General features: G+C 45.2%; 1 protein-coding gene and 1 long non-coding RNA gene across 3 annotated transcripts; both read right to left on the bottom strand.

Moving 5' to 3' along the window:
• Positions 1 to 64723: 64723 nt before the first annotated feature.
• On the bottom strand, positions 64724 to 262455 carry ZMAT3 (zinc finger matrin-type 3). Of its 2 annotated transcripts, none has more exons than XM_069618697.1 (6): positions 262356 to 262455; positions 215081 to 215425; positions 209911 to 210030; positions 122591 to 122757; positions 122346 to 122437; positions 64724 to 70371 (listed from the first exon to the last, which is right to left on the bottom strand). In XM_069618697.1, the coding sequence occupies exons 2-6, from the start codon at positions 215369 to 215371 to the stop codon at positions 70163 to 70165; spliced, it is 879 nt and encodes a 292-aa protein (XP_069474798.1). In that variant the 5' UTR covers positions 215372 to 215425; positions 262356 to 262455; the 3' UTR covers positions 64724 to 70162. The 2 variants fall into 2 exon arrangements, with proteins under 2 accessions (XP_069474798.1, XP_069474797.1); XM_069618696.1 differs by having other exon boundaries at positions 262343 to 262449.
• On the bottom strand, positions 153961 to 157127 carry LOC138491878 (uncharacterized). The gene is made up of 2 exons (XR_011276100.1): positions 157022 to 157127; positions 153961 to 156210 (listed from the first exon to the last, which is right to left on the bottom strand). It is a non-coding gene; the product is annotated as an uncharacterized lncRNA (long non-coding RNA).
• Positions 262456 to 288358: the final 25903 nt, after the last annotated feature.

Below are 288358 nucleotides of genomic sequence, written 5' to 3'. Positions count from 1 at the left end.
GGTTTTATCGTGTCTTTCATGCTTGAACTTTATGCTTTGTGATTTTTGTAAAAACTTGTGATTGAATTAGATTAATGTTTCGATTGATAAAATGTGTGTTAAATGTTTTGTTTGCCAAAAACAATAAAAAATAAACATACAGCTTTAAAAAAAAAAGAAATCATTATTAGGAGGCAGACACATAAAAAGGGGGTACCAACGGTGAAGGATTTTGCGAGTACACATACATTGAATATATATGTGCCACTAAACTAAATATGTCATTTTAAATCATGGAGTAAATAACACAGTCTTTTGGAGTAAAGGTCGCAGCATGCTCAGTGGCAGCCCCCTTGCTTGTCTGGGGTCATGTGGTTTGAGCATAAGGAAGCTTGGCTTAGTGGTGTACATAGCATGGTTGAGTGTTCCATTGACTGTGAGTGTACTGAGCGTTGCATAACACTTTGCATGCTGTCTCCTGGTCAATGTTTCCCATGCTGTGCCTTACTGCTCTGCATTCCCAGAGTGAGGCACTCCATTCGTTATTAGAGAGGAGGGAATGTCAGTGGGCTGACAGAGTGTCTATGTTTTTATTGTATTTTATTTGCTGTCTGTTGGCTAGACGCTAGAGACTTGAGCCTGGAGCGTGCCCCTGGTTGTTAATTCATTGATTTGCCTGTGCTGTCTGACTGCTTGCTTACTTTGTTCTATATTGTTTGTATTGCCTCCTAATCCCCCATCAACCTCTTAGCCCTTTCAACATTTGACACTGTTTGTTGTATTCCGATGGTTAAATGATTAAACTGGGAGGGAGGAAGGCAACAAAGAGCCAACCCAGAGCAGAGGAAGAGATCAAATATTATTATTATTGTTATTTTTATTATTATTTTTATTAGTATTGTTATGGTATTTATTGAGCACAGATCTAGCTTCTGGAAGCAATTGGGTGCGTTACAGTTCTAGTAGGAAGAACATGGTGAGGGAAGCAGAGAAACAGGGAGCGGGGAGCCAACAGGGGAGGAGGAGGGCAGAAATGTATCAGCAAAAGATCTAGAAGCAACCAGGGGAGGAAATTGTGGGGAACAGATCGCCCAGTCTCAGGCAGGGTGGGGAGTGGAGGGCGTGTGAACCTGGGCTTAGGGTCGGAGAAGAAATATGAAATATTGGCTTGCAAAAGGTAATGGGGTAGATTGAGTTGCAGGTATCTCCTTCCAAGTACCAAGGGTAGAGTGAAAATAAGAGTCAAAATAAGTTTGAAATAATAATAATACTTCTGATCAGACTACTGATAAATTTAAACCAATAACTAAGCCCCATGAGGGAGCGGAAGAGAAGGGTCTATTGGGGAATGGAATGGTCCCTAGCCAATAGCATTAACATAGCTGCTGTAACCATGTTCCCACTGGGAAGAAATACAACGGTAGAACATCAAGTAGGCAGTTTGGCAAACCAAAACAAGAGTGTAACGCCACAAAACCTGTCCAGAAACAATCATTGCAAACAGAAGAAAATGGTTCAAATTTTTAAAAAGCTGCATGTTGGCTTCTTAAAGGAACAGCTCGAGTAAAAGGAAAAGCTCAGCTAAGATTGGGCATGCTAATACAGGGAACCTTCATTTTTCTCCCTTGGGCTTTGCTGAATTTGTGTGAGAAATTAACTTTTGTGATATGTTGGTAATCCAGGGGCACCCAGTTGAAATCATAAACCAGCGATGGCTCAGAACAAGGGCACCCATTTCTGATCAAAGGGGGATGTGACCCATTTGAATGTTCTGTTGGCTCTTTTGAGTGCTCCACAACTACGCAATGAGGCATCCAAATCCAAAAGCTCGCTTTTGAATAACTTTCTTTTTTGGCTAAACACGAGACTCAAAAATGTAGAGGCATAGATATCAAGATAGCCATGAGCCCTGATTGGATGGGAAACATCCCAAAACACATTCAAGGGGATTGCATAATCTTAACCTTTGGCCACCCCTCCATCACTAGCTATGATGTAGGTAAATCACCAATTGATCCTAGACCTCTCAGGTTATTTTTCCAGCTTGCTATATTTCCATCCACTTAATTGCTGTAAAATGGTCCAAATTGTGGTCTCCTGTCACATGGGCCAAGGATGGAAATAGAGTGAGCATGGAGTCCTAGAATAATGATAGTGCATGCTCGCATGCCCTTATATTTCCAGAGACAAGAATGCACTGCAAGGCTAAGTTCAAAGACAATCTTTATGACAGAAGGCATGGGTGATCAGAGATGTTGGGTGAGGAGGTTCAGTCAAGCCCACATCCTGGCACCTGGGGAATGAGCTTACGTGCTGCTAGTGAGCCAAATGTTCCAGACTGGCACAAGCTTGCCAGCCAATTATAGAGGGCCACATAATGAAGGGCCCTATAGTTTAAGAGCCAATGATATACCGCGTACCTAATAGTGATGAACATGACTCGCACTAGAGTTGGGCATAAGTTGTCCACCTGACAGTAGATATCCAATCACAACCCAACCCCTTATAGAAAGTGTACTTAGATGTTCCCCATGAACGTATCACAATCCCTTGTAGGTTTTTCTTATTTTTCATGTAATATGACATCACGAATGATGAATTTTCACTATATAACTGTGATTTTTTGTAAGATGCATTGAGAGCTCATGCGACGTCCGTTGATCTCCGTTGTAACTCGCTGTTTTAGACAATTGATAATGAAACAGTGAACTTTGCCATCTTATTGAGTTGGTTCAATTACTTGGTGTAAGAGTTACTCCCCATCCACTTCATGCACGCTACCCAACGGGCCTTACTTTCCCCAGAGTCATTCCCCAACAGGCACCTCAGCAATAGAAGCATAGTATAATCATTTTGCTGCCCTATTACTTCAGCAACCCAGAGAAAGCTACTATTTACTTTCTCACCTTAACAGTAGCTCCAGATATTAGTCTCCAGTTCCCAAAATATTCTTTGGCAGGAGTTGTCATAGTAATAAAGATACAATCTAATGGCCCGGATTATATTCCCTCTGACTTGGCAAAACCTCACACAATAATACGGGGTGTGCTATCGACTGTGTTTTTCAATACCATCAAAAACAACTTTGAGATCCCAACCTCATGGAAGAAAGCAGAAATTATCTCCATATCCACAAAAGGTCTACAGACTTCTTTATGATGTTATTGGCCTATCTCTTTAATCGATACCAATGCAAGCATGTTTGCAAGAGTCGTGCATTTCAGATTGATGACCTGGGTCCAGCAGCATAAGGTACATTACTCCTGAACAATGTCTAATTGTACATCTCTTTATTTATAGAAAGGAAATGTAGTTTCTAGCTTTCTGGATCTCAGCAGAGCATGTAACATGGTCAATAGTAACACACCTCAGATAAATCTGCATAATATAGGGATTCACAATCATTTATTGAATTGTCCTATTGCCCTTTCTAATTACAATGAGGCATGTGTTAGGTTTATAGAAGTGGGAAGTATATTAAATGGTTTTGAGTCGCTAAGGTAGTCAAATAGGGTTGTGTCCTCAACCCTTTATTGTTCATTTTGCTCATAAACAAAATAGATATCCATCTCCATAAAATGTGCCAGGATGACACCAAGATTGGAAATGCTTCATTCATGATGCTGTGAGACTTGCCAAAACGAAAATAGCACTTGCAAGACATCTAAGTTTGAATCTGTACCGATTTGGATCTTGTTATTAATTATGGCAAATTGAAGACCCAGAAGAGAATCCCAAGACTGGGATTTAAATTAAGGGACATAAAACATGAGGTAGTATCGACCTTTGATTACATGAGAGTCTGCTTTTCATGTACCACTAGCTGGGCTTCTCATGTTAGAAAAAGCCAACCTGTGATTTCAGCAGGCCACATGTGCGGGCTTCACTCTTTGGCGAGGCTGGCTCACAAGCCATTTATAGCCTCGGTCGAGGAGTGAAGAGTGAAATATTTCACACAAGTTCTACATGCCTGTGAAGTGAGGGGACTAAAACAATCAGTAAAGAGAATTGCTTTCTCATTCCAGCTGGTACATCTTCTCATTCGGGTGCTGTATTGAAATCATTCAATATTTCAGAATGTATTCATGCACGCTGGGTTTTTTCTATTTTTCTTTGTTTTTTTTCATATGTGTAAAGTCAAAATCTGGTCGTATCACAATTTTTTTTTATTTTTACAAAAACACAAATAAAAAAATTATACTAACCGTTTCCTGCGTGACATATGCCGTTCTAGAATATCTTAAAGGTCAATATTGGTCGCTAATTCATAGGGTCACTTCTGTCCCCCTTCTTAATTATCAGAATTACCACTGAACGCTTCCAGGAAGGGGTCGTAGGTCCCAGTGACTTATTAATATTCATTGAAAAGGCTAAACGTATAGGTAACTGTCTTCTTTTGAATTTGAAAGGCATATTTGTATCAGATTGAATGAGAGGTATGCGCGGTATAAGAACAGTATCTAAGTTCCATCGATTACATGGGCCTCTATGATGTGTCTTTGTAGATGTGCAATTGTCAACCTTGTTTCGTTGCAGAGTCACCATGATTTCATAAGATTGCGTAGTAGCATAATTACAGCACATACTTTCAGGTTTGGCTCATGAGGAGGCATTCGTCCCACAGTGTTTTGCTCTTTAGAGACTGAAATGTTAAGCCGATAATTAACTGTTCATTGACACTGGAACCACCGTGGCCTGTATGAACAGAAGCAGGGTGGAAAGAATTATTCGGAATGTTTGCGATCGTGGAAGGTGAAGGTGACCACGTAGAACCGTGCTCATTCTGTTTATTAAAATGATAGCTGTTGTTGAAGTGGAAGGGCACACAGAGGTGCACTTTGCCATTTGGACAGCAGAGGGCAAACTAACATGGATGAATTGCATCAGCTGAGTATGGAAGCATACCTAAGCATGTTATATATATATTGATAGTGTGGGATGTTTTTACCCACGCATCCAAGCCCTACAACAGAACTGTGCATTACTGGCATTGAAAACATCATGATGGCCAGAAATCACCAGGAAATGCACAGGGAAAACATGAAAAATAGGTTGCAATCAATTTCTGCCTCTGTCAATGTTAATACAAGAGACTATTGCCAGAGACTATCCTTTAGCTGCACACAGAGCAAAACCAGTGCAAAGGAATATGGTGCTGTTCAAAATCTGTTTTAATTGATGTCAAAAATTGCTCAAATCATGGGCACAAAATTATTCTACTGCAGAATTCACATCAATACAATGTTAGCAAGGATCATATTCTATCAAGTGAAATCCCTTTTTTTTTAAATGCATTAATTCAAGACAGCTGCCAAAAAATGGGTGCAGTACCGGCGCTTGACACTGACCGGCACTAGCGATCTAAACTCTGACAGGAGACCTGTATTTCAGGAGCTGAAAAGGAACCTGGGTCAGCTGGGACTTCAAAGCCTTGCTGGTCAATAAGAATTCTTCACACCTACTGTTCCCAGGCCCTATACCAGAAGGCAGTCTGATTTAATTAAAAATTCAAGAGGCCTCTGTCCATGGGAAACCATATGCTGCCCCCACCAAAAGGAGATAACACCTTTCTGATTGAATCAGGGAAGGGGTACCTGGGACTACAGGGAAACAGAACAATGAACTTCCCTTGGCTCAAAGCAATTGCTAAATCAGGGGGTCGTAAATGGCTTCCTCTTGGAAGGAACTGGGAAGGGAACTGCCTCTGTGAGCCAGCTGAGCTTGGAGGTGGGGACGAACAAGGAATACCCCCATGTGCTTTGGGACCTAAACACGCCCATCTGAGCCAGAGCATAATTTTAAAAAGATGGATAATTCCTAGTACAAATTTGTCAAAAGTATATAAATAATATCATTATTCCTATAATTTTTCTGTGCACATTTTAAGAGGTGGTAGGACTGTGTACAATGTTCTGAGACCGAACCCCGCGATTTATTAATATTACAGACACTGTGGTTATCTCAGAAAATGTGTACCTCCGGGGAAGATTTGATGAAAAACCAATATGGCGAAGCCCACTAAAAAGCGCAAAATGTTGTTGTTTCTGAAGCTAAGCTCGCAGGAACATGGGGCTTGAACAGAGAACTGTCTTAAATTCATCTGTGATGTGCACATGTATTATGAACCACTTGTGTATCTGGGAAACCTGTTTGTTATGAAAAATTCATTGTCTAAGTGAAACCAAAGGGGAGTGTTCTTTCTGTATGCCATAAAAATGATGTCTCATGACACGGGATGACTCACAGCTCAGTTCCCCAGTCAGAGGACAGAAAATCCTCTAACCTATCAGGATCCTTAGAGGGTTGGGCATAGAAAATCAGCCTTCCCACCCACTTTCAAAAGACGTAAAAAGAGCCACTGAGACCCAGGTAGAGACATTCACTTCCCACTTCAAACTGATTTCTTGTGAAGCACTTTGACGGATGACTCCAGATTCCAGAACTTTGAAGCTGAGGGCCTACTGCAAGCTGAACTCTTCTCACTTGGCCTTCCAATCTTGCAAACTGATTTTACCCCAGACTTCCAAGGGGCACATCAGAATAAAACAGCCGAGCTGTGCTGTTTCTGCTTCTTTGCCAGGAACTTTTGCCGAAACCATAGACCCAGACCAGACCACAGTGCCAGAACCAGACCCAGAAAGCAGAGCTGTATCCAGAACCGCAGACCAGACCGCTGTGCAGTGCCAATAACTTTTGCCAGAACCAGAGATCCAGACCACCAGTGCAGAGCTGACCCAGATAGCTGTGACTTCAGAACCACCCGCCAGAAGTCCCGTCTAAACCTGTTGACCAGATCTTGACGGCCTATTTCAAATTTATAGTGTGAGTATCCAGCCAGAACTGTGCAGAAGCAATCACTTAGATTAAAATAATCTAATTCAAACCATTTCCACCTATCTAGAACTGCATCATAGAAATCGTGTGTCCATTCTGTTATTTCAAATCTGTGAAAGTGTCATTTGTCATTTGAATCTTACTTTATTTCTGAAAATCTACCTCCACTAAATCGTCCGTATCTTTTGAACCGCATGTCCTAGAAGTGAGATTTAACTTTCATTTTAAAGCTATTCCTTATAGTTTTTTCGTAATCGCGATCGACGCACTCGGAAAAAGTGCCGCAAATTGAAAACTAGCTCAATCTCACCACACGTTAAAAATATAGCTGTCTCTCGCTTGCATTGCTGAAATTCGTTTTCAACCTGAAAATCCCTCATGAATCATTGCTAGTGTTGACATGAACTAATTCAAAGTATCTGTCACTTACCCTGAATCTCCTATAGAGAATTAAAATAGCATATTTTTCACTTAATTGCAAATCACATTTAAAAGTATTTTGCCTATTCTAAAGCATACCGGTTGCTCTAGGCTTGCTAGGGGGGAACTAGACTTGGTATTTCATTTGATTGTATTCCTGAAAACTGTGTGCTCCCCTTCCATCTCTTTATATTGCATAGGGGGGGAGTGAATTGTCAAAAGAAAAAGTTATCATATTATCTCTTGTTTAAACCATATCAGTTTATTTCTGTGCTACATTTTTTCCATCATTGCTTTTCCTTGAAACCATAAAAGTATTCTCTGCTACCTTATCCTTTCTATACCAACTCCTAAGTAATTAAAGAAGTGTGCTAGTGTAATATTATCCATTGTTGATCACTGTCATATTCAAAAGTGTGCTATCAAATATTAATTTATTTATAAAAGTGTGATGTATATCTTGTTTAATTTTTCAATAAATCTTTTAATTTGCAAAACAAACCTACTTCTTGGCTCAGTGAGGTCAGGGGGATTCAAAGAGAGGGGGAGCGTTATATAAGGGTTTATCATCCAGATTTATGAACTTGTCATAAAAATATATAAATAAGGGCTTCCCTTGGGCATCCCAGACAAGGCATTGACTTAGTTGGAGTGCTGAATTGAAGTCACTAACAATAGATGATTGTCATTCATCATTTCCCTTTTATTAACATTGACCTGGTACTCAGTGCAAGACACAGAATAGCATTAAGCAAAGACAGGCCATTCCTCGACCACAGTGGGGCCATCCATTTATGGCTTTTGTGTCAGAAAGAAAGAGCCCACTTTCTATTTTTCGGTAGGTGGTTTGCAAAGATAAGGAAGAGATGGCTGCTTCTCTGCAATAGATCTTTAAATTGATCCACCTGAGATGATGAAAGAGGATAACTAGCCCTAACCTAAAAAAAATTGCACCTCATAGACCATCTCGCCCCTTGGGATGACAACCCTGTGGAACTAGCTGAACTCTATCTTAAGACATTAGAGACAGCTGTGGATATAGTTGCCCCACTCGCTCTACGCAAAGCAAAAGTGCTCTCCCACAACAATCCCTCATTCTCAGAGGATCTCCAACACCTGAGAGCTAAGAAGCGTCAGGCAGAAGAATCCTAGAAAAAACACTAAACAGATACCCATAAGGCCATGTTTAAGTCCACACATAGGACCTATAAATTAGCCACCACCAGGCCAAAGCCACCACATACAATGTCAGGATTGCTAATGCTAACTCGATCACGAAGGAGCTCTTCACCATTCTCAAGGAATTGGAAGCCCCAGCACCAGCCCCACCTGGCATTATCAAAGATGAAACTTGGTGTGCTAATATTCAGGAGGCACTATTGAAGAAAGTTGCTTCCCTCCACGAAAAAATCATTGCTAAACAATCCAACATAAAAGTGTTACGCTCACCTGGCTCCCACAGGGGCGTCGATCGGAACTGGAAAGCTGCGGTTTCCACCCACGTGACGCGTAGTGCAGAGATGACAGACTGGACTGGGCCACCTAATCTCGTCTGCTTGACCCGAAGAGAATTCTCCTGAAAGTGGAGAAAGGGAATTAGCCACCCGTGGATTTGAGTGAACACCCCCCCCCACTGTTCTCCCCTCTAATCACCTCCGATGTCTCTTTTATATTCTCACCTTAGGTTTTTAAAGGATGAGCTCTCCATCCTGCATAGAATGCAAGGGCGCGTGGATAACCTGTTACTTCACTGGTCCGAAGGAATTGGAGAGTTCCAGAACAATATTGACTCTGAGATTCCTGGTGAGGAGCCGTAAGTATATAGTTCGTAAGAGTTCTGACTTTCTGACTTTCACTCTTGTCCGATTCCTTGCAGCTTGACCCTAGAGAAGATTGCCTCGTGCGGCTGGTAATGTTCAGGTAAAAGTCTATAGCATCCAACAATGTCCAGTAAATGACACCTGTATGTAATCTGTTGCTTTCTCCCTTATTACAGGTGCTGAGTGAGAATTATGGTGTTTTGAGGAATAATACCTCTGGCGGTAAAATCAGGTAAGTCTATTATGGTGAAGGAGATTCCCTTGGTTTGTTCTTTCGGCTCACCTGGCTGTCCTTTTGTTCCCCTTAGATGACGGAGTTTGGCGAAGATGAAAGGAGACTGCGCCGGCCCGTGGAGATGAAGAATGCCTCCGGCGGTAAAATCAGGTAAGTCTATTGTGGTGACTAATATTGCATTATTATTCTCTCGGCTCACCTTGCTGTTCTTTATTCCTCTTAGGTGGCAGAGTTTGGCGAAGAAATGAAGAAGACATAGGTGGATCGTGGAGGTGCTGCGAAGGCTGGTGAGTATAGCGCGGCGCTGCAGCAGGCGATGCGACACGCATCAAATAATGTCTTTCTTCCTATTCGAAGGCGCGATGGATCCAGAATCAGGTGAGGAAAAAGTATTGTTCTTGTTCTAACTTTTTTCCTTCTTTCTCCCTTTTCTCTAGGAGCTCCAGACTCGAGGCGGGCGTGGCAGAAGACTGGATGCTGGCTTGCAGGCATGGTGAGTGTTATGCTGCAGGATGCAGAATAACGCGAAGGGTGAGCTGCTCTTTGGGCGTGGTTTAAATAGCCTTCAAAGTAGTCCCAGGTAAGAAGTTCCCAAGACCACACCCGAGTAAGAAAATAGTCCTGACATAAAGTAGTCCCCCTTCAGACTTCACATTGGCTTGAATGCTGAGCAGCATGGTCTGCATGAGGTAAGTGAAAGCAAATGAGCCTGGCACCTATGGTGCCAGGACTGACCCCTTCTATGAGCCTGGCGCCTACGGCGCCAGGACTGTACCCAGATAGCCCCTAGCCGGGGCTGCTTGGTTTTTTCCAAGTATCTGGATGCCTGCTCCCGGGACAGATGGACCTGGTCCGGATGCCCGGGGGTCAGAATCATGACAGCACTCCCCCCCAAGACCCCTCCCACGGTCGTTCTTCCTCTTGGCTCCGGTTTGTCTGGGAAGTCCCGATGGAATTTTTTCACCAGTCAGGGTGCATGAACGTGGTCACTAGGTTCCCAAGATCTTTCTTGTGGTCTGTAACCTTTCCAGTCAATTAAATAAAAAAAATCTTGAGTTAACTATCTTAGAGTCCAGGATATTTTTAACTTCAAATTCGGGTACCACATCAATTAGGATAGGATCAGGTGGATTGGTTAATCTTGTCCCGGGTTGTACTGGTTTCAGGGGTGAAACATGAAAGACGGGGTGAATTCGCATGTTAGAAGGTAGTTCCAATTTAACGGCCACCGGGTTGATGATGGCCTTAATGGTGTAAGGTCCCAAATATCTAAGGTTAAAAGTCTGAGTTCCTTTCAGGGGTATGTGTTTAGTAGCCAGCCAGACTTGATCCCCAATCTGGTATTGTGGAGCATCACTCCTATGTTGGTCAGCATTTCTTTTGTATTTCTCTTTTGCCCTTTTTAAATGCTCTGTTGCTTCCTTGAAGGCTTGTGTAATAGTAGAGTGCAACTGATTCACCGCTGGCATTTCTAGGTGTTGGGGCAAATCGAGTTCAGAGGTTCGAGGGTGATGCCCATACATGGTAAAAAAGGGACTTTGTCCAGTTCCTGAGTGTACAGAATTGTGGTATGCGTATTCAGAAATCCACAGAATATCCTTCCAATTACCTTCGGTTTTGTGTAGCATGAAACGTAGGTATTGTTCAAGAGTCTGGTTGGTCATCTCAGTTTGACCATCGGTCTGGGGATGGTGACTGTTAGATAACCTCACGTCGATTTGCGCCAGTTGGCAGCATTTTTTCCAAAATTGTGAGATGAATTGACTACCTTGGTCTGAGACCAATACAGAAGGGAATCCATGTAGTCGAACAATATTTTCAAGAAATTCCTTGGCTAAAATTGCAGCGGACGGAAATCCCTTTAAAGGAATAAAGCGGGCCATCTTGGAAAAAAGATCTACTACCACTAGAATGGTGTTAAATCCACTACATGGAGGCAGATCAGTAATGAAGTCAAGAGAAAAAGTGTGCCATGGCGTAGGTGGAACATCCAAAGGTTGTAAAAAATCAGCTGGTTTCTTCTTCTGGCTTTTGTTTTGGGCATAGATTCCACAAGATAGCACAAATGATTTAATGTCTTTTCGCCAGGTGGGCCACCAAAATTGTCTTTTAATTTTAGCTTCAGTTTTTGCGACCCCTGGATGTCCTTCAATCAGCGCATCATGATAGTTGGAGATGACTAATTCCTGTAGCTCCTTGTGTGGTATGAATAGACGACCTTGATAGTACGGTAGATCATTGATAACTGAATAATCTTGGCCTTTCTTTACCCAGTCCTGTAGGGCTGTTGGATTAAAACATTGCTTGATTTTTGAATGAATATCTTATAGAGTTTGTAGAGTAGTTATGCCAAGGATTCTTTCTTCTGAAATTATAGGTACAGGTTCTGGGTTCGAGTATGTTTCTCCCATTCCTAATTGGGATAGTGCATCGGCCTTGCCATTTTAACAACCTGGTCGGTAAGTGATCACAAAATCGAATTCTGCAAAGAATAATGCCCACCTAAGTTGACGTGATGATTGGGCCTTGGTGAACAGCATTAAAATGTTTTTCTGATGGACTACCATGTTTTATGTTGGGATGCTACCCAGGTTCACTTTATTGAGTGCTATTGTATTGAGCGTGTGCAGTTCGCACTGAATCTTGTAATTTGTTCAGACCCGATCATGTACTGTCGCCTACAACCTGTCTGCCTGTTACTAAAATAAAGTTTTTAAAAAAAAAGAACATCTGGAGACTTGGGCCCTTGATGCAGGAATTCTTCAAAGGTGACAGACAGGATTTCGTAAACATATGAGTACTTCATTGAATGGAGTTATTTTAAAGAGTGTGTATTGCCAGGATCGACCCATCTGCCGCCTTTGATGGAGTGAACAGGAATCTGCTCTGGACTAAATTCGAGAGGTGGGGAATCCTGCACACGCTCTTGAGGCATCTGGTGGCATTGCATGAGAATTCCGTTGTCCAGGGTCATCTGAATTCGAACGGAGCACTGTCGAGAAGGATTCCGACATACAGCAGAGTCAGACCAGGGTGGATCCTAGCCCAAATGTTGAAACAGTTGAATGTCACTAAAGACGATCTTGGGAGGAATCTAACAAAGGTGAAATTACAATCATATCAACAAGATTGGATTCACACAATGGAACACATGTATGCGTATGACTCTCTAAGCCATTTGCAGAAAGATCTCAAAAAGCAAGCAGTGTTTTCACCATATTTAACAATTTCTCCTAAGAGATCAATTAGGTGGTCCTTTTTGATGTTCCGTTGTAATTTGGTTAGTTCAAAGCAGATAATGTTACGATATGGTCAATGTGACAGGACTGAGGCTAGTTGTCGATTTTGTGGCGGTGAGGAACGTGTAGAAGATCTCAAGTATTTAGTCATGTACTGTGCTGCGTGAGCAGGGAAAAAATCTATGCATTTTAATAAATGTCAGCGTAGGTGCCATGTTAATGGGGGAGTGGACTTCTTATCAGGAAGAACTACCTCCAGAGTCTTATCAGTTGTGGGTTTTTCATTGAAAAGTTCGGCCTTGAATTACATTTTATTAGATATTGTTTAACTTATTATTATCTACTTGTAAAAGAAGAAATGTATGGTTTTATCGTGTCTTTCATGCTTGAACTTTATGCTTTGTGATTTTTGTAAAAACTTGTGATTGAATTAGATTAATGTTTCGATTGATAAAATGTGTGTTAAATGTTTTGTTTGCCAAAAACAATAAAAAATAAACATACAGCTTTAAAAAAAAAAGAAATCATTATTAGGAGGCAGACACATAAAAAGGGGGTACCAACGGTGAAGGATTTTGCGAGTACACATACATTGAATATATATGTGCCACTAAACTAAATATGTCATTTTAAATCATGGAGTAAATAACACAGTCTTTTGGAGTAAAGGTCGCAGCATGCTCAGTGGCAGCCCCCTTGCTTGTCTGGGGTCATGTGGTTTGAGCATAAGGAAGCTTGGCTTAGTGGTGTACATAGCATGGTTGAGTGTTCCATTGACTGTGAGTGTACTGAGCGTTGCATAACACTTTGCATGCTGTCTCCTGGTCAATGTTTCCCATGCTGTGCCTTACTGCTCTGCATTCCCAGAGTGAGGCACTCCATTCGTTATTAGAGAGGAGGGAATGTCAGTGGGCTGACAGAGTGTCTATGTTTTTATTGTATTTTATTTGCTGTCTGTTGGCTAGACGCTAGAGACTTGAGCCTGGAGCGTGCCCCTGGTTGTTAATTCATTGATTTGCCTGTGCTGTCTGACTGCTTGCTTACTTTGTTCTATATTGTTTGTATTGCCTCCTAATCCCCCATCAACCTCTTAGCCCTTTCAACATTTGACACTGTTTGTTGTATTCCGATGGTTAAATGATTAAACTGGGAGGGAGGAAGGCAACAAAGAGCCAACCCAGAGCAGAGGAAGAGATCAAATATTATTATTATTGTTATTTTTATTATTATTTTTATTAGTATTGTTATGGTATTTATTGAGCACAGATCTAGCTTCTGGAAGCAATTGGGTGCGTTACAGTTCTAGTAGGAAGAACATGGTGAGGGAAGCAGAGAAACAGGGAGCGGGGAGCCAACAGGGGAGGAGGAGGGCAGAAATGTATCAGCAAAAGATCTAGAAGCAACCAGGGGAGGAAATTGTGGGGAACAGATCGCCCAGTCTCAGGCAGGGTGGGGAGTGGAGGGCGTGTGAACCTGGGCTTAGGGTCGGAGAAGAAATATGAAATATTGGCTTGCAAAAGGTAATGGGGTAGATTGAGTTGCAGGTATCTCCTTCCAAGTACCAAGGGTAGAGTGAAAATAAGAGTCAAAATAAGTTTGAAATAATAATAATACTTCTGATCAGACTACTGATAAATTTAAACCCATAACTAAGCCCCATGAGGGAGCGGAAGAGGAGGGTCTATTGGGGAATGGAATGGTCCCTAGCCAATAGCATTAACATAGCTGCTGTAACCATGTTCCCACTGGGAAGAAATACAACGGTAGAACATCAAGTAGGCAGTTTGGCAAACCAAAACAAGAGTGTAACGCCACAAAACCTGTCCAGAAACAATCATTGCAAACAGAAGAAAATGGTTCAAATTTTTAAAAAGCTGCATGTTGGCTTCTTAAAGGAACAGCTCGAGTAAAAGGAAAAGCTCAGCTAAGATTGGGCATGCTAATACAGGGAACCTTCATTTTTCTCCCTTGGGCTTTGCTGAATTTGTGTGAGAAATTAACTTTTGTGATATGTTGGTAATCCAGGGGCACCCAGTTGAAATCATAAACCAGCGATGGCTCAGAACAAGGGCACCCATTTCTGATCAAAGGGGGATGTGACCCATTTGAATGTTCTGTTGGCTCTTTTGAGTGCTCCACAACTACGCAATGAGGCATCCAAATCCAAAAGCTCGCTTTTGAATAACTTTCTTTTTTGGCTAAACACGAGACTCAAAAATGTAGAGGCATAGATATCAAGATAGCCATGAGCCCTGATTGGATGGGAAACATCCCAAAACACATTCAAGGGGATTGCATAATCTTAACCTTTGGCCACCCCTCCATCACTAGCTATGATGTAGGTAAATCACCAATTGATCCTAGACCTCTCAGGTTATTTTTCCAGCTTGCTATATTTCCATCCACTTAATTGCTGTAAAATGGTCCAAATTGTGGTCTCCTGTCACATGGGCCAAGGATGGAAATAGAGTGAGCATGGAGTCCTAGAATAATGATAGTGCATGCTCGCATGCCCTTATATTTCCAGAGACAAGAATGCACTGCAAGGCTAAGTTCAAAGACAATCTTTATGACAGAAGGCATGGGTGATCAGAGATGTTGGGTGAGGAGGTTCAGTCAAGCCCACATCCTGGCACCTGGGGAATGAGCTTACGTGCTGCTAGTGAGCCAAATGTTCCAGACTGGCACAAGCTTGCCAGCCAATTATAGAGGGCCACATAATGAAGGGCCCTATAGTTTAAGAGCCAATGATATACCGCGTACCTAATAGTGATGAACATGACTCGCACTAGAGTTGGGCATAAGTTGTCCACCTGACAGTAGATATCCAATCACAACCCAACCCCTTATAGAAAGTGTACTTAGATGTTCCCCATGAACGTATCACAATCCCTTGTAGGTTTTTCTTATTTTTCATGTAATATGACATCACGAATGATGAATTTTCACTATATAACTGTGATTTTTTGTAAGATGCATTGAGAGCTCATGCGACGTCCGTTGATCTCCGTTGTAACTCGCTGTTTTAGACAATTGATAATGAAACAGTGAACTTTGCCATCTTATTGAGTTGGTTCAATTACTTGGTGTAAGAGTTACTCCCCATCCACTTCATGCACGCTACCCAACGGGCCTTACTTTCCCCAGAGTCATTCCCCAACAGGCACCTCAGCAATAGAAGCATAGTATAATCATTTTGCTGCCCTATTACTTCAGCAACCCAGAGAAAGCTACTATTTACTTTCTCACCTTAACAGTAGCTCCAGATATTAGTCTCCAGTTCCCAAAATATTCTTTGGCAGGAGTTGTCATAGTAATAAAGATACAATCTAATGGCCCGGATTATATTCCCTCTGACTTGGCAAAACCTCACACAATAATACGGGGTGTGCTATCGACTGTGTTTTTCAATACCATCAAAAACAACTTTGAGATCCCAACCTCATGGAAGAAAGCAGAAATTATCTCCATATCCACAAAAGGTCTACAGACTTCTTTATGATGTTATTGGCCTATCTCTTTAATCGATACCAATGCAAGCATGTTTGCAAGAGTCGTGCATTTCAGATTGATGACCTGGGTCCAGCAGCATAAGGTACATTACTCCTGAACAATGTCTAATTGTACATCTCTTTATTTATAGAAAGGAAATGTAGTTTCTAGCTTTCTGGATCTCAGCAGAGCATGTAACATGGTCAATAGTAACACACCTCAGATAAATCTGCATAATATAGGGATTCACAATCATTTATTGAATTGTCCTATTGCCCTTTCTAATTACAATGAGGCATGTGTTAGGTTTATAGAAGTGGGAAGTATATTAAATGGTTTTGAGTCGCTAAGGTAGTCAAATAGGGTTGTGTCCTCAACCCTTTATTGTTCATTTTGCTCATAAACAAAATAGATATCCATCTCCATAAAATGTGCCAGGATGACACCAAGATTGGAAATGCTTCATTCATGATGCTGTGAGACTTGCCAAAACGAAAATAGCACTTGCAAGACATCTAAGTTTGAATCTGTACCGATTTGGATCTTGTTATTAATTATGGCAAATTGAAGACCCAGAAGAGAATCCCAAGACTGGGATTTAAATTAAGGGACATAAAACATGAGGTAGTATCGACCTTTGATTACATGAGAGTCTGCTTTTCATGTACCACTAGCTGGGCTTCTCATGTTAGAAAAAGCCAACCTGTGATTTCAGCAGGCCACATGTGCGGGCTTCACTCTTTGGCGAGGCTGGCTCACAAGCCATTTATAGCCTCGGTCGAGGAGTGAAGAGTGAAATATTTCACACAAGTTCTACATGCCTGTGAAGTGAGGGGACTAAAACAATCAGTAAAGAGAATTGCTTTCTCATTCCAGCTGGTACATCTTCTCATTCGGGTGCTGTATTGAAATCATTCAATATTTCAGAATGTATTCATGCAGGCTGGGTTTTTTCTATTTTTCTTTGTTTTTTTTCATATGTGTAAAGTCAAAATCTGGTCGTATCACAATTTTTTTTTATTTTTACAAAAACACAAATAAAAAAATTATACTAACCGTTTCCTGCGTGACATATGCCGTTCTAGAATATCTTAAAGGTCAATATTGGTCGCTAATTCATAGGGTCACTTCTGTCCCCCTTCTTAATTATCAGAATTACCACTGAACGCTTCCAGGAAGGGGTCGTAGGTCCCAGTGACTTATTAATATTCATTGAAAAGGCTAAACGTATAGGTAACTGTCTTCTTTTGAATTTGAAAGGCATATTTGTATCAGATTGAATGAGAGGTATGCGCGGTATAAGAACAGTATCTAAGTTCCATCGATTACATGGGCCTCTATGATGTGTCTTTGTAGATGTGCAATTGTCAACCTTGTTTCGTTGCAGAGTCACCATGATTTCATAAGATTGCGTAGTAGCATAATTACAGCACATACTTTCAGGTTTGGCTCATGAGGAGGCATTCGTCCCACAGTGTTTTGCTCTTTAGAGACTGAAATGTTAAGCCGATAATTAACTGTTCATTGACACTGGAACCACCGTGGCCTGTATGAACAGAAGCAGGGTGGAAAGAATTATTCGGAATGTTTGCGATCGTGGAAGGTGAAGGTGACCACGTAGAACCGTGCTCATTCTGTTTATTAAAATGATAGCTGTTGTTGAAGTGGAAGGGCACACAGAGGTGCACTTTGCCATTTGGACAGCAGAGGGCAAACTAACATGGATGAATTGCATCAGCTGAGTATGGAAGCATACCTAAGCATGTTATATATATATTGATAGTGTGGGATGTTTTTACCCACGCATCCAAGCCCTACAACAGAACTGTGCATTACTGGCATTGAAAACATCATGATGGCCAGAAATCACCAGGAAATGCACAGGGAAAACATGAAAAATAGGTTGCAATCAATTTCTGCCTCTGTCAATGTTAATACAAGAGACTATTGCCAGAGACTATCCTTTAGCTGCACACAGAGCAAAACCAGTGCAAAGGAATATGGTGCTGTTCAAAATCTGTTTTAATTGATGTCAAAAATTGCTCAAATCATGGGCACAAAATTATTCTACTGCAGAATTCACATCAATACAATGTTAGCAAGGATCATATTCTATCAAGTGAAATCCCTTTTTTTTTAAATGCATTAATTCAAGACAGCTGCCAAAAAATGGGTGCAGTACCGGCGCTTGACACTGACCGGCACTAGCGATCTAAACTCTGACAGGAGACCTGTATTTCAGGAGCTGAAAAGGAACCTGGGTCAGCTGGGACTTCAAAGCCTTGCTGGTCAATAAGAATTCTTCACACCTACTGTTCCCAGGCCCTATACCAGAAGGCAGTCTGATTTAATTAAAAATTCAAGAGGCCTCTGTCCATGGGAAACCATATGCTGCCCCCACCAAAAGGAGATAACACCTTTCTGATTGAATCAGGGAAGGGGTACCTGGGACTACAGGGAAACAGAACAATGAACTTCCCTTGGCTCAAAGCAATTGCTAAATCAGGGGGTCGTAAATGGCTTCCTCTTGGAAGGAACTGGGAAGGGAACTGCCTCTGTGAGCCAGCTGAGCTTGGAGGTGGGGACGAACAAGGAATACCCCCATGTGCTTTGGGACCTAAACACGCCCATCTGAGCCAGAGCATAATTTTAAAAAGATGGATAATTCCTAGTACAAATTTGTCAAAAGTATATAAATAATATCATTATTCCTATAATTTTTCTGTGCACATTTTAAGAGGTGGTAAGACTGTGTACAATGTTCTGAGACCGAACCCCGCGATTTATTAATATTACAGACACTGTGGTTATCTCAGAAAATGTGTACCTCCGGGGAAGATTTGATGAAAAACCAATATGGCGAAGCCCACTAAAAAGCGCAAAATGTTGTTGTTTCTGAAGCTAAGCTCGCAGGAACATGGGGCTTGAACAGAGAACTGTCTTAAATTCATCTGTGATGTGCACATGTATTATGAACCACTTGTGTATCTGGGAAACCTGTTTGTTATGAAAAATTCATTGTCTAAGTGAAACCAAAGGGGAGTGTTCTTTCTGTATGCCATAAAAATGATGTCTCATGACACGGGATGACTCACAGCTCAGTTCCCCAGTCAGAGGACAGAAAATCCTCTAACCTATCAGGATCCTTAGAGGGTTGGGCATAGAAAATCAGCCTTCCCACCCACTTTCAAAAGACGTAAAAAGAGCCACTGAGACCCAGGTAGAGACATTCACTTCCCACTTCAAACTGATTTCTTGTGAAGCACTTTGACGGATGACTCCAGATTCCAGAACTTTGAAGCTGAGGGCCTACTGCAAGCTGAACTCTTCTCACTTGGCCTTCCAATCTTGCAAACTGATTTTACCCCAGACTTCCAAGGGGCACATCAGAATAAAACAGCCGAGCTGTGCTGTTTCTGCTTCTTTGCCAGGAACTTTTGCCGGAACCATAGACCCAGACCAGACCACAGTGCCAGAACCAGACCCAGAAAGCAGAGCTGTATCCAGAACCGCAGACCAGACCGCTGTGCAGTGCCAATAACTTTTGCCAGAACCAGAGATCCAGACCACCAGTGCAGAGCTGACCCAGATAGCTGTGACTTCAGAACCACCCGCCAGAAGTCCCGTCTAAACCTGTTGACCAGATCTTGACGGCCTATTTCAAATTTATAGTGTGAGTATCCAGCCAGAACTGTGCAGAAGCAATCACTTAGATTAAAATAATCTAATTCAAACCATTTCCACCTATCTAGAACTGCATCATAGAAATTGTGTGTCCATTCTGTTATTTCAAATCTGTGAAAGTGTCATTTGTCATTTGAATCTTACTTTATTTCTGAAAATCTACCTCCACTAAATCGTCCGTATCTTTTGAACCGCATGTCCTAGAAGTGAGATTTAACTTTCATTTTAAAGCTATTCCTTATAGTTTTTTCGTAATCGCGATCGACGCACTCGGAAAAAGTGCCGCAAATTGAAAACTAGCTCAATCTCACCACACGTTAAAAATATAGCTGTCTCTCGCTTGCATTGCTGAAATTCGTTTTCAACCTGAAAATCCCTCATGAATCATTGCTAGTGTTGACATGAACTAATTCAAAGTATCTGTCACTTACCCTGAATCTCCTATAGAGAATTAAAATAGCATATTTTTCACTTAATTGCAAATCACATTTAAAAGTATTTTGCCTATTCTAAAGCATACCGGTTGCTCTAGGCTTGCTAGGGGGGAACTAGACTTGGTATTTCATTTGATTGTATTCCTGAAAACTGTGTGCTCCCCTTCCATCTCTTTATATTGCATAGGGGGGGAGTGAATTGTCAAAAGAAAAAGTTATCATATTATCTCTTGTTTAAACCATATCAGTTTATTTCTGTGCTACATTTTTTCCATCATTGCTTTTCCTTGAAACCATAAAAGTATTCTCTGCTACCTTATCCTTTCTATACCAACTCCTAAGTAATTAAAGAAGTGTGCTAGTGTAATATTATCCATTGTTGATCACTGTCATATTCAAAAGTGTGCTATCAAATATTAATTTATTTATAAAAGTGTGATGTATATCTTGTTTAATTTTTCAATAAATCTTTTAATTTGCAAAACAAACCTACTTCTTGGCTCAGTGAGGTCAGGGGGATTCAAAGAGAGGGGGAGCGTTATATAAGGGTTTATCATCCAGATTTATGAACTTGTCATAAAAATATATAAATAAGGGCTTCCCTTGGGCATCCCAGACAAGGCATTGACTTAGTTGGAGTGCTGAATTGAAGTCACTAACAATAGATGATTGTCATTCATCATTTCCCTTTTATTAACATTGACCTGGTACTCAGTGCAAGACACAGAATAGCATTAAGCAAACTTCTTCAGGACCAATACACTTTAAAAACAGTGAAATCAAGGTGGACAGGCCATTCCTCGACCACAGTGGGGCCATCCATTTATGGCTTTTGTGTCAGAAAGAAAGAGCCCACTTTCTATTTTTCGGTAGGTGGTTTGCAAAGATAAGGAAGAGATGGCTGCTTCTCTGCAATAGATCTTTAAATTGATCCACCTGAGATGATGAAAGAGGATAACTAGCCCTAACCTAAAAAAAATTGCACCTCATAGACCATCTCGCCCCTTGGGATGACAACCCTGTGGAACTAGCTGAACTCTATCTTAAGACATTAGAGACAGCTGTGGATATAGTTGCCCCACTCGCTCTACGCAAAGCAAAAGTGCTCTCCCACAACAATCCCTCATTCTCAGAGGATCTCCAACACCTGAGAGCTAAGAAGCGTCAGGCAGAAGAATCCTAGAAAAAACACTAAACAGATACCCATAAGGCCATGTTTAAGTCCACACATAGGACCTATAAATTAGCCACCACCAGGCCAAAGCCACCACATACAATGTCAGGATTGCTAATGCTAACTCGATCACGAAGGAGCTCTTCACCATTCTCAAGGAATTGGAAGCCCCAGCACCAGCCCCACCTGGCATTATCAAAGATGAAACTTGGTGTGCTAATATTCAGGAGGCACTATTGAAGAAAGTTGCTTCCCTCCACGAAAAAATCATTGCTAAACAATCCAACATAAAAGTGTTACGCTCACCTGGCTCCCACAGGGGCGTCGATCGGAACTGGAAAGCTGCGGTTTCCACCCACGTGACGCGTAGTGCAGAGATGACAGACTGGACTGGGCCACCTAATCTCGTCTGCTTGACCCGAAGAGAATTCTCCTGAAAGTGGAGAAAGGGAATTAGCCACCCGTGGATTTGAGTGAACACCCCCCCCCCACTGTTCTCCCCTCTAATCACCTCCGATGTCTCTTTTATATTCTCACCTTAGGTTTTTAAAGGATGAGCTCTCCATCCTGCATAGAATGCAAGGGCGCGTGGATAACCTGTTACTTCACTGGTCCGAAGGAATTGGAGAGTTCCAGAACAATATTGACTCTGAGATTCCTGGTGAGGAGCCGTAAGTATATAGTTCGTAAGAGTTCTGACTTTCTGACTTTCACTCTTGTCCGATTCCTTGCAGCTTGACCCTAGAGAAGATTGCCTCGTGCGGCTGGTAATGTTCAGGTAAAAGTCTATAGCATCCAACAATGTCCAGTAAATGACACCTGTATGTAATCTGTTGCTTTCTCCCTTATTACAGGTGCTGAGTGAGAATTATGGTGTTTTGAGGAATAATACCTCTGGCGGTAAAATCAGATAAGTCTATTATGGTGAAGGAGATTCCCTTGGTTTGTTCTTTCGGCTCACCTGGCTGTCCTTTTGTTCCCCTTAGATGACGGAGTTCGGCGAAGATGAAAGGAGACTGCGCCGGCCCGTGGAGATGAAGAATGCCTCCGGCGGTAAAATCAGGTAAGTCTATTGTGGTGACTAATATTGCATTATTATTCTCTCGGCTCACCTTGCTGTTCTTTATTCCTCTTAGGTGGCAGAGTTTGGCGAAGAAATGAAGAAGACATAGGTGGATCGTGGAGGTGCTGCGAAGGCTGGTGAGTATAGCGCGGCGCTGCAGCAGGCGATGCGACACGCATCAAATAATGTCTTTCTTCCTATTCGAAGGCGCGATGGATCCAGAATCAGGTGAGGAAAAAGTATTGTTCTTGTTCTAACTTTTTTCCTTCTTTCTCCCTTTTCTCTAGGAGCTCCAGACTCGAGGCGGGCGTGGCAGAAGACTGGATGCTGGCTTGCAGGCATGGTGAGTGTTATGCTGCAGGATGCAGAATAACGCGAAGGGTGAGCTGCTCTTTGGGCGTGGTTTAAATAGCCTTCAAAGTAGTCCCAGGTAAGAAGTTCCCAAGACCACACCCGAGTAAGAAAATAGTCCTGACATAAAGTAGTCCCCCTTCAGACTTCACATTGGCTTGAATGCTGAGCAGCATGGTCTGCATGAGGTAAGTGAAAGCAAATGAGCCTGGCACCTATGGTGCCAGGACTGACCCCTTCTATGAGCCTGGCGCCTACGGCGCCAGGACTGTACCCAGATAGCCCCTAGCCGGGGCTGCTTGGTTTTTTCCAAGTATCTGGATGCCTGCTCCCGGGACAGATGGACCTGGTCCGGATGCCCGGGGGTCAGAATCATGACAGCACTCCCCCCCAAGGCCCCTCCCACGGTCGTTCTTCCTCTTGGCTCCGGTTTGTCTGGGAAGTCCCGATGGAATTTTTTCACCAGTCAGGGTGCATGAACGTGGTCACTAGGTTCCCAAGATCTTTCTTGTGGTCTGTAACCTTTCCAGTCAATTAAATAAAAAAAATCTTGAGTTAACTATCTTAGAGTCCAGGATATTTTTAACTTCAAATTCGGGTACCACATCAATTAGGATAGGATCAGGTGGATTGGTTAATCTTGTCCCGGGTTGTACTGGTTTCAGGGGTGAAACATGAAAGACGGGGTGAATTCGCATGTTAGAAGGTAGTTCCAATTTAACGGCCACCGGGTTGATGATGGCCTTAATGGTGTAAGGTCCCAAATATCTAAGGTTAAAAGTCTGAGTTCCTTTCAGGGGTATGTGTTTAGTAGCCAGCCAGACTTGATCCCCAATCTGGTATTGTGGAGCATCACTCCTATGTTGGTCAGCATTTCTTTTGTATTTCTCTTTTGCCCTTTTTAAATGCTCTGTTGCTTCCTTGAAGGCTTGTGTAATAGTAGAGTGCAACTGATTCACCGCTGGCATTTCTAGGTGTTGGGGCAAATCGAGTTCAGAGGTTCGAGGGTGATGCCCATACATGGTAAAAAAGGGACTTTGTCCAGTTCCTGAGTGTACAGAATTGTGGTATGCGTATTCAGAAATCCACAGAATATCCTTCCAATTACCTTCGGTTTTGTGTAGCATGAAATGTAGGTATTGTTCAAGAGTCTGGTTGGTCATCTCAGTTTGACCATCGGTCTGGGGATGGTGACTGGTAGATAACCTCACGTCGATTTGCGCCAGTTGGCAGCATTTTTTCCAAAATTGTGAGATGAATTGACTACCTTGGTCTGAGACCAATACGGAAGGGAATCCATGTAGTCGAACAATATTTTCAAGAAATTCCTTGGCTAAAATTGCAGCGGACGGAAATCCCTTTAAAGGAATAAAGCGGGCCATCTTGGAAAAAAGATCTACTACCACTAGAATGGTGTTAAATCCACTACATGGAGGCAGATCAGTAATGAAGTCAAGAGAAAAAGTGTGCCATGGCGTAGGTGGAACATCCAAAGGTTGTAAAAAATCAGCTGGTTTCTTCTTCTGGCTTTTGTTTTGGGCATAGATTCCACAAGATAGCACAAATGATTTAATGTCTTTTCGCCAGGTGGGCCACCAAAATTGTCTTTTAATTTTAGCTTCAGTTTTTGCGACCCCTGGATGTCCTTCAATCAGCGCATCATGATAGTTGGAGATGACTAATTCCTGTAGCTCCTTGTGTGGTATGAATAGACGACCTTGATAGTACGGTAGATCATTGATAACTGAATAATCTTGGCCTTTCTTTACCCAGTCCTGTAGGGCTGTTGGATTAAAACATTGCTTGATTTTTGAATGAATATCTTATAGAGTTTGTAGAGTAGTTATGCCAAGGATTCTTTCTTCTGAAATTATAGGTACAGGTTCTGGGTTCGAGTATGTTTCTCCCATTCCTAATTGGGATAGTGCATCGGCCTTGCCATTTTAACAACCTGGTCGGTAAGTGATCACAAAATCGAATTCTGCAAAGAATAATGCCCACCTAAGTTGACGTGATGATTGGGCCTTGGTGAACAGCATTAAAATGTTTTTCTGATGGACTACCATGTTTTATGTTGGGATGCTACCCAGGTTCACTTTATTGAGTGCTATTGTATTGAGCGTGTGCAGTTCGCACTGAATCTTGTAATTTGTTCAGACCCGATCATGTACTGTCGCCTACAACCTGTCTGCCTGTTACTAAAATAAAGTTTTTAAAAAAAAAGAACATCTGGAGACTTGGGCCCTTGATGCAGGAATTCTTCAAAGGTGACAGACAGGATTTCGTAAACATATGAGTACTTCATTGAATGGAGTTATTTTAAAGAGTGTGTATTGCCAGGATCGACCCATCTGCCGCCTTTGATGGAGTGAACAGGAATCTGCTCTGGACTAAATTCGAGAGGTGGGTAATCCTGCACACGCTCTTGAGGCATCTGGTGGCATTGCATGAGAATTCCGTTGTCCAGGGTCATCTGAATTCGAACGGAGCACTGTCGAGAAGGATTCCGACATACAGCAGAGTCAGACCAGGGTGGATCCTAGCCCAAATGTTGAAACAGTTGAATGTCACTAAAGACGATCTTGGGAGGAATCTAACAAAGGTGAAATTACAATCATATCAACAAGATTGGATTCACACAATGGAACACATGTATGCGTATGACTCTCTAAGCCATTTGCAGAAAGATCTCAAAAAGCAAGCAGTGTTTTCACCATATTTAACAATTTCTCCTAAGAGATCAATTAGGTGGTCCTTTTTGATGTTCCGTTGTAATTTGGTTAGTTCAAAGCAGATAATGTTACGATATGGTCAATGTGACAGGACTGAGGCTAGTTGTCGATTTTGTGGCGGTGAGGAACGTGTAGAAGATCTCAAGTATTTAGTCATGTACTGTGCTGCGTGAGCAGGGAAAAAATCTATGCATTTTAATAAATGTCAGCGTAGGTGCCATGTTAATGGGGGAGTGGACTTCTTATCAGGAAGAACTACCTCCAGAGTCTTATCAGTTGTGGGTTTTTCATTGAAAAGTTCGGCCTTGAATTACATTTTATTAGATATTGTTTAACTTATTATTATCTACTTGTAAAAGAAGAAATGTATGGTTTTATCGTGTCTTTCATGCTTGAACTTTATGCTTTGTGATTTTTGTAAAAACTTGTGATTGAATTAGATTAATGTTTCGATTGATAAAATGTGTGTTAAATGTTTTGTTTGCCAAAAACAATAAAAAATAAACATACAGCTTTAAAAAAAAAAGAAATCATTATTAGGAGGCAGACACATAAAAAGGGGGTACCAACGGTGAAGGATTTTGCGAGTACACATACATTGAATATATATGTGCCACTAAACTAAATATGTCATTTTAAATCATGGAGTAAATAACACAGTCTTTTGGAGTAAAGGTCGCAGCATGCTCAGTGGCAGCCCCCTTGCTTGTCTGGGGTCATGTGGTTTGAGCATAAGGAAGCTTGGCTTAGTGGTGTACATAGCATGGTTGAGTGTTCCATTGACTGTGAGTGTACTGAGCGTTGCATAACACTTTGCATGCTGTCTCCTGGTCAATGTTTCCCATGCTGTGCCTTACTGCTCTGCATTCCCAGAGTGAGGCACTCCATTCGTTATTAGAGAGGAGGGAATGTCAGTGGGCTGACAGAGTGTCTATGTTTTTATTGTATTTTATTTGCTGTCTGTTGGCTAGACGCTAGAGACTTGAGCCTGGAGCGTGCCCCTGGTTGTTAATTCATTGATTTGCCTGTGCTGTCTGACTGCTTGCTTACTTTGTTCTATATTGTTTGTATTGCCTCCTAATCCCCCATCAACCTCTTAGCCCTTTCAACATTTGACACTGTTTGTTGTATTCCGATGGTTAAATGATTAAACTGGGAGGGAGGAAGGCAACAAAGAGCCAACCCAGAGCAGAGGAAGAGATCAAATATTATTATTATTGTTATTTTTATTATTATTTTTATTAGTATTGTTATGGTATTTATTGAGCACAGATCTAGCTTCTGGAAGCAATTGGGTGCGTTACAGTTCTAGTAGGAAGAACATGGTGAGGGAAGCAGAGAAACAGGGAGCGGGGAGCCAACAGGGGAGGAGGAGGGCAGAAATGTATCAGCAAAAGATCTAGAAGCAACCAGGGGAGGAAATTGTGGGGAACAGATCGCCCAGTCTCAGGCAGGGTGGGGAGTGGAGGGCGTGTGAACCTGGGCTTAGGGTCGGAGAAGAAATATGAAATATTGGCTTGCAAAAGGTAATGGGGTAGATTGAGTTGCAGGTATCTCCTTCCAAGTACCAAGGGTAGAGTGAAAATAAGAGTCAAAATAAGTTTGAAATAATAATAATACTTCTGATCAGACTACTGATAAATTTAAACCCATAACTAAGCCCCATGAGGGAGCGGAAGAGGAGGGTCTATTGGGGAATGGAATGGTCCCTAGCCAATAGCATTAACATAGCTGCTGTAACCATGTTCCCACTGGGAAGAAATACAACGGTAGAACATCAAGTAGGCAGTTTGGCAAACCAAAACAAGAGTGTAACGCCACAAAACCTGTCCAGAAACAATCATTGCAAACAGAAGAAAATGGTTCAAATTTTTAAAAAGCTGCATGTTGGCTTCTTAAAGGAACAGCTCGAGTAAAAGGAAAAGCTCAGCTAAGATTGGGCATGCTAATACAGGGAACCTTCATTTTTCTCCCTTGGGCTTTGCTGAATTTGTGTGAGAAATTAACTTTTGTGATATGTTGGTAATCCAGGGGCACCCAGTTGAAATCATAAACCAGCGATGGCTCAGAACAAGGGCACCCATTTCTGATCAAAGGGGGATGTGACCCATTTGAATGTTCTGTTGGCTCTTTTGAGTGCTCCACAACTACGCAATGAGGCATCCAAATCCAAAAGCTCGCTTTTGAATAACTTTCTTTTTTGGCTAAACACGAGACTCAAAAATGTAGAGGCATAGATATCAAGATAGCCATGAGCCCTGATTGGATGGGAAACATCCCAAAACACATTCAAGGGGATTGCATAATCTTAACCTTTGGCCACCCCTCCATCACTAGCTATGATGTAGGTAAATCACCAATTGATCCTAGACCTCTCAGGTTATTTTTCCAGCTTGCTATATTTCCATCCACTTAATTGCTGTAAAATGGTCCAAATTGTGGTCTCCTGTCACATGGGCCAAGGATGGAAATAGAGTGAGCATGGAGTCCTAGAATAATGATAGTGCATGCTCGCATGCCCTTATATTTCCAGAGACAAGAATGCACTGCAAGGCTAAGTTCAAAGACAATCTTTATGACAGAAGGCATGGGTGATCAGAGATGTTGGGTGAGGAGGTTCAGTCAAGCCCACATCCTGGCACCTGGGGAATGAGCTTACGTGCTGCTAGTGAGCCAAATGTTCCAGACTGGCACAAGCTTGCCAGCCAATTATAGAGGGCCACATAATGAAGGGCCCTATAGTTTAAGAGCCAATGATATACCGCGTACCTAATAGTGATGAACATGACTCGCACTAGAGTTGGGCATAAGTTGTCCACCTGACAGTAGATATCCAATCACAACCCAACCCCTTATAGAAAGTGTACTTAGATGTTCCCCATGAACGTATCACAATCCCTTGTAGGTTTTTCTTATTTTTCATGTAATATGACATCACGAATGATGAATTTTCACTATATAACTGTGATTTTTTGTAAGATGCATTGAGAGCTCATGCGACGTCCGTTGATCTCCGTTGTAACTCGCTGTTTTAGACAATTGATAATGAAACAGTGAACTTTGCCATCTTATTGAGTTGGTTCAATTACTTGGTGTAAGAGTTACTCCCCATCCACTTCATGCACGCTACCCAACGGGCCTTACTTTCCCCAGAGTCATTCCCCAACAGGCACCTCAGCAATAGAAGCATAGTATAATCATTTTGCTGCCCTATTACTTCAGCAACCCAGAGAAAGCTACTATTTACTTTCTCACCTTAACAGTAGCTCCAGATATTAGTCTCCAGTTCCCAAAATATTCTTTGGCAGGAGTTGTCATAGTAATAAAGATACAATCTAATGGCCCGGATTATATTCCCTCTGACTTGGCAAAACCTCACACAATAATACGGGGTGTGCTATCGACTGTGTTTTTCAATACCATCAAAAACAACTTTGAGATCCCAACCTCATGGAAGAAAGCAGAAATTATCTCCATATCCACAAAAGGTCTACAGACTTCTTTATGATGTTATTGGCCTATCTCTTTAATCGATACCAATGCAAGCATGTTTGCAAGAGTCGTGCATTTCAGATTGATGACCTGGGTCCAGCAGCATAAGGTACATTACTCCTGAACAATGTCTAATTGTACATCTCTTTATTTATAGAAAGGAAATGTAGTTTCTAGCTTTCTGGATCTCAGCAGAGCATGTAACATGGTCAATATTAACACACCTCAGATAAATCTGCATAATATAGGGATTCACAATCATTTATTGAATTGTCCTATTGCCCTTTCTAATTACAATGAGGCATGTGTTAGGTTTATAGAAGTGGGAAGTATATTAAATGGTTTTGAGTCGCTAAGGTAGTCAAATAGGGTTGTGTCCTCAACCCTTTATTGTTCATTTTGCTCATAAACAAAATAGATATCCATCTCCATAAAATGTGCCAGGATGACACCAAGATTGGAAATGCTTCATTCATGATGCTGTGAGACTTGCCAAAACGAAAATAGCACTTGCAAGACATCTAAGTTTGAATCTGTACCGATTTGGATCTTGTTATTAATTATGGCAAATTGAAGACCCAGAAGAGAATCCCAAGACTGGGATTTAAATTAAGGGACATAAAACATGAGGTAGTATCGACCTTTGATTACATGAGAGTCTGCTTTTCATGTACCACTAGCTGGGCTTCTCATGTTAGAAAAAGCCAACCTGTGATTTCAGCAGGCCACATGTGCGGGCTTCACTCTTTGGCGAGGCTGGCTCACAAGCCATTTATAGCCTCGGTCGAGGAGTGAAGAGTGAAATATTTCACACAAGTTCTACATGCCTGTGAAGTGAGGGGACTAAAACAATCAGTAAAGAGAATTGCTTTCTCATTCCAGCTGGTACATCTTCTCATTCGGGTGCTGTATTGAAATCATTCAATATTTCAGAATGTATTCATGCACGCTGGGTTTTTTCTATTTTTCTTTGTTTTTTTTCATATGTGTAAAGTCAAAATCTGGTCGTATCACAATTTTTTTTTATTTTTACAAAAACACAAATAAAAAAATTATACTAACCGTTTCCTGCGTGACATATGCCGTTCTAGAATATCTTAAAGGTCAATATTGGTCGCTAATTCATAGGGTCACTTCTGTCCCCCTTCTTAATTATCAGAATTACCACTGAACGCTTCCAGGAAGGGGTCGTAGGTCCCAGTGACTTATTAATATTCATTGAAAAGGCTAAACGTATAGGTAACTGTCTTCTTTTGAATTTGAAAGGCATATTTGTATCAGATTGAATGAGAGGTATGCGCGGTATAAGAACAGTATCTAAGTTCCATCGATTACATGGGCCTCTATGATGTGTCTTTGTAGATGTGCAATTGTCAACCTTGTTTCGTTGCAGAGTCACCATGATTTCATAAGATTGCGTAGTAGCATAATTACAGCACATACTTTCAGGTTTGGCTCATGAGGAGGCATTCGTCCCACAGTGTTTTGCTCTTTAGAGACTGAAATGTTAAGCCGATAATTAACTGTTCATTGACACTGGAACCACCGTGGCCTGTATGAACAGAAGCAGGGTGGAAAGAATTATTCGGAATGTTTGCGATCGTGGAAGGTGAAGGTGACCACGTAGAACCGTGCTCATTCTGTTTATTAAAATGATAGCTGTTGTTGAAGTGGAAGGGCACACAGAGGTGCACTTTGCCATTTGGACAGCAGAGGGCAAACTAACATGGATGAATTGCATCAGCTGAGTATGGAAGCATACCTAAGCATGTTATATATATATTGATAGTGTGGGATGTTTTTACCCACGCATCCAAGCCCTACAACAGAACTGTGCATTACTGGCATTGAAAACATCATGATGGCCAGAAATCACCAGGAAATGCACAGGGAAAACATGAAAAATAGGTTGCAATCAATTTCTGCCTCTGTCAATGTTAATACAAGAGACTATTGCCAGAGACTATCCTTTAGCTGCACACAGAGCAAAACCAGTGCAAAGGAATATGGTGCTGTTCAAAATCTGTTTTAATTGATGTCAAAAATTGCTCAAATCATGGGCACAAAATTATTCTACTGCAGAATTCACATCAATACAATGTTAGCAAGGATCATATTCTATCAAGTGAAATCCCTTTTTTTTTAAATGCATTAATTCAAGACAGCTGCCAAAAAATGGGTGCAGTACCGGCGCTTGACACTGACCGGCACTAGCGATCTAAACTCTGACAGGAGACCTGTATTTCAGGAGCTGAAAAGGAACCTGGGTCAGCTGGGACTTCAAAGCCTTGCTGGTCAATAAGAATTCTTCACACCTACTGTTCCCAGGCCCTATACCAGAAGGCAGTCTGATTTAATTAAAAATTCAAGAGGCCTCTGTCCATGGGAAACCATATGCTGCCCCCACCAAAAGGAGATAACACCTTTCTGATTGAATCAGGGAAGGGGTACCTGGGACTACAGGGAAACAGAACAATGAACTTCCCTTGGCTCAAAGCAATTGCTAAATCAGGGGGTCGTAAATGGCTTCCTCTTGGAAGGAACTGGGAAGGGAACTGCCTCTGTGAGCCAGCTGAGCTTGGAGGTGGGGACGAACAAGGAATACCCCCATGTGCTTTGGGACCTAAACACGCCCATCTGAGCCAGAGCATAATTTTAAAAAGATGGATAATTCCTAGTACAAATTTGTCAAAAGTATATAAATAATATCATTATTCCTATAATTTTTCTGTGCACATTTTAAGAGGTGGTAGGACTGTGTACAATGTTCTGAGACCGAACCCCGCGATTTATTAATATTACAGACACTGTGGTTATCTCAGAAAATGTGTACCTCCGGGGAAGATTTGATGAAAAACCAATATGGCGAAGCCCACTAAAAAGCGCAAAATGTTGTTGTTTCTGAAGCTAAGCTCGCAGGAACATGGGGCTTGAACAGAGAACTGTCTTAAATTCATCTGTGATGTGCACATGTATTATGAACCACTTGTGTATCTGGGAAACCTGTTTGTTATGAAAAATTCATTGTCTAAGTGAAACCAAAGGGGAGTGTTCTTTCTGTATGCCATAAAAATGATGTCTCATGACACGGGATGACTCACAGCTCAGTTCCCCAGTCAGAGGACAGAAAATCCTCTAACCTATCAGGATCCTTAGAGGGTTGGGCATAGAAAATCAGCCTTCCCACCCACTTTCAAAAGACGTAAAAAGAGCCACTGAGACCCAGGTAGAGACATTCACTTCCCACTTCAAACTGATTTCTTGTGAAGCACTTTGACGGATGACTCCAGATTCCAGAACTTTGAAGCTGAGGGCCTACTGCAAGCTGAACTCTTCTCACTTGGCCTTCCAATCTTGCAAACTGATTTTACCCCAGACTTCCAAGGGGCACATCAGAATAAAACAGCCGAGCTGTGCTGTTTCTGCTTCTTTGCCAGGAACTTTTGCCGGAACCATAGACCCAGACCAGACCACAGTGCCAGAACCAGACCCAGAAAGCAGAGCTGTATCCAGAACCGCAGACCAGACCGCTGTGCAGTGCCAATAACTTTTGCCAGAACCAGAGATCCAGACCACCAGTGCAGAGCTGACCCAGATAGCTGTGACTTCAGAACCACCCGCCAGAAGTCCCGTCTAAACCTGTTGACCAGATCTTGACGGCCTATTTCAAATTTATAGTGTGAGTATCCAGCCAGAACTGTGCAGAAGCAATCACTTAGATTAAAATAATCTAATTCAAACCATTTCCACCTATCTAGAACTGCATCATAGAAATCGTGTGTCCATTCTGTTATTTCAAATCTGTGAAAGTGTCATTTGTCATTTGAATCTTACTTTATTTCTGAAAATCTACCTCCACTAAATCGTCCGTATCTTTTGAACCGCATGTCCTAGAAGTGAGATTTAACTTTCATTTTAAAGCTATTCCTTATAGTTTTTTCGTAATCGCGATCGACGCACTCGGAAAAAGTGCCGCAAATTGAAAACTAGCTCAATCTCACCACACGTTAAAAATATAGCTGTCTCTCGCTTGCATTGCTGAAATTCGTTTTCAACCTGAAAATCCCTCATGAATCATTGCTAGTGTTGACATGAACTAATTCAAAGTATCTGTCACTTACCCTGAATCTCCTATAGAGAATTAAAATAGCATATTTTTCACTTAATTGCAAATCACATTTAAAAGTATTTTGCCTATTCTAAAGCATACCGGTTGCTCTAGGCTTGCTAGGGGGGAACTAGACTTGGTATTTCATTTGATTGTATTCCTGAAAACTGTGTGCTCCCCTTCCATCTCTTTATATTGCATAGGGGGGGAGTGAATTGTCAAAAGAAAAAGTTATCATATTATCTCTTGTTTAAACCATATCAGTTTATTTCTGTGCTACATTTTTTCCATCATTGCTTTTCCTTGAAACCATAAAAGTATTCTCTGCTACCTTATCCTTTCTATACCAACTCCTAAGTAATTAAAGAAGTGTGCTAGTGTAATATTATCCATTGTTGATCACTGTCATATTCAAAAGTGTGCTATCAAATATTAATTTATTTATAAAAGTGTGATGTATATCTTGTTTAATTTTTCAATAAATCTTTTAATTTGCAAAACAAACCTACTTCTTGGCTCAGTGAGGTCAGGGGGATTCAAAGAGAGGGGGAGCGTTATATAAGGGTTTATCATCCAGATTTATGAACTTGTCATAAAAATATATAAATAAGGGCTTCCCTTGGGCATCCCAGACAAGGCATTGACTTAGTTGGAGTGCTGAATTGAAGTCACTAACAATAGATGATTGTCATTCATCATTTCCCTTTTATTAACATTGACCTGGTACTCAGTGCAAGACACAGAATAGCATTAAGCAAACTTCTTCAGGACCAATACACTTTAAAAACAGTGAAATCAAGGTGGACAGGCCATTCCTCGACCACAGTGGGGCCATCCATTTATGGCTTTTGTGTCAGAAAGAAAGAGCCCACTTTCTATTTTTCGGTAGGTGGTTTGCAAAGATAAGGAAGAGATGGCTGCTTCTCTGCAATAGATCTTTAAATTGATCCACCTGAGATGATGAAAGAGGATAACTAGCCCTAACCTAAAAAAAATTGCACCTCATAGACCATCTCGCCCCTTGGGATGACAACCCTGTGGAACTAGCTGAACTCTATCTTAAGACATTAGAGACAGCTGTGGATATAGTTGCCCCACTCGCTCTACGCAAAGCAAAAGTGCTCTCCCACAACAATCCCTCATTCTCAGAGGATCTACAACACCTGAGAGCTAAGAAGCGTCAGGCAGAAGAATCCTAGAAAAAACACTAAACAGATACCCATAAGGCCATGTTTAAGTCCACACATAGGACCTATAAATTAGCCACCACCAGGCCAAAGCCACCACATACAATGTCAGGATTGCTAATGCTAACTCGATCACGAAGGAGCTCTTCACCATTCTCAAGGAATTGGAAGCCCCAGCACCAGCCCCACCTGGCATTATCAAAGATGAAACTTGGTGTGCTAATATTCAGGAGGCACTATTGAAGAAAGTTGCTTCCCTCCACGAAAAAATCATTGCTAAACAATCCAACATAAAAGTGTTACGCTCACCTGGCTCCCACAGGGGCGTCGATCGGAACTGGAAAGCTGCGGTTTCCACCCACGTGACGCGTAGTGCAGAGATGACAGACTGGACTGGGCCACCTAATCTCGTCTGCTTGACCCGAAGAGAATTCTCCTGAAAGTGGAGAAAGGGAATTAGCCACCCGTGGATTTGAGTGAACACCCCCCCCCACTGTTCTCCCCTCTAATCACCTCCGATGTCTCTTTTATATTCTCACCTTAGGTTTTTAAAGGATGAGCTCTCCATCCTGCATAGAATGCAAGGGCGCGTGGATAACCTGTTACTTCACTGGTCCGAAGGAATTGGAGAGTTCCAGAACAATATTGACTCTGAGATTCCTGGTGAGGAGCCGTAAGTATATAGTTCGTAAGAGTTCTGACTTTCTGACTTTCACTCTTGTCCGATTCCTTGCAGCTTGACCCTAGAGAAGATTGCCTCGTGCGGCTGGTAATGTTCAGGTAAAAGTCTATAGCATCCAACAATGTCCAGTAAATGACACCTGTATGTAATCTGTTGCTTTCTCCCTTATTACAGGTGCTGAGTGAGAATTATGGTGTTTTGAGGAATAATACCTCTGGCGGTAAAATCAGGTAAGTCTATTATGGTGAAGGAGATTCCCTTGGTTTGTTCTTTCGGCTCACCTGGCTGTCCTTTTGTTCCCCTTAGATGACGGAGTTCGGCGAAGATGAAAGGAGACTGCGCCGGCCCGTGGAGATGAAGAATGCCTCCGGCGGTAAAATCAGGTAAGTCTATTGTGGTGACTAATATTGCATTATTATTCTCTCGGCTCACCTTGCTGTTCTTTATTCCTCTTAGGTGGCAGAGTTTGGCGAAGAAATGAAGAAGACATAGGTGGATCGTGGAGGTGCTGCGAAGGCTGGTGAGTATAGCGCGGCGCTGCAGCAGGCGATGCGACACGCATCAAATAATGTCTTTCTTCCTATTCGAAGGCGCGATGGATCCAGAATCAGGTGAGGAAAAAGTATTGTTCTTGTTCTAACTTTTTTCCTTCTTTCTCCCTTTTCTCTAGGAGCTCCAGACTCGAGGCGGGCGTGGCAGAAGACTGGATGCTGGCTTGCAGGCATGGTGAGTGTTATGCTGCAGGATGCAGAATAACGCGAAGGGTGAGCTGCTCTTTGGGCGTGGTTTAAATAGCCTTCAAAGTAGTCCCAGGTAAGAAGTTCCCAAGACCACACCCGAGTAAGAAAATAGTCCTGACATAAAGTAGTCCCCCTTCAGACTTCACATTGGCTTGAATGCTGAGCAGCATGGTCTGCATGAGGTAAGTGAAAGCAAATGAGCCTGGCACCTATGGTGCCAGGACTGACCCCTTCTATGAGCCTGGCGCCTACGGCGCCAGGACTGTACCCAGATAGCCCCTAGCCGGGGCTGCTTGGTTTTTTCCAAGTATCTGGATGCCTGCTCCCGGGACAGATGGACCTGGTCCGGATGCCCGGGGGTCAGAATCATGACAGCACTCCCCCCCAAGGCCCCTCCCACGGTCGTTCTTCCTCTTGGCTCCGGTTTGTCTGGGAAGTCCCGATGGAATTTTTTCACCAGTCAGGGTGCATGAACGTGGTCACTAGGTTCCCAAGATCTTTCTTGTGGTCTGTAACCTTTCCAGTCAATTAAATAAAAAAAATCTTGAGTTAACTATCTTAGAGTCCAGGATATTTTTAACTTCAAATTCGGGTACCACATCAATTAGGATAGGATCAGGTGGATTGGTTAATCTTGTCCCGGGTTGTACTGGTTTCAGGGGTGAAACATGAAAGACGGGGTGAATTCGCATGTTAGAAGGTAGTTCCAATTTAACGGCCACCGGGTTGATGATGGCCTTAATGGTGTAAGGTCCCAAATATCTAAGGTTAAAAGTCTGAGTTCCTTTCAGGGGTATGTGTTTAGTAGCCAGCCAGACTTGATCCCCAATCTGGTATTGTGGAGCATCACTCCTATGTTGGTCAGCATTTCTTTTGTATTTCTCTTTTGCCCTTTTTAAATGCTCTGTTGCTTCCTTGAAGGCTTGTGTAATAGTAGAGTGCAACTGATTCACCGCTGGCATTTCTAGGTGTTGGGGCAAATCGAGTTCAGAGGTTCGAGGGTGATGCCCATACATGGTAAAAAAGGGACTTTGTCCAGTTCCTGAGTGTACAGAATTGTGGTATGCGTATTCAGAAATCCACAGAATATCCTTCCAATTACCTTCGGTTTTGTGTAGCATGAAACGTAGGTATTGTTCAAGAGTCTGGTTGGTCATCTCAGTTTGACCATCGGTCTGGGGATGGTGACTGGTAGATAACCTCACGTCGATTTGCGCCAGTTGGCAGCATTTTTTCCAAAATTGTGAGATGAATTGACTACCTTGGTCTGAGACCAATACGGAAGGGAATCCATGTAGTCGAACAATATTTTCAAGAAATTCCTTGGCTAAAATTGCAGCGGACGGAAATCCCTTTAAAGGAATAAAGCGGGCCATCTTGGAAAAAAGATCTACTACCACTAGAATGGTGTTAAATCCACTACATGGAGGCAGATCAGTAATGAAGTCAAGAGAAAAAGTGTGCCATGGCGTAGGTGGAACATCCAAAGGTTGTAAAAAATCAGCTGGTTTCTTCTTCTGGCTTTTGTTTTGGGCATAGATTCCACAAGATAGCACAAATGATTTAATGTCTTTTCGCCAGGTGGGCCACCAAAATTGTCTTTTAATTTTAGCTTCAGTTTTTGCGACCCCTGGATGTCCTTCAATCAGCGCATCATGATAGTTGGAGATGACTAATTCCTGTAGCTCCTTGTGTGGTATGAATAGACGACCTTGATAGTACGGTAGATCATTGATAACTGAATAATCTTGGCCTTTCTTTACCCAGTCCTGTAGGGCTGTTGGATTAAAACATTGCTTGATTTTTGAATGAATATCTTATAGAGTTTGTAGAGTAGTTATGCCAAGGATTCTTTCTTCTGAAATTATAGGTACAGGTTCTGGGTTCGAGTATGTTTCTCCCATTCCTAATTGGGATAGTGCATCGGCCTTGCCATTTTAACAACCTGGTCGGTAAGTGATCACAAAATCGAATTCTGCAAAGAATAATGCCCACCTAAGTTGACGTGATGATTGGGCCTTGGCTGTCTTCAAATATTGCAAATTCCTGTGATCGGCGATTACAGTGATGGTATGCCTGGTGCCGAGAAGATAATGCCACCAAGCCTTGAAAGTAGATTTGATGGCCAATAACTGTTTATTGGTAACCGCATAGTTTAATTCGGGTGCCGAGAATTTTCTTGACCAGAATGCTACTGGATGAAGTTGGCCGGTTTCCGGATCCTTCTGAGACAGGACAGTCCCATGGCTAAACTGGATGCATGCGTTTCAACTAAGTATGGAAGCTCGGGGCGAGGATGCTTTAAAACAGGTGCAGACATGAATTTCAGTTTTAGGTCTTAGATGGCCTTTTCAGCTTCTTCAGTCCGCCAGAAGTACTTGTTCTTTTTCAAAAGTGCTGTGATGGGATGTACAATATGAGAGAATTCAGGGATAAATCTCCAGTAGAAATTAGCGAAAGCCAAGCATGCTTTGAACTCCTTTAACTGAACTGGGTGATGGCCATTTGAGAATGGAATCCACTTTTCGAGAGTCCATTCAAACTCCTTTTGGGGTCAGGATAAATCCTAGAAATTGAACTTCTGTGGAATGAAAGACACATTTTTCCAACTTTGAATACAACTTGTGTTGGCATAATTTTTCAAGGACTGCTCGAACGTGCTTAACATGGTCCGATCTTGAGGAGGAGTACACTAGAATGTCATCTATGTAAACAACAACACAGATGTCAATGAGTTCGCGAAAATCATCGTTCATAAAATACTGGAAGGCTGCCGGTGCATTGCACAACCCGAAAGGCATCACATGATATTCGAATAATCCGTACTTGGTGCGAAAGGCAGTCTTCCATTCATCGCCTTTCTTCACGCGTATGCCCCTCGGAGATCTAACTTAGTATAGAAACAAGCATCCTTAACTTGGTCCAGTAATTCGGGGATCAGAGGGAAAGGGTATCGTTTTTTTACTGTCATTTGGTTTAATGCGCGGTAATCTATACATGTTCTAAGGTCATCTTCCTTTTTAGGTACGAAGAACACAGCTGAGGATGCAGGAGACTTAGATGGGCGAATGAAGCCATTAGCAAGGTATTGATCCAGGTATTGTCATAGGTGAAGGTTTTCAGGCTCTGTAAGGGCGTAGATCCTGTTGCATGGGGGTTGTGCACCGGGTACAAGATCGATCTGACAATCGTAAGATCTGTGAGGTGGTAAAGTGTTTGCCTGTTCTTTCTGAAAAACATCCAGATATTCTTGATATTCCTGAGGTAACTGAACAGGTGGATTAGTGACTGTGGCCAGGCCCTTGTTCAAGGTTTTTTTTGGGTAACAGGTGTGTGTACAATCTGGGAAGGTCATCCTCTTCTCTCGCCATTCTCTACAAGGATAATGTGTTTCCAACCATGGCATTCCAGAATTATTTGGAATTGTGGAGCCTTGATTAAGTCAAACACAATGCTTTCTCGATGCCCATCTTGACCCAACAGTGTCATCTCTGTAGTGGAATGAGTTACTGGCCCAGGGGCAATTTCAGTTCCATCGACGGTAGTGATGACATCTGTAGTGGTTCTTTTGCAAAGAGATAGGTTCATCATTGAAGCCAGTTCTTGATCCATATAGTTTCCTATGGCCCCGCTATCTATGTACACTCTTACTGCGTGCATACGTGATGGCTGCCTAGGATCAATGAGGACCATTGGCACGATTAGGTGCGAGGTCTGAATGTCCTTCTTTAAGCTCGGCAAGCGGACCTCTACGCTTGTTGGGCGTGGTCGTTTCTCGGATCAGACTCTGTTTGACTCTTGTCCGCAGCTCCTACCACCTTTTCGGGTGGTTTTACTGGGCAATCCCGTAGAAAATGTCCCGAGGTTCCACAGTACAGACACAAGTGCAACTGTCATCTCTTTTCTCTTTCCTTCTGAGTTAAAGGTTCCCTGACCCACCCGATCTGCATAGGTTCCGGTGCATCAGTTCCTTTGGGGGTAACATTAGGTTTAAACAGCACTCGATTCTCGAACTTAGCTCGATCCGCCTTTCTATTCTGAAGTCGGTGATCTATCTGGACCACTAAGTGTATATATTCAGCACAATCCTGAGGTGGGTTCACAACTTGAGCCAAAACATCTTTGCGTTCTCCTCGCAGTCCACGATGGAATAATGTAATTGGCTTACATCGTGTCATCCTGTTTCCACCACCAACCTATTGAAGGTAGTGATATGAGTTAGTAGATCCTGGTTACCCTGTCGCAGGGACAAAAGTTCGTTATCCAGGGCCTGTCCCTGTGAATGTCGGGCGAATAATCTTTCCATGCTCAATTGAAAACCCCGGTTGTCCTGGTTGACTAGAGGAATAGACCAATCGGCTACGCTACCACTGAGATATGATAGTACAAAGGCTACTTTGGCTTGATCATTTGGAAAGGCTCCAGGTCTGCATAAAAAGTGCAGGCGGGATTGATTCATAAACACGGCAAACCTTTTGGGGTCCCCAGCAAAGCGTTCGGGCGGAGCTAAAGAAATAGTTCCTGGTAGGATTACTTGCACAGGGTTGCTTGATGAAACAGGAGTTGGGTTTCCCCCTAACCCAGGCAGGGGTGTTTGTCCAGCCTAGCTTTGCAGCAATTGCCTAGCAAGGTCATCAGTTTGCTCCTTTGACAAAATCAGTTCTCTCCTGAGCGCATTAGTTTCTTGGCGGGCAGAATGTACTTCAGTCCTTAGTTCCCCTAGTAATTGGGCCAGTTGGTCAGTTTCTGAGGTCTCCATAACGCCCGGGTGGGAATTTGTGGGTAGGCTTTGCGTTCTGTTACGCTCACCTGGCTCCCACAGGGGCGTCGATCGGAACTGGACAGCTGCGGTTTCCACCCACGTGACGCGTAGTGCAGAGATGACAGACTAGACTGGCCCACCTAATCTCGTCTGCTTGACCCGAAGAAGTATTCTCCTGAAAGTGGAGAAAGGGAATTAGCCACCCGTGCATTTGAGTGATAACCCCCCCCCCCACACTGTTCTCCCCTCTAATCACCTCCGATGTCTCTTTTATATTCTCACCTTAGGTTTTTAAAGGATGAGCTCTCCATCCTGCGTAGATTGCAGGGGCGCGTGGATAACCAGTTACTTCACTAGTCTGAAGGAATTGGAGAGTTCCAGAACAATATTGACTCTGAGATTCCTGGCGAGGAGCCGTAAGTATATAGTTCGTAAGAGTTCAAAATGTCTGACTTTCACTGTTGTCCGATTCCTTGCAGCTTGCAGCTTGACCCTAGAGAAGATTGCCTCGTGCGGCTGGTAAAGTTCAGGTAAAAGTCTATGGCTCCAACACTGTCCGGTAAATGACACCTGTATGTAATCTGTTGCTTTCTCCCTTACTACAGGTGCTGAGTGAGAATTATGGTGTTTTGAGGAATAATACCTCCGGCGGTAAAATCAGGTAAGTCTATTATGGTGAAGCAGATTCCCTTGGTTTGTTCTTTCGGCTCACCTGGCTGTCCTTTGGTTCCCCTTAGATGCCGGAGTTCGGCTAAAATGAAAGGAGACTGCGCCGGCCCGTGGAGATGAAGAATGCCTCAGGCGGTAAAATCAGGTAAGTCTATTGTGGTGACTAATATTGCCTTTTTATTCTCTCGGCTCACCTTGCTGTTCTTTATTCCTCTTAGGTGCTGCAGTTTGGCAAAGAAATGAAGAAGACAGAGGTGGATCGTGGAGGTGCTGCGAAGGCTGGTGAGTATAGCGCGGCGCTGCAGCAGGCGATGCGACCCGCATCAAATAATGTCTTTCTTCCTATTTGAAGGCGCGATGGATCCAGAATCAGGTGAGGAAAAAGTATTGTTCTTGTTCTAACTTTTTTCCTTCTTTCTCCCTTTTCTCTAGGAGCTCCAGACTCGAGGCGGGCGTGGCAGAAGACTGGATGCTGGCTTGCAGGCACGGTGAGCGTTACGCTGCAGGATGCAGAATAACGCGAAGCGTGAGCTGCTCTTCGGGCGTGGTTTAAATAGCCTTCAAAGTAGTCCCAGGTAAGAAGTTCCCAAGACCGCACCCTAGTAAGAAAATAGTCCCTTACATAAAGTAGTCCCCCTTCAGACTTCACATTGGCTTGAATGCTGAGCAGCATGGTCTGCATGAGGTAAGTGAAAGCAAATGAGCCTGGCGCCTATGGCACCAGGACTGACCCCTTCTATGAGCCTGGCGCCTATGGCGCCATGACTGTACCCAGATAGCCCCTAGCCGGGGCTGCTGGATTTTTTCCAAGTATCTGGATGCCTGCTCTCGGTGCAGATGGACCTGGTCCGGATGCCCGGGGGTAGGAATCATGACAAAAAGCATCTCTTCCTGCACCGCCACAACTGACCCACTTAGACCAAACCCCCTTCTGTTTCTGGACGAACTCAGTAACAGAAGTAAGTTCCATCCTCAAAAATCTCAAACCATCCAGATGCAAAGGGGACACATGCCCCACCCCTGACATAAAAGATTACACAGAAGCTCTTATTCCTTTCATCACAAGCTTTGTCAATGCCTCCTTCTCCACGAGTAGAGTTCCAACCTTATGAACGGAAGCCTGTGTCCTCCCCCTCCTGAAAGAATCCTTGCTAGACCCAGCCAAGCCCAATAACTACTGACCCATAATGACCATCCCATTTCTCCTCAAAATCTTAGACAGAGCTGCATACTAATAAATCCAGCACTCAAATCCAATAAAATCCTAGGCCTGCATCAGTCAGGTTTTAGACCGGGTCATGGAACGGAATCAGCTCTGCTGGACCATAAAAACCAACTTGATTCACTCAGAGATAAAGGCAAGCCGGCACTTCTGCTGTTGCTAGGTCTATCCGCCGCGTTCGATCTACTTGACCACAACATCCTCTGCCAGCATCTCACATCAGCGGCCAATTTCTCAAAAGAAGCCACGTCCTGAGGGTATACACGCATTTCGCCGACCTATTTTTGGTCGTGGTACTTTTCATCGCCGGATTTTACATCGCCAGAAACCCCGTATTTTTTATTTTTTATTTTGGGGGGTGTTTTGTTGGGGTGGGGGTATTATTGTAATAGTAAGGGTGGGGTCTGGGGGGGAACCCCCCCAGAATAAAAAAAAAACAGGGTTTCTGGCGATGTAAAATCCGGCGATGAAAAGTACCACGACCAAAAATAGGTCGGCGAAATCACGTAGAACCATCCTGAGTAGCCTCTTTCCTGGCTGGCAGGACAATGAGGGTTTTCTCAGAAGTTGCCTATGCCCCCCCCTCATCTAATGTGGCATTCCCCAGGACTCTTGTGTCTCTCAGACACTGAACAATATATTCACTAAACCCCTGTTCAAACTCCTGGACTCCATCGGCATCACCTAGACTAACTAAGCCGATGATACGCAAATTCTGCTCCCCCTCACTGGCATATACTCAGAAGACTTCCAATCCCTCAATTCAATCTACTCAGTCATCCAGGCTGGGATGGCTGGCAATGGCCTTTGCTTGAATCATAAAAAGACCGTTATCCTGATGGTCAGGCCTCCATCATTCCTAAAAAACCTCTGCACGCAATATGCCAACTTCAAGATTGCCGACCTCCTGATACCAGTATCCACATCAGTAAAGACCCTAGGCGTATACCTAGACTCTACTCTCTCCCTTACTCGCCAGGTGGGCGCCATCGCAACATCAGCAGCCTACACAACAAAGTTTATCAATGCCGTCAGACCATTCCTGGCCCCTGCCAACTGCCTCACCATCGTGAGAGCTATCGTAGGAGCGAGATTGGATTACTGTAAAACCCTTTTTGCTGGCATGTCCTCACATAACATTCACAAACTACAAGTAATCCAAAACAGTGCCATTACAGCAGCTCTCAATATCCCCAAAAGAGAGCACATTTTGAGGCAAGGAGAAATGCCCAAAGGATCATCTTTAAAAAACTTTTGATCACTCACTGATGCCTATCCACTTACCTCTCACAAAGCTTCACCAAAGTACAATCCTCCAGACCCACCAGAAGGGCCTGCATCCACAGATTGGTCCTGCTAAAATCTAAGCGAGCCAAAAATGGAGGCGCCAGCTTCCCTGCCATAGATGCCCACCTATCGAATTCACTCCCACAGCACCTGAGAGAGGAACAACCGTACTGGGCCATCAGAAAAGCCGTGAAAACTTGGCACTTCATCTAGTACTTGAGACACTATGGGCATCATTACGACCCTGGCGGAATGGGTTTAACGGGGCCGGTAGAGCTGCCGGCGCTGTTAAACCTATTCCGCCCTATTACGAGGTTCCCTCGCGGGACCCGCTCTGGAAGTCTGGTCAGACCAGACGTCCTTTGCGTGTCCGGCGAGGGGCCAGCATGCTAACAACGGGCCCGTCATTAACGGGTAAAACCAGGCAGCCTTAGCGGGTCCTGCAAGCAGAACTCGTAATGAGCCAGTAAGGGGTTGACGGCTCCGGCACCTTTACCGGCGCCGTTAACTCCTTACCGCCAATGTCATAATGACCTCCTATATCCATAAAATAATCAAAATCCTCCAGGCAGCCTTAGCGGGTCCCGCGAGCAGCCCAGCATGCTAACAACGGGCCCGTTATTAACGGACCCGTTGTTAGCTCCCCATTCCCATTGAGGCCTATGGGTGTTCGAATGGGAATGGGGATGTACCGGGTACGGGTTCCTTGAATGAGGAATTACCGGGCCCTCCAAGGTCGGAATGGCCCGGTAATTCCTCATTCAAGGAACCCATGCCCGGTACCGGGTAAGGGGGCATCCATGCCGCTAATGGCAGCATGGTTACCTCCTACCTCGTAATGACCCCCATAGTATCTAAAATTAACAAGCTTATTATCAATGCTATCATTTATTTCACTTCTGTGAGTAGAGAACAATGGATCACAAGTGTCACTGCATGAGTGAACCGAAATCCAATTCAGATAGAAGTGTTCCCTTTAAAAATGGTACATTTAATTTATATGGTCACTATGACTCACGAGTGAAGTTATATATATCAACAAGTGTCACCTTTGTGCCATGTATGGTGTACCACTAGTATATTAAACCGTGTATTAGTGAGACTATAGCAGTCGTTGAACTGATCACATAGGTGGCCATTTTCCAAGTCATGTCTAGTGGTACATGAGGGGCAATAACCCAGAGTACACATATATGCTTGGTTTTACATCTCACATATGTCTCCAGTGATCGTCATTATTTTGACATGCAGGTTAAGTAACAAAATGTACGTTTCTACAACTCCGCTTCGCTTCGCCTGGCAAATATGGTTGCTCTTCCACCAGCATCTGATTTTGATGCTCACGGAATACTATTGAATTCCTATGGAATTTGCCAGCTTTTAGCAAATGCCAAAAGCTGGTGGATTGCATAAAAACACAAACTAAATGCCTCTGATCATGTATATATGGTGGACGGCAATCACAAATCCTTACAGTGAAGGGTGTTAAAATGGAAACCCAAGTCTCCATGAATGTCCATGTTACTTTTCTATCCTTCACTGAAAGGTTTCAAAATGACACAGATCCGACTTAAAAGCAGGTAATTGAACACCCCTGTGCAATTTTCACTTTAAAGAAAAGGACCCCCATAATTTGGTCTAGTGTCCACGCCTCAAAAACTGAAATGTATACTGCAGACCACAAGGGTACAATAGACAATTGCATATTTATAGCATGATTAAAAGCCAGTCTGTGAATTAAAAGTGAAGGAAAGGAAAACATTGCTGTTATACAGGCCAATTGGTCTACTAGAAAATGTGAGGGAAAGGAAACACACACTCAATATCAGGAGGCAACCGCATCTTTATTCCTTTTTCCTACACGTCTTCTTTCCCACTGTGTCCCGTTTCCTTTTCGTCTGCCTTTCTTCCTCCCTCTGGTTTTCCTCTTTGTTGATGTCACTTCCTCCAAGGAAGTTTCTTGGTGTCTCTTAAAGGTGCAACATCCCCCCCTCACGTATGTCCTTGTTAGCGGTTACATTTCTTCTAACAGTCTCTGGGGCTTTTTGATTATTCTGCAAGGTCTTTCAAGGTTGCCTATTTGATATGATATGATATGATATGATATGTCATTTATAACGTCCCTGTACACAAGTCTGACTTCTGTCGCCATCTCTGTTCTGTTCTCCTCTTGGCTCTGTGGCACATTCATCTCATCCAATGTCAGTTCTGCTTCTTCGGTTACATGATCTTCACCTGTTCTTTCTTCTTCCCTTGGTGTTCTAAGGAGTTTGAAGGATGATGCATTTCTCGCTATTTCTTGGTCGTCTGTTTTCACTGTTGCCATTGTTCCTTTCACATTGGTCACTGTGAATGATATGGTATCGTATCCCGAGTCTGTCTTTTTGCGTTGTTTCTGTTGCACAAGTACTTTGTCTCCAATGCTGAATTCTTTGAGTTCTGCTCGTCTTCTGACATCAGTTTGCTTTTGACGTCTTCTTTCTTCATGGTGTCTCTTACTCATATGTCTGAGTCTTTACTTTCTAGCTGATGGTCGACCCTGGCCATTCTTGTTCTTAGTTGGTACGTTATCATAATTTCAGCAAGGGTTTAGCCTTTGGAGTCGAAGGGTGTATTGATGTAATGATGTAACATCCTACAAAGAACTTGATGTATAGACATTTTTATGAATTTGTGCTTTCTGTATTATTTGTTTTATTGATGACATAAATCTTTCAGCCATTCCGTTGGCCTGCGGTAAAAGGGATGTGATCTTCTGATGATAGAAGTCCATGTGTTTAGTAAATTTACTGAACTTGTGCACATTAAATGGTGGACCATTTTCAGTCTTGACTGTGAGGGGAATGCCCTGTTCACTGAAGAGGTCATCAAGTACTCCTGCTATCTATGGGAATGCCGTTGCGTGGACTTGCTTAAACATTGGGAATCTTGGGTACTCATCTATCACTACGGGGAGGTAGTCTCCATCTGAAATGGGTCCATAGAAGTGAAGGGCAACTCTGTGCCACGGACCCTGTGATAGCTCCATGATCGATAGTGGTATGGGAGGGTCCATCTTCGATGTACATTGACACGCCAAGCAGTGGCGTACCATCTCTTCCAGCAGGGCTTCCATGAATGGGAATCACACATGGAGTCTTCCCAGTTTGTTTGTTTGTTTGTTTGATTACTCTATGGGCTGAATGTGCAGTCTGTACTACTGCTCTCCCCAGGGAAGCGGGAACCACTAGCCTGTATCCACGAAGTAATAACTGTTGCTCCGACACTGCCAATTCTGTGTGGATTTTGGTTATTCTGTTGATGTTTGTCCTGTTAGCTTGTGAATGTTTTTCAAGTATCTTGCAGTCATATTTCCATCCATTCTTGATGATAAGTTGCTCTGCTAGCTTGAGGGTTGGGTCTTCCTCCAACACTTCTTGGAATGACTTGGTGGGAGGGCATTCTGAGAGATATATTTAAGGTATTCTTCAGCTTTTTCACTTATCAGGGATCTAGTATCACCCTTATAATGTCTCTAGATGGGGCATTTTGGTGAAGGGGTTTCCAAATAGGGAAAGTAGGGCTTGGTGATCTGTTACAAGTGTGAATTTCTGGCCAATCACAAAATGGTGGAAGTATTCATATGACCAAACAGCAGCTAGACTCTCCCTCTCCACCTGCAAGTACGTTGTTTTGGTGAGAGAAAGGGCCCTGCTGGCATAGTCCACCACAAGCTTGAGGGCAGACGATTTCATCGGTCCTTGTGCGAATATAGCCCCCATGCCTATAGGGCTAGCGTCCATGACAATTTCGGTGTGCGAGGATAGGCTGAAGTAGGCAAGGTGTCTTACCATCAACAATGCAGTTTTAATGTTTTCAAATGCTTGCTGCCATTTTTGGGACCATTGAAATTAAGAATCCTTTTTCAAGAGGTGACACAGCAGTTCAGTCATGGTAGCGTATATGGGTAGGTACCTGGCACAGTATCCTGCCATGCCAAGGAAAGAAGGAAAGACTGTACCTGTGCAACTTGGCGGGTGACCTATGGTGTGTACCTTTTCTGGAGTTGGGTGTATGCCGAGGTCAGAGAATGCTTGTCCATAGAACCACAAGTGACTTTTGTCAACTTTGCATTGCTCTTCCAGGCCGTCATTCTGCAGTGTTCCGCAAACCTTCAACAGAGTATTTATTTATTTATTGGGTATTTACAATGTGACTATACAGCAAAAGGCGTTTCAAGGCGCAACAAGAAGGGGGGAGTGTGTGAGGAACCTGAAGGCGTCCTCACTTCCTTCTCCCCAATATCCTTTGCTCAGGTGGTCAGGGAAGGGCCATCGCTTTTGGATCTCGATCCTGGGGGTGGATATGTGAGGGAGGATCACCTGTGTGGAGGAGACTTGGGGAATGAAAGGGGATGTTCTTGGGTGAGATGTGGTATCCCCCATTTTCATTCCATGATGAACCTTTAATCCCAGCAGCCTTTATGGGATATTGTTACCCTTTCCCCTTTTCTTCCTTCCAGGATAATCCTAGAAAATGCCATCAAAATAGTGACACTAGGAAGAGGTTGAATAGGAGGATGTATGGGAGCGAGGCAGGGTTTTCATTTCCCTTATGGGATCAAACCTTGCCCTCCCCCTTCCTTTATAGGCTGTTGCCAATCATGTCCTCTCACTTCCCCTCAGTCGCACCATTCTAGTACTGGGACGAGGAAGGGATGACTAGGAGTCATTCGCACTGACAGTCAGGCACACCACTCTAGTACTGAGATGAGGAAAAGGCTTGGAACTATTACCACAGTCATGCATATCCCAAGAACTTAAGTAATTGAAGTCAGGCAATGGAGTGGAAGGGCTTGCACCTGAAACCTGTTAACAAGTCACAAGCACATAACATGTGGAGTCACCAGTGGAGAAGGGGATACCAGCAGGAGAAAAGCCAAGCCAGATGTTACGGGCCGGAGAGTGAAGAAATTCTGCTACGAAGGAGGCTCCCAAGGAGGCTTCTGCCTGGAGGCCAGGATGCTGGCAATTGTGAAGGAGAGACTGCGATGCCGAGGCCCAAGCGGGCCGTGAGAAGGTCAGCACTGCCAGAGCCTCCTGGGTCGTGTGCTGACAGCCAGAGCTGTGGAACACGTAAGAAACCCCAGTGACGCTGCATGCCACTGATAGCAACCACGAGTGACAGGCGGAGCTACCGGCAACCCACAGCAAGTCTTCCAAAGACACAGAGACGTGTGCGTGGAATGACAAACAGAGGGAGAAGACGCCCGGAGGAGTCGCCAAGGACTGGTGAGTGCATCAGAGGGAACACTCGCACTGGTGCGCTCCTGATCCTACTACAGGGCAGATGTGACTGCCGGATGGACAGAAATATATGTACAATCGAAGGTGAACCCAAAGTGAGGGGTTTTATTGAAAAATGTAAGAAAGCTGTGAGAAAGTGAATACATCATTATTGAATACCAAACTGAAGGAAAGCTTTGATGAGCATAAGAATGGAATCAAAGTATCAGCGTAAATCACGTAATGAATAATGAAAGACAAATAACTAATCATGCTGAATAAAGTGGAAAACCAGTAATGAACATTGTTAAAGATTGTGAAAGTAAGGTGGTGAAAGAGAATGAGCACCACAGAGTGAATTGTGTGGAAGAGCACATTGTGGCAAAGTCAAGCCACGGAGTGAATTGTGTGGAAGAACACATTGGGGTAAAGCCAAGAGACTGGCAAGGAGAAACCAAAGTGAATGTGAACCAGAGCACATGTGTAGTGACAGAGAGACCTGTGAGCAAGAAAACCAAGGGTTATCATTTGCATGACCTGTAATGGGTGGACCGGGTGGTCTGACAACTGTGCCTAGATCGAGGATACCCTCTCTGAAAATGCCAAGGAGAATGCAGATAGCAAATCTTCACTTATGAAATAGATTGCTAGAGTGAATACAGAAGATATCAATGTGTTTAAAATATTGAAGGGGTTAAAAGTTGATCTGGAAATGGTTTGGGGTATTAAGAGACTGGAACTGATTGTGAGTTGGCAAGCTGGACAAGCTGACGTCTTGGGGAGGGGAAAGCCAAAACCTTGTGAACTGTGTTGTCGCCTTGGGGAAGAGAACGCAAGGTCCTCCTGGAACTGTGTTGTCTTCTTGGGGAAGGAAACTCTGAGCCTTTGTAGAACGCTGTTGTTGCCTTGAGCACGGGAGCCCCGAGACCATCCTGAAACTGTGTTGTTCTCTTGGGTAAGGAAATCCTGAGCCTTTCTGGAACTGTTGTTTGAATTTGGGGAAGGGGAGCTGGAAAGTAAGCAAAGAGCTGAAAGAAGCTCAAACTTTATTTGGAACACTACTTCTTTTGTTGTTGACATCCCTACACAGTCTTTAGCTTTAGTTGTGAGGTGAGTATAGGCTTTGGACACAGACATACTTTTGAGTTGAACTTAATGACTCAGACTATCCTTAGTTTCTTTAGGTGGGGAAATGCCACCTTAGCATAGGGCATGTTAGGCCTTACATCATCCTAACAATTAAGTTAATAAATACATTGGGCCTCATTAGGACCCTGGCGGTAGCCGCTGGTAATGAATTTTTACCGGGTCCATGGAATGGGCAATTACCAGGTCATGCTGACCTTGGCGGACCCGTAATTGCCCATTCTATGGACCTGGTAAAAATTAATGCCCATTCCCATTTTAGCCCCATAAGGCTCGCTGCGAATGGGGATGAGGCTAATAACGGGCCCGTTAATAACAGGCCCGTTGTTAGCATCCTTGTCCCCTCACGGGACCCGCAAAGAACGTCTGCTAAAACCAGACATCCAGAGCGGGTCCCGCTAGGGGACTTCGTAATAGGCAGTACAGGGTTAACGGCACCGGCACCTTTACCGGCGCTGTTAAGCCCTTACCACCCTCCTCATAATGAGGCCCATTGTGTTTGAACTTTGAATCTGTTGTCTGTGTCTTGCTTCATGATGCCTTCACAAATGGTGTCAGAGTGGGATGCAGGCAATTGATACAAACTGAGGGACCCCCATGTGATTGGTAGTTCAACAAATCTCAGGGAAGGATACAATTGAAAAGTTTCAGGATCAAGATTGAGTTTCAACACTAAAGAGATCAATTTCCCTCCAACTACATATCCCAGTAAAGTGTCAAGATGTATTCTATAGATCAGAGATCCTTCTTGATACCCTTCCTTTGGCCACCTATCATTTGAAGCACAGGAACAATAATGTTTCATCAGTACCAAAATCACAAACCTTTATTAGACCTGGGGCTTTAGGTCTCATAGGTTTGTAACAGGGGCGATCCTCTGCCCCTTACCCTCCCTCTCCCTTAGAGTTAGTGGAAGAGGAAAGTAGCAATGGAGAACCAACATCCATCAGTCTAGTTGAAGTTGAGATCAAATCAAATATCACTGAAGACCTGGAATTCTTTCTATGCCAATTGTGAAGGAAGTGCAAGTGACACCATATCCTCTCCAGGCACAATGGCATCTTTAGAGGAAGTGTTAGCTCAACTAGCAACCGACCAGAGACAAGTTGAACAACGATTTCAAACAGGGTTGGAACGGCTAATTGCCGCCCAAGAAAAAACAAATATTCTGCAGGGAGTAATTCAGCCATACAAAGAAGGAGACGATCTGGGACGTTTTTTCCTAATCTTCGCGAGGTTGGCCAATTGGTTTCCGATGGGGGGATGAACTAAAATTGTGTTAGCTAGGTCCCTTAATCAAAGGAGAATTATAGACATCTTACCAATTATTAAATGTTCCCGGAACAGCCTCTTTTAATGACATCAAAGAGGGACTCTTGTAATGGGTAGGTCAAGCTAGCGCCTTCTACTGTAAAAAATTATGATGTTTGAAATTGAATCCTGGTTAAACACCAGTGGAACTGGGAGAGCGAGTTACAAATACACTATCTCTGTGGTTGGGAAATAAAACCTTGCCTGAAGTGATGCTCTAAATACAGAATCAATGTATTCATTCCCTACCCCCCACACTTCAGCAAGAAGTTTTACGATTGAATAAACCTACCCTTACTCTAGCCATTGAGACCGCTCAGAACATTGCCGATGCTTGAACCTTGCAGCAGCCAGGAGCCAGAGCACAGACTTTAGGGCTGGAGAGATGTGGTCACAGGGCTTGAAGCCAAGGATAGGTCTTGCAGTCCTATTATGGATTAGTTGAAGGGGTGAATGGAGGAATTAGGCAGTTTGAGGAAAAGGCTGTTGCAGTACTCGAGCCTGGAGAGGACCAGAGCTCTGGAGATAGTGGGTCTCATTCCAAGTGTGGCAGTCCGGAAACAAGGGTGCAAGTAAGCTTACGGGCACCCTTGTTTCCAGACCGCCACACTACGAGTCTGACTGTATGGGATGTTGCCCCCTGGCAGGGGCAGACCTACTGGGCGCAACGACAGGATAATCTAAGTGAGCACCCCTGCCCTCCCATTACATGTAATTCTACAATGGGTTCCCCTCCTGCCCTTGTTGCTTTTGCATAAAATCCAGGCATCACCTTCGATCATCTCCTTCCCTTTTCCTCCACAAGTACAGGATCTTATCAAGAACTCTCCCTACTCAGAGTGGCACACAAAGGCAAGGTGACAAGAGACTTGATACTTTTACAGATGGGTTACTGGAATATCCTCTACTTAGACCTTCAGAGGGGTTTCAACCACTAAATTCAAGTTTAACCAAACAAAGCTGCAAAGATGATCCTGAGGCGGTAACCTAGGTATTGCATAACGACAGCCCTTTGAGATCTCCACTGACTCCCTGTAGATGTTTGCATCATCATTAACACATTCTGTATTATCCATTGAGCATGCTGGAGAAATGAACCACTACTCATTAAACTATAAATCACTAAGCACTGCCAGGCCCTAAGACTAGCTGGCTCAATGACAATGAACTATGTTCCTGTTTATGTTTATGCTTATGTTTATTACATTTATATTGCCATGCCTATTAACCCAAAGGCTTGAGGGTGCAGACAATACGAAACACCAGTACAAAACACAGAGCTGTAAACCAAAACATTCAGAATATGCAGGGTCTAACAATTAACCCTACAGAAAATTTCTAAATCCGGAATTAAATCAACAAAAAAGCTAAAGTAACAATACTCTTGGGGATAAGCCATGTGTATGATAGAGCACCCAAAACTGCAATTAAAGGATCAGATTACAGTTCGAGGTCCCTTTGGGCAGATATCTGCATCGTCTGAGAAAGGCCGGTAAGGTACTTACCCCACAGCCCACTAGAATACAATCAGTATTAGATAGTGAGCACCAGTCACTCAAGTCTATCCTTTTAATGATCAATAAGTCATTGAGTCTGACTACTCCTGGACCTGGTCTCTGGCGAACCTAAGCAAGGATCTTATAGCGCAACGCATCTTTGGACTCTCTCTCTTTGATTTTCTGAACATTAGTTATGATGAAATTTCTCTGGTCCATAGCAAGATCATGAAAGTTCGAATTCCTTATCGTTGGCATTTGAGATTTCCTTAATTGTATATTTCATAAAGGTGTCCTTTTCAGTTTAGCGTTCGTGGCTGAGGGCTGATTAACCTCTTTATGGCCGACATTGGGTCCATGGAAAGAAGGGCGAAGATCAGTTTCCTGAATTATATATGCACTGGAGGATTTTGCAAATTCTTTGCCTGTCTGCGATGACCAAATTGGCCCAATCGAACCCAAAGGATCCTTGTTACCAATGTCAGTGTGGGTCACTTGATCTATCATTTTCTTTTGTGTAAGAGTTTGACAGGCAATATTTGTCCTGTAGTCATGTGACAAGACGTCAGTGCTACAAGGCCCATGGGTCTGAGAGGCAGAATTCACTCTTGGCAGTCGTGAAACTGCTACCAAGTTATTTAATGCATCCACCAAAAGACTAAGGTCCAATGGTTCCTTGCACAGGAGTAGCTCTTTTGCAATATTGGCCATAAGTTCCGCCCAATGGGAGAGGGACAAGTCCTCAAATGAATCGGGATTGGTTACACCACTCCCTTGGGGTGCCAGAAGTAGTAAGGACGACGGTGTCTCAGGCTGTACCGTCTCAGAACTTCTCAGTGGTGGCGCATTAGTAGCCAATATTGGACTCCTATTATCCAAGGACATATGTGGACTGGCCATCGGTGCATGAGGACCTTGAGGAAAGAAATTTGGGAATGAGATTCCTGAATAATGCTGGAGCAGCTTTATGGAATAGCGGGAAATTCCTGGAGCCCCAGAAGTGGGTGAAAGGAGGGCTGGAAGAGTAGAAGCATCACTACTACACCCACTAAAAGGGTCTCCAAACAGAGGATAGAGGGTGGCATAGTGGGCAGTTCCTGCAGTTTCCAAGTGGTCCAACCAGGTTCCCACGGTTTCCTTAACACGTCAACACTTGCTCGGAGGGGGGGCGTGGCTTGATGGCTACGTGAGAGGACGTTCCTTGGAGGAGCTCCCGATGATCCGAACCTGATCCTGGGAAAAAAGTGATGGTTTTTGGCGGACTTTCGAGCCCACGGTGCATCTAAAGGCGTATGAAAGTGGGGGGCATACAGTGCGTGCCCTCCCCAATGGCGAGACTGCATATTCACGGAACCAGACCCCGAAGAAGGTGGCGGTCGTGCAAAGGAAGGGGAGCGCCCAAGATGGCCGCCTGTGGACAAAGGGCCATAAAAGGTCCGACGAGCAGAGGAAGACAAGGTTGGTCGGAACGTGGGCGAGCCCAACCAGATAGACGGGTCGCATGCGCCTCGGGCTGAAGGCAAGAACATAAGGGTGAGCCCTCACTGCAGAGTCCATGGGTCGTGGCGAGCTAGCAGAGTGAATCCAGGTTCAGCAAAACCTCGCTGTGAAGGGGCCGGCGAGCGAATCCCGCGAGGATACAGCTGGGCACGTGGGCCCAATCGACGCAACAGGATGTCTTCCAAGGTGGTGCGACCCCGGATCAAACAGCCTACGATGGAGACCTATGCTAGGTCGCCCTCGCGGGCGGGAGGGGGCAAGAGTAAAGAAACCCCTGCGGCAGCCATGGACCCACCGGGTACTATCCAGGAGGTGCTGGCAGCAATTGCCGACTTGAAGGTGGCCTGGGAGACGAAGCTGGGCCTGGCCATGAAAGAGTTACAAGAGGGCCTAAACCTCAAGATAGGAGCGGTCCGAGAAGAAGTGAACCTGTTGCGTCAGGATGTGCGAACGATCGCGGAGCGCACTGGGGAACTGGAGAAGAAGTTGGCCCTGACCGTGGAGGTGTGCAATACACATGCCAAGGAACTTCATGCCCTCGTGCAACGAGTGGGCAATTTGGAGGACAGAGCAGAGCAGGTGGAGGGGCGCGCCAGGCGCAATAACATTCGCATAGTGGGGGTACTGGAGGGAATGGAAGGATCGAACCCCACGGATTTCGTTGAAACCATGCTTTTGCAGGAGATTACAGGCAGAGAGCTGACCCAGGGGTTCAGGGTCGAAAGGGCGCACAGGGCCCTGACCAGGAGACCGGCCCCAGGAGCACCCCCGCGGCCGTTGATTGCAAAGATCTTGAACTATTGTGACCGCGAGAAGATTCTCGAATTTTTCCGGAAAGGGGGCACGATAGAAAGGGGGTCAGCGAATATAACAGCGTATCCGGATTACATGCTGCTTGTACAACGGAGTCGAATGAACTTTGGAACGGTGAAGAGGAGGCTCAGAGAGGCAGGCCACCGCTACATGTTGCTTTACCCCGCTAGGTTAAAGGTGATTCATAAGAACAGATCCCTCTTCTTTGAGACGCCGAGCGACGCGATGGAATGGCTGGATATGCAAGGTCGACCACAGGAATCGGATGCCCAGACAGAAGCGGAGGGGGATAAGTAGCACGCTGCAGAGGCACCCGTGAGGCCATAGCCATGACATTGGGACTAGAATATAGTTTGATATTGTGCTTGTGTGGAGGAAGTCACGGCATCTGCCGGCGGGTCCCGTTGAATTCACTTCTCCTAAATAGATGACTGGGAGCTCCTGGGGAGCAACCTCTGCACCCGATAGTAGTACACTTAGTTAGGTCACTGTTAGATTGGTGACACCCCGCGGGGTCCTTGTTCTTGGTTACGAGACGGGTCCAGACGTGGGTAGGCCTGAGATCCAGGGATGGAGCTGGGCTATGGTTGGGGGTTGGTGGGGAGGGGGGGGGAGTTGTGTGCAGTGGTGTGAGGTTGGGGGAGGGGGTAGGGGGTCACGGTTCGTTAACAGAAGGGAAAGAGCCAGGAAGCGATCCTACATGGGGAACATTATGGGGAGGGATGGGACGGAGATAGACCGACCAGATGGCATTGGGTAATCTCAGAATTGTGACCTGGAATGTACGGGGCCTCAACAGCTACCTTAAACGTAACAAAGTGATGATGTATTTGAAGAGGATGCGCATAGACATAGCCCTGCTGCAAGAGACCCACCTCACTAGGGAAAGGCTGGAGGTGGTCGGGAGGAAATGGAAGGGCACCGTTGTGGGGGCGGCGTACTCAGCGTATGCCAGAGGGGTTGTCACTTGGGTGGCGCCCCACGTGCCGTTTCGAGTGCTTGATTCTACGGTGAACCGGGAGGGTAGAATGGTGGTGGTAACGGGTCTATTGGAAAACAGAGAAGTACACATCATAAATTTGTACGCCCCCAATAACGATACCGCGTCTTACTTTAGGACCCTCTACGGTAAACTTGGCCCCCTGGCGGGGGGTACGGTATTGTGGGGGGGGGGGGCTTTAACTGTACCGTAGACCCCAGCATGGATAGGTCCAAGGACAGGGCGGGAAAAACGGCACCGGCGGCTAAAGCGCTGAGTACCCTACTGAAAGACCTAGGCCTAGAGGATGCGTGGAGAAGGCTGCATCCCACGGATAGACAGTACTGACACTACACAGCGCCACATGATTTGTACACAAGGTTAGACTACATGTTTGTAACAGCCGGGATAGTGAGAGAAATAGAAGGAGCAGAATACAAAGCCCGAGTGCTGTCGGACCACTCGCCCTTGGTGGTAGACTGGAGACACCAGCCCCCACGACAGCAGATCCCTACATGGAGACTTAGGACCGAGGCTCTGCAGGATGAGGTGTTTCAGGAGGGCCTGAGGGACGCCATTGAGGAATATTTTGATACAAACACGGGAAGCGTAAGCTCTGTGGGCACATTGTGGGAAGCGTTTAAGGTGGTGGTGCCTGGGGTAGCTATTTCCCAAGTTAAGGGGATACAGGGGGGGGGGTCGAAAGGGAGCTCCGGGAGGCGGAAAGGGAGCTAGAGGAGCTCACGCATTGCATGAGCACCGCTCATGATAACAGAACCAAAGTAGAGGAGCTACAGTTGTCCTGCAGTGCACTCTGGGATAGACTGTGCAGACTCAGCTACAGGAAATATACGGAGAGGATACACGCAGGGGGCGACAAGCCGGGCAGATTGCTGGCTTGGCTGTACAAGAGTGAGACCCCCTGCTCGGTGATTAGTGAGATTCAGGGCGAAGGAGGTAGCATATGCAACACCCAGAAAGAGGTAAATGAGGAATTCCTTAAGTTTTACAGACGCTTGTATGAGGACACGGGGGAGGATATGGGCCAAGACATACTAGACACATTGGGGGATATTGAGCTGCCCACCTTAGATGATCTAGAACGTTCTGAGTTGGACGCACCCGTCACCTCGGATGAGCTGGTGGTAGTGATTTGGAACTTGCCCACTTTTAAGGCGCCAGGTTCGGACGGGCTGCCCAGCGAGTTCTACAAAACATACCAGCAAGAGTTGCTCCAGCCACTGCTTGCCACTTTCAATGAGGCCTATGAGAAGGGAGAACTCCCATTGTCCCTCCGTGAGGCTTTAATCATCCCACTCCTGAAACCAGGCAAGCCGGCCGTGGAGCATGGGTCTTACAGACCGTTGTCCATGCTAAACCAGGACAGCAAAATACTCACGGCGGTGCTGGCTAATAGACTGAAGAGGGTAATTAAGAAACTGATACACCCAGATCAGACGGGATATGTTCCGGGTAGGAACATCACCGATAACCACCGGAGGCTACACCATGTCATAGACCAAACTGAGGAGGACACGGGCGAGCTGGCTATAGTGTCGTTAGACGCGGTCAAGGCCTTCGACTCGGTACGATGGCCCTGGCTGAAAGCGGTCCTGAAGGGGTACGGAGTGGGACCCGGATACCTCAGATGGGTACAGTTGTTTTACAGCACCCCGATGGCGAGGGTCAAGACAGGGTCCACGGTCTCAGATTCTTGGCAACTGGGCAGGGGGACCAGACAGGGATGTCCCTGGTCACCTATGCTATATATACTGGCATTGGAGCCACTGGCAATATGCCTGCGTCAACAATATGGGGAGATGGGCATAAACACGGCCAGTGGAGAGCATCTGATATCATTATATGAGGATAATATGCTCCTTTATTTGCGCTACCCAGAAGAAAACCTACAGTACGTCCTAGAGGTGATAGAACGGTACGCCATCCTCTCCGGTATATCGGTGAACCCTGGAAAGTCCAGCCTGTTCCCTTTGGGTAGATATAGGATTGTCCCGGTGCAGAGGCTGCCTGTTCTGCCAATACCATGGCAGCCCGTAACATTTAGGTATTTGGGGATAAACATTTATTACAAGATCGAGACAGAACACAAGCACAACACGGAAAAGGCGATAGAGGGGATTAAGAACAGTATGTTATTCTGGTCCAGATTGCCCCTGACCATGATGGGGAGGGCGGCCTTGCTCAAGATGGTGGTCCTGCCTTGACTCTTGCACTTCTTTATAAACGTCCCGTTTCTGATACCCAGGAACCTATTCGCGAAACTTCACAGCGTGTGTAGGGGTTTTGTGTGGGGCAGCTCTAGGAATAGGGTGGCTCTATGGAAGCTCCAGAACCCGTGTGACAGGGGGGGGATAGGCCTGCCTAACTTCAAACTCTATTACCTGGCGGGGCAGCTGCAGTATGTGGCCAGGTGGCTCTCGACTGAAGATTTGGCGGAAGCCAGGCTCCTGCGCGAAGATACAGCCCCATACTTTCTGTTGGAAGTGGTGTGGTTGGGCAGAGATAAACTGATGGGCAAGGGGCGGCTACTGAGGTTGGGCTGGGAGAACTGGCACAGGACATGGAAGATTGGGGGGGACTCGGAACCATACTCCCAGCAGGCCCCTTTGGCGGCTCTGTGTGGGAGCGACTCTCAACTACTTCAATCGGTCCGGAGATACTGGGAACAGGTAGGCCTAGCCACCCTCAGGGACATATGGCAGGAAGGGGAGGTGGTGGACTTTCAGCGGCTGCAGGAAGAGACGGGAGTACATGGTGGCCAATATATAACCTACACTAGGCTGGTGAAAAAGACTAGAGAAAGATGGCCGGAGACATTGCTCGCGTGGGATCCAGACGCCTCCCTGGAAACCATGTATGATGTATCGGAGGGCAGGCACGAAATATCGAGGATATATGAGCTCCTGCGAGCAAGGGCAGGGAAGGAGTTGCTCCAATTGAGACAAGATTAGGAGGAGGAGGTGGGAGGACCCATGACGGATGGGCAGTGGGAACGGGCCCAGAGGTACCATAAAAAGGTGTCCCGTAACGCGAGATTCCAACAGCTTCAATTGTATGTTACCCACAGGGCTTACTTAACCCCCGGGAAGATTGCAAAGTTTGGGGGATCAGCTATGCAGCAATGCCCCAGCTGTGGGGAGGTGAACGCGGGACTGCTACACATGTTTTGGGCTTGCCCGGAGGTGCATAGATTTTGGAACGAGGTCAAGACGAGACTGGCTGGCGGGGGGTGGTGCTGGATGTGGAATCGGCCTGGTCATGCATGCTTGGACTATTCCCTAGACCCGTCATTTGAAACACATAAGCAAGATGAAAGACCTGGCCTATGTCTTGGCCAAACGTAGAATTGCCATGGGCTGGAAGGCGGCCCACAGACCTAGGGTGGAGTTATGGTGGACAGACCTCTTGAGGTGGGCGGAAGCTGAATCCGTAGTCTGGTTTGAAGCGGTCACAAGGGGGGGCGAAGAAGAAGCAGGGCCCTTGCTGGCCTGGCGGCAATTGGTGGCCTCGTTAGCAAACCCTCACCAGGGTGACAACGAAACAGAGGACCCGATTGATGGCTGTCTAGGTAGTGTGCCACCCAATGATGTTCCCGTAAACAATATGTGAGAACCGGCTCTAGTTTAAAGGGGGAGGGGGGAGTTGGGGAGTTTGAAAATGTGTTGGAATATGATGCTTTCTATGTTTTGAAACAGTTGTAGTGTGTTGGTTTGACCTTAAAAAATAAAATAAAAATATATTTAAAAAAAAAAAAACACTTGCTCGGAGGCTTGTGTTTTATCGGACTAGTAACAGCCTTTTGGGGCTGGAGCCCATCCCTCTGTGTCGCTCATCACCACCACTACTGCCATCACTGCCCTTCAATGCCGTAATTGTGCTTAGTGTTGCCTACTGTTGACCTGTTATGATCTTCTTACTAGTTTGGCACCTCCAGTTCTGCTCCCCTCGCATTTCATCTGCTCCCCGTCTGAAGCCTTGTTGGTGGTGAACTTGAGCTGGTGTGGTAGAGTTATGGAAGTACATACACTGGCAATACAAACTAATGCACCTTAACGTGTAGACTGACATTTTGGGTTGGGTTTGTTCAAAAATGCTAAATGGCATTACTTTGACCATACTCCTTAGTACTGCACATTACTCAGTATTGTGTTAGCCTTTGAGTGTATGTTTACTCCTCCATGTCCTTTCCCCTGGCTCTTAAATATGGCTTGTGCTAAATCTTAGTTTTTTATTCTGCAGTACTTAGTAACCCATTCACTGACACTTTTTGACTGCATTTCTCCCTTTGCATTTACACACTACACTTAACTGCTCTGAAATGTTCCAAGGCTAATTCTGGTCAGTTCCTTCCCTCCCTCCCTCTCTACCCCTTCACTCTTATCCTTACCTTCCTCTTGGGGTGCTATGGAGGGACTGCCCAAAAAACCTGGGCCATAAACATCAACAATTAAAAAATATAAATAAATGTGAAAACACATATTTATGAACGATAGGGTCAATATGTCCATAATGTGGCATCCACAAACCATTGGAAAACGGCTGGACAATAACGCAATTCATAAAGTAGCCAGAATCCGTTCATAGGGATGTATTCAATAACCTCACAAAATGGTAAGTAACTGGGATATCTAACTTTGTAAAGATTGATGCATTCCTGATGGAATAGAAGCTATAATTAATCAGTGAATAACAGTTCTTCATGGTTACGTTAAGTTCTCTGTAATCAATCCAAGGTTGGAGGCCCCCTGTCCTGTTTGCAGACAACAAACTAGGGGTGGTCAGGATGAAATTGTAGAGGTGGCAATAAGACCATTCTGCAAGCCTGTACATAGTACGCTTATAATGCTACTTTTTTACTTGTCAATAATGCATACATCCATCCTAACTAGGGCTGTAGTTTCAGAAACGAGGTCTGTGCTGCAGCAATATGCAGCACACTTTGATGAGTTTGGTCCATGAAAGCCAAAGGCAGCTATTATGCCACATTAATATGAGTATGCTGCAGTGCCAGATCTTTCATTCTTGTGGTGTGTTTGGATCCTGCTATCTAGGCACATCTTAGTGTAATGTTTATAGCAAAGAATGTGTCAATCATGTAAAGGTAACTTATCTCTAGCCAGGGAGCCCCAGGGTCAATGGAAAACTTGGAAAAGCTGTGATGTTGAACACAATCATCACATTGTTGTTTCATTTGGATGAGACAGAGGGCCTCTGTGCATAGGACTATAGGACCTACTATGAGAACTGTTCCATTATTAGCGTCTACAACAACCGATTGTGCTTTCTCACAGAGGGAGTACTGTGTGGAGATGCCCCGGTTTAGTCCATGAAATAAAGAGAATTCACTCATGTTTATTATGTGCATTCATTCAAAATGCAACTCTAGTATAGGCTTAAACATGGCAATATCACTCAAATGGAAGGCATAGCAAGTGTGTACATTAATATTCATTCATGTTCATTAATGTCTATACTCACACTGTCTATGGTTCAGCAGTGGTAAGACCCAGGTTGTCTTTTTTTAAGCTTTGTTTATTGGCATTTTGTGTTAAGTAACCAACAACAAAGAAACTCCCCCCATCTCCCTCCCTGCTTCCACCCCTACTTCCCTACCCCCTCCTGCCTACCCCGAGCTGCTTCTCTGGAAACATACAAATATAGAGAGCAGAGCTTCGCCCCTTGATAATGTGGCTTCATCCGGGATTTCAGGTCATATCCAAAATCCTTATGTTGAGAGGGCACATTTGAATTCGATAATCTTCCCTAAGGTATGACAATAACAATCCCCAATCCTCACTGAATTTCGTAGAGTCCCCTTGGATGTTATACGTTACCCATTCCATTGCCAATATGTGCCAAATCTTGTACATCCACTTGTGGAGTGTGGGCGCTTTGTTGTTTTTCTATTTCCGGGCGATCACTGGTAATGCTGCCAACACTAGGACCATATATGCCTTACACTGCGCCCCTGCCCTGTGGGGCGGTATCCTTCCTCCATAGGCCAGAATGCATCCCCCATGCCCAGGGGTGGGTTTGTGCTTAGCATTCCCTTTATTGCTGTTTGCACCTGGTTCCAAAAGGGTCTTGGAACACTTGGGCATGACCACCAAATATGAGCCCAATCTCCCTGCCCCGTGCAGCCCCTCCGGCAGACAGAGGATGCTTCTGGGTATATAGATCCTAGCCTTTACTGAGAGCACATTGTACCACATCTCTCTTAGTTGGACAGATAGGGTAAGTCTAGGAATATTGCTCCAGAAGGCCTCCCATTCCTCCTGTGCTATCTAGCGACCCAGCGTACCTTCCCATTTGCCCATTTATGACCATGTCTCCCGTGTGGCCCCTCCGGCTATTACTGTGCATAATGCTGAAATGAGGTGTGTTACGGAATAAGAAGTAATATATTTCTCCAATGCGGTAAGTCGTCTGCACGCTGCTGATTTATTGGAAAGGTGTGACACCTAATGTCGCAGCTGTTAATATCAGAGCCTATCCCTTTCTGAGATGTCAAAGGCCTGCTTGCACTGCTCAAGGATTTCATTTCCTGTCCTTCCATCAGAACCTTGAGTCTCAGACACCCCGCTGCCTTCCAGGGCCCGAAGGTCCCTACATCCATCCCTAGTCTGATTTGGGGGTTCCTAAATAATGGTGTAAACAGGCCAGGCAGTGTGGATAACCCCCCTTGTTTTATCAGTTCACCCAGTTAGAGTAAATTGCATACCTCATTTTAACTATAATACTATTCAACACAGTGGGTTTTGGTTAATATTATACATTATAAAGTGTTTGATTAGTTATTTACACACAATATAACTAGGTCATGAGGCATGTATTATGTTAAGCAATACATACATAATGGTATGATTATTATGACTTAAATCCCTACATGTTTTAATAGGAAAAGTGATTGAAGGGTAAGTTTCCAACTCATATAGCTGAATTGAAGAAGATCGTTTTCATGTATTTTATTAACGTGGGACAGTAAGCAAGAAAAGTGTAACATTGGTGAAATGACACTTCTATGTCATGTACTTTTTTTTAATTTCATTTTGTTTTATTTAGCATCACATTAATGTGTATTTAAATAATTACAAATAATGAACACCAGCAAATATATATGACACATGTTCGTAAAAACATTTCAACATGTAAAACCTTCTCTGTTGTAAATGCACAAGGAGGACAATGGATCACTGGCCACAAATAGTATAATCTGTAAACAATTTCAAGGGTTCAATTCCATCCAATGCTGACAAATATTCAAATAACTGCCATGACAAATGTATACATTTGATATTATCAATGTGTTACTTAGAGGAAGTGTGATGTTTAATTGAAATGTGTTTTCTTTTCTGCTTTATCGTCTGTAGAAAAACAGTCAAATACATTGGCGGCTCTGTGCCTCTTCCCACTGTTTGGGCCTCATTACACGGATGGTGCTATTAGCACCTTGGTCCATGCCGGTAAAATACCGGCACCTCCTTGGTGGAAAGGGGAATTACCGCCCTATTCCAAGGTTGGTGGGGCGGTAATTCCCCCTTCCCCCATTGCCCTTCTCCATTCCCATTTTTGCCCCATAGGGCATAATGGGAATGGGGAAGGTGCTAATTACGGCACCGCAAATTGCGGTACCGTAATTAGCTCCCTGGTCCCTTTGCGGGTTGGTTTTTAACGCCTGCAAAAAGCAGGCTTTAAATTCCCCAACCCGCAAAGGGACCTCGTAGTAAGGCGGTAAGGTTTTACCGGTACCGGTAAAATACCAGTACCGGTAAACCCTTACCGCCGTCCGTGTAATGAGGCCCTTTGTCTTTGTAATGATAATAGCTTAGTATGTGATTATTGAACTGCCAGGAATGACATAAGGAGTGTGCTTGCAGATCTTTTTCCCCACTGAAGCATGTTCTGGCTCTAATCATTCACTATCAAATTTGAAGACACTGGGCCTCATTCTGAGTCGGCCGCTTCGGTAAAAAAGTGCTGGTATTCATGGATACCGGCACGTTATCGGTTCGGCCAACTACTCAGGTTTGCCTGAGGGGAACCTGACTTACCTCCAGCTGAGGTAAACCAGGTGCCCTACCAGCAAAAAAGCCCTCATTACCGGCACCGGCATTGCTGGTGCCGGTAATGACGGCGAATCCCCTCCTGGAATCCTCTGGGACTCCAGGAATGGGGACTTATACTGTCACTCGGCCGGACCAGGGGGGGGGGTGGCGGCAGAAACAGTAACTAAATTTCACAGTATCCTGGCTCTAGCGCCAGGATACCGGCAATGTCAGAATGAGGCTCATTATCTATTCAATAGGATATATTGTACCTGATCAGCTAGGTGCTTACTTCTTGAATGAATTTAGTTAGAAGCAAATTACTTCTAGTGGATGAAAAGAGAACTGCAAAGTTTAAATGCCAAGTACACAATCCATTCTCTCGAAAGGATTAGATTTTATAAACCCAAGAATGTACATTTTCTCTAATAAACTTTCCACTTTCATTTACCCAAACCAAACCCTAATCACAGCAGAATGTGTGAGAAAATCCATTGCCTTTTACATGTTAATTATGACGTTTGCCAACTGAAAAAAGAAACTTTGTAGTCATTTCATTTTTATTAATATCGTTAAGGTTACATGTGTGCACAAATGGTCATGCAACATACGTATGTTAAAAAGAACAGTTTTAGATCACTGCGAAAATAACATTTATTAAACCTAGCAAAATATTTGGCATCAGATGGGAACATTAAAAATACTTTATACATTATGTTTGATTTATCCACACCATACTCATCTCACATAACACCTTAAAAGGGAATGTTGACTAATCCCACAAACCACACCTCCACCCCCTCCCCCCCCGAATGCAAATCAAGCACATTACTCATGAAGCAAAGAGATGGGACTGCCATTCTAATACATAGATTAAAGCACTAGGCTTAAGCATGCATTTCCTTTTAGTGAAGAAAGAACTTCTGGACTTCAGTAGGAACATTTTAAGGGTACTTATGTTCTGCAGCATCTCCTCCCATCGAGACAAGTAAACCCCACAGGTATACATTGCTTAATGTATGGCCTAACAGTATGGCATACACTTTGGCCCATATTAAAGACATTTTCCACCCATGCAGCCCTTTTTTGGACAATATTTGAAAAAACACTGTCCCAATGCAAAAATGTATATCTCCGCTAGGGCCAGTATTGCCGGTATGGAAAAGCTGTGCAAAACTGAAACATATCACCTTTGGGGGAGCAGTGTTGTTGTAAAAAGGACATTTATGTTCAATTTCCTGACCACTTTCTGTGGCTCATTCCCCATTTCTTCAAGTGCAATAGTCCTTTAAGGCCATTCAATATATTGTCACAGAATATAAGTGCTTAGTTTGGACCACAGTGGTCCCACAATGGAAATACTTGTGCTAGAGTACACATGACGAAGTAACGTTAAGAGCAGCTCTCACAGTAGGAAGTTCATGCATGTGAACAAGGGCCTGCTACATGTCAATACTGAGTACATTGCCCGATTCCGTAAGCACCATTTAACAGGCAAAGGAGGTTCTGATGTCAGCTTACTTCTAATATCAATATATTCATTGGAATTCTGGCAAAACAAGACAATGCTGTGCAGCATTCGGTTGGAGTTTGTAATTGAACAGCTGTGGAATCAGTACACACAAATAACCGAGATTACGCATGCCAAAAGCAGCACAGCAATACCAGTAGACCAATCTCATTTAGAACACAAGTGTGTCATCCCAGCCTGGTAGAATTCTAAGAAGATCGAAAAGTCCCATTGACAGCAATGTAGAGCCAACAGACACAATCTATTCTAGATCTTCTGAAGGTGGACACGAAGCCATTATTCCTATTTTAAATGACCCATTCAAAATTGATGAAAAACACGAAACATGGACGTGGTGCTGATGAAGCATCTATACCGATGCAGAAGACCATCTTTCAGAAGGGGTTTCGATTTGGAACAGAAAGTGCTGGTGCAGTTCAAAGGGCAATGGTTATTGTAACATCAGCCCTAGTGGCATCAAGTCCCAACCATTGTTAAACCTCACAAAGCACAGCCCCTAATCCAAAATTGGCTATTTTCTGGTAGTGAAAAATGAGCAGTCAAAGCAGACATCATTGTTAAGTACAATATTTTATATAGAGGGTCAGATTTGCAAAAGTTACATTGTTTCCTGCCCCATTGCTATCACTAGAGAGCACAACATCCATAACACAAGAAACCTAGGGGCATCGTAGAGAACATGTTCTGCTCCTGAATAAAGTGCTTGGGTATTTTCCCACGAGAAACATAAGGTGCAGCAGTTTGGCAGAATACAAGGAGGCTAAGAAACACTATCAGAAAGCAACAGCCTATGGTTTTATGGAAGTCATAAGCATAGAGCCAAGTGCACACATTTTCACTTTATCAAATCCATATGATTCATGCAAACATTTTAGTCCTTTGAGAACTCTCATTTACACCGTCTGGAGGAATAAGCAGTTCCAGATTCATAAATAGTCCCTATTGCAAGGAGTGCCCCTTCTTTCTTACTATGCCTTTCTGCCAGACATTGGTCTTCATCAGTCTTAGGGTCCAATGGTCCCATTCAAGATGTCAATGGCCCTCATCAGAAGGTTGGCGGAATGGGCTTACCGGCACTGGTAAAGATTCCGTTGCCAGTAAACCCATTCAGCCCTACTACGAGGTCTCCTCGCGGGACCCGCAATGGGCGCCTGGAAAAACCAAGCGTCCATACCGGGTCCCGCGAGGACACCAGGGAGCCAACAACGGGCCTGTCATTAACGGGCCCATTGTTAGCTCCATCCCCATTCCCATTGAGCCCTATGGGGGCTGAAATGGGAATGGGGAATTACCGGGTCCGCCAAGGTTGCGATGGCCCGGTAATTCCTCATTCGAGGAACCCGGGCCCGGACTGCGGTAAGGAGGTAACCATGCCGCTAAAAGCGGCATGGTTACCTCCAACCTCCTGAGGAGGGCCAATGTCTCGACTCTCAAAATGTTGGCTTTGTACAGTACTGTGTTTAACCACGAGAACCAATCCTTTCCTCATCTCAGTCCAACGCCTCTTTTTGTTTTCTAGCTGGGGTTGTCCATGTTTTAAATCTTCTTGGAGGTCAGCAATACCTTCCATCACTACTCTTCAATGTACAGAGGTCACATCAACAAGGCCTCTGCGATTATAACCTCAACAGCTTTTCATATATTGCCCATGACAATTCACACAAGTGCAGTGATCATACTTGTGTGGCACAATTGCACAATGGATCCTCGGCAGCTGTGATGTATTAGTGCTGTAGATACCAATATTCTTGGACCTTGACCCAGTTTGTCTCATAATGTGAGGGACTTAGGGGTCTTGCTTGACCCGTGGCTCTCACTTGATCATCAAATCAGTAAAGTGTGCGGTGTATGTTTTTTTCATTTACGCACATTGATTACTTTTCATTTCCGCACAAAATCCAATTGGTGAATGCTTTTGAATTGTATTCTATTGAATTATATTTAAAATGTATTGGGGCATTTGGGTGCTGAAGAGAGACCGTAGGAAAGAGAGGAACACATGGATGTTAGTTCTCAAACAGCAAAGCCTTTAAATATTTCCTAAAACTGAAGTGGTCAGGTATTTCTCGAAGTGCTTGTGGAAGGGCATTCTGGATCTGGACTTACAAAAACGGGGAACTGCTAGGAGACTTTTATCACTAGAACGTAACCTGCGAGAGGGCATATATGCTTTTAATTTCTCTTGCAAAATGGTAGGGACAGTCGAGTAAAAAGCACGATGAGCAATACAAAGAGCCTTAAACTCAATCCGTCTTCTGACTAGTAACCAATGGAGCTTGCCTAGAAGTGTTGCAGAATGTTCTAGTTTTGAGGCACCTAAAGCCAGTTGGACTGCAACGTCCTGAAGGATTTGTAGTCTCTGGATCAGATATTCAGGTTGTCCCAGATGGATTCCATTGCAATAGTCCAGAGAGCCCATAATGGACGACGTGACCACTGTTACATGGCCAGTAGATGGAAGGAAGGGCAAAACTTCCCTTAACAGTTTCAATCTAAGGAAACCAGCACTACAAACTAAGGCAATCTGGACTTCACGGGAACAAGAGGGAGAGATTTTAATCCCTAGACTTTTCACTAGGTTACATGGTGCAGGAAGATCACCCAGTGACTCCAGCCAGAAATGGGAGTTCCAAACGGATAGAGGATCTGGAGTGCTGATGACCAAGACCTCGGTTTTACTGCCATTCAATCTTAACCAATTATTGGCCATCAAAGTCGCAATTGCTGAGAGGCACTTCTTCAATTTCGAAGGGGGATAGGATATCTGAGAATCAAGGCAAAAAAGCAGTTGAGTGTTGTCTGCGTAGGTATAAAAACAAACACCAAAAGAAATGATAAGATTAGCAAGAGTGCGCAGATACAGATTAAAAAGCAGAGGAGAAAGAGAGGACCCATGAGGGACAACACAGGAAACTGCCCAAGGGGTGGCTGAAAATGGAAATAGAGAAATGGTCTGCTGCCGTTCAGATGAAAAAGAAATAAACCACTGCAGAGAGGCACCTGTTAGGCTGACCTGTTTGAGCCGCTGGACCAAGATTTTATATCTAGGCGTTTGGATTTTCGTAATGCAGCATATCTGGGGTGGTCCAAGAATGCCATTCATAAGTTGCAGATTTTACAGAATGCTGAATCCTATATGATCTTTCACTTAAATCATAGGGCACATATCACCAACGCACTGAAATCATTGCACTGGCTACCATTGGAAAATCAGACTAAATTCAAATCCCTGTGCCTTGTGCATACATCTTTTCACAATTTGACTCCTTCCTTTTTTTAGGGAGAGATGTATGCACTATTAACCATTATGTCCTCCTCGTTCTTCTTCACCTGGTCTCTTGGAGGCACCCAGGTGTAATTTGGCCAGATGGGGAGAGGAGAGGCATTTTCATTTTTGGCTGTCAAACTTTGTGATGGATTGCTGGCTGAACTACGATTTTTGAACAATCATATGGAATCCAGAAAGAAATTGAAAACATTTCTGTTTCCACTTTGAATTGTCTGTTAAGGTAACTTGATCGTTCTTTCTCCATCTAGGGCCTAGATGCCTTCTCAAGGCGTGTGTGACCTTGATAAGTAATTTGTACCATACCACATCTCAGAGGGCCAACGCAATATTAGAAGCCAAAACCTAGGCAGTCTGGCAACAAGAAATGCAAGAAGAAAACAATAAAATGACAAGCCTTCACTAATTACGCTCGTAGAATTTGGAGCAAGAGAACCTCATGGATCAGACTTGCCTCTTCAACCTTGCGATTCCAAAAAGACCCAGCACTACAAAGATCGATTAATGACTATCATAATTGCTCAGTAAATTATCTGTGTACATGATTATCAATCAGTTTGTGCTCCATCATCTTATTGTTCCCTTAACTTTACCTATTCTAGAAGTGTTCCATTAGTGTCCTGCTTTCCTTGCACATTGTAAAGACAAACATATAACGTATTATTGTCATAAAGGAAGATGAATATAATTGAATTATGTCATGATAGCTTGTCCCACCCTCTGATTCATTACGAGTACAGCACCACAACCAAGTTCTCAGCTCAGGCATGAACGGTCTTATACATCTCAAGAAACAATGAAGCAACCATTGGCATGTGGAAGGAAAGACACCTACATTTTATATGTCATATAAGGAAGACATTTATAACAACTGGTTATGATAGGAAAGGATTGATCATAAGTTAATGCTTAGTCTTCATCTTTGGAGAGCTACGCTCACACCTTTTGTAAGACACAAGTGACATGGCAGTGGCGTACAGCTTGGAAGGAAAATAGAAACATGCTATTTTATTAAGGCCTGATGAGCAAATATCCTTTTAACTCCAACATAAAAATAAGAAACACCATTAACAACATTTAAGCACAGAGCATGGCACTTTAGTAAGGTGCAGTCTGAAAAAAGGCTACTGTAGCTGCAAATGGAGCTGTGTGACCATGGTGCCACTACATGTATCCCAGATTTTCCATCTCAGTCCTGTATCGCTGTTCGGATACGTTGCTCTTATGTGGCTTGCTCTCTAGATGCTGTCGAAACTCAGCTTCTTCACTGGCACCGGCATTGCACATGGAGCAGTAGAATTGGCCACTTGGAGTCACACACATGGCCAGGTCGCGCGGGATTTGCTGGCGCGTGCATGGACTCAAGTACGGAGCTGCAATAGGAACATAAGCAGCAAGATCATTATGTATGTCAGAATTAGATATGTCTGCTCAACAAAACAATGGAAAGAATCAATAAGCTAGGAGTCTACCATGCACCTATAATGTCAATATTATTGCATATCCAAGGACTGATTTTGATGGCTTACTTTCGCTCTGCTTTAGAAATCTGTCAGAAGTACAGTTAGTGCAGTGTTACTTTAGTAACCCAATACTTTGAGTATGCTGTTGCCAACCCTACAGGGCATCAAAGAGAAGGATGCATAAGATGCCGGTGGGGGGTGTCTGTACTTCCGCTCTCTATATGGTAGAGGAGAGGCACAGAGGACCCCAGCCAAGATTCTCTATTATTGGTATCGTGGTGGAGCAATCAAGGCCTAGCTTCTCAGGAGTTGATGCAGGCTGGTTCTTAAGTACAGTGTAGACCCAAGCACCCACAAAGGAATGTCCACGCACTCTATCGGTTAAAACACAGTCTTTATATAATTAATATTCAAAGGTATATACAATATCACGATAACTCACTTTGTACTCCGAAAATCAACAATGGTAAATATATACAGTTCTAAAGTGGTACCACTAACGATATCAGATCTCATTCAAGTGCATACGGTCAGAATGACACCCAGATCAAAATAAAGAGGAAACCAGCAGTAGAGAGAGGAAGGAAAGCAAGATGGTTGAACAAATGGCAGAATACGGAATACTGGTCCCGCTACCTAGGCACAGTTCTGTGTGGAGATCCCCCCACCTGGGCAAACTGTAAAGCAAAGCTGTATCACAAGCCCAGTCCATATATTGTTCACACTAGGCTTTCCAATAGTTCTGTAACCCCAAAGTACGTTGGCGTTGTAGCGTTCCTCGTCAGGGAATCAACAGCCCTTCTCGAGTGCCCTCCCTTTAAGGCAGGAGTCACGGGTCGTCGAACGTCCGACGGAGAACAGGTCGAGCTACGTCGTTGAAGTGGCCGCGTCGTTCCTAGCGGTGCTCGTTGACGGGGAAGCGTAAACGTCCTGCAAGGAAGAGGCGTGCGGGGCACCTCAGTGTTCTGGACCGCAAAGAGTTTGAACAACTGTGGCCCAGCAAGGGTGTTGAGTCGTCGGTGTCTCCGTGGTCTTTGGGTGGCGGGAAACCAACCGGCGGATGCTCCTCTGCGCGTCGACGGTCAGGCCTTCTCCAGCAGGATACAGCGGCGATGATGAAGACAAGAGCATCCTTGGATCAATGAAGTTCTTAGGCAAACGGGAGCACGGCGGCTCCGGTCGACAATGGCGGGCAACTGTCTGGGCGCTTCACTTTGTGATTCCGCAGCAGTCCCCGTCTCGTGTCGGCAGCCTGTCGAATGTCTGTCTACCAGGGAGCTTGGGCAAAGATCAGCTGTGCACGATGGTCCCTCATAGCTCGGGAAGAGGACGCATTAGCAGGTCCTCTCTGGGTCAGTCCTTGGAGGCACAGCAGCTTTCAGATTGTGAAGGAGATCAACAGCAATTCTTCTCGTCCAGCAGGGCTTCAATGTCAAGCTTCAGTTACTCCAGTTACTCGTCGTAGTGGACTTCTGCTTCTGAACACGATTCCTAGCAGTGAGAGGTCCCCAGATATACTGTTGATCTCCCATTCATTCCGCTGGGTCACAGTCAAGCATCCAATCATGATTAAGGGCATTCAGGCAGGCAGGCAGCCAATCAGGCACACAGCGCATTCAGGCCATTCTCCAGACACTCACAACAAGTTATGTGTATTGGGACAAGTACCGAGCCATTCAACACTCCAAACTGCATTCATACCGGTTTCGGGCATGGCTGTCTCAGTCATTGTGTCAACCACCAGATGCTAGACACCCACAACACAGAATGTGTATTCGTCACACACTCCATTCACCCAGGTCCCACCCACAGGCATACCCGAAACATACGGTCGTTGAGAAGGCTCCAGCCAGTCTGGTCGGCACTTCCCCACACTACCATATATGGAATTTCCACCCAACATCCAGTCATGGGGAAGGGACAGAGGCAGGGCTTCCCGGACTTCGGTAAGATCAAGGTAACAGGTTATGGAAGGCAAGAGGCCATGGGGGCCATTTTGTCTCCATCAGGAATCTACCGATTCCAATGACAGGGCCTGGGTATCCCAAAATGGAGGACGCACAGGGCACCAGTCATTTCAGCACGGAGCTGCCACCAGCCCATACCTTGCTCTGTTGGTCACACACAGGTGCCCAAAAACATACACTAGGGGCACAGGGTTGCACCCCTACCCATGGGCGCCATAAGGGTATCCCATGGGTCTGTTCACCAAACTAAAAGAGAGAGATGCACCGCCAGGTGTCCCACATAAACTCATGCATGGAAAACACAACAGAACACACAATAAAAGGCAGTAAAGGACAAGGATATGGAGGCCCTGTCCCTCCGATGCATTTCCAGCATCACAATAAGTAACTGATTCCAAATTTGTTTTGCCGTACCACCGTAATGCCTCACAGTCAGTACGAAACTCTACAGGAGCTGTTGCTTTCATGGTATATATAAAAACAATATGAATATTTGCAGGCACAACTGGGCTTCAAACCAGTTGGCAGGATAACACTGGGATGAGATATTAGATCATTGAGCTAACTCAGACATGGGTACAAATGAAAGAAAGATTATGTACTTCACATAATCAAGACAGTGCACCGGAGGACTGTCTTGTATCCTGCATGTGCCTCAGATAGGGAACCCATACACACGTGCTTGTTCACAGCACCCAAGCAAAATACAGGTGCTGTGCACACCATCGTCATAGGATGCAGTGGCCCATTGATAGGAAAATCAGAGGTGCAATGCAAACCACATTTCTTTGCATTGAGCCAAGTTTGCAGCCCTTTTGCAAATGCTCAACATTGATCACCATTCCAAAAGTGTGTTTAAAGCAAAAACCACGAGAAAAGGAGCGCAATGGGTCCATAAAAATCAGGACCTCAGTGACAAAAATTAAATGCAGAATCTGTTTGTGACCAAGGAGGACGGACAAAAAGGGAGTCCTGCATGGAACCAGGCCTCTGCAATCCGTGTTCCATGGCATAGAGCCTTAAAGGGCGGGGGGGGGGGGGGTGGTCATCCTCGTGATGCGAGCCCTGCACTTCCATAGAAGATATGAAAGGAATGACATTTTTAGTCGCATTCTGGGTTCATACCAAGGGATATAAACATACACTTATGTCTTCCTCCAGAAGTAGTTAAAAGCAATAGGCATGTGTTCATGTGTTGGCATGTTAAAACATTTTCGTATGAAGGTCACGGTGTAGATTGCATTTGGGAGGGTGTATTTTGGCAGAAGGGCCCCCCATTTGTTAAAATCCTAATCCGTCACTCAGGATTATGTCTGCCCTGTGGATGGAGAAGGGATGTGTGTTGAGGTGCAGTGCTGTCGTGCCAACTAATAATGTAATTTTGTATATTTTATATTTGTACAGTATTCCTCTTTAGTTTGAAGCATTTGCCCCCCTTGGTTAATGTTACCTTTGCAAGTCACAAGTTTTGCATATATTATAAATAATAGTTAGACTAATATTAAGGCACATAAAGAGGAAATGAAACTAAGAAAGCAACGCAACATTTTTAAGAGAAAAGGAAGACTACGAAACTGGTTGTGTGTACACTTTTGCCCGCTGATTTGACTACCTCATGAAACAGTCTAAGATTAACAATATACAACCTGCAGCTCATGAAGACACCAGTGAATAACCCAATAAATCTGAGTCGGAAGCTACCGCCAGTGAGATTGAAGGGCAAACAGAAAAATCACTTTTTTAGAGGAGATGCGCCTGTTCTGCCAGGACATCAGAAAAAACAAACAGACGAGAGGAAGAGGTCACACTCGGGACAAGTGACAGATGAAAGAAAAAGACAAGGCGAGGGCAGAGGGGCCAAAAACGCGGCCAACAATACAACAGAGAGGTCCACACGATTTGGGAGGCGGACACAAAGAGAATATGAGAATGATAATAGTTAATCTATCTGATCATAATATGACCGAAGACCAAATGAAGGTGCTGAGCCTCGTGCCTACATTTTTGCCCGACGGCAGTCTATGGCTATATTGATTTCACAAATATATACGAAAAATATGACCCAAGAAATTCTTCAATTCAAACCCATACAGGAAGCCCGCCACTATGCCTCAGGGTGCCCAAATGGACATGGCTAGCTGTGATCTGTATATATTGTCTGACCTTGTGCATTTGGAAAAAGGACTGGAGATTGAAGACTGTACTGAGCCCATTGATTGGAACAAAATGGGTATCAATGTGGACTGGTACAAAAAAAAGCAAGCTGAAGTGTAAATCCAGGTTCAATCCACCACAAACATACTGCATGCATAGAGAGGCTTTCCAAAATGTAGCCATTAATGACTCAAAAAAGATTAGAAAGTCCAAGATTTGCTGATAATATATCTAAGAAAAACAGAGAAAACTTGACAGAATTACATAACCTTTCAGATTGCGTCATTAAATCTTTGAATAAAGGTAGAAATATTTATATCATGAATAAGAACGACTACATCCGAGACTATATCCGAGAGGTAAACCATCAACTGAATGTTAAGGGTAGAAAATGTTCGGTTTATCAGTGGAAGACCACGTGAATTTCACGAGATTACAGAGGCAACACCAGAAATAAATACAACCTGCTAGGGAAAAAGGCCCAAGACACTGCTTGCAAGGATAACAGCTTTTTATTCCTACAAAGGGAAATGCATCAGCAAAGAACTCTGCTGCCGCTGAATGTTTTGCCAAATTAGGGGTGTGCAGTAAGCTAAAAGGCACCTGACGCCATCTATGTCGTCATTACATACAGTGAAAACCCACAAGGCTGGTCGGCGAGACCCTATACATGGGGGGCCCACTCCATAGGGGATACTAGGCCATTGGTTCCAGTATTCTTCTCCATCTCCATCCACGTGGGTGCTGCTGGGCTCTTTATTCGCAGTAGAATGAGGCCTAATAAGCTATTAGTTACTTTGAAAACAATAATACTCTATAACTGTAACGGTGCACCTAGCAGGCACAGATAGGGGCCCAGGGGGAGAGCTGAAGTCATACTAAATCGCATACTTCACTCATTGTCAGATGCAACAGGAACTTCCCAAGGTCTTCCACCCTAGTTTTGGGCTATAATTCCATTCCTCCCCATCACCTAGCAGCACAAATCACGTGACCCAAATGTGAAGGCAAGATAGCCTTGCTTTCTGATCTTTTTTGATCGATAGGGGGTATTGCAGCTTTATGGCCGGTGGTCTGGGCCTGGCTGGCACTGTGTTATGTGAGGGTCTTGGGATCAAAGCATAGAAGGGCTGCAGCTCTGACACCGGGTGTTGGGGCTGACGGGCGATGCTATCTGTATCATGGGATAGTAACCGCCAAGAGGCGCTCTGCCCCTGTCTCATGGCCTTGCAGAGCACAATTATCCCAGGGCGCGAAGGCCAACAGCTTCTGAGACAATGAAAGGCTAGTAATTCCCTGAAGCTCACTCGTGATGTGGATTATGTGTGTGCTAATAATGCAGGCCTAATACTAACACGTTTGGTGCTTTCGCTGCACTTGGGCCTACGTTCGAAAATGGCTGCCAATAATTAAGATGGTGTTTAGACTTGCCTCTACTATATAGCTTCGAATTCATGCACTACGCGATTGTGCACTCTCCTGCGTGCACACCCCTGTCTCCCTGCTCTCTCGAAGTGCGGTCTATTGTTTGTTTTTCATCCGGAATCACCTAGGGGCGTGGGAAGACCCTCTCTCCCCCCAACATTCCCCCCTTTTGTTAATTCTACATTAACAAACTCTCCCGGCTTTGTTACCAATGGTTATCCCCCAACAATGGTCCTCTTCCAATCTCTGTACCCTTTCTAACCGTTCAGCTTTCAAATACGGTGGTGATCCCTCCTTAGGAACCCATGCTCTATACACATTGCGCAGACTTGCTCCAGATCGGGTATACTCCACAGGGATGCAAGTCATATATATACATCCCCTATCCCCAGTTAAATCAACCCAATGTTCTGTATAGTTCTCAGGATCTGGTGGGGGTATAGTAATAGTGCCATGGGGATGTAAATGCGGCTCAAGTCGGACCATGGTGGGCTTATTTGGGTAATCTGTCTGGGTACTGTGTTCTGTGGTACCGCAAGGTGCACTGGAGACCCCAATTGACACCATCATCATAGCGCTATTAGGGACTGCTTTGGCACAGCATCTGAGGCCCAGTTGACAAGTGCAGAAGATGACCAATACGAACACCATTGCGGGTACCAACATCTTCATTATTGCTCCCATATAAGACGGGGCCCAACCGAAAATACTATCAAACCAATACTCACTTTGTATTCCAGCTTCATTTTTTCATGTGCAATCCCAGGGTGTGTTTGGCTCCTATTATTTGCAAGAGGGAGCCATTCTCTGCATCATTAGGAGGCACAAACGTACAACAGGAATCTCCCATATTTTTGCACATGCCTCCTTCCATCGCTGTGAGGAGGTCAAGCATAGCAGTTCTGCATCGTTATCAATCGTAAGGCCCGCAACTCTACTTTTATGGTGTTGAACCCTCGTTCCGTGTCATTTGCCAGCTGTATCAGTTCCCAGCGGACAATATGGAGCCATTTGGCATTAGCAGCTGCTTGGACTCCAGGCAGTAACAGTGATGCAAAGAATGTTTCCGCGCTACTGAATAGCCTGTATTCATCGGGTATCTCATTGAGAAGTTCAGATGAATAGTGAGATAGTTTGCTCTTTTCTTCCTCCGCAACTTTTCTTTTCGTTCACTTTCAGAAAGGATGTGGATCTCCGAGGCCTGTAATGGGTTTCTGGTAGGCCCTTCTGAGGTGGGGACTTCCATTGGTGGTGATGAGTTTGCTGGCCCTCCTTTGCGATGCTCTTTGGGTATTACCAGCAGCACTGTGTACAAAGTAGCTAGCAAACAGTAGCCCATCCATGATGGTGGGAGGTGCAAGTATGCCTGCTAACCACACACCCAGTAATAGTCCATAACTGCAGCAGTGCCTTTCCTGAGGTCTGGGATGAGCAAAGTCTTATTACAACATTCATTGGCCCCTACAGAAACAGTCCCTTCTTGTAAAAACAAAGTCCATATGTTTCTTCTCTGTGCACTTTTACTGTTTTTTCCATTGCCTCTATCCACATTAGTTTTGTGATATGGTCAGTCCAGAATGATGCACATGCTGTATTCACTCAGGCCACGACCTTGTCTTCAAACCCTATTAATCCTCCCACCATACAATTTAGCATTGTTTCTTGCCACTTGCTCACCACATATTTAAGTCCTTGTAACACCAAATGCGGTCTCGGCAGCCACTGGATGCTTTTACGATTGTTGTTGCATTGCAGTTGACCTGAATCTGATACTTTGAGCCTGACACTATGTGCCTGGAACGTGCCTCGTATCCTGCATAGTGCTAGATGAGCCAGGCATTGAGCCTCTAGAATGGGTACTTCCTGCGGCACTAAGACCTTGGGGGCCCCTGATGGATCAACGAACAGACATAACAACTTCCATTCACTTTATCTCTCCCCCACAGTGCTCATGTCTGTGTACTAACTATTGGACAGTTCAGTGTTGCATACATCTTCTATAGCATCTAAGCCAAGTCCACTGCCATCCTCAGACACCACAGGTCAGATCACCTCCCTGAGACTGACAAACTATCCAACACCATCATGGCATCCAGGATACCAGCACGCAGACAGAGAAAGCAGCGCTTCAGTGAGGCTGAGCTCACAGTACTGGTGGAGCACATTGTTGAGCATGCGGAAATGCTCTTTAGTGCAGAGCAGTGGCGCACTACTCAGCAACGCCGCAAGGAAGTGTGGGCAGAGGCAGCACGCAAGTGCACAGTGGTTGGTGTGACCACACGCTCCGTGAAGGAATGCCACAAGAGGTGGGATGACCTTAGGCTCCGGGTGCGCAACCTCATCACAGCACACCGCCAACACAGCAGTGGTACTGGTGGAGGCCCTGCATCCCCTCTGAAGCTGCAATCGTGGGAGGAGCGCTGCAGCAGTGTCATGAACCTTGAAGGCATCCACGGCATAGTAGAGGCAGAGGCAGGAGTGAGCCCACCTGCAGATGCTGGTAAGTGCACAGAGTACAAAGCCATACGTGTGTTTGGGAGTGACCCAATGGACCCACTCCCAATGCCCCCCCCCAAACAGGGCAGGAGTGACCCAATGGACCCACTCCCAATGCCCACCCCCAAACACGGCAGGAGTGACCCAATGGACCCACTCCCAATGCCCCCCCCCCAAAACAGGGCAGGAGTGACCCAATGGACCCACTCCCAATGGCCCCCCAAACAGGGCAGGAGTGACCCAATGGACCCACTCCCAATGCCCCCGACCCCCCAAACAGGGCAGGAGTGACCCAATGGACCCACTGACTGGCCAAACAATGAGTATCACATCCCCAAAGCACGACCCCTCGAAATTCACACAGTGCGTGCCTGACTGGAAGCAGAGACACACACCTGTGTGTATCAATAGTCAAAAGTGTTGAATTGCAAGTGGACATGGATTGTGATGTTTGATGCATGTGATGGACACATTAAGTAACACCACACAACTAACCGCATGCCCTCTGTATCCCCACAGTCGCGACAAGTGACAGCGATGACGGACAAGAGGCTACGCAGTGGCCACCTGCAGGCGCACAACGCAGCACTCATGTCCAGGAGGATGATGCGAGCTGCTCTGGCACACAGGCACTGGCAGAACCAGGCACACCGGCAACATCAGGCACACCGGCTGCAGCAGGCACACCGGCAACATCAGGCACACCGGCTGCAGCAGATACACCAGCAGATGACATCATCCCCATGCAGCCACCCACCCTGGCCCCGGATGATGAGTTGCAACCCATCTGCACAGCTGAGGAGGCTGCATCAAGTGATGGGAGTGCCCGGGCCATGCAGGCCGAAGCAGTACAACAGAGTGAGGGGGACAACATGGATGGCCTGTCACCCATCCATGGCCTACAGTTCAGCCCCATGCGCTCCCCAACTCCACCCATGGCCGCACATCGAGCAACAACGGGCCATCCTGATGCAGCTGGTGGAAAGACTGCTGGAGGAGGCCAGGCTGCAGCGTGAGGAGGCCATGCATCAGCGGGAGGAGGCCAGGCTGCAGCATGAGGAGGCCATGCATCAGCGGGAGGAGGCCAGGCTGCTGCGGGAGGAGGCCAGGCTGCAGCGGGAGGAGGCCAGGCTGCAGCAGGAGAGCAATGCCACGTTGGTGCGTCAGCTCACCAGGTCAATTGGACGATTTGCGGCCACAATTCTCACCCTGGCACGCCATGTCATGGAAGGGAACAGTGTGCAGTCCAGCATTGCCGAGTCAATGTTGGTAGCCCAGCAGGCGTTTCAAGGACGCATGCCCATAGTTACACTGACAGTCACCTCAGCCAGCACTACCCCATCCAGCTCTGCCACTGGCAGCCCACGGAGGCGTTCAAGTCGGATGACTGGATCCGCCAGCAAGGACACACATGCGCACAAGCACCCCCGCAAATAGTGGCATGTGGGGATGCCAGTCAACATGACATTTGGGGACATCATGGGTGTTGGAGGGGTGGGAACGTTTGGGTGGTGGGGCTGGTGGGTGTTGCCCATTAGGGGGTTAGTTGTTAGGGGCCTGGTTGGGGGTGGGAACGTTTGGGTGGGTGACCTGCTGGGTCCAGCTGGCCTCATTTGGGGCACCTGTGGCCTGATTCAACTTACCTGGTACTGTTTAACGTCATGTTCGCGGTGGCGTTGATACCGCCTCCGTGCCCATGGTTTTTCCGCCATTTTGTGGCGGTGTTTCCATGTCTGTGGTACTCGTGATGGCCATGGTGTTTCGTGTTGCTGGTAACTGGGTGGTTTCGCCGCCGTCGCATTCTACGGATCCCTTAACTCCACGGCGGCGGTTTGTGGTGGTGGTCTTTCCGGGTCCGTGGGTCGTGATTGCACGGTCACGGAAACAACGCCGGTATGGTTTTACCAGTGGCGTTAAGTCCGGGTCGGCGGACTCGTAATGAGGCCCATAGTTGCATTTCCATTTGTATTAGATACATTATTAACAGTGGTGTAAAAAAGTGCATCACACAAAGCAATGTGTGATAGGGGATAATGGGAGAGGGTTGGGGGGGAAAAGCCAGTTGAGTGGGTTGAGGAGACCTGGAAAATAGAAGGGGAACACATGTTGAGTGCCTGTGAGGACGTGGAGGACTTGTTAATTCTGAGTAACTGTTCCCATTAAAGGGTGAATCGCCAAACGGCCACTCTACCGTAGGAATTCCTGTTATTGGAAATTATTACTGTGAAATTATCATGGGAATAAGGAGTTTGAAAAAAAGGTTTAACATCTAGAGTGCCTATATTTACTGGACAAGGGGGCAATGGGTATTTGGTAACACATTAATGGTGTGACATGGCCACTGGCCATGGCTACTAGGCCTAAAAGAAAGATATTGGTGCAACACTTACAGAGGCAACAGCCGAAGGCCATAGCTAGTGAGACCTCAAGAAACGATGCAACATGTTCGGCTTTGGTCACTGGGTAAGGTCGAAGGCCAAGGCTAGTGAGTCCAAAAGAAAATTATTGGTACAAAAGGTACAGTGGCCAAAGCAGAAGGCCATGGCTAGAGGGCCATGAGGAAACTATGGTATAGCAAACCCCTTGGAATTCAGTGAAAAACCATTTATAAGAGACAGTTAAGGTGATCAGATTTAACGCCACAAAACCCCTGAAATGCAGTACTCTCATTTCAATCAAGTCCACCTTGGAGAAGAAAAAACATCACATGAACCAAAGACTGATAGGGGATAATGGCCAGGAAAGGGTCAGGGAGGAAAAGAAATTTAAGGGAGTGAGGGAACCATTGAAAGAGGAGGTGGGGGCACTTGGTGAGTGTCTGTGAGGACAGTGAATAGTTTGGGGTTTTCAAGCATTATCGGGGGAATACCAAGGGAATCCCGCAGGCATGGGTAGTTCAATGCCGCTGTATGTGTAGTTTGTTACCATTATCGGGGCAATATTGGGGGAATACCGTGGGAATGGGGAAAGAGTGAAAAAACGTAATTTTACACCTGTGGTCACATCTCGTAGGCAGGGGGTAAAAGGTGTCTGTGTCGAAGGTCATGGCTAGTGAGCCCCAAAAAAACCTATTGGTGCAACATGTACAGTGTCCACGGCCGAAAGGCCATGGCTAGTGGGCTCAGAAGAAACCTATTGGTGAACATGTACAGTGTACACAGCCGAAAGCCGTGGCCACTGGCCATGGTAGAAGGCCATGGCTAGTGGGCCCCAAAGAAACCTATTGGTGCAACATGTGGCCACGGCCAAAGGCCATGGCGAGTGGGCACGAGGAAACCTATTGGTGCAGCAAGTAGAGTGGCCACGGCTAAAGGCCATGGCTAGTGGGCCCCAAAGAAACCTATTGGTGCAACATGTACAGTGTCCACGGCCAAAAGGCTATGGCTAGTGGACTCCAAAGAAACCTATGCGTGCAACAAATGCAGTGTACACAGCCAAAAGACTTGGCCACTGGCCATGGCGGAAGGCCATGGCTCATGGGCCCCAAAGAAATCTATTGGTGCAACATGTGCAGTGGCCACGGCCGAAGGCCATGGCTGGTGGGCTCAAAGAAACCTATTGGTGCAGCAAGTAGTGGCCACGGCTGAAGGCTAGGGCTAGTGGGCCCCAAAGAAAGCTATTGGTGCAACATGTACAGTGGCCACGGCCAAAGGCCATGGCTAGTGAGTCCGATAAAACCATAGTATAACAAAACCTTAGAAATTCAGTGAAACAACTTTAGTTAGGAGAGAATTAAGGTGAACACATTTAACGTGGAAAATCCATTGCAACAATACCTTTGAAATTCAGTGCAAAAAAACCTTGGTTAAGAGAGAGTTAAGCTGATCAGGTATAATGCAACAAAACCCCCTGAAATTCAGCAATTGCATTTCGAGCAAGTTCACCTTAACTATGTGTCTCCTGTTGCACAGCGTATGACCACAATGATGACATCACTGACTATATAACTTTGGGGCTGTTTGACGAATCTGCACAAAACTTTCCAAAAAAGTATAGATTTGACTCTGATTCATTTTGGAAAGTTTGGTGTGATTTCGTCAAAGGGGGCAAAGTTATGAGGTGACTCTGAAAATGTTTGAAATCCCGACTGGCTTGAATGGAAAAGAAATGTCTGTCTAGGCTACAGCCGAACTGCTGGACAGATTTTAACCAAACTTGCGTGAAGAGTCACAGCCTGCTCCTGAAGTGTGCTTTTGCAAATTTGGTGTTAATCCATCCAGTGAATTCCTTAGAAATGCCCAGAACGTAGATAAAAAAAGTTTTGGCCAGTCCACGGGCACCTCTGGACTAATCCGTGAGCTGTGCCAACTTTGTGGACATTGCATTAATGTGCTGATTGGTCAATTGGGAAAATAAGCTACGTCAAACATTTTGAAACAGTTACCATATTGGATTTGCGACCAGCGCCTGTAGTCCATGAACAGTGTGGTGTGATAAACACAACATTACACTTGTCTGACATTTGAAACAACCCCTGAGAGGTATGGGGTAGTGAGGATGGGATGGAACATGTCTAGCTACTTTTCAAGGTTTACAAACCTCTCTGATGTTCAGGGACATTGCTGTGATGTTTGTGGTAATTCATATATAGTTATGAATAAGTTGCACTCCCGATAGGAAGAGCACTTTTTGGGTGCCTTAGAACCTTGACGCTATTAGATGAATCTGCACAAACTTTTCAAAACTTTCAAAATAAAATATAGACCCGACTCAGAATTGTTTGGGAAAGTTGTCTGGGGTTTCATCAAGAGGAAGGAAAGTTACATGGGAGCCAATCCTTTGTGAAATTCTGAATTACTTGCATTAAAAAGCGTTCAGCCTGAACACGCTAGACACATATTCAACAATTTATGGTGGCCTAGTCCATACACTGTGCCTTCAAACATTTGGTGTTAATTTGTCCAGTGCTTTTTTTCAAAATGCCAAAAGTAGATATACAAAAAAATAGCGGTATAACTTTGGTGCCTGAGGTGGTCATGCTCAAGACAATCTACCCACTGGCAATGGCCACCATGGACCGGCTATGGGATTAAGGTAACTACAGGCCTAATGTCATTGATTGTGGCCACTGGCCATGGCTGCAGGTCATAGACAGAGGCCCACGGTCGAACATTAGGGGTATCGTGGCCACTGGACAGAGGCCCATGGCCCCACATTAGGGGTTTAGTGGCCACTGAACCAGGCCACAGGCCAGCCTTAATATCTACTGTGGGTTGCTTCGCAACTGGCAACATGGCTGAAGACCATGGCCCTGGGTTTGTGGTTAAGGAATATGGCCACAAGACATGGACAGTGGCCCATGGTCCCATTATGGTATAGTGGACACAGGATAAGGCTGCAGCCCAGGTCCAGTGGCTATTGTTGATGGCTAACTGGGATGTGGTGTTTGGCCCCACCTCATGCCCCAGGCATTTCAGCCATAACATTCATCCCCAGCATGCACTGCTCAAAGTGACAAACATCAATGTGTGCTGTAAAAAATATGGTGGTTAAAGAAACATTGTAGTTCTTTCATTTATGTTAAAGGAGCATGAAGCATCTTCAGTTATAAAAAAGCATAGAAATTCCCCAAAAACATTGTTCAAGGCACGTTATGGTTACATTTCCTAACCACTTTCTTCTTTAGATTGCAACACGGCTAAAGCTCATGCCCAAAGTATTGTGGCCACTGGCCATGGGCACAAGCTGTGATCAGTGGTCGATGGTCCCATTACGCTAGACTCAGTGACTATTGGGAGTGTTTGTTTCTTTTGTTTTTTAAATTGATGAATTTATTTATATACAGGACGAACAATGCTCTTTTGATCACAAGAGAACATATAAATAAGAAATTGATTTGACAGGAAGCTGCGAGCTTCTTACAATGGGGTGAGTTTGACAGACATTCTGACCAGGTTGTGGAGGGGAGTAAATGGAAGAGTCACTGTAGACAATACATAAGTGGACATAGTTAGATTGGGGATAACCAACACTGGACATTTTTAAGTGCAGCTAAGCGGTACGGCCAGCTGTGCTCGAGATGTGATCATGATGGGTGAAGTGCTAGAGTAGAGGCAGAGGAAGTGAGGGACAGAGGCAGGTTAGAGGCGAGAGAAAAGTCTTTTTTACGTACCTGTAAATTTTGTTCTCCAGCATTGGTATCTTTCATTGCACATGCTTGAATACACCCTGTCGTCAGACTGCGAATTCTCAGTAAACTAAAACGTATCATCAAAATAAACTTTTGCATAGGAAAATGCTACACAGATAGCCCCATAGGGCCTGTGTAGCCATTCACCTGTGTAGTACCTCCAACTTCTTTGGTCCTGTTAGACCCCAACCAATGAGGTGGAAGGGCTAAAGCTCCACCCCAGGCAGCCATCCTGAGATTTTTAACCATGGAGATTAAGTGGTGATGACTAGTTAGACTAGCCAGTCGGCTACGAACAGCCCATGCAAGGGGAGGAGGGTGGGCGCATGTGAATCTATGAAAGATACCAATGCTGGAGAAATACAGTTACAAGTAAGTAGCAAATCCTTCACCAGCAATGGATCTTTCATAGATTCAAATGCTTAAATAGAATACCACGCAGTAAACCATATGTGCTGCTTGTGAGTGATATAATAGAGTGTGGGGGTCATTCCGAGGTTGGAGGTAAGGGATTACCGGCGCCTGTAAGGGCACCGATGGCGGTAATCCCTTACCTCCGTATTCCGAGTTCCCTTTGCGGGTCCCTCTTTACCTTCTGCTTTTAGCAGGAGTAAATTACGGGACCCGCAAAGTGACCTTGGAGTAAATTACGGCACCGTAATTTACGGTGCCGTAATTACCTCCTTCCCCATTCCCATTGAGCCCTATGGGGGCAGAAATGGGGATGGGGAAAGGGCTATGGTGAATGGGGAATTACCGGACCATCCAACCTTGGAATGGACCGGAAATTACTCCATTCACCATGCCGGTATTCCATGGAGTAAATAGCTCCATGGTTGCCAACCATGGAGCTATTTACTCCATGGTGTAGTCCTAACTCGGAATGAGGGCCTGTGTCTTTATATAAACAGAGCAATTGCACAGAACACATATGCCACGAAACAGTAAAAAAGTAAGAAGGGATACCTAGACTTCTCCTACCTTAAGCAAACAGGTGCTGTAGGGCTGCCTGTCCAACTGCTGGTTCCTTTTTGGTATCTTCCCCCAAGCAGTAATGCTTGGCAAACGTGTGGAGTGTGCTCCATGTGGCCGCTCGACATATGTCCTTCAAAGACACACCCGCCTGGAATGCTGCTGATGCTGCTCTTCCTCTGGTGGAGTGTGCTGTTAGCTGGGACGGCAGTGAGTCGCCTCTTGTCTGATGACAGTGGGTAATACAATTAGACACCCAACTGGTCCAACAGGTCCTTGCTTATTGATAGACCGCCCCGTGCTGCGTCCCGAAAAAGTCTTGTTGATGATCTAAAGTTGTTTGTCCTCTGCATGTAGAATGTCAGAGTTCTCAAAACGTCCAAGGAATACCCCATTCACCATAGCCCTTCCCCATCCCCATTTCTGCCCCCATAGGGCTCAATGGGAATGGGGAAGGAGGTAATTACGGCACCGTAAATTACGGTGCCGTAATTTACTCCAAGGTCACTTTGCGGGTCCCGTAATTTACTCCTGCTAAAAGCAGGAGGTAAAGAGGGACCCGCAAAGGGAACTCGGAATACGGAGGTAAGGGATTACCGCCATTGGTGCCCTTACAGGCGCCGGTAATCCCTTACCTCCAACCTCGGAATGACCCCCAATGTTATTTATGACACCACTTTAGGAATGAACTTTGGGTGTGGTTTAAGAATTACCTAATCCTTCTAAAAGATCAGCAAAGGTGGCTCGATAGACAGTTTTTGCAGTTCCCCAAAGTGCCTGGTTGAGGTGATAGCCACCAGAAAGGCTACCTTACATGGCAGAAAATGTAGGTCGCACTTGTAAATGGGCTCATAGGGCGCTCTCAAAAATGCTGTCAAGATGGTATTGAGACTCCAGGATGGAATGGGCATTTGTTCTCTGGGGAAGGAGCGCTTTAATCCTTGAAGGAAAACTTTAACCGTTGCGTTGGAGACCAGAGATGTTTGATGAGGCCTTGTGGTGTAAGCCGAAATGGCCGAGAGGTGCACCTAGATAGATGGCTGGGCTAGGCCCCTCCTTGCCAAGTGGAGGAGACAGGGTAAGATCTGTTCCAGAGACACAGTGAGTGGGTCTGCACGTCTTGCTCACCATAACCTGAAACGCTTCCACTTCTTGGTGTATGTGCAACACATGGATTGCACTCTAGCCACCTTGGGGATGCCCCAGCACAGCACAGAGTCTAGCATGAGGTTATGAAATCTTTGCTGCTGAGGTACCAGCCCTCGAGGGACAGACTGACGGGATTGTGGTGAAGCAGCTTTCTTCCATGTTGAGACAATAGGTGCAGATGGCGCCGAAGATGGATGGGGGTCTCTTACGACATTTACAGAAGTGTTGTGTACAACAATTGATGGGACCATACTGGAGCTAAGAGGATCATGCTGCATGGTTGTTTCTTCATCCTCCTCAGTACGCGTGGTATCAGCGGGGTTGGGGGAAATCTGTAAAGGAACTTCCCCGTCCAATCTAAGAGACTGCATCCCTGAGAGAGAGAGTCTCTGGGGTCGTGTAGGAAAACTGGCTGCACTACTTGTTGTCTAATGTGGCAAACAGATCTATTTTGGGTTTCCCCCACCTGGCGAACAGCCATTTGAGCTTCTGTTCATGCAGTTCCCATTCATGAGACTGCGACTACTCCCTGCTGAGTTTGACCACTAGGATGTTGTCCTTTCCCAGATGGTGCTCTGCCCTCAGCTGGATCTTGTGCTTGAGGGCCCAGTTGAAGAGCCTCTGTGCTTCTAGTGACAAGCTGTTGCAGCTTTTTCCTCCCTGCTTGTTTGTATAGTGCATTGACGTTGTATTGTCTGTTTGCACTGTCACAACATTACCAGCAAGGGCAGGTTGAAATTACTTCAGCGACCAGAGAATTGCACGCAGCTCCATCGCATTTATGTGAAGGTGGAAGTCTTTTTTGGATTACACTCTGCTCGCTCACAGGTTCCGCAAATGAATGCTCCAGGCGGATAGAGAGGCGTCTGTCCAGAGCAGTAATGTTGACATGGGTGTCTGTAATGGTATACCCTGAATCAAGTTGGCTTCCTTGGCCCACCAGCTCAATGCCTCATGGAATGCAGGTGTGAGGCGCACAATGTCTTCCCATGAGCCGTTGCACTGGACCCATTGCTAGTCTAGTACTTCCTGCATGGGTCTCATCTTCAGTCTGCAATTTGGTATGAGGAAGATACAACAGGACATCATGCCCAGGAGGGATTTGTATCTTCGCACTGCGGACATTGCATTTTCCTAAAACAAGGTAACTAGCCCTAGCATCACTGGCACTCCCTCTGGTGATGGTCACACTCTTGGAATGCGCGTATATAGGTCTGCTCCCAGAACGACTGAGGTCTGTGCTGGCACAGGTGATGACTTTTCCCTGTTGATGGTGAAACCCAGGTTGTGAAGCAGGGTTGTAGTCAGTGCCACCGCTCTTGAAGCGCCTCTAGGGAACTTCCGTTTATGAGCCAGTAGTCCAAGTACAGGAAGACCTCTACTCCTGATCTCCGGCGTCAGACATTTTGTAAACACCCTCAGTGGTGATTTGAGTCCGAAGGGGAGTACCTTGAACTGGAAATGGTCTTTTCCAATTGAAAATCGAAGAATGTGCGTAGGGTGGATAGGTATATGAAAGTAAGCTGCCTGTATTGGAAGGACCTGCCAGGGGATCTGTATTTAGCACATGAGCCTCAAAAAGAGCGAAAGGAACAACCATTTTTATCCTTGTCCGTGAGGGAACCGATGGCCCTTGCCATGTCAGTGTCCGACTTGATGCCCTTCAGATGGTCATCAATCTTCTTCCCAAAGAGCTCTTGGTAATTCAAATGGCATGTTCAATATTTATGCTTGGACCTCCGGGCCTAAAATTTGTGGCCTTCATCCAACCCTGGTGCTGTAGATGTGTGCTGTGAGCCATCTGCCGAAACACACACTGAGCCACATCCACTATAGCATCAAACAAGTGTTTTCGCCGTCACTGACCAGAGACTAAAATGGGAACAGACGGAAAATGGTGCAAGTACCTGGACATATGATGCCATTGCCTGGCAAATGTCTGTCTTTATTTAAAATATGTTTATTTTAAACCAAGGCAAGGTAACAAGTTTGCAGCAAATGCAACACATAACATGACATTTATTTCTTCCCCTCAATGTCCCCCGTCCCGAAGCCCGCCTCCCGCCCAGAGTACCGGTGAGTTTCCCAAACACTTGTGCTTCGGACTGTCCACCTTGTGTTTCTCTTTTCAGGTGGCGTCGTGGTCCCCCAGGACTCGCCGGGCACTAGTGGGCTTAAAGGTCAGCGCAGGGAATCTCTGGTCATATTCCAACATAGGGGCCCAAATGTTCTGAAAGCGGCGGAGGATTCCGGCTTTTGGCGCTGTTACCTTTTTGACAATCAGGATGTCCCATAGTTTTCCCAACCATTGGATCATTGAGGGGCCCTCTGGGGCTTTCCAGAAGCGGGCAATCACTATTTTCCCCGCCAGGAGGCATTGGGTTAATAGTTTAGCTTTGTTTCCCAAGCGCGGGTATATCCCTGGGATCGGGGTCCCCAGGAGAACGGACCCAGGGTGGAGAGGGAGTGGGGTCCGGGTGATTTGTTCGATGACCGTCAGGCATTGTTTCCAAAACTGTTGGGCCTTCAGGCATGCCCACCACATGTGAAACAAGGAGCCCAGTCGGCCGCATCCCCTCCAACAAAGGGGGTCAAGGAAGTGGTTCATGTGGTGGAGCCTGAGTGTGGAGTAGTACCAGCGCAGTAGAATTTTATACGCGCATTCTCTATTGGTGACGCAGGTAGATGCTGCATGAGTTCGTCACCAGATGTCCACCCAGGCTTGGTCTTCCAGTGGGCCTCCCAAGTCCGCCTCCCGCTGAGCCATAGCCCGGGTCATTGTGGTCAGGAAGTCTTCCGAAAAGCATCTGTATAGAGTAGATATTCTGCCTCGGGATGGGAGGTCCTTGAGGGTTAGCTCAAGGGCTGTGAGGGGGCGCGTGGCCGCTTGGAGGGTCTGCGGATGTGAGCACCAATGGCGTAGCTGAAAGTATGTGAACCTGTCCCTCTCTTGAAGTTGGAACCGCTCCTTACATTGCTCAAATGTGCAGGGGAGGGCGTTCTTATATAGTTAGGGTTTCAAGGCCTCTCTTGATCCAGTTCTGGAAGTTTCATGGGTGCGTCCCGGGTGAGAAGGTTGGGTTGTGGAAAATTGGGGATAGGGGGCCCAGTCCCCTCGGGACCCACTTACGTTTTAGCGCCCAGTCCCAGGAGGCCAGGGTATGTTTGGTTGCCAGCAGAAGGCCCTCCCCATGTTCTCTAAGGGCTGGTGGGATGTGCGGAAGAATTCTGAGGGGGAGCGGGAGCCGTGCTGCTCAAGTTGCACCCATCTTGGGCGGTCCAAGGCTATTTGCCAGGTGGGGACGTGAGCTAGTTGTGCTGCTGCCCTATAGGCCTGCAGGTCGGGGACCCCCATCCCCCCAAGTCTTGCGTCCCCTGATAGTGTCATTTGTGGGATTCTGGTTTCTTCTGCAGGTCATTTAGGTCGGATGGTGGGATTGCCACCGGGAGGGCTGAACAGGCGTAGAGGAATCTTGGTAAGAGGTTCATTTTGCAGGCCGTTATCCGACCCATTAGGGAAATTTCCTGGGATGCCCAGCGTTTCAAGTCATCCTCGAAATCTTTGAAGAGCTTGGGGAAGTTGGCTTGAAATGTATCCCTCGGGTTTGCCGGAATCTGGACCCCTAGGTAGGGGATAGACTTTCTCTTCCATGTAATCGGACACATTGGAATCAGGGCCTCCGGCTCTTCCGGGGAGAGATCTATGTTCAGGGCCACAGATTTGGAAAAGTTAATGGAGAAGCCAGTGACCTCACCATAGCTAGCTATTTCAGCCAGGGCATGTTGTAGTGAGGTGCGAGGTTCCTAGATCGTGAGCAGCACATCATCTGCGTATAGGGCGATTTTGCGTTGTGACCGAATGGAGTGAAGGCCTCTAATGTGGGAGTTGTCTGATCCTTTGGGCGAATGGCTCCATAGTGAGCGCGAACAGTAATGGGGGTAGGGGGCAGCCTTGTCTGGTCCCGCAGGTCAGGGAGATTGGGGTGGAGAGGGAACCATTGATCCGAAGGAGGGTTTTTGGTGCTTTGTAGTTAGCCAGGACCATTGTCTGGAATGTCGGGCCAAATCCAAAGGCCCCCAAAGTAAGCTGCATGAAGGAGTCCACCTTGTCAAAGGCTTTGGTGGCGTCAAGAGCCATCAGCACTAGCCCTTGGGAGTTGCGCGTGGCTAGGTCTGCCAGGTTAGAGGTTCTGCGCACGTTATCGCCTGCAGATCTATTCAAGATAAAGCCTGTTTGGTCTGTGTGGATTAGTTCAGGTAGCACGCGGGCAAGACGGTTAGCCAGGATTTTGGAATATAGATTGGCGTCGATATTTAGGAGGGCTATCGGCCTATAGGAGGCCTGGTCTCTCTGGTGTTTCCCTGGCTTAGGCAAAAGGATTGTGGTGGATTCTTGCATTGAAGGGGTGACCGTCCCCGCTTCCCTGAAGGAACTAAAGAGTGCTACCAAGGGGGAGATCAGTTGGGGCTTGAAAATTTTGTAAAATTTCGTGGAGAAGCCGTCGAGGCCTGGGGCCCGGGATTTGAGGCACTTAGTAGCTTTGTCAACCTCCTCACCTGTAATTGGGGCCTCCAGGCTTTCTCTAGGCGAATCGTGCAGGTGAGGGAGGGCCGCCTTCCATAGGTACTCCCTTTGTTCGCTCCGGTTCCGGGAGGGTGCCGCCATTACCTGGGAAAGATGTTCTGCCACCACGCGCAGTTTTTCGGGTTCCGCATATTGTATTGTCCCCTGTGCGTCTCGGAGGCCAATGATGGTACTGGTATGTTTTGCTTTAGCTAGTTTGGCTACCAGCAGCTTATTAGCCTTGTTGTTCTTGGCGTAGTACAATTGTTTGGTTTTGGCCATAAGGTGGGCTGTATGCTCGGTGTTACGACCCTCTAGTTTTTTCATGGCGATGAGGATGGCTCGCTGTGTCCTGGACGACCAGCCTTTCTCGTTATGAGTCTCTTCCGCTGTTCCGAGCTCCTCCTCCAAAGCTAGGCGGGCCTGGTGTCTATTGCGATGAAATGCTACCCCTTGTGCGATTAGCTCACCTCTGATCACCGCCCTTAAGGTAGCCCAGGTATTCGCGGGGGAGGTGTCTTCCACCAGGTTCTCCTTAAGAAAGTTTGTGATTGCTTTTGCGATTGTGTCCCTGAGCAGCATTTCGTTAAGCATTGGGTCATATAGTGTCCATCTGGGGGGGAATTGGGCTTTGGGATGTGTGCTCGGATTTCCATGGTTACTGGGGCGTGGTCTAACAGGATACGGGGGCCGATGGCTACCTCTACGGTGTAAGTGAGCACCTGAGCAGACGTCAAGAGGAGGTCTATCCTCGAGAAGATCCAATGGACATAGGAGTAGAAGGAGTAATCTTTTTCGGAGGGATGGAGGATCCGCCATGACTCTACCACTTCGAGTGTTCTAAACAGGCGTAGGAGGCTAAGCGCTTGAGTGAAGTCTCCGGGAGTAGGGGGGTGTGATCTGACCCTCATGGGGTCCAGCACTCCGTTGAAGTCTCCCCCGATTATGGTTTGGCCTTCTATAAAGGGGGATAAGGTGGCGCCCACTGCGTCGTAGAAAGCCGATTGTCTGGTGTTGGGGGCGTATATTGAGACAAAGGAGTAGATATCTCCCAGCAATTGACATTTGACAGCCATGAATCGGCCTTCCGGGCATGATTTGGAATCCAGGATTTGGGGGTTCAGGCCTTTTCTGAAAATAATTGCTGTGCCACTTTTCTTGGAGTTCCCAGAAGCAAAGAATTGTAGTGGGAACCACCTAGAGCAGAGCCGTCCCCAGTCTTCAGGAAGTAAATGGATCTCCTGTATCAGACCTACTGCTGCGTCCTCGTCCTGGAGCTTTTTCAGGATCGATTTCCGCTTAGCGGGAGAGTTTAACCCATTAACATTCAGAGTAAGGAACTTTAGGGTCTGATGTCCCTGTGCTTGATCCGCCCCTGCTGTTATGTTTGGGGGGTTGGGCCAGGGAGGAGTTGATTAGCCAGCATCCTGGAGGACTGTAGGCCCTAAGTCACCTTGCTCTTGGGGTTTTAACACATGCCCCCAACAGGGGAGCATAACTTTAATGGATGGAGGGGCCATTTTTGTAGATGTGGCCATCCCCCTGACCAATAGGGCCAATTGTGGAAACACAAAAGTTGTGGAGTTCCAAGGACTCAGGAGATGGAATGTACCTTGGAACTGGGCATGGGCCGTGGACAGGGCACGCTGCGTTGAACGTGATCATCTGGAGCTGTGTCAAGGACGGCGAGGCATCTCCGCGACGATGTTTGGAGGACAGCCCCGGGGGGGGACAACCCTCCCGCAGGGACTCTATTTGCGCTCTATTTTCTCCTGCTGTTTCGCGGAACTTTGGACCATGAGGAGCGTCTAGGCATCGGAAGAGCCTCCTCTTCTGGAGGGTGAGTAGGGAGAGGTCTTGGTATATGACCCCTGAAAATAGAGTTCATCCCGGGTGCTGCTGATGGTTGAGATGGCCTCCTTTGTGGTAAAGAAATGTACCCTTGTTATCACATCTAGAGGGAGATCTGAGCCCACCCCTCGTTGTGGGCGCAATCTGTGGGTGCGGTCCAAGAGGAGTTATGATTTATCTAGGTGCGGAAGCAGCGTTTGGAAGATGTCCCCCACGTTTTCAGTTAGGTCTTTGTCTGGCACAGAGGATGCAACCCCACGGATACGGAGGTTTTACGCCGGGCTCTGTTTTCCAACTCCTCTTGCTTGAACTCAAGGATTTCGTACTTGTCCTGTAGGGATCGTATAGAGCTTTGAATTTCCCCCAGCGCGACTGCCTGGTCCTGAGAGCGGTCGTCGATCTCCCACAGCCTTTGTTCCATCTCGTTCACCCTTTGATCTGTATGTTTTAGCTTGGCGGTAAGCTCTGTCATGCAGGATCTGATTTCAGATTTAATGTCAGCCATGAAGGCCAGTATGTCCCCTTTAGTAGCTAGGGAGCCCTGGTCTTCTTGAGGTTTTGGTGGGGTGGCTTTTAGGGGGTCAATCTTCTTCACTTTGTCCGTTGTCGAGAAAATGGCTACAATGTCTGAGTTCTTGCCCGCCTTCGATTGCTTCATCATCGTTACAGGTCTGGTTCCCTGGGGACCTGAGGGCCCCCCGAAGCGCAGGCGGAAGGTGCCGAGGCGGGCAGAGCGGGAGTGCTGCTGGTGTTTGGCAGCCTCACCGGTTCCGTGGGTTGCGGGCCCCTGCCCTGGGACACAGCTCCCAGTTGTTATGTTATGTCGATGAGAGAGGGAACAATGTGGGCCGGAGCGCCCCAGGAAGAGTGGACCCCTGGAAGAGTGGACCGCAGAGTGAGGAGAGCCGGGGGGGCCACTAATGACCCTCCGTGTTCATCTTGGGTGTCTGGGAAAGGCCGTCTGAGACTTGGTCTAGGCAGGAGGATCTGGGCCCCTTGATCTTGTTAGCTTTGCTTTGTGCGTGGAGGATATTGCCGCTCCCCGCGGCCAGTCCTTGCCGGGGCGGACAAGTCCATGCGCTGAGGGCCCCACCGTTCAGCAGTGGCAGTGGGAGGAGGTAGGGTGGGCTGGGGCACCCCAGGAGAGGAAGAGCTGCCAAAAGGGGGGAACAGCCGCTTCTGAAAGATTCTGGCTCCCAGCGGGGGTAACCAGGCTTGATGGGCAAGGTACGGTTCCTGGTGGAGGAGCAGGGCCCCCTGCGGGGTAAATTCTCATTTGCTGGTAGCGGCATCAGTTGGGGGACACCTGCCACACTGGGGGGTCCCTCCCAGGAGACCTGGGGTGGCCGCCTCGGGAGGTTCAGTCACCCAGGCGCGTAGCCTGCTGTAAGGGCACTAGGCCCGTCCGAGAACCCCGCACAGCACGCACCTGAAAAGAGCCTCCAGGCTCCCAGGGGGCTGCCGAGAACAGAGGGATTCCTCCCTGCAAGCGTCGTCACAAGCCCGCGGGGCCCGCTCCAGCACACACCCTCAGGAGTCCATTTGGAGCTGGGGTGGGGCTGCCAGCAGGTACCGGAGCGAATGCAGGTGCCGCGTCAGGACCGGGGGGCCTCAGGAAGGTGCAGCGTTGTTAAGCCTGCATGCGGGGGGTGAAGGAGGGGGGCCCCCAGGCAGGGTCCACAGCCGTGTGGTCTGGCCTGCCCCCAACGCTGATCAGACATACGCTGGGGTCCACATCCCCCTCACGCCAGGCACTCCAGCTCTGCCTGCCATTTTGGACGCAGGCGGTGGAGGGGCTGAGGCTCTCGGGGCTCTGGGGCCGGCCTCCTGGACTCGAGCAGCTCCGGGGTTGAGGCCGCCGTGGGAAGCAGGGGTTCAGACACCCCCAGGTAGAATTTGGGGGTTTATCTCGCCGTCAAAGCATCTGAAATTAGCGGCGCAGCGGGCCCATCACGGCGGGCTCTTAAAGGAGCATCCGAATCGTCGGAGCTCCAGGCCACGCCCCCGCAAATGTCTGTCTTATACCAATACACAAGCCATATCTGTTGGCTTTACGATTAAACACTCAAAAGAATGTTTAGATATAACGCTGGAATGCCCAGTACAGCACAAAGTTTGGTGTTACTTTGCGATAGAGTTTGCTATAAGATTGCCTAAAAGGGTATATTTTGCCGGTGAGGGGCAGGTAGCTGCATTAACATAGCCATGGCTAGTCATTGGGTGGGTAAATGATCAAACATTCCCATATGATATATGTTTCTCATCCCATATCCATCCTATCTGTGATCTGTGTTCCACTGCAAGAGTTCTGGCTTACACCTAATTAGCAAAACTAAAACCGTGGGTTCCGATCATGTCATATGTGGGGTGCACTGGGGGGTCCTGCATGTACAGGGCCTTGTCAGGTCATGCAATCGCAACATTTGCCCCCCCCCTTTTGCATGGCACTCATACAGCAATATAAGTGAGATTGGACATGTACTCACCCAACATCCAGGTCCGTTGCCCTCTGTGTCCCTGCATGTATGCTGGCAGTGTGCTGTTCCGCAGGATCATTATGTCATGGGTTGATCTTGGGAACCGGGCACAGCAGTGAGTGATGGTGAGTTCGGCATCACAGGTGACCTGGACATTCAGTGAATGGAATTGCTTCTGGGTTCTGTAAACCTCCTCTGAGGACTGGGGGGCCACCAGCTCCACATGTGTACAATCCAGGGCTGGCACCACTTTTGTACTCGTCCTGTGTGCATTGGGTGCACCTGGGTGGATTGGGTGCAGCTGTGGCCTCAATTCCATCACCTCTGTGCATTTAACGCCTGCTATGAAGTGTAGTTATCTCTGCCTTGGTTTTGCCGGTATTACCGGCTAAAGCACCTGTATTACCAGTTATTCCCTTCGGCCGGTAATACCATTTGCATTCTTTTCATTTCACTTCGTGTCTCTATGAGATTTTTTGTAAATTCTCATTAAAGATTTTTATGTTGGACAGATTCTGGCCTCGGAGGAGGTGCTTGTGGTTCCACCATCTTGTTGTGAAACACAGACTCCCCCCTCCAGAATACTGAAGCAAGAAATACAATGTTTTGTTTCTTACAAAATTACATTTTAAAGCACAAAATGTTTTTATTTTGTTGTATTTTTGCAGAACATTTTAATTGAGTCGAGGCAGTGCTAGAATGCATCAAAGTAATGCAATGTTGTGCTTTAAAATGTAATTTTGTAAGAAAAGCGAAAAATATTGTTGCGGCAGAATTACCAGCGTCGACATCAAAGAGCCAGTGTTTCTGGCCGAAATGTGCCGAAAATATATACTGACATCCCAAACTGCCGGAATCACAGGCACCAGAATTACTAATAGCATCATCGCAGGAACAGGAAGCTTGGCAGCAGACATTTTGAAAACTCAATCCACTTTAAATCCCCCACTTCCTGCTGCCATCCACTCCATCTGAAAGTGCAGACATGCCAGGAAGTGGGAAATCTCGAGTCCCTGAGATCCGGCTTCGCAATCCATGGTTCAAAGGGCCAGAGCTGACTGCCCTTGTGGACAATGTGGTCAGCAATGCAGAGGCCCTCTTTGGGGCTGGGAATCGCAGGACCAGCCAGAGGAGGAAAACAGCCATCTGGCAGGAGGTGGCTGATAAGGTCACAGCTTTGGTGACTGTCCCACGCATGCCACAGGACTGCACTAGGACGATCTGCGGCTCAGGGTTCGGAACATCCTGGCTGCCCACAGGGGGGAATCTGCTGCCACAGGAGGAGGCACAGTGGCACCCCTGACCCTCATGCCCTGGGAGGAAATGTGTAGCAATATTTTGCACATGAGGGCAGCAAGGGAGTCGGGGCAGCAGAGGCGGGAGCTGGGACCTAAGGTGATGGTGGTAAGTACAACAAACCCCATGTAAATGCAAATGTTGAGTCCAAATACATGTATCCCCAGACAGAGAAACACCAAATGGGCAAGGGAAGAGGTCCAACATGTGTCAGCCACCGCAAATGAGCCAATCACACACACATGCCAGGGGTTGCGGGCAGATGTAGCCATGCACAAGCACCGTAACCTGGACACATGACGTGCGCCCATGTCTGAAAAGGGAGTACAGGACAGGAATCATAGGCCCACCGCACACACAACAAGCCACCTTGGCTGACCAACAGTCAGTGTGCACTCCCACTATCCACAGGTAGAAGCACACATCGGAGCAAACAGACCAAATTAAAAGCATGAAAAGAGCAGGATACGCACAATGTTGCATGAGTGTAATGCAAGCCCACAGATGTGAATCCCAGAAGATTAACTGTATACTCATCTCACCCCAACAGACACATCCTCTGACAGCGATGGGGCTGGACCATCGTCAGGCCGAGCATGTGCAGGTGGTAAGGCTGAATCACCACCACGTCCTGCAGTGCAAGCACAACCAGCACCTGCTGTGCCAGCTGTTCAACCACCACAGCCACCACCTCATGATTTCCAGCTGCGCAACCACCACCACCTCTTGCTGTGCCGGCTGTGAAATCACCATCACCACCACCTCCTGCTGTGCAGGCTGCACAACCACTGCCATCTCCTGCTGTGCCAGCTACACAACCGCCACCACCGCCAGCTACCGGCAACACTACACATGTGGTCAGTGTTCCCACCATCCCTCCTGTCCACTACACAACACCATTGCCACACCAGCCACTGCTCTATTGTGGCAGGTACAGCAGAGAGGAGGTGGATGGCCACACACCCTACCTGACCCTGTCATTCAACCTGACAGGAATGCACAACACCCTCCCCTCCACCCATGCCCAAGATTCGGGACATGGTTGTGGGGCTCTGTGCAATGGACGACCGGCACCGGGCGATGACGGAACTTGCCCAACTGCAGCTCAATGAACTACGGCTGCTGCGGGAGTGCATCCAGGCCAGCAGCTGCAGGAGCACACGGCACAAGGCTGTAGCACTGCTGCCCTGCTCATGCTGGCACAAAGGTTCAGTGAGGGGAATGAGGGGAACGAGGGGATCGCTGCCATGGCTCAGTCCCTCTAGCACACCCTGTAAGTCACCCAAGAGCACTTGGGGGTGCGGGGTCTGGCCTGCCATCGACCATAACTACCCCAGGGAACTTGCAGCAGGGCAGACCAAGGTGCCCTCCCAGCGGATTTCCTCAACACCGGGTAAGCCAAGTACTGTGACAAAGAGGCAGCAAAAATTACTCTTGGTGTGACACTTTGGTTCACTTACTGACTATGGGGTGTTTGGGGCATGTGGGGAGGGGGGTGTGTGGATGGGGGTCCGAAGGGGTGGGGACGAGGCTGTGTGGGTAGGGAAGTGTGAAGAGGGGTAGGGGTGTGTGGGGATGGGGTGAGGAGGGGGAGTGGAGTGTGTGGGGCTGGGGGATTGTGGGGAGGGGCATTTGTGGGGAAGGGAGTGTGTGGGGAGGTAGAGGGGGACACAGGGTGTTGTATTTTGAATTTATTTTTCAGTGCATGCTAGTTTTCACTTGAAGCAATGAGTGGACCTTCCTGATTTTGGTACAAGTATTTATTGTGTGTGAGCATCACATGCAGTAAGTTGCAATGGGAAGTGCAGAGTGAAAAGAGCACAAAGAAAGAAAAGGTTATCTATGAGTTCTTGACGGGCCATGCACATGTGCCTGGGCCTGGCTGGCACTGCATCATCATTCTGTGGCGGAGGAATGTCCAGTTCTGGGGGCAGGGGTATGTTGCGTCTGACGGAGATAGTATGCAAATTGCACAGGCCGGGACTATCTGCCCCACCTTCTCTGGGCTGGACATGAGCACACCCCCAGACTGGTGTAGGCATCTGAAACGTGCCTTCAAGAGCCCAGAATTCTGCTCGATGGTCACCCTGGTCTTCACATGCGCCCTGTTGTATGCCATTTCTCCTGCAACTGCAGATCCCTCAAAGGGGTCATCAAACATGGAAGCAGCGGGTATCGAGAGTCACCTGCAAGGGGTAAGGACACATGTGTGAGTAAGGATGCTCAGCAGTGGTGTTGCCTGTGACGGCAGAATCTCAATGGTCAGTCTGTGCATGCATGCCTAGTCTACAGATTCACTGGCATTGGAAGGGGGGGTGTTGAATTCTGGTACCTGTAGTGCATTGTACATGGATGTACCTTTGTGTTTGTAATAGCCTGGTCAGTGACCGCTACATCTCCCATCATGTGCTACTCCTGTGTGTTGTGTCCTGTCAATTGAGGCATGCACTGTTTGGTCCTGCATGTGCAGGGTGCTTGCCGGGCATACATTTGTGACATATCCCCCTCTCCCCCTTTGCCTGTGACCCATGCTTCAATGTACATGTACTCATCCAATATCTAGTGTCCTTTGTCTCTGTGATGCTCCATGTAAGCCAGCAGGGTGCTGTTCCGCAGGACCATGGAGTCATGGGGTGATCCTGGGAACCGTGCACAGCAGTGCGTGAAGGTCAGGTCGGCATCACAGGTCACCTGGACATTGAGGGAATGGAACTGCTTCTGGTTCCTCTAGACCTCCTCTGATCCTCTGAGGCGTGGGGGTTGGGGGGCACCAGCAGTCCAATGCTGCCAACACCTTGGGCATGCCCACAATTGCATAGAAGCAGGCCTTGGTGGAATTTACCTTTGCATGGGTGGTGGGAAGGAAAATGTGCTGGCCAACATGGCGCTGGAAGACCACACCAGCACTCTGGAAAAAGGTAGGCTGTGAATGGCCATGCAACTGGCTCACAGAGTGCTGGAACGTGCCAGTAGCCAGGAAGTGGAGGGCCGGCACCAGCTTCAACAGCATTGGTATGGCTGTCCGGATGTTGATCTTGTTCCCAATGTCATCTTGGAGAAGGGTCAGCAGGTCATGAAGAGTCTTCCTGTTGGGGCAGTACAGGGTGTGTATCTAGCTGTCTGTGAGGGCCCAGGGTATGGCCCTTGGGTGAGGGATCATGGCACGCCTACGCCTCGCCACCTGTATCCCCATCCTCCTGCTCGTCCCCTTTCCCTGGCCTCCTGTCGCCACTGCTGCTGCACCGGCAGCTAAACATCAGAAAAGAGCAGCTCAAGGTCCATGGGAGCGGCAATGAGGGGCAGCACGGTTGTGTTGGAAAGTGTTCTTGGGGAAGGTTAAGCCCTTAAGTACCTTTCCTGTGTGTATTGGGCGCACCTGGCTGAATTGAGTGCATCTGTGGCCTTATTATTTCCCTCACCTGTGGCCATTTACCAGCTGCTCTGAGGTGATGTTATCTGTGCCTTAGTGTCAGATCCCTTAGATAACTGCCCCTTGTTGACACGTCGTGGAGTAATGAATTCTTCCTATCAATGTGATTCTCAGGGGTACAAGAGGACAGACTGAGAAACTAATTGATCGAAAGATGTTGTAAATTCGTTGGAACCGCAACCGCTTCACGAAAATGAGGACATCCAGGTTACTCCCAATAACTGCAGAAAAATACAACTAATTACCAACTAATATAGAACTCTCTAATAATGCTTTACAATATTCAAAAGACTAACCTGCAGAGAAACGTGGCATTAACCAAAGAAGTTCCATATAAATTGGTCCTCAAGGCTGATGAGTTCTGTAGACCACAAGAAAAAGGTATTTAGCAGAAGAGGTAACAAGAGGTACAGAGAAATGGCAAGAGAAGTAAAAGGTTCTTACCAGTGTTCTCATGATGTGAGAGATCCCAGGCGAGTACTTGTCCTTGTCATCTCTCGGGAATCCACTCCAGTTCAAGGTTTGTGTCCAAATCACCAATCACCTATCCCAACGGCACGAGGACGCCTACGGTGCCAAGGCAGTCTCTAGTCCAGCACCTCAACCTGTGCCCGCCGGCAAGAGGACGCCTAAAGTGCTAAGGAAGTCTCTAGTCCAGCACCTAAACCTGTGCCCGCCGGCACGAGGATGACTGAGAGCTACACGGAATGAATGGACAGAGGTACAAGAATAATAGGAGAGAAAGAAAACAAGCAAGCAAATACAAGTCCCAGAATAGAGGAGAAACCAGCAGAAAGTATCAGAGAGGAAGCGGTCACCAACCTCCGAGGTCCAAAATCTACCAACACAAAATCACTGGGCAAGACAATCCTAGAACGATCCGAGGTCAAAATTCCTAGAAACTACAAGAAAGGGCAATCTGGGCGAGAAATCCAAAAGACGTAATCCAAGGTCAAAAGGTACCAGAAATCCAAGCAAGAACAAACGCTGCTGTCAAACACGATCAGAAGCAGCGACTGGAGGGCGAGGGAAAGTTAAAAACCGGACTACCGGCAATAAGTCGATCACGTGACCCCTTGCGTAAGGAATCACGAGGGACACGACGCGCCCACTGCCGTAATCGCCATGGTAACTTCCACACAAGGCGTCAGAAACACGGTTTCCGACGAACGCGTCTGCAAAAGACGGTTCGTGGACAAGACACCGCTGCCCCCCGTCTTTCATCCGGTAAGAGCACCTGCTGCTGCCTGCGAGAGGACAAGGTAACAGGAGGGATGTTGCGAACCCGAGACTGTTTTCTGACACTTAGTTTCGCTGGTATTTCCGGCAATAACCGCTGGTATTACCGGCAAATCCGTTCTCGTATTTCCTTTGTGCTGGTATTACCTGCACAGTTTTCCAGCGTTGCTAGTATTTATTTGGACAGAATTACCAGCGCTGGTGATTCAGGGTGAGGTGCTATCGGCACCAGTAATTCTGGTAAATGTGTCCTGACAAAATGTATACTTTGGTGGACTGATAAAAGGGCCGGTAAACGGTTTTACCAGCACGTTTACCCTTTTTTGGCAAAGTTGAAATGAGCGCCAAAATATCCTATTCCTTGTATCAGTATTCTGGAGGGTTGTTGTGTCTTTCTCAACAAGATGGCGGGACCACAAGCACCTCCTCTGGTACTTGCTCGGGCTAGCCAGAGTGTTCAGGGAGGCACAGTTGGGCACACACCATCTGAGATGGAACAAAGACTTGTTGCTCAGCCCTCACACAGGACGAGGATGCATCATGCTTGATTTTCCCTAGCCAAGCCAAGAAAGAAGATTTTTTTGCTGGATCACAAATCTGGGAAATCTAGATCAACACCAGCACTTTGTTTAGGGTACTCCAACACCCACACCCAATAGAAATTGGGGCCCCCTGATTACAAACATGCCCCCCAGATTAAGCTTGGCCTGGCGAGGGGAGGAAAGAATTGGTGCAACTGACACTAGGGGTGAGGTGATTTATTTAATGTGAACAACTATTCTGTGACATGAGATAAAGTAGGAATCCGAGTGGAGAAATATTCCTATTTTAACTCAGAATATAATGCTTGTGTAACATCTGAGTTCTCTGTTAGAAGATATGTTAGAAGTGTCTATTATTTTCACACGCTACCTTTTTGTTCTGGAGAACATTACGAATCCCTGATGTTGATTTCAATGATAGCTACGTCACAGGGCAATTTAGGTTTAAAACTATCTAATAGACTGGTACTTACGGCTGATAAATAGTTTAAAAGTACCATAGTACTCTAAATCAGTGAAGGATGGACAGTAAAACTGGTCTGAGCACGTCTGGACTGATACATTTCCACAGTCTACTTTTTCGTTAATACTTTACCAACTTAGATGTTTCAAGGATCATCGGGGAAAACATGCTTTATCTAGTGGAGTCTTAAAGTGCTGCATCTATACATATTGCCTAAGAATGACAAATATTACACTCAAATCTGATGTAAAATGTAAATATTTGATATATTGTATTCTGTGCCTTAAGAGATGGGACATTTACAAAAGGAAAAGACCAGATGTTGTGGCCTGGATATGAAATGTGCAGCCTCTTGCTTCCTGTGAGTACCGAAGCTGAAATAAAAAATTCCCCAACACCAACAAACAAGAGCTCACAGAAGTCGCTGATAGGGATTCTGTTAGTTTGTCAATGAACGTGGCTTTAGGCTCTGGTGATTAGAAGTTAGGAGTATACCAGTAGAGGGGTTTGGCAATACAGTAGGTATCACATAACATTCCATAAAGTTAACAGAATCAATAACTGCTCATATTTTGGCCTCTTCTGGCTGAGTGCTTTTGAGTCAGAATCTGGTAAGTGGGAGGAACATGTGTTCGAGGGAGGACATATTATTTCAGCTGTCCAATATCCAATTCAATTAAAGTCCTCAAACATTTACAAGTTGCAGTTATAAATCCACTTTTCATTCAGTCTCTGTGTAGACATTCAAACTTTTCCAGATATCACACTAATTAGGGACACAATCAAAACATAGCAATAACGTCAATGAAATTGAGGTCTGAGGCTATGCCATTTCTGTGTTGCTATTTGTTTTATAGTGCCAGAAAGCCTTTTTGGTGACATAATGCTTAATAGATGCCAAAACATAGAAATAATGCATAGTCAAATTGGCCAGACTCAAGTTAAAACTGTCTGGGAATCTGCTAGACTCAGTCTTGCCTTACATATGAGCAACAAAAAGCAGGAACGGGTTTGAAGAGAATTCGGCACTATGTACAGGTGTGAAGTAAAGGGGCACCAAAAGGTTTGTTTTTGGTTCACCATAGGCACACTCACAGTTGGAGTGCATCAACGTGAGTCAGCTTTGTGGGTTAATTTGGGGCAGTCTGTTGACAAAGTGCTTAGTGCTTTACAAGGCCTGATTTGTCATACATTTTACACAAATTTGCTCTCACATGTACCATTCAAAATGCTTTTTTTTTTAAGTTGGGAATAAGGATTCACTTTTTCTTTGGGTAACTAGGCTTAGTTTTCAACCCAGGCTGACCCTGCTCATCATGTATAAATAGTTCACGAAAAGGCTTTTTGAAACATGAGTGTCTATCCAATGAAAGATATCTTTAGCACTGCTCAGTAATATCACAGGAATGGTTAAAAAACTCTTCAATCAACAATGCTGGATGTTTATGCAAAAAACGTTCAAAAACCTTTTAAACGTCTATGTTTCTCCTGGGCCATTTTAAGAACTTCAGTAATGCCCCCTAAATATGTCATAAATGATGTCTTGTCATTCATGGGGGCGAGGAAAATACATGTTTGACCTTTCACTTTGCCAAACACCTAGATTATGGTGTGAAATTTGATAATAATCTTGAAAGCAGTGGCAGCTGGTCAATTTTTTAATTGGAGGGGTGTGAACATTTTCCATGAATGCGCCCCCGAATTACCAAGTGTAGCGTGGGAGACCAATCAACCAAGCGAGGCTCGGGGTGTTCTCCCCTTGAGAATTTATTTTTAAATAATTGGTTATAATGGAGCATTTTACAGCAGACTTTCTGTAAAAAAAATGGGTAAAAAGTCATACAGTTTACCGTTGGTTTTGTAGGGTGAAGTATCCAATAGCCAATCCTGAGCCCATCGTTGTACCATCTAGTGGCATCTCAACTTAATGATTGGATAAAAACACTGAATCTTTTGCCATCGTACCAATCAGGTTTTTTGGAGCAGAATGAAGCATTGAAACAACAACATTACATATATTTAATGATGCCCTGCAAATGATGGATGATGGTGGTGAATGTGCGCTGGTGTTATTAGATCTATCAGCAGCATTCAACACTATTGATCATTCAGTTCAATTGGATACACTGCAATATGGAATGGCAATAGGAGAAAAGGCCCTAGAACGGTTTCAATCTTTTCTTACCAATTGCATTCCAACAGCAGTAAGTACTGGTCAGGAAAGATCAGACACTAATAAGGTTCTATATGGCTCACCAGGAAGTTTGATTCTATCACCAATTTTGTTACATATGGAGCCATTAGGAGAAATTGCTAGAAAACTTTGAGCGCAAATAGATCAGTATGCTGATGATATACAGCTTTATATCAAGATGTCCTCAAAAGCAGCATTTGGTCATTTGAGTGAATGTCTGGAGGAGATTGCTGACTGGATGGCTGCACATTTCTTGAAGTTAAACCCTACAAAACCAGAGTTTTACATTTGACCAAATCCCCAAATTAAAGACTGGTTTGGGGAGTTGAGAGTGATGAAAATGTAGGAAGTGGAGTTTAAGGAAACAGTGAAATCACTAGGATTTACACTGGATTAAAAATGATATTGTGCAATTTATCAATAACTTGCTCATCTCTACAAATTGAGAGCAGTGAGAGCATTTATTTCAGACTTTCATCTTCGTCTTTTTGTGCATGGTGATTTCATGCATTGATTTTGAAAAGGCTTTGTTAATGGGTTTGCTGGCAACTTAGCCCCATTGAAAACAGTATTTAATGTTTCAGCCTGGATGATCGTATGGGCAAGAAGATACGATCATGTAACGGCAATCTTGAAAATTCCACATTGGCTTCCTATTGATCAGAGGATCATATATAAATTCCTCAATATTAGGCATAGAGTACTTTATTCTGAGACTCCCACCTATCTAGCAGAAGAAAGGTTGAACATTTCTGGAGGAGAGAGACAGTCGGAGAGCCGTAAAGTGCTACATTGGAAGTGCCTACATTTGAAAGGACAGGTACCCCGAATCGCTCATTCTCAGGAGCAGCAGCAAAGTACTGAAATTAACTTCCGAAATGAATCAGACTATTTAAAATTCCACAACCTAGCAAAAGCATGGTTGTGGAAAAAAGCTTTTAACTGATTGTGAAGACCTATTTTTCATCTTTATAGGATTGTATGCTTGCACGTTTTATCAAGGTTTTATGACAATTTTATTAGTGAAAATGATTAACTGTATTTTAACATAGGAAATGTTTTTATCTAATTAATGCTAATAATGGATTTTTTAATTTTGATTAAATGTTATGTTTGAAATCTGTACACTGCGCTCGAATACAACTAGTTTGTCTAGTTTGCGCTAAATAAAAATGATACATAAATAAGTTTTAAAAAACGATGTGATTGGATCGGTTTAGACCAGACCCTAGCCCCAGAAAGGCTGTTACACATCTTATATGAGGGACCTAAATGTTTGGTGGATTTTTGGGCCAACCTCAATGACTGGCCGACAAAATCTTTGTTGGGTGCACTAGTGTGCAATTGAAGGGTAGGCTTAGGCCTGCCTATGAGTGTGTGGGTTTATTTCGGGGAGATGCCGATCCTGCCCACAATTCTGTCTTATTCTTTTTGGAAGGCTGTTTGTTTACCTACCTGCTGGACTACATATATCACACAGTGACCAGAGGACTGACGAGGCTTGCGTCTGTGCATTAATTTCTCCTGGGCCTTTTGCTGCTTTGCTGTTTACAGGTTACCGCTTTATTTAATTTCATTTTGCCTCCCCCCAAAAGGGTGCTATTTCTTATGTTCCTCCAATGTATTTATGGCTTTTAATGCTTTAATATATGAATATATTAATGCAATGTTTAATCCCCCATCAACCCCAGTCTTCTAACCGTTTGGGTACATTTAGGCTGCTCACATTTGATTTTATATTTTGTTCTCACTTTAGAGGACCACAGTCCCCATAATTCCTCAGGTGGTGCATGGTGAATAAACCATCACATTGTGACCACAGTTCTCAAGAGACTTGAATCAGCCCAAAGCACCAATGTTAAGCCGTTTAAGGATTGTTCAGGCTGCTACATGGTGTTTGGTGTGCTATGCTACCCAAAACTTGGCAGGCCCGCCCCGCTATTGCTTTCATCCCTACATTCTGCTTCCACATGAGCCAGGTTTTAGTAATTTGATACAGCTGCTCACTCTTAAAATCTTATCCAGGGTCAATTACACTTAGAACTCTCAATAAAATTTGCTTGCAACAAATCATGTCTATCTCTATCCTTTATCCATCTACATGTAATGGCCTTTCCTGTCCTTCGACTCCCTCCAAGGAGGATTAAGAGGCTATTACATGTACACTCCTGAACGTCAGAGCTGCAAAGAAAAATGCTTCCACCATTTCAGAGTGCATTAGCAAATACAATTCAGATATTCTGTTCAATACTGACACATAACTGACAAATGTCTGTCAGGCTGTTTTTATGTTAGACCAAAAAATGGTTTAGTAAATGGGTAATACAAAGGGAACTGATAGCACATCTCAAGGAACCGTTAATGAATCACTGCGTTGCAGGTACTAGATTTTTCTGTTGAGAATGTAGTGGGCTGAGAGAATGTTGTAGCAGATGCCTTATCTACTGCTGCCATTTTGATTGCTGAGCAAGAAGATACAAGGGCTTTGGATGTGGAAGAAGGGAATACGGATACATTTCGGGTGCATGGGTAGTTAAGTAAGAATTAAGGGGATCACTTTTGTGAGGAAGACAACATTTACGTGAAAGTGAAGATGTCTGTGCTGGAAGATTGGCTGGTGGATGAAGTGGGGATGGAATTTAGATCATACAAACAGATGAGGGATGAACTCTGTGTTGAGGAGAGTAGGATGACCAGAGGGTACTGTAAGGGCGTCGAAGAAGGAAGATGACACAAGGGTGTTATGTTTGTTGCTATAGACATTTACTAATTTAAAATAAACCCTCACTATCTCTTTTTCTAAGAGGTGTTTCCCTGCCTCAAACTAATACTAAAGAATGTCTGTCCAAATAACTCTGCAGTCCTGTGTCATAACCTACTTATATCACTTACACTACAACTAAACACTAATATAAACCAACAGAAAGTTCCTTCTCCAGGAGAATGACTCCCTTCTGGTATACGGATGGCATTCCCAAAAATGTTCTCTTGCAACAAGGTGCCAGGGGGAATGACTCCCTTCCCCTAACAGGTACTTCCAGCACTTTGCACAGTCAACCTTATGGACCAGGAGAATGGCACCCTTCTGCTGGTATTGGTCTTTACTTTCCAACACAGTTCACAACAAGGCCAGGGGGAACGACTCCCTTCCCCTGGCGTCTCTTTAGTGTACTTGAAAGTATTCTGTTTTCTCACCAGGGGAATGACTCCCTTCTCCAGGTCTTTTAAGAGTTCTTTTAGAAATTGGGTTTTATCTCGGTATTCTTTAACTGGATCTACAAAGCCACAAGTTCTTCTTATATCGGGGTCCCAGATCTTTCTCTGGTGGTCAGTAGGCGTATCTTTTCCACTGGTACAAGGAAGATTTCCTCAGATGCACTTGTCTCTTCTGTTGGGGTCCCAGACCCTTCTCTGGTGTTAGTAGACTTATCCCTGCCACTGGTAGAAGGAAGATTTCCTCGGATGCACTCTTCACTTTTGTTCAGGTTCCAGACCCTTCTCTGGTAGTCACTGGGTTTATCTCTGCGACTGGTATGAGGCAGATTTCCTCGAATGCACTCTTTCCTTCTGTTTGGGTCCCAGACCCTTCTCTGGTGGTCAGTGGGCTCATCTCTGCCACTGGTACGAGGAAGATTTCCTCATTTGCACTTTTCCTTCTGTTCAGGTCCCAGAACCTTCTCTGGTGGACAGTGGGATTATCCCCACCACTGGTACAAGGAAGATTTCCTTGGATCTACTCTTCACTCTGTTGGGGTCCCCGACCTTTGATGGCCCTCTGCTAGGCTGCACGTTGACCCCGGCATGAAGCAGAGACCTTTTTCCTCCCCCCACGTCCCTACCGGTATGCCCGTGCTTCCCGTTGGTGTCCGGTCATTTGGTCGAAAATAAATGGTCGAATGACCATTTGATCGAATCAAAATGGTCGAAAAGAAAAGGTCGAATTTATTTATTTATTTATTTATTTATTTATTTTTTAGTTTTGGTTGCTTAAAAAATATTTTTTAATAAAGAATAAGGGTGGTTGGGGGGAACTCCCCCATAAAAAAAAACAAAAAAAAAATTCTACCTTTTTTTTCCGACCATTTTACTTTGATCAAATGGTCATTCGACCATTTGGTTTTCGACCAAATGACTGGTAACCCTTCCCGTTACCTTCTGGGACTTGCTTGCACGGCGCCGTCTCTTCAGGGGTTGGGGTCAGTCTCCTTCCCACTTCCAGCAGCCGTCTGCTTCAACACTGCTTCTGCATGTTGTGGCTTCTTGCAGTCTCCGCACCGTTTGCAAACCGCGTGCTCCACTTCCTTGTGGAGGTCGTGCCACTGACTTGCCTGCTTCCCACTGGGCTCGGTCCTGCTAATGTAGGACCTGTTACAGACTCCCTCAGCCATTTACATGCATCCTCTGTAGAGCCCTCTCTTCGGGTCGAGTGCAGACTTCAAAACTCCTGGGTTCTCTCATGCAGAGGGAAGGCGAATACTTAAAGTCCTTCTTCTCTTTCAATTGTATGGGGCTTGCTCTACCCCAGCGTAACGTGAACACCTGGTGTCAATGGCTCCTGAGCATTCCTCATGTTTCCTGTGAGTGAACTTGTCTCAGTCCTAAAACAGTCAGTAATCCTCATGTTTTCCATGCTCTTCTTCGTCCTAGTACTTTCTGTCTTAGTTGTACCCCTGGCACTGCAGAAATACATTGATTTACTTTCAATATAGTGGTTTTAAATAGAGGGGGGCTAAGGCACATAGAGGTGTGGTATTATACAATGGGTGATACTCAAAGTGGCTGTCCTTATCCCCAGAGGTGAGTCCCTCCCCACGAGGTCCTCATGCACTACACCACTACTAGGGGGACTAATGGGTAGCATCTCCCTAGCCTCATGGGAAAGGGCTACCCTATGGGGCAAAGGGACAATACCTAACGAATCATCACAGTACACACTGGTGTTGCCTGAAGGTATACGGTACAGTGTTATTAAACTGGGACACTAAGGACACTCATGGATTTCCAAAACTAAGGCCTCGCTAAGAAGGAATTTTTGTGGCCAGATATGGACAAATTGGTGGAGAGAGAGGCATAGATGTGGGTTGAGTGTTCGAGCAGTGACAAAGTTTGCTCATGTGGAACCCTACCTTTGGTATCATGGAAGTAGCTTGGGGGTGGGGGGGTTGTGAGCTGAGCCAAGATGGTGACTCCTTTGCGAGCTACACTGTATAGCCTGAAAATCCTGAAGAAATCGTGGTGACCCTGTAGTCCTTTTCTCCCGAAAATCTGCGAACATCGTGGGGGTAGCTCTTTGCACAGTCTCATGCAGTGGCAGCCCTCACAGTAATGAGGAACGCCTGAGGGCTGGTGCAGAGCAGTACCGCACAAGAGAGGGGCAGGGGCCCAGCTCGCTTGAGCACACAGTGGCATTTGCGTCAGTGGTGTAACGGACCGCTGGGGACCTGCTCTTGTGGAAACACATCGGATGCCCCCATTGGCGGTGAGTCTCGTGGTGAATAACTGGAGTAAGCCCCATCAGCTGAACTCCTGTCGCAATTGGGAGAGTTTCTGCAGGGAGGGCCCCAGAATTGACACCAAAGAGAATCTCAGAGTCACTGCTGCTACGTCCGGACCAGCGCAGGTGGATTAGGAGCAAGTCTCTATTCCTTAGAACGCAAACGAGAAGGGGGCATTTGGAGGAGAGAAGAGCCCACCTCGTAACGGCAACTTGTGTGCTATGCTACTGAAAATCTGCCTGTGTACGACCACGGACATTTGACAGATATAGGGCATGGCTACCCCCGAACATGAGTCCAGACCGGGTTCCCTGAATGGGGAAATACCGGGCCATTCCGACCTTGGAGAGCCCAGTATTTCCCCATTTAGGGAACCCGGACAAGATCAATCCCCATTCCCATTTGAGCCCCCATAGGGCTCAATGGGAATGGGGAGCATGCTAACAACGGGCCCGTTAATGACGGGCCTGTTGTTAGCATGCTGGGCCGCTCACGGGACCCGCTAAGGACGTCTTTTAAAACCAGGCATCCTGAGCGGGTCCCGCGAGCGGACCTTGTAATGGGACGGTAAGGGGTTAACGGCTCCAGCACCTTTACCGGTGCCGTTAACCCCTTACCGCCGTCCTCGTAATGAGGCCCATAGTCAGGCCCGGGCGGCGAGATAAACCAGCAGTGCAGTCTCCTGCACTGGGCTGCGAGTCTGGGAACTGTTGTCAAAGAAGGGTTCCATGCACCTCACTAAGATGAAGGGAACTCCCTGCAACCAAGTCCTGAGCGGTGTGCCCTCCCCCCATGCAGGGTGGGAGTAAGAGGTGATCATCCTGGCATCCTTTGTGCACAGTGGGCAACATGAACTGTTGAGTGCTTGTGAAGTACATTCAGAAGCCCACGCCACCATAATATAATACTATGTGATGCAGTTGAAGGCCTGCTGGTTTAGTTCATTATATAGGTCTGGCTCGCAGAGAAAAGATAGCCGTTGCCGAGGCTACAGCACAATGGGGATAGGAGATAAGCACCAGCCAAACACTCATTCAAGAGTGGCACAACACCTAAAAGACCTATATAGGAGGGTGAGGTGACGATAATGTAGCTCGAGGCTGGACCCGCTGATGGTTTTAAGGAGCTCCTGATGCAACTCAAGGCTGGTATAGGCAAACTGGACACCAAAATGAACACTGTCAGAAATAAAGTTGACCTGCCCCAAATGTGGCTGGATAAAAACAGTGCCAGACTTGATGAAACTGAAAACTGCATCACTGATTTGGAGGATGCGTCTGAGACTACGTCTTCCAAGTTTAAATCCTTTGAAGAGACCATGAAAGCAGTGGTTGAAAAAGACTATAGACCTGGAGGGGCACAACCGGCAAAACAATATACGCCTGTTTCGGCTGAGAGAATCGCAGATGAATGGTACAATGGAAGAGTTCAAAGAGAAATTGTGTAAGACGATCTCTCACCCATGTTTATCGTGGAGCACGCACATAGGATCCCAGCATTTACATCTATTCCAGGAGCTCTGTCACGGCCCAGCATTGTCCTCAACTGTCTGGATGGGATCTGGATAAAATTCTCCGGATGGCCAGACTGAAGGGCGAATTGACTTATAACGGCGACCAGATACACATTTTTCCAGACTTTTCAGCAGCAGGCCAGGCATCCAGAAGAACATTTGTGGGTGTAAAGAGGCGCTCAGAGATAAAAACATCAAATAATCCATGTTGTTCCCTGCCAAGCTCTGGGTGCAATGTGATGGCAAGACCCAGTTTTTCATCACACCCAAAGCCGCAAACTCCTTTATTGAGAAAACCGCTTCTTACAGTCGTGGAGTGTATGGTGGTTCCTGGTCACATGGGCATCCCTGGGGCCTGCAGATTGGGTATGGAACACTGGGTCAAGAAGATTAGACTGATGTGGTTGGGGACAACGCAGCTATTTGACCTGCTGAGGGATCTATAAAAGGTTACATTTATCATAGGGGAATATGAAGGGATGGGCTTGAGTGTTGACCAGCACGAGCAGACCCATGCACGCTCTGCTTTTGGTTGTTTATTTGAAGGGGTGGTTTCAGTCGTACGGATTGGGTTTGTCTGAGGGGTGGGGCGAGGATGGGAAGTTGGCATAGTTTGTTTTTGCGTTAATTGCATGAGTGGTAGGGTTCTTGAAGAAGATGTGCATCATGGCTGCGTTTGTCGGCGGTGGGACAGAACGGGATTCGGTGCACATGAAGATCAAAGGATGCCCTTAGATTGTGATTAATGTGGCCACCTGGAATATAAAATAAGGCAATCATCATGGAAAGACAAAGAAAATCTTTTATACTTGAAATGACATACATCTGACACGTGCCTCAGAAGGCAAGTGGGGATCACAATGGGGGTGTCACCGTTATTATTTCTCGTACTCTACATATGCTAATGGGGTTGCTATCCTGGTTCACAGTTCCCTGAGGTTTAGAATGCGGTAGGCTATAAAGGACGAGGAAGGTAGGCACCTGTTTGTTAAAGGGCATGTAGAAAATATCCCTGTTACACTGATGAATAGTTTTGGCAGCCTGGGATTCTATATTTGGGTGCTAGAGAGATTGGCCACAACAGAAGGGACTGTAGTGATTTGGGGAGGTGACTTCAATACCGTCCTCCACCCAGCTGTATACAGATCTGGTGACAATTCCCAACCGAGCTCCAAAGCGGGTCAAAAAATAAAAGACATTTGCCATATTTACGAGCTACTGGATGTGTGGAGGTCGAGACACCCTGGTCAAAAAGACTACACATTTCATTCCTGGGTTCACAACATGGCCTTGTAGATTAACTTTTTATTAGTCGCCAGGGCAAATGTAGTGCTGTTTGGAAATTGTGAAATCCTCCCGCTTACACTCTCTGACCACTGGCCTGTGCCGCTGGAATGCCATGTGCCTGAGACAAAGCAAATGAAAACAGGCTGGCAATTTCAGTATGAAGCCCTCACGGATGGGATCTTTACAGTGAACTGTGGGGTGCCCTTAATGACAGCTACGTGAGCTCTTGTAGCATGCTTTGGAAGGCTTTCAAGTGGTGCATAAGGGTTTGTGTATTGCTAAGGATGCTGGGGCCCACCAGACGATTAGGAAAGCGTTGGAAGCCACGAATGGAGGCTTAAGAGTTGGTGATAAGCAGAAGCAGAAAGAGATATGCCAAAAACTGGATTCATTTCAAGAGACTGCCAGGAGTGAAGGTACATTTCTGAGCAGGGTCCATCAGGTGCAGCAATATGGCAGAGATCAAAAACCCGGTGCGCTACTGGCAAGAGTGCTCGCCATGAGCATGACACCGAAATATATAGACATGATCACAGACAGGAACGGCGTGTATCAGTTTGAAACGGTTGAGATTGCCGAAGCATTTCGGGAGTTCTATTTATACTCCACCAATTGGCCCGGATCCATTGCTCAAATCCAACAGTATCTGAAGGAGATTGAACTATACTGGTTGACTCCCGAGCAACGTGAAATGCTTAACCGAGATGTAACAATTGAGGAAATCCTAGAAGTCATCAAGGGTCTGCCGGGATCTTAGGCCCTGTGTCCGGATGCTATAGTGGCTGAGTTTTATAAAACATACACACGCATATTAGCCCCATATTTGCTTAAGATATATATAGAATCCATTGATCAAGGCTCTCTTCCTCAACGATGAGGGAAGCCACAATAACCTTATTACAAAAGACTGCGAATGTGCTGGGTGATTGAGCATCCTATCACCCAATCTCTCTTATAAATTTGGATAACAAAATATACACTAAAATCTTGGCTAATAGGCTTTTCCTCTATATGAAAGGTTTCGTCCTTGCAGATCAATCAGGGTTCATTTCCAGCAGATACACTACATATGGCTTAAGCAGGTTCTTTGGGATTCTCGATGCTGAGAAGGCATTCGACTCGATCAAGTGGCTTTATCTATTTGCGGTGCTTGGGAAATTGGTATTAGGGAACAGGTTCACATCCCTGGTGGCGCTTTTATACAACTCCCCGATGGCTAGGATCGCTGTGAACGGCACACTGTCTGAGGCTATGGTAATGGGAAGGGAACGAGACTAGTATGCAACCTCTCAACGTTGCTGTTTGCTTTGGCTATGAGGCCGCCCTGCTACGGGAACAACATATACAGAGAGATGTTTTGCTTTATTCTTATAAATTGATTATTTCACTATACTAGGACGATGTACCACTGTTTATAAAGGAGCTGAGAGTAAATTTGAACCCGTAACAAAGCAGGTGAACTGGTTCAGCAAATACTCTGGTCTGCGTATCAATCATAAGAGTGTGATATTCCCCTTAACTGCGGCTACATCCGTCTTTCAAGATTAATTCAGGTTCAGGTGGTAAAAAAGCACACATAATATCTGGGTATAGAAATAGCAAAGGACACAGCAATACTCTTTCAGGAAAACTAAGGCAGGATGATTGATAAACTCACAGGGCACGTACAAAGATAGCATGGCCTTCCGTTATTGATGGTAGGCAGAGTTGCATTGATTAAAATGGTAACACTGCACAGATTTTTGTATTTGTTTCTGAACATTCTGTAAGGATATTTGGCGTGTTACAGCACAGAGTACAGCACTACTGCACAGGTAGCAATTTTTTTATGCAGCACCACCACATGGGTGCGGTGCATTGCTATATGTGTTACCAGATTAACATGACATATAAGTAAAGCCAGGCTATTCAGTCAAAAACGATTTCAACATATAAGATGCAAATCTATTTTTACAGTTAAAAGCACACGTGCACATTCAAAAATGCACACTATTTTTCACCTGAAATGCCTATGGTGCAAGAGACACATTTCAAAATTAATAACTAACATTATTAATAACTAACCTGACTAATAAAACTGCATTTAACATAACCCACTAATAAAAATGTGTCTCCACTGCAGAAATAGGCCTACTCTGAAAGTGAACTTTTAAACGCACATTCATTTTTTTTTCTTTTTCTCTGCTGCTCTGTCCACATAACGCAGGAAGCCAAGGACTCGAAGGTACAGGAAATCAGTTGGTTACAAATGGTTACTGTAAAAAGGAGCCATTGTGTAGAGAGGGAGGATGTGGCATGATTAATTTCTGATTGGAGCAGCGTCATAGCAAGTATCATGCTAGAGGCAGTGATGAGAGTTTTTGCTGGGGGGAGTTTGAAGAGAGGGGGAAGACAGTCGGGATTTGGAGAGCTGGGAGAAGGACCTGTTTTCCTGGTTGGAGCATTTCTGCTGAAAAAGCTGAGAGTTCCAGGCAATGACCCCGGTTTGAGAACGAAAGACGCTTGTTTTCACCGGGGTTAATCTTCAAGGGAGCCACATTCAGAAAGAGAACAGCTGAAGAAAACTCAGGCTGAACAGATAAGGTAATTACAGAAGTGTGGGGGCTGAGTGTGTACGAGAATATTCAGTCAGTGTAGGAAAGGAGATTCCTGTGCTTTAATCACTTGTTAATGTTGCAAATTGAGTTCTCGTCTCCGCCACTCTCTTTTCAGTGTATCACAGACAATGCTGTTCCTGTGCTATTTTATTTATTTCTGTAAAGAGTGAGATCGTGTTTAAATGCAGCTTTTATAATACACAAAAATATTTGAAAGCAGACGGGTGGTGTGTTTTATATTTACCAAAGCAGTGCTGATGATGTGGGGAGATGATTAGACAGTGCACTTGTCATTTTCAAGGTAGCTAAACATCAAATTTGGTTGCAGCCGTGTGCACAATGTAATTTAGTATGAGCAGTTATAACTAACTGTGTGTGTTGTAGTTTGTCGGAGGTCTATGAGTCGACAAAAAGGGAGGCCCGGGACATAGTTCACTACCGTATATAAGATAGTGAAAATACCACATGATAGCTCGCTGCCGTAGATAAGACAGAGAGAAATTGCCCATGGTGGCACACTAAAAATGAAAATGTGGTGTTCCAGAAATGCAAGCCTGAGGTCTCTCTAGTGATTACACGAAAAATCTAAGCAAAAATAAGGGATTCTGGATATTGGGGCCACAAATAAAACAAGGGAATTATGCTCACCAAAATACCACCAACCACGCATACCAAATACGCATGTCTGGGTGCTGAAATAATGCATGTCCACTGTATTATTGTTGTACATGGCCCAATCTGAATACAAGGAGTGATTGTTGCTAAGTTATTTTTCGGCGGTAAGAAAATACTGTCAGGCCCCAAATCTCCACAAAATACCCTACATATTTAAGGAGGATATTTATTAGGTCCAGCAGTAATTGTGTAAGCACTTTCTTTGCCTCCTGCAATGACTGAAAAGTAGAAAAATGACACCTAATTTCTTTTTCAAACTCCAACCATGTCATATTCTGCTGTTCATTTAATCCCCTTATGATGCTGGCCGTCGGGGCATCTAAAGTTAAATGAAAATATTGTCTGTACTGTTCCTTAGGTATCTGGAGTGCTTTAAAAATGTCCTGCACCACTTCTAAATGATCCTCAATGCAGCATTCACCTCCCTTTTTAAATGGTTTGATCAGGGCTTTAATGGATTTCATTATTTTTATGGGGCTATTTGTTGCAACGCATGGAATTGCACTATTTTGTGATTCAATCCTGTTTTCAGGTGTATGATATTGGTGGCTGCCCCCAATGGGAGTAACAAATCCCCCAAGGGCGCTGCAACCAAGTTCAGTCACCGGCCCAGTCACTGGAGCACTAGCTCTTTGGGCAGAGCTAGAATTCACCTCCACTCCATTGAATGTGGTACCCTGCCGCCTCTCCTGGGACCTGGGAATGCACATTTGCTGTTCTAAGTCCCTACACTTTTTAAGGAGTCTGTTGGCTTCATCTTGCAAATAGTTGTTTTCATCACTCATCTTATTAATCACCTCCTGCATGTCGCACATTTGCATTTGGCATTCATTGAACTCTTTATTTCTCTTGTCTCTTTCTTGAATCATTTTAATAATTTCTTGTTCTGCGCTCTGGAGATCACATTCTTTTTCACAATGTTCTTTTTGTAAAATCTGCATTTCTGAAACAACCTCATCTTTATCCTGTCTAATGTGATCCACTAAGGCTTTTAAGTGTACCAATTCTTGCTCACTATCCTCAAATTGTTTCTTGCTTTTGGATAACTGAGTATCAAAGTCTCTGCATTTTAATTGCATGTCTTTTTGGCATACATCCAATTCTGCTCTCAACATTTCCTGATTTTTACTTGCCCCATCTAATTCAGTCTTTAACCTGTTAATTAGCTGAGTATCATTCTCTTGCATTCGCAGGGACTTGTTTAAAATAAACCATATTTTGCTGCATAGCCGTATTAAACAGTCTTTCTCTGCACTTTTATCGGCTGCATTCAATAATCTTGTAAGGCAGACCTGAATTATGCTGCCTTCTGCAAAAATATTGTCTAGCTTTTCTTTCTGCACCTCACCCTGAATGCGTTCACGCCATTCTAACGTGCTATTCGATGACCAATTTCCATGTGCAAACAACTTTGCCTCTAAATATTGCACTAGATCTGAGAATGTGGTTTCCCTTTGTGACATTCTGAAATTCGTTTTTAGTGGCACACTGCTATTATAAAATGGGTTCCCTTTAATGTGCAAATGGCAGTGTGAGACACGCTTGCCACGCCCAGTAGGTACTCTATGATCACTTTCCCGGCCTGCAACGCACCATAAATATGTAGGGTATTTTGTGGAGATTTGGGGCCTGACGGTATTTTCTTACCGCCGAAAAATAACTTAGCAACAATCACTCCTTGTATTCAGATTGGGCCATGTACAACAATAATACAGTGGACATGCATTATTTCAGCACCCAGACATGCGTATTTGGTATGCGTGGTTGGTATGCGTGGTTGGTGGTATTTTGGTGAGCATAATTCCCTTGTTTTATTTGTGGCCCCAATATCCAGAATCCCTTATTTTTGCTTAGATTTTTCGTGTAATCACTAGAGAGACCTCAGGCTTGCATTTCTGGAACACCACATTTTCATTTTTAGTGTGCCACCATAGGCAATTTCTCTCTGTCTTATCTACGCCAGCGAGCTATCATGTGGTATTTTCACTATCTTATATACGGTAGTGAACTATGTCCCGGGCCTCCCTTTTTGTCGACTCATAGACCTCCGACAAACTACAACACACACAGTTAGTTATAACTGCTCATACTAAATTACATTGTGCATACGGCTGCAACCAAATTTGATGTTTAGCTACCTTGAAAATGACAATTGCACTGTCTAAACATCTCCCCACATCATCAGCACTGCTTTGGTAAATATAAAACACACCACCCGTCTGCTTTCAAATATTTTTGTGTATTATAAAAGTTGCATTTAAACACGATCTCACTCTTTACAGAAATAAATAAAATAGCACAGTAACAGCATTGTCTGTGATACACTGAAAAGAGAGTGGCGGAGACAAGAACTCAATTTGCAACATTAACAAGTGATTAAAGCACAGGAATCTCCTTTCCTACACTGACTGAATATTCTCGTACACACTCAGCCCCCACAATTATGTAATTACCTTATCTGTTCAGCCTGAGTTTTCTTCAGCTGTTCTATTTCTGAATGTGGCTCCCTTGAAGATTAACCCCGGTGAAAACAAGCGTCTTTTGTTCTCAAACCGGGGTCATTGCCTGGAACTCTCAGCTTTTTCAGCAGAAATGCTCCAACCAGGAAAACAGGTCCTTCTCCCAGCTCTCCAAATCCCGACTGTCTTCCCCCTCTCTTCAAACTCCCCCCAGCAAAAACTCTCATCACTGCCTGTAGCATGATACTTGCTATGACGCTGCTCCAATCAGAAATGAATCATGCCACATCCTCCCTCTCTACACAATGGCTCCTTTTTACAGTAACCATTTGTAACCAACTGATTTCCTGTACCTTCGAGCCCTTGGCTTCCTGAGTTATGTGGACAGAGCAGCAAAGAAAAAGAAAAAAAAATGAATGTGCGTTTAAAAGTTCACTTTCAGAGTAGGCCTATTTCTGCAGTGGAGACACATTTTTATTAGTGGGTTATGTTAAATGCAGTTTTATTAGTCAGGTTAGTTATTAATAATGTTAGTTATTAATTTTCAATGTGTCTCTTGCACCATAGGCATTTCAGGTGAAAAATAGTGTGCATTTTTGAATGTGCACGTGTGCTTTTAACTGTAAAAATAGATTTGCATCTTATATGTTAAAATCGTTTTTGACTGAATAGCCTGCCTTTACTTATATGTCATGTTAATCTGGTAACACATATAGCAATGCACCGCACCCATGTGGTGGTGCTGCATAAAAAAATTGCTACCTGTGCAGTAGTGCTGTACTCTGTGCTGTAACACGCCAAATATCCTTACATAACTGCACAGATTTTTATATTTGTTTCTGAACATTCCCATGTACATCCCAATCTGCTTTTTCACGCATCTTAGGGCGATCCTGTTGGAACTCCTTCAGTCAAGCAGCAGCGAGACACAAGTGGGACACACTGTCATGGCCTCTTGCTGGAGGATGCCTAGCTCTCCCAGATTTTGAGAGGTATTACTTGGCCACTCAAGCGCATTTCCTCTCTCTTTGTGGTATCCCTACAGATCTGTCAGACCACATGAGCAGATAGAGAGGGCTGTGGCTGTTTCAGCATTACTTCGAACAGTGATATTAAGTGGGCTAAGTATAAAGGGGGAAAAGAAAAAATGAATGTAATAATGTGCATATGCAATGCCTGGAACAGGAAAGCGGCCAAATTAGGAGTGGTTGATCTATATTCCCCCGTTATACCGGTCAGATTTGTAGATGGCATGGGAAGAACTCATGAGAAGGTATATATCAGTAAAGAACTAACCCAGGAGCCTGTCGTCAGTTGGTTATTTCAGTTGGATGCACAATCAGAGTTTTTAACTAAGCTGGCTTGATTTGCTCAGCTCATCCATAACGTGTGACAAGTTGGCGTTCCATTGTCCATTATGGACAAGCCAGTCCTTCGTGAAAGACTTCTGTAAAATCTATTTTTCAAATAATTTTAACACTGTTTTCAAGCACACAACATAGTTATTTCTAATATGTGCTTTACCATAGGAACTGTTTGTGTGAAGTGTGAGGGGTACTATAAATACATTCACAAAGAACTATCACATATATTTACAAAATGGGACAAAGTGCTATTACCATAATGCTGCTGTTTGAGGTAGTCAGACAATCAGCAGCAGCTAAATGCTGCACGTCTAAGTTTAAGTCAGTGCTGCTTCATTAGGTGCTGTCATCTCAGAACACCATTTTGCAACTGTTGTCAGTTAATTACAGTAGCCCCTAAATTGAATAGTGCAGTGCACTTATTTTAAGCGCCAGTCCATACAATGGACTCGACAAATGCGGAATTGTACTGCTGTTGTATGAGTTTGCAACTTATGTCAGGGCGGACCCCTAATTACTTCAGCCAAAACCGAGTCCACCATCTGAGGAACAAGTGCATGTTTTGTACGTAAAGCAAGAGAAAGTTTATTGAACAATTGTCCGGCGAGCAGTTAGATAGCACAGCGGGACCAATCTAACCCAAGGCTCAACGAACCAAATCAGTTGATACATTGTATACATTTTTGTAACAGTTTAAACACTCCCAGATACCTTATTACAATCCAGCACCCCAACATGTGATTGGACAAAACCTCTTGAAAGAAATCTCATCTTTCTCCAATTCCTACACTCTCATTGGTAGCTGTTATCTTAGCTACCATCTTCAAATCATATTTAAATTGCACCTTTACTTGGGATTGGTCCGTGGTAGGTCGTGACATCATGACATAATAAAACATTCACATAGAAACATAATTCATTACTAGCAACAACTGACCTAACACCTTAACCTTAAATGTGATTGCACATGGTCCGCACAGATATCTTAGCAACATGAGGAAAAGCTGAGCAAACAGGATCTCTATGAACTACTCATTGCCATCTCATCCGCCTTAGTTTACTGGTTCCACTTAAGTCATTATAATGTATGCGACTACCGCTCCAGCACGTATGTCCTCTACTTCCACCCTAAGAAAAGAATTGACCACCGAACACCATGACCCCGGGCACCATAGTATCCCAATTTTATTGCCAGCCCAAGCAAAATGCCCAAACCCCTCTGTGTGACTTCAATTCAATGGGCAAGATTACATCTGTACCTTGCGGAACTGTTAAGTCATAAACCACTGCGTCCTGTTTCGCCAGCTGACCTTCTACTGAATGACTACTTATTCCTCTGTAAAGCATTTAGGAGATTACATCTGCTATCTGCGATACTTATCAGACCCTAAAAACTATGGCCAGCTCTTTCAGCTGAGTTGACCACCGCTAAGGCTGTAGTTACTTATTCACCCATCCTCTGGCCTTTAAAACACAGCAGAAACAGTTTCTGAAAGTCAACCACTAACTGACGTGTTTAAGTCTGTTTATACAAAGCTCACCACATGTAGATTCATAATCCCCTTTATATGTTTTCTCAGTGTGCATGCATGTTTGCTAAATACCAGATTTCCTTTACAGTGGATTGTTGCAGGACAGGCCCCCTTTCTTGCATATGCATTATATAAACTCCTCATTGTCTGCTTCTGGGTACTTCATAGTAAATTATGTCTGAATCGCGTTTTATATTTCATTTGGCGGTTTTAGCATTTGTCTTTTCTACGCGCGTGCAAAGCTGATATGTATCAGTTCTAACCAAATAAATAACACTAAAAGTAACATGTCCCATCCATAATTAACTACACTCGATACATACAAAATTGCAACATCGCGCTCAGATCGCCGCACCCCCAGTCATCAATATGGCGTGTCAACAAGAACCCCTACTGCTTGTGGAAACCCTTCCTGACCACCTCAACACTTGCTAAGTGGCAATGAGAAGAAACAAATTATAAAGAAAATCTTTTTTATGCACAGATGAAACTATCTTTTAAATGCACGTAGAGTGACTACTTCAAGACAACGTGAATTTAACCAGTGATTTGTATAAAAAATGTTCAGCTGCAATTGTTTTCAGTGAAAGCACAATAAAAGTAAGCAAAGTACCTGAATTATTATAGATGTGGCTAGCATTTCTTCTATTCTGCAGAACTTTGTATTTATGTCCTTCTTTTCGAACTCTCCTTTCTGATGAATCCCTGAAGGAGAACAAATTTAGACATTTATTTCTCAAATTTTCTAAAAAAAATAAAACAAAAAAAGGCTTTATGAAGCTTCAAAGCTTTTCTCATTAGGCAAACCTAGACATGCATTTGGAGAATCAACTATATTAAATTTGAATAAAAACCTACGAGAAAGAGTGGCTTTGAGCTTCCGCTGAACGCAGTCTCTTGGTGTGGTTCTTTCCTTGATAGTGAGATTGAGCAACCACAGGTGAGCTAAAGGAGGCATCACACAGCTTGCAGTAGTCGTTCTCAGTCGCCATAATCACACTGCCTCCATGTTTAGTGGAAGACATCTAAAGCCAAAGAAAGATAACACACTTATCATATCAAGTGTGACATGCCTCATCATGCTTGTCTTGGTGCATCTTTGCCTGCTTCTAATGGGTCGGTTTAGTCTGGCCCTTTGTACCAATAGCATTGCTGGTGGTCAATTGGCAAACCAGTAGGTAATGAGCCTGTGTTAAATCTGATACTGGCCAGAAGACGTACAAGGGAGATCTTCTATGTCCTTTCACAGACATAACTATTGGAAATACTAAATAATTGGGAATGTAAGTATTCAGACAATGCAGAGTAGCTATAAAGACTGCACACTGTGGGTACCCATAATGTAGGATGGAAAAGTGCAAGCATGATTGAAATAAAAAGAGATAAATCTGCCTGCCTCTACTCTGCGCCCTCTGCAACTTATTGAGAACAGGACTGCAAGACTTGTTCTTGGCCTCAAGCCCAGGGATCTTATCTCTCCAGGACTGAAATCCCTGCACTGGCTCCCAGTGGCTGCAAGGATTAAGTTCAAAACCCTCTGCATTGTCCACAAGGCCTTCTGGGGCCTGGGGCCTCAATACCTTCAACTCTCTCTTCCTAAATATCTTCCTTCTCGAGCTCTTTGCTCATCCGACTCTAACTCCCTCAGGGTCAGTCGTTTCTCGAAGCAACGAGTTGGCGATAGAGCTCTCTCTTCAGGTGGGGCCGCCCTCTGGAACAGCCTCCCTGCCTCACTGAAACTTGAGAAGAACCATCTCCGGTTCCGGAAGCACCTCAAAACCTTTCTCTTTACTTACGATTTTTCTCCGCCTCTCCCCTGCTGAACCACTGGCTGAAATTGCACTGGTTACCTGGCCACCCGCTGGTCTCGGGCCCAGGTCCCCTCCACCACCAGTCGCACTTCTGCATTGCCTTCCTGGCAACCCCCGCACCCTGGACTGTCGCTGTATCCCTTCAGTCCCTCTACCAGAAGTTGACACAGGATGTCTGCACTTACCCTTGTACTTACCACCAGCTGGCCATACTTACTAAGTTATTAGTCTATTATCCTGTGTACTGCACTCTCCCCTCCCCCTTTCCCCTGCACTTTCACCCTTCCCCTTCCCATGCACTTGAACAATCTCAATGACTCCTGGCCTAGTAGGATCGCTGTTTGTCTCCCCTCTGTTGCCCCTCCCTTGCCTCGTCACGCCTTGAAACAATTGTGTATAGGCGCATTATAAATGCCATTTCATATCATAACTTGCAAACCAGGCTTTTAAAGGAACGGTAGTGCTTGGTGGGTAAGATGGAAGCAGGAACACACTCAGGGAAGATTAAGGTAACACCCACGCCAATGCATTGAGATCAAGGATCGGTGATGATTTTGAAGCCATAAGGGAGGAGGGAATGAAACACAGAGACTGTGCTGGCGTTGAACCATGTCTCTGTAAGAGCGAGAATGTCAAGGTCAATGTCTTCAAGAAGGAGGCAGATGTCAGCTGAGTGTTTGTTGGCTGAGCTGGCATTAAGAGTCTCCAGATGGAGGAGGTCTCTGCCTTGGAAAGTTTTCTGAGGTGGTGTACAGGGGCGTGGTGCACCAGTCAGAGGAGGGAGAGGGAGAGTGGTAGAAGGAGCTGTAGGAGAAGGAAGGAAGTTAATAGGAGAAGGCAGAATCCGGTCAAACAAGAGGAGGTTGGGCTGTGGAGCCTGAACTAGGATAGTGCCTGTGTGATAGACATTAACAAAGCAATGTGAGGATGAGAAGCCAGCCAAGAGAACTTCCCACTTTGTGCCACCATTAATGGTAGAGTATGTGGAAGGAGAGAGAGTGGAGATGAGATGGGGGGTCCATAAATCTGGAAAGGGGACTGTTACGCTCACCTGACTCCCACGGAGGCGCTGGCCTGGTTCGCGCTTCTGTGCCCTCTTCTAAGGTGATGCGCAGGGTTCGGAAGACGGACTGGACCGGGCCCCCAAATCTGGCTTGTCTGGCTCGCAGAAGTATCCTTCTGTAGGCGAAAATAGGGGATTAACTGTCTGCGGGGTAATGCAATCGGCCTCCTACTTTCCCCTCTCACCCTCCTCGAAACCCTTCTGTGATTCCTCGTAGCATCTCACCTTAGGGTCTGGAAGGACGAGCTCTCCATCCTGCTTCTGATGCAGGGGCGCGTTGGTATCCATTTACTTCACTGGATTTTCGGATTGGTGAGAACCAAACTTGCTTGGCTTCCAGGTAAGTTTTTTGATAAGAGGTTCCCCTTGTGTCCATGCATTAATGTACTAATGCTAGTGTCTTTTTCCCCATAGGGGCCGGGGTACGGAATGCTGGGGAACAGGCACCGACCCGAGATGAGAGGTGAAATCCTTGTAGAAATCAGGTAAGTCTTTAATGAGCGTTTTTTTGGTAATGTCTTTTCATTCGCTCATTAACGCTGATGTCTTTTTTTCCCCTTAGGGGCCGGGGTCCGGAAATGCCAGGATGCGGCGCGGACCCGAAATGAAGAGGGAATGAATCAAAAGGTAAGTCTTAACATGGAGATTTAGCTTTCCTTATTCCCTTTTCTCTCTCACCTTTTGTTCTGGTCTTTTTCTCCCTAGGCGCTGGGGCGTGACTGCGAATCCGGATGATCGCTGCTGAACCTGGAGGCGCCCTGTAAAGGTGAGTGGAATGTGGCGCTGCAGAGATCGACACGATGAGCTTTTAAATAAAAGTTTTCCTTTTCAGGATTGTCGGCGAGATGTCTCCGGGATGCAGATTTAGCAGGTAAGGACTTTTCCTTCTTCTGTTCTCTTCTTCTCTTCCTTTGCAGGTGATCCAGGAAGCTGGCAGGCGTGGCAGAAGTCAGGATGCAGGAGCAGACACGGTGAGCGTCCAGCTGCTAGATGCAGAACAACGTGAAGCACGTGTGGCTGTTCGGGTGGGGTTTAAATAGCCTTGGAAGAAGTTCCAGGTATGTATCCTTCCTCCAATCAGGTATATATCCTTCCCCGACCACGCCCGGATGGTAAATTAGTCCCACAGGTAAAGTAGTTCCTTTCAGGCCTCAAGGAGGCCGGGATCCTGCAGCATGGTCTGCATCAGGTAAGTGCACCCAAGCACACCCATAATGAGCCTGGCGCCTATGGCGCCAGGACTGATGTCTTTTATGAGCCTGGTGCCATAGGCGCCAGGACACTGTCCAAAGGGCCCCTATATGGGGTTGCTGGGTCCTTCCTTGGGGACTGGATGTCCGCTTTCGGGGACGCAGGGCTTGAACCGGCTCCCCGGGAGCGGGCATCATGACAGCACTCCCCCCCAAGACCCCTCCCAAGGTTGTTCCCTCCGGGGGTTTTGGTTTGTCTGGGAAGAGTCAGTGGAATTTCCTGACTAATCAAGGTGCATGCACATGGTCGCTGGGTTCCCACGACCTCTCCTGAGGTCCGTACCCCTTCCAATCAATTAGGTAGAACAGTTTTGACCTAAACATTTTTGAGTCTAAAATGTTCTTCACTTCGAATTCGGGCTCCCCATCTATTAGAATAGGTTCTGGAGGTTTGAGTAGTCGGGTTCCGGGTACCACTGGTTTCAGAAGTGACACAAGAAAAACAGGGTGAATTCGCATACTAGCTGGTAAATCAAGTTTAACAGCCACTGGGTTAATTATTGCTGTAATAGAATAAGGTCCCAGATATTTTGGGTTAAAAGTTCGAGGCCCTTTGAGTGGTAAATGTCTGGTAGCTAACCACACTTGATCCCCAATCTGATACGGAGGTGCTTTACTCTGATGTAGATCAGCATTCTCCTTGTATTTTCTCTTGGCTTGTTTCAAATGCGTAGTTGCCTCTTTGAAGGCTTGGGTAATTGTAGAATGCAGATGTTCTACTGCAGGCATTCCGAGGTTCTGAGGTGAGTCAAGGTTTGAGGTTCGAGGGTGATGCCCAAACAAAGTATAAAAAGGACTGTGGCCAGTTCCAGAGTGTACCGAATTATTATATGCGTATTCGGCTATCCAAAGAATGTCTTTCCAGTTGCTTTCAGATTGCTGTAACATACACCATAAGTACTGCTCAAGGGTCTGATTTGTCCTCTCGGTCTGACCATCGGTCTGAGGGTGGTGACTGGTCGATAATCTTACGTCGATCTGTGCCATTTGACAACATTTGCGCCAGAAGTGGGAAATGAATTGGCTTCCCCGGTCAGAGATTAGTATAGATGGGAATCCATGTAGCCGAACAATATTTTCGAGGAATTCTTTGGCTAGGACAGAAGCTGAAGGTAAACCTTTCAAAGGAATAAAGTGGGCCATTTTGGAAAACAAATCCACAATTACCAGAATAGTATTGTACCCCGAACAAGGAGGCAGGTCCGTAATAAAATCCATCGATAGGGTGTGCCAGGGTGCTGGCGGTATGTCTAGAGGTTGAAGGAGACCGACTGGTCTTTTCTTTTGACTTTTATTTTGGGCGCAAACACCACAGGACATCACAAAAGATTTAACATCTTTTCGCCAAGAGGGCCACCAAAATTGTCGTTTCACCTTTTCCTCTGTCTTGGCAATACCGGGGTGTCCCTCTATTAATGTATCGTGATAACCAGAAATAACTAGTTCGTGTAATTCCTTATGTGGCAGGAATAAGCGTCCTTGGAAATAAGGTAAACCATTATCTATGGTAAAGTCTGGTCCCTTTTGTATCCATTCCTGTAAGGTTGTAGGGTCCAGGAGTTCTTTCACTCTGGCTTGAATGTCTTCAAGTGTCCGTAACAAAGTCATGCCTATAATCCTCTGTTCGGGAATTATTGGTACTGGTTCTGAGTTTGTATCAGATTCTCCCATTCCAATTCGGGATAAGGCGTCTGCTTTGCCATTCTTGCAGCCAGGTCGATAGGTAATCACAAAATCAAATTCAGCGAAAAACAAAGCCCATCGGAGCTGCCGTGATGACTGAGCCTTGGCAGTTTTCAAATACTGTAAATTCTGGTGATCAGTGATCACTGTGATGGTATGTCGAGCGCCAAGCAGATAATGCTGCCAGGCTTTAAAAGCGGACTTAATGGCTAACAGTTCTTTGTCCGTGATTGCATAATTAACCTCGGGTGCCGAGAATTTTCTGGACCAAAATGCTACGGGATGCAGTTGGTTGGTTTCGGGATCTCTTTGGGACAGGACAGCTCCCATGGCTAGGCTGGATGCGTCAGTCTCGACGACATAAGGGAGATCTGGACGCGGGTGTTTCAAAGTAGGTGCGGAGGTAAACTTAGCTTTTAAATCCTGAAAGGCCTGCTCGGCTTCTTCAGACCATTCAAAATGTTTATTTTTCCTCAAGAGTGCAGTAATGGGTTGTACCACGCGTGAAAATTCTGGGATAAACCTGCGATAAAAATTGGCAAAGCCGAGCATGCTTTGAACCCCTTTTACAGAGCTAGGTGATGGCCATTTGAGGATGACATCCACTTTTCTTGAGTCCATTCGGACTCCTTTGGGTGTCAGTATGAAACCTAGAAACTCGACTTCTGTGGTATGGAAAACACAGTTCTCCAATTTAGCAAATAGTTTGTGTTGGCGCAGTTTTTCAAGTACTGCCCTGACGTGTTTTCTGTGATCAGATTCCGAAGAGGAGTACACCAGAATGTCATCGATATATACGACAACACAAACATCGATGAGTTCCCGAAGGACATCATTCATGAAGTATTGGAAGGCAGCCGGCGCGTTACACAATCCGAAAGGCATCACCTGGTACTCGAATAATCCGTATTTAGTACGGAAGGCAGTTTTCCATTCGTCGCTTTCTTTAACTCGTACAAGATGATAAGCCCCCCGGAGATCTAACTTGGTGTATATGCAAGCGTCCTTCACCTGGTCAAGGAGTTCAGGGATCAGAGACAGAGGATAACGGTTTTTAACCGTTATCTGGTTCAATGTGCGTTAATCGATACAAGTTCTAAGGTCGCCTTCTTTTTTGGGCACGAAGAACAAAGCCGAGGATGCCGGGGACTTTGACGGGCGAATAAAACCATTAGCTAGGTATTGATCCAAATATTGTCTCAAATGCAGATTCTCATGTTCGGTAAGGGCATAAATCCTGCTACAAGGGGGTTGTGCACCGGGCACCAGATTGATTTGGCAATCGTACGATCTGTGAGGAGGTAACGTGTTGGCCTGTTCCTTTTGGAAGACGTCCTGAAAGTCTTGGTATTCCGGAGGTAGTTGCATGGAGGCAGAGGTTACAGATGCTAGATTAATCTTCAGGTTTTCTGGGTAGCAGGTTTGTGTACAATCCGGGAAGGTTATTCTCTTAGCTCGCCAATCAACTTGAGGATTATGTGTCTCTAACCAAGGGATTCCAAGAATAACCTGAAACTGTGGAGCCTTGATTGCATCAAACACAACACCCTCCCGATGGCCGTCGGGACCAATAAGAGTCACCTCAGTAGTGGAATGTGTTACCGGTCTAGAGGCAATTTCAGTTCCATCGACTGTGGTGATGACATCTTTGCTGGTTTTAGGACGAAGAGGGAGGTTAATCCTAGAGACCAATTCACGATCCACATAGTTTCCAATAGCCCCACTATCGATGAATGCCTTTATTGCATGCAACCGCTTAGGCTGTTCTGGATCTACGAGAACCATTGGCACAATGAAAGGCGAGGTCTGAGAGTTAGTTTTCAAGCTTGGCAAGCGGACCCCTACACTTGTCGGGCGGAGTCGTTTCCCGAAACAGAGTCTTCATGGTTTTTATCCGCGGCTCCTACCGCCTTTCGGGGCGGTTTTGCCGGGCAATCTCGTAGAAAGTGTCCAGAATTCCCACAATAAAGACATAATTTTAACTGCCGCCTCCTTTCACGCTCTTTTTGAGTTAAGGGTCCTTTAACCCCTCCAATTTGCATAGACTCAGAGACATCAACTCCCTTGGGATTAGCATGGGTCTTGACCAACACCCGGGTCTCAAACCTGGACCGATCTGCTTTTCTGTTTTGAAGTCTGTGATCCAATTGGACCACTAAGTCTATATACTCTGTGCATTCTTGGGGCGGATTTACAACTTGGGCCAAGACATCTTTAAGTTCTCCGCGTAAGCCTCGATAAAACAACGTGACTCTTTTATCCTTTGGCCATCCCGTTTCCACAAATAGTCTATTAAAGGTTGCAATATAGGATAGGAGGTCCTGATTGCCCTGTCGCAGGGATAGAAGTTCGTCATCCAGAGCCTGCCCCTGAGAGTGTCGAGCAAATAACCTTTCCATGCTTGCTTGAAACCTTTGAAAATCACGGAGAATCGGGTCATCTTGAGTAACCAGTGGAACTGAACAATCGGCAGCGCAGCCGCTGAGATATGACAATACAAAGGCTACCTTGGTCTGATCATTAGGGAAGGCCCCAGGTCTGCATAGGAAGTGCAAACGACACTGATTCATGAATACGGCGAATCGTTTGGGGTCTCCAGCAAAGCGTTCGGGTGGGGCCAGCGGCATGTTTCCAGGTATATTAATCTGCACAGGGTTACTGGAAACCATAGGAGCGCGGTTCCGTCCGGAACCGGGTAGAGGAGTTTGCCCAGCTTGACCTTGCAAAAGCTGTCTGGCCAGGTCATCAGTTCTTTCCTTTGATATTATTAATTCCCTCCTGAGGGCATTAGTCTCTTGACGAGTGGCATGTACTTCGGCCCGTAATTCCCCCAGTAATTGGGCCAACTGATCAGTCTCTGAACTTTCCATAGCGCCTGGGTTGGAATTTGTAGGAAGGCTTCGCATTCTGTTACGCTCACCTGACTCCCACGGAGGCCCTGGCCTGGTTCGCGCTGCTGTGACCTCTTCTAAGGTGATGCGCAGGGTTCGGAAGACGGACTGGACCGGGCCCCCAAATCTGGCTTGTCTGGCTCGCAGAAGTATCCTTCTGTAGGCGAAAATAGGGGAATAACTGTCTGCGGGGTAATGCAATCGGCCTCCCACTTTCCCCTCTCACCCTCCTCAAAACCCTTCTGTGATTCCTCGTAGCATCTCACCTTAGGGTCTGGAAGGACGAGCTCTCCATCCTGCTTCTGATGCAGGGGCGCATTGGTATCCATTTACTTCACTGGATTTTCGGATTGGTGAGAACCAAACTTGCTTGGCATCCAGGTAAGTTTTTTGATAAGAGGTTCCCCTTGTGTCCATGCATTAATGTACTAATGCTAGTGTCTTTTTCCCCATAGGGGCTGGGGTACGGAATGCCGGGGAACAGGCACCGACCCGAGATGAGAGGTGAAATCCTTGTAGAAATCAGGTAAGTCTTTAATGAGCGTTTTTTTGGTAATGTCTTTTCATGCGCTCATTAACGCTGATGTCTTTTTTCCCCTTAGGGGCCGGGGTCCGGAAATGCAAGGAAGCGGCGCAGACCCGAAATGAAGAGGGAATGAATCAACAGGTAAGTCTTAACATGGAGATTTAGCTTTCCTTATTCCCTTCTCTCTCTCACCTTTTGTTCTGGTCTTTTTCTACATAGGCGCTGGGGCGTGACTGCGAATCCAGATGATCTCTGCTGAACCTGGAGGCGCCCTATAAAGGTGAGTGGAATGCGGTGCTGCAGAGATCGACGCGATGAGCTTTTAAATAAAAGTTTTCCTTTTCAGGATTGTCGGCGAGATGTCTCCGGGATGCGGCTTTAGCAGGTAAGGACTTTTCCTTCTTCTGTTCTCTTCTTGTCTTCCTTTGCAGGTGATCCAGGAAGCTGGCAGGCGTGGCAGAAGTCAGGATGCAGGAGCAGACACGGTGAGCGTCCAGCTGCTAGATGCAGAACAATGCAAAGCACGTGTGGCTGTTCGGGTGGGGTTTAAATAGCCTTGGAAGAAGTTCCAGGTATGTATCCTTCCTCCAATCAGGTATGTATCCTTCCCCGACCACGCCCCGATGGTAAATTAGTCCCACATGTAAAGTAGTTCCTTTCAGGCCTCAAGGAGGCTGGTATCCTGCAGCATGGTCTGCATCAGGTAAGTGCACCCAAGCACACCCATAATGAGCCTGGCGCCATAGGCGCCAGGACACTGTCCAAAGGGCCCCTATATGGGGTTGCGGGGTCCTTCCTTGGGGACTGGATGTCCGCTTTCGGGGACGCAGGGCTTGAACCGGCTCCCCGGGAGCGGGCATCATGACAGGGACAGAGAAGAGGATTATTATTTATTTATTATTTATTTATATCAGTGAAAACCTCTCTGGAGGAGGCGCTGACGTAAGTGCGATGGGAAGTCCAGGGTTTGCACTTAAGATGCCTTTTTTGTGCTTTTTTCTACCAGACTTCGTGAGAGAGGGCGGATAGGTGATAGTGTAGCAGTTTAGAGAAAATAGGAGAGATGGAGAGAGCCATAGGTAGGCCAGAGGATAGTTGAGGAATGCAAGAATGGCTGCACCGCACAGTTCTAGCTAAACTCACTAGGTGGCCTAGTTGTAGTAGTCACAATGGCATAAATGTAATCCAGAAAGGAATAGAGTATCAGGATGCACAGTGGTAAAAGGTACACACAGCCTAAAATCGAATGTTTGCAAAAAAGGCACAGATGTAATGCAAGAAAGGTGGACAGATGGTAAAGCTACACACAGTACTGTGACGAGGCAAGAGAGGGGGAACAGAGGGAAGACAGCCACCGATCCTACTAGGCCAGGTGTCATTCAGATTGCGCTAGTGTATGGGAAGGGGGAGAGGGGGAAAGTGCAGTACATGGGATAAAGAATAATAAACAATAAGTTAAGTATGGCCAGCTGTTGGCAAGTGCAAGGGTAAGTGAAGACATCAGGTGTCAAGTACTGGTAGTGGAACTGTAGTGATACAGAAAACAGTCTCTAAGTGAGGGGGTTGCCTGGAAGGCAGTGCAGGTGTGCGACTGGCCGAGGAGGGGACCTGGGCTCGAGATCAGAGGGTGGCCAGGTAACCAGTGCAGTTTCAGCCAGGAAGTCAGCAGGGGAGAGGAGTAGAAAAAGCAGAAGCAAAGAGAAAGGTTTTGAGGTGCTTCCAGAACCGGAGATGGTTCTCCTCAAGTTTCAGGGAGGCCCCAGCCAAGGAAAGAGATCTACCACCAACTCGTTTCTTGGAGAAGCGACTGACCCTGAGGGAGTTGAAAAGCGGATAAGCGAAGAGCTTGAGAAGGAAGATATTTAGGAAGAGAGAGCTGAAGTTATTGAGACAATGCAGAGGGTTTTGAACTTAATCCTCACAGCCACTGGGAGCCAGTCCAGAGATTTCAGTACTGGAGAAATACGAGCCAAATCATTATAAAGACACCACAGTACCACAAAACACACGGGAAATTGTGCAAACTTAAAAACTACACTGTTGCAGCAACCATAACACCATACTTCTTGTCGCTCTTGGACCACACGCACACAGTAGGTCTTCGCCACCCTTGGGCCTGCTGTGTTCCGTGGGGACCGTGCGCTCCATTGGATGGGTGGACCAGGGGTGGGGGTTCGGTGGTTGGTGGCGGGGGCGTGCATAGGAGGCATTCCATGTGTCCCGGGGAGCCTGCTTTCCTGCACACGTTTTTCCCATCAGTGCACCAGGCCATTATGAGGTACTTGAGTCACCATGCCATTTGTTTTAAATAGCCCCCGTTTCCTATGCTTCCTGTGCGCATTTTCGTTGCCGGTCGCCGGGTGCCCGCCTTCTTGGTCTGTCTGTTTGGTGGGATGCGTGGTCTTCATGGAGCACAGGAGTTTTTGATGGTTTTGGGACATTATGCCACTTCGACTTTCTCATGATTTATATGGGAGTCCTGACAGTAGTATACCATCGAGGAGCGCAGGAGGTGAACAAGGGATCTTACACGTTGTATGTTAACAAATGCCTGTGACTTTTTTTTTTACAGATGTTGATTCATTATTTACTAATATATGATTGTTGAATTTTAGTTTTGGATCACAAATACAGATTTTCTGCAAATGCTCTGTTGCCGTCTTTATGATATCCCAGTCAACTAATTGACTTTTATAATGGCAGAAATGAGTGCATTAATCCTTCTTCTTGCAAAGGTGTACTGCGGAGGAGTATTTCACACTTTTGAACAATGGAAGCTGTATTTTCTTTTTTTTCTCCTCAGGCAATATCGATGCCCACATGTAATGTGTATATATTCGCACACTTGTTTTTGATCCCTTCTCATCTTAGGTTATGCCATTTGCATGTTACATGGTTTGCCCGTTGTACTTCTGTTATGGTGAACGGAATGTTGACATGATTGGGCAATGCTAGTGTGTGAACTCAACATATATGAGGGTATCATTGCTTGTGTTCAATGGAGCATCTGGTGTGACACTTTTTCCTGCCCTATCTTTCCTCCTACTGTCATTGAATATAGCTAGGTAGTGAAGCTTGCCCTCACCATATCCTTACGTGGCCTCTAATTATATTTCTATTTAATCTGTTTTATGTGCCAACCTCAGCGACCTCTAACCGACCAATATATTTTTGTGCTTGGCTATGTCCTGTGTTCATCGGGGTTTTTACTCGTGCCCTTGGCAAATGGCGGGTTGGTCCGGATGCTAACTGATGTTCCTCTATGCTTGCTGCAGCCCTCAGCTGGTCTTCATATGTTGTATGTTTACTGATTAATACCCCGGAACAGGTTTGGGCAAGTGGATATGCTGGCTATTTAGAATTGTTTTACCTATATTTTGCCTGAACTTTCTAATTTTATGGTGGATGGACCTGGTAAATTGCTGGGTGAGGATTTTGAGCAAATCGTGACAAATTTAAGTTCTGTCTGTGTTTCTATTTATATGGTAAGGAATGGGTTATTAGCATGTTTGTAGTTCTATACCTTAATATTGCTACATCTCCAATTTATCTCCTTGCCTTCTCGTTTTTTTGTTGTTGTTTTTTTTTCCATTGGTAGCTTTGTCTCTTTAAGTTTGTCTGTTTCAACTACTTATGGATCGTTATTTATTCTGACTATTTATTTATTGGGTTGTAAGGACATGTATATTACTCTTTATTTGTATTGAGTGGTTGTTCATTCCACTCATGATTTTTACTCTTTGATGAGTCCTACATTTTCTTTTTCCACAATTGTTACCCGGTTGGGGCATGGTTTTGTCTTAGAATATTTTCAAATTTGCGGGGTAGGTGGGGATGGTTTTTTAGGATGTGTGATCATTTGGGGTTCGAGTGTTATATTCCAATTTTCCATCCTTAGCCTGAATGGGTTTTTGGAATGTTATAGTTAGGGTTTTTAATTTTTGAGTATTTTTAGGATTTGGGAGAGGTCCTAGAGACTTCATCCTTGATGTTCTTTCCCACATTAGCTAGGCTGAATTGTCTTCATGGTTTTGTTTGTTTTGTTATTGGTTTATTAACTCTATTTTTATTTTCTTCTTATTTTTTACTTTTTGTTTGTGTTTTTAATTTCGAGGGGAACATGATGGCCTTGTCTCCAGCAAATAAGGTTGATATGGATTTTTGTGTTGTGTCGTGGAATGCTAATGGTGTTAATAATCCACTCAAAAAGAAAAAGGTGTTCACAGTTCTGAATGATATGAAAGCAGACATTTGCTTTGTACAAGAAACACATAGGGCCTCATTCCGAGGTTGGAGGTAAGGTACAAACCATGCCGGTAATGATTTACCGGCATGGATTTCCGCTCCATGCCATTCCGACCCTTCAGACCGTAAATTACGGCACCGTAAACAACAATGCCGTAATTTACGGTCTTGGGTCGCGCGCGCACACCACCATGGCGTAATCAACGGCATGGCGTAAACCGGAGCTGATCGCAAGTAAGGAGCACACGTAAATAACGGTCTCCTTAAGGCCGTAAAGTACCTTACCGGCATGGAGTACATACAGGCATCTCAGAGAAGGAGTTAAGAACACTGAGCAGTGGTTTCCACAGCCACAGGTGCACACAATCAGCACAGGTGTAGCCAATGGAGTCTGGCACAGCACAAAATGAGCATACCCACACACCACACCCTCTCCCACACCAAGATGATACCAATAGTAGTGGCACAACTGGAGCTGGAGGCCTTGCTTGCAAGGCAGTAACAACAACAACCACAGCCCCAACCACAGAGGACACACAGGAGGAGACGGAGGGTGAGACAGGCCCAGCATGCACCACCAGTGCATCCACCGTTACCACGCCGGCAGCCCCCAATCCCTCGCATCTGAGCCACCTCCTTCAACCTAACACCACATCAGATCCACACCCTGTACCGGCTTGACCATGACACCATCACCACCATAGTGGACCTGATACATGACGACATAGTGAGTTTCATAGAATAAAGCTCTGCCATCCCCCCTCCACTGAAGGTAGTGACTGTGCTCCACTTCCTTGCCACAGGCACCTACCGGCACACAGTGGGGCACATGCATGGTATATCACAACCCTTATTTACCCGGATACTGAACCAAGTGCTGGATGCCCTCCTCAAGCACACAAGGGACTACATATACCTACCACGGACTCCCCAGGATGCAAATGTTGCCTTCCATGCACTGTGAGACATCAAATGACACCTGCGCAATGATCAATGTCCACTCCGTTTTACATTATGAACAACCAGTGTATTGAATAATTGTCATGAAACGTGTACAACAAAACCTCCACCACCCTCCCCCTCCCCCCAACTCCCAAACACACCCTCACTCCCCTCCCCCTCACCCACAACAACCCCAGAATAGCGCCATAAGGCCAACATAGGCCACATGTGTGTGCCAGCATGTTCAAGGCGTGCCCCCAGAGCCAGGGGGATCCATGTTGGGCCGGCGCAATGTACGCAATGAGCGTCGGAGCGGGCTGGTCTGGGTGGAGGAGCACTGTGACGGTGTGTCCTCCCGCTGGGGCTGTCGTGTGGGAGGTGCAGCCTCCAGGGCATCCGCGATGCGTCCCAGGACCGCACACAACCTATTGCTGCTGTCAGTGACCGCCTGACGCATCTGCCTTAGCTCATCCACCCACTCCACCCTGGCCTGGCGGGTGTCCTCCATGAACACATTGATGAGGTCCGTCAGCTGATGTGCACGTGGTTCATCAATGTATGTAGGTACATTCCTGGCGGGTCTTGGGCCTACCTGCCCTGGCATGGCCTCAACTGGTGGAATAGGTCCAGGATCTGCCAGAGCACTACGGCCAGGTGTTTCCTGCTCCACAGAGTCACTGCTTGATGGCAGGGGGACATTGGCAGGCTCCGGGGTGTGGACTGTGGGGTAAAAGTCCTCCTCAGTGGCACCACAGATCGATAAGGGGCTGTCCACATTCTCCTGGGTCGCCGTAGCTGCCAACTCCCCAGCAATGCTTGATTCTGCCGACCTTGGGGTGTCTAATGTGGCAGGTGCCGAGGCAGGGAGGGATTGTGGTGGTGCATCCTCCACTGGCGTTTGTGGTGCCTGGGTTGTTTTCTTATTCTGTGCTGGAATGCCCTGGACCGGCCACTGCACGTGGAGGTGGATGGACGGGTCGTCTGGGTATCCCCGCTGTCATGATCGGTGCCTGTGGGGGTAGAGGAGAGGGACAACATGAGTGATTGTATGATGCGCTAATTGCATACATCGCTGCATTCACATTTCTGTAATTTGTGGTTTGTGGCCCTCTGGGCGTTGCAACAGTACTAGTACATATGAATGTGAATTGAATGTACGCATGTGTACGCATGTGTCAGAGTGACTCATCCTGCCATAGTAATGTGCAGTCTGGCTCACACACTGTCGAACCTGATGCACAATGTGCATGATGGAATGTGCAAGTTACTGCACTATGGCTGATGTGTGTTATGTACTTGCACTTGGCCCTTGATTGCGTTGCAGTTGACTCTGCATTAGTTGGATGGGGGGGTGGCTACATGACAAGGTGCCTTTTATGGCCCTTGGGGGAGTCTACATCATGCAATTGCCATTGGCAGTGTTGACTTTGGACACTCACCTCCATCGGCAGACGACGTTGCCTCGCAGTCCATTTCACCGATGCCCTCTATGCATTCCGTGCCAATCATTGCGGCGCATGTCTCCTCCCATGGCTCAAGTCGCACAGGGGAACTTGGGCCCCCTCCAGTCTGCATGGCCTGACTCCTGTTGGCAGTGAGGAGTCCCCGCACCCGCAAGTCATCCCACCGCTTGCGGCAGTCCTTGGGGGTGCGAGGGGTGGAGCTTACAGCGCTCACCCTTTGGGCGGTTTCTGCCCAGATGTTCTTTTTGCGGATAGTGGACTCCCTCCGCATGTCGGGGCTGAACACCACGTCAGCGTGTTCTGCCAGGTAGTCCACCATGACCTGGAGCTCATCAGGGCAGAATCGCTTCTTGCGGAGCCGGTCCGCAGACTTCTTAGGTGCTTTAGGCATAGTTCCTGGGTTCCTGATGCTTTCCCCAACTTCGGATTGCTCCCAAGGGTGCTGCCTGATGAGGATGGCAATGGATTGTGTTTTTAAAGATGGCCGCCGCGCTCCTTCCCGTCCCTGTGCGATGACGTAATTTCCGGTTCCGTTGTTTTGCGGTGACCGTAATTTACGGGATCCGTAAATTACGGTCCCCGTTATTTACTGTCGCTGCTGCTTCCATGGCGGTGTTGTAATGTACGTGTCGCAGCAGGCCGGTAGGGGTTTTTCGGGGGGTTTTGCGGCATGCCGCTAGGTACTTTTCCGGCATGGCGAAAAGCGCGTGTCCGCGAGGTCGGAATGGGACGCAATTAGCGGTCTGTCACTTTGCCGGAGTCGTACTTTCCGCCATGCCGGAAACGACCAGTACTTACCTCCAACCTCGGAATGAGGCCCACATTCTGTCCGATGAAATCCCGAAACTTGAGAAAGAATGGGTTGGTTTGGCCTATGGCTCTTCTTTTTCATCACGATCTAGAGGTGTTGCCATTCTGATTCGTAAAAAGTTCCCTATTAAAATTTTGAGAGAACGTGCTGACAATGAGGGGGAGAATGATCGCGTTATTGGTGGAGATTCAAGGACAGCTGATGACTCTTTGTAATGTATATGCTCCAACGGTGGACGATGGCTCTTTTTTCGGATGGTCGCCCAGACTCTTTTGGATTTAAACTCTACTAACGTCCTTCTTGGGGGAGATTTTAACACTATAATTGACCTATTGTTAGATAGGAGTAATGTTAGAAATGTGAATCGGAGTGATTTTCATCATCGAGCACTTTTGTCATTAATGGATGAACACAATTTGAAAGACAATTGGCGCCTTGTTAATCCGGATAGTCGTGAGTATAGTTATTTTTCTAGTGCTCATAATGTATACTCTCGATTAGATATGTTATTGACTGGAGGGACGGTCACGGAGAGTCATGTTTCCAGTGATATAGGGAACATTTCAGTAAGTGATCACAGCCCTGTGAATATGCGCTTGATGTTCAAGTATCAGTCTCATAGATCCTTTTCGTGGAAACTGAATGCTTCAATTTTGATGGATGATGATATTTTGGAGAAAATGTAATATGAAGCCAATTTCTTTATTATGAAGAATCGTTCTGATGAGATTGGTATTTGTACTACATGGGAGGCTTTCAAGTGTTGTATGCGTGGAGTGTGCATAGGATTGTTGAGTGGTAAAAAGAGAAAAGAAAAGAGAGCAAGATTGGCTCTTGACCTGAGAAGTCGAGAGATATCCAGGGATTTGATGATTGATCCGTCGGACTCTGTGAAATTGACACTCTTGAAAAAACTTAAAAAGGAAATTAATGACATTTTATCATCAAGAGCGGAACATAGTTTATTTTATTCCTGTTGTAATTACTTTGAAAAAGGTGAAAAATGCGATAGGGGGCTCGCATATAGACTGAAACAGAGAATGTCTGAGACCGCAATAGCTTCCATCATGGACACGAATGGTAGGGTTACATTTGATCCACAAAAGATTCATCTGCTTTTTCGTGATTTCTACTTGAATTTGTATCGTAACGAGGTACATATTACTGGTGTTGGAAGTGATTTTTTTGGTAGTCTCCATATTCCCAAGATTACTGATGCTGAGTGTCAACTTCTTGCGGCGGATCTCACGGTTGATGAAGTGAAGAATGCGATTTCTAGATTGAACGTTGGTAAATCACCTGGTCCTGACGGCCTACCTTGTGAATTCTATAGCATTCTTCCTGACTCTGCTCTTGAACTTTTGAGAGATATGTTTATTGCTAGTAGGTCGGCCGGGATTTTACCTGACAGCACCAGACATGCCTCTATCTCTGTGTTTTTAAAGAAGGGCAAAGATGGCAACTATCCGGTTAACTACCGCCCTATCAGTCTCATCAGTACTGATAATAAGATCTTGGCTAAGATTTTGGCTTTGCGATTAGAGTAATTTCTTCCCAAATTAATTGGTCTGGAACAGTCTGGTTTTATGAAGAATTGGCGTACGTCCAGTAATATTCGGCAACTATTTCACACTATTGAGAAAGCTAATGTGATGGATTGCGATACTGCTGTGTTGTCCCTCGATGCGGAAAAGGCATTCGATAGACTTAATTGGGACTATTTGTTTTCCGTTTTGAAGGAAATGAATCTAGGTTCAGAGTTCATATCATGGGTTGAACTTTTGTACTCTAAACCTTTGGCGGATGTTAACACTAATGGTATCAGATCGGAAGGCTTTATTTTAGAAAGAGGCACTCATCAGGGATGCTCTTGTTTATTCTGGCTATTGAGCCATTGGCAATTTCTCTGAAGGATGCCCCTGAGCTGGATGGAGTGGGCTGTTGGTGCATCACACAGAAAACGTGGTTTTATGCAGATGATCTTTTGTTGGTTCTTAAAAATTTAGACAAATCTCTCCTGTGTTTGATGAGAATTTTAATGAAATTCTACACATCCTCTGGTTACAAGGTGAACTGGCTAAAGTCCGAGGTTCTATCTCTTTCTTTTCGCTGTGACAAAACTTTGGTGACTGGTCTGGGTTTTAAATGGTGTGATGTGAGATTACGATATCTAGGCATCTGGTTAACACCCTCAATTGTGGATGTCGTTGATGAGAATATGAGCGCGATCACTCGGGAATGCAAAATGAATCTTGATAGATGGTCGCTTCTTAATCTCTCATTATGGGGTAAAGTCAACGCCCTTAAGATGAATTTGGCTCCTAAAGTGAATTTTGTGACAAGTATGCTCCCTTTGAAGATCAGTAATCGATATTGGAAAGATTTGGACCGCCTCATTCAGGAATTCTTGTGGGATAAAAACCCCCCAAGACTCAGCATCTGGAAGCTGCAGCTTCCGGTTTGTGAGGGTGTATTGGGTGTACCGAATTTTAAAGCTTATTATCTGGCCTTTTTTCTCATGCTTTCATCCCCTTTTTGTGTCCCGAACCAGATCAGTGGGCTCTGGCGGAATCTAATGCCTTTGGTCCTCTAGGACGGGAGGCTCTGTTGTCTACTAATACTAAAGTTCATGGATGCAGTTCATTGGTTACGACATCTTTGCGCATTGCGTGGAACGATTGTTGTCACTTCTGGACAAATATGCTTTCAGATGCTTAAGGTCTTCTATTTGGTTGAATCCTAAGATCAGGGACAACACTAGAACACATTTTTGGCCAGATTGGTTTCTGGTTGGCATTAAACAGATTGGTGATCTGGAGAGAAATGGCCGATGGATGACCGCTAATGAGTTAAGAGAAAGGTGGGATTTCTGGGATATGACTGATTCAGCATACAGACATTTGAAGAGACGTGTGGGGGACATTGATTGGACTAATACTGTGAACTTGGATGTTTTTCTTGCAACTACTGAGAACAAGATTGGTGGCTTAGCGAGCAGGGTGTACAGGATGATTGTATCGAATTATGGTGGTAAGGATACGCTACGGAATGCTTGGAGTATAAGGATTGGCTCTGAGATTACACCTGATTGTTGGCGAAATATTTGTAGAAATGTATCATTGTGTTCTCTGAACCTGGGTGAACGGACGAGACAGATCAAAATACTTAACCGTTTTTATTGGTGTCCTGAAAAACTGCAAAGAAGAGGGACGGTTGATAGTGATGAGTGTTGGGGATGTATGAATGCTGTTGGATCTATGGAACATATGCTATGGAGTTGTGTGAGAGTTTCTGGCTTCTGGTCTGAAGTCTGTGAGGCTTGATCTCAGGTTTTTGGAGGGGATCCAAATTTGGACTTCAAAACAATGATACTAGGAGATGACTCTGAGATTGATGATCTCTGCTCAGCCCATAAAAGAATTATTTTTAGGGGTGCAATTGTCGCGAAATGATTGATTCTTCGGGGCTGGAAAAAGCAGAGTTTCTCGTTCAATGGAAGAATGGACAGATGAAATGCATAAATTGTCGAGAATTGAAAAAATGATTTATAAATTGAAATGCAAATTGAGTCTATGAAAAAATGTGGAGCAGATGTAATGATCAATATTAAGGTGGGATTTCCCCCCCTCTCTCTCCTTTTTTTGTCTCTCATTTTTCAATCTGCTTATGCATTTCTCATTATATATGTAATTTGTAGTTGGTGTATTGTTTTTGATTGTTATATGGTTTTTTATATTGTTAATAAATATAAATATATGAGAAATACGATCCCTGGGCTTGAAGCCAGGGGCAAGTCTTGCTTTACTGTTCTGGATAAGTTGCAGAGGACAGAGAGTAGAAGCAGGCCGATTTAGAAAGAGGTTGTAGCAATAGTCCAGCCTAAAGAGAACCAGAGCTCTGGAGTCAGTGAGCTTCTGGGGGAAGGAGAGGAAAGGAAGAATACCTCTGAGGAGGTGCAGCTGGTAGTGTGACTTCTTAGAAACATCAGAGATGTGAGGAGAGAAGGAGAGTGTGGAGTCGAAGATGACCCCGAGGTTTTTAGCCTCACAGATGGAAGCAGGTAGAGGACCAATGGAGGCTGTCCAGACAGTGACAGGAAAGGACGGTGCAGGTGTTACGATGAGGACAATCTCGGTCTTACTGGCATTAAGGCAGAGATCATTGGTGGCACAGCACTCCTGGATGGTGGACAGGCAGTCAGAGATGAGAGAGGGAGAAGAGGTGGCTGAAGGTAGCCTGAAAATGAGCTGGGTGTCGTCCGCATAGCACTGGAAGTTCGGACAGAGCACAGCAATGCAATGGGCAAGAAGTGCCAGGATTGGTTGAACAGCAAGGGAGAGAGGTTAGACCCCTGGGGAACACCACAGATAGAGATAGAGATGGAGGAGATGAAGGACCCAAGTTGAACCTGGGAGGGTCGATCAAAGAGGAAAGAAGTCAGCCAGCCACGCCAGGGCCTGACCTGTGATACCCAGGTTATCACAGATACGGTTGCGCAGGATGGCATGGTTGACCGTGTCAAAGGCAGAAGAGGGATCAAGTAGGATGGGGATGTAAGGGTTGTTGGAATCAAGGTTGGAGAGCAGGTCTTCATGGATGCTCAGGAGAGCAGTTTCTGTGCTTCTGGCAGCTCTAAAACCAGACTGATGATCATGGAGACAGCCAAAGGATTCAGCATGAAGATTGAGCTGGGAGATGGCCAGCTTTTCAAAGAGTTTTCCCAGGAAGGGAGTGATGGAGATTGGACGATAGTTAGCCGGGCATGACGGGTCGGCAGAGGGTTTCTTAAGAAGAGGGTGCACAAGGGAGTGCTTCATGGGGGAAGGGAAGACTGCAGTGGCGAAGGAGTGGTCGCAGAAGCTGGCCAGAGCAGGAGCCAGGGAGTCAATGTGGTCCTTGATGTTTTGACAAGGCTTTCATAGATCAGACTTGTCTAGAAACATCGTCTGGGCAAAACAGGGTCCGTATCAGAGGTATGGGGATGAGGGGGAATGAAGGTGGAAGTGAAGGCAGCATCTAACACTCGTTAGTGAACAAAGTTGACAGGGCTTTTTGGGGTGGCGGTCATAGGGCCAAAGGGGCCCAGGTGGGAGAAGAGGAGAGAATGGTCTGACCAGGAGGGGGGAGGTGATCGGTGGAGGGGAGAGAGAGAGGTCAGAGTGTATGAGGGCACCCAAAGTGTGTCCAGCTGAGTGGAAGTTGGTCATCCCTCCCATCTCCATCCTGACTGTTGCTACCATTTACCGGCCTCCAGATGCCACCACCCTGTTCCTCTCTAAATGGGCTGATTTCTGCTCTTCCTTACTTTCATCCACCTCCAACCTCCTCCTCCTGGGTGATTTCAACATCCAACTGGACTCCCGTGACTCTGCATCTACTCTCTTCACTGACCTCTGCACCTTTCTTTTCCTCTCTAGTCTCCCTTCTGGACAACCCACTCAGCTGGAAACACTCTGGGTGCCCTCATTTGGTGAATTACGAGACACACCCTCTAATGATGAGGCTCCTACCACAATGCCAAACAAACTATATGCCCATGCCTAATTACCTTTGGGGCTGCAGTATTAAAATACCCCTCTGCAGTAATTCGAAGTAAAAAATATACTTTCCATGGACAGATGATTTGGTGTACCAGTATCTCGGGTGCCTATTATCACCAGTTCCATTGCTGCAAGTATTTCATTTGATCTCTTATCCTAAAGCCAGGTTATATTTTAAAGGCTAATTACATGAATACTGTTTAAAGCTTTCATGTGCTCATTTCCTCTGCTGTGTATACTTCAATGTTAGGTATCTATGTGCAAAAAATACTTTCAACAGGGTACAAACAAGTTGGTCTTTCTGGCACCGTTGGTGCTGTGTACACCAGCTATAGATGGAAGCTGGTACTTCATATATGGCCCTATGCTGATCATGGAAGGTCCCTTGGTTCGAGGGTTATGCCACCTCTGTGATTTAATGCCACAGCTATGTGCGCTCCTTGCGTGGCAACATTTCAGGTTGCATCAGCGCTTGTCCCCACTTCCCTTATGATCTTCCTCGACTCCCTGTTTCCAGGATTCCTGTATGCACTTATAAGCAGGCTCCTGTTCCTCAACTTCTGAGCGATCCTGTCACTAATCCGGTTCTTAGGAGGCTTTGCCTCCTTCCTGGAGCTTCCTGTGCTCTCTATCAAAGGGCTTCAAGAATTCTCTGAGCACCTGATTTGCCATTGCTCAGGCACTGTCGTCTTACTGCGTCTCAGTTTCATTGCCAGAAACATCTTAAGGCTTTTTACCTTGAATTGAGGTTTTCCCCTCTGCTGATCATACCATTGGTGAGGTGTCTTTCAGTAGTTCTAATCTCCTGGAGACACTGGGGCTTCTAGGAGAGAACAACCTTTTCTCTTCACCTTATCTCAGACAACCAAATACCCAGCGGGAGGAGTGGCTGATACTATGTAGCTTAACAGCTGGATCTATGTCAAATGAATGACGCAAAGCAAAAAACATACATAGGTGTCTTATATGTTAATGCTTTTTACAAAGCATTTGGTCTAGCAGGACCATCAGCATGAACACCACCGTTCAAGGCACAGAGGTTTTTCTGAGTTGCCTGACAGATGGCAATCTGTAACAGAGCCCTAGGCACACGTTGGCAGGTGTGGACATTATTTATATTGGCAACCAATTGTATAAAGGGTTACAAAGCATTGACTATTTTAGGAGGGTGGTACAACCCTAAAACGCTGGCCATATAAACTGCCTTTTTTCATGTATATATTATGTATCACTTTTTTCATGTATATATTATGTATCAAGCTTTGGAAACCTGCCTCAAAAGACATCAAAGTATTTTACAAAACAAAACAACCACAACATATGACAATAAAACCTAATGATATTACATACAATTATAGCATTATAAACATTTTCAGAAAAACAAACAATAAGAAATGTAATCACAGGTCCAGAGCAATGAAATACAAGAGAAATGCCTGGATAGGTATAGAATAATTCATAGATACTTGGTGAAAAATCATTCTTTCTTTACCTCTTTCCATAAACGATTATGAGCGGCGCTACAAGCATCTAGTGTAATCGCAACCAGAAGATGAGGGTACGTTGGACTCATTTGATTAAACAAAGGCATCTGATTGCCCACCGGAAGAAATGTCTCACTTTCTCTTTCCCTCACTTTTGAGTACAATTCTTTTCATACATAATCTTGCCCATGGTTGCTGCTGGTGTTTATCTTTAATCAGTATTGATCTTTAACATTCAGCATCTCAAAACTATAGTGGTAACATTGAAGGTACTATCTCAGAACTCCTACTGACTTTGTTTGCATTGACAATAATTCTCTGCAAAGGCAAAAAGTAGGTGTACACTAATACTGGTGATAGGTGACAAATGTCCACCCCAGAAACAAAAAGAAACATGATGTACGTGCTAATAATATGGAGATGTAGGCGCGTCCCGCTGTGCACCATAACAAAACTATTGAATGGGGATTCTTAAATATAAACCTGGGAATAGCTGCATGAGATCCTGTTCACCTGAACTATTGTAGATGTCACTGAAATGTATAATTTCAGGCAACACACAATGTGCCCTTTACTACAACACGCTAGCCAGCATCTCAGCAAGCTCAATGTATTTCTTTTTGTCCAACATGAATTGCCCACAAGAAAAGATAACTATACACAAGTTGTAGTCATATTCAACATATCTCATTAATTACTGAGCTACAAATAAAAAAGACTGTATTAAATGTGCAATACTATTTTTAAACAGACTGGCAGAGTACGAAATGAAACAAATATGCAGAAGTTCTAAAAGGGAAACGCCACTGGTGTGGGGTTTGAACCTCTGCACAATTGCTGTCTGTTTCTTGTAGTCTTGAATGCACAGCCATTCTTGCAGACTCACAGCATCAATTGGTTGCTTTGGAAATTACCCTATCCCGGGCTACTTTGGTTTGTCGGCCTACTGATCCTCTGCTTTGCCCTGGCAACATAAAGCAAATGTGCAACTATGTAAAAACAACAAACAGTGACATTTGAAAAGAAGAAAAGGAAAAGAGGAAAACAAAAGGAAAATGGCATTGGTTGCAAATGGAGACCGAATTTCATCAGTAACTGTGACCGACTGAAGGACTGAAGCAGTCCAGAAGCTGCAGATCTCACCTACCGAAGCCACAGGGTCATATTAAATAGTATGTTTACCAATAGGTGGTATAATATTATGAGCAGAATCCCGTAACTAGAGAAAACATTGCACACATTTACCATGAGAAAGGCGTTTCATTTCTCCTACTATCCAGTACTTACTCCAAATATTCTAGGACTGGCGTTTGTGTATATCATTAGGATGTTTGGTCTATAGTGATAAGAAAGAAGACCAGAATTGGTCTCAAGAGGGTAGTTATCAAAGGGCCGGTAGGGATGACCTGAATTCCCAAATGGGGCAAAGGGGATTCAAAGGTGTCTCCGAAATCATGGCAATTGGGAATGTCATGTCACAGTGTTCAGAAAAGCACACTGACCATGAATGTGCAATATAACATTTTGTATTGTCTTTTATCTAATTGTTTGTCTTATTGTTTGGACCCCTGTTGCGCTCTGACGCAACAGTAGGCAATGTATTCTTTCTAATATATGTATTGTATTCAAGCTAATAATCTTGGATGTTTTGTTACAGTAGCACTTACTGTCTGTTCACCTACACTAAATGGGTTTTCTGTGTCGTTAAAAATCAGACAATCATGTTCTGTTCATTGACTAAAAATCACTTGATGAAACAATGAAGGTGTGTCTCTTACATGAAGTCGATTTTTCGATTTGGTGGGGTGGTAGGTTTGACCCTGTTCATTTGTTTGTTTAACTATTGAATGGATCACTACTGCAAAAGAAAATGAGATTCAGTCAGGTTGGGCCTGGTTATTAGGGATAATTAGGCAAGAATGTATGAAAAGTAGTCATGTTGGAAATTAGTTTTAGTCTCAGATGAAATTCACATTCTAATCTGGAAAAATCAAGGTTTTTAACAGTTTTATGAGGAATGAAGACCAACATCATATATTTTGTGATAATGACATAATCCTATTCCAAGAAACATGGCTCTCTGCTAAAATTGATTTGGACGGTTTCTCTATAGTTCATCAAGAGGCTACAAATCATAACGGACGGGGACTGTCTGGAGGGGCTCCTGATCGCCACAAGGAACTCTAAGATTTTAAATGTGGAGGTAATTTCACAGAGCATCCCAGGCATCCTGGCAGTGGCTATAAATGGCAAAATGCTTGGGGTTGTATCTCGAATACTTGTAGTGAATCTATACTGCAATGGGGCAATCATGATGATTGATGACTTCCTTAGAGAAGTGTCTGAAATTGTGGGCGACTGGCTGTTAATGAATGAAGCAAACATAATACTGGCTGGTGATTTAAATTCCCACTGCTATGCAAATTTGGTTACACCAGTCGTAGTACCCTCTTTGGCAAACAATGGAGAGCCCTGTCCAAAGAATGGGATTGGGTAATTGCCAATGGAAATGTGAATGGAGATTTAACCCTGCATGTAACGTGGAAAAGTGGCCTTAAGTCTTCCATCATAGACTATTTGATTTTATCTCTGCCACTGTTTGAAGTTTGTAAATCATTAATTTTTAAGGAGACATCTACTGGCAATCATATGTTACCTGCTGTATTGAAGTTGTATTCAAGAGTCATTAAGACTAAGAAACACATAAACCTGGATAATAACCAAGGTTGTAATCGCTTGAAAAAATGTAAGGGGGTAACCCTTTAGTAAGACAGCTGACAGATTATGTTGCTAATGTAACAGAGGAATATTTGAAGTTGGCTTGCATCAGCGAGTCATTCAAGGATTTTCTGTAGGATAAAGAGGAGCCTGGGTACCAGGGTGTCAATAAAACTAACGATAAACATGTATTTGACAAAGTGCCTTGGTTAAGGAAGAAGAATTATCATATGCAGCTTCGATTATTAAGGTAAGTTCATGTTAGTAAGGAAGGCTATAGCTTAAAGAAAAAGCAAATGGCAAGGACTTATAAATATTGGCCTTGTAACCATAGATATGGGATGATACAGCTAGTAGAGAGCTCGCTTTGACATCTGTGCAGAGCCTGCTGATGCAGGTTCGAATCCCAACAGGGCCAAACTAAACCTTTCATCCTTCCAAGGTTGATAAATGAGCACCACACACCGTGGGTAATAAACAGCGCTCAGATAGCTGAGGGTTCGTAGCGCTATATAAATACTAAATTATTATTATTATTATTATTATACAATCAGATGGGGAGGCAATGCTCTGCACTCTGACTCAAAAGAATACACATAGCTTTTGGTCTTTGGTTAAAAGTACTTCAAAAACCCAAATAGAGATGCAAACTAATATAGTCGGTGAAGCAAGTTGGTGGGTGCACATGAATGGAAATGTTGGTAACTATGTTAGACCCCACAGGTGTACACCATGGGAGATAGACTTTGAACTGGTACAAATAGAAAGATTAATTTTGAAAGCCTCCTCGTCGAATGCAGCCGGTCCAAATGGTTAGACAAATGCTATCCTTAAATTGAACAAAGAAATGTGGGTGGTTTTGCTGTACATGCTCTACAAGAATATTCTAATTTGCAAAGATATGCCCGAGTCCTGTAAAGTATCCATAATAGTTCATATTTTTAAGTGGGGGGATCGTGTAGATCCCACAAATTATAGACCATTTGTGTTATTAGATGCAGATAGCAAGATGTTTGCTGCCTTGAACCTTAAAAAAATTGAGGCATGGGCTTTGGAAAATAGAATATTTCACAGAGTTCCAATCGGCTTCAGGAAAGGTATGGCCACTAATATGAAATGCCTAGCTCTTTCAGTACTAAGAGATGAAGTTTGGTTAAATAAGGGCCATTCAATGTATACAGCAATGATTGATTTTATGAAGGCCTTCAATACAGTCAATTGGCAGCTACTCTGACAGAAACTTAGAAGGTGGGGTATCCCTAGTTCACTATTTGTGATCATAGTGCGGGTCCATGAAAACACCAGTGTGCAAGTCAAATTAGATACTGATGGCAATTCAACTGACCCAAGAAACACACCAAGAGGACTCGGGCAGCTTTGCATATTAGCACCCTGCCTTTTTAACTTATACTTAGCTGACCTTAATGAAGCATTGGCTAAGGCGGCATTTGTTAGCCCTAAATTAGGAAATCAATGTATGTTGTGGACAGCATACGCTGATGACATTGGGCCTCATTACACGGTAGGCGGTAAGGGATTACTGGCACCGGTAAGGGCACTGGTGCCGGTAATCCCTTACCGCCCTACTACGAGGTCCCTTAGCGGGTCCCTTCCTTAACGCCTGGTTTTACCAGGTCTTAAGGAAGGGACCCGTTGAGGGATTTCAGAGCTAATAACGGGCCCGTTAATAGCGGGCCTGTTATTAGCTTCTTCCCCATTCCCAGTGAGCACTATGGGGGCTCAAATGGGAATGGGGAATGGTTCCCGGAATGGGGACTTACCTGTCCCGCCAAGGTCGGAATGACCTGGTAAGTCCTTATTCCGGGAACCCGGACCCGGAATGCGGTAAGGGGGTAGTCATAGCACTAATATCGCCATGGCTACCGCCTACCGTGTAATGAGGCCCATTGTACTGCTAAATGCTACACTCATAGGCCTCCAGGGGATTCTTACAGCATTAGGTGAATATGCCAAAAATAATGGCTTGATAATTAACCAAATAAAATCTAATGTGATTCCTTTTGCCAAACATTGCAGAACTGGTGACAAAGTGGTCAATTGATAAAATTCCAATTATCCCAATGAGAGAAATCACCTACTAAAAAGATTGGGGAAAAAACTTGATCAGCTGGTATAACAAATGAGGAAAATGTGCAATAAATATTGTAAGTGCACAGTTAAATCTCTCACTGGATTTTATATTGGCAAGGTGATCCCAATGATTTGATATGGAACTGAGATTGAACCATTCGCCTACGGTCTTCCAGGGGAGAGAATTGAGGGAAGACTTTGGAAAAAACATTAAATCTTTCAAACGCAATGCCGTCTGTGCAATATGAACTTGGCTTGTTATCACTTCAAGGATGGTTTCATTGGCGAGTAATATCTTTATATGGTAAGATAAGTCACCCATTAATGTCTCGCTGTATGAAGATTTGCAGTTAATGATGAAAGAAAATACAGCTCAACTTTTAAATCGAGTAAAACTGAGGGCAGAGTCCCTTTTAACCAGTTGTGGAAGAACTGAGATGGATCTTAGGAACAATCTGGTGTGGATAAAGAAATGTCTTCAAGAAATGGATTGGATCAACATAATAGACAGAGCAAGATCCTACAAGCTGCATTCTATGTTTTCTTACATGAATAACTAATTGGGAGTTCTACTGAAATACCTAGTACAGTTTCCTTGCTCCCACTCCTGAGAACAGTTTTTTAGATATCGATTAAATCTTATAATTCCAGGGGAAATGTCGTCAATGGGTTAAAAAAAACAAGAATCTATTAAGGCCATTTGCGAATATTGTATGAACGCAGATGTTATACAAACTTTGAAGCATGTGATGGTAGAATGTCCCAGCCTCATAAGCACAAGAACAACATTTGTGGAATGATTTATCTCTAACTCACATAAATATGTTATCTTAGAAGATATGTGGGAAAGAATGAATCCTGGAAATAATGTCTATTTAACCATTTAAGTGATTTGACTGTCATAGGATATAGGTATTTTAAATAAGAGGCGCATTTAATAGCTTGTTAGAAATTGTATGTAGTTTGTGAATTGGGGTATTGATTTGGATTTTAAACGTTTGGTTGTGCTTTAAAAAAGGATATTTATGATGATGATATATACATGCTGCATAATATTCTTGTATTTTATGTACTTTTGTAATCGTGTGTGAAAGGTCAAATCTTGATCAAAAATGAAGAATGTCATTATAGCGGTACTTGAAAATATTCATGCTAGATATTGGAGTTGAAACTCCGACAGAGACAGTTAAAGATTTTATTGTATGCTGGGTACAGGAGTAGGAGCTCCTACAGACAAGGTACAATATTTTAGTGCATGGTGGCTACAGGAGGCAGAAATCCTACAGAAACAGAGAAAGATGTTAGTGTAAGAGGAAGTCAGGATTCAGAACTCCTCCAGACACAGTAAAGGATTTTAGAGCATGCTGGATACAGCAATTGCAACTCCTGTAGAGACCATAAAAGATTTTAGTGAATGATAAATATTGGAGTAAGAACTCCTGCAGGGATTTGTTTGTTTGTGCATTTATATAGCGCTACAAACCCTCAGGTATCTGAGCGCTGCTTATTTCCCACAGTGTGTGGTGCTCATTTATCGACCACGGAAGGATGAAAGGCTGAGTTTGGCCCTGCCGGGATTCGAACCTGCATCAGCATGCTCTGCACGGATATCAAAGCGAGCGCTCTACTCGCTGTGCTATCTGATCCTTGGCGTGAATCAGATAGCACATTGTAAAACATTTTAGTGCAAGATGAATACAGCATTTGGAATTCCTATAGAGACAGTGAAATATTTTAGTGCATGCAATCGGAACTCTGACAGACACAGTGGAGGGTTTTAAAGCATGCTGAATACATCAATCAGAACTCCTGAAGACAAAGTGAAGGATTTTAGAGCATGATGGATACAGCAATCGGAGCTCCTACAGAGACCGTAAAAGATTTTAGTGAATGATAAATATCGGAGTCAGAGCTACTACAGGGACAGCAAAAGATTTTAGTGCATTCTGGATACAGAGGTTTGAATTTCTACATGGATGGTGAAAAATGTTACTACATGCTGCAAAGGGGACTGGTAACTCCTCAATGTGACAGTGAAGGATTCCACTGCATAACAAATAAAAGAGTCGGAGGTCCTCAGTATCTGGAGAAAAGACCACTAGTGGATTAAAATGAATGCTTGATGTAGGAGTCAGAACTGCCCAAGCATCCGAAAAAAGGAACATTTAAACATTACGGTGCATGCTGGTTACAGAAGTCTGAAAATCCTCACGCATTTTGAAAAAAGAAACATTGGCAAAGGATGTGCAGGCCAGTGATGACTTGACCTTGCTAATACCATGGCCACGCCCTATCGATGCAGAAAACCAGAAGAAAATACATTTTGGCCCAACTTTTGGTTTATTAGTCCATTTCTGATTTGCTCAAGTATGTCTCAGGATGGAAATGGTTTTGGTAGAGTAGAGAATGTACCACTACTCCTAATCCTTTTGAATAAAGTGTAGAAGCTCATTAGTGGCCCTTCTATGCATTACATTGTAAAGTCAGTGAGAAGGGTGTCGGAGATGCCAACTTTTGCACTCCTTTGCAGATTGTTTTCCTGAAGTGAGAGGATGTAAAAGCCAGTCCCTTCACTTCAGGAAAACAACCTCTAGAAAGTAGCTCTAGGTGTTGATCAGCGTTAAGGTGGGGGAACAAATTGGAGGATTTGTGTCCATTATTTGACCTGTTAAACAGGAAGATTTACTGCAGGTGGTTTTTGTAAGTACTGCATACAGTAAATGACGGCTGGTCCATAATCAGGTGGGTACTTAGAACAGTCAATATTTCAAATGTGCCTATATTTACTTTGCAAAATTAATCTATTATGCACCCCATTGCATTGGTCTAGGGCACAATGAGATGTGAAACTGACTAATTTGTGCACAATGTCCCCCGCCCAACTGCCTGTCCCTCCCCTGTCTCCCCGGGGCACACCCTTGGAACCCCTCCCACTCACCTTATCCCGGGAGACCCCCGGAAGCCATACCACTCCTCGCCACCCTTTCTTTCTCCCAATCTGCTCCACTCATCAGTAAGCTCAGTCCCTCCTTCGACCCACTCCTCCCTACTCACCACTTACCTCTGACATCACCTCCTCCCCTGCTGGCCTGGCCCTCCCTGCCCCCTTTCATTCACCATTTATTGTGGAGAGGAGGTTTTGCACTGCATTATGTGGAAAATGTTCTCTTTGCAAGGCATGGTGTGCACTGCTTCAAATAACACGTCTTTTCCCATTACTGCCATACCCATAGTGGGGGCCGCACTGTTGCACTAATCTTCCACTCATGATTTAAGGCAAGCAATGGCATTCAGCATTGTGTAGATGAACCTCAGATCACCTTAACCCAAAATAGGCCCACCTCTTAAGAAGCCAGTGTACATTAATCCGTAAAGCAAGTTTATTGTACAAATGTCTGGGATGGCCTAGATGACTCTGTGGGGTTAAACTAACCCGAGTCTCCTCGAAACCACACAATTTTACACATTTTATATGTTTTGCAACAGTTAAAACACTTCCACATATTTTATTACAAATCATCCCCCCACACGATTGACCAAAACTATAAAAAGAAATGTAATACTACAGAGGCAACACACTGGTCTTGGAGGCAAGACCAAGCAGAGCAACAGAGGTTTGAATCCCGGATCTGCGCTTAGAAACCGAACTCAGTTACGGTATTAGGCGTGTTATAAAAAAACAATTAAATAAATAGATAATCTCCTTTAACTCCCATGCTCTCATTGGACACATTTATTTAACTACCATCCCCTTTCAACATATCTTTGCATCAGCACATATTTACAGGACATCCCTTTTTGGGATCTTTCCATAGTTAGTCATGACATTACAGTTACAGATTCACACAACAAACATAATTCATTACAAGTTCCAACTGGCCAGGCATCTCTAACCCAAAAACGCAAAGCACATGGTCTCTGAAAGGACACTTCAACAATTTGGAATTGTTGAGGATGGAGAGGAACAAACAGGTTCCCTTTGAACTGGTGATAAAAATCTTTTCCACCCAGACATGTTGGTATCCTTATTTCACACTAATCTATACTGCTAACAATTCAGCATGCATGGCCTCTGGGCACATCCTGAGAACCTGATCGAAATCCATAAACCATTTGTCAACTCTGCCCTTAAACATCCCTTACACCGGGTTTGTTACCCGGTCCAAACTGACTCTACCAGGTAGCCAGACTACCCTGGACAATGAATAACAGGCTCCCAAGTACTTAAAAAGATTACATCTCTTGTCCACAATAGTACCAAGTTGTAAAAACCTGAGCCTAGCCGTAGATGACCATCTTATATTATTGCAGCTGCCCACTGCCTTTCCTTAACCTTCAACCTTGCTCAACCCATTTTCCCATTCACACAGAGCTAATCTGACCGCCCCAGGCTTCTGAGCCTGCACAATCCCTAGCCAGGAGAGTACTTGCAGCATACGGATTTGTATATTTACCATGTGCCACATGCCCCAAACACATGTCCCTAAAGACCCCCATGAATGTATGCCTGTGCATGTATGTTCAAGACTACCAAGGCCTTTCACAGTGGTTTCTCCATTACAAATGTCCTAACTTGCATGTGCATATGAAGATGCTCACTGCCCAACTTTAGGTGCTACTTGGCAGACCACAGACCTTCATTGTGTTTATCTTGTATCAGCAGATTTGACATCTTGTTGCACGCAAGTGAATCTAAAATGTATCAACTTAAACACAAAGTAACACTTTAAGGATCCCTTAACTCTTCCTAATTAACTACATTAGATACATGCTAAATCGCAGCATTGCGACAACATAGCCGTCATCCCAGTCATCAATATGGCGCACACACCGCAAACCCATCTTTCTCATTGGGACCTTTATTGATCACCCCAACAGTCCCCCCATTAGTTAATACATTAACTAATAAACACATTTCTTGTTCATTTAATCCATCTTCTCTGGAAAATAAAACTCTAAAACCATCACTCACATTGGTCCCACTACAGGCATACTACTCTGCTGAACAAACCCAACTCATCCTCCCACCATTTCTGCAATCTGCCCGCTGCTCCACACAATCATCCCAGTTTGGTAGAGGACACAAGACAGCTTCAGTCTGAGTACCCATGTGATATGAAATGGTTGTGGTATCTTAGTAGAACAGCATTGCTAGAGCATCTGGCAAGAACAAAAGATAATGAGGAAAAAGACAAAAATTGGCATTAAGATCTTGACTGCTAAACATATCCAAGACGGGACCCAAGAAAAAAGAGAGTCCAACCAAGGGTCATTTGTAATTCCTGCTTCATTTTCCATGACCACTCGAAGCTTGTGCAACGCGACAATTGTCTGAGTCAAAGTTCTGTTCTCAGAATCGTTGGAAGGCAGAATAGTGCAACAGAAGCTCCCAATTTTCAGACACACACCTATTTTGCAAGTTGATGAGTCTCAGGGCCCGTAGTTCTTTGATTGCACTAAATCAGAAGAATTCACAGACAACAAGAGTTTGTTAGGGGGGGTTCTGGAGCCTCTTCACATTTGCGATAGTGTGAACAACAGGGGCCAAGAGCAAAGAAAAGAACATCTCAGTCTGGCTGAACAGTCGATACGGCTCAGGAATGTTCATCAGAGCTTGCCGCTTAGATGCAGTTTGACCGCTTGGTCCGTTTCAACTGTACCTCATAGTCTGTATATGATGAAACAGGGGACACAAGGGGCACAGGGGACAAAAGGGGCACAGATGTGGCTTCGGGCATCGGGTTGGCAAGTACCAATTGTTCCTGAGGGATGACAAGGACAGGCACATGTAGCATAGTGAGACTGCACAAACCTCGCCAGGTTGGAGGTAATTGTCAGTAGGATAACTGTCCACAAGACCAAAACACATGAAGAAGTGCAGATGTACCTCCAGTCAGATCAGCGATGCGAAGCGTGTAGCTGCAGTTCCCATTTGTGGCAACAGGCACCGCGCCATCACCCTTAAAACACAGAGAAGAATGTGTGAGTAACTGGGCCTTAACAGGTTTCTCTGGATCCTTGAGCCATGTCAAATATTTCAGATACTTTTTCCAGACATTTCCATACTCTTGATTGGTTTGTGCCCTCCCTTCTTCTGAAAATCCACTCATTCCTCCAACTCTGCAACTCTTCACCCTTTGCTCCGATCGGTTATTTACTATGATGGGCCCTTCCAACCTCAACTGGACTCTTTCAGTACAACGTACATTCTCCTGCTCTTTATGATTTAAGGTCAAACATTTCTTGTCAACCGGTAGGATAGAGGCTGTGACTGATTGCCCTTGGAACTGCCCCCGGACCCTGCACAAGGTTAGATGTATCAGACAAAGTGCCTCTGCTAACTCTATCTCATCTGGAATAAATATTCTGGGGCACCAGAAGCAGGGGGGGATAAGAGAGCAGGTCTAACAAGATCCTACAGCTATCTCTCTTCCCACCCTCCTTGTGTGTCTATACCAAGCATTATCTGCTGCAAAAGCAATGTCCATCCACTATTGGATCTAAATTTACATCATCAACACTTCTTTGTGACCTGAATAATACGTTATCAAATTCTACAATACTAGATAAGTAAAAATATTCACATGCATATTGTCTGTCTTGCCTGAACCAAATAACAAGAAAAGCGATGAAAACATAAAATCAAACATTCTAATATACATTTTAAACCCAAGGTTTCTTGTCAGTATTGTAATAATAACTGTTTCTGGTCTACGCTCGCTTTCCCCTGTTCTACCGGAACAAACCACAAATTCTTAGGGCATACTCAACTTGAACCTCTTCATGTGCCAGTGTAGGGGTGCTGGTATCCCTTTGTATTTCACTGATGTGTATCCAGCAGTCGGTGTTACAAAACTCACTCTGTGTGGCCCATGGAAATGTTACTCGCTCCAGCGTCTGACGAAAGAGCGGACATAGATCAGGTCCCTGGGAGGCAACTTAGGCTGGTGTCGATCTTCGGATTCCTTGCCATTTCCTCCTGTAGACTGTTGGTGACAGAACACAACCTGTGAAGATACAAGTCTGACACTCTTGGTTAAAGCCCTAAGGTATTCCCTAAACTCCTCACCAAGAATCTCTGCTGACTTGTGTATATCTGTTGCTGTGCGTGCAGGTGAGAGTGGTGTATGTAACCTACGTCCAGTTACAATCTCATGTGGACTGAGATGTGATCCTTCCCTGGCTGTTTTCTCAAATAAAACAGAACAATCGGCAAACAATATACATTTTAGGTAAACAGACCTTAAGTACTCCGTTCTACGATTCCTTTGGCCTGAGGGTGGTACACTGAACACAACCTCTACTTGATACCCAAGAGCAAAGTGATTTCTGAGAACAAGGAATTAAAGAAGTGAGTCCCACTGTCAGACTTCAGGACCTCACAAATTCCTCACCGTGGAAATACATCCCTCACCAAAATGTTGCTGCAGACTTGCCATAAGCGTGTATGCAGGGACCAACCTCGAGCATTCAGGAAAATAAGCAAACAGTGACAATGAGGCATCAGGAATTATTACATCTCTGAATCATATCTATAAAATTAATATGGAGCTCGCGAAATGGCACGAGGGCCGGGGCAAAACCTCTCTTACCATCTTCATAGTGTTTCTAGGATTAACTTCTCTCCAAACTATACAATTCCCTACAAATCTACTTACCTGTGTTTGAAGGTTTGGTATGAACCATTCCTCCTGGAGCTTTGCGGCAATTTGTCGTAGAGAAGTAGGCGATGGGTAGTCTAGTTGCTCTAGAGCCACAAGAAGCTGCTCTACAGGCATTACTACCTTTCCTGTAAACTCCTGTCTCCACAGCAAATCCTTGGGTGAGAGGACACATCCCTCTTTTCCCAGAGTAAGTTCTCTATCCTGCATTTCCACAATCTGAAGCAAAGGGACCGCAGTGTACAGGGCTGGCAGCTCTACCTGCTTGGACACGTTTTTCATTTTCTGGGATTGTCTGCAGCATCATTTCCAAGTGCTATTGGGTCAGAACGGTTAAAATGTGTAGCACACTTAACTATTCCTACCTCTGTGGACAGTGTTAGTGCTTTGATTAATCTGGATAACAGCGCAGCATTCTGGACCTGGTTCCTGTTGGATCTCCTAAACCCTCTTTTCAGCCACCTTGACAAGCCTAAATGTAGAGTGAAGGTTACATAAGCAGTGTTCAAAAAAATAGTGACTGCCTTCCTCTTATTCATGTCCAGCGCCTCTATAAGTGCACTAGTTCTGCCACTTACGCAGAGTAATGTAAAGGCAACTGTTTCTTCATTCTCCATCCACAAGGTCCACAGTGGCTGCACCCGTATGCCTCTCACCAGTGTCCTGATTAATTGTTGAGGACCCATCAACAAAGAGTACCTCACCTCCCTGCAAGGCATCCTCCTTAATATCCGTCCTCTCTTCCACTCCTCCCTCATAAATCGCACAATAATGGACAATGTCATCAGGTTTCACTGGTTCGGCTACAAATGTCATGGGATTGACTAGGTGACACCGTACTGGAAGCATTTGATAGGACAACCTCATGCTCCGAGACTCTCTAGATCTTCAAAGTCACTTGGACTTTTTCAAGATCGCAAAGACTGCATGCTCCACATACAATGTCACCAGGAAATCCATAGTAGTGGTTGAAGACTTTTGAATCGCAAATGCCACTGCTGCGAAAGCCTGTTCACAAGGAAACTGGCCTTGCATCACTGGGTCTAGGAGTATGCTGTAGTATGCTAAAGGTTTATAGCCTAGGGATGTTTGCTGGGCCAGGACCACTGTCATCACTTGCCCATTTGAATGAAAAAACAGATAAAATGATTTCTTGTAATTCGGGGTCGCCAAAATCAGAGCATTACTGATCGCAGCCTTGAGTTCCCGAAAGTAGGTCACCATCTCTTCAGACCATTCTATTGGACCCTTTACCTTCTTGTGCTCCCTTGAGTCCCCGAGGTAAGGGCCTCATGTAACTAGAGTAGTGAAATATCCATGATCTGAGTCCCAAAGAAATGCTGAATTTGTTTCACCGTCAGTGGTTGGGGTGTATTCTGAACTGCGGTGGCTCTCTCTGGCATTACCTTAAATGCTGAGGGCGATATCAACAGAAATATACTACTTCTCTCTGGCAGCATTGCAATTTTTCTGTGTCCACTTTGTACCCCTTCTCCACAAGCAGGGTGAGGAGTGTTATGAATCTCCATGACACTGCTCTTCTGAAGTGCTACAGACTAGTAAATCGTCCCTGTATGGGATTACTGTACTGAAAACATGTAAATTCCCCAAATCCATCTGAACCACCCTATTCAAAACACTTGGAGATTCACAGTACCTCTGGGGCAACCTTGTGTGCTTGAATCTCTGACCATGATATGTAAACGCTGTGAGTTACTGAGGATTGGGGTTTAAGTGGACAGAGAAAAATGCATTCTTTAAATCAATCACTGTGAAGTGGGTTGGCCCAGTCTGGATATTACCAAGAATGGTAGCAGGATTCAGTACCACCAGGAACTCTGCCTCAACAATGTTATTCAGAGGTTGCAAATCCTAGACCATCTTCCAACTGGACCCCTTAACTTTCTTCACAGGGCAGATGTCTGTGTTGCATGTTGACAGAGAAGGTTCTAGTATGCCTTACTTCAACAATGCCATAATGGTCTCATTAATCCCTTTCTGTGCCTCTCTACACAAGGGATACTGCTTAGCACATGGTAGCATCGCACCAGGTTTTAATTGTATACGTACTGTTCCAACGCTCTTTAACAGCCCCACATTATGAGGATTGCTGGTCCATAAATGATCCATCGCCTTCTCCAAATCTTCCTTCCAATATGGCGATGTATTTCTAACAATGAGCATGGTCTTTGGTACCTCCCTTTGCTCTATCGCTATCTATGCAAGGCACCCCATCTCAAAAACCATCTCTCCTGTGTCTTTTGCATCTTTGAACAATTGTTCGTCTGACATGTCCTTTAGCTATAACGTTGGATCGATACCCAAGACTGTGCGCCACTCTCCACCTTCCTCATTAGAGCCTGTGATGCTGGAAATGCATCGGAGGGACAGGGCCTCCGTATCTTTGTCCTTTATTACTTTATCATGTATGTTCTAACTTGTTTTCCACGCAGGAGTTCATGTGGGACTCCTGGTGGTGCGGCTCTTCGTGTATTTGGTTTGGTGAACAGACCCTTGGGATACCTTTATGGCACCCATGGGTGGGAGTACAACCCTATACTCCTAGTGTATGGTTTTGGGCACCTGTGTGTGGCCCACTGAGCAGGGTATGGGCTGGTGGCAACTCCGTGCTGAGTTGACAGGTGCCCTGCACATCCTCCATTTTGGGATGCCCAGGCCCCGTCATTGGAATCAGTGGATTCCTGATAGGAAACAAAATGGCCCCTGTGGCCTCTTGCTTTCTTACTTTTCCCGAAGTCCCTGGAAGCTCTGACTCTGTCCCTTCCCCCTGACTGGCTGTTGGGTGGAAGTTCCATATATGGTGTTGTGGGGAAGTCCAGGCCAGACTGGCTGGAGCCTTCCCAATGACTGTATGTTGTGGGTACGCCCGTGTAGTCGGACCTGGGTGAAATGAGTGTGTGACGAATACGCATTCTGTGTTTTGGGTGTCTAGTATCTGGTGTTTGACATAATGATTGAGACAACCCTGCCCGAAACTAGGATGAATGCAGTGTGTAGTTCTGAATTGCAGAATGCTTGTCTGAATCCACATTCTGTGTTGTGAGTGTCTGGATGGAGAAGAATGGCCTGAATGCACTGTGCGCCTGAATGGCTGCCTGACTGCCTGAATGCCCTTCTGAGTGATTGGTTGCCTGAGTGTGACCCAGCAGAGTGAATGAGAGATCAACAGTATATCTGGGGGCCTCTCACTGCTAGAAATTGTTCAGAAGCTGAAGTTGAAACTGATGCTTAACTTTGAAGCCCACTGGAAGAAGAACTGCTGCTGCTGTCCTTTGCTAATCTGAAAGCTGCTGTGCCTTCAAGGAACTGATCCAAGAGAGGACCTGGCTAGGAGACCTCTTCCTGAGCTACGAGGGACCATCGTGCACCAGCTGATCTTTGCCAAAGCTCCCTGGTAGACAGACCTATGAAAGGCTGCCGACTGGACAAAGGGACCGCCAAGAAGAACAAAGAGAAGCACTGGACAGCCGTCCACCATCGCCGACCTCCGTCACGGACTACCGTCACCAACTGGTGCTGCAGTGTTCCCTTTGCCTAAGACATTTGATCCAAGGACTCCGTTGCTCATCCTCATCGACCGCTTTTGTCCTGCCGACGGCTGAGGTGAATCCGCCAGTGGGTTTCCCGTCACCAGAAGACCTCAGAGATGCTGACAAAGCTACTGAAGCCAGCCGTGGTCCTGTCCTGTTCTCCGACGCCAGACGCCGACGACCCGACACCCTTGCTGGGCCGAAGTTCTTCATTGATTCTTTACGGCAACGAACACTCGTCATCGAGGTGCACTGCACGCCTCAGCTTGCAGGACGTTTTAAACAGATCGTCAACAAGCACCGCAAGAACCGAAGCTGTGCCGCAATGACAGTGTTCGCCCTTTTTCCTTGTGGGATCTGGACGCTCTGTGGCTCCTGCCATAAAGGGAGCCGCTCAAGAAGGATACGTCGATGACCTGACGTCGAACTCTGCTATTCGAGGTTCATTGGGGTTGTAGAACTATTTGGAAGGAAATAAGACTCTTGTGAACCATATATGGACTGGGCTTGGATGATATATCTTTATTTACAGGTGGCCCAGGTGGGGGGATCGTCATAACGAACTGTGCCTGGTGGTAGGGGCTCAGTATTCTGGCAATTGTTCTAACCAACTGCTTTTCCTCCTATATCTATTGTTGGATCTCTTTATTACTTGATTTGTGTGACATTTAAACTAAGTCCAGTTAATGAAATCTGATAGTAATTGTGGTACCACGTAGAACTGTGTATATATTTGCCATTGTAGATTAACTGAGCACAAAGTGAGTTATTGTGATTGTGTATATAACCTTGAACCTTAATTATATAAAGACTGTTTTCACTAATACAGTGTCCGGACTTTCCTTTGTGGGTGCTTGGGGACTACATTGTACTTAAGAACTAGCCTGCATCACCTCCTGAGAGCTAAGCCTTGGTTGCTCGACCAAGTTACCAATAATAGAGAATCTTGGCTGGGGTCCTCTGTGCCTCTCATCTGCCATATAGAGAGCAGAAGTACAGATACCCCCTCCAGTCTTTACAGTGCCTGAGAGAGAAATCCTGTCCTTCTTGATAACTACTGCTTCTAGGAGAATTGTGACACTGGTGCCTGGTGGTACCTCCTGCGACTCAGCAGGCCGAAACAAAAATTCAATTGTATCTGCCATGTCTGATCTCAGATTCCCAGGACCCAACTCAACACAACCATTACTCCATAAAGCAACAAATCTGAATGTACAGGTATCCCGTATTGCGCTATCACTCCAGTATGCATGCAAAAGTGCTAATTCTCTTACCGAATACAAGCCTGGAGTCGAGCATACTATAACTTCCTCTGTGAAAGCAATCATTCAGTGCAATTTCCTAAGGTGATCTCTGCCCAAGAGATTCGCAAAGGTATCTGCAAAATACAACAAGAGAGCAGATAAATGGTGTGTACCTACCTTAATACGTAGATCCTCTCTGTAAGGAACCGACAAGTTAGCCCCAGAGAATCCCTGTGTGTCCATCATTTTACCTGACGGGGGGAGCTCACCTTCCTTGATGCAAGATTTAGAAGCTCTTGTATCAACCATAAATGAAGATGTTCTGTCACCTACCTGACCACCTATTCAGGGTTCCGCTTCCGGATCAGCAGTAACAGATAGGACTGGACATATCAGAGATACCTGTGGGCTGTCCTAATCTGGATACATGTTAGAACAGGGGAGCAGGAAAGGATTCCCTCCAAAAACACTTGCTCCCATGTAGTGAGTGTCCGTTCCCTGGGGTAAAGGATTTTTCTCCCATGCCTGTACCAGTGCCTGTGCTGGCATGGTCAGTTGAAACGCATAGTTCTGTGCAGTCCCAGGCACTGGGTTCTGTTCAACCCGTACCTGCTGCGTTTGCACAGCACCTGGGGATATGGCATGGTCAGTGGTTGCTTTTGCTGGGCACCTACATTGAAATACTGTGGCCTTCTCTGACAATCTCGTGTCATGTGTCCCATCCTTCCACATGACCAACACTGGATCCCATACAATCCTCCATAGTTACTTTCCATCGGCTCGTTAAACCGAGGCCCCATTCCTCCGAACTCACCAAATGACGCACCTCCTTGTGAAAATACTCCCCTAGCCCTCTGACACCCTCTCATTTGCCTTTGACCGGGAGCATAAACTGTCCATCCAACCTTGTGCCATACCTGATTCAATATGTCTCTGTTGTCCCAACTGTCCCTCCATTGAGCTGGTAATCCCTGCTCCTTCCAAACAGATCTTCGCTAGCATTTTAGGAACAGGCTTATGCCTCTGCCTTTTGTGCCTGCTCCATGCTCTCTTTTTGCCTTCTCTTGCCTCTTCTTACAAAAATGCACAATATGTGCCTGAAATTCCAGCCAACCCTTGGCCTCCATTCCTACTACTTTATCTAGGTCATGTTGGACTTCTTTGGGAAGTCTCTTTTTTAGCATATGATAAAAAATGGCCATGTTGTTATCCCACGCTTCTCCCATCTCTACCCTCCACATCTCCTGAATAAACTGGATATGTGCAGAAGGATCAACGTCCACCTTAATTGTCTTGGCTAAAATCGATTTTATATCCTTGGTATCAGGGTACATAACCTGCAGGGCTCCCCTTACCTGTGCCCTGTAATTATTGAATGCTGCTCCATCCTGGGTGTTCGTATCCAACTAAACTCCCGGATACCTTGCTCACCTCCAAAGCTCATCTAACTGTTCCCCCATTAGAGCCGTGAACAAGCTTTTCATGCCCCCTATGGCCAACATGACACCGGAAGTGTGCTTCTCTAATGCATAAATCCAATGCCCCGTCAATGCAGTGAGCAAAGGGGGTGTTTGCATCATGGTATTCCGGTCCATGTGTGACCACAGGACATAATACACGCTTTCCTGACCCTTCCGGAGCAACAGAAATTGAGTCACACCTGCCTTTACTGGAAATTGAGTCACACCTGCCTTTACTGGGGCTTTTCCCTTCTTCCCCTTGCTGATCACTACGACCATAGGAGTACCACGGTGTGCCCTAAAACCCCATGGTGTGATCTCTGTCGCTGCTACTAGAGCGGGATGTGGGGCTGTTAGCCTCTGTTCTCCCTGCTCATCATTCGATTCCCACTCATCCGCATTGACTGCCCCTGTTACCCCTGTTACCACAATCCCTGGCGTTTCTATGTGCACGGAAACATACTCTGCACTTCTGTAGGGTGCTGGTTCCCGCTCTCCTTGCTCACATTCTGTCCCCATAACAACACATTTGTCATCAAGGTCTACATTGACCTCCTTGATAACTGACCTATCTAGTTTAACAAGAACTTGTCTATGCCTCCACCTTCCTTTCTTCTACATTCTTTACCTGACTATTCACTTCTTCCCTCTTTTCACATCTCTGCTGTCGTAACAGCACTTCCTGTTCCTGTGCTAGCCTCAATGCTTCTTCCTATTTTTTCCGCTCCTGCTTTTCCATCGCCATGCGCAGCCTATCCTCTATCCTAGCAGTAAAAGGCACAGTCTCCCCTTTTTCGCCCATTCTCAGGCCCATTCTCAGGCATTCATCTAGTCTTTCGGTTGGCGGTTTCACTCACTCTCGCTCCTCCACCCTTAATCTCTCTAATAACCAAGCAGTCGGGGGAGTTAGTCCCTTTTCACTCTCTGTTCTCAGTCTTTCCATGCTCCTGACCATTGAAGGAGTTACCCTTCCACTGTCCTTGGTATCCCATCTTTCAGAAATCGCTGCTGGTGGAGGCACTACCTGTGTCCATCTTGCAAACACTAGAGTGGGGGCGCTGGGGAGAATGGAGGTTCAAACTCAGGGTTAGTGTGTCCTTTTACAGGCGATAAAGGATAGCACCCATATGGAGACAGTGCAGAAGGAATTTCTGCACCTTCCTTTCTCGGCCCTTCCTCTGTACCTTTAACATCATGGGGGGCCTTCCCGCCCTTCGCATGCATCCTCCATAACTCTAAGATATTTAGAAGATTCTCTAACTTTGATCCTTTGTGCCCAGTGACTAAGAAAGTACACTCGTTTTCCAACATTGCCTTATCCTGGGTCCCCTAATTTGGCCAAGAATTGGGCATTTTACTCTTAGTTTCCCGCAGCCATTCTCGATGGTACTTCAAAATCTTTACCTTATAGCCAGGAAGTACCTGACACATCTTGTTGGGTGTCCTGACCCACGTTTGGACTATTATGCTGCAACATTTGGTGACGTGGGCTTAGGAAATCCAAGATGGCGGAAAAGCCCACACTTGCACCAGAATCCAGAAGAACCGTGCAGTTTTGCGCACACCAAAATGGGCCCCTGACCTGCCACCCACCAGCGCAAAGAAAGATGGTTCTGTTCAAAACCCGTTTTTATTAATGTCAAAAATTGCTAAGATCATGGTCCCGAAACCACCAAACAATAATCCAACTATGTTTGAGTGTTTTACTTTACTTTACTACAGATCCACATCAATGCCATGTTAAGCAAGGATCAAATACTATCAAGTAAAATCCTTTCCTTTTGAAATGTATTAATTCAAGACAGCTGTCAAAAATAGGTGCAGTACCAGCATTGGACACTGACCGGCGCTGGTGCTCTATAAATCCTGACAGGAGAGCTGTCTTGCAGAACTGGGCAGTGAACAGAAGGGGGTCTTATGTAATTAAAAGTTCAAAAGACTGGCCTTTCCTGAGAACTCTTAACACCCCAGAGACCCACACCAGGAGGCAGGATATCACATGGCCCTGTTCCTTGAGAGGGAGGGGACTTCCCTGCAGCCTGCTGGACCCAACACAATAGACCCTTGCAATTGAATGGGGTATGCTGATTTTGGGTGTGGACTGTAAACAGAGCTCTGCTTGGAAGTAGAGACATGTGATCCCTGACTCCCCCAGTTCCTAGAGGCGGGCCAGACAGGACTGTGGATTCATATTGCAGCAAATATATGTTTAAGTTAAATGCTTCTAAAATCTTGTATTAAGCTCACAGAAATGTACAATTTGGAGATCATGAAAATAAAAAATGCCCTCACGATTTGAGCCCAAATTCCACTTTGTACGGTGTTCTGGGACCGAACCCCACTATTTATTAATATTGCAGACACTGTGTTTAGGATAGAGACATAGTAATTTCCAGTAATATGCTTAGGGAAGGGGTGCAGGTCTGTGTACATTTTGAGGAAAAACCAATATGGCGAAAGTCACTAAAAAGCACAAAATGTTGCCATTTGTGAACCCAGGCTCTGAGGGGGATCAGAGTTGGGCGAGAGTGTATCTTAAATTAATCTGTGAAATGTGTATGTAATTTCAACGAGGTGTGTATCTGGGAAACCTGTTAGTTATGAAAAATTCATTTTCTAAGTAAAAGAAAAGGGGCGTTTCTTCATTAGACTGTAAGACTCTGACTCACTCTGACACACTATCCCTTCTCAAATCAGGTCACAGAGAATCCTTGACCTATCAAATCATGAGAGGGTTGGGCATGCAGAATGAGCCGACCCACCCACTTTCAAAACACATAAAAAGAGACTGCTTGGACAGGCAAGACATTCACTTTTCATTTTCTTGCGGAGCGTTTTGCAGGACCACACAACATCTAGAGGGAACATCCAGAACTTACACTCCAGATAGACTACAGAACTTAAAGCAAAGGCCTAACCCACAAGCTGAGAACTCTTCTCAGCAGGCCTTCAGAATCCAGCAATCCAACCAAACTATCCTACAGCCGGGCGAGCTGTTGGATTCTTTGCCAAGAACTTTGCCAGAACCAGCAGACCCAGAAAGCAGTGCTGTATCCAGAATCCACTTGATCCAGACCAGCAGAACCGCAGACCAGACCGCTGTGAAGTGCCGACAGCAGAACCACAGACCAGACAAGAACCTGAGATCCAGAACCAGAGAACCAGTACCAGAAACCGCCCGGAGTCCAGTCCAAATCTGCTGACCAGACCCTGACGGCCTATTTCAAATTCATAGTGTGAGTACTCAGCCAGAACTATGCAAAACCAATCTCTTAGTTTAAAATAATCTAATTCAAACTATTTAAACCTATTAGAACTGCATCATAAGGAATCGTGTGTCCATCCTGTTGATTCAAACCTTCCAAGCGCATCTGTCATTCTGAAACTGTAATTTCATTTCTGAAAACTACCTTCATAAAACCGTCCATATCTTTGGAATCGTAGGTGCTAGGAATTAACTTTCACCTTAAAGCTAAGATACTAAGCTTTCCAACAAGCCTAAAACCGACTTGCTACTCCTTATAGTTCCTCCGTAATCGCGATCGATGGACTCGGAAAAAAGTGCAGTGAATTGACAGTTTGTTTCATTTCAACCACGTGTAAAAATATCTGTCTTTTGCTTCCATTACTGAATCCCATTTTCAACCTAATAACCACCCCTGAATCATTGGTAGGGCTGACCTGAACTGATTTAAAGTATCTCTCACTCACCCTGAACCTCTAGAGGGAATTAAAAGCATTTTCAGCATATTTTTCACTTCATTGCCACCACATTTAAAAGGATCTTGCCTGCTTTAAAATCATACCTGTTTTCCTCTAAGCTCGCTGGGGGGAACTGGAAATTTGTATTGCATTTTGTATTCCTGAGAATTGTGTGTGCTCTCCTTCCATCTCCTTATCTTGCATAGGGGGGAGGGGGGGGGAATTGTCAAAGAAAAAGTGATCATATTATCTTTTGTTGAAATCATATCAAGTTTATTTCTGTGCTGCATTTTTCCCTCATTGCTTTCCTTGAAACCATAAAAGTATTTTCTGCTACCTATCCTTCCTATACTAACTCCTCATTGATTGTAAAGAAGTGTGCTAGTGTCAGATTATCTATTGTCGATCAACATTATATTCATATGCCTAAGTGTGATATCAAATATTAATTTATTATAAAAGTGTGATATATATCTATTGTTTAATTTTTCCAATAAATATTTTAAATTGCAAAACAAACCTACTTCTTGGCTCAGTGAGGTCAGGGGGATTCAAAGAGAAGGGCGTTATATAAGGGTTTATCGTCCAGAGTATAACTTGTCATAAAAAATATATAAATAAGGGCTTCCCTTAAGCAATCCCAGCCAAGGCACTGACTTAGTGGGAGTGCTTGATTGGAGTCACTTGACAGATTGGGGGCTCGTCCGGGATTCTGGATTAGATCTATCACTTGTCATAAAAAATATATAAATAAGGGCTTCCCTTAAGCAATCCCAGACAAGGCACTGACTTAGTGGGAGTGCTTGATTGGAGTCATTTGACAGATTGGGAGCTCGTCCGGGATTCTGGATTAGATCTATCACTTGTGCAGATTAATACAGTGTGCTAACTGACAGGATACACAGATTCTGTTGGATCACCACGCCGTGTTACACTGTATAAACACCCCTCAAAGGAACGCTCTAAGGAAACGGTCTGTTTTGCAAAATAAAATACAAACTTCTGTAAGTCAGGAAGGAAATCAATTTCAGGAATGACGACCTTGGTAGATATCAAAATAGCCAGAGAACACCTCTTACATAAGTTATTTGTGAGAGGTGAGTGGGCTCATCAGGACCAAGCGGTCTGGTTGCAGGCAATCGCACCCCAGATCACTGAAACAGGGTCAGACATATGGAGAGATTAGGGTCCATTACATGTGGTCCTGAGTGAACTATATATGGCCCCTAAGGCCAAGGATGAGCACAACAAGATTGCCAGGGTAGCGGCATATTTATATTTATATATGGGAGCCATACAGGACAAATGTGCTGAAGGCCAAGATCTTGCAAATAGGCAACTGATGGCATTAGAGAAGGCCCAATCTGACCTGGTCTCTTCTGAGCAGAGGCTGCAGAGGAGCCAGGAGTCAGAAAATGATAGTAGGCAGTATATTATTAAAATAAAGGGGGATATGGATATCCTGCAACAGGAAAAGGCTGACCAGGATACCAGATGTCTGGCCTTGCAGAAGGAGTACCAAGAAGGTTTGGACTCCCTACTGCAGAGCCAGAAACAGCTGAAGCAACAACTAGACTTTAACAGGGCATGCACAGAGCAGGTACCCACCCTGCAAATCCAACTAGACAGAGAGAAAGAGGAAAGCAATAAATTGATTTTGAAAGACCTGGATACCCAGGCAGAGTTTGATCAAGAACGCCAGAAAGCTGGTGCCTTTCAAAGGCAGAGGGACGACCTGGCGGCACAGATGCAGGCTCTTAGTCAGGAAAGGGACACCTTAGGCCAGGAAGTCTGCAAATTAAAAGAAAAAATTGAAGAAAATCACTTGGCCCTTCAGGGACTGGGTGACCTCCAAAAAGAGCATCAGAACTTGTTAAAGCACACCAGGAGGGTGGAAGATGCTCTGGCAAGAAAGGAACAGGCCAGTAGGGATGGGACTCAGGAGGTAACCCTCCTGCAGCAAAGACTGGCCCAGTATTCCAGGACCAACCAGGAAGCGCAGAGAGAAAATGAGGCTCTCTGTCAGCACAATGATAGGCTCCAGCAACAGGTAGCCATGCAGGAGAGACTGATAGATAAGGCCTTAACTGAGGAACTGAAAGCACAGGCTCTTGCATTGCAACAGGGAGCAGGAGCTGACAGAGATGAAGTTCGCTGGGAAAGGGAAACACCTGAGCATAACCTCAGGAGCCCTAGTACCAGAGGCCTTCATCTCTCCCAGTCCTTGGACTCTGCCACTCCCATGTCGCCGGGCGCACATGAGCACAGGGACACACGGAGGGCAGATTACTATCCAGCCAAAAGTATGGGGTTCATAGGCCAGTACCTCCCAGGAATGGATGGGCGGGCATCCGAGTATGGGCACCCGAGCACAGTGCAATTTAGTGGGGAACCCCATGAAAGTAGGCCCACTAAGGGCATCCTAAAAACCTCTGCCCAGTTAGGTCAGTGTGGGGGGTACCCATCAAATCCTGGCAGCAAGGAGGGATCTAAAGACTCCTCTGAGCGGCCCAGGACACAGGAGACTAGGTCCCCACATTCTGCCAACCATTCCCAGGCTCGCAGAATCCAGGAAAACCTGGAAGATCAGACGGCACCTCTGGGAGCAGTGCCTCTGAGTCAGAGGATGAGTGGAACAGGGTTACCCGAACCAAAAGGGCCAATAAGGCAAAAAGGGCCTTGCTTAAGGACCCCTTAAAGCAGATCAAGACAATAAGGAGTGTCATTACCCCTTACCACAAGAACGCCAAGTATTCTGTTTGGGAACACTTGGAGCTTTATGAGCAAATGATGGAGACTTTCCATTTGAAGGACAGCAGTAGCGGCATTCAGTATGTCAAATGGACATTCTCCCCTGAATACTCCAGTTTCTTTGCGGGGCTGGAGGACCAAAATCATTCAAGATGGTCCACCTACAGGGCGGCCATCTTGAAACATTTTTCTGTTCACAGAAATCCCCAAGAGGCTCGCAAGGCAGCCTACATTTTGCAATGTGAGGAGGATCAGGCCCCACAAGAATTTGTGCAGGAGTTAAAGCTTGCCTTTGCGCAGACTACAAAAAGGGTACGCACGGACAGTAAAGAATTTGTTAATACGCTTTTCCATGCCTTACCCAAATACATAATGACCCAGCTCGTGAGAGAATTTCACGAGAAAAGATCTTTAGACTGGCTCATTGAGCAAGCCACCCGCATCTATGAGGTGCAGAAACCAGTGGAAAATAAGAATCAGCCTAAAAAACCCAAAACCAACAGCACCCCTGCTGCTGCCAAGGTGGCAGAGGTAAAGGTTGCCCCGTTTTAGATTTGGAGATGGGGGGACCTAAAAACCTGCCGGCACCAAATAATTCTAAGTCCAGAAGGCCCTCAGGCCAGTCACAGACAGGGAGTCGAGGAGGTAGTCCCACAAATGGGGTCCCTCGCTCCCCTGACTATGTAAGTCCCCGCTATAAGGGAAACAGTCCAATCCTGGGTTATGTGTGGACTCCTCCGGCCCAAAGTGTCAATCTGGAAAAATGAATACCCTTCATTTGAATGATAGACGTAACTTGATGGCCGTGGGCCAACCGTTTTATGCACCGAATTGGAGAAATATGAACTGCTATGCTTGACCGACGAGCAGCCATTTAAAATGCAGTAAGAATCGCCATTTTGCTTGTTAACCATTGCTCATTGCTTTCTGTCTAAAAACTGCTTTGCAGCTTGCAATTCTTGCAGATTCTGCTTACTCTGCTCAACTGTTAACATTGTTGTCTGAATATGAAAGGACAAGGTCGCGGGACTGAAGAGTTTGCTGAAAATCCTCATGAGTAGCCCAGAGAGGAATGCCCACGCTCCCTCTCTGTAGCCTTGGGAGAAAGCTGCAGGGCATTGAATCACTTCACAGCTGCCAGCCAGTCTCGTACGATGGTAGAATATGTTAGAATAATACAGTTAAAGGCTTGAATTATGCTTCTCTTACGGCCCCCCTTCGCAAAACCCTTTAGAACGTGTCGGCTCCCAGGACACGAATAGTACCTCATAGATAGCAAAGCTTGGAATGTGGCTCTTCCCCCGTGTACAGATTGCTTCCAAGAACAGAACCACCGTGATCTAAAAGATGCCTCCGCACTTTCTAAATTGCACATTGTTACTAGAATAGACATCGAAAGCATTATAATCGTCATACTCGTCGGATATGTCCATCGTCATCCCGAGTTCAAAGGAACTTAATACAGAGGGGTGTTGAACATGACTTTGCTGATTGTATGATATGAATTTAGTATACATGTAACTGATGTACGTAATTCGCTCTCTTGCGTCCCTCGAGGTCTAGGAAACTCACGTCGCGTGGCGTGAGATCAGAATTGGCCAATTGATACTATTTTTTGCTTGCAATAAACCCTACCATTGGGAATTTGAAACCTTGTGTCTGACGCATCTTTTCGTGTATGGTCATTGCCTTGTTTCCATAGCACGAGGGACCCCTAGGGGCCCCTTTCAAGATGATGCCCGAATAGGGACCCTCCCCCACTTGCCCCATCGTATACGTTGTAACGGAGTAAAGGCGGAAGAACGACGAGGACGGGACGGTCGAGCTGGGATCAAGAAGTGTACAGGGCGCCCTGTAGAAGAGAGGAGAGATTCCTTCCGCAGATCTGCACACATCTCATCCCTGATCGAAGTACCTTGCCAGAGGGCAAAGGAGGCGAGGGTCCCGAGACGAGGCAGAATCCAGAGAAGCGCAGACACGACGTGGGGAGAGGTTGCGTTAGAACAGGCGACTTGTTTTATCAGGTGAGTCATTCCCCGATTCAAAGAGAAACCTGATTTTTGGTAGAGTGTTGATTTTGCAAACTCAAACGTCCAGATAAAAGTGGCTAACCAAAGTGGAAGGTTAAAGAAACATGCCTGGAGTACTGTCCACTTTAGCAGGGCTTTTCAGCTGCGGTACACAGTCCTTGGAATATGACCAAAGTGCACTGCCTTGGGGAACGCCGGCTTATGATATGTATGCGAAATATGGTGTGGGTGCGATAATATTTTGTGAAATTTGGCATAGGCAATCTAGAAAGCAACCTAACCATCAGTGGCCGATTAATGGTAGTTTTGAGATTGCGTGGATAGATAACCTAGAGAGGGTGCTGATTAGAAAGAAAGCGCGACCTGCAGCTTTTGAGACCATCAAAGATTGGAGGAGGGAAGCGATGCTCCGACCAAGGAGTAGAGAGTAGCATGCGAGTAGGCATAAAACGAAGCTTGAGATAGCAGAAGAGAAGGAAGAGGAGGAGTGGACTGAGAGTCTAAGACGGGAAGGGAGACGGGACTAGATGAACATAGACAGAATATACCCGCAGCTGGAACTACAGATAGCAGATGAATTAATGGAACATTTGTTAACTAACACGGGTCGAGGCCCAAAACCAGAATCGAAACCAAACACGCCAGCAGTGACTGCGCGGGCCCAACCAATAGCTCTCATACCCCCTCCCGCAGCCCGAGCACTTCCCCTCACGCAAGCGTTAACCCAAGCCCCGCCCACAGCACGAGCACTCCCACAAGCGCAGACCGCGGACACACAATTTCCCAGCACCCAGCAAGGCCCTTCACAGATGCCACCTGTGTCACTTGTCCCATCCGCACCTCCCGCTCTAGAGACAGATTCAGCACCATCCGCCCCTCTCGAAGCGCGATCAGCAAAGAGAGAAAGATTGAATTATGGCAAGAGGCAGAAATGTACATAGAAGGAAATGATGAGACGGCAGCATTGGCCTCATTCTATGGGTACCTAAGAAGAGACGAGAGACAGGTAGTGTTTGGAATGCATGGGGAAATTTTTGGTGGGAGAATGGAAAACGTTGCTTGACAAATTACCACCACAACGATTGTTAGATTTGAACCAACTAGCATGTTGTAGAATAAAAGATGAAGAAGTGAAGGAACATGTGGATAGACTTTTTGATCTTAAAAATGAGTTGGATAATGAGTATGCCGAAATGTTTGCTGCGCCTGAGTACAGGGGTTGGGATATTAGAAGCGAGGGGAGAGGGATGGTAGAATCATACATAGAGCGGAGACATTCAACGTCATCTGTGCAGAAGGGCGAGAAATTGAAAGTATGTATACGAGAAGCGGTAAAATGGGTATCAAATCCTAGTATTCCAACAATGGTTATACATGATATATTTGATGAATATTCCATACCAATGAAAAGAAAGGCACTGCAATCGATGGCTGAACATTTGATGGAGAAGGATATAAAAAATAATAAGGCCAGCCCACATGAGATACTAGCGGTATAAAGGAGAGCATTCGAGCGAAGTACAGGAGAAACGGGCCTATCACTGGACTTAGGAATACTATTGAACCTAAGAGAAGGGGGAGGGATTGTGAGTGGGGCATTTCCAATGAGAGAGGTCCCGCCCACGTTTGTACCAAAAGTAGAGATCCCTGCGACGGGAACAGTAGGAGCGCAGGTAACACCAGCCCATTTCACTGCCCAGTATGTGCATGTCCCCCTTTCCAGGCAAGAGGTGAATACTATAAAACAGACGATTCCCGATATAAGAAAGAATCCAGCAGGGTTCTACAAGGAAGTGGAGTCAACCCTGAGCTCGGCAGTGCTTACTATGAGCGATATAGATTTGATTTTCCCAACCATTTTACCAGCAGATATATGGAAACAGATGAGGACTGTAGATGACGCGGGGGTTTTTGGCGCCACATAGGCGGAGTTACTACTGGAGGATAAAAATAGAAAAGTAGGGGAAAATCCGGGAACCCGCATGGCAGATCTAGCAGAACGGATAATGCGGAGATTGAGGGAAATAATTCCAGAAAAAAGGATTCAGTGGGACAAATTAACTACATGTGTACAGGGCAAGGATGTGCCAGTAACGGATTATTTCAATAGATTTGAAGGAGTATCAGAAAGAATCCCCGTACCGAGGTGCAGGAAAAATGGATGGCACTCCAGGAAGAAGTTTGGATTTAAGCAGTCCTTTCCAAACACAGAGTCAGGAAGTCAGGGTGTTACAGGCACGAAATAACTTTAATAATTACGATGTACAGGACAGAGAAAGAAACACGAAAACAACGACGTGTTTCACGGCAACAAGCCGCTTGTTCACGTTGGGGGTAAGGAACACAGAAAGAGGACTATAAGCTTAACAGTTTCTCTATGGTTTCAGGATAGAGAGTAGTAATGTATGACACATAATCTCCTAGTCAAAAGCGGCGGCCATATTTGAAAGTGCATTTGCTCTGCCGTTCATTGCATTTTAAATCTAGATAGCGACAAGTATGCACATTGCTCAGACTATAATTACTTTTTTAGGCAAACTAATGTGGCATCTAAGACTTAACTATAGTGCCAAGATTACTGTATAAAACAAAATTTCCATGCTAATACATTCGTAAACGTCCCGCATTTCTATTGCGCTTTATAGTAAATACCCATTGTCAATTTATGTCTGTTTTCAATTAACCGGTTTCTGACCTTTATTGTATTTGATTTTCCGGTTAAGATTTTTTTTGTGTATATATGGATATACTAAAATGTTGAAATGAAATGCTTAGTGCATCGGTTAAAGTGCTAGTGCAATTGTAATGAATAACTGTGCAAATACGCAATGTTTAGCAGCTATTAATGAAGTGCCAGTGCCTTTTAACAACCCACTAGGCCAACACATTGTTGGTAAAGTGCAATATGCTTTAGCAGCTTCAAAAGTCAGCCTCCCAGTACAAGGATCAATAAAGTGATTAGTGCTTTACATTACTGTCGTAGTTAATGCTCGCTAATTAAAAAATAGCATTTTAACTTTAAGAACACAATAATAAGACCATACCTTAAAGCAACGAGACGGAATTATCGACTGTTAGCTATTCTGTGTTTACCCATTAAGGAACAAGGAAAAGAGTATAAAAAGATGTTAAAATTGAAAAGATAGCAAAAAAGAAATAGAAAAAGAGAAAAGTTGGCCTAAAATTCATTCAAAACTTTTATATAGTATGGAAAAGTTTCTTAAATTGATAGACCTTCTATCCTTAATGCTTAGTAAAAAAACATCTCTCAATGACAGCCACATGTAAACTTATATTTGTTAAACAAAACTTGTCTGTATATAGGGAGAGACAGGGGGAAGAGGAAAGGGAGGAAAAGAAGAGGAAGAATTAGGCATACTATAATAATTATCATTCTTAGATTCTTATCGAAGAGCAATGCTACCCATAACATCCGGAAAGATTGCAGTCCTCTTTGAATAAAATTATTATTATTATGTGCCTAGAAAGGTGTGCAATTCTTCATCTAAGTTGTGGCCTTTAGGTTTCTTGGTCTCGAGGTCTAAGATGTATCTCGTTTCGGATTGTCTGAGGGAGAGTTCGCGATTACCACCTCTGGCTGTTTTTGGAACTGTGTATATGCCAAAATATTCAAAACCTTCCAATCTGCCTCCATGCTTCTCTTGGAAATGCAAAGCCATAGGGTATGTGGGATCGACATTTTTGATAGCTCTTATGTGTTGCAATATTCGAAGTTTCAATTTGCCGATTGTACTCTCCACATACCATTTGTCACATGAGCATGTGAGCACATACACAACATATTCTGTTTCACATGTGATCCTGGATTTTATGGGCACATTTTTTTGTAGAACTGGATGTAGGTAGTTTTTGATGTTTCTGGCAAATTTACAGGCTTTACACTTTGCACAATTTTGGAAGCCTCTTAAGTTGGCATTTAACCAGCTCGAAGTACTTTGTGGGGTTTTCGGACTCATATAACTGGATACTAGGTTATCCTTTAATGAAGTTGAGCGTCTGAATGTAATGTTAACATTTGGACCTATAATACTCGTCAAATGTTCGTCTTGTTTGAGTACATGCCAATGTCTGTGTATTATATGGCGAATATGTTTGGAAGCTTCACTGAATGTCAAAATGAGTCGGGTATCTGTTTCTTCCTTTACACTCGCTCTCTGAGTTTCGGACATCAGTAAAGTGGAGCGATCCTTTTGACGCGCTTTAATGTACGCTCTTTCCAGTACTTTTTTAGGGTAATTTTAAATTTCTGGGCCATATCTCTGCAGATCTTATCGTAAGTGTCTAGTTGTGAACAGTTCCTCCTAACACGGATAAATTCGCCATAGGGGATGCTCCACTTCAGTGCTGTGGGATGACTACTTTTTGCATGCAGAGGAGTGTTGGAGCTGGTCGGTTTGCGATAAAGTTCAGTAACTAGTCCATCTTCCGTATGGTGGCTATTGGGGGGAACCCAAACTATAAATTTCTCCCACCACCCCATTGTTAAATTTGCATATGAGGGAGCAAATGTTGTGCCCATGGCTGTTCCTTGCAACTGTGTGTAGAATTTGTTGTTGAATAGAAAGCTGTTGTTGGTTAAGCAGATATTGATCATCTCTAAAATCATTTTAGTGTGTTCCAAATAATTCAATGATCTTGTTTTCAGAAAGTACTCACATGACTTCAAGCCATCGGTGTGTCTTATTGATGTATATAGCGACACTACATCTAATGTCGCTAGTAGATACGTTTTTTGCCATGGTATACCGTCTATTTTATTAAGGAAATCTTTTGTGTCTCGTAAATATGACGGTAAACTGGTGACAAACTTGATTAGAGTTTCGTCTACTAGTTTGGACACATTTTCAAGTAGTGCCCCGCATAGTGTCACGATAGGTCTCCCAGGTGGTCTGATTTTGTTTTTGTGGACCTTGGGCAGAGAGTAAATGGTAGGCATTACAGGAAACTTTGGATGTAAATATTGCACATTTCGTCTTCCAGTAATTCTTTCTCTTGCCATTTCATCAATAAGTTAAATAGTTTATCATTTATGCCTGGCGTGGGGTCTCTGTCCAATAGTTTGTAACATTTAGGATCTTTCAATTGTCTATTAGCTTCAGATTTGAAGGAGTATTCACAGACTTCAGTGGGCAGGATGTGAGCACAGAGTCGGGGGAAAAGGCTATTTGTTGATAAATATGTGAGGGGACTAATATCGCCAATTCAAGATATGTTAATGACGTCGGAAAGTTCCTGAGCAGCAAAACCGGTGAGTGAGATATTACACATAGCCCAATATTACGAGAACAGGGTAAATGTGGCGAAAGAAAGAGAGGTAAAAGATAGAGTAAATTTAAAAACAAGGGTGTTACTGCAGCAGGTCATTGGATAAATAAAGGTAGAGGTAATGCACAAGGCCGGGGAAATTTGAATAATATGCATGGGGTGTCATTGGGATTAAATCAATGTGCGTACTGTAAGGAGGAAGGACACTGGCGAGCGCAATGCCCGCACCTACAGAATAGAGGTGGGTTTGGTCAGAGAAGGCCTCATAGAGGACATCAGGGGTCGAACGGCCCAAGCAAAAGTAACATGCTGCAGCAGCAGGGATATACCAATGGAGGTACTCAAACCCAATCATATGGCCAAAACAAAGCACAACAGAACCAGACATTGAACCAAAGTGTTTCGAACCAAAATCAGGGCGGGCAGGGCCAACAGAGAAATGATCAGAGTGGAGGACATCGAGGGGGAAATGGGAATATTTTTGATACACAACCAAACACGTATTATAGCAGTAGCGGTGACTACACATCGGACGGTGTGTTATTTTCGCGATAGGACAGCCCACGACAGGGGTCGGAACCAGTGTCTATTCCCGTGAATCAGAGAGGACCCTACGTAGAAATGAGAGTCAGGAATAAGGAGCACCGTTTTCCTTGTAGATACAGGGGCACAGAAGTGTTCGATAGACCACCACTTGGTTCCGGAGATACCACTGTCGGGGCAGAAGAATGTTTCTGCAGGGTTCGCAGGTACACCAGTAATTAACCCCATGTCCGAAGCTGTCCCAATTACAATAGGACCATTTATGGAGCAGTGTCCATTTCTTTTGACAGAGAATTGTGGAGAGAACTTGCTAGGATTAAATTTGTTGAGAAAATTGGGGGTAGTTATACATTTTACGGCAGACGGGGTGTTCCTCACGATGTGGCCTCACGATGCACCGGTGACGGAATTAATGTCAAAAGAGTTGCCAGAAGAGTTAAGTGGAGTACCAACCTGTCTGTGGGCAATACATGATAATGATGTAGGATGCTTGAAAATAGAGCCAGCAAAAATAAAGGGATTGAAAAGCATTGTTACTGACCTGGTGGGATTGGGGGTGGTTGAGGAAATTGTAGGGAGCACGTGCAATAGCCCGATTCTTCCAGTTTACAAGAAAGGAGGCAATGAAGTACCCTATCGTTTCATAATTGATCTGCACGCATTAAACAAAGTGGTAGACTCACAATTCCCTTTGGTCCCAGATGTCACAACAATACTGACAATGATACCGGCCACTGCAGAATACTTTAGTGTAGTTGATTTGAAGAACGCATTCTTTAGCATCCCCGCGTTCACTCTAGGAGGTCGATCATTCACATTCACACGCATTCCACAAGGATATACAGAAAGCCCGAGCATTTACAGCAGAGCGCTAAAAGAGCAGCTAGACATGCTAGAACTACCCGAAGGTTGCATACTCTTGCAGTACATAGATGACTTGTTATTAGCTGCTGACACAAATGAGATCTGCAAAGAAAGTACTGTATTACTCTTGACACATTTAGCGACCCATGGTCATAAGGCAAGTTTGAAGAAATTCCAGTATAATCAAAAGGAGGTGTCTTATTTGGGATACCTACTTTCGAAAGAAGGGAGAAGATTAACATCAGAACGCATAAAAAGTATTTCTAGTATGCCTATTCCAAAAACTCAAAAAGGAGTGAGAGCTGTAATAGGCATGGCTTCTTATTGTCGGCAGTGGATCAGTAATTTTGCGTTGATTGTAAAGCCGATGATAAAATTGACTAAAAAGGATGCAGAGATGCCTTTGCAGTGGGATGAGGAATGTCAGAAAGCGTTTGAGCAATTGAAAGTTGCATTGTGTGTTGCGCCAGTTTTAGGCACTCCCAACTATAAAAAGATCTTCAGACTATTTGTGAGTGAGAGTGAAGGATGTGCATTGGCGGTTTTGACACAGGAACAAGGTGGAAGAAATAGGCCGTGCGGCTATTTTTCTTGCACGTTGGACCCTGTAGCACGTGCACTACCACGATGTTTGCGATCCGTCGCAGCGGCTGCTGCGTCAGTGAAACAAACGGAAGGAATGGTATTGGGGCACACTTTAATTCTGATGGTGCCACATGCTGTAGACGTTCTATTAAATAGGACGAACACGCAACACCTCACCTCAGCTACACTGACAAGATATGAGCTCATCTTGTTTGCACCCCACATCCAAATTATGAGGTGTAGCGCATTGAATCCTGCAGAATGAATGCCACTGCCCATAGCAGAAATTGGTGACAACGAATCACCACCCCATGATTGTTTAATGATCACTGAAGAAGAAACAAAGGGAAGGATTGATTTGAGCGATATCCCACAAAAAGAGCCAGATGGGGAGTTATTTTGCGATGGCTCTTGTTTTAAATTACCTGATGGCACATCAACGGCTGCATATGCAGTTACTACCCTAAAGAGAGTTGTAGAGAACAGAAGGATCCCCTACAATTCGGCACAAGCCGCAGAAATAATAGCACTGACCCGAGCCTGTGAACTCTCTGAGAATCGGAACGTAAATATTTATACTGACAGCCAGTATGCCTTTGGCGTGGTTCGCAATTTTGGCCGACTTTGGGCTGAGAGGGGTTTCTTGACATCACATGGAGCCAGGATTCAGCATGGCCCTTTGATTGTGCGATTGTTGTCTGCACTCACGTTTCCAAAGCGTCTAGCTATAGTAAAGTGTGAGGCGCATAAGAAAGTAACATGCAGAGTGGGAGAGGGAAACGCGTTTGCAGACAGGATTGCGAAGCAAACAGCCACAGATTTGGGGAATAAAATGATGACAGTACAGACTGAGGAAGTACCTTGTATGATAGAGAATGGAGTTGCCACAGTCAAAGAAATGCAGGCTGAGGCCACGACCGATGAGATTCAGGGGTGGGCTAAGGGCTCTGCTGAGTTAGATTTGGAAGGATGTTGGGTGGACACGGAAACAAAGAACTGGATGTTGCTAAATTGTTACGTAACTGCAATGGTTATAATGGCGCATAGCCCTACCCACATTTGTGCAAAGAAAATGGTACAGCATTTATCCACAGTATGGAAGAATGAGCACATAAAAAAGAATGCAGAAAGGCTAGTGCAGAATTGTATCATGTGCCTGCAACACAATGTAGGAAAGGGAACCATGACTCCAGCAGGTAATTTCGGCCCACCCTCTATGCCTTTTGAGGTGGTCCATTTTGATTTCATAGAAATGGAAAGGTGCCAGAACTACAAGTACGTGTTAGTGGTAATCTGTGCCTTCAGCAAGTGGGTGGAGGCATATCCTTTAAAAGACTGTACTGCCATGTCCACAGCAAAAGTAATGCTGAAGGAGTATTTCTCCCGTTTTGGTTTGCCTCGTGTCCTGTGGTCAGACAACGGCCCCCACTTTGTGGGCGCAATAGTGCTAAAGATCTGTGCAGGTCTGCAAATAGAGAAGCGATTCCTCAGTTCCAGGCATCCCAGTTCTGCCGGGCTTGTGGAGAGACACAACGGAATCCTGAAGTCAAAGATAGCGAAAATTTGCGCTGGGAGCAAGTTGAGTTGGGTGGATGCATTATACCTAGCGCTGTTGTGTATGCGCACGTCTGTGCAGGCTAAGACTGGGCTCTCCCCTTATGAGATTATAATGGGGAGACCAGCAAATGTATGGTGCGCACCGCAGCCCAGAAAATTATGTGAGGTCGAGCATCCTATGTTAGGCACTTAATGTGGACTTTTAATACAAAGGTTGCGTTTGATTCATCAGCAGGTGCAGGAGGCGTTGCCGATATGATATACAGGACCGGGGCACTCACTGGAGCCTGGGAGCTGGGTGCTAATCAGAAACTTTGAACGGAAGACAGCATTAGCACCCAGGTGGCGCGGCCCCTCTCAAGTACTTTTGGCAACACAGACGGCCATCCGAGTGGACGGATGCAAGGCATGGAATTATGCTACCCATGCCAAAAGGTTCCCAGCGTCACTGAAAACTTTGCCTGATCCAGACGACGAGAAAAAGACAACGGTCTCGGAAACGAAAGAAACTGTTGCCAGTACAGTGCCACAGCATCAGCCTGAGCGAGAAGTGAAAGTTGAAACAAAGCACAAACGAGAAGTGAAACTCGAAACAGAGCCTGAGGAGGCTGCCAGTAAGTGGGAAGGGCGAAAAGTGCCCCAACGTTGCTCAGCGGAAACAACATCACTGCCGAACGACACAAACCCTGCATTGCAAACACGAGCAGAAAAAACACGTGCACCACTTTGGCGTCCACCAGTTCTCGCGAATGCACCAAAGCCAGAGAAAGAAACTACATCATTGCCACACCGCCCATCGCTGCCCATCATTGTGCCACAGGCTGACACTGAGCCTGATACTGGAAATGCAAGGGCACTATTCATGGATCATACAATAACAGGAGTGAATCGATATAATCTGCGGCCTCGACAGGCAAAGTGATTCACAGATCTTTGGTGCTTTTCTTTTTGGCCTTTGTTTCTACTCACGGACGGAGTAGGAACCGGGGCGTAGAGGAGAGAAGTGTGAGAATTGTGCAAGACGGACAATTCAAAACTCACGGCTCCTCGGTGTGCTTATAAAGTACATGTGTCAGGAGCCAGAGCAGGACAAGCTGGACGCACATAAGTACTAAGGCTGATAGAGTACATGTGTCCTAAGCCAGAGCGGGACAAGCTGGATGCACATGGTACTCTATCAATAAAGAACTGTTCAGAAATCGTCTGAGCAATGGGAGAAAGAACAACTAATCTTGCTCGGGAGTGGATAAATGATCCAGGCTGCGAAAAGGCTGGGAGAATTGAACTGTGACATTTTTCGTTGAACTTTTCTGCTAAAAAAATAATAGATTTAGAGACTGTAAATTTAGGGAAAAAGCACGGTAAAAGGAATAAGGTACTGATTTGGACATTGGTCCTATGTTTCTTAAGTATGATAGTACCAACAATAACAGCTATTACACTATGGTTCCTGGAGTACGTACACCCATTAGAAACATTTTTGCCAAAAACAGCTACTGAAAGCCGGTTAATGTAATCACTGGTACTTTGCTCCCAATGGAAGAAAGACATAGAGAAGGTTACGGCAACAATACATTGTTGCTCATCATGAACATGACTCATGCGGTGTTAAAGAAAAAAGATTGCTGGGTTTGCGCCCATTTACCACAGCACGGTGGGAAAGGGATAGGCTGGTATGCACAACCATTGCCATTGATTTATTCCTGTGAAGTAACGTTAAGTGCAATGTTCTTTGGGAAATGGAACAACAGTAATACGGGTCAGCTAGATGAGTCCAATATGAATGAATTTGAGGAAGTAATCATGAGACCTGTGGGTTGTTCCGTATTCCAAAAAGCTTGCGTATTTGCACTAGAACCCGTGTGAAAGAATACACGAAAAATAACAAGACTAGATAAATTACATAGGAAGAATAGACCAACCCCGCCAGCAGAAAGAACATCAATAATGACATTTCGGATGAGGGATGAATGGAACAAAGATGCTGTGCCCCCTGCCTATGCAGTGGATCTCAGCCCCAAAACTGCTCCCCTATGTCTACAGAAAAAGGGTTCCTATAAAGTAGGAACGTTTAGTAACTGCCTGAACATAGTGGTTTTAAAACATGAAATAGAACCTGTGTACGTGGGAGACCCTGTTTATTTTATATGTGGAGAAAAAGCATATCCATGGTTACCTAGGAACTGGGGAGTTACATGCTACCTAGGTCTACTGTTTCTAGGAGTGTTCCTCTTGGAGACAGCAGAAGTAGCCAGACGAACAAAAGGTAGAACTCAAAGGAGTAGTGAGGATGGAATGATAGCAATGGATATAGCCAAATCAATTATACTGTTCTTGTCCCAAATAGAAAACTCTTACAATATAAGAAAACTGTCTGGATTATTACAAAAAACAATAGATTCCACAACGGATATTTTATTGAATATGACGTTAGAAGAAAAAGGAATAAGACTGATGGCACTCCAAAACAGGATGGCTCTCGATATAATATTAGTTGATTGTGGGGGAGTTTGCAAGCTCGTAAAAACTGCATGCTGTGTGTATATAAATGACTACTCCCCTACGATATTTAAAGCGATCCGGAAATTACATGTCATAAGTTCCACACTCTACTGAAGCAGGGGTTTGGGGGATAGAATCCTGGTTATGGGGATTATTGCGGTCTTGGGGATGGAAGTTAATTTCGATACTAATGATGGTACTCGGGATATTCATAACATGCTGCTGTGCATACAATGCTTTTCAATAATATGCACTGAAATAACTGATGGATGTACTAAGGGATGTATGCAGAGGAAAACAAATGCATGGCCAGAATAACAGAGACAGTGAGGAAACAAAAATAGTAAAACAATTCATGGCGATAGACATTAATGATGGAGATGATTCAGATGCAGATACCCCAGAATCCTCCTCAGAAGAGGAGGATACAATGAATAAATAAGACGTTTGGCACACGGCCCAAAAGAAGGGTTTGTCAATCTGGAAAAATGAATACCCTTCATTTAAATGATAGATGTAACTTGATGGCCGTGGGCCAACCGTCTTATGCACCGAATTGGAGAAATATGAACTGCTATGCTTGACCGACGAGCGGCCATTTTAAATGTAGTAAGAATCGCCATTTTGCTTGTTAACCATTGCTCATTGCTTTCTGTCTAAAAACTGCTTTGCAGCTTGCAATTCTTGAGGATTCTGCTTACGCTGCTCAACTGTTAACATTGTTGTCTGAATATGAAAGGACAAGGTCGCGGGACTGAAGAGTTTGCTGAAACTCCTCATGAGTAGCCCAGAGAGGAATGCCCACGCTCCCTCTCTGTAGCCTTGGGAGGAAGCTGCAAGCCATTTAATCACTTCACAGCTGCCAGCCAGTCTCGTACAATGGTAGAATATGTTAGAATAATACAGTTAAAGGCTTGAATTATGCTTCTCTTACGACCCCCCTTCGCAAAACCCTTTAGAACGTGTCGGCTCCCAGGACACGAATAGTACCTCATAGATAGCAAAGCTTGGAATGTGGCTCTTCCCCCGTGTACAGATTGCTTCCAAGAACAGAACCACCGTGTTCTAAAAGATGCCTCCGCACTTTCTAAATTGCACATTGTTACTAGAATAGACATCGAAAGCATTATAATTGTCATACTCGTCGGATATGTCCATCGTCATCCCGAGTTCAAAGGAACTTAATACAGAGGGGTGTTGAACATGACTTTGTTGATTGTATGATATGCATTTTGTATATATGTAACTGATGTATGTAATTCGCTCTCTTGCGTCCCTCGAGGTCTAGGAAACTCACGTCGCGGGGCGTGAGATCAGAATTGGCCAATTGATACTATCTTTTGCTTGCAATAAACCCTGGCATTGGGAATTTGAAACCTTGTGTCTGGCGCATCTTTTCGTGTATGGTTATTGCCTTGTTTCCATAGCACAAGGGACCCCTAGCGTCCCCTTTCAAAGGGGGGATCCAACCAAGCGCCCAACCCAGGGAACTTCCCTCCGCACTTCCCCCAGGAGGGCAGAAATTCACCAAATCCTGGGCAGAACTTGTTCCCCAGGTATCCACCCAACTTCCAGCCCCAAAATCATCAATTCTTCTTTCCCCAATTCCCTGAGCCCAGACAACCGAATCCGGGAGAGGGGAGACCAAGGGTGGAGGGGTACCCAAATCTTCCCAACCTGGGGTACTACCAGAGAAGGGATAGCTACCCTTCCCGGGATCAGCCCAGGGCAGAACATAGAACCCTGTATCAGCCTGAGCGGGTTTCACAGTTAAAGCGCCAGGTCCATACATACACACCCTTCCACGAGAGTCTATCCAACTTCTCCCGTGCTCAACACTTACAAGCAACACCATGACTGTGAGACTGTATATTAGGTCACTAACACTATAGGAGGCAACTATCCTCCCAACGTCATTGGAATTGTTCTATTCATAACCACGAGCAGCGGGACACACAATTTATTCTTATTTCTTTGTTTACATTTTTGTACACACCCCTGCCTCCTCACGTACATGCAACTCCTCTTCCACAGTCTGATTTGCAGCAGCCTGGGCAGGCCATTGCCGCTTTTCATTACCCCAACGCTAACTCACACAGCCCCATCAACAAAACGGGTGCCATGACAACCCGCGGGCACTGAACTAGTACGCATGCGTAGGGATTCAGACACACGTCACCCGCGCATGCGCACTGTACATTCGAAGCACAGCTCTGTTTACTCACTGCAGCTACGCTAGCCGCAGAAGTCGCGCAGCTTGAAGATACGACCTCTATGCCTTAGAACCCACAGATAAGAACCCCCTGTTGGGCTAGACACGTGGAGACTGGGAACGGTAGACTCCCACCCCGTGATCCTGGACCCACGTCTCCAATCCTAGCTCCAATTTATACAACACGGGTTGGTGTGCACTTGCACACCAAGCCCCGTGTATTCTCTTTTTAGCACCTCATGAGCATTACTTAACTCTTCCCTGGATTCTTTCCACCTAGAGGTCCACAGCCATATCAAGGGACGGCCCCACGCAGATCCCATCCCACTGAGACCTGAAGCACGACTGTGTTTCACTGCCTGCACGCTATCTACCAGGCACTTCCAGAAAGGAAATGTTTCCCTGCTGCACACAGCCCAGCACTCTCCACAGGCAGGATACCCTTGTGCCTCAGGTATTTCCTGGTCCTTTGGTTCGGACAATACCAGTTTTTTACTTAAGCTATAACATCACCCAGACATATATTGTTGTTCTTTCTCTATTTCCATTTTACCATCCAGCATTTCCAGTAGAAGTATCATCTACATTCAGCTATCTCCCTGTTGAGACCCGCTTAACAACAGTCTTACAGAACTCCCTGTCTTCAACTACGGGAAGTTAACATGAACCCCGGACTTCCGTCCAGGTCAGTAATTAAGTGCCAGCAAGCCATAGGACAACTCCATTGTTGTACCTACAGTTGGTGCCAATTAGTTTTTAATGCATGCCGGTCACACTAGTACTAGATTTATCCCTCTTTTTAGATGAGCTCTACAGCAAGTATGAGCCCCTTATTTTACTCATTTTCTACTCTTTCCCTTTTGCTACACAGAGAGGAGACCAAGTCGAGGCCCATGAAGAAGGCTTCTTGCCGAAACATCACGGGACCACAAAACTTTGAGGGCTTCATTCCCACAATCCCGTTCCATTATTCGATCTGATTCTTGACGTTGACCAACGACTAGGTCCCTTTCTCTTCAAGAGCTAACAGACACCATGTTGCGTTGCACATATTACTCATTCAAGACAAAAAACATTAATGATGGTGTTTCTGTTTATTGTATTTGTTAAACCTTTGTTACAACGTTTGTCACATTTTTTCTAATGCTTTTCTAGAATAAGATGAAAGTAATTTGATCTAAGATGCACACTATGAAACACAAACATTTCTTGAAAATTTTAAAATGCATAAAATATGGTGTGCATCTAGTAGCACTAGCAAAATAAAAAATGCTACAATGCACTCTCTAAGGGCTCTATTGCTCGTCTTTCAGAACACATATGACAGTTAGCCAAATAAAAAAGCCACTGCCATATTTAGCATGCGAAATAATTTAGCCTTTACCAAAGCACATAGGTAAAGAGCCTTAAAGGAAGTGGCAGGACGCCTTCCCCCTTGTTTCAAGGTCCAAAATATGGCAGGGGATCTGAGCCACATACTGAGGGCTCAACAGAACCCTCAGATGAGCATGCCACCGCAGAATGCCCCAAACTCTGGGCCTGGTGCTCCAGAACAATGACGGGGGCAGCACCCCGATAACCCACCGGTTCCCAGGGAGGAGGCACAAGGGGAAGGGGGGTGTAAAGCCTTGGAGGAAGATTCCTTCCCCACTTGTAAACAGCCCCTGGAAACCCAGGAACCGGAAACAAAATCTCCTGCCCCTGAAAGTCTGCCTCCCAAGGAGCAGGGGGCGGGGGGGTAGGAGAAACAAAGTACCCAAACAGACCCACTTTGTGGAGGAGGTACAGATCTTCCAATTTGAGGGAGAGGGCTCCCAAGAGGATCCTGGGGAAAGGATCTTCTCCTTCAGAGATGGGGGAACTCCTCCCAAGGAAAAATGGGTCCCAAGGGATTCCAACCCAGACTGGGTAGATGTGGGGATTGAGCTGTCGCCGCCCATTATTCTATCCCAGAACCAACAATACCGAAAACCCCTGGTTCAAACCCATCCTGGTGACTGCCTCCAAAAAGGGGGGGGAGGGCGGCCCAGAACCAGAATCAGGGTAACCTAAAACCGAATCAATAGACTGGGTAGATGTGGGGATCGAGCTGTTGCCGCCCATCATCCTATCCCAGAACCAACAATACCAAAAACCCCTAGTCCAAACCCATCCTGGTAACTGCCTCCAAAAAGGGGGGGCGGGCCAGAACCAGAACCAGGGGAACCCAAAACCATATCCAGTTGCCAACTTTTTCTTTCAGATTCCCGAGACTCTCCACAGAATTTTGCCCAAATCTCTTCTCTCTCAATGTCCAAAACCAGAAAATTAGCCCACCAGTTGTCCAAAAATGTGCATTATCTGTGCCCCCTTATAGAGAAGGAGGGAAGATACTATGCCCCGGTTCAAGTACAGGGGCAAGGTACAATTTTGGCACTGGTGGACACGGGATCCTAGCTAAATGCAGGAAGGGGGGAGAATTACCATATTTCTCTCACCTCTCTTCCTGGACAACTCCAGAACTTTGACGGGAAGGAAATTCCTGTTGAGGGGACTGCAGATTTGGACATCAAAATTGGGCGACACAAGGTGAAACACCCGGTCATAGTAGTGACTCCAGAGGGCACCCCTTGTTTACTAGGGAATGACCTCCTGAGAAGGTTGTCACCCCTAATAGATTGTGTAAACAAGGTCCTCTGGACCCAGACTAGCCGACCAATAAAATTAAAGCAGAGTGTCAACCATGTTAGTTTAAACGGCACGTGCCACATGGTTGAACAAAAATCTGACCAAGTAGAATTTCACATCCAGAACAACCAAATTCCAGACGTGACAGTAATAGCAGTAGGACAACAGGCTGGTGATGGGGGGGGTCCTCCCTATTTCTGAAAATCAACCTTCCTTCCAGTTTAAGGTGGTATTCCACACTGGAAGGAAACACTCTGAAATTCTTTACTAATCCACAATCAGAAACTCCCACTCCTATAGTCCAGAAAGATGTGAAATCAGCTCAGAGCCTGGCTGATATTCAGCAAATTGGAGAGCAGTTGGTCATCGCTGTTCAGTTAAATGATGGGAATGACTCTGTTCTCGCTCGAGTATGTGTGAACAACGGTAAGAGCTTCATCAGCGAAGCCATGTTCCACCAACTCCACAAAGATCCAGCCATTCCCACATTCAAACTGATAGACAAATGGGAAATGGATCTGGAAACACCCAATTCCAAACATCTCCTGCCAAGCAGGTGTATGCTCAAAATCTCCATTAGCAACAAGAGCATAGTCCATACTTGTTGGGTCGTGTGAGACGTCACTGCCGCCTTTTACTTAGGCAGTGACATTCTCAATCGCTTTGCCATTAGTTTGGACCTAATAAACTTAAAAGCTTGGTCCCGATTAGCAGATAATCCCATGGGCTTTGATGATCCAGAAATAGCATTTAGGTCAGCTCAATTGCTACCTTATGCAGTTGAAATTCAGATTAAAGAGGAAGTCACCATCCCAGAAAGGACCCGACAATTCTCCCTGGAAGTGAAAGTTAAAAGAGGACAAAAAATGAAAAACCCTGATGATTATATTCATCTAAATGCTTCTCTCCAACAGCAAGGGTTGGGGGTAAACCCAACACCATTAGTCAACATAGAGCATGACATCATTCCAATAGAGGTGGATAACAGCGACTTAGAGAGTATTACTCTAGCCGCGGGCACCATAATTGGAATGGCGGTTGATGACCGACATTTCTCCATTGATTTAGGAAATTAACTGTTAGGACCAATCCTCAAGGACTGTTTTGACAGTGACAGTGATGACAATACAACACCAGACAGGATCTTTACCCGGCGTGGGGGGAACTTCCTGGTTCCTGGTGTACACTTCCTGCCCTCATGGTAAGGAAGATGTGACTTGTGACTTCAGAAGGGATGAGGTGATTTTCCAGGTCCATGAGGGCTGCCTTTCCCACCTGAAGCCTCCAGTCCAAATCAGCACTCTGACCAGGGACTTCTCCACCCAGCTGGAGGAGGCCACTGAGATAGCAAAACCAGAAGTCTTTCCAGGCTTCAGGCAGATGGTGGAAGAGAGAGTCAATCTAGCTGATGCCTGCGTGACTCTGGAACAGAAGCAAAAGTTGAAACAAGTTTTCTCGGATTTCCAAGATCTCTTTGCGATAGACTCATATGACTGTGGTCACACCGACATCCACACAACAACAATTCCCAAGGACCCTGGCATGACTCCAGTGTTTGTGAAGCAATATTGTTTGCCTCTCGCATCCATGGAGTCCCTTACTGAAATAATTAAGAACCTTGGGTCCCGGGGAATAATCCGTCCAGTACACAGCAACTTCAATAATCCGGTGCTGGGTATACTGAAGCCAAACGGCCAGTGGAGACTCTGCGCCGACCTTAGGGAGCTCAACAAATGGGTCCATACTTCCCGATGGCCTCTGCCCTACATTGACTAAGGGCTGGCCCAGATTCAGGGGTCACAGGTATTCACTGCAATAGACCGGACCAATGGATACTGGACCGTGCCTGTCAGTAGGGAGGACCAATACAAACTGGCTTTTACCTTTGGGGGCCAGCAGTACACATGGACCCGGACTCCCTTCGGATACCTCAACTCCGGAAATGAATTCAACATTTTCCTACACAAGGCCATGCCCGACCTGGGTGCGAGGGGTAACCTGGCTTATGTAGATGATGTCCTCATCAAAAGTTCAACTGTGGAGGAACACATAGCGGAGATCTGTTATGTTCTGACCCAGTTGAGGGCCGCCGGAGCAAAACTTTCCTTTCAGAAAGCACAGTGGTGTAGAACCCGTGTTAATTTCTTGGGGCATGAGATTACTCCTCAGGGTCTCTGTCCCCAAGAAAATAAAGTGGAAGCACTTCAGAAACTGAAAGACCCCACAACTCTGCGGGAACTAAGGAGCCTCCTTGGACTGACTAATTACAGCAGAAAGTTTATTGAGGGCTACGCAGAGATCACTAGACCCCTGAATCATTTTTTGAAGGGGGGGGTCAAGTGGGAATGGGGTCCAGAACAATCCAAGGCAGTAAGACAACTCAAAAGAAGCCTCTCACAAGCGCCTTGCCTAGCTTACCCTGTCAGAAACAAGGAGTTCTTCTTGGAGACAGGGTTCTCTAATACGTGCTTGACGGCAGTATTATACCAAAAGCATGACAAGGTCAATAAAGTAATCTCTTATGCGAGCAAAACTTTATCCTCTGTGGAGGAAAAATTCAACGATTGTGAGAAGGCACTCCTGGCAACGGTGTGGGCATTGAAGAATTACCGCCCGTTCATCCAGGGGGAACACATCATAGTGGAGACTCCACACCAGCCTCTGCAATATCTCCAAAGTGACAGAATCCGAGCCGGAAATGTGAGTAATTCCCAAATTACTTCCTGTATTCTGTCAATGCAAGGCTTTCCTGTGGAGGTCAGATATGGCCAAAACAAGAAGAGTCCCGTCGCGCAAGGTCTGGCTGACTTGCATGATTGTGCCAGAGAAAACTGTCTCGAGGACGAAAGTCTAAAAATCAAGGACAACATGGAGGCATACCTTAATTCCCCACACAAAGTCTTTGAAGAAGACAAGTGTGAGGGAATGCCCACTGTCTATGTGGATGGATGCTCTTACCATGTTGACAACAATGGGGAGAAAGAACTGGTGGCCGGCGTAGGGAATGCATGGGTGAATGAGTCCCCAGAACCATCCGCTGGGTACAAAATTGGTCCCCAAAGTAGTCAGGTGGCAGAATTGATGGCTGTGCATCAGGCCATCCTCACTGCTGTCCAACATCAACTCCACGAACTGGTCATAATCACAGATTCAGATTATGTACGGAACGGGTTTGTGGAGCACCTGGTAACTGGAAAGCCAGAGGCATGATATGTGCTAATAACAAACCCTTGAAACATGGGAAGTTAATTCAAAACATTGATGATCTGGTCACCTCGAACGGGATGACCATCTACTGGAAAAAGATCAAGGATCATTCCAAAGTAGAGGGACCATACAAAACTGGAAATGACTTAGCTGATCTGCTGGCCAAAACCGGGGCCATCCAAGGGAATCTAATAGAGATTGAGTCCCTGTTGGGGGAAATCCAGGTCACTGCTATCACTAGGCCCCAGACAAATGCTCACAATGATCTTTCAACTGCACAATGGAGTAAGGAGACCCCAGATGTTGATTAGATTACGTCCCAGAAGGGGGATCCAATAATTGCTAAGTTTTACCAACACATTGAAGACCCTGAAAACTTTCCCCTGACGGATACCGATTACATTGGGAAAGAGGACCTTAGAGTTTTGATGAAATGTCCAAAAATGTTCAGAATCCAAGACGGTTGTTGGTAAGGAAATCCCAAGCTGGCCATGATCAGTGGGTGGCCCCTACCTCATTCCGAAGCCTGGTGTTAAGTCACGCCCATGATGCGGCCACCGCCGGTCATAGGGGGTTTCGTACAACACTTGAAATCTTAAGAGAGGTTGCATACTGGCCACACATGGGGCAGGACCTCAACCAATTCTTGAAGGGGTATCTTGTGTGTGCACAATTTCAGCCAACATCCCTCACACACTGGGCGTCTCTCCAAAAGAGGGGGATGACACTGCCATGGTCAGATTTGCAAATCGACTTCATAGGCCCTGTAATTCGCTCCTCTAGGGGAAACAAGTACATGTTGACGGTCACATGCTTGTTTACCAAGTGGGTGGAATGTCTCCCGGCCCCAAACTGCAAGGCAGAAACAGCAGCTGCCCTGATGATTAACCACATCTTTTCCTGTTTGGTCTACCTCAAAGGATTGAGTCAGACAGAGGTAGCCATTTCACCAGCAAGGTAATGACAAAGATGTGGGAGATACTGGGGGTCAAAAGGAAGCTACATATTGCTTACCGGCCAGCTTCTTCTGGGGCAGTAGAACGCTACAACCGGACCATTGTGAGCATATTAAAAAAGTTTGTGGCAGGGGGGCGTGGCTTGTGCGCACAGCAAATGGCCGCCTGAAGGGAGAGCTCCGGCTCGGCCAAAAATCCTACGGCTAAATATCCTTCCAGAACCGTTCTACATACTTTGGAGGAGTAGAATCCTGTGGCGGGGGGTCTCTTACACGCACCCTCCACAAATCGGACAAAACCGCATCTGGGCTGCCGAGAAATCCTTGTTGGAAGAAACACCGGAAGGGGAGAGACAGCGACGCCGCCCGACGGCTCTGTGGCAGACTCACTAGAGGCCGCAGGAGGAGCAGGCCGCAGTGGGGGAGGGGCGCGGCGGCGAGCGGAGAGTCACTGAGCCTCCCGGAAACCAACGTCGACCCGGTCTCGCTGAGCCGGCGCTCGGGGAGAGCCGCGCTGCTGTACGTGGCCCCGGACCCGGCCGCCCTCCTGTGGGACCGGACCTGACCCGAGCAGGGCGCCTTGGTAAGGTGCGGTAGAAATCACCGCCGGCCGGCGGCACAAGTGAGTGTGACTCCCTGCCCCACCATCCCATACAAGCATAACACGCGGCTCAACAAACACGACAGGACCCACGCTGCGTAGGCACAACGTGGAGGCCCAAGGGGACTATTCTGGGTTCCAATAACTCCCCGTGGGGTGTGCAACGTAAGCCCGGGTGCGCCGGTGAGGCAGCCGGCTGAGTACCCACGTGTATTGGACTCTCCAAGTGACGGGAAGAACAGGCGGAGGGGGACAGATATCCGAACCAAGAGCGGATACACGAGACATAGAACCCCCATACTGTCTGGGCCTAGTCAACGACGCATTACGTGGGAGGATTCGACCCACTTCATCATCCTATATGGGCCGCACTGAAAAAAAGGGTGCAGGAGGCAAAAAGGTTGGCCCTATGGATTCCTTTGCTAACTCCCAATCATGCGGTGTGCCTGGTGGATCTCAACAACCCCCGGACAGGCAGGAAGATGACCCCCTGGAACGCTTGGCGACGCTGGTCCAGAACGGGTTCATGGCTGTAAACGTCAAGCTGGACGATATAGTGGCAACGATCGGATCCTTGAAGGCCAGAGTGGAGAAGGAGAGCTCACGAATAACGGACACGGAGAATAGAATCAGTGCAAGTGAAGATAAAATATCCCAGCATGGCCGAGACATAGCCCAGCTACAGATTGAACTGCGGAAAACCCAGAGCAAATGCGAGGATTTGGAATCCAGATCCCGCAGAAACAACATACGGATTGTTGGGGTCGCGGAGACCTGCGGCAAGGGAGACATGGAACGGCAGGTGGAACACCTTTTGAAAGACATCCTCGGTTCTGAATCTCTCTCGGAACATTTCCTGGTTGAAAGGGCCCACCGCACCCTGGCACACCACCGAAGCCCGGGGCACCGCCTCGTACCATCATAGCACGCATCCTTAACTATCGAGACAGAGATGCAATCCTCCGGCTCTCCAGGGAGAAAGGCACGTTGCACTTCGAACACAATAGAATCCACATTTACCCCGACTTCTCTGCTGGGGTGCAGGCACAACGCAGATCCTATGAGCCGGTGAAAAGACAACTACGGATGCGGAGGGTACCATATGCCCTGATCTTTCCCGCGAAGATCAGAATCCAACATGGAGGCAGGGCCCATTTCTTTGAAAGCCCCAATGAGGCCATGGCATACGTGGAGGCCTCCATCCCTCTACCTCCCAGGGACAGGACACACGACAAAAACGCCGGGAACCAGCCGGGAGTGGAGGGGCTGGATGTGGCAGACTGAAGGACTTGTACCGCCTAAATCATGCCACGGGGAAACGTGAATTAATACAGAGAACGGCCTGGACACAAACTTAATGTAGGTCCGAGCCGTGAGCCCCCGACAAGGTGGCCAGATAGCGACAGCAGCTACCCTCAGGAAGTTCCAAGTTTATTTCAGGGGTATGCCCATCGGGGAAATCTCGAGTGTTATTGGGCAACATCGTCAGGTTGGGGTAGGCGATGTGGGGAGGGAATCAAGAAGTTGTGAAAAAATTCATTCTGTTGGGATCTATGGGAATCATGTAGGGGGGAGGAATCTGGGGAGCCCAGTTGGAAGGGTGTTACAAGTTAAAAGTGGTGGTCACAAAGCTGCACATGACAATCGCCCGGGAAAAACCGGAACAAGAATGATGAGATTAACACACAGCTATGGCACGTGCCGGGGTAAAAGATAAGGGACTGAAGTTAAAACTCCTCACATGGAACGTTAGGGGTCTGAACAATCAAGCTAAGGCTAGAAAGCTGGCAGCATACATTACTAGGCATTGCCCGCAGGTGGTCATGCTGCAAGAGACTCATGCACTCCGCAAAGTAAACACGGCCTTTTTGAAGAACTGGGGACACAATCGATACTATACAGAATACTCCACACAGGCAAGGGGGGTTCTGACCCTTATACAGCCCTCTGTTGGCTTTCGATACGGAAAAAGCAAGGTGGATATCCAGGGACGCTTCGTCATAGTATGGGGGAGCGTAGCGGGAAGGGAGGTGGTGCTGGTAAACACATATGGGCCGAACATGGACGATCCCGATTTCTATGTGAATGTGGTACATGAGATAGGATACACGGGACTTGAACAAATTTTGTGGGGGGGGGATTTTAACACTATCCTTGATGTTACGTTAGATCGTTCCAGTACAAAGCATCGAGCACTCTCTAGGGCGGCAGAGATGCTGTCACAAATTCTGGCACAAATGGCACTGGTCGACTCTTGGAGAACAATACATCCACATAGGAGACAATACACATTTTATTCATCAGTGCATGACACCGAGTCCAGAATAGACTATTGGTTGATTTCTTCGGGCCTCTTACACCAGATGGACAACTGTGAAATACTTCCCCGTACTTTCTCAGACCACTCCCCTATAATGATGACAATCATACTAGGAAGCGTAAAACCCCCAGCCAGAAGATGGAGGATGCCACCAGATATCCTTACCGACCCAGGGGTTGCGGAGTCATTACATATAGAGGTAGGACATTTCCTCGACATCAACAGGGGTTCAGTGAATAGCTGTCATACCCTGTGGGAGGCCTTCAAGGTATGGGTGAGGGGTATACTGCTTTCTAAGTCCACAGGTATGCTGAGGGCAGTTCGGATAGAGCTGGAAGAGGTGGAGAAACGCCTGGGGAACCTGGAGGCTAGATACACTCACAAACATGATAATGAAACCCTCTCAGAGATCAATCGTAACTTGTTAAAATTCAACAAACTAGCTACCAGAGAACTACTGTATATGTCAACCCCTCATAGGGCACGTAGATATGGTTAGGGCAACAGAGCAGGACGCACCCTGGCCAACTTACTGAAAGCCGAGAGGCAACACACACCGATTTCCAGTATACTGATAGAGGATGGTTCAGTGGTCACTAGCGAAGAAGGGATTAATAGAGAGTTTACTCGGTACTACTCAAATCTCTATTCCAATCACGACTCGAAATCGCCCGAAGAGGTGGAGGCATACCTCCACGGCATCACCCTCCCAACGCTGCCCACGGAGTACAGGCTGGCATTGGACCAACCCTTGACCACTGAGGAAATCGCCGATGCGATCAAATCATTGGCCAACGGTAAGGCACCGGGCTCGGACGGGCTTGTTGCAGAATTATATAAGGAGCTTAGCGAGGAACTAACCCCGGTGTTACTGTCAGTATGGGAGGAGGCTGTGGAGGTGGGCACCCTTCCACCATCAATGAGAGAAGCCATAATCACAGTATTGCTGAAGCCCAGGCGACCATCCAATGAGATGTCTTCTTATCGACCCCTATCCCTGCTTAACTGTGATGCTAAAATATTTGCTAAAATCCTGGCCACTAGACTTCTTCCCCACATGTCCACATTGATACACCCTGACCAGTGCGGCTTTATCCCTACTAGATCGACGGCCCATAACCTTAGGAGGTTGTTCAGTATAATGGCCCAGATAAAACCGGAGGCCCAGGCAGTAGCTGTTTCACTTGACGCTGAAAAGGCGTTTGATTCGGTATCATGGCTCTACCTGTTCAAAGTGCTAAGGAAATTCGGTATAGGTCCATACTTTCTGAGATGTGTCGGTCTGTTATACTCGGACCCAGGAGCCAGAGTACTGACCAAGCGCGTGCTGTCTGACTGGTTTAGGCTGGGTAGAGGTACGCAGCAGGGATGTCCTTTTTCCCCTATATTGTTTGCCCTTACGATTGAACCAGCCGCGGCAGCAATCAGGGAACACCAGGGGCAGGGGGGCATAACAATGGCTGGCTTGACCCAATCAATTTCCCTATATGCAGATGATACATTGTTATATATCCGAGAACCAGATGTACATTTAGGCCCTGCGATCGAAACAATACATGAGTTTGCTGTGTACTCGGGCTATAGAACCAACAGGTCTAAATCCGAGATATTCCCCTTAACCCCCGCCACGAGATGTCCGATCGACACATATGGTCTGCAATGGTCTCCCACCAGGATCAGATATCTAGGAATAGTTGTGTCGGGGGGAGCGACCTCTCTCTATGCTGACAATCACGACCAGCTATTGAAAAGCATATCTATCAAACTCAAGTTATGGACACGACTCCCCATCTCACTCATTGGTCGAGTGGCCATACTAAAAATGGTAATACTCCCGAAATTGCTATATATATTCACTAATATTCCGTTGTGGCCGGGGGCACAGTTCTTTGCAACCCTTCGATCCTTGGCGGTGGAATTTGTCTGGGGAGGGAGCACAGCCAGAATGAGGTGGGAAAAGATGGTGGAGCCATATGACAAAGGGGGAATAGCTGCCCCAGATTTTGAGTTGTACTATCTGGTGGCGCAGGCCCAATTTATCAAATACTGGTATGATGAGCTAGATACCTCCCCACACGTTGTTATCGAAAAGCATGCTGCTCTCCCCACCGATATACGGTCCATAATCTTCAATAAGAAATATAAAGATGACTGCCCATTCCACCCGGTTAGTATTACAGTACACGCATGGTCTAGACTCTTCTGCAGGCTCGGGATTGCAGCTCCTTATTGCTCAGAAGCACCCTTCTGGAACTTCCCCGGTATAGCACCGTACTATGACCCGGGCATCCGCACAAATTGGGATCCAGAGGGGGAATTTAAACTCCGGGACATATACCCTAATGGAAAGTTTATAACTTTAGAGGAATTTAAAGTAGGGATGGGGAGGGATCCACTGAAAATATTACAATACCATCGCATGCGAATGTCTTTTAAAGCTAGATGGCCTCTGTTTCCGGAGGAACCACTCACCCACCCATGCCTTGCTGGGCTGCCCACCCGAGGAGGGGTTAGTGTCTCGGGGCTATATGCAGTAATGCAGGTACATACACCCACAACAAATAAGATCAGATCGTCATGGGAGACCGACCTGGGGATCACGATCCCAGACGAAAAATGGGGGAAGTACTGTGCTTTAACCAAAAAAGTCTCCATCAATGCAGGTTTCCGCCAGATTCAATTTAAGGTGTTAAACAAGCTACATTACACCCCTCAGAAAGTAGCGAGATTTACACGAGATGGCTCAAGCAGGTGCCTGAAATGTGGGGGCGAGCAGGCTGACTCATTCCACATGTATTGGAGTTGCCCCCTCATACACAAGTTCTGGGGCGAAGTGGCATCCACCCTAGAAGATATCACACAGATCCCGGCGGACCTAGCACCTCAGAAATATTTGTTTGGTGACATTGGCAAGACCTCGGAAGTGGTTAGGCGTTTATTCAATGTAGCATGCGCAGTGGCAAAAAAATGTATACTACAACACTGGAAAAGTACAAACGCCCCGAGCGCAAACCATTTTCTTAAAGAATTGACCTATGTAAATGAGTGTGAGGAACAATACGTAATGTCCTTGCCAAGCCCATGCAAACCCAAGGACATATGGGCTCTATTCAGGGTATACCTGTGTGAATCGGGGTCGGCTAGAAGCAGCCCGGGGGGAACTGTTAATGTATCAAGAGTGCAGAATCCTTAAACTGGAATCAAGTCCCGAAATGGGATAAGTGTAATGTGGGAAGTTATGAAATGTCATGTTGTGAAGTAAAGTGTACCACCACAATTGTTAAATAAAGTTTAAAAAAAAAAAAAAGTTTGTGGCAGATTCTGGGCCAAGTTGGGATATCCGATTACCTCTGGTCCTAATGGCCATCAGATCTACCCCTTCATCTGCAACTAAAATGTCACCATTTGAGCTGATGACTGGACGCAAGATGGTGCTTCCCCAGCATTTGCTCTACAGGACCCAAGAGCAGACATTGATAAATGCCTCCACAACTCATGAGTATGTGGAGAATTTAAGGAAACACCTTCAATATGCTTTTGCCTATGCTCAGCGGAATCTAGAAAGATCAGCTGGTATCATGAAGACCCATTACGATTTGAAGACCACCCGGAAAGAATACAATGTGGGAGACCGGGTCTATCTATACAATTTCCAAAGAAACCAGGCCAAACAGCGAAAATATTTGCCTACATGGAAGGGACCGTTTGAAATTGTAGATAAGATCTCCCCAGTTGCCTACAAGATCCGCCTCCCCAAAGGTAGTTTGGCGGAAGGGGAAGACAAGTGGGTCCATATAAATCAGTTAAAGTGTTGCCATCCCATGCACACTCTGCAGCAACTGGAGGAGTCCTCTGCAACACCATAGGGGGCCGCTCCAGAGTAATTCAGTTCCAACTCTAAAATATCCCCCATATAGTTTCTAAAATATTATGATTCTTGAATGAAAACGTCTTCTCATTATATCTTGTTTTCTTTTTTAAATAAGAATGTAAATGTCTATTGATTTATAAAATGTATATGTCGCCCCACTATATCAATAGTGGGGGAGAAATGTCTACGAATAGGTTTTGCCGCTTTGCTTTGTCATCCTAGGAGAAAGAAAACCTGGAGACTGACCACAGAAGACGACCTGAGGACCGGGAGCAAAGATACGAGGGGTCCGGGGTACCGCCCAATACTCCCATCAGGACTGGCGAGGAGAATCGATCGATCCATCCTGATGGAGGAAAAGATGCTGAACTTTGTCATCTGCGGAATCGGAAGAAGATGATGCGGACATCCCAGCACGTGGATCAAAACATCATTTGCACCCGACTCCCCGTCGACTTGAAATCAAAGCGCAGTCAGGCGGGGGGGTTTGTTGGTTGTCCTTACCCACGTTTGGACTATTATGCTGCAACATTTGGTGCTGTGGGCTTAGGAAATCCAAGATGGCGGAAAAGCCCACATTTGCGCCAGAATCCAGGAGAACCGTGCAGTTTTGCGCACACCAAATTGGTCCCCTGACCTGCCACACACCAGCGCAAAGAAAGATGGTTCTGTTCAAAACCCGTTTTTATTAATGTCAAAAATTGCTAAGATCATGGGCCCGAAAACACCAAACAAAAATCCAACTATGGTTGAGTGTTTTACTTTACTCTACTACAGATCCACATCAATGCCGTGTCAAGCAAGGATCATATACTATCAAGTAAAATCCTTTCCTTTTGAAATGTATTAATTCAAGGCAGCTGACAAAAATAGGTGCAGTACCTGCATTGGACACTGACCGGCGCTGGCGCTCTATAAATCCTGACAGGAGAGCTGTCTTTCAGAACTGTGCAGTGAACAGAAGGGGGTCTTATGTAATTAAAAGTTCAAAAGACTGGCCTTTCCTGAGAACTCTTAACACCCCAGAGACCCACACCAGGAGGCAGGATAGCACATGGCCCTGTTGATTGAGAGGGAGGGGACTTCCCTGCAGCCTGCTGGACCCAACACAATAGACCCTTGCAATTGAATGGGGTATGCAGATTTTGGGTGTGGACTGTAAACAGAGCTCTGCCTGGAAGTAGAGACGTGTGATCCCTGACTCCCCCAGTTCCTAGGGGCAGGCCAGACAGGACTGTGGATTCATATTGCAGCAAATATATGTTCAAGTTAAATGCTTCTAAAATCTGGTATTAAGCTCACAGAAATGTACAATTTGGGGATCATGAAAATGAAAAATGCCCTCACGATTTGAGCCCAAATTCCACTTTGTACAGTGTTCTGGGACTGAACCCCGCTATTTATTAATATTGCAGACACTGTGTTTAGAATAGAGACATAGTAATTTCCAGTAATATGCTCAGGGAAGGGGTGCAGGTCTGTGTAAATTTTGAGGAAAAACCAATATGGCGAAAGTCACTAAAAAGCACAAAATGTTGCCATTTGTGAACCCAGGCTCTGAGGGGGATCAGAGTTGGGCGAGAGTGCATCTTAATTCAATCTGTGAAATGTGTATCTAATTTCAACTACGTGTGTATCTGGGAAACCTGTTAGTTATGAAAAATTCATTTTCTACGTAAAAGCAAAGGGGCGTTTCTTCAATAGACTGTAAGACTCTGACTCACTCTGACACACTATCCCTTCTCCAATCAGGTCACAGAGAATCCTTGACCTATCAAATCATGAGAGGGTTGGGCATGCAGAATGAGCCGACCCACCCACTTTCAAAACACATAAAAAGAGACTGCTTGGACAGGCAAGACATTCACTTTTCATTTTCTTGCAGAGAGTTTTGCCGACCACACAACATCTAGAAGGAACATCCAGAACTCCAGATAGACTACAGAACTTAAAGCAAAGGCCTAACCCACAAGCTGAGAACTCTTCTCAGAAGGCCTTCAGAATCCAGCAATCCAACCAAACTATCCTACAGCCAGGCGAGCTGTTAGATTCTTTGCCAAGAACTTTGCCAGAACCAGCAGACCCAGAAAGCAGTGCTGTATCCAGAATCCACTTGATCCAGACCAGCAGAACCGCAGACCAGACCGCTGTGAAGTGCCGACAGCAGAACCACAGACCAGACCAGAACCTCAGATCCAGAACCAGAGAACCAGTAACAGAAACCGCCCAGAGTCCAGTCCAAACCTGCTGACCAGACCCTGACGGCCTATTTCAAATTCATAGTGTGAGTATTCAGCCAGAACTGTGCAAAACCAATCTCTTAGTTTAAAATAATCGAATTCAAACTATTTTAACCTATTAGAACTTCATCATAAGGAATCGCGTGTCCATCCTGATCATTCAATCCTTCCAAGCGCATCTGTCATTCTGAAACTGTAATTTCTTTTATGAAAACTCCCTTCATAAAATCCTTATAGTTTCACCGTAATCGCGATCGACGCACTCAGAAAAAAGTGCTGCGAATTGACAGTTTGCTTCGTTTCAACCACGTGTAAAAATATCTACACGTAAAAATATGTGTCTTTTGCTTCCATTACTGAATCCCGTTTTCAACCTGATAACCATCCCTGAATCATTGGTAGGGCTGACAGGAACTGATTTAAAGTATCTCTCACTCACCCTGAACCTCTAGAGGGAATTAAAAGCATTTTCAGCATATTTTTCACTTAATTGCCACCACATTTAAAAGGATCTTGCCTGCTTTAAAATCATACCTGTTTTCCTCTAAGCTCGCTTGGGGGAACTGGAAATTTGTATTGCATTTTGTATTCCTGAGAATTGTGTGCTCTCCTTCCATCTCCTTATCTTACATAGGGGGGGAGGGAATTGTCAAAGAAAAAGTGATCATATTATCTTTTGTTGAAATCATATCAAGTTTATTTCTGTGCTGCATTTTTCCCTCATTGCTTTCCTTGAAACCATAAAAGTATTTTCTGCTACCTATCCTTCCTATACTAACTCCTCATTGATTGTAAAGAAGTGTGGTAGTGTCAGATTATCTAATAAATCTTTTAAATTGCAAAACAAACCTACTTCTTGGCTCAGTGAGGTCAGGGGGATTCAAAGAGAGGGGCGTTATATAAGGGTTTATCGTCCAGAGTATAACTTGTCATAAAAATATATAAATAAGGGCTTCCCTTGAGCAATCCCAGACAAGGCACTGACTTAGTGGGAGTGCTTGATTGGAGTCACTTGACAATCTGATTCAGTGGAGTCTCCATACTCAAACCCAATCTCACTGTAACAATTTTATTTAAAAATATACCTCCTCAGAAGTATTCTTCCCTTCCTCTCCTTCCCCCAGAAGCTCACTGTCTCCCGAGCCCTGGTTCTCTTGAAGCTGGACTACTGTAACAGCCTCTATCTTAATCTGCCTGCCTCCACTCTCCGCCCTCTGCAACTCCTCCAGAACAGAACTGCGAGACTTGTCCTTGGCCTCAAGCACAGGGACCGTATCTCTACAGGACTGAAATCTCTACATTGGCTCCCAGTGGCTGCGAGGATTAAGTTCAAAACCCTCTGCATTGTCCACAAGGCCTTCTGGGGCCTGGGGCCTACATACCTTCAACTCTCTCTTCCTAAATATCGTCCTTCCCGAGACCTTTGCTTATCCGTCTCCAACTCCCTCAGGGTCAGCCGCATCTCGGAGCAACGAGCTGGGGGTAGATCTCTCTCCGCAGCAGGGGCCTCCCTCTGGAACAGCCTTCCTGCCTCTCTGAAACTTGAGGAGAACCATCTCCGGTTCCGGAAGCACCTCAAAACCTTCCTCTTTGCTTATGCTTTCTCTCTCCCTCTCCCCTGCCAAATTCTTCACTGAAACTGCACTGAATCTGCAACTGGGCCACTCTCAGCGACCTCGGTCCTGGGCCCAGCCACTCTCCACTTGCACTGAATCCCTGGCAACCCCTGCACTGCGGGACTGACTCTGTATCCCTACAGCCCCCCCTTCCCAGATCTTGTCTGCACTTACCTTGCACTTGCCACCAGCTGGCCCTATTTATTTATTTGATTCTACTTACTTGTACTGCACTTCCCCCCTCCCCTTCCCCCTGCACTTCTTCCCTTCCCCCTACCCCTGTACTTGCGTGATCTGAATGACACCTGGCCTAGTAGGATCGTTGGCTGTCTTCCCCTTTTTCCCCCCTCCCTGCCTCGTTGCGCCTTGAAACACTTGTGTATAGGCACGTTACAAATGCCATATCATATCATATCATATCAAAATCAAATAACTTATGGAATCTGAACCCGCAGCACAAAACTATAACCCAAGGAACACCTTTTTCCCCTTGCCCATTTCTTAATCTTCCCTCCAATCACTCACCTCGTTCGCTTTCACCACAATCACCTCACTTAGTTATTTAATTTAATTATACTTCCCAATCTTACACAAAAGAGAGCATATTATCAAAAACGCAATGCCAACCCAAATCCTCTTTTTCATCATCAATATATCTCCTTCACTCGAGTACAAAGGAGTGCAATGTTTTTCACTACAACACAACTTTCTCTCTGTTTTCATCACCAGTATAGCATTTTCGACTACAATGCTGTCTTTCCCCGACTACAGGAAGATACCCTTCACTACTTCGACTAACCAAGAAAAGCGAGGCGAGGGCTCCATCCGCACAGTCAATACAGAATGGTGGGTGCCAAGTGTATACTCCAGAAAGGTATCTCTGGGTGGACTTACTATAAAGATTCCACCTCACCCCTAGGTTAGGGCTCGAGCCAAACCAGACCAGCAAACTGAAGGGTATCAGGGCAAACCTCACAATGGACATGCTGGTGGGGATACCACCTCACACCTATAAAATAACAAACTATAGAAAAAATATATAGAAAAAAGACTTACGACATGAAACAGTTCATTCACTTCTCCAAAATACTCACCCTTGTAACCCACACAACCTCGCCTAACTCTGCACATACACAACAACTTTCCCCTTAAATCAAAGAAAACCCCTCTTTTTCCCACTATTACCCACTTGCTTCACCCGCCAAAGTGCGGTCATGTGAAAATCATCCTGAAGTGCTCTGAAGTGGTGCTCCTTCAATTTGTCCTGCACAGCTGGACCACGGCACCACACCGACGGGGAGCAGACAGGCATTTAACCAATATGGCGCCTGTCGACCTCTCCTTTTATCGCGCGCAGAAGACTGGTCCCTCCAGAGAAGCGCTGCAGCCAAGTTGTGCGGACAGGAAACCCCCAACCTCTCGGAAAGCCTTGGTCCCACCCAGGGACGGCAAATGTTCGGTTGGACCTCTGGTCACCTTAACCCAAAATTGGCCCACATCTGAAAAAGCGATTGCACATTTGTCCATAAAGCAAGTTTATTGTGCAATCATCCGGGAGGAGCTAGATGACGTTGTGGAGTTAAACTAACCTGAATCTCCTCAAACCACACAAGTTTACACATTTTATACATTTTGCAACAGTTAAAACACTCCCACATATTTTATTACAAATCATCCCCCTCATACATGATTGGCCAAACCTATACAAAGAAATGTAATCTCCTTTAATTCCCATGCTCTCAATGGAGACCTTTATTTAACTACTATCCCCTTTCAACATATTTTTGCATCACCTCATATTTACAGCACACCCCTTTTGGGGATCTTTTACAACAAACAGAATTCATGACACATTCCAACTGGCCGGGGATCTCTAATGCCAAACGTGATGCACATAGTCTTTGGAAGGACACTTCAACAATATGAGGAGTGGGAGGAACAAACAAGTTTCCTTTCAACTGGCGATACATATCTTTTCCGAACAGACATGTTGGCATCCTTATTTCACACCAATCTATACGACTAACAATTCAGCATGCATGGCCTTGGGATCGTCCTGACAACCTGATCAAAACTCATAAACCATTTGTCAGATCTGCCCTTAAGTATCCCTTGCACCGGGTTTATTACTCTGTCCCAAATGGATTCTACCAGATGGCCAGACTTCCCTGGACAATGAATAACAGGCTCCCATGTACTTAAAAAGATTGCATCTCCTCTCCACAATAGTACCAAGTCGTAAAAAAAACAGAGCCTAGCCATAGCTGACCATCTGATATTTTCGCAGCTGCCTGCTGCCTTTCCTCAGCCTTTAACTTTGCTCAACCAGTTTGCCCATTCACACAGAGTTTATTTCACCACGCCAGGCTTCTGGGCCTGCACAATCCCTAGCTATGAGAGGATTTCCAGCATACAGATTTGTATATTTACCATGTACACCATGTACCCCAAACACATGTCCCTGAAGACCCCCATGGAGACCCCATGTATATATGTCTGTGCATATATGTTCAAGACTACAGCATCCTTTCACAAGCGGATTCTCTATTACAAATCTCCTATCTCGTGTGCGCCTATGAAGCTCCTTGTTGCCCAACTTTAGGCGCTACTTGGCACACTACACACCGTCATTGTGTTTATATTGCATTGGCAGATTTGACAATGGGCCTCATTACAAGGTTGCCGGTCCCGTAACAACGGTACTGGTAAGCTTGCTGGTACCCTTGTTACCGGAAAGGCAAACTACAAGGTCTGCTAGTGGGTGCCTGTCGGCGACCTGCCGGACAGAACGGCACACGCGAGAAGACCTACACTGTAGCGCTGGCACTGTTATTAACTGTGCCAGCTCTCCCGGCCTCCCCATTCCCCTTGAGTGCTATGGGGCTCAAATGGGAATGGGGAGTAATAAATACCGGCACCCAGCAATGGGAAATTACCAGGTCCGGCCGGAATGCCCCAGTAATTGCCCATTGCTGGATGCCAGTAAATAATTGACTCCGGCGGCAGCCGTGCCGGTATTTCCCATTATCTTGCTGCACACATGTGAATCTAATATGTATCAACTTAACCACAAAGAAACACTTATCCCTTCCTTATTAACTACACTAGATACATGCTAAATCGCAACATTGCATCAACATCACTGGCACCCCAGTCACTAATAGGGCGCGCAACTCGAACCCCTCTTTCTCATTGGGACCTTTATCGACCACCCAAACAGCATTTAACAAGAATCAAAAACAAAGAAATAACCAATTGTGTATAGAACCTAAAATGCTCACTACATCAGCCTTGGTAAGAAGCTTACATGACTTAGAACTACTGCTGCTCTCTTTGCAAACACCTGATCAAACTGTGATTGTCCCGGAGTTACAAATTCTAGTAAAAGCCCCCCAAAGCCAATGCATTCCCATTCAACAACTATTGAAATTGATATCCCATGTATTAATAACCATAGCTTGCAGCTTTTATAACTACATTCACACACTGGCGTAGCGGGGGGCCCAGGCATGTCCTGGGAGGCCCCTCAGACAAAAAAAGAAAATAAACATTTTGAAAAAAGATTTTAAAAAAGGAAACAAATAGTTTCTTTTTGAAGTCCCTTTGACTTCATAAAGAAATTATTTCTGTTACAGTCTAGAAAAAGACTATTTCTTTCTGAAGTCTGAGGGCTCATCGACCGGATGACATGTTAGCCTACGGGTGGGGGGAGCCCAATGACTTCAAAAAGAAATAGTTTATTTTTGAAGTCACTGCCTTCATAAAGAAATTATTTCTGTTCCGGTTCGGTCCTTTAACGGAAAACATTTCTTTATGAAGTCAGAGTGACTTCAAAAAGAAACCATTTCTTTTCTTTTTTAAGCAATGGAGCTCCCCTCGACCCCATGAAACGGAGGCCTCCAGATCCTCTGCAGATGACGGGAACAAGCATTCCTGCCTGCTGCATGGAGCTGAAGGTCTCGTTCCCTGGACCAACGGATTAAAGGTAAGAAAATGTATTTTCTTTAAATGGGTGTGCGTGAATGTAAGTGTGTGCATACATTTGTATATAATGTAATGTGCATTAATGAGTGAGTGCATAATGTAGCCTGGGTATGATTGTGTGAGCGTATGGTGAAAGGGTGCACACTAAAATGTATCGGTGGCTAGGTGTGCATGTGTGAGTGTATGGTGAAAAGGTGCACTTAAATGTATGGGTGGCTGCCTGTATGGTGAAAAGGTGCATACTTAAATGTATGGGTGGCTGGGTGTGCGTGTATGTGTATGGTGAATATTGTGTGTGCTTGTGTTCAGGGGCTCAACAAAACCTACATTTAGTGGAGGGGGGCTAAGCCTTCAAATGTCGGCGAGAGGCGCTAACTTATTTGTTAGGGGGCATCTAACTTCTTTGTGCATTCTAATGAGACTATTTTAGTGTAGCTTTAATGTTACAAGTGGTTAACTCTCTCCTTTAAGTCTGAAAGCACCCACTTATGGACTGCTGCGAGAATGAGCAGTCTCCTGTCCCCGCTCTACCCTGCCAATAATTCCCCAGGCATGCAAGTACTAACCCACATTACGATTTAAACTGCCTAAAAACTAACAGTGAAATGCTTTATGTTTGTAATTGCTGGGCTTTTGCTAACGACGAAACACAGGCGCTGTTTAACATCTGTGTGCTGTTCTGTCTGGCACGGCTTTGTAGGTCAGCCAGGTCGAGTCAACATAGCCCAACATTTAACACGATTGGGGAGAGCACTGAAGCCCAGTCAGGTCAATAGTGTTGTGCCACTGCTTGTATTTAATGCCATGATTACTTATTGGTAATCTTCAATACTTGTAACCCCATTCTTCCTTGTCGCAGTACTTGTGTATGAGGCGCTTTGCCTCATAAATAAGTACTGGGATGAGATAGCGGGACATGGAGGTAATGCCTGGTTTAGTTACCTGAAATCTCCAATACTCTTAGCCCCTCTCTTCCTTGTCCTACTACTTACCTATGATGCAAGGTGCCTCATACATCAGCCCTCGGACAAGAAAGAGGGGTGTGGAGGTAATTCGGGCCGATGTGCTGATTTTGGGGGTTGGGACAGAGGGTTGGAGGGAGAGCGGATGTGTGGGATGGGGGGCATGGATTGCGTGATAAATCGTAATGGTCATTCATCTCCAGGCTAAGCAGCCATGATATGTGATATTAGTGGCTAGAGAAGCATTTTGATGCAGCCAGTCTAGTCATTTCTTAGTTTGGACTGACTTTTTTCTAACTGGGCATTTCTGATAAAGCAGTCCTGCTAAGTGTAATTACCTGGATAGACTGGCATTTGGGTGCTGCCAGTGTAGTAGTTTCTTACTGTGGCATTGTTTATTTGTCTGGGCATCTGTGATCAAAACAACCATGAAAAGTGTTATTGCTTCGACTGGCATTTTGGTGCAACCAGTCTAGGTATGTCTAAATGTAGCCTGGCATGCTTTACTGTAATATGTTATTACATGTCTAGACTGGTCTATAATGTGTAGCCAGTTGGACATGTTTTCATTGTGGCACGGCATTTTTGATAACAACACATTAAATTAATTAAAGCATTAACGTTTCTGTGCACGGTTGATGACTTGCATGTATTGGATTTTTGGACTGGTGATACCCTACAAAACAATTCCAAAGTCTTGTTAGGCTATTTTTCTTAGCGAGCGTGCTGTATAATGAATTAAAACACATATGTATATGCTTCTCCTAGTACAGTGTGCAGCATACCCCTGAAGCAGCACGTTTGTGAGTATTGCGCAAGCGTGGTAACCTAGGCCGGCCCAGAGTGTGGCGCCACCTATGATTTGTTGCCAGGCTGATGGGGAGGAGGGGGGCGCCTCAGCATGGCTCGCAGGGGCTCCCCCAAATTTCAGCAATGTGTATTGTGATAGCAAAGTCCATCTACAGGGTGAGCTATTAGGGTGAAACCAAATGTGAATGGCTATTGCTGGAGGTACCATGCATTGATGCTAAGGGATTCTACAAAACAATTTGGGTTCAGTGTTTAAGGCAGCTAAAAATAAAAAAAATCGGGGTTTGCTGGGGTGTCCTGCGACTTTTTTGTCAGGAGACATTTTTGCGAGGACATTATTACATGGAACCCTGTAATGGAGGACCAAGGCTCTTCATTGGGAAACAATCCAATATAGCAAACACAACGAGGTAAATTAACAGGAATACAAGCCACGAGGAAGTCACATGGGGTTACCCGTGCATTTATACACAGCTTACCAGAGGTGATGGGCCAGTGGCGACAGCCTCAAGAAAAGACTCTACGGAAGGATGCAGTTTGAAGGAAACGAGGCTGTTTGCTGCGCAGCAATTGTGACGTTTTCTACCGTGATGTTTACCCTGTGAGCAGAGGAAACCAAAAGCTGTGAGAATCGTGCCATCACTCAACTTACAAAAGCACCAGAAAAATAAGAATGGTGCTACGGGAAAATGTTTTGGTACACAAAAGACACGAGATAGACTTCTCAAAATCATCTTTAAATTCACTAAGCACATTTTATTCACTGAAACACATTAAAAACACATCGATGGAGTCTCCTTTTTTACCGGGTCGGCTCAGACCGGATATATCATATGTTGCGTTTAGGTGAAAATGGAAAACGCACGACTGATGACAGCGCTCGTTCGGGATGGGATTACTTCACGTGTTGTCACATGAGCTGCTCATATTGTACTGAGTCAGTCTGCTGATACTTGATCTGACGGCTGCTGCCTTCCAAGAATCCGTGCAACTCACTGCTAATGGGCAAGGAAACAGCAGCTGCCTCACTGCTGCCAACACATCATACACTAACAAACAAGCATTCGCAATGCCAACAGTTTTGGATTTTGTGTAGGCATGGCAAAGGCATTACCAGGCAGCTGCAAATTGGTGTGAGTACCTGGCCATATAATAGTGTCTAGCAAATGCCTAATACTAATACACAAGCCAAAACGGTTGGCTTTGCCAATGCGTGTTTTAACAGGACTACATTGAGAGACACTCATAGTGCTTGAAAATCGAGTGCCTGAAGGCAGACGTAGGTGAGATTTTTATTACACCAGCAGCGGTTTACAGCTCCAATTAGTAACTAACCACACAAAAGACTGCTTTGAAAAAACACTGTCAGGCATTTTGAGCACAAAATCTGATAAGAATTGATAAATCTAGCTCAAAGGGATTCCAGGTGGATGTGTCTTGGACGGGCAGGGGCAGGTCGTGGGTGGGAATTGCCATTGGGATTAGCATAACCATGGGCAGTCAATGGGTGGATAAATAGCCAAACAACATCTTCAAGCATTGTGTCCTTCCTAATATGTCATTTCTCGCTAGCTGTACTCTCATGCAATATTTATTCATGTTTTATATCCAGGGCAAACAATGCTCTTTCGATCACAAAAAAACTTACCATAGATAAGAAATCAGATTTGACAGGCAGCCGGGATCTCCTTACAATGAATGGGGTGCGTTTGAGGGACATTCTGAGCAGGTTGTGGGGGGAGTAAATAGAACAGTCACTGGGAACAATACTTAAGTGGACATACATAGATTGAGGACAACGAACATTGTACATTTTTAAGTGCAGGTAGGCGTACGGCCTGCTGTGCTCAGGATCTAACCGTGATGGGTGAAGTGCTAGAGTGGAGGCAAGAGAAGTGAGGAACGGAGGAACAGAGGCTGATAAGAGGCGAGCGAGAAATGTTAGCTAGCAGGCAGATGAGAGGCAGGTTAAGAGTGTAACTCGAAGGCCAGGAGGTAGGCTTTTAGTTCAGTTTTGAACACATCTTTGTGGACTGTTTTGCAGATGACCTGGGATAGAGAATTCCATGCAAGGGGAGCAAGAAGAGAGAAAGAGCGGAAGCGAGAGGAAGCACATGAAGGGAGAAGCGACACAAGGGAGCTCAAGGAGGTAGAGCAGAGATGGAAAGAGGAGGATAGATCCAGTGGTGCCTTACTGTGGATAGATTTGTGAATCAGGAGAAGAAATTTAAATCTGGCCCTGTTTTGCTTCGTTAACCATCCAGCCTGGTGACAGTACGAGGAAGTAGGTGTGAAGTGAGGGAATTCAAAGAGAGTCCTGCTAGCAAAGACTTGTCGAGAGGACAGAAAGCATAGTTGGCGAGACCAAAGAGAATGCTGGCAGAGTAGTCCAGTTTAGAGAAGACAAGAGTGGTTTAGAGATGCTTGGCTGCGTTGAAAGAATGGAAGTGCCTGATTTTCCTAATATTTAGGAGGATGAGGCGAGCTGCTGTTCCAGGTTTGGAGATGAAAGTAGAAAAGGTGTGAGAAGGGTCACAGATGATGCAAGGGTTGCTAGCTGAAGAGGATTAGGGGAAAGTGTCAGGTGGGAACTGGATAGACAGAGGAAGAGATGAGAGAGAGTATTTGGCATGGAAGAAGAGCACCTCTGTTTTGGTAGAGTTTAACATCCGAGAGTGTGAAGCCATCCAATATGTAATGGCAGAGAGACAGTTGGAAATGTTGATAGAGAGATCAGAGGAGAGTTCTGTAAAAGAGAGGAAGTTTTGGGTGTCATCCACAAATAGTTGGTACGAGAACCCAAAAGACATACATGCATATAATGGCATGTGTGGAGCAGCTTCCCAGTTTTGATACCCAGAAGGTAGCTTCCGAGAGATCTGCTGGGCTCCTATAATTAGAGTTTGAGATTTAGATGGGCTTAACGTATGTAGATTTAAGTGCATCCAATGAATAAGGGCCTGAAAACAAGTGCAGATGATATAGAAAGATGTTTGAAGGACGAGCAGCTTGAAAAAGAGCTAGAGGTCATCAGTATAGTTAGACAATTCCATCCGATATATCCCGATCAAGTACATAAGGGAACAACTATAAATGTTCAACAGGACGGTTGATCACCCTTATCTCTGAGGCACTCCACATATGTGTTCCTAAAAGACTGACTGGAATGGGTGTTGAGAGGTGGCTGCCATCCTATCATTTAGGAAGGAGGCTATCCATTGCCTCTTGACGACTGCTTCTGTGTCTGACAATGATTCACTCTCTCAAAATGTGCTGTAAAGCAACTGTAAGTCCCAAAATACTGCAGGCCCTACGTATCCAATACTTTCAAAGGTCACACCATTTGCACAAGTAGGGTTTGTGCACACTTTGCATGACCAATATGCCTCCAGAAAAGACTTTAATCAACTCTGTGTTTGGGAGCTGAAGCTTATCTCATGGTTTATTTATAACCCATAAACTGAACCCCTACTTGGTCAAACTGTGTGGATTGTGACGAGCCTGTGGACGAGGAGTAGTATCCATCCAGACATGAATCTCACAGAATATTTGCCAGACTGTAGACTTCCAAGACTTCTATTAACAGCGCAGCTCTTTTAGTGTTTGTGAAAAACACAGTTGACCACAAATGGGCCCTGTGCCCTGCTGTCTTCCCGTAACGCTGCCGGTGCATTCAAGTCACCAAATCAAAGAACACATGCTTTCTGAGCGTTGGCTTGCTGCTGTCTCAGATCCTGCACAACTTGGTACAAATAGGTCCATACATAGCACCTACGAGCTATAGTAATCAGCAGCATCTCTGGCCTCTGGTCGCCAAGTAACTGAAATGAAGTGGGTCATCTCAGGCCTTATGGCCAAAGAAAGCCTACCTAGCATTAGTCACTGCACTAGCCGTGACAGAAAAGAGGTGAGGGCATCTACATGCGAGTCAGGCGGTAACTGGCCCAGTCTGTGGAGAGTGTTTATATGAAAATGCATGATAGTCTCATCAATTTATCTGCACAGTGTTCTCAACACCTTGCAAGGACAATATTGGATCACAGAAAGCCACCCAATGACCATGTGGAAACCTTCAACAATTCTACGAAATGTACGAAAAGCACTCCAAGTATTTCCATAGTCATCTTGTATCGTATCTGATTTCACTTTACTCTTTCCTGCAACATGTACATAAAGAGTGCACTGATATAGCATCCCGGGGTCAGCCTTCTGTAGTTCTAAGTACATCTTGTGTTTCACTGTAGTCGTGTCAGCCAAATCCACATCTATGAGTTGGCCTTCAATGCTTGACCACAGCTGCCACTAGGGGAGCTAAGGAAAGGTTGCAGGGGACAAGATTTGCCTGGATTATTATAATAATTATTATTATAATTGTTCTTTTATAATGCGTTTATTACCAGAGAGAGTAATTTCTAAGCACGGGATCGGGATTGCGAGCTGTGTTGCGCTGCGTTGTGTTGCTTCCAAGACAGACATGTTGTCCCTGACCTATCCTTCCTCCCCAAGATTAGTGTGTGATCTCATACTCTGAACAGAGGGCTAGAAGTATTTGCCCATACAGATCATGCATCTCATTACTTGCTCAAGATATGCCTTACACATAGGGCTGGTTATACAGTGTGGAAAGGCAAGGTGCCAGGCTGGACCAACAACACAAGGAAGTGCCTGATTTAACCTTGAATCAGCAAGGGTTGCCCTGCGCCCAGCAAGGGGGCAGCAACATGTCACTCCATCTAGGTTGACAAAAATCCTTGCACCAGTCCTGCTGAGACAGTTCTTTTCCAGTTTGTCACTAGTGAACAATGTGCTTGCCTGATATATAATGTATGTTCTCCGTACCAAATCAGATGCTCAAAGGTTACAGTTTTGATTGATAATCAGTCATTTGATAATCCCTTTTTTAATGATGATATCTACATTGGGTATTCTTCAATCATGTGGGTAGGATGAGTCTATTTATATTTCAAACAAAATGAAAAAACACTCTGTGAACCTGCATCTTTTCTGTTTTTGCATTGTTTGTGAACTAATCAGGTAAGCTTCAATGTTGCTGTACTAAAGAGGACATTATTATCCACAACACATAGTAATTGAAGTTTGACAACTGTTCGGAAATATATGATTATCTGCATGTAGCTATAGAGAGTATGTTAAAAGGATAATTCTGGAGGGGGGGGGCAGTCACTCAGTCCGAGCACCTCCTCCATTTTCGAGAAGAACACATACAAATGGTTGGTGCAAGCAAAGTTTACTTTAGTAGCACTCATAGAGTGCAACGTATTCCCGCAACTCGGAATGAGTCCACCCTGGTATTAGCCACACTGCAGATCCCATCATTACGTTCTGGCAACTAGATCTGGCGTGTTCTGTATTTCTGTATTTCAGGGCGATAACTCCACTTTTTCGAGCCACTTTTATGAAGACTCAGAATATTACCTCTTGTGACCTAAGATTCTGAGCCAGCCTGGAATTATTTAAAATAACAGCATGATCAAAATAAAAAAAACAACATACAGAATGGTAGGATGCCATGTGCAGAGGGCTACTGCATCTTCCACGCAGGTGCCCTCGATCCAATGGCCAGTACATAATTGCACTCCCCCCTTATGGTTAACAGTGCATCCCTTGATCAACATTAATCAGTCATACCTGATAGTGAGCGCTGGCTTGCTGTGCTGAATTCAAAGTGACCTTGCAAAGTGTACAAGTAAGAGGCTGACAAAGGTCTCCTAGCTCAAGGCCCTGCTCCGGTTCTTTTGAAAGCTCAGTGTCATGTGTACATTCCAAGATGTTCTCACCAAACTCCCTTTGTGGTGGTTCACATAATTTCTTGGGGGAAAGTGGCAAGATCGCTGTGGAAGGTGTGGCCACTGAGACAGATGCTGGAATGGTAGGCTGCTCGGCATGGAATGAAGGGTTTTCATGCCGCTGCGCAATCATTTGTGTAAAAGAAGCCTCAGGTGTTCTTTGTCTGCAGGTGCCTCACATTGAAATCTGGAAAAAAGACATGTTGGATCCATCACACTATGTCGGATTGGAAATATTTATATGAATAGAACATAGCAACACACGGTGGCTTGGTTAAAAGGTTGTTACAGAAATCCCATTCATTACACAATGTCACGATTCTCCGTGCTTAAAGATCATACATGTAATTCCTCAGCGGACTGTTTCATGCACTGAAACTTCTGCTTCCCTTCATCTGTAACATTGTGATGAGACAAGTGGTGATTGGACGCACCCATTAACTCCGCACCAATCACTGCTGCAACCTTCTGCAGTTGGGTTTACCAGACACATTCCACCAAACATCTCATCTTCCTCAAGATTTCTGCCACCTTGCACTTGCTTAACTATAACATTCTGGCCTTGATCTTCTCTCTCACTCTCTCTCTCTCTCTCTCTCTCTCTCTCTCTCTGTTTATTTCTCTATCTATCTCTCTCTTTCTCTCTCTCTCTCTCTTTATTTCTCTCTCTCTATCTCTCTCTCTCAATCTCTCTCTCTCTTTCTCTCTCCCCTTTGCATCAACTCCACCCTCCTTGTACCATAATTTAAGTTCATCCTTTGAAATCTGGAGCTACCTCTTTGCTAATCACACTAAAATCTTAATTTCCCCGCTAACCCCCCACAGCAAGACCTCTTGAGGAGCCGACAAGAAATTGGCAGCAAAGCCTTTCCTACGCAGATTTACTTGACCCAGCCACATCACATATGATCTAAGTGCCCTCACCCACTGCACCCAGAAGCACTGTCTCATCTTATTCCCACAGGAAACCATCACCTCCTCAGCCAGAAACCCTGTGATCCGCTTTTACTGTTGCGCTTGACTTTCCTTGCCTTTCCATTTTTCATCAATTCATCTGCTACCTCCGCTTGCTTCCGAATACTCACCACCTGCAAAATCTGATCCCACATTTGGGCAAGACATTAACTACTACAGCAGTCCTCGGTACAATAGAATTCTGTGACAATCACCTCACTCGTTTCTCCCAGAACTAAGTGACATAGCAGGTGTAAAGTGTAACTATACATTCTGTAGTGTACATTGAAAACCATAAAAAGTCTTCATGGTAGTGGTAATAAATATGCTAACCCATCATTTATACCCTATCGAAAAATGATCAACTTTGCCAACCATCCCCCGGACAGTTGCCTGAAATATGCGCCTACATCTGCATTCCTACTTCAGGCTTACATCAGCACCTCGATAACACCTTCAACCTAGTAATCAGATTTGTCAATGGCTAACTGGACACATTATTTCATATCTCCATGCTACCCTCTCCTACCATTGACCCAACATAGACTACAGACCCCAAACCTCCTACATTATGTCCAGGTACAGATCCTCTTCTAGACCAGCACCACTCATTTTGAAAAGGTCTAAGGGTGACCACCTCCCTTAGCACCTTCAAAACAGACATAAAGAACCACCTCCTCCAAAGTTCAATTTGCTGACCATAGACCGGAAATATGCTGTGAAATATTTTTTGAGGAGAGGATTTTTAGATGTATCCTGTGCTTAGAGTTTCAATCTGCATTGCCCAGCAGCATAGATGGCGAGTGGCCGCATGTCGGATATGACATCTTTAGCCAGCCACTTTGCTTTCTGGGACATGTACTAATTCTCATTATAAAAGTATTACATAACAAAAGCTATCGGTGTAAAAGCTTTTCTAGAACCAGCTTAAAGACATGGAATGCTCTACCACTTGAGCTGAGGTCAGAACACAACAATCACAAATTTGGAAAGAAGCGTTACAGTCTGTTTTTCCAATCCCACACAGCACCAACCCCTACTTGTTTTCTCTATTCACTTTGCATAATTTTATCTGTGCGCGTTTGTACACCATAGGGTTTTGTGCTATAGCACTATAGCATAAACACAAAAAGAAACAGGTTGGGTTATATGGTTTGGTAGACTAGGGTTTGGGGTGCATTTTGGGGTTGGAGGTGAAAGGTTGGGGGCAGAGTTTGAGGTTATAGGTTGTGGTTATGGAGGTGATCTTTGGACATTTAAAAGGCAAACACCATTACATTCCACAGTTCCAACGCCTCTCTCACACATTGTGTCCCTTCTGCTTATCCTGGTGGTGTCCTCCAGCCCCTTTGCCCAAATCACCCACCATACTCCTGTTCCCAGTGCTGTCCTGCAGCAATCCTCCAGCTAGCCCCACTGGAAACCTCATTTTGAAACTCCCACCCCTTTTTACATGGCTGCAATTTAAATATCATTGTCCTGTCTCTCATACCACTGTGCTAAAACCTCAGATCAACCTAGTCCAGCTATCAATCACCATTCTTATAACAATGGAGACTAATTCCAGAAGTTCAGAAGGCCATCTGGACACTTCCATAGCTTGTCTGTTCCCTCTCTTTGTCTATGCCCACAGTTCTGCTGCCATCTCTCAGAAACAAAATGAAAGTTTGTGAAGCTTAACAGTCATGGGCCTCCCATAACGCTATGCGAGTAAGAGCACCATAATAAAAGGTCCTTTGGTGCATGGCTGCACACGTGTTATGGCATGTATATGGCGTGTTGCATGTGTATGGTGTGTGTCATGTGTATGGTGTGTGGCAGGCCTTTATTTTAGGGACGGAAGACATGCGTACTGGGCCAAGCTTTCCGACCCTCTAAAACATCTCTTGGTAGGTCCAAAGCTGGCAAACTCTCTGCTCTACTCCTGATCTTCAGTTAGCAAAGAGGAAGCCTTTTTAGTTCAAGCAATTGAGGTCTTGCAGCTTGTATCCGCCTTCTGAAAGAGGCACATGGGTCGATTTCTGATGACCATGTGTTGTGGTCTCAGTACTGATCGCCTGACAAACCCCTGGACAAAAGTCTGACACAATTATGACAATACCCTGAATGCCTGATGTTCTTTGCCCGGATGGAAAAAAGTTCCAAAAGGCACATCTGGGCACAGGTCCTATACATGGTGAGGCACAGCCTGGAACTGATCTCTGACTGCCCCTGTACACTGAGAAAGGAGAAAAGAGGTCCCGTATTTTCGTATTGTAGGGATGATATATCTCAAGTGAAAATGTTATTCCTCTCAAAACCTGAAGCACTTAGAGAATTGAGTTGCTGGTCAGCTCGCCCTCGCTCTGTCTACCTACTGTTCCTTGACTCTTGTTGCACATTGTGCATTATGCATCTTTTTGTTGGGTGAAATGAAGAGAGAACGTGGGCGAGGGAGACAAGTGGAGAGAGAGAGAGAGAGAGAAAGCGAGAGAGAAAGAGAAAGAGAGAGAGAGAGAGAGAGAGACACAGAGAGAGAGAGAGAGAGAGAGAGAGAGAGAGAGAGAGAGAGAGACTTAACGATCAGCGAAGTAACAGAATACAAATCTGAAATACCTGCAGGGGCTAGGATGGATGCATGTCGCAAATGCCTTTAAATACTTTGTATTATGTCTCATTTTCACATCAGAGATAAATATATGGATACATTTCATCCCCATCTTAGGCTTTGACTCTTTCTGCTAAGTCAGACATATAGATGTTTCAACTGTGTTTATTAAAGAAAAGAAAACCTCAACTAGCCCTATCTCTTAAACGAAGCAAGCTTCAAAGGAAATAATAAGGGTTGTTCATCAGGATGTCTCAAATAAATTCTGTCCTCTGCCCAAAACCTCTTTTATCCTATACTAGCCCTACAGCTAACACTAAACATTGTGCTCATGTGAAAGTTGTCTTCACTATACTCTGGGTGACTGGATTCTAACAGCCCCTTCCTCCCACCCCCATGCCTGAATTCTGTCTTTTGGTTCCCACTCTCTCTTTCAGCCCCCAGCCTGATGGAAATGTTCAAATAAGGGTACTTGCGTCTTTTTTTCCTCCTGGAGAATGTTACTCGGTAGGTATCGCCATGCAAACTGTCTTAATAGTTCAAAAAGTTCCTTTCCACTGAGCAGTGGTTTCAACTCGGGATGCTGCAGTATTTGACACCCTATTCAGTCTCTAGTTCACGCTGGTCCAATGTGTTCACTTTGGTTCCTTAGCCCAAGCTGAGCTATCTGGCACTCCAGGCCAGTGGTTGCTGCCGCATCTTCCACCCCCTTGGTACTTTCTGTGTCAGCCCCTCACATGCTATTTGCGATCTCAGCCCCTGCTAGGATTCTTCTCTGGGTCTTATCCCACTTGCACAATATGCTTCGTGTTAGCCCCTTACATGCTATTCTCAATCTCAACCCCTCGCAGACTATTCACAATCTCAGCTTCTCGCAGGCTATACTCAATCTCAGCACCTTCCGGGCTATTCTCAATCTTTGCACGTCGCTGGCTATTCTTAATCTCAGCCCCTCACAAGCTTCCTTGGTGTCTCTCCGCTCACCTTCTGCTTCCCCTGTATGGCCGCGTACCTGTGTTGCTGCGGCGCCAGTGCATGTCGGGTAAGGCAACGTCTTGTGGTCCTGTGGCACCGCGACTCAGGCTTCCTCATGGTTTGTTCCTTGCCCTCAGTTTTCATGTCGGCCATGGACAGGACTTCGGTGTCAGGATTGCTAGATGCCCGAAAGCCACTCCGGGGGTGGTTGGTTGCTCCTGAGGTCAGGCACACCTAGGCTCTCGGCCTTCCTCGTGGGCTCCATACCCACCACGCCTCCAATGTGGTCCTGCTTCTATGTTGTTGTGTGCGATACGTTCCCTCCCCTGCGCTCCGACGCAGACAACTGGGCTTCACCAACTTGCTGGTGCTTTTTTCTTCTGCATGGACCCGAGCATTTTCAGTTCCCTAGTGGAACAAGAGACCCATTGCTCCTGGGCATCAGATGGAGCGTCGATAGACTGGGCTTAGAAACCAGGCCAATCCCCTTAAAAGGGCCCTGCACATTTTGACATAGTTCGATTGCATTATATCCCTCAAGCATTTGACAGTCCGCATGCCAGGGGAGTGTAGAAGCACCTCTGCTTGGGGATATCTCGTCCCGTAAGGGGGTCCACCCCAGTGAGATCCCGCTTGCTCTATCCCCTAGGGAGTGTTTTGCATAGCTTAGACATAAACGGTGTGGCTCCCCTTTGGGGAGAAGTGACGAAATCCCTGGATTAATCACATTTTTCAAAATGCCCCTATGAGAAAAGGGAAGGGGACACATTGCACAAATGATGGGCCATGGCTGCTTTGCATAATATCAAAGAGCAGTTCCAGGAACATAATTGGACCACAGAACTATAGACTTGAGAAATATATTTCAGGAACAATGGTTATGACCTTCAATCACCAAGTACATGATGCGTGCTGAGCTTGGTGCTCATCACATTTTTCACAACATTCACCCTAACAGTAAATTTTACTGTGACTAGGTGCTCAATAACCTCATGACAACAGCTATTTAGTTTAAACTTTTTATCAGAGAATCGAAATACCTGCAAGGTAATTGGGGTTCTCAGTCTGGGGGTAATCCCTGCACCCTATTCCAAACTTAGGCTCCCACTTACATAGTACAGACTCCAGCTTCTGCCACAAGGTTTCTGCTAAACTGGTTGACTACAGTCATGGTACCCCATCTATCTGGTGCAATTCCTCAGATGGGAAGACCTATGGGCCTAAGACGGCTGACTCTCTCTCTGGCCTTTTATGGGACCTATTCAGGGAGCATGGTTGTTCTGTGGTTTCTCCTGATGGTGACCGACCCCTCAGCTTCTCCTCATTTGCCTGTCTCTTCTATAACACACATCCTCCTTCTCTCTCTCTCTCCCTCTCTTATCTCTCACTCCACACTTCGTCCACTGGTCTTACTGTTCTTCTATCACCAGCTCTCCAACTGTTCTCTCCCCATTATCTATACTCCTCTTCCTGGTCTTATTTATTATATTTTATTTATTCACTTCTAGCACGCCATAGCCCGCGGGCATCAGGGCGCACTTTTGCACTAAGACATTTCTGAGATAAACGGGACAAACGAGGAATCATAAATCGGGGAGGGATTTATTCAAACAATAGTGTTTCCAGCTTTTTTCTGAACACTATGGGCCTGATTCATAGAACGTTTTCCAATGAGATTACTCCATTGTAAAGCACTTCTGTGAATCAGGCCCTATGGGGTTTTCTTCCATGCAGAGGCTCACTGGGAGAGAATTATCTACCATTTCCTCCGCTTCTTTCCACACAGGGGATGGCAAGCAGTTGTGCTGTGCTAGAGCGTAAAATTCTGCTGGGGTTATGTCACGTCAGTCATTGTTTTAAGTATTCAGGGGTGTTACCATATATAGACATTTGTGGATCAGTGAAAGAATTTTAAATTGAATCCTCTTTTACTCAGGCAGCCAGCTAAGGTATCTCTGAAAGTTGCTGACATGTTCTTTATGGAGATATTGCATATTACCCTGACGGCATCGTTCTGGATAATCTGGAGTTCATGCACATTTTCCTTACTGGCTCCACTGAGCAGAGCATTGCAATAGTCCAGGCGGGGAATTATAATGGCTCGAACTAAACATTCACAGTTCTTACATGAGACTAGTGAGTTGAGCGATGCATCCAACACAGTGCCAAGCGTCTTAACTCTTTCGACTACTGGAATAAGACAGTCGTCCACTTTGAAACTTGTGTAGGACTGATTAAGTTTGTCCTTTGCTTGTTTTGTGCCAAAAAGCTGGAGCTCGGTTTTTGAGCAGTTGCGGCGCATCCAGTTGTTAACCATCCATCCCCTGATGGATGTGTAGATAGAATTGAGATTTGCTGAGTCTGTAGTATTGTCTCTACAAAGGTCCATTATTAATTGGAAATCATCAGCATAGTTAGTGAAATGCAAGCCCTTTATTTCCAATTGTTCGCATAAAAGTTTTATATATATGTTGAAGAGTGCCGGAGAAATGCATGCCCCTTGGGGACTCCATAGTTGATTGGGGCTGATTTAGAGCAGACATATTTTCGAGCTTCCTTCGCTTAGAAAGGAATTAATCCATTCAATAGTATGGTCAGAGCAGTTCCCGGTGGTTGCCAGTGTTTTAAGCAAACAGAAGTGGTCTATCAGATCGAAAGCGGCTGGGAGATCCAAAAGAATCATGAGCCCTGTTTTGCTTTCGTCAACCTTTCCAGCATTTTTGTTTGTAAATTGAGCAGGGCACTTTCTGTCCTGTGATGCTCATAAATCCCGGCTGTTTTAGGTGGAAGGCTGATGTTTCCAGATGGGTCTATAGATGCAATGCAGCAACATTATCTAGGATTTTCAGTAAGAACAGTGTATTTGTAATCAGCCTTAGATTAGCTAAGTCCTTAGGGCTGAGTCCAGGTTTCTTTGCAAGGGGAGTTACTGCTTCCTCCTTAATGGCTGTTGGCACTTTTCTGTGTGCAAAGGAGGCATTGACAAATGGTGTAAGAAAGGGAGCGAAACGTTTACTATTGGTTAGCATGATCTTAGTTGGTATAAGGTCTCCTGGACAAGGTGTGGGCCTTAAATTAGATAATATTTTCTCAATTTTTTCAATAGAGATGGTTTTTAACGAAATCTCTGGAGACACCTTTCCCTTTCTTTGGTTGTTCTCGCGATTTTGTTCAGGCGATTTCACTCAATTGTTCTACCAGTTTATAATTTTGTTACGTGACAAAGTACTTTATCCTGAAATGCTTTTTGTACATTTTCACCGTCTACTATCTCACGGACAAAGGGATGGCATAGGGCTGTTGGTTTATCCCATTTCCTATATATTTCAAATAATGTCCTAGTACTAGTGCCTGCATTCTCGATTTGATTATTATAAAAATGTTTTTAGTATCTAAGATTTTGGTTCTGTATGTTTTTTCCACACATTTTCATCTCGTCCTATTTTCTGCTGTTTTATTTTTGGTCCAGGCTCGCTTTGTTTTCTTTACTTTTTTAGGGTGCTTATTTGTGGGGTAAACCAATGTTGCTGGTTTGGATGATTGATCTTAGATCTGAGAAGGGTGCTTTTATCAAGCAGCGTGGAGATATGAAATTGGTAGGTTTCTGCCAGTTTGCATGGATGGTCTAGATCAGACGAGGCGATTATGATGGAGTCAGATTTCTAGATCTGTGGTGTTAAGTTTGTTGAACTTCCTATTTGCTACTTTTTGGCGGCTATCGCGCAGAGGACTGGCTATTTCTGGTAGTTTTAGTGTACAGTCTGTGATAGAATAGTCCAACAGATGAATGCTTTAGTTTCAATATGACTAATACTGCTGTTGCATGTTGTCACCGAATCTATGATGTGTCCTTTCATATGAGTCGGTTCTTTGTTTTGAATTAAGATGCCCATGTTGGCGAAATGTTGTTCAAACTCAATGGCATCCTTGTCCTTTCTATCCCCTTTCCACCCATTTAGGTCTCCTAGAAAAATTTGTGAAGGTATTCGGTTGATTCAGAGGGGTCACGAGGTGGTTTACCTCTTCATTGAAAGATGGCATGTCAGAAGGGGGATGGTAAATTAATACAAAGTTGACACAGTTATTATTGGTGGGAGACAGTTTTACGTGAACAATTTCACATCTCGTACATTCCATGCTAGATTCGAAAAGTCCAAGCTCTTTTTTTTCTTATGATTGCTACCCCACTCCCCTGGCCCTTTAGGCTGTTTTTGCAAAAGAAGTTATATCCCTGGGGAGTAGCTAGATTTACACTTGGGACATTTCCTTCTTGCAGCTAAGTCTCAGTGATATACATAATGTCTACCTTATTATCAGCAACGTAATCGTGTATCGCTAGGGGATGTTTTGGTAGTGAACGGATGTTTAGCAGGGATACCTTTAATTGATTGGGCATGATCTCTTCACAGCTTTCATTTAGCTCCAGAGGACTTGGTGTGGAGTTAATGTTAGTTGGTTTTCTGGATGAGGCCAGCTGAGGGTTTTCCAGTGTCCCTCCCAGGGGGCGCAGGTAAGGCGAGCGCAGACCAGTCTCATGTGCGCAACCGTGGAGGCCCTGTAGATGCCGAGTTCGCAAAGGACTGCCTGGTCCCGAGAGCTGACCGCGCTCAGGTGGAGGGGGGAGCCATAGGTAAGGCTCACTGCCGGGAGGACTCAATGATCTATAGGACACCTGAGTGTACCCTTGCATGAACGACACTGTGGTTGCATGGCCACAGAGGGGGAGGGATATTCTTTTATGGTGTTTAGGACGCATCCTACATGGGGAGGACGATCGGCTGTAGTAGTCGTAGAGTTTACTTCCACCCCTCCCATAGCGAGTGGGTGTGTGGCAGGCACATCTGCGTTGGAGAAGTGTGCGTATGCAGTGGCGGACCCCATTAGATGGGAGTTATACATAGTGCAGGTGATTTTATAATTGTGTCATTTTTGGGGATGAGGTGTTTATGATCTATTGAGGTGTTGAAGGAGGACGCACAATAGGATAATATATGGTGGGTATGTCAGTTGGTCTCACTTTTGGTGTATCATTCCATTCATAGTGGTTAGAGTATTTGTTGGTTTACATGGAGTTATCTAAGGTGGAAGGGTCGACACAAGAGATAACTTGTATATAGTTGCGCTTGGCTTAGTAGTGGAAGACGCAGGGTCGGAGGAGGGGCATGGCCAGGCGTTTGCATATTAACATAGAGCGGTTTGGAAACAGGTGGGCCTGTGGAGAGGACCAGTATTGTACTAACACAGAGCGAGTGGGTGGGCCTGAGTAGTAGGCCAGTGATCATGACAGGTGTTCGTGGACGGGCCTGCATAGAGGGCCAGTGAATGTGGATAAGGTATCAGTGCAAGGAATGGTAAGTATGGACATGTGAAGAGAAGGGAGGGGTATGCAAAAGGGGAGAGTGAGAAGCTGGGATTCGAGAGGGGGCGTGAAGGGCTTTAAGGGTAATTGGGACTGTGGGCAAGGCTCAAAATAAATGGGGGAGGGAAGTTTAGAGGATAATAGAAGTGGAGTAAGTAGGGGGTGTGAATGGCTTTTCTGATGGACACGTCCCTGGATCATTTATGTAATAAGCTGGCTCAATATCGTGATGAAATATTAAAGTTCTACTTTCAGTGGGCTCGGGACTCTGCGGCACAGTGCTTTCATGAATGGCCAGGAGAGGGAATGTTCGATAGTGGAATAATATAACATATTTTCTTGTACTTGCTAGCAACATTTAAAGGAGCAAAGCTCAGGAGCCAGCAAAATATTTTAGGGCTTTGGAAGCTCTACGAGGAGAAAAAGGAGGAGCCTGGGAAGCAGGCTGGGCAGGACAGTGACACGACAGGACTACCTAATGCTCCAACCTCACCAGAGGGGTTGTATGCCACGTTGAAACCTGAAGCGTGGTACACCAACCCTCAGCGTGTGTCCCCAAGTAGGGGGGGGCAGAAAAGGGTAGAAGGAAGAGCAAGGAAAATGGTGCTGGGGAACCAAAGGAAAAGGCTGACCGAAAGAACCTTGTAGACATAGGAAAAAAGTATGCCGCGACAGTTGGACACTACATTCAAAGAGGTGGAGAGTGTGTTAGAAAATGAGGTGCAGAGGAAGTAGAAGGAACGGCAGCTGCTGGGGGTGAAAATGGGTGGATGTCAGGGAAGATAAAGTTCAAATTGGATAATGAGGAGTCTGGCAAGAGGAAAAGAAGAATGATTTGTCTGACGAAGACTGAGATCTTAGACGAGGAGGAGGAGGTAGATATAAGCATGGGGGCAGAGGATCCCTGGGCAGCAGATAAGGAGAAAGACAGGGGACGAAAGCAAAGGAAGAAGGAGGATAAGGGGAAACAGGGAGAAAATGGTCGAAGAGCCTCTGCCATAGAAAGGCAAAGATAGGGATGGCAAAGGTCATGAGAGGGGTAAGTGCTGAGAGATGCCACTCTCATGGGTCACTAACCAAGTGCAGTAGTGATAAAGCAAGTGCAGGCCCGGAGGCAAGTGAGAGAGGACGGGCTCAGGTGCCAGGGACCTATGAGACTCTGAGGTACACCCGGTGGCCAGTCAGCAAGCTGTGTGGAAAAGGGGAGGGGGGATAGAGTGGAGAGAGATGTAAGCAGGGTAGAGGGAGGTAGAGGGAGAGAGAGAAGGAAGAGCAGAAAAGGAATGTCTTAAGGAGTTTCTGGAACTTAAGGAGATCAGGCTCAAGACGGAGGACGGCAGGGAGGCTGTTCCAGAGGGATGCCCCTGCTGAGGATAAAGATCTCCCTCCAAATCTCTGCTTGGAGAACCGGCTCACTCGCAGAAGGTTGGAGGTAGATGAGCGGAGGGTTCGGGAAGGACAGTATTTAGGTAGGCATTCTTGCAGACAGGTAGGTCCCAGGCCCCAGAAAGCATTGTGGACAATGCAGAGGATCTTGATCGTGATCCTTGCAGCCACAGGAGCAGGTGGAGGGATTTCAGCGCCGGAGAGATGCTGTCCCTGTGCTTTAGGCCAATGATAAGTCTTGCGCTTCTGTTCTGGATGAGTTGCAAAGGGCACAAAGCAGAGGCAGAGAGGGTGAGAAAAAAGCTGTTCCAGTAGTCCAGCCTTGAGATAACCAGGGCTCTGGAGACAGTGAGCCGCTGGGGGAAGGTGAGAAAAGGTGGAGTGCTCCTGATAAGGTACAGCTGGTAGAAGGACTTTTTGCAAATTTCCGAAATGTGAATGGAGAAGGAGAGAGTGGAGTCAAAGAGGACCCTGAGGTTTTTGCCTCGCAGGTGGATGAGGGTGCAGGGCCAAGGGAGGCCGGCAAAGGGAGGCCAGCCTTATGGCAGTGGCGAGCAAGTGAATATATACTCTCGTAAAGGAGACAGCAGAGGTCTCCCTGGCAATAGGAGATTTGAAGAGCTTGTTTGTGGCTATAATAGGTGAGCGAGGGGACAGAATATGGGAACAAGAATGGTACAAGGGGGTCAAGCAGAGTACAAATATACACGATGGAGCACCATTTACTAGCAGCCAAGCACACGTGTGGAAGGTGCTAAGAAGCATGTACCTCGATACCTTGGATCTGGGATCCATGATAGCCCACAAGATGAAGCCAGACGAGGATCCCGCAGTATAGGACAAATACAGGAGGTGTAGATGCTAGAGACACAAAAATCTTGGGATAAATACATACCCATTTTCTACCACATACTGGTCTGAGGGCTTCCCCCAGACGTGCAGACATTGCTACATAAAGTAGCAGGGATAGAAGCAAAAGGGTGGCCAGACATGCAATCAACTATTGTACACTATTGTAAAAGGAAGTAAAACTGAGAGCGGGAGACAGTGGTTAACACCACAGAGGCAGAGAACAAGCTAGTACAAAAGAAGCTAGCAAAGTTCTCCATGGAGGGGGCAGTGCTCAGCCTAGGCCCTGTAGACATGGCCCCCGTCCAACCAGGGGGTTCCCAGCAGGGGGTGGGTCGCAGCAAGGAAGATAAATGCAGCAACAGTATGCCCAACTCTGGGGGCCCAGCCATCTGGCTTTTACTCACAAGGGAGGGCTTATCAGCCAATGGGATACTACCCACAAGGGAGAGGGTACCTGCAGAGAGGACAGGGGGTGGGTACAGAGGAACAGGGCCTAGCTTCTTTGGGCCATGTTTCCTCTGTGGCCAACAGGGCCAGTTTGCATGAATGTGTCCCTTTGGGCAATAAGTACATTAGAATCCCAGGGACCACAGCTAGGAAGCCAACTGGCACTGCATCAGGCCCCAATACAACAGGCCCCACCACTGCAGCAGGTGCTGCCCACCAATTTGCAGCCCCAGCTTCGCCCACCCCAGCAATTGCAGACATTTACCCAAAAAGGGCCATTAGTGGTCCCAGGGACGCCCACAAAGGCATTGCAAGCACCCGTGCAAACACATCCACAAGGGCGCAGCACGCTGTTGGGTCCGAACGTGGTACCTCACTATGCAGGGGTAACAGTTTTGGGGGGAAATCCCTTCCCGTCAAATACAACGTATAGGGGTGCCCACACAAAGTGTGTGTGTTTGTCCAGTCCTTGCAGTAACTGAAGTTCCTGAAGAGGAACCCAAAGTAGCAGTGAAGGCAGGACAGAAATATTTCTCTTTCTTGATAGATACAGGTGCCACCAAATCTTGCATAAAGGAGGGTGGGTTCACACTGTCAGATAATGTTATGGACACACAGGGCTTCTTCGGGGCTATTGTTACAGTTACAGTTACACAGGAGTTACCCCTAACGATACACACTCAATACCTTGTAGTTCCTCTACTGTACGCAAAGGATACGCCCATAAACATATTAGGAAGGGACTTGTTGAGCAAGCTAAATGCAACCATCTCCTTTACATAGATGTGTTCAATTTAAGGCATGTACCCAGCAAGGGTGGCAGCCATTATACAGGCATACTAGGCCCACAGCACTTTATGAGGGCAACCCATGCACCGAGGTGTTCCTATATTGGGTCCAAATACTATTGGGATGGGCGCAAGGGATGAAAGGAAAGACTGATGTACTGCTTTTTGAAGCTGGGGAAGAGTAGGAGGGAGAAGTGGTGTTCCAACTACATATCCAATGCCTCATATGAGTGATAGAAAGGCTAGTTCTGCAACTGACACAGATGGCAAAAAAGCAGGCAAGCTACACTCGAGAGGATTTGAAGAAGGTCCCAGATACCTTATGGACAAAGGGGCCCCATGATGTGGGAGTGCTCAAAGGAGCAGGGGTGGCCAGTATACAATTAAAAGAAGGGGCCTTGCTGCCTGTGGTAAAACAGTACCCCCGTCCTCATGAAGCAGGCAAGGGCATTTATGACACACTCGTGTTATGGCAGCAGGGTATAATACAAACTTCAACATCCCCATGTAACACAGCCATATATCTGATCAAGAAGGCAAAGGGAGGAGCCTGGAGATTCATACAGGATATATGCCCCATGTACAATGTGGTAGAGGCCACGTTTCCACTTGTGCCTAACCCCGCTACAATACTGTGCAACATTCCAGAAAAAGCAAAATATTTCAGTGATTGATCTCAAGAAATCTTTCTTTTACAGCCTATTACATCCTGCCTCCAGGTATCTTACTGCATTTACATACTGCGGGTCCAATTCAAACACACTAGGCGACCCCAGGCGTACTGTTAGCCTCCCAATGGGTTCAACAGAGTGACCCAGATAGATCTGAGCAATTTGCAGGTGTCTAGCACTGTAATAAGGTATGTGGATGGCCTCCTAGTATGCAGTGTGACAGAGGAACAGTGTAGGGCAGATTCCATTCTTCTTTTGACCCTACTAGCAGACAAATGGCACAAGGTAGACAAGGAGAAGCTGCAGTATTACCAGGAAGAGGTGGTGTACCTAGGACAGATAATATCTACAGATGTGCGAAGGATAATGCCAGAAAGAGTGGAAGCAATACATAGGACCCCACTGCCCCACACAGTAAAGGAGATGCAGCAGTTCTTAGGACTGTGTAATTATTGCAGGGCATGGATGTTTGATTATTCCCACAACACACAACACCTGCTAACTCTCACCCCTTGCCGCTCCACATGAGAAATCTTAGGCTAGGCTCCCGATCGACTCGCCTCGCAGCTACCACTAAAATGCACCCTGCGAAACAACCACATCACCCGCGATCACCAAAGCCTACCCCCATGCCAAAATCCAACACCAAAATTGTCACCACTATCTGCATCCCCACTAAAACTAAATTAGGGAACAACCAGGATACACAATTCCAATGCGCACTTATCAATGCACGTTCCCTCCCAGCGCACACCACAGAGTTGCACAACCTCATCACCGACCTGAACTTAGACATCTTAGCCATTTCCAGCGAGCCCAGGCCAAAGGTAAGGAGTCTCCTGACCGCCCCGCATCCCTCCAAAATGCTATTTTATTTTGTAAAGGTGCTTACAAGCACCATAGCGCACTCGGCGCGTGGTCCCTCTCCCCCTGCCCACCCGCTTCCTGGCTTCACTCTGCCCGCCTCCCTACACGCCCACTCCATCCGGATTGATCCTCATACCCCACATCAAGGACACCCTAGGGCAGCCCTCTGCCCGGCAGCCCTGCGGCGAAGGACCCCAAGACAAAGGACGGCCCCAAGATGTGTCTGCAGGTGTCCGCAGGGGAAGCCAGTGAAGCCAGCACCCAACAGACACCAACAAAAACTGTGAGTGTGGCATGGGTGGGGAGTAGAGCAATTACTCTACTCCAGAAAACCTGTGCCAATCTATCTTACCTCCCAATAACATAGACTGCCATAGACTCACACCATGAACACTCAGAAATATTTGTAACCACAAGACTGAACTTATTCATGACAGGATGTAGAAGTTGCCTTGCATTACATAGTAACATAGTTGTCAAGACCAACACGCGCCGCATTTAGATAGAATTGTGAATATTGGCCTGCATTGCATCTAGCTAGGACTTTGAATATTAGCATGTCCAAACTTAGACAGAATTGCGAATATTAGCATGTCCACACTTAGACAGAATTGTGAATATTGGCCTGCGTTGCACCTAGATAGGACTCTGAATGTTAGCATGTTCACACTTAGACAGAATTGTGAATATTAGCATGTCCACACTCAGACAGAATTGTGAATATTGGCCTGCGTTGCATCTAGATAGGACTTTGAATATTAGCACGTCCACACTTAGACAGAATTGTGAATATTAGCATGTCCACACTCGGACAGAATTGTGAATATTAGCATATCCACACTCAGTCAGAATTGTGAGTATTGGCCTGCGTTGCATCTAGATAGGACTCTGAATGTTAGCATGTCCACACTCAGACAGAATTGTGAATATTAGCATGTCCACACTTAGACAGAATTGTGAATATTGGCCTGCGTTGCATTTAGATAGGACTCTGAATGTTAGCATGTCCACATTCGGACAGAATTCTGAATGTTGGCATGTCCACACTTAGACAGAACTGTGAATATTGGCCTGCATTGCATTTGGATGGGACTGTGAATGTTGACATGCCCACACCTAGATGGAATCCTAGGCACTGGCCTGCGCCGCATCCAGATAGAGGTGTGAGGGTCGACAGGTGCCGTACCTGGATAGAACTGTGAATGTTAGCATGCTAAAGGTCAGGTAACCCACTAACCAATATAAGCTCAAACTCTGCATACTTATCGCACTAAAAAAAACTCACACAACCATCTCTCGCACAGCAAGCCGCATGCACTTCACAACACTGCAACAACACATAAACCGGAGCAACAGCACATGCGGACTGACACCGATCCAATATCCGCACCAACGCTCAGTATCTGGTGTATACCGAGCTGAAGCTGCTAACAGAACACCACTCCTCCCACTATCCTACTCCCTCTTCACCTTATTAACCCATCCTACCTTATCATTTGCAGATCCGCCAAAGTGCCTGGGGACCAATTCCGTTGGTGACGGTGTGCGGTACAAATACCTTTAACATTTAAAATGTAACATTCAACCTTCACCAAGCCCCTCCTCCAAGCACTCAAAGAAGCACAAAAGATTAAAGGTCATATTAAATGGACCTCAGAGATTAGTGAAAACTTTGCCAAACTCAAGGAGGCACTGGCACACGCCCCAGTGTTGGCAGCCCATACTATAAACAAAAGTTCTACTTTTTCTCACATCCTGATGGTACGATGATGACGGCTGTTCTCACCCAAAAAAAGTCACAGGAGCACGTACTATAGCAGTTTGTTAGACCCAGTGATGCAGGATCACTTTCCCTGTGAACAAGCTCTTGTGGCAGCAGCGTTCCCCATAGAGAAGGCAGCAATGATAACAATGGTGTGCCCCATAGTTTCATACGTGGATCACACACTTCTTGCAATACTTGAGAAGTCAAAAATCCACAATAACCACTCAAAGGGCCTCGGGATACAAGGTGATACTGACAAATCCAGCAATTGAGAATCTTAGATGTCTTGTGGTATACCCAGCAGAATCCATAGCACAGCCTGCTCCTCCGAGAGAATATGTTCATGACTGCGCATCTTACATGGACAGAATAGAAGGGAAACCCCCAGGTGAAAGAGGAAGTAATAGAGGACGGAGGCATGCTCTTTGTTGACGGGTCATCGACAATATATATGTTCCCTCTCCCCCACTGACTTGGTGTGGAGACAGAATAGTACAGGGAACCCAGTAATGCCCAGAAAATGACTTAATGTTACATCGGAGCAACTATATTTGCCAGTCCACGTGTCAAAAGAGCACATGGCCACAGAAATAAGTCAAAGATGGTTTGTGCTCAAGCTTTATGAATTGGTGGCTGAATTCACAGGCATTTGTATAACGTGTCAGAGATTTCTGGTGGGGCACATGTTGAAAACTGTCAGGGCACCACTGCTGCTACCGAAAGGGCCCTGTCGATATGCAAGAGTGATGTGCCTCCTATAGGTACATACTTGTTATAGCTTGTCCTTTTTCATGTTGGTTTGAGGCGGGACCCTGTGCCCACAATGATGCAAAATAGGTGGCCAGATTTTTGGTACGGAAGGTATTCCCGAGGTAGGGCATATGCAACGAATTGAGATCAGACAAAGGGCAACACTTTGCCATGATCTCTTCAAGGAGGTTACAGACCTCCTAGGGATAAAGCACCGCTTATGCTCAGTGTAACACCCACAAGCCAGTGGCTAAGTAGAATAATCGTACGGCTTGCTTAAAGAATGCTTAGCAAAGCTGACAGTGACAGTTGGCAAAAATTGGCTGCACTGCTTACCGCTTGCTTTATTTGCCTTATGCAACTCACCTGGCACGGATCATCATCCGCATCATTCGTGACTGCGAACAAATTGTTACTGGCAGTAGAATGCATGTGCCTTTCACTCCTGTGTGTACAATTTCGGATGCTAATATCTTGTCCCAGATCCATTGTGAAGAATTCCATTCTTACTTGACAGAACGTACACATGCTGTTACTTATATATCTCGTCAGGTGCAACCAAATCCAAGCTGACCCGGCTACAGAGACATCACCCACAGATAAGCAAGGAGTAGAACTTCTCCCACCAGCTGTATCTCTCTACCCAGGTAACAGAATCTGCATAAGGAACTTTGTAAGGTTTTACTGGCCTTGACATCGTTGACTACGCAACACCCACTGCAGTGTAAGTGACTGACAGGAAAGCATGGATCCACCTCACCGACGTCTGCCAAGACACAGCACTGGCTCCCTGGGAGAAGAGGAGAGTGATCAGCACAAATTAATGGAAAGTATCAGCCAACTTTCATTTACTTTTTTCTCTGCTATTAGGTTTTACAGGAGGTCCGAGGAGGGAGCGACCGATTTAACTCGCAATAGTGTTGGTAACAACAGAAAGCAGAAAAATAATCTGCTATGGTTTGTTCTGGCTTTTTTCTGTCTTTCATTTCTCTGTTTTTTGTTATACAAAGGATCAGGCAGCACGACCAAAGACAATGATAACAATCTAAGAACAAAAAGGAGTGTATTCAAGGCAGTCATTTCATGATGCAATGAGGGGAGACAGGACACAGCATCTGGCAACGTATGGTATGACAAAATGTAGCAGGTGGGGCGAGAGAGAGCTAATATGAGTTGGTGGGTATGATCGCTCATCACACACGTCACAGGGATGAGGAAGCCTTTTCTACCGCTGGAAGTGATAGCACGGGACAAGGAGTGCATAATGCACTTATGGTGTAAAACGCAAGGCCTTTTTCAGGAACAGGCAGTGTCAGTTCACTGGGTAGATGAAGGAGAAAATGTAATTGCAGACAACTACAATTAGGGAAAATGTCCAAAAAAGAGGCTACCAAGTACATAATATTAGAATACATAACAGATGGTGCAACTGTTCACAACATATAGCAGAGTGCACTGCAGAGATTCGTCAGGGCATGACATTCCATGGTGCCATACAAGGCCATTAATGAGGATACAGGGATCAGTATTTCATGACGGCAAATGGAAGGGAGGATTGGTGCAGTGTCGAGCAGAGGGATTGGTGGAGGTTGAGAAAGATGTGGTAGTAAAAAAAAAAAGATAGTTGTAGGGCAGTATGGAACAAATATATACATGCATTGACCTGGATAGATGAGAGACATTGACCGGTCCACATAAAACCTCTTACACTCTTTTTCTTCTGTTTCAGATCCACTGGGTCACCATATCTAGAAGCCAATGCCAGTTGCACCAAGCTGATGAGCATCCCAGCACTGCAGAGCAGGACAGCAGCGGTGATGGATCATTGGTGGGCATTTGGGACCCAGGCATATGCCCAGGTGCCTCCTGATTGGAGGGGACTGTGTTCCCTCGTCATGCTTTACAGCCCTGCCCTGTTAGTACCCCGAGCAGACCTGATGCCCTTCAACTACCACCAATAAATGTTGAAAAGAAAAATAATAGAGGAAGAAAGGGCACAAGAAGGGCAGGAGCATGCATTGAACAGAAGGAGGCGCAACAGTCACTACTGGTTGACAGCGTCATCATGAAGTTTGGAAGCCATCCCCTCTCACTTCTGACAATTTTCAAAGGCTTCTGTTTTCTTCGCATCCCTCTTGCTTCCTCTTTTCTTCTGTTTCAGATCCGCAGGGTCAAAATATCTGGGGGCCAATGCCAGCTGCACCAAGCTGACGAGCATCCCAGCACTGCAGAGCAGGACAGCGGCGGTGATGGATCATTGGTGGCCATGTGGGACCCAGGCGTATGCCGAGCTGCCTCTTGATTGTGGGGGACTGTGTTCCCTCATCAGGCTTCACATCCCTGCCCTCGGAGTTCCCCCGAGCAGACATGATGCCCTACAACGACCACCAAGTAATGTTGAAAAGAAAAATAATAGAGGAAGAAAGGGCACAAGAAGGGCGGGAGCACGCATTGAACAGAAGGAGGCGCAGCAGTAACAACTGGTCGACAGCGTCATCACGAAGTTTGGAAGCCATACCATCTCACTTCTGACTATTTTCAAAGTCTTCAATTTTCTTTGCATCCCTCTTGCCTCCTCTTGCTTCCGGGGTTCCAAGCAGCGACTAACGCTTCATGCAGTAAGGCTGGTGGCACGTCAAAACCGCTAGATATTAGATATGATCACAGCAATGTAGGGTGGCGTATGTCACAAAATTGGCAGCAGCTGCACTGTGAAACTGGCAAATGATGCAGCCAATGAGACGCTAACAGAAGCCATCGAGGAAATTTGCACATTGCATGAGAAAATGACAAGATAAACGCATGCTGTATCCTCAGAGACTTGGTTCGATTTTCTGGGTCCCCCCAACGAATATCTTTAAAGTGACAGTCCCAATGCTCGTGCTGATGCTCATCACTTTCTGTGCAGGCCAGCTGATATTGCAGCATTGTAAATGTAAAAAGGGGAGAAGGAGCTATATAATGCCCATGAATATTGGTGGGGAGGAGGGTAAGACACAGGGTAAAAAAGTAAATGCCACACATTCTGGAGCAACCGAGTAGTACAGTGCCACCAGCAAATGTGGACGAGTATGATGCTTGTTGGGCAGCATGCTCAGTCAATGGGCAGGAGTGCATGGCAATAGACTCGTCCCTGGGGGAATATGAGGGAGGAGGGGGGGGCATGAACAGGGTAATGAGGTTGTGGATCCCCAAAACGGTAAGTAAGAGTATGGTGGGTAAAATTGTGTTGATCGATAGATCGATCGAAGAGGGGAATGTGGTAGAGGTGCTGATTCAGCATTTCCAAGGTGTGGTGCAACTACCAGTTGCTGGAGTGATGGGAAAGGGTAATGGGCATCCCTCGGGGGCATCTTTGACAGCTGCAACATGCAACGTATGCGTCATTTGTGCAAGTGCAGCTAGAAAAGTTTGTGGGAAAGAGCAAGTGTGGGGGAACCCAGAGGGGATAAGGATGCAGGGCAGTGGCAAATGGTAGCAGTGGTAGTGCGTAGTATAATGTGAACCATAGAACCGCCATTTTGGGGCATATGCTGCAGGTAAGTAAACCACTTGTCGTGTTGCACTCGCAGGCCCTGTGTTTTGGGAAGACATTAATTTTTTGTGGACACAGCCACAGCAGTGTGCTGGAGAAATGTTGCAAGCTGATCATTCCCAGGAGACCGTAGTCACTGGAACAGGGATCCAGCCGATACTTTCGAGGTCAGCGAGCCAGGCAACTAGGCCCTCAATGAGAAACATAGGGATACAACTAATAAATACAGGCAAATAGAAGTAAAATCATGGTAGGGTAAGCAGTTTTAAATCGTCCCTTGGTTGATGTGCCTGGGAAGAGGGTTGTGGGGCGAGGGGGTGAGTCAGAGGGGACCAATCATTGAGAGAAGTTCGGTGTCCCAAGGGTGCAACAGTGTTTTGTGTCCTTGCCGATGTCAGCAGAGCATCTCATTCACTGGATGCTGTGTGAATGTCTCCTCCTTGCCAAGCTCAGGTTGTCGTGTGTGTTCCATGAGAACTGGCCAATGGCAGATTAATAAATCTCCAGTGGTCAGCACAATTGCGTAATGTAATGAACGTCTTTTGGGTGTTAGTGTGTGAAGGTTTGTGATGTCACGCAGGGTGGTATTGGACAGCGTGAGTATTGAAGGCCTGCTACAATCATGAGCAGGTATGGTATGTGTAGACTGACTTAGTCCCACCTATCATCGTTATAGGATGGTCCTACTAATTACTACCATTTTTGCTATGCTAATTATGTGAACATAGATAAAATGTTTGTTTTCTGGCAGTAGGCAGCATTAACAGCTCCCTTCATTTAGTTCTGTTCCACAGTGCCTTTTTTTAATTGTGCTCTCCCAGGTGTGTCTTGACCTGTAATAAACAGTGCTACTTCCTGCCTGGTGTATGCTCCTTTTTGGATTACTTTGGTGTTCCAGTTGTCACATGCCTTTGGAGGACCCCTGATACAACCCCAATGAAGTAACAAGTGGGAAGAAACCAGGAGGGTTCAAAAATATGAAACATAAGTATACAGAGAACCGTAACCTTGGACAGAAAAGGGAGATGAGAAGAATCCCTTGAACAAACAGACATTTCAGTTTATACATTATCAAGAGTGTGAAGGGGGAGAATTATAGAACTTTTTCGTGAGATAACAGATGAAGCAATTTTCACTTGGAAGAGATAAAGGAACTTTTATGATATTTTTCTAATAAACACTTTTCTTTCATGGAACTGAGAATGGCTTTTAAAGATAAAATTCAGTGACTTTGGCCGGGCAAGTCCCATCAACCAGTTGCAGAAGCCTCTGGTTGCTCAGGTTGTTCTCAATAGTGATAGGGCTAGATAAAAAGAAGATTTGTTTTACAGAGGACAATTTATATTTCTTTGGAGGACAGAGGAGCACCCTTTATTTGAGTTTCGTAGGTAGGAAATAGCCTAATAGTGATAGGGATAGTGAGACCTTTCTTTATCATTTAAAAATAAACATCCTTGAAATGTCCTCTTTTGGTCTGCCTCCTTCTTCTGGTTCGCCACATATGGGGCCAGACGTGGAATGTCAACCAACTAATAGAAGTGGGGGACCACTGCTATTTACCAAATTGACCACTGAAGCCAAATCTCCCACAGTAGCCACTGCACATTCTGTAGGCTTTGACTCATATAGCCTGAAAAAAAACCACAGTTACCTTCTCATGAGAGGTGTTTAATACCTGCAGGTCGTAGCACTTCACCTCCAGCAGGGACTTATGTTAGGTTAGCTTCAAAGTCGGGGCTCGCATGGAGATATGCCGTAGATGTGGTGTTGGGTGTGGTGGATCCAGACTATCAAGGAGAAGTCAAAGTCCTAATACATAATTATGGGCCTAACCCTTATGTAGTTAAGGAGGGTGAAGTCATAGCCCAAGGGATTCTAAAACCAGCCCTTATCCCGGTTCCCCAAGAGATGGAATTGCTAAGGGAAACAGAGAGAGGGTCACAAGGATTAGGGGAGGCTGATATTCCCAGGGACGATGTAGAACCAGAAGAGAGTGACAACATTGCACCTCTACGCAACCTTGCCTTTGCCCAGAGGAACAATCCAGCCCTTACGTAGGCCTTTGGGAGGATAACATCGGAAGAAAATGGGCATAGTCAAGCAGGACCTTTTTTTTACTTCTTAAAAATAGCCTCTTGTATAGAGGCGACATTGGGAAGACAGTCTTTCCCAAACCTAGTTGGTTGTTTCCCGAATCCATCGGAAGATCGTATTAGAATTGGGACATTCCCATTTGACCGCCTCCCATCAAGGGATAGGGAAAATCCAAAGTCAGGTGATTCCTACATTTTATTGCCCATGGGTATTTGCAGATGTGAAGAGCTAAGCAGCAACCTGTAACATTGGCCAAAAGACTGCTACCACTACTGTACAGCTCCCTGGGGTACAGGGACAAGTGGACTACTGGAAAGGTTCAATAAAACCCTCAAAAGAATACTACACCTGTCATGATCTCTGCTTCCAAAAAATCAGGACTTGCCCGACTCCCTTGGAAGCAGACCCATAACCCCGGTTCCGAGTGCCAGCCAGTCCCAATTGGGACCTTTTGGACCCTGTCCTGACGCCAGTGGCACCAGGCTCATAAAGATGCCCAGTCCCAGCGCTGGAAGCGCCGGGCTCATAATGCTTGGGTGGACTTACCTGCAGCAGACCATGCTGCTAACTTACCTGCCAGTTGAACCCCTGATCCTCTTCTGTTTGGGACTACTTTTCCTGTTGGGTGGGGCAGGAGCCACTCCCTAGGTTCAGAACACTGGAACTCTTCTGGAAAGCAGGAACTCTTTTCTTACCTAGGCGTGGCTGTGGAAGGAGACACCTAAGCACTACAGGAGGCTATTTAAACCACACCCGATGGATGAATCTTGCTTTGCGTTATTCTGCATTCTCTGCAGCAGAACGCTCATCGTGTCTTCTGCTTCTGATCCTGGGCCTAAGGGAACAAAGGCTTACCATCCTGGAATCCAGTCTTCAGCAGCACCTGTAAAGACAAAGAAAGAACAGGTTAGCACTACGGTCTTCAGTGGCAGCGCATCTCTTACCTGGTCCATCGGCTGTCACCAACGCCTCGCGCTGCATTCCGGCATCTGAAAGACAAAGGCTTACCTACTCTTCGCATGCTCCGGAGGTCTTCGCACTGCATTCCGGCATCTGAAAGACAAAAGCTTACCAGCTCTTCGCACGCTCCGGAGGCCTTCGGCGCTGCATCCCGCATCTGAAAGACAAAAGAAGGTGCGTTTAAAGACATTGGGCAACTTTATTACTCACGTGCCATTACTCCTTCCCACGCCGAATCCAGTGGGTATTCCAGCACCCTTCAGCTTCTCTGAAGCTCCGAACTTGTACCTGCAAGATAAAAGGGACAGTTAGTGCGCATCGTGAAGCAGGCTACAAGCGCTTACTTACGTGCTTCCAGGCGCTTCTATTCCTCACGCGGGTTCGATCCTCAACTCTCATCAGCCCGCCATCCGCCATCGCCGGAACCCTGCAAAACAAGAGATATCATTACAAAAGACTTTTAAGACATTTGAAGTGCCCAGAACTTACCGTTCGTGCAGTTAACGACGGACAGCAGTCCTCTGAGGTCAAGAGGCCTGCACCCTTATCCAGTGAAGAAACTGGTTACGGCACCCTGCCCCGAGGCAGATGGAGAGCTCGGTGTTCACTTACCTAAGACATCTTACTCTTCGAGTCAGACATACAGTGCACAGAGGTCCAGCCCAAAGAGCCAACCGTGTGTTACACATCACCTTTGAAGATAGGGCATTCACCCAGTCAAGACCGGCGCCTCTGCGGGAATCAGATGAGCGTTACAGAACGCAAAGCCTACCGCAAAACTCCCACCCAGGCGCTATGGAAACCTCAGATACCGACCAGCTAGCCCAGTTACTTGGGGAACTAAGAGCAGAAGTGCATGCAGCCCGTCAGGAAACGAATGCTCTAAGAAGGGAACTGATTATTTCCAAGGAGCGAACAGACGATCTCGCTAGACGATTGCTGCAGTCACAAGCCGGACAAACTCCGTTACCCGCATCAGGGGCAAATCTTCCTTCAACATCCTCTAAAAACCCAGTGCAGATCAACCTACCTGGGAATGTACCTCTGGCTCCGCCCGAACGATTTTCTGGTGACCCAAAGAGGTTTGCAGTATTTATTAATCAGTGCCGGTTTATTTGTTTTACATTTATGCACTTCTTATGCCGGCCAGCAGCCTTTCCAACTGATCAAGCTAAGGTAGCTTTCGTGCTTTCGTACCTTAGTGGCAATGCGGCAGACTGGTCGATCCCTCTAGTTAATCAAGATGATCCGGTTCTCCATGATTTCCAAGCTTTTCAGCTCAGTATGGAAAAACTGTTTGCAAGACATTCACAGGGGCAGGCCTTGGACAATGAGCTCCTTTCATTGCGACAGGGTAATCAAGACCTTTTGGCTTATATTGCGTCTTTCAACAGACTGATAGTGGAAACTCGGTGGCCTGAGGACAAAAGGATTACGCTGTTTTATAGAGGTCTACGTGGAGAGCTCAAAGATGTGTTAGCCCAAGTAGTGAATCCGCCGCAAGACTGTTCGGACTATATTGACTTAGTCGTTCAAATTTCCCATAGACTGCAGATCAGGAAGGCCGATCGTTCCAAGTTTGATGCTCGAGTATTTTCCAAACCACCAACTCCTACCAAAGGAGTAGACTCCGGGGAACCCATGCAAATAGGGGGCCTGAAAGGACCACTAACACAAAAGGAGCGGGAAAGGAGAAAACAGCTGCAATTATGCCTCTATTGCGGAAACTCGGGGCACTTTCTTCGAGACTGTCCGGTGAAACCAGCCAAGAAGGCAGTAGGAGCTGCAGTTACCAGGGTCACAAACTCTGAGCAGGGAAACGACCTCGCCCGACAAGAATAGAGGTCCTCTTGCCGAGCGTTAAAACCAGTTCCGTGACCTCGCATTTCGTGATACCTATGGTCCTCATTAGCCCTGAACATCCGGATCGATTACATGCGATTGAAGCTTACGTCGACAGCGGTGCCATCGGCAATTATGTGGATCATGAAATGGTTTTGAGGATGAATCTGACTCTTTGTCCAAAGGCTGTAAAGGACGTCATTACTACGGTGGATGGTACGGAGATAGCCTCCGGACCAGTAACGCATACCACCCAAGAAGTGACGCTAGTAAGTCAAGATGGACACCATGAGAAGATCGTGTTCGATGTGATCAAGGCCCCTCAGTTCCAGATTATTCTAGGAATTCCTTGGTTAGAGAAGCACAATCCTCAGATCGATTGGCGAGCAAGAACGGTTCAGTTTCCAGAATGTGTCTCTACTTGTCACCCTCGACCTGGTGTTGCACTGGCAGCAATTTCCTCGGAGGCTCCCCAGTTACCTCCTGAATACCTAGAATTCCAAGATGTTTTCCGGAAGGATCAGGCTAACTCTCTACCTCCTCATAGGTCTTATGACTGCCAGATAGACCTGATACCTGGATCTACTCCTCCTTGTAGTAGAATTTATGCCCTCACCGAGCCTGAGAATCTTCACCTCCGACAATACCTGGATAAATACCTAGCGAATGGGTTTATTCGTCCTTCCAAGTCCCCTGCTTCCTCAGCTTTGTTCTTCGTTCCAAAAAAAGAAGGGGACCTTAGAACTTGTATAGATTATCGCGCCCTGAACCAGATCACCGTTAAGAATAGATATCCGTTACCTTTGATCCCTGAACTCCTGGACCAAGTCAGAAAAGCATGCATATATACAAAGCTGGATCTTAGAGGAGCCTACCACTTGGTACGAGTAAAAGGGGGCGATGAATGGAAGACGGCCTTCCGCACCAAGTATGGGCTATTTGAATATCAGGTCATGCCCTTCGGACTTTGCAATGCCCCGGCCGCCTTTCAATATTTTATGAACGATGTCCTCAGAGAGCTCATAGATGTGTGTGTTGTTGTTTACATTGAGGACATCCTCGTTTATTCTTCATCGGAAACTGAACATCGGAAACACGTGAAAATGGTCCTCGAGAGATTGCGTCAACACAAACTTTTCGCTAAGTTGGAAAAATGTGTTTTCAACGTGACTGAAGTTCTTGGGATTCATATTATCACCTAGCGGAGTGCGTATGGATTCAAAGAAGGTCGATGCAGTTCTCAAATGGCCATCGCCATCCTCCGTAAAAGGTGTTCAAAGCATGTTAGGCTTCGCTAACTTTTACCGCAGGTTTATCCCCGAATTCTCTCGAATAGTCCAGCCCATCACCGCCTTGTTAAAGAAAAACAAACGTTTTGAATGGTCTACCGAGGCGGAACAAGCTTTCCAGAATTTGAAGACTAGATTTATCTCTGCACCGATCTTAAAACATCCTCGCCCAGAACTCCCCTACATCGTTGAGACTGATGCTTCGAGCCTTGCCATGGGGGCAGTTCTATCACAAAAGGACCCAGTAGCCAATCAGTTGCATCCCGTGGCATTTTGGTCCCGCAAATTCTCGCCTCCTGAAATCAATTACACTATTACTGATAAGGAACTTCTAGCTTTCAAGTCCGCCTTTAAGGCTTGGCGGCATTATCTTCTGGGGGCCCGACACACCGTTACTGTGATTACAGATCACCGAAACCTGCAATATTTGAAAACCGCAAAAGCTCAATCCTCTAGGCAACTCCGTTGCGCACTATTCTTTGCCGAGTTTGACTTCATAATTACCTATCGACCTGGTACAAAAAACGGTAAAGCTGATGCCCTTTCTCGGATGGGAGTGGAAGAACATTTGATCAATCCTAAACCTGTACCTATCATTCCCGAACAAAGAATTCTAGGTGTAATCGCCACACAATCCATAGAGGAAGTTAAGGATAAAGTCAGGCTACTGGTAACTCCAGCAGACATACAGAATTGGCATCTGCAGGGAAAGGACTTTACGGTGAAGGACAACCTATTATATTTCCAACAACGGTTATAGCTGCCCAGCACAGATTTACAGAAAAAGGTAATCTCTTGTTATCACGATTCTTTAATGGAAGGACATCCCGGTATGACCAAGACCTCGGAAAAGATCAAGCGCTACTTCTGGTGGCCGTCTTGGAAAAAAGATATCAGAGACTTTATAATGTCCTGTGGAGTATGCGCCCAAAACAAGAGTCAAAAGGAAAAACCAGCCGGCCTACGCGCCCTATTGACATCCCGCCTCGCCCTTGGCATACGCTTTCTATGGACTTCATCACCGATCTACCTCCATGCTCCGGATACAATACGATCCTAGTAATTGTGGACCTATTCTCCAAGATGGCGCATTTCATTCCACTCAAAGGCTTACCAACAGCAGCAACTCTGGCCCGAGAATTTCTCGAAAACATCGTCCGACTGCACGGTTTTCCTTCAGTTCTAATTTCGGATCGAGGTAGTCAATTTATTTCTCATTTTTGGCGAAGTTGCTGTCGGTCGGCTCAAATTGATGTGAGACTTTCGACCAGCCACCACCCTCAAACCGACGGACAAACCGAGAGGACCAATCAAACTCTGGAACAGTATTTGCGCTGCATGCTACAACAAACTGAAAAAACTTGGAAAGATATCCTTTGGATAGCCGAATATGCCTACAATAACTCAGTCCACTCGGGAACTGGGAAGACCCTGTTTTTTCTTTTATACGGTAGTCACCCTCGAACCTCGGAGTTGGATCCACTCCAAGATCTTGGAACACCAGCAGTAGACCACCTGCATTCTACAATCACCCAAGCCTTTAAGGAAGCCGTTTCTCACCTTCAAAGGGCTAAAGAACAATACAAGAAAGGAGCAGACCAACATCGGAAGGAAGCCCCCCAATATCAAGTAGGAGATCAAGTCTGGTTATCCACCAAATATCTACCTCTAAAAGGACCACGCACATTCAACCCAAGATACCTTGGTCCCTATTCCATCACTACCATAGTAAATCCAGTAGCGGTCAAGTTGGACTTGCCCCCTCACATGAAGATACATCCGGTCTTCCACGTCTCTCTATTAAAACCTGTGCAACCTCAAACCAGACTAACTACATCTCCAAAAACTATTCTAGTTGATGGAGAACTCGAGTTTGAAGTCAAAAGCATCCTGGATTCCAAGATCTCCAAATCTAAACTATTTTACCTGATTGACTGGAAAGGCTACGGTCCCCAAGAAAGATCCTGGGAACCTGCAGAATATGTCCACGCGCCTCGTCTAATCAAAAGATTTCATCGAACATTTCCTAACAAGCCCAAACCCCCGGAGAAGCCCGGTTTGGGAGGGGCCTTGAGGGGGGGTGCTGTCATGATCTCTGCTTCAGGACTTGCCCGACTCCCTTGGAAGCAGACCCATAACCCCGGTTCCGAGTGCCAGCCAGTCTCAATTGGGACCTTTTGGACCCTGTCCTGGCGCCAGTGGCACCAGGCTCATAAAGATGCCCAGTCCCAGCGCTGGAAGCGCCGGGCTCATAATGCTTGGGTGGACTTACCTGCAGCAGACCATGCTGCTTACTTACCTGCCAGTTGAACCCCTGATCCTCTTCTGTTTGGGACTACTTTTCCTGTTGGGTGGGGCAGGAGCCACTCCCTAGGTTCAGAACACTGGAACTCTTCTGGAAAGCAGGAACTCTTTTCTTACCTAGGCGTGGCTGTGGAAGGAGACACCTAAGCACTACAGGAGGCTATTTAAACCACACCCGATGGATGAATCTTGCTTTGCGTTATTCTGCATTCTCTGCAGCAGAACGCTCATCGTGTCTTCTGCTTCTGATCCTGGGCCTAAGGGAACAAAGGCTTACCATCCTGGAATCCAGTCTTCAGCAGCACCTGTAAAGACAAAGAAAGAACAGGTTAGCACTACGGTCTTCAGTGGCAGCGCATCTCTTACCTGGTCCATCGGCTGTCACCAACGCCTCGCGCTGCATTCCGGCATCTGAAAGACAAAGGCTTACCTACTCTTCGCATGCTCCGGAGGTCTTCGCACTGCATTCCGGCATCTGAAAGACAAAAGCTTACCAGCTCTTCGCACGCTCCGGAGGCCTTCGGCGCTGCATCCCGCATCTGAAAGACAAAAGAAGGTGCGTTTAAAGACATTGGGCAACTTTATTACTCACGTGCCATTACTCCTTCCCACGCCGAATCCAGTGGGTATTCCAGCACCCTTCAGCTTCTCTAAAGCTCCGAACTTGTACCTGCAAGATAAAAGGGACAGTTAGTGCGCATCGTGAAGCAGGCTACAAGCGCTTACTTACGTGCTTCCAGGCGCTTCTATTCCTCACGCGGGTTCGATCCTCAACTCTCATCAGCCCGCCATCCGCCATCGCCGGAACCCTGCAAAACAAGAGATATCATTACAAAAGACTTTTAAGACATTTGAAGTGCCCAGAACTTACCGTTCGTGCAGTTAACGACGGACAGCAGTCCTCTGAGGTCAAGAGGCCTGCACCCTTATCCAGTGAAGAAACTGGTTACGGCACCCTGCCCCGAGGCAGATGGAGAGCTCGGTGTTCACTTACCTAAGACATCTTACTCTTCGAGTCAGACATACAGTGCACAGAGGTCCAGCCCAAAGAGCCAACCGTGTGTTACACATCACCTTTGAAGATACGGTATTCACCCAGTCAAGACCGGCGCCTCTGCGGGAATCAGGTGAGCGTTACAACACCATCTGGTAGAGACCGATGGCCATAATTGGGATATTATGATTTCCTGGGCACTCTTCGCTATCTGGAAAGCACTGCAGGCATCTCTAGGGTATGCCCTTGTTGAATTATTATACAGAAGGGAACCTCTAGATATACTGGACATGATAAAAGAGACATGCGAGGAAAAAGAAAAAGCAACCTTACCCATTTCCCAAACAGCACAGAAACTTAAAACACACCTGAATGCTGTTAGGGAAATTGTAAACCAACACTTAGGCAGAGCCCAAGAACATCAGAAAGTGTTACATGATAGACAGGCCATAGCCCGATCCTTCTCTATAGGTGAATTTGTCTTAATTCTCCTTCCTACCTTGGTGAATAAGATGATTTCTAAATGGTATGGACCCTATAAAATTCTAGAGAGAAAAGTTCCTTTAAATTATGTCATGTCCCAACCAGATAATGTCAAACGATGCAGATCTACCACATAAACTTGCTGATAGAATGGAAGATGGACCCAGTAAGTGAAGCCACAGTAACCATGGCCACCCTCCTTACTGATTCCGACCTAGAGAACCAGTAGAGAGTGCCCCTACACGTATCAAATTTCCAACAAGGAGACCTGCATGACTTATTATTGCAGTTTCCCGAAGTCTTCGCGGGAACAAAGAGTTCTCACTACTTTGTCCAGTTCATTCACACACCCGCTGGGCAAACAGGAAACTTAAAACCTTACCAGGTCCCGTGAGGCAAGAAGAAAGATTTTAGAGACTGGGCTGGCGGAAACTCTTAACGCTGATATCATTGAGGTGTCTGAGAGCCCCTGGTCCTCTGCCATCGTTTCAGTGACTAAACCAGACGAAACATGGAGATTCTGTATTGACTTTAGGAAGCTGAACTCCATATCGACATTAGATAATTATCCCATGCCCCAAATTGATGAGCGCATTGAGAAGTTAGGCTCAGCCAAATACATTTCCACGCTTGACTTGACAAAAGGGTATTGGCAGGAGCCCTTAAACCCTGCTGACAGAGAAACATCTATCTTCTCTAACCCGCAGGGACTTTTTCAATTCAAGGTGCGTCCTTTTGGTCTACATGGAGCTTCTGCTACCTCTTCCAACAACTCATAGATAAAATGTTGCAACCTTATTGTAACTTTTCTTGCGCATATCTGGATAACATCATTATCCATAGCAACACCTGGCCTGAACACATGCACTATCTCTATGTGATTTCACTCGCCCTCCGAAGAGCATGTCTGCAAACAAACCCAAAGGAGTGCTATATAGCCCAGCTGCTCTAAAGTACCTAGGCTACTTCATGGGAAATTGACTAATAAAGCCACAATGGGAAAAAGTCAAGGCAATACAAAATACACCTATCCCCAAAAACGAAGAGAGACCTTTGTGCGTTCCTTGGATTGACAGGCTACTACCGAAGCTTCATTCTTAATTATTCCACGCACGCCACTAATCTTACGGACAAACTGAAAAATGTACAAATTGCAGGCATACTCAGACATAAGACATGATCAATCAACGGGGGCTACTAATATGACCAGATTAAAAATCTAAGTCTGATTTAAACTAAATGGCGCATGTCTTATGTCTGAGTATGCCTACAATTTGTTACTTGGTGGATTATTGGGCTTTTTTCACCAAACCACTCAGAAAAGACACAACAGCAACCAGTGACTGTTTCTAAGTATGAAAGACACTCTTTTGATTTGAAGCCAACTAGGATCAGTGTCGCCGAACTGAGCCAGACTATTAAAAGCCTTCAGTGTACTATTACTGAAAAATGTACAACCCCAGAAGCATGACTGGAAAAACGAAAATCAACAAGGTTTTCAAGGTCTAAAGCAAATTCTGTGGCAAGAACCTGTTTTGAAGTTGTCGGATTTCAACAAGGAGTTCATCCTTCAGAAAGATGTTTCTAAGTTTGGATTGGGGGCAGTGTTATCCCAGGAACATGATTGGCTAGAACACCCAATACTATATACGTGTAGGAAACTCTTCCCACGTGAACAATCCTAGGCTAGAGTAGAGCTAGAAGTCTTGGCTATCAAATGGGCTGTCTTAAACATGAGATACCATCTAACAGGATGGATATTCAGGTTAGTGACGGTCCACTCACCTCTAACTTGGATGAGCCTTAGAAAATATTTGAATGCCCAAGTCATGATGTGGTTTCTGGGCTTAAAAACTTTTTGTTCTATGGAGGAACATCAAAAATGAACGGAACAAGGAAATGTGGACTTCCTAAGTCGTTTCCCTCTTACAGTGGAATGGGAGGGATATGTGACAATTCTGACGCATTTGTCTCCTCTCCCCAGGAGGGAGCCAACCCCTTTGAGGCTCGGGAGATGAGTCCACTAAGCCACACCCTCTGACATGATAACTGCCCTTATGGTTATGACCTCATCCATAATGACAAACAAATGGCATGACCTTAGAAAAGAAAGATAGTTTCCAGCAGGTCCGAGTGAAAATGCTAAATTATTAAACTATGGCAGGAACTGAGTTGAAACGTTAAGGCATCAGTTTTCAACCTTTAAGAATTCTAACTTCGTCTGGTAGACAAAGGAGAGATGTGGCATGCAAGCTGCTTCCTGAGCAGGGCAGGAGGCCACAGTTGACCTGTTCTGCTTTGGCAGATTTTTTTGACAGACCACAGACATTGGGTTTTGACAGTATAAATTAAGACATTCCTAATTGCCCCTTTTATCAACAGAGTGTAAAATATGAAGTTAAAGAAATCCAATGTAGAGGAAATCTCCTAAAGAACTGAGCGGAAGAGCTGAAATTCTAACCTTCCCCTAAAACAGGCCTTCACAGGAGGCATAAAGTGCGACTTGAACATTCGAACTTACAAAGATCTAAACTCTGATATAGAGGGTAACCTGTGACCTAATGGTCCTCATTACAGGTTTGGTAAATCTGGCGGGATACCATCAAATGGAAATACCATTATTGGCACGTGGTCTGCCGGAATTACCGGCAGATTACACGTGCCGACAAAGGTGGTTAATCCCCATTCCACTGAGTCCCATGGGACTTCATGGGGGGATTGACAGTATTACTGGCACCGGTAGTACCGGTGCCGGAAATACTGGCAGCTTTTTGCTAGTGGGGTGGCTGACTTATCTCCAGCTCTTGGCTAGAGGTAAAGCAAGCCCCCCAATGGCAAATTTGTAATTTACCGGTGTGGAAACGTGCTGGTATATGGAAATACTGCCATGTTATTTCCTCACCAGCAAACTCGCAATGAAGCCCAAATGACTTTTAAAAACAGACATTAAGATGTTGGAATTCACTGGCCACCATTCTGCTAGCAAATTAAATATATAGGCCAAGCCAAGAGACACACACACAAGGTCTGCAGTTTCATTCCGCAGGAGCGAGCCACTTGGAGGGCTGGGAAGAGGAGACAACACAGCAGTGAAATGGAGCTCGTAGAGGAAGCCATATGTCTTGAAGTTGTTTTTTCATTCCAACCTGAGTACAATGGTTCTTGCTGAGACTGTGTTTAAGACTGGTCACAGAGTACAAGGAAAATATGTTTTAAATGCATTTAAACTAGAATTACTTTTATTGTTCTTACTAAACATGTTCATTGCTTATGTTATAGTTTTACTGTTAGGATTGATGGCTTGTTATGTTACTTTTACTATTCTTGCTGCTTGCCATATGAACATGCATTATTATAGGAAATAATGGGTTACAGTAAAATGCATTATAAATAACCTGTGTGTTATTTTCATTTGCGCAATGAATCAGAGCTGTCATCTCTAAACAGTATTTTCAGACTCAATAAAACACCCTGATTGTTTGTGTTTTATTGTGCCAAAGTCATAGTAAACTAGGCCACAAGATGCATAGCGCGAGCATCATGCTTGGCTTGCTTTAGGCATTAATGACTGATGACCAGGAGCCATTAGTCACAAGGTGGAGACCAATGACCTCTGGTTGCTCCTTTATAAAGTACTCAAGACAGGTTGTGCTCCAGATGGGACCCCTTTGAGATGAGAGTAGCGTTGCTAATATTTAACCTCATGACCCTGTCACAGCAAATGAAACAGTCAAAAATAATTTCTAAAAAGCTTTTTAAAAGATTAGAAGGTGAGCACAGAAGATGGCCCATCACGAAATGCAAATTGCCATCCGTTGCAGGACATCTGTGTTTGTTCGGCTACGATGATCAAATTGTGATGCTCCAAATATAAACTTCACTGTTACAATTGCTCAATTGGGCGGATTACCAGCAGAAACTTGATTCACTTATTTAAAAATGCCAGTCAATAGAACCAATGATGTGTATGCCACTCTACTGATAAGAGAAGACTTAAATACTATTCAATATCAACCAAACCAGTTTCCTGAATTGGCTTTACTCATACAAATCATGTAAACTGGTTTGGAGGTAATCTAGTTTACCCAAAAAACGACTGCTAGGCATGGACCATTAGCCACACCAAACTTCTCAAAAGAATTCTTAGCCCGTTTTCATCCAAATCATAGAGGGCCCGTTTTGAAAGCTCACTATGAACTCCTTCCTGACTGCACATTTTGGATACTGTACGAAAAACTTGAATTATATTATGTGGCACAGCACTGCATAGCGCATGTTCAACAACCACAAGGCAGACAGAAACAGGAAAGGGTGCAGTTACAGACATTAAGAATCATATTGGGGTCTTGACCTTCCAAAAATGAGGACATACCCAGATGGTATCCAGAAAGCCTGGGACAGCTGCATGGTGCCTATCCACAAGTTACACCTCAACAAAGACATAGGGCTTTAGCCATGTTTCTTCCATCCAGCTACACACACTCTTTCGCGAGATGTGACAGCTGGATTTCAATTTATAGCTGGATGTACTTGCAACTTCTAGGCACTCCATCCATCACAACCTTATCGTCAATATTGGGAGACAGTATGGGAACATAGGGTGCTGCTACTGTCATGAATCTAGGCTTGCCCATACCATTTTACAATTATGAAATGTTTGAGAGAATAATTTTGCCTTTATTAAAAGGAGAGCCTGCAAGATTTTAGAAGTTCATAGAAAGCTGCACCTACTAAACGAACAACAGAAAAGGGAGAAATTTGGGAACATAGTAACATTCACTTATAAATCATTAGGCAGAGATCTCCTAGGCAGGAAGTCTGCAAAGGTGCAGAAAAAGGCTAACGCGGATAGTAAGCCAGACAAAGAGGTACACCAGCAAGCGAGACCCTCAAGAGGTAGGGGATCTTTTCAAGGGAGAAGGGGTGGTAGAACACACAGCCATCAGCTTTCTCCAATAGAAGAAGAAAAATACCCAGCGCATGAACCAAAGAATGAGAGAGCTACAGGAGACAGGGATGCCCCACTCACAAGGGTAGGAGGCCCTGGGGTTAAGTCTAGCAGCGCAATTTTAGACCAACAGACTATGATTTCAGATATAGAAAACCAATAAGAAGTCCTCAGAAATATGGTACTGATGAGGGCTCATCGAGTTCCCAATAGGCAAAGACAAAGACAAAAGACTGTTCTAAGGCTGAGGGGAAAGATGTGAAAGTTGAAAAGAAGGATACAGCGGCCCTTCAAGTTCACTCATCCAATCATTCCCAAGACAAAGCATCACACTGACTGAATACAAGTCCTAATAGATTCTGGGTCTGACATTTCTAGATTTTAATGCAGTCGTAGGGCAAAGTTGGAGTACCCCAAGGCACATAAAAATGCAGCGATAACTACACCCACTTGGCAAAAGTTAGCAAATAGTGAAGTGTATTTTATAATCATTCAGCTGGAAAGTGACAATCCCAAAGAGATTGAAGCACTGCTTTAGCCAGAGTTCCATATCCAATATAAAGGGCTTTTGGCACTCAAGAATTGGCAACTATTGTATGTGAGACAAACACCCAGAGGTGAAGAAGTAGTGATACCTGCCTTTTCATAAGAAGTGAGTGGGAACAAAGTACAAAAGGATGCAAAAGAATGGGCAGCACGGGGAGCATTGCAACTGTTTAAAAATAATGTGGGACATGATCTTGAATGTCCAGCACACGTAAACCCTGTGCGGAGACCACCTCAAAAGCAGAGACAGTGGGCCTCATTCCGAGTATGGCGGTAAGGGATACCGGCCACCGGTAACGAGACCGGTGGCGGTAATCCCTTACCGCCATACTCCGAGTTCCCTTTGCGCCCTCGCCCTTAACGCCTGCTTTGAGCAGGTGTTAAAGTCGAGGGCGCAAAGGGGCCTCCAAGCCAATAACGGTGACCGTAATGAACGGTCACCGTTATTTGCATCTTCCCCATTCCCATTGAGCCCTATGGGGGCTCATTTGGGAATGGGGAAGAGCCTTGGTGAATGGGGAATTACCGCCCCGCCAACCTTGGAATGGGGCGGTAATTCCGCCATCCACCAAGGCGCTGCCGGTCCGGGTACGGCGTCAACCAAGGCGTTAATAGCGCCATTGGTTAGCGCCGTACTCGGAATGAGGCCCAGTATCCTATTAAGCCATAAGCAATGGGACACACACACACCATAGTAGACCAATTAATGAACCAAATGGTCATTATAAAGCAAGCAAGCCCACATAATACTCCGATTTTGCCTATTTAGAAACCGAATGGTACTTACCGTTTGGTCTCTGACTATTCCATTTTAAAAGCCCATTCTAAAACAGAGGCAGTCCAAAATCAGCACAGTTTAGGGCTTTTAGCCAACTTGCACAGATGCAAACACAAAACAAACCATGATCTAGGTAATGGATATTTTACACAACCTTTAAGTGAGGAAAGCCAGAAATATATCACATTCACTTTTAAGAGGACACATTTTGTATTCCAAAGAATTATGCAGGGGTATAAGAATGTGCACAGCACCTTCTCAATTCGAATTCAGAGTCTGTTAGCAGACATTCCTAACTACTGGCAATATGTGAGGTTACCTTCCTGGGTTTCACTCTCACAGATGAGGCCAGAGTCTTGTCAGCTGATTTTCTCAAGACGTGTGCCAGAATAGGCCTGCCTAACACTCTTTGACAATTTCAGGCCATTTTAGGTCATTGCGAATTTTGACAGATCTTACATATCCAATTTCGCTGAGCTAATGAAACATAGCTCCCAACCTTTTGGGTCACCAAGGCGGGTGAAAACACCCGATTTTCTTTTTGCTGGGCGAGAGCCCATAGAAGTGAATGGGCATATGAGGGGCTTGGCAGGTGATTCAGCTGCTTGCAAGGTGGGTGACAGCCGCCAAAAACTGGTGTGTTGAGAGCTATGAGTGAAACCATTGTATGCTTTGATAAAACCAATTTCCAAAGCAGCTCATTGGTTGCCAGAGCACACTGACATTTTGCAGCATGTGTACTCCTTGATGACACAAATTGGTCCTTTGCAAGACACAAACACAGATAAGGATTTAAATATAAATTTGATGGCAGATGATAATGCATTTACGAATACTGTTTGTAATTTAGGGGAGGCAAAACGAATTGCTTATAAATCACATGTAACTGCGATTTGCACCGGAGTAGAAAGTCCTCACGGCAGTCCAGATCATTATCCAGAAAGAGCACCTCCTAGCGGCGAATAGAACTATACACATAAGCACACATTTAGTTCAACGTGAGGCTGCCACACGAGCTAGTGTGTCCAATGCAAAAGCATTACACACTAAATAGGTACAGTGGGCAGCAACTGAGAAAGCCCCAGATGTAAAATATAATTATAAAGCAGAATTAAAAAGAATGAGTGATTTGGCATAGACAATGGCTAAGAGCCAGACACCACATTAGCTGAAATCCCATTATTTGACTTTCACCAAGTTATTTATTGTGAAAGATCAGCAGTTTCAGCTGTTGGAACATGTTCAAAACCTGGAGCTGCATGTGCAGCCAGCACAGGGCATTTTACACTTGATAAACATGTTATACATTCTGGCATTGCAATAAACCACCTAGGTAACATGTCAGTTCAGACTGCTGAATTGCATGGGTTGTTGCTTGCACTATGCCAAGCAGACTCGCAGAAGCCCACACTAGTAGTCTGAGATTCAGATTACTTTGTCAGGTCTTATAACACTGATTTACGTTGGTGAATTCAGAATGATTTTAGAGACAACAGGCATAAAACGGTCTCTTTCAGGCCGCTCGGAAAACAACTTTGGGCCCTTAAACAAACTCGCCATTTATTATGGGTAATGCACACAAGAGCATATACACAAGGGCACATACATAGCATTGGCAATGCATTGACAAACAAATATGCTGAAGAACACACAGTGAGATAAACAGAAGCAGCCATAACTTGCTCTGATTCTGCAATTGATGTGGCAATTAATGAAGCATGTTTTGGTATCCTACCCAGGCCAAAAGGGTTTCCATGTAATTATATTAATGGCATAGAGAATAATAAGGCAGTAGTTCCGATTCCTATGAAAAGGGGAGGTCCTATTCAACAATGAATCCCTATTAAAGCAGACAGAGAGAGGATAATAGCTACCACTCATGTTGGACTTGCATGCCCCCCTTCTACGGTTACTGCAGCCACACAGCTGCTTCTTTATAGGTATTGATGGCCAGGTTTGAGGCAACAGGTTAAAGTAAACATAGCAAACTGTGACATGTGTGTAAAGATGACTGTGTATCACAGGATAAAGGCAAAGGAGGATCCTTTAAGAAAGGCAAACTCTCCTTTTGAGATTTAGTACTTGGATCACATTCCTCTACCAGCAATGCATAAGTACAAATATATTCTAGTAAAAGTGGATTTATGCACAGGGTTCACCTGGATGATCCCTGAGAAGAGAGCAGGCTGCAAAACAGTCATATGGGCACCTTAGGGGTGTAATGGCCATGACGACAACTCAGGTATTCCATGCTGATAATGGTCCAGCTTTCGCAGGGTGGCCCTGAGAAAGGCCTTAGAGACTTGAGGATCAGAGCTGCATTTTTCTAATCTTTTTCATCCAGAGACCAATAGTGTAATAGAAAGGGCAAAACACTTCATAAAGTTGTGCCTGACAAAATGCATGGAGGGTAACTGGGTGGACCATGGGCCGCTAGTAATAAGAATCTTAAATAATTTACCACGCCAGTCTTTATGCAGGAGTAAGATGCCATTTGAACTCTTGTTTGGGAGAAGAAATGTTATGCCTGATCTACACACTCTCCAGTCCCCTCTGCAGTCAGGAACAACTACTGGCACCAAGGCCAAAGCCACTCCTAATACCACCATCAAGGCTGGACATTGGGTCGTGGAGAAGATCCATGACAAGACTCCATTAAGCCCTTTCAACAGACCCGAAGTGCAAGTAATCGGAGTGAAAAGTTCCAGAACTGCTGTCCTACCTGCAATACAACCCAAATGAGGCACCAGGCAAGTTTCTGTGGATTACCTGAAACCTGCTCCAAATAGTTACCACAATGTTTTCATGCAATCATCCTCTTCCAGTTGAGGAGCATGAAGAAGAAGAGATGGAGATTTGGCAGATGATGATGAATGGCATCCAAGACGATGCAGAGTATGCCACACTTGACTACAACACCTCAATTCAGGAAAGTACTGAGGCTGTTCCCATTTGGAAGCAAAAAGCCTCCTTGCTGTATAAAGCTATGAAGGAATTGTTTTGGACAGACATTCTGAAACAAGTTTACATATTGTTGGCAGTGTACTTTATTCTGTTGTGATTGAGTCCCACCATATTTTTCATCTCACTGACTTCTGGATATTTTTTTAGCATGATTTGACTCCATCTGTAAGCAATGAAGTTGGTCTAAAGCCTTTTAGCTTCTTCAGACAAGTTAGACAATAGAGCATGATGCTCATACCTGCCTGGAAGCCCCCTTGCAGATGATTTAGAAGGCTTGTAGTCTCAACTCAAGTCTGAAGATGTTTCAGGACCACCTTAGCAAATATTTTGCCTGCCGTGTCCAAAAGAGAGATGGGGCGGTAGTGGGTAGGTTTTGCCCTTTCTCCCTTTTTAAAGATTAGAACGATCTCTGAATGATTCCAAGTTGTAGGGATTCTATTTGTGACCAAGATGGCATTGAAGAAGCATCTTAAAACTGGACCCATATCATGGGCTCGCATTTTGTCCGGGCCCGCAGCTTTTCCTCCTACCTGTGAGCTAATTGCCTCATCCACCTCCCCCACAGTGAGTACTAGATGTGGGATCCCCCAGTTATCACGAGTGCCTAGCGTAAGAGCGGGTACAGGCTCATGTTTCTCAGTTCCACATGAGAGCTGCTACAAGGCCTCAAAATACTTGTGCCACATATCAGGGGTAATACAAGCTTGGAGAGTCACACCTCCCTTTAGTTCTCTTTCAGTGACACATTTTCAAAACTTGGCAGAATCTCCTTACTTAACAGCCTCCAGCATAGAATCCCACTTATCAGCCATATACATCAATTTCTTGGTCGAAACTACCTTTTTGTAGGCACCTATCAGGGCACGCAGTTGCTCGCTATCCGCTTTCTTAGTATTTTTCAAATAATCAAGCAGCTTGTTTTTGGCGTCTCTGCAGTCCCTGTCAAACCATGTTTCAGCTTTTTTTTCACCATTATAAATGCGAGGTTTTGGAGCAGTAACAATAGACTGAATGTGTCCAATCAATTTTCCAAATTCCAATATCACATCTAGATCGGTACTTTCCCAGGTACAAATCGACTCAATATGCTCCAATATTTTGCTATATATATTCGTAATCAGATCTTTCTGAATCAATGATGCCCATTTAACTGAAGTACGGGCATGTCCTGTGACTATGACATCAGAAGTGTTTGTATTGTTCACGCTATTAGGCGTGCTGTTGTTCTTGAGAAAAAGTGTTATGAGCTTGTGATCGCTTTCAAAATGGTCAATCACTTGGAATACAACAACTTGATGCCAATCTCGTGCTGATACCAAGGCATAATCTATTCTTGATAGTCCTTTAAGTCCATAGGTATCGTTGACGGGCTGGTACATGGGGAAACGTCCATTACAAGCCCTCAACTCTAGGTTGTATAAGATCGGGGAAGTATCCACAGCGGTGCCATGGGTTCTTGCAGGGGGGGGCTTGCATCTACTTGTTGGATACCTCAGGCCTCCTCCTGGTCTTCCCAAAATCCTTTGAGTTCTCTTAACAACTCCAATTGGATATTTAAATTCCCCATGACAACAATCCCATAATTTATCTTGCAGCCCAGTTCCCATTTATGTACACTCTCTTGGAGTGTAACAATGGCATTAGGAATTATTCTATCATTGGGCCTGTTATAGACATTAAGCAATAGCATGAGGCGGTTGCCAGGCATGGTAATTACCAACTGCTGGAGGTCAAATGAACCAGTGCTAACCTATTTAACATCCCATTTTACCCATGTTACAAGCCCCCCTGAGGGCCTCCCCCTTAGGCCCTTCATGGCTTTCATGTCAAATGACAAAAATCCCCAGATAGTCACCTCTTCCATGGCCCATGTTTCCTGGAGGCAGGTGTTATTAAAATCATCCATGGACTTCACCCACTCACTATCGGCGAGATGCTTTTAACCCTGTAATGTTCCAGGACAACAGCCTAAGGGGGACACTCGAGGAAGCAGCTGGAACTACTGTGACTGTTAACAGTCAGTCCACTCCCTCCAGGCCTTCATGCACTACAAAGCGTTGGCCATCAGTGCTCCCACAAGCTGAGCCGTGTATCAACCCAGTTTGGGGCATAGTTACTTGCCCTAATGTTTAGCCTTTCAGTACTGGGAATGGGGGTACAGGCCCAACCACGTGGAGGTTGTTCCTGAGGAATATATTGCAACCAGGAGGAGGATATGTTCTGAGTTCAATTGCCAATAGTCCCTGGACCAGCCATTCTTCCCTGAGCAAGACCTGGATGTAGTCATCCCTACTGTTGAATGAACTGAATCTTTCTACAATCTTTCTACAAGCAGACCCACCTCTGTCAAATCCAGTGAATAACTTTATTAGGAAGTGCCTCTTGGGTCTCATAAGTCCCCCGCTATTCATGCAAGTCGTTTCCTGAGCAGGATGGGAGGCTAGTTGGCCTGTTCTGCTTTGACAGATTTTTTTCTCAGACCACCGACATTGGGGTTCGACAGTATAAGTTAAGACATTTCTAACTGCCCCTTTTAGCTGCAGAGTGTGAAAGGTGAAGCCACAGAAATCCAATGTAGAGGAAGTCTTCCAAATAACTGAGCGCAAGAGCTGAAATTCTATTCTTCCCTGTGGACAGGCCATCGCAGACCACATAAAGTGAGACTTGAATATTCAAAGTTACAAAGATCGTAACTCTGATACGGAGGGGAACACGTGACCGAATGACTTTTAAGAACAGACATTAAGATTTACCAAATCACTGGTTACAGCAAAACAGAAGAGGTGATGAGTGGAAGGTTTTGAATTAATCTTAACCTCTGGCATTGCTCTGGGCAACCCTCCAGACCATCGTTCTTCGCCTGCCAAGCCATTACAAAGGGGCAAAGACCATATGCAAATCAGGCTTGTTCCCGCCCCAAAAGGGGCAGGCCAGCCCTAACTGCTAGGTCACTGGTTGCATTTTTTGTAAGCAAATTAAATATATATAGGCTAAGCCAAGAGTCATAAAGCATACAAGGTCAGCAGTTTCGTTCAACAGGCATGCGCTGCTTGGAGGGCTGGGGAGAGGAGATAACACATCAGTGGAATTGAGCTCGCAGAAAGGAAGCCATACATCCTGAAGATGTGTTTTCTTTCCATGAGTACAATGGCTCTTTCTGAGGCTGTGTTTTAGACTGGTGGTGGAATACGGGGGAACAAGGTGTTTTCCATGCATTTAAACTAGAATTACTTTTTTATTGTTCTAACTCAACATGATCATCGCTTATGTGGTTTTTTGACTGTTAGGTGTGATGGCTTGTTATGTTACCTTTGCTTTACTTGCTGCTTGCCTTATGAACGTACATGCTTTTAGGAAATAATAGGTTACATTAAAATACAATATAAATAACCCCAGTGTCATGTTCATTTGTGCAATGACTCAAGAGCTGTCATCTCTAAACAGTGTTTTCAGACACTGTTCGTGTTTTGTCATGCCAAAGGCATAGTAAACTAGGCCCCAAGATTACATGGTTTGACCTAATGCAGCTAAACAAGTTAGTGGCTTCGTCTTCCTGAGGGTCTATGAAGTATTTCAAATATCCTTAATGATATATCATGATGCTACAACCTGGAAAAATACCATAATTTACTATTTCTTAATAGTCTATTTAAAGAAGGAACATAGTTCATTGAGTCATCCATTTTATGAAGACAAAAGCAAAAGCGAGAACTCAATGCCTTCATCTGTAAATTGCCTTTGGGGGACAATGAACACATTTTAATTAAGAAAGAATATACACTGATGCTTTTGCTCTATGATAACTAAACCTTGGAAGTATCATGATTTTCTGAGAAAATACCTATTTGAAATGGTATTTAAGGTCAACCAATTTTTTTAAAAAATTTTCATTACTGGTATCTCATATTTAATTTGCCCTAAACTAAAGTAAGGAAATTACCTTACTTTTAGTTTGTGTGGCTACTTCCCAGTTCCAACTTTTTATTGAACATGGCTTCAATGATTTTAAAATGTGCACAATGTTTGAAATGACAACTGCAGTTCAAGTCAAACTGGCATTTCCCTATAAAGATAGAGGTGACAGATATATAGCATTATGTCACCTTAAATTTGTGCTAGGAACTAAAAGAAATACATAATACTATTTGCCGCCAAAAAGGCACTTCCTTTTTCACTCATAACTGATCATTCTTCTGGGAGTTTTAGCCCACCGCCCCATTGCAACTTGGCATCCTCATGCAAGCAGCCATTAGTGTGCTGCTCTGTAAAAGTACGAACAAGTTTCAACAACTAGAATGGCACATATCAATTGCTAACACGCATTACCTGCCACCATGTTGGAATAAGAAATGGTTACTGGGACAATCAAGGATACCCAATAATTAAAGACATATAGGATATGATGTAGAGTCAGCGCCATGTTTGTTTGGGTATTGTATTAAAGTCCCAATTACTATATGGGTAAAACAGTCTTTTACATAATTAATTAATTAAGCATTAACACCCGATCTGGCAGGCTGGATCGGGTGGTAATGGCAAAGGGCCCAAGGTATAGGCCTGAGTCATTGCTAATAGCACCCCAGGTTTTAAATCCAGAAACCGGGGGAGCTAAGAGCAATGTATTTTGTTTCAATGAACGGGAAGCCTTGCAGCGTTCCATTCATTGAAACAAAATAATTACTTAAGATGGCCACGGAGCCCTTCTTCCATTTGGCTTTGGATCATGGCTGCCCTGGAGGCTGAAGCAGTGGGGGCTGCTGTTGCACAGCCGCTGCTGAAAGAAATCAGATAAGTGGGGGTGGGAGGGGTCCGGAGACCCAAGGGGAGGCTAGGGGAGGGTTGGGCAAGATGGCAGGCCGGGGAAGCAGCCATTAGGTTACTTGGAATGCGGGCTTGGATCGTGGATTCAGCCTGTGATCCGAGCAAACTGACTGGTTGGCTCCCCTGCCTCGAGGTGCTAATCACATCTATGAATTTCACACCTGGTATATATAGTAAAAATAGTAGTCTCTTCAAGGTCATAACTAATGACCATCCTATTAGCTCATTAAACTCTTGTGGGGGGGGGTTCTAATCACATAGCTCCCTTCCAGCCAATAGGTATCCAGTATTTTGACCATATGCTTTCTTCTTTATTACCTCCAGGATGACCAATTCGAGGTCGTTTGCTGAATCCTCTTCTGCCATATAGTGTGATACTACAGGGACTTGAAAATAAGACCACCATAGTGTGTGTCTACGCCCAAGGTAAAAACTACTGATCATATTAAACAGATTATGTCTGGTCCCTACCCAGTACTAACCTTGTGACTAGGACAAACCAGTAATAAGAAAAATGAAACACCAGTCAACAGTTATAAAGGCTAGAATGTCCACTTACTAACCAATACTAGGAACATACATAAAAATTCAACAAAAGTTCAGCGTAAATTACCCAAACAAACTATGCAGAACTAAAACATTTAGAATCAATACACAGATGAGGGGAGCCTTCGTCATGTGGGCATAGATGTGCCTGCCAAAGTGTAACACTGGGAAAACAACATGTAAACAGGAACAGTACCTTCAAGTCAAATGTGCTTTGCTAGAAGTTCTCCCTTGTTGGAAAGCCAGTAAACCTATGACAAATGGTTCTTACTGGGACCAGTAGTGGGGTTTCGATTTTTTTTTAAAAAATTGAACTACAGGTCCCCGCAATGCAAAGATATGGCATTCTGCTAGCTAAATTAAAAGTGTTGCCTGACATAATATTTCGGTAAATATCCAAAAACCCAAATGTTAGCAAATGAATGCAGTACAAACTCTTCATAACTGGTTTATCAGCCCATATTTGGGATTGAGAAAAAATTATCAATATCAGTTTACCCCATGCAGAAGTGTTGCATCAAGCAACCTAATGTTTACCATGTATGGCTCAAGCTACGATGCACCAAATGTGCCTGTAATGTACTGTACAGCCTATCATGTGACCGTAGAACCCACAACTGCAATAAATTGTTTTGAGATTGATAACCGCGTCTCAACTCACTTTGCTCTCTCAATGTTTTAGTGCAGAAAACCCCAAAATACCTCTCTCTGAGTCCTACAACTACAATACAGTTTTCATGCCAGCAATAATAATAATGTGGTGATTTATATAGCGATTCATACCAGTCTCCTCCAGTTTCTAAGCGCTGTAATTATGTATGTGACCGTTGTTACCCACGCCTTGATCTCAGAAGGATAACGTGTTTTTTTTTACCAGGGTATCATACCCATGTCACATGGGCTTGTTGTGGTCCCGAGGCAAGCACATTGCCCATGAGCTATCCGCCCGACTATAAATCTTCATTTCCCTAACATAATTAAAAACACAGTACTCTGCAACCAACACATAGCAATTGTTAAGGATAATGTTACAGCACTAGTCATCGCTTCCAAAGCAATTGTCATGTTCTTGCAATGTATAGTTGATTATGTAATGTTATGTTCTTGCATTGTAATGTTCAGTTCATCATGTAATGTTCAGACTGCATTCCTTAGCTATGGCAGCAGAGACAGGATTTAGGTCATGCGTTACCAGTCCAAGGTGTCATGTTACCCGTGTTAGCCCTTTGTCTTTTTCACACATGTGATTGTACGATTTTGACATTGATTTTTTAAACAAAAAAAGCTGTCAATTAACACTTCATTATGAATAATATATATGCAAAAAGATGGGGAAAAATGGTTTGCAGTATATTAAACAAAAACGCATAGTGGGGGTTGGTTACTTGTGGGCGTTTGTAAACTGCCTATATTCCCATCCAGTTTTAGGAAATTGTGCATTTGCACAAAGAAGGAATTCATTCACATTCAAGAGAGGGTGTTCAATATGAAATACAAAGGCGCTGGACAATCTCTCCTGAAAATTGCAGCAAATGGGTTAAAGGCATGTGTTGCTTAAGGGATTCCGGAAAAACTGAGTCACATGCTGTGATACAATACCGAAAATGAGCACCTCGAACGCCGAAGGATCAGTGATTCATGATGTGCAGGAAGAGGATGCGACATTCTTCTTTGCGGCACTGTGTCTCACGTACGGCAGGTCCCGGCTACAGGCTCGCCGGAGGGACAAACTACTGAAGGGTTTCTATGGAAACTAGAAACTAGACAGAAAAAACAGCTGGAAAGACGAACGAAAAAGCTGTGTGAGAAGGGATGAGATGGGCCAGACAAGCTGTTCTGGTGTCTGCATTTTGAGACAAAAACAGCAGTGACTTAAAAAAACGCTCACCCTAATTGGAATAGTCCCTCTATCCTCCCAAAAAGATATTTCTGTTGTCTGGTCTAATCTACGTTAATAAACACTTTGAGCCACTTTCACAAAGAAGACACATTTAGATGTGAAATTGCAAACATTGTGATATGAGCAGGGAGTCATTTCCCCAAAATGCCAGGTGTAGCGGAAGTGACATCACACGACCCTTGACCCCCTGATGACATCACAGGAAGTGATGTCATTTGACCCCACTCCGAAGTGATATCGCGGGAAGAGATGGAACACAACCTTTCACCCATTGACAAAACAGGAAGTGGCATCACATAGCATTGGTCACTACGAAAAATATGGTTACGATATCACTATAATGTGATGTACATTTCATACAAGAATGGATCGCCATATGTATCATTAAGATCAGTGTGTATAGGCCCATATTACCGAATTACTGTGAATGCAAGCAGACGTCCATGACCAAAGGATAATGATGTGTTATTATATAGCACTTACGCTTAAGCGCTTTATATAGAAAATATATACACCCAATATCAACCACCTGTGTTGGTACTCATTTATCAACCTCAGAAGGCTGAAAGGCTGAGTTGAGGCGTTTAAGAACAGACTAAATCAGTGACTCACACCCTGTAGTGTGCCTGAAATAAACCTTTAATGAGTCTAGCAATTAGTGTATAGAATTCCAGAAAGACACATTATTTGGTATTCCTATTCTTTCTTATTTAGGGTCAGTGCTGAAAGTTTTAGACTTGTGGCACTCCTGTTCTGTTCTTATTTTTCTTCTTCTTTTTTTTAAGGGGCCTGAACAAGAAAGCCAGCCACTCCAGAAGAGTCACATGGTGCTGGCCACAGCCCAGGAGCTTGCATTACAAAAAAAAAAAATAATAATATTTTTTTCGTTTTTTTTGTAGAGGTCGCAAGAGAGACCTCAGAGGTTGCAGTTGCGACCTGTGGCGACCCCTAAATGACGTCCCTGGATATGAGCTTGGGACTAGTACTGAAATGTGCATGTTTTAGCGATTCTCAAACATTTCCATCTCAGGTAAAGGCACATTTGTTTGTTTGTTTGTTTGTTTGTTTGTTTTATTTACTTGTACAGCGCTCCAAACCCGGAGGTAGAAGGGCGCTTAAAGAAGACGGTTACATAATTGTGATATATACAGTTATACAGTTTTCAATATACAGCAATTTACAGAATATGCAGACATAATTAAGTTTGGCGTACTCCTAGACATAATTAAGCACTAGGAGGTGTACGCACATATCTAGGTGGTACTACAGTTTCAAATACAGCAGTTTGGAGAGTTCACATATATATTTAAGCAGAAGGAAGTGTAGCCAGAGATTTGTGGTGCTACTCATTGTTCAGGAGCCAACCGATAACATGTTTCCTGAAGATCTGGAAGGACTCAATAGTTTTATGTTGAGTGGTAAGGTGTTCCAGAGTTGGGAGGCAAGTACTGTCAAGCTAGCCCCTCCAGCTCTTTTTAAGAGGAATCTGGGCACTTTCAAGCATAAGGTGTTGGAGGATCTAGTGGCTCTGGTGGCGGGTTTCATGGTGAATTTGTTATTTAGATATGGTGGGGCTAGGTGGTTTAAGGCCTTGTACATGAGGCAAATGGTTTTCAAGTCGATTTTTTGACGAATGGTTGATTTCCTAGCAGTGGAGATGTGCTCTCGCCTGGGGATGTTGAGTGCTGCACGTAGTGCGTTATTTTGAAGTACTTGTAGTTTGTTAATTATAGATTGGTTAGCACCTAGGTACAGGCTATTGCAGTAGTCCAGTTTGGACTGTATGAGGGCTCTAGCAAGAGTGAGGCAGCTATTGGATGATAGGAAGGGTCTACTGGCCCTGATAAGCTTGCCGGTGTAGGCAGAGGCTGAGGCAATCATGTTGGTTTGTTTGGAGAGGTTGGAGTTGGCATCAAGGTAAAAGCCAAGCGTTTTCACGCTCTTGGCAATAGGGATGGTGTGACCATCGATAGTGATGTTGTTGTAGTTGGGATTGAGTTTAACCAGGTTACTGGGAGAGTCGACAAGGAGGAGCTCTGTCTTCTCATCATTCAGGCAGAGGCCATGAGAGGCCATCCATGCCTGAATGATGGAGAATATTCATTGATCCGGGTGATGTCTGTATGGTAGTTGCCTGTGATGGTGTGGAGTATCTGGGTGTCATCTGCGTAATTCGTGTAGGTGACACCCAGATGGTCCAGTTGGTCAAATAGTGGCTTTGTAAATGTGTTATACAAAGTGGGGGAGACACAGGAGCCTTGTGGGACCCCGCAAGAGATGGGTATGGGGTCTGCTGCAGCTGTTGTTGAGAAGACTCGCATGGTTCTGTTTGCCAGAAAGGATTGTATCCATGTGACGGCAGAGGAGGAGAAGTGAGCTGCGGTGGCTAGGTGGCTACAGAGGATTTTATGGTCAACCAGGTCGAAGGCCGCTGAGAGGTCTAAAAGGAGTAGGATCGCGGCATTGGCTTTGTCTTTAATTTCATCAATCTGACTTTTGAGATCAACAAGGGCAGTTTCTGTTCCATGTTGAGGTCTGAAGCCAGTTTGGCGTACTCCTAGCAGTTGGTTGGATTCCAGATATTCCTGAATTTGGAGGTAGGCGACTCTGTCCAAGATTTTTAATAGGAAAGGGCCTGTGGTGATGGGTCTGTAGTTAGTGGGTATGGCTGGGTCTAGAGACTGTTTTTTCAAGAGTGGGAGAACCCATGATTGTTTGAGGTTGCTGGGGACTGAGTTATTGATGAATGAAAGGTTGATAAGTTTAGTGATGAAAGGGGATAGATCTCTGGCTGCGTCTTTTATGACCTGGGCGGGACAGCTGTCCCCTTTGCAGTTTGAGGGTTTTAAGGAGGTGATGATTTTTTGAACTTCTACCGTAGTTACTTTCTTGAAAGTGAAGCCTGATTTAGTATCGATGGGCGTTGGTGAGCCAGGGTTGGTAAGCTTGTTGTTAGCGAGTTGTTGACGTTTGTCCTCAATTTTAGTTTGGAGTCCTGTGATTTTGTTGTTAAGGGCGTTTTGGATGCTGGTGCACCAAGGTTTGTCTTTCAAGCATGTGTCAGTAGATGGATTGGGATTTTCTAGTTCTTTTAGAATTTTAAATAATTCTTTAGTGGAGGACCCTGCCTGATCAATCCTGATGTTGTATGCCTCTTTTTTGGTGCGAATTATCTCACTTTTGTATAGAGAAGATATATTCGTGAGATTAGATTTGTTTTCCGCGGAGGGATTGGTTTTCCATGTGAGTTATGCCTTAGCTTTCTTTTTTCTGAGTAGCTTGAGTTCGGGGGTGTACCATGAGTTCAGATGAGCTCTTGGTTTAACTTTACGCAATTTCAGAGGCGCAATGGTATCCATCGCCTTGGCCATGGAGTCATTGTAGGTGTCAATCAGTAGGTTTAAGTCAGCATTGGCTGGGAGTGTGTTGAGGGTGGGTAGGACCAGGGGTATAAGGGCTTCAGCAGTAATGTTACGTTTGTTCCTGGTAAAACAGGCTGGGGCCAAGGGGAACTTTTTGGGTAATAGTTGATTAGTGTTAACCTCAAGAAGGATGAGGTGGTGATTCGTCCATGCCAGAGGTTGGGGGTCCTTACAGAATGTGTTGCAGTTGTAGGTCGCTACCCAGTCGATAATTCTGCCCTTCTGGTGGGTGGGGTGGACATTGAGTTGTGCAAAGCCATGTTCTGTTAGGGCATTAGCTAAGGATGCGGCAGGTGCATCATTGGGGTCACGGTAACCAAGGTTAAGGTCCCCGAGGATAATCATTTGTGCTAATGACTTGGAGTTTTCAGCAATGAGAGATGTGATGTCTTCTTCAAAGACCCCAGGGGGAGCTGGGGGTCTATATATGGAAATGTATGTCAGCCTCTCAAAAGGCAAGCATTGAAAACACCAATGAACCTAGCCTTATTTTTGCAACTTGCATCCTTATACACCGAGCTACAACCCTCATGTGACCATGGGCAGCCTCACATGACCAATTGCTGCCCTCATATGCTCGGTGCCGCATCACATGTTGATATTCTGCTATCATATGAGAAGTGCAGATTCAAATGCTCAGTTGCAGTCAAACCCATCTGCAGTACGAATAGGTCCAGACCTGTGTTTCATGTATAGCCATCATACACCCCGCAGGGCCTGGTGACCCAAGAGAAGCTCATATGCAATTTCAACCTGGCATATTAGGTATACCATCAGATGCCCAGAAACCTCCATAATGTGCAACGGTTTGCTATCATATGCCTAGGCACCCCAAACACATGCCATAATGGTTGCCTCTTCAGAAAGTAACTGGGCTCCACAGAGCTACATTTTGCAGAATCTGATCAGCTGATTAGGTGCAGAAGTTAAAACGTGTACTACAATACACCCGGCCTCACTATTAAGAAATCCCTGGCAGAAATACATGTGCTGCATTGCACTCTGACTAATCAGGTGCAACAATAGGCGAGGACAACTACTAATTCAATTCATGTCCTACGATCCCCATAACACTGCTCGACACTCATTGGTCCCCAGTTCACAGTTATCGGCATTGCCCTCAAGTAACGGGCATATACCTAGAGTTCATCACCTAGTCATTGGCATATGTAATTGCTCAATATTAAAAATCAAAAATGGAAAAGCCCTTGTACAAAAGAAACACACCTCCATATTGCCCTGCTACATTTCCATCCCCTTCAAACTGCCCCCCTCTTTTTCTCTAATATTCCTCATTCGGGACCCCTCGCCTCCCTCCCACAAATCCAGTGTTTCAGGACCATCCCGCCTACTTTTTTAAACAACTTTATTTATTATCACTTGGTGAACAGTTATTTCACAATTCAGTACATACGTGTATGTCTGGTAGAATGCAGCCAATTCTCAAAATAGTTTACGAAAAGGAGTCAGCGCCCCCACAAAACACCTCCCTTGCCCATGGTTTCAATTAGACATTTCAGAGAGGCACTGACGGGAAGTCCTGCCATATATCCCTAGGGCAATTCAGCACACCGAAAGTTCCACATATAACTCCTCAGTGTTATTTGCTCACACCATATCATGCAACCAGTCTGAAAAGCTAGGTGGGTGCTTCCAAGTACAGCGCATCAAGATGGCCTTTTTTGGCCATTAACAGGCCCAAGTTCAATAGTTTACACTGAGATGTGGCCAGTCTCCCTGTGAACCCAAGCATACAATCAACCACTGTGAGATGCAGCTGCCTCCTCAAGATATTGTGCATTACTTTGCAAACATTCCCCCAGTAACCCACCAGTTCAGGGTAGCTCCATAACATATGGAGTAAATGAGCATCGGATTCACCACATCTGGGGCAATTTCAGTCCTCATCAGGATGGAATTGCATAAGCTTCGCCTGCGTCTAATATAGCCTATGCAGCACTTTAAAGGGTATCAGCCGGTATCATGCATTACTTGATATAGTTTTGGTGAGCCTACAACTATTCACCCATTGCAAATCTGTTAAGTATTTCAATCAGGCGATACACCCTGGTCTCAGCCTAGTATGCAGCGCACAGCTGAAATACTTATTTTATGATGTCTATAGGTTCAATATTCTGAGTGATATGCCACTCATATCACACCCCTTATGCAAACACCCCGGGTCACAATGGACCAAGAATCAGGCTGGTTGGTAAAGGTAATATTTATTTATTTAAAATTCAAATCAAACATCTACTTTTAATAGGGAGCAACAATCACTAATGTGGTGACAATAACAGATAAGAAGGTTTGTAATGCACTTAAATTCACTCTTTAGCAACACAGAAGGAAAACATCAGAGAAAAGAACACTTTTGGCTTGTTTGGAAAGATAGCCCTTAACTTAGAATTTCACCCTGCAATATTCCTCAACCCACAAATAAACAATTGTCAATAGATATAAGGAAGCAGCAGGTGATCAGAAATAGGGAATAATAAACAGAATTTGAACACAACCTTCCCTAACCAAACAAGAGAGAAAAACGGATTTGAAATCTTACACGTTAAAGTTACATTTCGGAAATGGCTTAGCAAAAAAATGAGCTATAGTTTGAGCAAAAGTAAACACTTTAAATCTGAATGGAAGGTTGAAAATAATTTAGAATAAAAATCACACATGTAAAACTTTGCAAAAATGTTCCCGCCTAAAATTAACCAAAATTAATCAAATGGTGTTGGTGATTTGGAGTGGGGTTTTTGGGTTGGGATGTAGCTATAGGTCTTAGGTATGATCCAGAGTTGAAATGAAGTCTCTAGCTATTCAACTGAGGAAGATATGCAAGGTTGAATGAGAGGCGTTTTTAGAAAAATCGGGTAGCGAAAACAGAAAAGAAACTCAGTTTGGACAAGAAAATATTTACTATAGTTTTACTCTATAACTAGAGCATTCCAGCTAGAATATCAAGGAGGGACAAAGTAAGCTCTGGAGTTGATTCATGACTTCAACACCAAATCCCCAGTGCCTGCCCCGGCAGAACCAGTAGGATCACTCGAAATAGGATTGAGAGTTTAAGATTTACACAAGATAAAAATGACTAAAGAAATGGCGCTTAGCAAGATAAATCAAAGACAGGATTGCAATAAGGATTCTGACATAGTTACAGTTGATTAAGGTAAGGATAGGATGATTTAGAGCATGGGATAGAAAAAGGCAAGGCAAGGTATGCTATGATTTTGTATGATTCCTATTAATACTTACAGTCCACTTTAATTTAGGATTTTGGACAGTCAAGGGTTCTGGTCATCACACGGATCGGGTCTAACCAAGGACAGCTGGGCAAATCGGGCCAAACAGGATCAGGTGGGTGGTTGTGGTCAACTGACTGCACTGGACTGCACTTCTTACTGGAGACTGGAGATCAGTGGGATGGAAAGTTTGCAGGCATGCATTTAGTAGTAGTAGCAAGCCAGACTGGATCAGGATGCTTCCCTAGGGTTTTTGGGATCTTTAGAATTTGAGGCCTAGCTGAAAAGGGGTTCAGCAATGCAGAGGCATTGGCTTTGCAATGAAAATCTGGAATCAGGATCAAGGATGAAGAAATCAGGAACAGGACGCCACGCAGGAAATCAGGAAGAAAGTCACGAATCAGTGTGTCTGTGTGTTGTCAGGTCCCCTTATTTATCATGCCAAATGACATCACCAAAGTATATGGCAGGGGCAGGCTTACTGTCCACACCCATAATGCTAGGAATGGGCAAGAGCATAGTTTCTGCCTTGCTCGTCTTTGATTGGATCACAGAAAAGGATGTCATGTTTATTGTATTACTTTTACAATGTCTAGAAATCTCCCCTAGCTCCTAGAACCAAAATCTAATTTGACCACAAATACATACTTATACAGTGATAACCTCTGAGAAAATCAGATACACAGGTTACATATTTTGGGGGTGATATTTCAATCCACACCGCAAGTCTGAGGGACCTGGTTTTGCCTTTCTGCTACATTTTGGCAATTTTAACCATGAAAGATTTGGCCTAAAAGTTCCCAACTTTGTACACAGATGCACATTTACCCCTGGAAGGTGTGTACAAAATGTTATGTGTGCAATATCAATGCTTTCCCCACAATATGTCATTCTTTACAACTTCTGTTCCTTATTCAGTAATGAGTTCTACCAAGTCTTCACAGAAAAAGCATAAAATTAGATTTAAAAACTACCAACTTTCACATTTTTCCTCATTCTTGCTGCAAAGTTAAATGTCTATAAAGTTCAGTTACAAAATAGGCTTTTTAAAACCAACAGGAAGTCTATTGTCACTTATCAGTTTTTTTCATTTCCCCAACTGTAAGCAAATGTCAATTCCTTTGAAGCAGGATGAGGGGCCTCTCTCTTGACTGAAGTTTACTGCACCTCCCACTTGAAAGGTAAGAGTCTTAGCCTGCTATTGTCTCAGCCTGGAGCAAAGACGAATGTCTGATGATGACTTGGGAAGACCCTTTGTCCTGGGTATTCAAAGCCTCCAGGCTATCAATTAGCCTTTCCTGTGCCAGCAGTTTATGAGGTGTCACCCTTTCTCAGGGCTAGCACTGGCAGAGCAAGTTTCTTTTTTTTTAAATAGTTTACCAACTTATCCTGGGTTTAGCTTTTATTTTCTCATTTTAAATCTTGACTGAAACCTATGGAATCAAAACAGTCTATATGTGTATTTTTACAGAAAGAAATATGTTTACATTTCTAAATGAACATGCCTTTTCACAACAATGTACTTTTAACTTATTTCTTTAAATTCGGTTTTCATCTGCAGCAAATATACACTTGGTGCAGCTCTAGTTCTTTCCTTGAGTGCTGGAGTTGTTTGCAGCATGGATACATGTATCAGGCATCTGTTTAGAGTATTTCTCTTACAGCTGATACACTTGCAAAGTTTTAGCTGTGTTTCCCGTGTAAATGAAAACACAGCCCCTGGTTGCTTTTCCAAAGATACTTTTGACAGGAGCTGTTATTTAAATGAGGCCCGGTTCCTCTGAGACATAAGGATGATCCTGGACATTGCAAGGCCTTTTTAATCACAGTGGTTAATGAGAAATGATGTATTTAGCGCCAAACAGCACTTTAAAGGTTAAAAAGTGACATTTTAAAGAGGCATTTTGGGTTTACATCAAAGTAATGCTGCCTCTTTCACTTCACTCCATGTTAAATGTTGCAGAGCACACTGGCACATTCCTCCAGTGAGTACTCTGTTTTACCCCACCTGAAATGTGGGTGGTAGGGTAATGCAGCCATTTTCTGGTTGTTACAAAAACACAGTTTCGATATCTTGGCGCGCACAGGGGTCAGTGCGGCCATTTTGTGCTGTTTCCTGCACCAATGCAGTAACATGATGTAGCATAGCACAGCTGAGTGGGTCAAAATATCCCACATATCCAGCAGCTCTGCCCCAAGATCTGCTTCCCACTTTGTCCTACCATTTGTTTCTAGTGTAGTGCCCAACACCTGCAACTGCGTATAGAAATCTGATATTGAAATTGCTCCATCTCTACGTGCATCAATAAATATGTTAGGCCAGGATGTGCAGCTAGTTCACTTGGAAACAACGGCCATCTCGCTGCTATTACTGCTTTGAGACGATGATAAAAGAACCTTTGCAGCATTGTGTCCCCAACATGTAGTTTCAGAATGTCCCAATTGACGAACATGCCAGCTACATATAAATTGCCTATTGTCTTAATGCCAATGGTACCCCAGCTCCTTTCTGCACCTTTAGCTTTGGGAGGCTTTGCAGCCGATATCCCCCACAATGGCACAATCTTATCGTATGGAGCTTCCCCGCCCATCCGGCTGTTCAATTTATGCCACACCTCAAATGTCGCTCCCACCGGATCCAAGCAGTGCGTGGGACAGTGTTTATTTCCGGCCAAAAGTAATAGCATGCGGCCGAGGCCCTCATGTAGCCTTTTGAGACATGCATGTGGGATGGCTAGATCTCCAGATAGCCAGTAGACAGCATAGTGTACTTGTGCAACTAGATAGTACAATTCAAAATCGGGAGTCCCCCCTCTCAAAGAGTTTTGCCAAATGTTGCCAATTCATCCTGATCGTTCCATTCCAGAGGAATGAGGAACAAAGCCCTGTCAGCTCAGAAAAAAAACTCTCTCTCCGTCCACATAGGAATATTATGAAAAACCTATAGGAGTTTGGGCACTCAGCACGCATTCGTTACCAAACTAACCTGGCTCTCGGAAGTGATAATATTCATTAACATTTATGACCCACCCAATATGGTCAATACTCTTGAAAATGTGCGGACTGTTGATTCTATTCTAAAGCAGTATAATCATTGTTACCCAATATGGCTGTTAGGTGATTTTAACGCCAAAATTGGTGGCATAAGCCATAATTACAGGTTGTATGATGGGGCTATGAGATCAGGCAACAATCTGACCTCTAATAGGAGAGGAAATAAATGGGCTACCCTAGCCAACTGTCATGGTTTAGTGAAACTAAATGGCTTCACTCCAGGTGATGCTCTGATGAAATATACAAGGATCGAAGGTTGATCAGCTGCGATTCTAGACTATATCTTCATTAATGAAATTGGCCTACATTCCATCAAGGATATGGGCATAGTGGAAAGAGAAGAAAGTGATCACCTCCCACTCTGCCTCTTGTATGCGCTTCCGGGCAAATGTGATGTAGGCTCTGATCATGATGAAAATGGGGCGATTCATATTAATGAAGGTAAAAATAGAATTGTCTGGCATCCCCGTAATATTGAGAATGTCACTCATGTTGTATCTGCACTGCTACCCGAGTTTATTAAGGAAGGTGCATCTGGAAAGCTCTCCGAGAGCCACATTTTGTCCAATTTTAGTCAGCTTATGCAGAACATTCATAAACATGTGGGTGACCAAAGGACATATACATCTGTTGGTGAACGGACCAATATTGTAATACCCGGTAGGCCGGGCAATGATAAAATGATCAGAGAGGCAAAAAATAACCTTCGTAATGCTATTCGAAGGGTAGTAAAGAAAAATGATCCAACCATTTCCGAGCAGGATGTCGCCTGTCAAATTAAAACTCTCAAAAAGAACTACAAAGAGTGGCTCAAATCACATAAGAGGGATAACGAGATTAACCTATGGAAAATAATTGCCATGATGGCTATGTCTAATAATAATCAAGGTATTTGGCATTTGCTGAGAAAACATAAAAAACGAGATTTGTCCATTAACTGTATTCCTGAGGAAATGTCGGCCTTATATATCAAAGATACATTGGGCAAAATTGAACTGTCCGTTTCCATCTTTCCACTGTCGGATGCAACTTGGGCCTGCAATTCCTCTAAATCTGATATTATTAGGATTATTAATAGATTGGAAAAACTCCCGGGCAGCGGATTTAGTGATTAAAAAACAACCTGCACTATGGGGTGCTGCATTATTATTGCTATTTAAACAAATTGGTAGGTTGTGTGCGATTTCACCATCTTGACGAACTAGCCACATATTAACGGTCCATAAGAAAAGGTCCTGGGAAAACCCGGCAAATTTCAGAATGTTGGCAATGCTTGATGTCTCCTCCAAAATTTTTACTAATGTTTTGCTTCAGGAACTGAATGAATGGATTGTAGATGCTAATATACTACCATTGAAACAAATAGGCTTCTGTGATAAATCCAGCACTACTCACAACCTACTGATATTAACATCTGCAATTGAGCATGCTTGGTTTAAACGGAATTTGGATTTCTATTGTGCATACATAGACTTTTCAGCAGCATTTGATACCATCCTCCGCAATAGACTGTGGCAAAAACTTAACTCCTGGGGTATTCCACATGGTCTATTGCGGATGTTGATGTTACTGCATACCGATATCTCCGTAAAAATCAGACTTAATGCTGCTGGAACACTATCTGCAAATATGGCAACTTGTCATGGAGTGAAACAAGGGTGCATGATTGCTGTGATTCTTTTCAACCTCTACCTGTCAGATATGGTCAAAGTCTTTAATCTCTCCACGGCCAACCCCGTGAAAGTAAATGGTGTGATTGCCGGATGGCTTGCTTAAGCCGATGACCTGCTGTTACTGGATTACACTCCAGCCGGTCTACAGCATATGCTCGACTCCTTGGTTGCTTACTCGATCGCTAATGGCTTGACAATCAACTTCGACAAAAGTAAAATAATGGTCTTCTCCAAAAAACGTAGACCCAAGAGATATCTATGGAAACTGGCCTCAAAAAATCTGGAACAAGTATCATCATATGAATATCTTGGTCTTATTATTGATGTAAAACTTACATGGGAACTCCAATGGTCTGCACTTAAAGATCGGTGTATAGTGTCCACTGAGGCGCTGAGTGCCTTTATTGGCCGTAATAACGGCTATTCAGTCACTGCTGTTGTAAACATTTATCTGGCTAAAATAAGGTCTATGTTGCTCTATGCTGTTGAGATATGGGGTCAAACGTATGGTGGTATTTGAAGCTAAACTTCTGTGAATGCTACTGCGCTTACCACAAAATCTAAAGGCCTCATTATAACTCAGGCGGTCTGGAAATAATGGTGGCGGTAAACCCGCCGCCACCATTGTTTCCGGACCGCCTGATCCCGACTCCTGCAGGCGGGAAGTGATGTTCCTGCCAGGTCTGACCTGGCGGGTTTAACGCGGCCCGCCTGCAGGCGGACGAGGAAACACCGGCAGCATTACGAGATGCTGCCGGTGTTTCCATGATCCCCATTCCCATCGAGTCCCATAGGACTCGATGGGAATGGGGATTAACACCATTCCACCTCCATGATTCCCGGAAAACCGGGGTTGTAATGCCCCGGTAATTCCAGGAATCACGGAGGCGGAATGGTAATACGAGTCCGGCGGTAACCAGGCGGTTTTACTGCCGCGGTTACTGCCAGACTCGTAATGAGGCCCTAAGTGTGGAATACCTGTATTTGGAGTTTGCTATCAAAGGTATCTGGTATGCCTACACATGCCAATGTGTATTGTCCTACGAAAAGGTTGTCACCTTATCAAATGATACGATCATCGTACCATATGTACGAGTGTATCTTCACTTAGAAGGCAATGTGTTGGTTGGCACTATTGGCACTTTACAAAGATTACATAGAAAATGGATATGTGGATGCGTCCCTGGTATGTTATCGATTGCCGTTCAAAAAAGGGGTATAAAAATGAAAGTGTATGACCTCTGGCATGAGCAAAATGTTACTAACATCGCCTCAAAAGCACATAGCGGTACGTACCTTGAAGAGTATCTCAACCGAACTATGCCTCCCAAATACATTGTTGCCTATCGTAGCACCAGCACTTTTCGCACCTATCTTCTGATGAAATATAATATGACAGAAGCACTGGAGACAAAAGGTGACAAAATTGGAATCCCACATGAAATGAGGAAATGTCGCTTATGTGGCAATAACAAAACTGAATCACTCTTTCACCTTATTATGAAATGTGAAAGCCTGACAGAAATTAGAACGAAATCTTTTAAATCTTTTAATAATATAATTGACATGATGAACACAACAGATTTGTGGATGTCTTTTATAAGAGGCAATTATATCAACCTCATCTACTACTTTGTAATATTTTATGTAAAGATCGTGGCGATTTTAAAATGTATTGAATGATGTATTTTAAAAGTGTATTGATGTTATATTTTAGAATTGTAAACTGATTTTAGGTTTTTGTGTGATTATTTGTAATTGTTGTATGTTCATGTGTTATACAAAGCCTTTTGGCTGGATGTATATCTAATAAATAAAAAATAAAATAAAAAAAGAAATAGCGCCTTTCACCATTTGTATGGTCCCAATGCGCTGTAGGTTGAACGTCCTCGGGGGCAGAAGTCCTTGCATTGGAAAGTTGTTAGAGAGATTTTAAATGAATGTGTGCATTTTGGCCAATACAAAGGTAGGCAGAGGTGGCCAAATCCATGCTAGTCACCCTTCTCAAGTTGAGAGTGTGGATGGGTGCTGAGAGGTTGTCCAAGGAGTGTGTGAGAGCAGGAGAGACATTATGTGTGCAGCTAGACTGCATTTCTATTGTGGGGGATAGCTGCATTCTTATGGCAGAGGTGTTGTGCAATGTGTTTTATGTATAGTGTATATGATAGATTGGTGCAGAGAGGTCGTTTGGGGTGTATGCGACAACAGGAGACAAAAATGTCATGTGTGCAGCTAGACTGACATTTTCTTGTGGGGGATAGCTGCATTCTTATGGCAGGTGTGTTGTGCAACGTGTCTTAGATTAATGCATGTAGTGAGTAGGTGCTGAAAGGTAGTCTGGAGATAGTGTGTGAGCAAGGAGAAACGTTATGTGTGCAGGTAGACCGAATTTTATCGTTAGGGATGATATGATATGATATGATATGATATGATATGATATGATAAGGCATTTGTAACGCGCCTACACACAAGTGTTTCAAGGCGCGACCAGGCAGGGGGGGAAACAAGGGGAGACAGACAACGATCTTACTAGGCCAGGTGTCATTCAGATCGCGCAAGTGCAAGGGTACAGGGGAAGGGAAAAGTGCATGGGGGAAAGGGAGAGGGGAAAGTGCAGTACAGGGTTATTAGCATACAGCATACAGGATAAATAACAAGGACCAGCTGGTGGCAAGTGCGAGGTAAGTGCAGACAAGTGCTGGGAAGGGGGGCTGTATGGATACAGACACAGTCCCGTAGTGCAGGGGTTGCCGTGGAGGCAGTGCAGGGGAGAGTGGCTGGGTCGAGAACGGTGAATGGCCCAGTTGCAGATTCAGTGCAGTTTCAGTAGTATTAGCAGGGGAGAGGGGGAGAGAAAGCAGAGGCAAAGAGGAAGGTTTTGAGGTGCTTCCGGAACCGGAGGTGGTTCTCCTCAAGTTTCAGGGAGGCAGGAAGGCTGTTCCAGAGGGAGGCCCCTGCAGTGGAAAGAGATCTGCCCCCAACTCGTTGTTTGGAGAAGCGGCTGACCCTGAGGGAGTTGGAGGCGGATGAGCGAAGAGCTTGAGAAGGAAGATATTTATGAAGAGAGAGTTGAAGGTATTTTGGCCCAAGGCCCCAGACGGCCTTGTGGACAATGCAGAGGGTTTTGAACTTGATCCTCGCAGTCACTGGGAGCCAGTGTAGTGATTTCAGTCCTGGAGAGATACGGTCCCTGGGCTTGAGGCCAAGGACAAGTCTTGCAGTCCTGTTCTGGATGAGTTGCAAAGGGCGGAGAGTAGAGGCGGGCAGATTTAGATAGAGGCTGTTACAGTAGTCCAGCTTAGAGAGAACCAGGGCTCTAGAGACAGTGAGCTTCTGGGGGAAGGAGAGGAAAGGAAGGATAGCTGCATTCTTATGACAGAGGTGTTGTGCAAAGTGTATTAGTGTGGTGTATGTGGTGGATGGGTGCTGAGCTGTAGTTTGCAGAGAATGTGAGAGCATGAGAAGCATTTTGTCTGCAGCTAGACCAAATTGTATTGTGTGGGATAGCTGCATTTTTAGTCTGGAGAGTATGCGAGAGCAGAAGAAAACAGTTATGTGTGAAGCTAGACCGAATTTTGTCATGGGGAATAGCTGCTTTCTAATCAGTAATGTGGTGTACTAAGTGTCTTAGAGAAGTGCATGCAGTGGGTGGGTGCTGAGCGGTAGTCTGCAGAGAATGTGAGAGCAGGAGAAGCATTATGTGTGCAGCTAGACCGAATTGTATTGTGTGGGATAGCTGCATTCTTATGATTGTACAATGATAGTGCAATGTGTCTTAGAGTGATGCATGTAGTGGATGAGTGCTGAGAGGTAGTCTATAGGGAATCATTATGCGTGCAGCTAGAGCGAATTATGATGAGCAGGTGAGTTATTATGCGTGCAGCTAGGCCAAATTTATCCTGGGGGATAGCTGCATTCGCATGGCAGAGGTGTGGCGCAATGTGTCTTGGAGTAGTGTCTGATAGTAGATGCGTGTGAGTGGATTGCAGTGCCTCAGGCTAGTTTCTAGAAGTGTGGATTTAGATACGTACCTGCCCATCTGGGCTGGTTTCTGGTTGCTTAGATGCAGCTAGATTTAGAAGGGGTGAATTCAGGGTGTGGCTAAGTTCTACACATTAGCAAGATGCAATACTTTGGCCACTCTCAGAGAGTCATCTAGATGTCATGCATTGGTTACCCTCAAATTCATCTACTTGCAAAACATTGGCTATTCTAAAATTAAATTAAATCTGGTACATTGGCTACCCTCAAAATTCATCTAAATGCAATACATTGGTTACTTTAGATTAATCTAAGTGCAATATACTGGCTTTTTCCGAAAGCAATTAAACTAAATGCAGTACATTGGCTACCCTTAATGTTCACCTAGTTGCAGTACATTAACTATCCTCAAAAGTCCTCTAATGTGATACAGTGGCTACTGAAGAATTCATCTAAGTGCAATACATTTACTAGCCTTGCTTTTGCTATTTCTCAAAAGTATGGTGTGCGAATATGTGCTTATCTGCTATACCTGGTTTCTTGGTTTTCTATCTGTGACTTGGATCTCTCCTGTTTGCTGTCGGGGATTCTTGTTCAGGTTAGTTAGGCAAACATTATTGCAGTTATTTGGTGATTGTATGGGCATCCTGGGTTGAATAGCTGACTCATAGGGAGTACAGGGGTAGTCAGGGTGTAGAGGGGAATAGCCATGTCTTGAGGGCTTTCCGGAAGGCTAGGTGGTTCTCTATGCATCAGATTCTAAGCAGCATTCTGAGTTCCAGTTAGAGAAGGCTTGGACAGAGAAGTTGGTGCTTCCAATTCTGGTTGATTTGAAAGAGGGGATCATCAGTAAGAGAGCAGCGCCTGAGAGCAAGTTTCTATTGGGGTGGTAGTGGGTGATTTTCTGTTGAAGATATTTTGGGTCTGTCTTGTGTGGGGCTCGATGAGTCATGCACATGACTTCGAAAGTGACCCGTTACCCAACTGGGAGCCAGTGGAGGATATCGAGCACAGGACTGATGTGCTGTCTGGGCCCAATGGCGAGGAGGAGCCTGTCTGTCTAGTTCTGGACTCTTTAGAGCTTTCTGAGTTGGTAGGCAGGGGAGCCCAGGCAGAGAGAGTTGGTGTAGTCAGTCGGGAGAGGACAATGTACATGATTGCATTCACTCTGTAGGGGTAGGAGAGGTTAGGGAAGATGAGTCTGAGTATGCAGAGGAATAGGTAGTAGGAATTTGTCACAGTGTTAATGTGGTGCGATAAAGTCAGGTCAGTGTCCATCGTGCAGTCCAGGTTTTTGACTGTGGCAGAAGCAGCAGAGGGGAGAGTGGGCTAGGGAGGGAGGCCAAAGTGTGGGTTGTGAAAAGAGGGATGTCTTTCCACTGATCATGATCTCTCTTTTTCTGGGATAGAGCAGGATGCGGTTGACTGTCATCCAATGGTCAATGTCGGTGAGGCAGGATGCTAGGTCTGAGTGAGGGGTGGAGACTGACTTGTGAAGATGATTGTTAATCGTCGGCATAGTTGTAGTACGTCAGGTTGTGTGAGGAAATTAGTGTGGTAAGGTCTTATGTAAACGGTTGAAGAGAAGAGGAGATCTTGAAGTAAAGCACCCAGACATCGAGGCCATCGAAGTCCATTGCCGTCGACCGCGGTTCAGAGGATTTCTGTAACCGCTGGTAGCCAGTCGAGTGGTATTGCCCAGAAACAGGGAAAGCTTGACGACGTGCTGCTCGACGACCGGAGCCGCACTGCAAGATGCAAAATCCAGCCGTCGTCGAGTCCCAGTCGTCCACGCTGACGCCGACACCCAGTGCACGCTGATTGGCCTACGTTCCTCACTGAATCTTCTTTGCGGCACCAAACTCTTTGCAACATGGTGGTCCACATGCCTCAGCTTCCCTGGACTTCCTTGACCGATCTTTCAAGAGCACAGCGAAGGTCGAAGCTGCAGTCTGAACACAAGGGTTAACATGTCTTCGAGGAATCTCGGTGCCGTGTTGCTAATGCTTTAAAGGGAGCTCACTCTAGAGGGATCCGTCAACGAACCTTCGAAGAAACTCTTCTATCTCAGGTGCATTGGGGTAGATGAACATTTTCAACCAGGAAACAACATTAATGGACTGGGCTTGTTAATACACTTTATTACAGAATTGTGCCTTGTAGAGGGAGAACCATTCTGCCATTGTTTAACCTAACTTGCCTTCCTTCCTATGATCTATGCTGATACACATTGCTGCATGATTTGTATGCCATTATAACTGTCAGCAGTTGATGCATTCTAAAGGAGTCAATAGCTAAGTGTGGTACAACATAGACATTGTATATATTTGCCATATTGAAATTGCCAGAGTACAAAGTGTGTTATTAATTGATGTGTATGTCTTGAACCTTATTTTTATAAAAGAACTGTGTTAGCACATAACATAGTGTGTGGAAATTCCTTTGTAGGGGCTTGTGGACTACACTGTACTTAAGAACCAGCCCACATCACCTCCTGAGAGCTTAAGCCTTGGTTGCTCATCCAAACTACCAAATAGAGAACCTTGACTGGGGTGCTCTGTGCTTCCACTCTGCCATCTAGAGGGCAGGAGTATAGATAACCCCTCCAGTCTTTACAATGGCGTTGCTGGTGTTGATGACCTCAACTTATTCTTTGACTAGTGGCTCTAAGGCTCCTTCGATGATTCTTCATCACGTCGAGGCCTCGACGGCTCTTGATGTGGATTTGGCCTTCGTCCCAGTCTCGAGGGTGCACAGGATTTGGGTCAAGCCATTTCCTTATCGGCTTTAGAAGGCACGGTAGGAGCATGGCTTGTTGAGGGTTTTTGTTTTTTCAATTATTTTCAACATTTCTAACCTGAATGCTTCTCATTCGGCAGGAGTGGACGCCTTTGTGGGACAAGATATAGCTCTCTCATGAGAGGAGTCAGACAAAGAAGTTGAAGTAGGCGATTTATGGTTCCTCGTCTTCGACTTGCTCAACAACGACGAGGAGTGATGGGAGCCACTCCTCGACCTGGGCCTTTTCACCTTCGTCCTTCAAGGAGAGTCGTCTTTCGCATCATCTGAAGAAGGTTTCTTCGATGGGGTAGTCGATGGGGATTTCATGGGGTTTCTACCTACCGCCAATTTCCCCTTTTGCTCCTTCAGAGCTTTTCCAGTCATCGATTGGCATTTCGAACAGGCCGAGGTCTTGAGCTCCACACCGAGACAACATAAGTGTACTCGATGCGGATCGGTTATCGACATATTGGAACCGCAGTCCTGACACTTTTTAAACCCTGTTTTCAGGGTGGGCAGTGTCAAAGATAAAGACATTTTCGATTTTCACGAACAAAACTATTGAAGCACGCCGTAGTTCTTGAAGCGTAAGCTTACTCGGAAAAACAGAACTGAAGCCAACGGGCACTGCACGTACTATATATACCTTCGATGACCTCATCCTCGAGACGGAGGCCCTCGAGGGACATCGAGTTGACTGCACCGACACACAGTGCCCTCTGCCGAAAAAAAAAAGAATTTCCGAAGCAGCAGAAGCTGGCTATTGAATATCAAAGATGAGGAATACATGGGAGGACACAAGCCATTCGAAATGAGGTTTATTTGCATACAGCTGTGCATAAATATTTGGGGACACATGCATAGTATCCATGTCCAAAAATGAGGCCACACAGCAAAGAAACTTCTGGGTTTTTAAACAGGTTTACACAAAGAGCTTCATACAGAAAGTCAGTAAGATTCATTTAGCCTGTTACATTAAGAATAGACTTCCTATCAGCACATCTTGGGTGCATGGCTTTACAGGACCATCAGAGCCTGGTATAATTTGGCTCCGCCCACCCACGTGATACTGGCAACCTCCGTTAGTAGAACTTTCTATTAATCATAATGGTACCTCAGAGCAAACGCAGTGTTCACAAGACTAATATTTCGGTTCTCAGGCAGCTGCACCTGCCTATATGGGTGGGCGTACCTAGGCCTCGGGCCGTGCTGAGCATCATGTTTGCATGGCCTTATGGGCACTGATGAGCATGACAATCACTTTTCATTTCGCACCACATCACCTGGCATTGCTGCGGCCCTGCGCCATGCCCATAATGATGGTTGTTGTTCAGCACCGTCTGAGGCTCATGTACCCCCCATGGACCTAAATTAAAATGCCACCTGGCCCCCACATATCTAATAGTGTGATCAAATATCAAGATGGCCACCAAGCGAGTGGCGGTCATTGGCTGCAGCTCGGAGGAGAGTGAATGGTGGTGAAATACAGCATGCAGAGGCAACAAGGGTTCCAAAAGAACTTCAGAGGTATGTATGGGCATATACTGCATACATGGTGGTTGGAGCTGTCGGAGTGGGCAGGGGTTGAAATGGGCTGTAATTGGAAATGTTGTTCAATGCAGGCACCGGTGGCCTGGGATCACCACAGTCCTCAGATGTGGAAAATGCCAGAGATTGTAAAACACAATTCTAGCATTCTGACGAGAAGACATATACATAATGCTTCACCAGTTGTAAATGGATAATACTCCTTATAGCTAGATGCACTTTTTCTGAAAGGAGGTCATGTTGGTTTTTGCCACTACTACTTATCAAATAATTATCATTAATCGTTTAATACTCTAGACCTTCCATTGACATTGTAAAATGCGTGGCTGCTATTAAAAATGCCTGCATTGTCTGCACACATTAACAGTATACTGCGCGTGTTTTGCATTGATGTGTGGACGTCATTGAAGGCTGGCAGGCTGCCTAGTAGATTAGAAAACAAATAAAAAACACAGTTGCTAGACCATTAAATGTATTTGTTTTGAGGATCCTTTCCCGCATTACTAGTTTACTTGAGTTTAACATGTGATCAATGCAATAAAACTAATAGTTGCGACCAGGCCAGGCAAATTCATATTTTACTTCACTTACAAAAGAATGTAGACCTGTCAACACACCATAGAATGACACCAACATCCACTCAAAGAAAGTAATCAGACAGGAATTCTGGTGATCATATTTTTCTGAATGAGATACTCAACATCGATCAAAAGTCAAATAACCTTTCTGCATGCCTACATGTGAAAAGGGCAAAGTATTGCACGCCAGGAGTCAGGCTGCAGGGTTGATGCCCTCCTGAGTTTTCCTAGAATGCCTGACTGTTTTTGTGTCACTGGCCTACTGTGGATGTCCCTTGCTGTGCTTTCCATGATTGTCTATGCGCTGGACTGCTTTCACCTGTCCCACTGGGGACATACGGGCATTCAAAGAAATGTGCAGTGGTCGCAGTATCATCCCATGTGACAAGGATTCCCAAGGACCATAATGAGATATATGTATACACACTACAGGAAGTGCACCAACACAGAACAGTTCAAACACACGCCCACTGATTACGATTATACACAAAATCTATTTCTTATATATGTTGTGGTCTACAATTAGCAAACATCCCTTATCATTACCAAACATTGCTATTCCTCTGTGGGAGATCATATGTAACGCAAAAACACACATTTGGTGGGGCAGGAGGCAAAAGGTTCCAGCCTGAAGGCTGGTTCCTATCTCGGGAGGACATGTACCCTTAGGTCAGGAAAGGGCAGCACTCTGATAAGGGAGAGCAGAACTCTGACAAGGGGGAGGCTAAAATGAATGAGCTTGACAAGTGTAGGGAAAAGCTCAGACTCATTTAGACCTCTGTGCAATATCTATAACGGACTTGCCCTAAGAAACACTTCCCTTCTCTCTCATTTTTAATTCTTCTCTGTTTGAATTAACCTGAGCTATGTCACTACGCTAGGGGCCTAGCAGTGGCAGTATTTTTTTATGCTTCAGCCTTTTGTCCAGTTGTTGTGCGAGTTGTGCTCGTGGGTGCCAAAGTTCCTCCAGAGGCTCAGACCAGACTACTCCCAGACCTCCCATCTCTCACTCTCTCTCTTTCACTCTCTCTCTCACACTCTCCTGGATCTCAAGCAGAGGCATGGCCATGCTGTCTCTGGCTGTTGTCTTACACGGGAAGTGGGGGCACTCTTTAAAGGGTGGACCCTCTGTCAAGTTTATGCAGTGTCCCTTATCTGCAGTACAGGATCTGTCTGAGAATGTATCTCTCTCCAACCAGCTTTTTCCAGAACACTGCCCCTCTTTTCCATAAATCCTCTCTGTGCTGCGCCCCAACACAGACCTTCTGTCACTCTCCACACTGCACTGCACCTATGCCTCTACAGAGTCCAAGCAGTCTCCAGGCTGTTATCACTGCCATCAGCCAGAAAGATGTCTTGACACTTCTTCTATGGCATATACTGCTGCAAGCATATTGCATTTTTAACAGCTATATATTTCATACAAAAACATACTTAGTGTTAGGGGGCCTTTAGTGTGACATTTCCACAATCTTCAGATGAGAGGTGTGTAACCATCCGTCCTAAGGGCATACTGGGTTCCAACCTAAAGATAGACCCAACTCTTTATCTTGGTAGCCTTGGCAGAAAAGTCAATTTTCCCTCAAGGGAGGAAAGAAGGCTGGTGGATGGGTACAGTTAGCACCCCCAATAGACTTCCCAAAAGATCACACAACACAGATAGTCTGAAAATGATGTACTCTTATAGCAGGGTTAAATATACAAAAAAACAAGAGGTTCAGAAAAGTATAACACATTAGAGCATTATATATAAAAATAACAGTAAATTGTCTAGACAGACCCTTCCCACTCCTATAACAAAATGTATTATACCTTTACCTGGTCGAAAACTTAGTGCATTATAATTCTAAGATGCAGGGAGATAAATAAGCCCTTAGGCCCTCATTCCGAGGTTGGTGCCCTGTATCCCTTTGCGCCGAGCTTGTAATGAGGGCCTTAGACTCAAGAAACATTTATTACTGAGTTATGATCAGAATCCAGAATACCAACATACAAGCAATCAACATATTCCTCAGAACCTTTTGGCTGAGGGTTATGGTAAAAAATAAAAGTTGAAGACAAAACACCACAGAGAGTCTTTTCCTGATGAAAATGGTTCTCCCTTGTGTGGACTATATACCCCGCTGGTATTAGGTGATTTTAATATGGATTTCAGAGATACACAAGTTGCCTAGTTCTCCTGCACCATTAAGGAGCTTTGGTTCCTCTTTATGGATACTAAACCTGCACATGTTTAAGGATGTATGTTAGATTGGGTCACCACACGCAACGTGCACCCTAGAGACCCACACACCCTTTTGGTGGATTAGTCAGATCATGTAGCAGTGATGATTCATCTTCCTATTTCTCTTATCGGATCCCACACCTCAGATCATATTTTTACTATTTTCTATAGGAGCAAAAGAAAGTTGTCTGCTAATCAGTTAGGTCCCCACTAAACGAATATTGAAATATAGATAAAAGAATATTGTCAGGTAGACATGATCACCATGCAATATAATTACGATCTCTCCAAATTGTCGACACATTATCTCGATACACTGATTCAGCCAAAATCTTGGAAATAAATGGATCACTGGTGACTTTTAATTATGAAAAAGATTCTGCGAAAATGGAACTCAAATGTAGATGGGCTCCTAATTACAATAACTGACTACTAAAAACAAAAAGATTTTGTATGATCAGCTGATAGATGCTTCAGTTAATTCAACTCATTAACTGTTTAATAACCTACAAAGGGTTTCTAACCCTTGCCCTTCTTTATTTCTGGCACTTGTGGGATGTATCAACCCACTCATCCAATCCCTGCAACATCACTGTGCATTGCTGGCAGCATAAACATCATAATGGCCGCCGGAAAGCATACTGCTCGCTAGAAATCACCAGAAATTGCACAGTGAAAACCAGAAAAATAGGCCACCATCCACTTTTGCCTATCTTAGTGAGCACAGGAGATCACTGCCAAAAACCGCCAATGGGCTACCCACAAAATAGCCTGAAACCACTTGGAAATAGCAATGCTGATTGAAAAAGAAGCACAGAGCTGTTTCAAAATCCGTTTTCTTGATTTTCAAAAATTGCTAAACTCATGGCTCACAAATCACCTAAAAGATCCAACCTCTTTGTTGGGTGTTCCACATCATTACTGCAAGAATCCACATCAATAGAATGTCAGCAAAAATCATATCTTCTCAAAACAAAATCCTCTTTTAAAAATCCTTGATGGAAAGACAGCTGTACAAAATGGGTGTAATATCGTTGCTCACCTCTACCAGAAAGCCGGCGTTTTAAAACCATTTTTGTAAAGTTGACCAATTGAACCCCAAACTATGCCCAAGAAAGACTTGCTATCAGAAGCATAAGAGATGGATACAACTTAAAACTGTCATGATTCCTGCCCCTCATGTCCCCAGCCCTCCAAGATGTCAGGCTGGAGCCAGGCCACGATCACCTACATGGCCCTCACGGGCCTCTCAATCCCTCCAAAGACCCACTTGGAGTCAGACTTGACGCTTGTGGCACCAGACTCACTCACTCCAATAGGATAACATTGGGGATTGGACTTGTAGTGCATTGATGGGGACAAGATGGATCCCCCCACATATTTCAGTTCCCAGAACTGCATGTGCGGTCTAATCTTTTGGGTGTGCATCTTTCTTCTGCGCTCAGCTCCTGCAAGAACAAGAACACCGTTAGGAACAGCCTTACCTTGCGGCGCTTCTGCCCAGCATTCATCGCTCCTTCTGTTCTGCTGGCATCTTCGGCGGTGTCATTCCCATCCCGGCATGCCGCTTCCTAAGGAAAAGGGAAAAGAACAGAAAAAATGCATTAGTAAGCATTCTGCAAATCTTCGCTTATTTTTAAATACTGTACGAGCTTCAAACACTTACCTGAATCTCAGCCGCTCTGGGGGAACTCTGTCTCTGGAACTTCTCATCCATCTGCAAGAGGGAAAAGACACTCCAGGTTAGCGTGGAAACATCTAGAGGCGCCGCATACCGCGCTTACCCACCGCATTTGTTCTTCATAACCGGCATCCACGCTGAAAACGTCACGGCACCTAAAAGACACAGAAAAAGAACTAAGTTCAATACAAATACGAAAGGGGTGCATCGCTCATCGTGCTCTCACTCACCTTCAGCGTTACTCGTCTCAGCAGCACGCCGCCATCACTGGACGCCGGCCATCATCTAAGGAAGGAAAGGAACGAAGTTAGAGAACTGTTCAAAAGACTCATTATACTTACCTGTCAGACTCTTGCCAGTGAAGTAACTAGGTAGCAACGAGCCTGCATCAATCAACGCGCCCCTGCGCTGAAAGCAGGACGGAGAGCACACTATCCAAGAAAACAAGGTGAGCTGTGGATCAAAGGGAAGGGTTGGACCCCGGGGAAGAAGGGGTTCAAGCACACAGAGACAATAGGGAGTTAAACTCAACCAATCCTGTGTTTCAGGCCCAGTCTCCAGTCGAATAGCCTCCAGAGAAGGGTTCAAGGTCGTAAGAGGTCAGAACAGGCTGAGTGACGTCCCTGTGGATACCAGGTAAGCATTACAAAAACTATATTCTGAAAAGGCTTGAAGGAAGAAATTGTTTAATGTATGTGTTAAAAATGTGGGTTAAATTATAATAAAAGACAATTTGTAGAAATTGAGTTTAAGAATTAAGAGTTTCCCACACTGTGCTTCAAACGAATTCCACACCTTTTCCCTGGACAAAGGAAGCTTCCACTGCCCTTGGCCAAGAGATTGACAGGCTGGTTTGAACAGGAACTAGCACAGGCACCCTGGCCTGTTGCTCTCAGTCAAGACAATGGATTCTTTGGGATGAATAGGAATATGCTAAATTCGGGTGTAACTGGCAACAAACTGCTGGAAGGAAACAAAACATGTGGCCCTCTGAGTCAGCCCAGCTCTAGGAGGCGGACCAGACTGAGATGTGAATTGAATTGAAAGCAAATGTATGTTTTATAAAAATGCTTATAACAAATTGTACCGAGCTGACAAAAATTTAACATTTTGAGAGTGTGAAAAAAAAATTCACTCACAGGTCAAGACTAAGCTGGACTCCGTGCGATGTTCTGAGTCTAAACCCCGGAATTTATTCATATTGTAGCTGCAGTGTTTTTGCTATGAACATAAGAAATTACAGAAATATGCTCAGAGAGGATATGCATGCATGTATCCAATTTGGTGCAGAATGAATATTGAGAAACCCTCCAAAAGCACGAAAATGTTGTAATTTCTGAACCCAAGCTTGTAGAAACATGGGCTTTGAACAGAACTGTACCTTAAGCAATCTGTCATGTAATTATGTATTCTCAACAACTTGTGTCTCTGGGAAATATGTTTTTGGGGAAAAATAGATTTTCTATGTAAAAGCAAAAGGGAGGGATTTCTTTTGGACCATAAACACAGCATCACTCTGACCCATTCT

The sequence above is a fragment of the Ambystoma mexicanum genome, chromosome 10, assembly GCF_040938575.1.
Source record: "Ambystoma mexicanum isolate Mex_15411 chromosome 10, UKY_AmexF1_1, whole genome shotgun sequence".
NCBI lineage: Eukaryota > Metazoa > Chordata > Amphibia > Caudata > Ambystomatidae > Ambystoma > Ambystoma mexicanum.
Note: the sequence above shows the minus strand (reverse complement) of the source record. Positions and strands in the feature narration are given on the sequence as shown.

Excerpts from the sequence above, each read along its gene's own strand:
- ZMAT3 (XM_069618697.1), bottom strand. The coding sequence starts at position 215,371 with ATGATTGCGCAGCGGCATGAAAACCCTTCATTCCATGCCGAGCAGCCT. Across the intron at positions 210,031-215,080 it reads AAGCCAGCGCTCACTATCAG|GGTAAACATCACGGTAGAAA; the intron begins GTATGACTGATT and ends CTCTGCTCACAG. Across the intron at positions 122,758-209,910 it reads CCACTGGCCCATCACCTCTG|ATGTCTTCCACTAAACATGG; the intron begins GTAAGCTGTGTA and ends CTTTGGCTTTAG.